The 288,358-nt window shown below is 43.3% G+C and overlaps 11 protein-coding genes and 4 long non-coding RNA genes across 28 annotated transcripts; 4 read left to right on the top strand and 11 right to left on the bottom strand.

Moving 5' to 3' along the window:
* Positions 1-3,869: 3,869 nt before the first annotated feature.
* On the top strand, positions 3,870-6,657 carry LOC115177172 (uncharacterized). Its single transcript, XR_003872364.1, has 7 exons — positions 3,870-4,011; positions 4,116-4,308; positions 4,415-4,482; positions 4,580-4,631; positions 4,755-4,815; positions 4,964-6,206; positions 6,351-6,657. It is a non-coding gene; the product is annotated as an uncharacterized LOC115177172 (long non-coding RNA).
* A 19,317-nt stretch (positions 6,658-25,974) lies between these two features.
* On the bottom strand, positions 25,975-32,503 carry LOC115177306 (uncharacterized). 2 transcript variants are annotated; one of them, XR_003872383.1, is made up of 5 exons: positions 32,438-32,490; positions 32,226-32,357; positions 31,701-31,990; positions 31,229-31,354; positions 25,975-26,419 (listed from the first exon to the last, which is right to left on the bottom strand). It is a non-coding gene; the product is annotated as an uncharacterized LOC115177306 (long non-coding RNA). The 2 variants fall into 2 exon arrangements; XR_003872382.1 differs by having other exon boundaries at positions 32,226-32,503.
* A 15,988-nt stretch (positions 32,504-48,491) lies between these two features.
* Positions 48,492-74,799, bottom strand: LOC115176859 (myocardin-like). Of its 3 annotated transcripts, none has more exons than XM_029737202.1 (15): positions 74,444-74,799; positions 65,088-65,263; positions 60,903-60,950; positions 60,722-60,777; positions 58,916-58,982; positions 56,515-56,640; positions 56,207-56,403; positions 55,450-55,590; positions 51,929-52,073; positions 51,595-51,772; positions 51,287-51,431; positions 50,437-51,093; positions 49,515-49,652; positions 49,266-49,320; positions 48,492-49,145 (listed from the first exon to the last, which is right to left on the bottom strand). In XM_029737202.1, the coding sequence occupies exons 2-15, from the start codon at positions 65,140-65,142 to the stop codon at positions 48,727-48,729; spliced, it is 2,427 nt and encodes an 808-aa protein (XP_029593062.1). In that variant the 5' UTR covers positions 65,143-65,263; positions 74,444-74,799; the 3' UTR covers positions 48,492-48,726. The 3 variants fall into 3 exon arrangements, 2 of the variants coding, with proteins under 2 accessions (XP_029593062.1, XP_029593063.1); XM_029737203.1 differs by having other exon boundaries at positions 49,521-49,652; XR_003872296.1 differs by having other exon boundaries at positions 48,965-49,145; positions 49,266-49,377; positions 49,521-49,652; positions 74,444-74,797.
* A 30,671-nt stretch (positions 74,800-105,470) lies between these two features.
* On the bottom strand, positions 105,471-113,383 carry LOC115176929 (mucin-17). Of its 2 annotated transcripts, XM_029737327.1 has the most exons (5): positions 112,854-113,383; positions 110,478-110,634; positions 108,065-109,545; positions 106,029-106,367; positions 105,471-105,787 (listed from the first exon to the last, which is right to left on the bottom strand). In XM_029737327.1, exons 2-5 carry the CDS (start codon positions 110,614-110,616, stop codon positions 105,653-105,655), a joined length of 2,094 nt encoding a protein of 697 aa, XP_029593187.1. In that variant the 5' UTR covers positions 110,617-110,634; positions 112,854-113,383; the 3' UTR covers positions 105,471-105,652. The 2 variants fall into 2 exon arrangements, with proteins under 2 accessions (XP_029593187.1, XP_029593186.1); XM_029737326.1 differs by lacking the exon at positions 112,854-113,383 and having other exon boundaries at positions 108,065-110,595.
* A 2,379-nt stretch (positions 113,384-115,762) lies between these two features.
* On the bottom strand, positions 115,763-136,332 carry LOC115176579 (beta-2-glycoprotein 1). Of its 2 annotated transcripts, XM_029736651.1 has the most exons (8): positions 136,207-136,331; positions 130,803-130,949; positions 129,456-129,647; positions 119,769-119,880; positions 118,922-118,995; positions 116,714-116,893; positions 116,395-116,592; positions 115,763-116,205 (listed from the first exon to the last, which is right to left on the bottom strand). In XM_029736651.1, the coding sequence occupies exons 1-8, from the start codon at positions 136,268-136,270 to the stop codon at positions 116,123-116,125; spliced, it is 1,050 nt and encodes a 349-aa protein (XP_029592511.1). In that variant the 5' UTR covers positions 136,271-136,331; the 3' UTR covers positions 115,763-116,122. The 2 variants fall into 2 exon arrangements, with proteins under 2 accessions (XP_029592511.1, XP_029592512.1); XM_029736652.1 differs by lacking the exon at positions 130,803-130,949 and having other exon boundaries at positions 136,207-136,332.
* Positions 136,333-141,018: 4,686 nt separating this feature from the next.
* LOC115177225 (hepatic leukemia factor-like) lies at positions 141,019-150,230 on the bottom strand. Of its 2 annotated transcripts, XM_029737816.1 has the most exons (5): positions 149,636-150,230; positions 149,100-149,367; positions 146,268-146,738; positions 143,833-144,113; positions 141,019-143,715 (listed from the first exon to the last, which is right to left on the bottom strand). In XM_029737816.1, the coding sequence occupies exons 2-5, from the start codon at positions 149,290-149,292 to the stop codon at positions 143,500-143,502; spliced, it is 1,161 nt and encodes a 386-aa protein (XP_029593676.1). In that variant the 5' UTR covers positions 149,293-149,367; positions 149,636-150,230; the 3' UTR covers positions 141,019-143,499. The 2 variants fall into 2 exon arrangements, with proteins under 2 accessions (XP_029593676.1, XP_029593677.1); XM_029737817.1 differs by lacking the exon at positions 149,636-150,230 and having other exon boundaries at positions 143,848-144,113; positions 149,100-149,292.
* Positions 150,231-153,274: 3,044 nt separating this feature from the next.
* Positions 153,275-161,336, bottom strand: LOC115177420 (uncharacterized). Of its 3 annotated transcripts, none has more exons than XM_029738168.1 (4): positions 161,051-161,336; positions 160,609-160,728; positions 157,185-159,897; positions 153,275-156,887 (listed from the first exon to the last, which is right to left on the bottom strand). In XM_029738168.1, exons 3-4 carry the CDS (start codon positions 159,484-159,486, stop codon positions 154,519-154,521), a joined length of 4,671 nt encoding a protein of 1,556 aa, XP_029594028.1. In that variant the 5' UTR covers positions 159,487-159,897; positions 160,609-160,728; positions 161,051-161,336; the 3' UTR covers positions 153,275-154,518. The 3 variants fall into 3 exon arrangements, with proteins under 3 accessions (XP_029594028.1, XP_029594029.1, XP_029594027.1); XM_029738169.1 differs by having other exon boundaries at positions 157,194-159,897; XM_029738167.1 differs by having other exon boundaries at positions 153,275-159,897.
* Positions 161,337-162,205: 869 nt separating this feature from the next.
* LOC115176451 (uncharacterized) lies at positions 162,206-180,196 on the bottom strand. The gene is made up of 7 exons (XM_029736494.1): positions 179,323-180,196; positions 173,168-173,312; positions 168,901-171,783; positions 168,443-168,600; positions 167,278-167,340; positions 166,894-167,079; positions 162,206-166,793 (listed from the first exon to the last, which is right to left on the bottom strand). Exons 3-7 carry the CDS (start codon positions 169,665-169,667, stop codon positions 165,616-165,618), a joined length of 2,352 nt encoding a protein of 783 aa, XP_029592354.1. The 5' UTR covers positions 169,668-171,783; positions 173,168-173,312; positions 179,323-180,196; the 3' UTR covers positions 162,206-165,615.
* Positions 180,197-186,874: 6,678 nt separating this feature from the next.
* Positions 186,875-193,344, bottom strand: LOC115176647 (ubiquitin-conjugating enzyme E2 S-like). The gene is made up of 4 exons (XM_029736786.1): positions 192,841-193,344; positions 191,349-191,496; positions 189,341-189,531; positions 186,875-189,152 (listed from the first exon to the last, which is right to left on the bottom strand). The coding sequence occupies exons 1-4, from the start codon at positions 192,841-192,843 to the stop codon at positions 188,793-188,795; spliced, it is 702 nt and encodes a 233-aa protein (XP_029592646.1). The 5' UTR covers positions 192,844-193,344; the 3' UTR covers positions 186,875-188,792.
* Positions 193,345-197,165: 3,821 nt separating this feature from the next.
* Positions 197,166-199,662, top strand: LOC115176364 (josephin-2). The gene is made up of 5 exons (XM_029736344.1): positions 197,166-197,459; positions 197,695-197,823; positions 198,061-198,186; positions 198,458-198,652; positions 199,000-199,662. Exons 2-5 carry the CDS (start codon positions 197,702-197,704, stop codon positions 199,109-199,111), a joined length of 555 nt encoding a protein of 184 aa, XP_029592204.1. The 5' UTR covers positions 197,166-197,459; positions 197,695-197,701; the 3' UTR covers positions 199,112-199,662.
* Positions 199,663-199,740: 78 nt separating this feature from the next.
* Positions 199,741-231,112, bottom strand: LOC115176363 (protein tweety homolog 1). Of its 5 annotated transcripts, none has more exons than XM_029736339.1 (15): positions 230,195-231,112; positions 224,692-224,869; positions 219,173-219,402; positions 216,834-216,945; positions 215,958-216,295; positions 215,646-215,741; positions 215,389-215,461; positions 208,128-208,203; positions 207,931-207,986; positions 207,541-207,633; positions 207,330-207,422; positions 207,097-207,236; positions 205,487-205,654; positions 202,990-203,068; positions 199,741-200,926 (listed from the first exon to the last, which is right to left on the bottom strand). In XM_029736339.1, exons 2-15 carry the CDS (start codon positions 224,824-224,826, stop codon positions 200,843-200,845), a joined length of 1,773 nt encoding a protein of 590 aa, XP_029592199.1. In that variant the 5' UTR covers positions 224,827-224,869; positions 230,195-231,112; the 3' UTR covers positions 199,741-200,842. The 5 variants fall into 5 exon arrangements, with proteins under 5 accessions (XP_029592199.1, XP_029592203.1, XP_029592200.1 ...); XM_029736343.1 differs by having other exon boundaries at positions 205,594-205,654; positions 230,195-231,109; XM_029736340.1 differs by lacking the exon at positions 202,990-203,068 and having other exon boundaries at positions 230,195-231,111.
* Positions 204,267-205,433, bottom strand: LOC115176365 (uncharacterized). The gene is made up of 2 exons (XR_003872234.1): positions 204,900-205,433; positions 204,267-204,852 (listed from the first exon to the last, which is right to left on the bottom strand). It is a non-coding gene; the product is annotated as an uncharacterized LOC115176365 (long non-coding RNA).
* An 872-nt stretch (positions 231,113-231,984) lies between the features above and the next one.
* LOC115177317 (uncharacterized) lies at positions 231,985-238,012 on the bottom strand. Of its 2 annotated transcripts, XR_003872386.1 has the most exons (4): positions 237,930-238,012; positions 236,800-236,950; positions 234,211-234,536; positions 231,985-233,538 (listed from the first exon to the last, which is right to left on the bottom strand). It is a non-coding gene; the product is annotated as an uncharacterized LOC115177317 (long non-coding RNA). The 2 variants fall into 2 exon arrangements; XR_003872385.1 differs by having other exon boundaries at positions 234,211-236,950.
* Positions 238,013-238,239: 227 nt separating this feature from the next.
* On the top strand, positions 238,240-258,789 carry LOC115177316 (folliculin). Its single transcript, XM_029737971.1, has 12 exons — positions 238,240-238,554; positions 240,335-240,538; positions 240,713-240,859; positions 255,132-255,353; positions 255,564-255,730; positions 255,882-255,973; positions 256,789-256,952; positions 257,177-257,290; positions 257,388-257,511; positions 257,733-257,861; positions 258,142-258,244; positions 258,567-258,789. The coding sequence occupies exons 2-12, from the start codon at positions 240,335-240,337 to the stop codon at positions 258,772-258,774; spliced, it is 1,674 nt and encodes a 557-aa protein (XP_029593831.1). The 5' UTR covers positions 238,240-238,554; the 3' UTR covers positions 258,775-258,789.
* A 4,251-nt stretch (positions 258,790-263,040) lies between these two features.
* LOC115176605 (uncharacterized) lies at positions 263,041-282,447 on the top strand. The gene is made up of 7 exons (XM_029736707.1): positions 263,041-263,598; positions 263,884-263,993; positions 264,173-264,244; positions 264,710-264,847; positions 265,382-265,685; positions 266,570-266,586; positions 282,109-282,447. The coding sequence occupies exons 1-7, from the start codon at positions 263,586-263,588 to the stop codon at positions 282,355-282,357; spliced, it is 903 nt and encodes a 300-aa protein (XP_029592567.1). The 5' UTR covers positions 263,041-263,585; the 3' UTR covers positions 282,358-282,447.
* Positions 282,448-288,358: the final 5,911 nt, after the last annotated feature.

Raw genomic sequence — 288,358 nt, 5'->3', positions numbered from 1 at the left:
GCTATGGGAAGCGAATGTCTGTTCCTTGCAATACTCCCTTAAAAAGCAGGAATATTGCTGTTTGTCCCTCTTGAGATGGGGCGGCAGGTAGCCTAGTGGTTAGAGCGTTGGACCAGTAACCGAAAGGTTGCAAGATCGATTCCCCGAGCTGACAAGGTAAAAGTCTGTCGTTCTGCCCCTGAACAAGGCAGTTAACCCACTGTTTCTATGCCCTCATTGAAAATAAGAATTTGTTCTTAACTGAATAAAGGTTAAAAAAAAAGTATTTTAAATAGTATATGTCTTCAAAATAGTCTGAATTAATCTACGATAAATCAAGAGATCTGTAATTGTTTTTGACATTTTCGCTGAGGAGGTCTAACTAAGATATTTGGTGCGATATTTCTCAAGTGAACAAAATGTGCATGGAAACTAGTACTTTCTTTTCGAATGACAACAAACCCTTTACGGAAGAATCCCATCCATAGTTCCCACTCCTACTAGGAGTAGTACTGTTGACCAATCACCAATGAAGGGGCGTAGACTTCGGCAGCTGAACTTCAACTTGCCTCAAGAAATAAAATGTGTGTGCAAGAACAGCCCCCCCCCCCAAAAAAAATAATTAAAGACTGCAGGACAACAAAACAAACAAAGCGGAACAAAATGTTATGATAATATATGTTGGAACTGTTTCGACTAGGAAGCATGTGACAGACATAACACTTTCACCTCATGTACATGGTGAGGTAAAGGGGTGTGACTGTCAGTACAGTATCACGCACGCACGCACAAACACACGCTCAAACATACTTAATTTTCTCTTCTGCTTTCTCCCGCTGCACACACAAGTCCACCTGCTGAGGTCAATCTAATCTCTCTCTGTCCATGGTCGTATAGAGAGAGCATACGGGATAAGGATGCAGGGGGTAGTTAGTTAATCCCCATAGGACAGAGTAGTGACCTTGTAGAGACAGGATAGGCTTTGTACACTCGTTAACATGTACAGTTGAAGTCGGAAGTTTACATACAATTAGGTTGGAGTCATTAAAACTCCACAAATTTCTTGTGAACAAACTATAGTTTTGGCAAGTCGGTTAGGACATCTAATTTGTGCATGACACAAGTATTTTTTCCAACAATTGTTTACAGACAGATTATTTCACTTATAATTCACTGTATCACAATTCCAGTGGGTCAGAAGTTTACATACAGCAAGTTGACTGTGCCTTTAAACAGCTTGGAAAATTCCAGAAAATGATATCATGGCTTTAGAAGCTTCTGATAGGCTAATTGACATCATTTGAGTCAATTGGAGGTGCACCTGTGGATGGATTTCAAGGCCTCCCTTCACATTCAGTACCTCTTTGCATGACATCATGGGAAAAACAAAAGAAATCAGTCAAGACCTCAGGAAACAAATTGTAGAGCTCCACAAGTCTGGTTCATCCTTGGGAGCAATTTCCAAACGCCTGAAGGTACCACGTTCATCTGTATAAACTATAGTACCCAAGTATAAACACCATGGGACCACGCAGCCATCATACTGCTCAGGAAGGAGACGCGTTCTGTCTCCTAGAGATGAACAGACTTTGGTGCGAAAAGTGCAAATCAATCCCAGAACAACAGCAAAGGACCTTGTAAAGATGCTGGAGGAAACGGGTACAAAAGTATCTATATCCACAGTAAAATAAGTCCTATGTCGACATAACCTGAAAGGCCGCTCAGCAAGGAAGAAGCCACTGCTCCAAAACCGCCATGAAAAAAACAGACTACGGTTTGCAACTGCACATGGGGACAAGATCAAACTTTTTGGAGAAATGTCCTCTGGTCTGATGAAACAAAAATAGAACTGTTTGGCCATAATGACCATCGATATGTTTGGAGGGAAAAGGGGGAGGCTTGCAAGCCGAAGAACACCATCCCAACCGTGGAGCACGGGGGTGGCAGCATCATGATGTGGGGGTGCTTTTCTGCAGGAGGGGATGGTGCACTTCACAAAATAGATGGCATCATGAAGATGGAAAATTATGTGGATATATTGAAGCAACATCTCAAGACATCAGTCAGGAAGTTAAAGCTTGGTTGCAAATGGGTCTTCCAAATGGACAATGACCCCAAGCATACATCCAAAGTTATGGCAACGAAGTCAAGGTATTGGAGTGGTCATCACAAAGCCCTAACCTCAATCCTATAGAAAATGTGTGGGCAGAACTGAAAAGGCTTGTGTGAGCAAGGAGGCCTACAAACCTGACTCCGTTACACCAGCTCTGTTAGGAGGAATGGGCCAAAATTCACCCAACTTATTGTGGGAAGCTTGTGGAAGGCTACCTGAAACATTTGACCCAAGTTCAACAATTTAAAGGCAATGCTACCAAATACTAATTGAGTGTATGTAAACTTCTGACCCACTGGGAATGTGATGAAAGAAATAAAAGCTGAAATAATTCATTCTCTCCACTATTATTCTGACATTTCACATTCTTAAAATAAAGTGATGATCCCAACTGACCTAAAACAGAGATTTTTTACTAGGATTAAATGTCAGGAATTGTGAAAAACTGAGTTTAAATATATTTGGCTAAGATGTATGTAAACTTCCGACTTCAACTGTAATGAAGGGCTGAAGCAGGGCCAGGGGCGCACACACACACGTGCACGCACACACACACACACACACACACACACAAACACACACACACACACACACACACACACACACACACACGGCATCTATTTTTCCTTATTACCAAGCATTCAGCTGGAGGCAAGGTTATTTCATTACTAGTGTGAGGGTGGTGGTGGTGAGGTGGGCTAACTGACTAGGCCTCAAACACTGACTATGGGCTGTCGGCTGGCTCTTGTCCTGACTGAGAAATATAACCTACACAGTATTACTTACAGTAAACCAACCAATCTGCTTACTAAAAGTCTACATCCAGTATAGCCAATACAGACAGATTTCTATGAGGAAACTTTATGAGGATGCCAACTTGAGCATTTCCCATTTGGGGGTGTTTGGGTGATGTTGTTTTTTCAATAGAAACCTCTTTGAAGTACAACTATTCTTTACCCTTGAATTACTGGACTGTACATTTGTAAATATCATCACTGTTGCACTGTGGGCATACAGTGTAACACTGTAAATCAAACCATCTACTGTCCAACTGTGTGCCCAAAACCCAAAGAACTATGCTGCTGGATCCGCCATCCCACTATTGAACTGAGTAACAGGTTAGATTCTCCCGTGGCCTTAAACAACCCCAGGCCTCATTTGAATGACTTAGCATGGAGTATTCTTTTACCTTTGTTCTGTTACATCACACATTCCTTGGCTATGTTCTCAAAATATTCTACGAGGACACCAGTTACATTTCCATGTATTGGTTCAACAACACCAGTGTGTATAAAGAAGGACTGAGCCCAGTAGACTACATTAGTTCTGAAGAGACATTGTTTCAGAATGAGGGGTGTTGTAGCTCGGCTGGTGTTGCTGTACTGTCTGTCTGGGGCATGGGGTCCGGGGGAGAGTGGAGGGGTCAGGGGGAGAGTGGAGGGGTCAGGGGGAGAGTGGAGGGGACAGAGAGAAGAATATCACTGAACAGGCTCACAGTGAAGGATGAAAGACTGATGCTGAACAGTTGACCACCTAGCCTGACATCTGCACTGAGCTGAAGGTGCTGAGAGACATGGTGGTGGAACAGAGAGTGGAGCTGAGGAACATGGTGGTGGAACAGAGAGTGGAGCTGAGGAACATGGTGGTGGAACAGAGAGTGGAGCTGAGGAACATGGTGGTGGAACAGAGAGTGGAGCTGAGGAACATGGTGGTGGAACAGAGAGTGGAGCTGAGGAACATGGTGGTGGAACAGAGAGTGGAGCTGAGGAACATGGTGGTGGAACAGGGAGTGGAGCTGAGGAACATGGTGGTGGAACAGAGAGTGGAGCTGAGGAACATGGGAGCCAGAGTGACAGCTAGTGAGAGCCAGGTGGACGAATTGAAAGGAGAGGTGGAGGGGCTGAAGAGAGAGTATGCAGGTGAGGTTGCTGTACTAAATGACTGCGTAAAGGTATTTTATTTTTCACCTGGTCCATATAAGTGTTGGCATCTGAACATGAAAGAGTATTTCCTGTAATTCCAGTCCACGCAGCTGAACTGTCAGCCATGGGGGCTAGACTGAGCGCCAGTGAGAGCCAGGTGAAGGAGCGCCAGTGAGAGCCAGGTGAAGGAGCTGCAGAAAGATGGGGTGAACCAGAGAGTGGAGATGAGTGTCACAAAGACTGAACTGCAGTTCCACAAAAACAAGGTGGAGGAACTGGAGAGAGAGAAGACAGGTAAAGCCCAGAAGTTACCTCTAGCCTTATTACTTTGATGTAGAAAGAAGCTGGGTGTTTAAATTCATCAACACTTCATTTGCATTTTCTTTACATTACATTTTAGCACTAGATGCCAGATTGACAGCCAGTGAGAGCCAGGTGGAGGAGCTGAAGACAGAGAACAGAGGGAAAGTAAGACAGCTACATGTCATTTGATTACTTTGATCAACAAAAACATGGTTTGTTGAAGTCATCAACAGTTTATTAGTATTGTTACATGATATCCTAGGACTTGGGACCAGAGTGACAGTCAGTGGAGGAGCTGAAGAGAGAGAATGCATGTAAGACATGGATATTCATATACTTATAAAGGGATTTGAAGGCTGTTTATGTGAACTATTTCTAACAAGTTTTTGTGTTTCATTCAATATGGGTCAGAAAGTCTATTTTTTATATTGTTGCAGTTTTGGGGGGCAGAGTGACAGCCAAAGAGAGAGGTGGAGGCACTGAAAACAGTAAATTCAGGTAAGACGAACACAGTCTTGCAGAACAAGAGGTGTTACTATTTTATGTTATTTTCTTCAGCATTTTATTAACGATGTTGTCATTTTTTATGTAATACATATTTTTGTGTATGATGGTGAAAATCATTAACACTTTTCTGTGTTCAAAGAGACACCAAAGGTGGCAGTGGGACCCTTCAATTCTGAAACCACTCTGATCTCCACCAATGTCATCACCAACATCGGCCAGGCCTACTGACATCACCCTGATCTCCACCAATGTCATCACCAACATCGGCCAGGCCTACTGACATCACCCTGATCTCCTCCAATGTCATCACTAACATCAGCCAGGCCTACTGACATCACCCTGATCTCCACCAATGTCATCACCAACATCAGCCAGGCCTACTGACATCACCCTGATCTCCTCCAATGTCATCACCAACATCAGCCAGGCCTACTGACATCACCCTGATCTCCTCCAATGTCATCACCAACATCAGCCAGGCCTACTGACATCACCCTGATCTCCTCCAATGTCATCACCAACATCGGCCAGTTCTACTGACATCACCCTGATCTCCACCAATGTCATCACCAACATCAGCCAGGCCTACTGACATCACCCTGATCTCCACCAATGTCATCACCAACATCAGCCAGGCCTACTGACATCACCCTGATCTCCACCAATATCATCACCAACATCAGCCAGGCCTACTGACATCACCCTGATCTCCACCAATGTCATCACTAACATCAGCCAGGCCTACTGACATCACCCTGATCTCCACCAATGTCATCACCAACATCAGCCAGGCCTACTGACATCACCCTGATCTCCACCAATGTCATCACCAACATCAGCCAGGCCTACTGACATCACCCTGATCTCCTCCAATGTCATCACTAACATCAGCCAGGCCTACTGACATCACCCTGATCTCCACCAATGTCATCACCAACATCAGCCAGGCCTACTGACATCACCCTGATCTCCTCCAATGTCATCACCAACATCAGCCAGGCCTACTGACATCACCCTGATCTCCTCCAATGTCATCACCAACATCAGCCAGGCCTACTGACATCACCCTGATCTCCTCCAATGTCATCACCAACATCAGCCAGGCCTACTGACATCACCCTGATCTCCTCCAATGTCATCACCAACATCAGCCAGGCCTACTGACATCACCCTGATCTCCTCCAATGTCATCACCAACATCAGCCAGGCCTACTGACATCACCCTGATCTCCTCCAATGTCATCACCAACATCAGCCAGGCCTACTGACATCACCCTGATCTCCTCCAATGTCATCACCAACATCAGCCAGGCCTACTGACATCACCCTGATCTCCTCCAATGTCATCACTAACATCAGCCAGGCCTACATTCCAGTTACAGGTAGTGCAAACACATCAATCTACATGTATGAACACACATGTCCATAGGGACCAGATACAGACACTGAGTCCAACATCAATAACAGGCTGCTCCAGTGTCTATGAAAGACTGAGTGTTGATCTCACTCTGTTTCCTCTGATGCAGGTTTCTTCACAGCACGAGTGAGAGGACTCTACTTCTTCAGATTCACAAGCCATGGTGACCGCTCATCATCTTACGTGGGTCAGGATGTATCCAGTGCTGTATCTCTAGAGCTGGAGGAGGTGGATTTGGTCTACCGCGCCTCTACTCTACTTACAGATTAAATGATGACTCAAAAAACCACAACATCTTCAGTGGATTCCTGGTCTTTCCTATGTAATGATGCAAAATGATGCCTAGACATGGGGTACTCTGAGCTCCAATTGTTTCTGTGTCATTTACTGTCAGTGTTGAATTTCGTTTAGGAAAAGATCTGCTATTTTTTTTATTCTACACATCTGATGAATGGTGTTGAGTAAGTGAGGGAAGGGGATTTTGAGTTTCCAAAGAGAGAGAGAGAGTTGGGGTGAGAGGGGGGATGAGAGAGGAAGGAGGTAGATTTGTAAGAGCTCAGCTGTGTCCTTCAGATGTAGCTCTGTCCCTCTGTGGGGAGCAGCTGCACCATGACACACACACAGGCCTGGGCTACATTCAAGATCACAACGCTCTGCAATGTTTCTATTTTCTGTTTACCATAATACAGAGGAGGCTGCTGGGAGCAGCTAAAGGAGGACGGGCGCTCTGGAATGGCTGGAATGGAATGAATGGAACTGTCACGTCCTGACCATAGTAAGATGTTATTTTCTATGGTAGAGTTGGTCAGGGCGTGACAGGGGGTGTTTTGTGTTTTTCTATGTTTTCTATATCTATGTTTAGTTCTAGTTTCCTATTTCCATGTTGTTGTTTTTGGGATGATCTCCAATTAGAGGCAGCTGGTCCTCGTTGTCTCTAATTGGAGATCATACTTAATTAAGTAGGGTTTTTTTCACCTGTGTTTGTGGGTAGTTGTATTCTGTTTAGTCTATGTACCTGACAGAACTGTGAGCTGATCGTTTTCTGTTTGTTATTTTGTCTTTTGAGTTAAAATAAATTTCATCATGAGCACTCAATACGCTGCGCTTTGGTCCCCTCTCTACGACAGTCGTTACGTTACAGGAATGAAGTCAAAAGTGTTGTGTCCATATGTTTGACGTGTTTGATACCATTCCATTAATACTGCACCATTTCAGCCATTACAAGGAGCCCTACCTCCTATAGCTCCCCCCACCAGCCTCCTCTGCCGTAAAGCTTAGTAACATTTTGCTCTGTAGCACTATGGTTTAACTTAGACAACCTTACGAAAACCACCACTGACAGATGCTCATTCAGTAACAACATCCAGTAGGCCTATATTCAACACAAACACCATAATGCAAAGTTATGTTGTGACTTTTGGCTAATTAATACTCAAGATAATGTATTGATTAATTACTGGAATGATTAATTGATCTGATTTGTCACAAGAATTTTCAATCCCAATGATGATAACTAACAATTATTTTAAGCTTTGACTAATCCCCAAGGTTTGTAAGACTCTGGGTTTAATAATAGTTAGGCAAAGACTCAGCTTATGCAAAAGGTCCATAAAGTTTATTCAGAGAACGTTCTGAAGTCCATAATACAAAGACATCCATTTTATAACTCATTCCCTATTTACGCACATACATACACACGAACAGTAGATATCCTACGCACATACATACACACGAACAGTGGGTGAGTTGTATCCACTGTTTATTACCACCAAGCCGGCAGTTCCATTCCCCCGAGATTAGAGGAACCTTGAAAATACTCCCTGTCCTATCATTAAGTTTCTCCGAGTTCTAGCCAGGTCGGGTCACACACAGTTGAATTGTTCTCCGTATTTTCTTAGACACACACACACACACACACACACACACACACACACACACACACACACACACACACACACGTCTTTACTGAACTTTATTGGACTTACGTTTAGTACTTTCATTATTCATTATACATGCTACATAATCGAATGATTACTAATAGTTACCTTTGTCTAATTATTCATTATATCTGTTACATCATGTCATAATTACGTTTCAGGGTGGAATTTGTTTAGTCATTACCTTTAAGCATATAATTCCCTTATCATTGATGTATTTGATTAATTTGGTTATCCTATCCAAATTAATATTATAGGGGCACCATTAAGGGTTGGATGTAGAGAAATGAACTCTTGAATTAACTCTATCAGTAGTAATCATTAAACGTTATACCATTAATTACTATATCAACAATATAATCCTGTCAATTTGACTATATTCTCATTCTGAATAGCCGATAAACTCTGGCGTCTGGAAGACTTGCTGATAATCCCCGGTAACACGTGAGTCAGAAATGATGGTCGGCTGATTGGCTGAGAGTGTCAGTCTTTTGACACAGAGTAGTAAAACAGGAAGGGAGAGGAGTGTAGTTTTTACCTTGAGATAGGGCGTAAACTACTCCGTAAAAGGAAGGACTGACCCCCTTTCACCCCATTTAATGCAGTCACAGGGAATACCTGTTCTCCAACACCTACAACTGAGGGGCTTTTGTCAATAAAAACCTGTAAATGTTGGTCTGTAGGGTGTGTGATTTCACTCGTGGGCTCTTGTTACAACAGTGACTAAAAGTGAGTTAAACATGAGTGTAAGTGTGAGTGGAGCTGCCAAGACTGTACCCACCTGTTGTGAACTAACAGAGAGGTAGACAGATGGAGAGAACCGAGGGGAATAGAATCACCTGTAGCTAGCCGCATTGAAGCATTCGGACATCCCGAAGCTCCGTCATGTGCTCGCCATGCAGCTGTCCCCGGCCAAGTTTGGCTTCGGGGGAAATGAAGAATGTCTCATCACCCTTCCTCCTTGTTTATTCTGGCTGTTAAATGGAGAGTAAGCAGCCTATGGCTGTTTCACTCAGGGACATGACAAAGAAAGAGGAGCTATAGCACAGACAGTGGTATTTGGAGTTCTGGGACTGACAAACTTCTGATTTTTGTGATTGGCCGGCTGTTAGAACTACAGAAAGCTGAAAGGTTACATTTTCCCCAACGTCTATATCCAAATTGCCAAACATTTGTTATGGCATACTTTAAAATTGTATATTATGACACCTTTTTTTGAGTAGGCCTAACTTGTGCTTTATAACCATTTTTCAAATAATTATTTCCTGTTAAACTAGTCCACTGGGAAGAACATAATCTAACAGCTTCTCATTAGAAGTAAATGTATGCAACCTAGGTTGAATTGGGATGCAGGTTGCTGAAGCGGCCTTCGAATACACTTGAGATTAAATGCCAATTTAAATTGGCAGTTTTATCATATTCAATTGCTTGAAGATCCATCTTTCCCCTAATGCGATTCTGATCAATTTAACCCCTTACTGTCTCTATAGGTACCAACTTCAGCTGATTGAGATTCATAGCACACACTCTATACTATCTGTGACTGCAGTGTCCTCTCGTGTGTGTGTGTGTGTGTGTGTGTGTGTGTGTGTGTGTGTGTGTGTGTGTGTGTGTGTGTGTGTGGTTTATACAGTAATAGATATCCATTTCACTTAGCCTGCTGATTGTGTGTGAACAGACCCAAACAGTCTTCCCTCTGACGGAATCACACAACAGAACGGTTTATTTATTCAGTGTTCATGGGAATTCATTCAATAAAGATTGAATGACAGAGCAGAAAATACCCTAATATACTGCAATAAGGACACACGTTGGTTTATAATAACAAAGAGGCATTTTCTATGTAACCTCCATTGTCCTCCAAGAGTGGCTGAAAACACAGTATATCACACAGTATCAGGGCTCAATAAGTCATCTATATTTCATTAGCAATGATCCCTTTTGGGGCACTGAGCAAATTTTAGGTCTTGTGAGTGGAAACCTGAACATTGTGAGAATTTTACAATCAACACTGAGGCTGTACCCTTACAGTTTTAGACAGTAGCCAATAGGCTAGTGTGGCTATTTGAGCATAATGTAGGCCTACCAACCAAACCAATGGAGCAAATCCCATAACAATACTTATTACTTATCTATGACTAGGTTAATAACTCGCTAACTAGCCAAGAATATCAACAAATGTGCAGACACGAGGATCTGTGCACTGATCTGAAAAGCGCATTCACTCGTGGGTGATTGAAAGACTGCTGGTAGGCTACCCCCACCAATAGAATTATACTCTGCTGCGCTCTGGTTCTGCCTACAACAAAATCCCAGACTCAATCTTAAAAAGTTAGGTTTGTTTTTCTTTGTTGCGTTGAAAAGGGCCTGATGTAATGTTGATTCGATCACAGAAAAAACATTGATCTATATAGTGCAAACTAATGGGACGAACTCAGTGAAGTTCAATGTCTTGCATCTTGGCATTTCTTCTGTGCCGCAGTCCTGGAGGAAGTGCGCGGTCGCGCACACGCGCAGCTTAGAGGGAACATCGCTAATTAGCCTAATTAGCCTAATTAGCCTTTGCATCTTTGCCACATTTACACAAAGAGCATCCCACAGTGTACCCTACTTGTATCTCATACATAACTCATGTTTAAGTATAGATAACCTGAGGCTAGTGAGATACTCAAGGGCAGAGCTGGAGACCTGGAGCCCTCTGGTCACAGACCCATACACAGACTGTTTTACAGACAGGCTAGAGCCTTCTTTTTACATTGGCCTATCTACAGTATGTGAAATTGGTACACTGGATCGTTTCTTAAAATGACGGGTTCTGCCCTTACAGTTTCAGGGTGCACTTTACAACATGCAAACAGCACCAACGAAGGTGTAGAGGTGTGGTCTTTCCTCCCCAAGGTCAGAACAGAAGAATGTTTAAAGGTATTTCCTCCCCAAGATCAGAACAGAAGAATGTTTAAAGGTCTTTCCTCCCCAAGATCAGAACAGAAGAATGTTTAAAGGTCTTTCCTCCCCAAGATCAGAACAGAAGAATGTTTAAAGGTCTTTCCTCCCCAAGGTCAGAACAGAAGAATGTTTAAAGGTCTTTCCTCCCCAAGATCAGAACAGACGAATGTTTAAAGGTCTTTCCTCCCCAAGGTCAGGAGAAAAACACTCCAGGATCCAACATGTGGAAGAGGCCTTCAGGATATTCTTTATATGCAGTGCTAAAAGTAGTCTGGTTAGTGCGGACAGCACTGCAGTGTGATAACCCAGTCGGAGCCACAGCCAGGGCAGGGTGAGCTACCTCTGTCTCTGTTCTTTCAGTCAGCTCAGCATTTTCCTCCTCTCCCACAGCTGGTCAGGGCAAGCAGGTCAGGGGTCAGACAGACAGACATTCCAAAGACAACTCTCCCCTCAGAACAACTATACTCTCCCCTCAGAACAGCTTTTTATGCCCCCCCCCCAATGATACAGTATGTGTTTTCAATATGGCTAAGGCTGTACCATGTACAAACTAGGGAACTAGGGGTCAGGAACGTCCTTCGGAGCCCTGAAGAGTAATCAATATTAGTCTTGAATGGTTCCATATGGACTAGAGAGCATAGCAACACGAGAGGATCTGGTCCATTAGATCAAAATACACATGCTACTGTAGTAGTGAACCACCATTCTGTGTGTTAAAGAGTATTGATGTGGATTGTTTCTATTCCATAAGGCCATATGATACAGGCTACTCAAATCAAATCAAAATCAAATCAAATCAAATTCATTTATATAGCCCTTCTTACATCAGCTGATATCTCAAAGTGCTGTACAGAAACCCAGCCTAAAACCCCAAACAGCAAGCAATGCAGGTGTAGAAGCACTCAGCTACTGATCTGCCATTCTGTACCCTATTGAGTAAAGAGTATTGATGTTGGCTGGCTATAAGATGCAGGCTAGTACAACTGTGGCTTTGAGCAATTAGCTTACCTCCTGCTTCTTCTCCCAGGGGTTATAATTGCACAGCAACTCTCTCGCTGGAGCACCACAGAAATCGAACCGCAGCGGCCTTCTGCCAATGATCAAAGCCTGAGCCCGCATCTTACCAGTCCCCGAAGAGAAGGAAAGAGATAACGAAGAGAGAAGAGAAGACAGAAACAGAGAAAGGGAGGGATCCACGTAGTCCATCTACCATCACGGCAGCGCTGGCTGCTTTACATATGAAGCACCTTTCTCTTTTTAATTCCCATGACAGGAAACGGTTATCGCAGGATGCCCAGAGGGAGAGCAAAGACGAGAGAGGCCATTACCCAACATCCTTCAATATCCTTCATTACACCCTGATCACAGCTTTGGTCTTACCCATGTGAATACACACACACTCTCACACGCTTGAGTGCGCACGCGCACACACACACACGCACGCACACACACACGCACACACACACACTTTTACCCCTGGGCGTTGTCCAATTTAATTTATTTATCCATAGGTCTTTTTTCTAGATGCTTCTAGGGTATGGTTGAGTTGCAGTGGCAGTCAGTGCCGTTTAAGATGAGGGAAGACTATTTTTTCTATTACAGCATATTTTTCCATTTTTTTCTATTACAGCATATTGTATGTATGTCATTCATATTCCATTCCCACAGTTCAAAGTAACAGCGATAGGTTTAGGCCACCACATGGTACTCAAATTTCCCCTGTACTCATCATGAGGTTGCTACAACCCAGCCTATAAATGAAAGTTTACAACGTAGGTGCACACAGGTCGATAACATTTGAGGTGACAGAGAGTAACACATGGACAGACAGTGACACATTCAATACCGCCTTGTATCTAACTGATATAGGGTGTAATCATTAGTCCAACAGTTGCAAACGAGAGTTTCTATTGAACAAATTCAGGTATGTTTATCCCCGTTTTGTTCCATTTTCTTACGTTTAAGAATCGTTTTTCAATAGAATGGGCAGAATAAATACACTCCTGAAACAATAGTTCACTTTCATAGCAGCCACGTTGTATTCCTTCTCGCATCTATGCGCTCTCCTCCTCTCAGCTTTTCCCTTCGCTTGTGGACTTCAATGCACAACACATCAGCTGTATGTAACGTGGCGAAAAAACCTTTCCAAGCCAAACCATATCATAACCGCTGCACACAGCCTACATCGTTGCCACCATATTAGCCAAAGTAACGTCATCGTCAACATAGCTAATATAACTAATGCGTTAGTAAACCCACTTCAGTCATGCAGTAAAGTTAGTGTATATTCAGTAAGGAGTTTAGCACTTACACCAGCGGGCCCAGTGGCAATACATTTGTAAAACCAAAATCTTACCTTGACTTGGAAGAGTTCTAGTGTTGGGTTGGAAAGTCATAGCCAGTTAGCTAACATAGCATCTCTCTGTTTGAGCAGGGTGTTTCAATAAACTAAACTAGCTAGCTGCATTTTCTAGCTAAGTAAGTGAAACTCAAAGTGAAAAAAAATTATGAAATCTCTATCTCTCTCTTGCTTCTCCTTCATTTTCGAAGAAATACATTTGTTCAAAACTGTTCAACTATTGTCTTTCTCTCTCTTTGAGTCAACTACTCAACTAGCTAACTGTAGCTTGTGCTTTCAGTATTAGATTAATACTCTGATCCTTTGATTGGGTGGACAACATGTCAGTTCATGCTGTAAGAGCTCTGATAGGTTGGAGGAAGTCCTCCAGGAAGTTATCATAATTGCTGTGTAAGTCTATGGAAGGGGGTGAGAAACATGAGCCTCCTAGGTTTTGTATTGAAGTCAATGTACCCAGAGGAGGATGGAAGCTAGCTGTCCTCCCACTATACCATGGTGCTACCCTACAGAGTGCTGTTGAGGCTACTGTAGACCTTCATTGCAAAATAGCCTGTTTTAATCAATTATTTGGTGACGTGGTTATATTTAGTATAGTTTTATCTAAAAAGGATAACTTTTTAAATGTTTTACAATTTTTTTGAAATTCACTGAGGGAGATGGTCCTCCCTTCCTCCTCTGAGGAGCCTCCACTGTTGAGTTGGACTTCAGCAAAAGACTTTGACATGTTAATGCTTTAGAAGCGGTGTGTGTGATACAACATATGGTGGCGTTAGCCTGTGATCTGCAGGCTTGTGAATGAATCTGTAGACAGAGGTTGTGCTTGTATCCATACAAGCCTGGCTTTGATGGTTCAAACTGGAATAGTGTTGGATCTGCACTAGAGATGTGCAGTTTGCGAACTATTTGTTATTTTTACTGACTCGCAAGTCATGATTAGTTTTTCTAAGTGACTTGTTCATTTTAGTAATTTATTTGACTTGCTGGCCGCAATGAGACCTACAGCAGAATTGATACACAGTCCTCGGGCTCAGCAGCTCCAGAGACGTGCTCGCACCAACAACTGTCTGTCATATAGGGAAATAGATTATGCTGCTGGCAGCATGCAGAATATCATTTTTTACAACTGATCATTGATCGCATGGTGCAAGAATAAATGCAATTCATTGATTATTGAATGTTATGATGGAGACAGCTTTATAGAACCAAAACAATCTTATTTGTATGCCTAGCAATCAACAAATGTTCTCACCATAGGGAGCATACTGGAGCTGTCATTTGTGACTGAGACTCGTAAAGGTGGGCTTTAAACAATGTGAATGATAAGTGAACGAGAGAGGCTTGTTGAATCATGACTCTTTCGTCAGTAGGGGGTCCTGCTTGCTCACGGCATTACCGACTCAAATTAATGAAATTAGTCGGAAGATTTGTTCTTTTGACTGAACAAGTTGAAAAGATCAGAGTCAATAAAAAGAGCCGGACGTCCCATCACTGAGGGACAGTGGTGACCCCCACCTGTTTTGAGCCCCACATTTTTAGCCCCCAAAAATTTATTTGGCATTTTAATAGGTGTCACATATCAGTTTGCAAACAATGTTAAAAATATATATATCATTGAGTTAATAAAGCCACATACAAACATGGTCTCTTTTTTGTTTTCTTCAGTAAGTCAGCTCCAAAATGCAGGTGTTTCAGCCTAGCTCAGTGCTTTCTGTGGTGGTGGTGGGGCAAGCCAGCAGAAAATACGGAGCGTTGCGCTGTGATTGGCTCAGTGTTCTGTCATTCATGGGGACTTTACATCACTGCCAAGTGTAAGAGGAGAACTTGAAAATTCTAGCCTTTCGGGTGTTACATTAGAAGTGCCCATCCAAGAAGGCTCAAGGTCATTGGCCACAGATAAAATGACGTCAAATCACATTATATGTACAGTAGCTTTGATTGGACTGATGTCAACCTCATACTTTCACAATCTTAGCTAGCAGTCATCATCATGAATCAATTCAACAATCTACTGGCAAATCCTTTTTAATCCATGTCATATGAAGAGAAATAACTAGATAAAAGGTATCGGTGCTCATCGGCCATTGGACATAAACATTACACAACAAGTTGGAAATCGCAAATTCAACAAGTGGTTTGGAAGGAATCAGTGACAGTGGATGTGTGGTCCCAAATATGGGGTTAAGAACAAATTCTTATTTTCAATGATGGCCTAGAAACAGTAGGTTAACTGCCTTGTTACCTTGTCAACTTGAGGATTCGATCTTGCAACCTTTCAGTTACTAGTCCAACACTCTAACCACTAGGCTACCTGCTGACCCTACACTCTAACCACTAGGCTACCTGCTGCCCCCACACTCTAACCACTAGGCTACCTGCTGCCCCTACACTCTAACCACTAGGCTACCTGCTGACCCTACGCTCTAACCACTAGGCTACCTGCTGCCCCTACGCTCTAACCACTAGGCTACCTGCTGCCCCTACGCTCTAACCTCTTGGGCTCACCCTAGGATAGGGGGCGCCACCGCGCATTTTGAAAAAATTTGTGCCCATTTTCAACGGCCTACTAATCAAACTCAGAAGCTAGGATATGCATATAATTAAAACATGTGGATAGAAAACAACCTAAAGTTTCTAAAACTGTTTGAATGGTGTCTGTGAGTATAACAGAACTCATATGGCAGTCAAAACCCCGAGACCGATTGAAACAGGAAGTGGAATTCTGAATTGTGGACTCAACTTCACATCTTTGCCTATTAATCACACCGTGAGTTATCGTTCATTGAGCACTTTCTATTGCTTCCACTAGATGTCCCCAGTCTTTACAAAGTGTTTTGAGCCTTCTAGTGTCGAAACTATGAATGAGACGCTGTGGAAATTGGTCACAGGAGAAGGGCCATCACCATTGTGACGTCGGCGGTCCTGTCTACCCCCTCCTTTCGAAACGTTTTGAAACACAATACAATCGTCCCCCTCGAATCTTATTGGCTCTCTTGTTGAAACAGGCCCTGAAGATTTATGTTATACAACGTTTGACATGATTGAATGAACCTAAATGGGGGAAAAAAGTTATTTTTCGAAACCGCTGTCCCGCGCCCGACGGAGCATTTGGATACAGCCTTCAGACGCGCTAACAACAGCAAGCTAATGGAACATAAACGATGGACTTTTTCGACCGAAAATACATTTGTTGTGGACCTGGGATTTCTGGAAGTGCTTTCTGATGAAGACAACTAAAGGTAAGGGATTATTGACAATAGTATACAAGATTAGATGTGATATGCGATTGTTCCAAGATGGCGCCGAGCTGGGTTTACCAGCTAATTTTCTGAGTATCGCATCCCCTTTTATCGCAAAGTGTGATTACCCAGTAAAGTTATTTTTAAATCTGGTATGACAGGTGCTTTCAAGAGATATTCATCTATAAATCTTGGAATGACAATATTACATTTTAAAAATGTTTTCGAATAGTAATTGAGTAAATTGTAGCACTGTTTCCCGGGATGCATTTGAGGAAAAATAGTTAGTCAACGTCAGGTGCCTATGTAAAATGCTGTTTTTATATATAAATATGAACTTTATTGAACAAAAGAATGCATGCATTGTGTAACATGATGTCCTAGGTGTGTCATCTGATGAAGTTTGTAAAAGGTTAGTGCTGCATTTAGCTGTTTTTTGGTTATTTGTGATGCATGTGGTTGGTCGGAAAATTGCTATGTTGCTACTTTTACCATGTACTCCTCTAACATAATCTAATGTTTTGCTTTTCCTGTAAAACCTTTTTGAAATCGGACGACGTGGGTCGATTCAGGAGAGGTGTATCTATAAAACGATATGAGGCAGTCCTATATTTGAAAAAAAAAAATTATTACATTTCGTTATGCTTATGTCGCTAGGAGTTTTTCGCTGGATGTTGATCCCGCTTGCGGGACGAGACGCTCAAGAGGCTAACCACTAGGCTACCTGCTGACCCTACGCTCTAACAACTAGGCTACCTGCTGCCCCTACGCTCTAACCACTAGGCTACCTGCTGCCCCTACGCTCTAACCACTAGGCTACCTGCTGCCCCTACGCTCTAACCACTAGGCTACCTGCTGCCCCTACGCTCTAACCACTAGGCTACCTGCTGCCCCTACGCTCTAACCACTAGGCTACCTGCTGCCCCTACGCTCTAACCACTAGGCTACCTGCTGCCCCTACAGTCTAACCACTAGGCTACCTGCTGCCCCTACACTCTAACCACTAGGCTACCTGCTGCCCCTACACTCTAACCACTAGGCTACCTGCTGCCCCTACGCTCTAACCACTAGGCTACCTGCTTCCCCTACGCTCTAACCACTAGGCTACCTGCTGCCCCTACGCTCTAACCACTAGGCTACCTGCTGCCCCTACGCTCTAACCACTAGGCTACCTGCTGCCCCTACGCTCTAACCACTAGGCTACCTGCTGACCCTACGCTCTAACCACTAGGCTACCTGCTGCCCCTACGCTCTAACCACTAGGCTACCTGCTGCCCCTACGCTCTAACCACTAGGCTACCTGCTGCCCCTACGCTCTAACCACTAGGCTACCTGCTGCCCCTACGCTCTAACCACTAGGCTACCTGCTGACCCTACGCTCTAACCACTAGGCTACCTGCTGACCGTACGCTCTAACCACTAGGCTGCCTGCTGCCCCTACGCTCTAACCACTAGGCTACCTGCTGCCCCTACGCTCTAACCACTAGGCTACCTGCTGCCCCTACGCTCTAACCACTAGGCTACCTGCTGACCCTACGCTCTAACCACTAGGCTACCTGCTGACCCTACGCTCTAACCACTAGGCTACCTGCTGACCCTACGCTCTAACCACTAGGCTACCTGCTGACCCTACGCTCTAACCACTAGGCTACCTGCTGCCCCTACGCTCTAACCACTAGGCTACCTGCTGCCCCTACGCTCTAACCACTAGGCTACCTGCTGACCCTACGCTCTAACCACTAGGCTACCTGCTGACCCTACGCTCTAACCACTAGGCTACCTGCTGCCCCTACGCTCTAACCACTAGGCTACCTGCTGCCCCTACGCTCTAACCACTAGGCTACCTGCTGACCCTACGCTCTAACGACTAGGCTACCTGCTGACCCTACGCTCTAACCACTAGGCTACCTGCTGACCCTACGCTCTAACCACTAGGCTACCTGCTGACCCTACGCTCTAACCACTAGGCTACCTGCTGACCCTACGCTCTAACCACTAGGCTACCTGCTGACCCTACGCTCTAACCACTAGGCTACCTGCTGCCCCTACGCTCTAACCACTAGGCTACCTGCTGCCCCTACGCTCTAACCACTAGGCTACCTGCTGACCCTACGCTCTAACCACTAGGCTACCTGCTGCCCCTACGCTCTAACCACTAGGCTACCTGCTGCCCCTACACTCTATCCACTAGGCTACCTGCTGACCCTACACTCTAACCACTAGGCTACCTGCTGCCCCTACACTCTAACCACTAGGCTACCTGCTGCCCCTACACTCTAACCACTAGGCTACCTGCTGCCCCTACACTCTAACCACTAGGCTAACTGCTGCCCCTACACTCTAACCACTAGGCTACCTGCTGCCCCTACACTCTAACCACTAGGCTACCTGCTGCCCCTACACTCTAACCACTAGGCTACCTGCTGACCCTACGCTCTAACCACTAGGCTACCTGCTGCCCCTACGCTCTAACCACTAGGCTACCTGCTGCCCCTACGCTCTAACCACTAGGCTACCTGCTGCCCCTACGCTCTAACCACTAGGCTACCTGCTGCCCCTACGCTCTAACCACTAGGCTACTTGCTGCCCCTGCGCTCTAACCACTAGGCTACCTGCTGCCCCTACGCTCTAACCACTAGGCTACCTGCTGCCCCTACGCTCTAACCACTAGGCTACCTGCTGCCCCTACACTCTAACCACTAGGCTACCTGCTGCCCCTACACTCTAACCACTAGGCTACCTGCTGACCCTACACTCTAACCACTAGGCTACCTGCTGCCCCTACACTCTAACCACTAGGCTATCTGCTGACCCTACACTCTAACCACTAGGCTACCTGCTGACCCTACACTCTAACCACTAGGCTAACTGCTGACCCTACACTCTAACCACTAGGCTACCTGCTGCCCCTACACTCTAACCACTAGGCTACCTGCTGCCCCTACACTCTAACCACTAGGCTACCTGCTGACCCTACACTCTAACCACTAGGCTACCTGCTGCCCCTACACTCTAACCACTAGGCTACCTGCTGACCCTACACTCTAACCACTAGGCTACCTGCTGCCCCTACACTCTAACCACTAGGCTACCTGCTGACCCTACGCTCTAACCACTAGGCTACCTGCTGACCCTACGCTCTAACCACTAGGCTACCTGCTGCCCCTACGCTCTAACCACTAGGCTACCTGCTGCCCCTACACTCTAACCACTAGGCTACCTGCTGACCCTACGCTCTAACCACTAGGCTACCTGCTGACCCTACGCTCTAACCACTAGGCTACCTGCTGCCCCTACGCTCTAACCACTAGGCTACCTGCTGACCCTACGCTCTAACCACTAGGCTACCTGCTGCCCCTACGCTCTAACCACTAGGCTACCTGCTGACCCTACGCTCTAACCACTAGGCTACCTGCTGCCCCTACGCTCTAACCACTAGGCTACCTGCTGCCCCTACGCTCTAACCACTAGGCTACCTGCTGACCCTACACTCTAACCACTAGGCTACCTGCTGACCCTACACTCTAACCACTAGGCTATCTGCTGACTCTACACTCTAACCACTAGGCTACCTGCTGACCCTACACTCTAACCACTAGGCTAACTGCTGCCCCTACACTCTAACCACTAGGCTACCTGCTGCCCCTACACTCTAACCACTAGGCTACCTGCTGCCCCTACACTCTAACCACTAGGCTACCTGCTGACCCTACACTCTAACCACTAGGCTACCTGCTGCCCCTACACTCTAACCACTAGGCTAACTGCTGACCCTACACTCTAACCACTAGGCTACCTGCTGCCCCTACACTCTATCCACTAGGCTACCTGCTGCCCCTACACTCTAACCACTAGGCTACCTGCTGCCCCTACACTCTAACCACTAGGCTACCTGCTGCCCCTACACTCTAACCACTAGGCTACCTGCTGACCCTACACTCTAACCACTAGGCTAACTGCTGCCCCTACACTCTAACCACTAGGCTACCTTCTGCCCCTACACTCTAACCACTAGGCTACCTGCTGCCCCTACACTCTAACCACTAGGCTACCTGCTGCCCCTACACTCTAACCACTAGGCTACCTGCTGCCCCTACACTCTAACCACTAGGCTACCTGCTGCCCCTACACTCTAACCACTAGGCTACCTGCTGCCCCTACACTCTAACCACTAGGCTACCTGCTGCCCCTACACTCTAACCACTAGGCTACCTGCTGCCCCTACGCTCTAACCACTAGGCTACCTGCTGACCCTACGCTCTAACCACTAGGCTACCTGCTGACCCTACGCTCTAACCACTAGGCTACCTGCTGCCCCTACGCTCTAACCACTAGGCTACCTGCTGCCCCTACGCTCTAACCACTAGGCTACCTGCTGCCCCTACGCTCTAACCACTAGGCTACCTGCTGCCCCTACGCTCTAACCACTAGGCTACCTGCTGCCCCTACGCTCTAACCACTAGGCTACCTGCTGACCCTACACTCTAACCACTAGGCTACCTGCTGACCCTACGCTCTAACCACTAGGCTACCTGCTGCCCCTACGCTCTAACCACTAGGCTACCTGCTGACCCTACGCTCTAACCACTAGGCTACCTGCTGACCCTACACTCTAACCACTAGGCTACCTGCTGCTCCTACGCTCTAACCACTAGGCTACCTGCTGCTCCTACGCTCTAACCACTAGGCTACCTGCTGCCCCTACACTCTAACCACTAGGCTACTTGCTGCCCCTGCACTCTAACCACTAGGCTACCTGCTGACCCTACACTCTAACCACTAGGCTACCTGCTGCCCCTACACTCTAACCACTAGGCTACCTGCTGACCCTACACTCTAACCACTAGGCTACCTGCTGCCGCTACACTCTAACCACTAGGCTACCTGCTGCCCCTACACTCTAACCACTAGGCTACCTGCTGCCCCTACACTCTAACCACTAGGCTACCTGCTGACCCTACACTGTAACCACTAGGCTACCTGCTGCCCCTACACTCTAACCACTAGGCTACCTGCTGCCCCTACACTCTAACCACTAGGCTACCTGCTGACCTTACACTCTAACCACTAGGCTACCTGCTGCCCCTACACTCTAACCACTAGGCTACCTGCTGCCCCTACACTCTAACCACTAGGCTACCTGCTGCCCCTACACTCTAACCACTAGGCTACCTGCTGCCCCTACACTCTAACCACTAGGCTACCTGCTGACCCTACACTCTAACCACTAGGCTACCTGCTGCCCCTACACTCTAACCACTAGGCTACCTGCTGCCCCTACACTCTAACCACTAGGCTACCTGCTGCCCCTACACTCTAACCACTAGGCTACCTGCTGCCCCTACACTCTAACCACTAGGCTACCTGCTGCCCCTACACTCTAACCACTAGGCTACCTGCTGCCCCTACACTCTAACCACTAGGCTACCTGCTGCCCCTACACTCTAACCACTAGGCTACCTGCTGCCCCTACACTCTAACCACTAGGCTACCTGCTGCCCCTACACTCTAACCACTAGGCTACCTGCTGCCCCTACACTCTAACCACTAGGCTACCTGCTGACCCTACACTCTAACCACTAGGCTACCTGCTGACCCTACACTCTAACCACTAGGCTACCTGCTGACCCTACACTCTAACCACTAGGCTACCTGCTGACCCTACACTCTAACCACTAGGCTACCTGCTGACCCTACACTCTAACCACTAGGCTACCTGCTGCCCCTACACTCTAACCACTAGGCTACCTGCTGCCCCTACACTCTAACCACTAGGCTACCTGCTGACCCTACACTCTAACCACTAGGCTACCTGCTGACCCTACACTCTAACCACTAGGCTACCTGCTGACCCTACACTCTAACCACTAGGCTACCTGCTGACCCTACACTCTAACCACTAGGCTACCTGCTGACCCTACACTCTAACCACTAGGCTACCTGCTGACCCTACGCTCTAACCACTAGGCTACCTGCTGCCCCTACGCTCTAACCACTAGGCTACCTGCTGACCCTACGCTCTAACCACTAGGCTACCTGCTGCCCCTACACTCTAACCACTAGGCTACCTGCTGCCCCTACACTCTAACCACTAGGCTACCTGCTGCCCCTACACTCTAACCACTAGGCTACTTGCTGCCCCTGCACTCTAACCACTAGGCTACCTGCTGACCCTACACTCTAACCACTAGGCTACCTGCTGCCCCTACACTCTAACCACTAGGCTACCTGCTGACCCTACACTCTAACCACTAGGCTACCTGCTGCCCCTACACTCTAACCACTATGCTACCTGCTGCCCCTACACTGTAACCACTAGGCTACCTGCTGCCCCTACACTCTAACCACTAGGCTACCTGCTGCCCCTACACTCTAACCACTAGGCTATCTCCTGACCCTACACTCTAACCACTAGGCTACCTGCTGACCCTACACTCTAACCACTAGGCTAACTGCTGCCCCTACACTCTAACCACTAGGCTACCTGCTGCCCCTACACTCTAACCACTAGGCTACCTGCTGCCCCTACACTCTAACCACTAGGCTACCTGCTGACCCTACACTCTAACCACTAGGCTACCTGCTGACCCTACACTCTAACCACTAGGCTACCTGCTGCCCCTACACTCTAACCACTAGGCTACCTGCTGACCCTACACTCTAACCACTAGGCTACCTGCTGACCCTACACTCTAACCACTAGGCTACCTGCTGCCCCTACACTCTAACCACTAGGCTACCTGCTGACCCTACACTCTAACCACTAGGCTACCTGCTGACCCTACACTCTAACCACTAGGCTACCTGCTGACCCTACACTCTAACCACTAGGCTACCTGCTGACCCTACACTCTAACCACTAGGCTACCTGCTGACCCTACACTCTAACCACTAGGCTACCTGCTGACCCTACACTCTAACCACTAGGCTACCTGCTGCCCCGTTATGTTAGTAGCTCATGTCCCTCACCATAATAATTTGGTCTATTTACCCGCCTTCATTTCACCTACTGTTCTGACTGTTCTACTGTAGCCTATAACCTGTTTTAGAGAAATGTAATCATTGAATATTAAAAGAGCTTTCATTGTCTGCTTATATGCCCCCTTTATTTATCCTATGGTTCTGACTTGGTGTACAGGGAGAACGCTGTAAGAACGGCCCATGTTCTGAATTCTGATGCTGTACATTTCAAAAGTGCTAAACAAATAGTTATATTGACTAATGTTATGTCCGTCCTAGCTCGATCATTGTCTTAATTGAAATTACGGATTGCCTCTTATCCACTTGTTTGTCTTATCCATAGTTTGTACATCTCAATTGTCAGTAGAAACCACATTTGTTTAAGCAAGTCAGCCATATCAGCTATGTTTTTTTTAAAGCTAGTAAATGAGGCTGAATGAACTGTTTCTCTGCCAGACAAGGCTCCGCTGATAGCCAGGTGTAGCAGTGGTAAGGTGTTGGGACTGCTGTTGGGACTCTACTGGTGGGACAGCTTTATGTAGGCCCTAACAGTTTGTGGGCACCGTTTGTCACCGTTATAGTGCAATTCATGTATTGTTTAGTGTTGTGTAGTGGCTTGGCTGGCATGCATCCCACTTTTGTTTTTTTGCTCCACCAAGATTTACATGCTAATGGTGGAAACTCCTTCCACCAGGGTAACCCATCACAGATAATCAAATCCTCTCATTAGAAGTTGGATCCAAACAAAAGTCACATAGGTTGAGTAGGATTCTGTTTTCACATGCAAAAGTGATTGCTTTTGATTAAAAAACTTGTATGCCTTCCCAAAGAAAACTAGTTAGAAAATGCAAACATATTTTATGGCAAAGAGATGTATGTTTCTGAAACGATGCACCATGCTGCCATGTTGACATGACCGAGCTGCGCAGATTAGGCTACTGTTCAGTTTTTGCCCGTCACGTCGAGGGCCATAGACCTGTGCACCGCGACTCAGGTTAATAGAACTCCCTCCTTGAGCGGATGTTCGTGGGGCCGGAACACAGTTATAAATAATGAGTACACTGCGAATTGACACCAATAATCCAAAACTGAATCATTTCAAACCTTGATTACATTGGGATACAATCACGTATGCCTCTATTTATGTGAGAATACTTGGGAACAGTTTGCCTGTATACATTGAATATTAATTTATCATCCAACATCCCTGTGTTTCGCCTTTGTTGGTTTAGCCCAGGTTTGAGGAGGGAAACCTTTCTATTCAAGCAGACTGGTCTGTCTCATGTAGATCTGGGAATGGAACAGTGACTGTTTGCGCTATCCTCCTTGTGTGGCAGTCAATTTGAACATTTAATTTTGGCCTGATTTTGTCTAAATTAGTGTCAAGTATATGAATGTATATTTTACTTTTGTCAAGTGTAAATATGAGCACCCCATTGCTTTTGCAACTGCACCTTCGCCCTTGAAGTCCTGCATCCACTTGTGGACGACCATCTCCTTTGGACACCAGGTCCCTGTAAATTCTTAATAGCGCAAAGAACTGAACATTTCCTTCCTCTTCATGCCGCTGGGTTGGACAGTGAGGTGGTGACAGATGCTACAGTAACTTGCTGCTCCGGACCCATTTCATGTACCAGAATGATGCTATTGGCGAAGAGATTCTCACCTTTACTGTTAAGGCTGCAGGCTCCACCAACAAAATACACTAGCATTCTGGTACCCTGTAAAACATGATCCATTCTGTATCTTACACAGAGTCAAATGTAAATGGTTGCTGTTCCTACAAGGACCTGTACATTGCTAAACATGACCCGATAGACAGCAAAGTAAGACGGGTAAGGGGGGGGGTCTCATTTTGGAGGAGTGCTGCTTAATTGACTGTTACATATGGAGCAGGCCTTCACTGACAAGCTTCTAAACTACCAGCTCCTCATATCACACTTGGACATAAGTTAGTGGCACTGATATTTGGTAGTCTGGGCCACAGATTGACAGTACCTGGCTTCCAGATTGCAGGCCTGCCTAAGACTATAGCAAAGTTACTAGTGAGGTACTGCTCCGTTTCAGCTGTGATGGGCAGCCTAGCTGTATGGATAAGAATGTGCATTTTGTATGATTAGTGTCCATGTATCCAAGACCTTTAAATCCTTCTTGATGTAATGCAATTTATGGTTCAAAAATTATTTAATGTTTGTGTGATAGTAATATTGAACAAGAGTTATGCTCATGCTATTTAATTCAGATCAACCACCTCAGTTCAGAAAAACATTTTAAATAAATGCTTCAGTAAACAAATTATTTTATCACAATGTTATTTGAAGAGTTTATTTTGGGGTTCATGTTTTCTTTCTCCATGTGTCCTTCTGACCGCACCTTGCTTTTAGAAAGCGTTCCTACACAGTGTTGATCGTAAATTATGCCTATGCCAAAATAATCAACGTGACTGACAAACCTTGACATGGAAATTACATACATTTTACTCAATTTGAAATTCATGAGGAAGAGGTGAGGAAAGACAGATCCACCCAATGAAGATATCCCAGAAGTATCTGGCCTTCATTCCTCAGAGAATATCTCCTGCAAGACAAAAACAGAAAACCCCAGCATTCTACTTCCCAGTCATGTGTGTGCCTCACGTTTAGCCACAGGTGTAAGCCACATCCAGGTACTTGTAGGTTCCTTCCTATCTCCATACAGAGAGTTGAACACCGGGACGTCACACTGGCTCTTCCCATCACAACTGTGTCAACGATAGGTACAGGTTAACACTACACTACAGGTTAACACTACAGTACAGGTTAACACTACAGTCATGTTTCTACAGTACAGGTTAACACTACAGTACAGGTTAACACTACAGTACAGGTTAACACTACAGTCATGTTTCTACAGTACAGGTTAACACTACAGTACAGGTTAACACTACAGTCATGTTTCTACAGTACAGGTTAACACTACAGTCATGTTTCTACAGTACAGGTTAACACTACAGTCACGTTTCTACAGTACAGGTTAACACTACAGTCACGTTTCTACAGTACAGGTTAAGAGTACAGTCATGTTTCTACAGTACAGGTTAACAGTACAGTCATGTTTCTACAGTACAGGTTAACACTACAGTCATGTTTCTACAGTACAGGTTAACACTACAGTCATGTTTCTACAGTACAGGTTAACACTACAGTCATGTTTCTACAGTACAGGTTAACACTACAGTCATGTTTCTACAGTACAAGATAACGCTACAGTCATGTTTCTACAGTACAAGTTAACGCTACAGTCATGTTTCTACAGTACAGGTTAACACTACAGTCATGTTTCTACAGTACAGGTTAACACTACAGTCATGTTTCTACAGTACAGGTTAACGCTACAGTCATGTTTCTACAGTACAGGTTAACACTGCAGTCATGTTTCTACAGTACAGGTTAACACTACAGTCATGTTTCTACAGTACAGGTTAACGCTACAGTCATGTTTCTACAGTACAGGTTAACACTACAGTCATGTTTATACAGTACAGGTTAACGCTACAGTCATGTTTCTACAGTACAGGTTAACACTACAGTCATGTTTCTACAGTACAGGTTAACACTACAGTCATGTTTCTACAGTACAGGCTAACACTACAGTCATGTTTCTACAGTACAGGTTAACAGTACAGTCATGTTTCTACAGTACAGGTTAACACTACAGTCATGTTTCTACAGTACAGGTTAACACTACAGTACAGGTTAACACTACAGTCATGTTTCTACAGTACAGGTTAACACTACAGTCATGTTTCTACAGTACAGGTTAACACTACAGTCATGTTTCTACAGTACAGGTTAACGCTACAGTCATGTTTCTACAGTACAAGTTAACGCTACAGTCATGTTTCTACAGTACAGGTTAACACTACAGTCATGTTTCTACAGTACAGGTTAACAGTACAGTCATGTTTCTACAGTACAAGTTAACAGTACAGTCATGTTTCTACAGTACAGGTTAACACTACAGTCATGTTTCTACAGTACAGGTTAACACTACAGTCATGTTTCTACAGTACAGGTTAACGCTACAGTCATGTTTCTACAGTACAGGTTAACAGTACAGTCATGTTTCTACAGTACAGGTTAACACTACAGTCATGTTTCTACAGTACAGGTTAACAGTACAGTCATGTTTCTACAGTACAGGTTAACACTACAGTCATGTTTCTACAGTACAGGTTAACACTACAGTCATGTTTCTACAGTACAGGTTAACACTACAGTCATGTTTCTACAGTACAGGTTAACACAACAGTCATGTTTCTACAGTACAGGTTAACACTACAGTACAGGTTAACACTACAGTCATGTTTCTACAGTACAGGTTAACACTACAGTCATGTTTCTACAGTACAGGTTAACACTACAGTCATGTTTCTACAGTACAGGTTAACACTACAGTCATGTTTCTACAGTACAGGTTAACGTTACAGTCATGTTTCTACAGTACAGGTTAACACTACAGTCATGTTTCTAAAGTACAGGTTAACGCTACAGTCATGTTTCTACAGTACAGGTTAACACTACAGTCATGTTTCTACAGTACAGGTTAACGCTACAGTCATGTTTCTACAGTACAGGTTAACACTACAGTCATGTTTCTACAGTACAGGTTAACACTACAGTCATGTTTCTACAGTACAGGCTAACACTACAGTCATGTTTCTACAGTACAGGTTAACAGTACAGTCATGTTTCTACAGTACAGGTTAACACTACAGTCATGTTTCTACAGTACAGGTTAACACTACAGTACAGGTTAACACTACAGTCATGTTTCTACAGTACAGGTTAACACTACAGTCATGTTTCTACAGTACAGGTTAACACTACAGTCATGTTTCTACAGTACAGGTTAACACTACAGTCATGTTTCTACAGTACAGGTTAACACTACAGTCATGTTTCTACAGTACAGGTTAACGCTACAGTCATGTTTCTACAGTACAAGTTAACGCTACAGTCATGTTTCTACAGTACAGGTTAACACTACAGTCATGTTTCTACAGTACAGGTTAACACTGCAGTCATGTTTCTACAGTACAAGTTAACAGTACAGTCATGTTTCTACAGTACAGGTTAACACTACAGTCATGTTTCTACAGTACAGGTTAACACTACAGTCATGTTTCTACAGTACAGGTTAACGCTACAGTCATGTTTCTACAGTACAGGTTAACAGTACAGTCATGTTTCTACAGTACAGGTTAACACTACAGTCATGTTTCTACAGTACAGGTTAACACTACAGTCATGTTTCTACAGTACAGGTTAACACTACAGTCATGTTTCTACAATACAGGTTAACACTACAGTCATGTTTCTACAGTACAGGTTAACACTACAGTACAGGTTAACACTACAGTCATGTTTCTACAGTACAGGTTAACACTACAGTCATGTTTCTACAGTACAGGTTAACACTACAGTCATGTTTCTACAGTACAGGTTAACACTACAGTCATGTTTCTACAGTACAGGTTAACACTACAGTCATGTTTCTACAGTACAGGTTAACGCTACAGTCATGTTTCTACAGTACAGGTTAACACTACAGTCATGTTTCTACAGTACAGGTTAACACTACAGTCATGTTTCTACAGTACAGGCTAACACTACAGTCATGTTTCTACAGTACAGGTTAACAGTACAGTCATGTTTCTACAGTACAGGTTAACACTACAGTCATGTTTCTACAGTACAGGTTAACACTACAGTACAGGTTAACACTACAGTCATGTTTCTACAGTACAGGTTAACACTACAGTCATGTTTCTACAGTACAGGTGTAACACTACAGTCATGTTTCTACAGTACAGGTTAACGCTACAGTCATGTTTCTACAGTACAAGTTAACGCTACAGTCATGTTTCTACAGTACAGGTTAACACTACAGTCATGTTTCTACAGTACAGGTTAACACTGCAGTCATGTTTCTACAGTACAAGTTAACAGTACAGTCATGTTTCTACAGTACAGGTTAACACTACAGTCATGTTTCTACAGTACAGGTTAACGCTACAGTCATGTTTCTACAGTACAGGTTAACAGTACAGTCATGTTTCTACAGTACAGGTTAACACTACAGTCATGTTTCTACAGTACAGGTTAACAGTACAGTCATGTTTCTACAGTACAGGTTAACACTACAGTCATGTTTCTACAGTACAGGTTAACACTACAGTCATGTTTCTACAGTACAGGTTAACACTACAGTCATGTTTCTACAGTACAGGTTAACACTACAGTACAGGTTAACACTACAGTCATGTTTCTACAGTACAGGTTAACACTACAGTCATGTTTCTACAGTACTGGTTAACAGTACAGTCATGTTTCTACAGTACAGGTTAACAGTACAGTCATGTTTCTACAGTACAGGTTAACACTACAGTCATGTTTCTACAGTACAGGTTAACACTACAGTCATGTTTCTACAGTACAGGTTAACACTACAGTCATGTTTCTACAGTACAGGTTAACACTACAGTCATGTTTCTACAGTACAAGATAACGCTACAGTCATGTTTCTACAGTACAAGTTAACGCTACAGTCATGTTTCTACAGTACAGGTTAACACTACAGTCATGTTTCTACAGTACAGGTTAACACTACAGTCATGTTTCTACAGTACAGGTTAACGCTACAGTCATGTTTCTACAGTACAGGTTAACGCTACAGTCATGTTTCTACAGTACAGGTTAACACTACAGTCATGTTTCTACAGTACAGGTTAACGCTACAGTCATGTTTCTACAGTACAGGTTAACACTACAGTCATGTTTCTACAGTACAGGTTAACGCTACAGTCATGTTTCTACAGTACAGGTTAACACTACAGTCATGTTTCTACAGTACAGGTTAACACTACAGTCATGTTTCTATAGTACAGGTTAACACTACAGTCATGTTTCTACAGTACAGGTTAACAGTACAGTCATGTTTCTACAGTACAGGTTAACACTACAGTCATGTTTCTACAGTACAGGTTAACACTACAGTACAGGTTAACACTGCAGTCATGTTTCTACAGTACAGGTTAACACTACAGTCATGTTTCTACAGTACAGGTTAACACTACAGTCATGTTTCTACAGTACAGGTTAACACTACAGTCATGTTTCTACAGTACAGGTTAACACTACAGTCATGTTTCTACAGTACAAGTTAACGCTACAGTCATGTTTCTACAGTACAGGTTAACACTACAGTCATGTTTCTACAGTACAGGTTAACACTACAGTCATGTTTCTACAGTACAGGTTAACACTACAGTCATGTTTCTACAGTACAAGTTAACGCTACAGTCATGTTTCTACAGTACAGGTTAACACTACAGTCATGTTTCTACAGTACAGGTTAACGCTACAGTCATGTTTCTACAGTACAGGTTAACACTACAGTCATGTTTCTACAGTACAGGTTAACACTAGTCATGTTTCTACAGTACAGGTTAACAGTAATGCGTTTCAAATAGTACACTGCAGGTTTCAATAACTATCTGCCATCTTACTGGCAGTTGTGGATTGGCTGAGACAGTTGGTGTTGGCTAGTTGGTTAGCAGGCCGTTTAAAGGAAGACACTGGCTGGCCACGGCGGCCATAGCTGGCACTGTGGATCTGGATTGTACTGGATTCATCTGAGGGAGGAAGAGAGTTAAGGCTGGATGTCTGGTGTGTGCTAGTGATGGTAATATAAACCATATATGAAACTACTATACCATACATACATACATACATACATACATACATACATACATACATACATACATACATACATACATACATACATACATACATACATACATACATACATACATACATACATACATACATACATACATACATACATACATACATACATACATACATACATACATACATACATACATACATGACAGAAGAATACTGTACAGCCGAGTTCACAAGCTTAACACATACTAGAACATCAGCGCTTTGCCACATTCTACAGCATCAGAGCCTTACCACATTCTAATAGCGCATCAGAACCTTCACAAGTAATGCTGCGTGCTGCCAGGACAAAGAAACAGGAATTACACACCACAGTGGCCACTGCTGAGCAGACATAAATAAAGACATACCTTTTCATAGCAGACATTAGGCTGGTGTAGTATTTTGTATTATTATACATAGAAACAGACTGACTTGCTAGGATACAGGTGTAGGTGGTTTCCAGGTATTTGTAGATTCCAACACAGGGGTCAGAAGTACGTAAGACTCCAGTGTTCACTTCACACACCTGTTTCCCATTGCACCTGGGGGATATCAGGCGGTAAGATGAGCTATGGCTGGGATTTAATCAAAGGCGTTGTCGACAAGCATGTGTCGCTTGACATTTAAGGCAGACATCTGCAGTGTTTACCGGGAACGTCAGGATTTTTTATTTTTTTATTTTAAAAGGCACATTGGCGATACTGCAATGTGCTTTTCAACAACACGCCTCTGGCTGAATCCGAGCCTGTCTTTATCAAATAAACACTGACTGAGTACCTCTGAGAGGACCTCCAGGGTGCCCGTCTTTGAACACTGTGTTGGTCAGCTGGTTGGCAGGTCGTCCTTCTCTGCAGGTGGTTCCATTAGTCCTTCCGTACAGAGATCTCTCAATGAAGATCACTCCAGAATCTAGCAGGGAAAGAAAAAGTACAGGTGAAGAGATATAGCACTATGGAGAGGCCATCAGGATAGAATGTGTGTGTTCTTACCACAGATCAGGAACCGGACGTTTTCTCCATTGTCACAGGTGACCACTAGTCGCTGAGTGAGAAACAATTACCATCACATTAACTGAACAAAAAATATATGCAACAAATAATGTGTTGGTCCCATGTTTCATGAGCAAAAATAAAACAAATCCCAGTAATTTTCCATATGCACAAATTGGTTTTGGTGAGCATTTCTCCTTTGCCAAGATAAGCCATCCACCTGACAGTTGTGGCAAATCAAGAAGCTGATTAAACAGCATGATCATTACACAGGTGCACCTTGTGCTGGGGACAATAAAAGACCACTAAAATGTGAAGTCACAACAATGCAACAGATGTCTCAAGTTGAGGGTATGTGCAATTGGCATGCTGACTGCAGTAGAGTCCACCAGAGCTGTTGCCAGAGAATAGAATTTCTCTACCACAAGCCACCTCCATTTTAGAGAATTTGGCAATACGTCTAACCGGCCTCACAACCGCAGACCACGTGTAACCACGCCAACCTAGGACCTCCACATCCGGCTTCTTCACCTGCGGGATTGTCAGAGAGGGGAGGGGGTGCTGAGGAGTATTCCTGCCTGTAATAAAGCCTTTTGTGAGAAAAAACTCATTCTAATTGGCTGGGCCTGGCGCCCATGATGGGTCATGAAATCGCCCTTGCCCAGTCATGTAAAATCCACTGGATAGGGCCTAATTTATTTATTTCAATTGACCGATTTCCTTCTAACCTTCTAACCCCCCCCCCCCCTAAAAGATTTAGATGCACTATTGTAAAGTGGTTGTTCCACTGGATATCATAAGGTGAATGCACCAATTTGTAAGTCGCTCTGGATAAGAGCGTCTGCTAAATGACTTAAATGTAAATGTAAATGTAATATGAACTGTTACTTAGTAAAATCTTTGAAATTGTTGCGTGGATATTTTTTATTCAATGTAGATGCGCACAAACATACACAATCACGTACTTGCAGCTGGTAGTGTACAGCAAGTTGCAGCCAGCACTGAAACACATCACACAGCTAGTTCAGCTTCTGTAAACTTGGTCAGTCTCTTCGCAATTCTTTACAGGAGAAGAGTAGTGTACATTATATACAGTAAGTATATAAATAGCGTACAGTATATAGTATGGTACAGAGTATAGACAGACATGGAACATCACCTAATCTTCAATACAGGATGCTGTGAACTAGACCTGGGTCATACTGTTTATATTGGACTTCAATTACTTTCAATACAAACTGATACATTTAGAACCATCTGGAAAATACTGTAATGCAAATACATATGTTACAATTCAGTATACTCACAGGTGAATGCAGTCAGTTTTAAACGGAGCCTGATGCTGGGTACAGGTGTGTTAGTAACAGGTAAGATGCTACGGATGGTCACCTGGCCAAATAAAGCTTTGATTAACATGTGATACTTGCCAAGGACAGATCCTTGTTTGCAAAGCATCAACCAGGAACACAAAGCACAACAGATTAGCAGTCATCTTGGCAACTGAGCCGTATGGCATCTTTCAGTTTTGGACTGAAACCTATTTGGCCGGAACCTATTTGGCCGGATCCAGTTTTGGACTGGAACCTATTTCATTCAGGAACCTATTTGGCCGGATCCTTTTGTTGCAAGAACAATTATGAACTTTTTGCAATGTACAAATGAGTACTGAGCGTTTAACCGAAATGGGTTATTTTTCCAACAAATAGACCGATGTCAGTTATATTTGAATTACATGTTTAGGTTTTTCTGTGAGCTCAATGCGCACATTGCACCGTTTCTCTGGAGATAAATCAGATCCAGCCTGAACCGTGTAATGTAGTAGGGAGTTGTAGTTGTCAACAGGCAAATATTCTACATTGTAGTTATTTACTATGTTATGCGCTACACTGCGTGTCTCCACACATCCAGGTCTGCCATTGACGAATTCAAGACAATACATTAATATTGATCTCCAATTCAGTTGGTCATTGTCAAAATATCCTGTCATTTCGATCATTTATGCTGTATTCAATTTTGCCAACGTCTCCAGTCATGTAAAATAATGCAGAATTGCATGACGGAAGTTTATAAAAGGCCAACATTTTCCCAGACTTTAGGCGACAAATAAATTCCCCCATGTGTGCAACTTCTGTAAGCGCCTAAACTCTACGCAAATGCGATGATATGCATGCAACACCTAAATTATAAAGGTGATTTTTTTTTCTCCTCATGCGTTCTGGTACCTCAGAGCTCCTCTCACGCTCACTTTTGTTCTGGCAAATCCCAATTTAATTTAATCCCAATTAAGCACGGATTTTAAAAGTTTTCATGCGCCTGTCTTTCCTCACACCATATGTGAGTGAATCGCAAGACCGCATTCCCTTGGTATTTTTATTTCACTACTACAATTTCAACATAATTTACACTTTGACTATGTCCTTTGTTTCTTCTTTATTGGACCCATTAGTGGTTTAAACTTAGATTATTTGAAGTTGTTTGTATTGTTTGATCATCTCACGTTGAGCTGGCGTGTTTCTCAAAGTGGTTAGAGCGTTGGGCTAGTAAGTGAAAGGTTGCAAGTTCAAATCCCTGAGCCGACAACACATACAAATCTGTCATTCTGCCCCTGAACAAGGCAGTTAACCCACTGTTCCTAGGCCATCATTGAAAATAAGAATTTGTTCTTAACTGACTTGCCTAGTTAAATAAAGGTAAAATAAAAGCATCCTGTGCACCAGGGGACACATGCTTGGTGTGTGTAGCGGAGTATATCAGAATGTCATCAATATACACCACTACATCCTGCCTGTGCAGGTCCCTGAAAATCTTGTCTACAAATGCTTAGAAGACTGATACGGCATGACGAGGTACTCATAATGCCCTGAGTTAGTACTGAACGCTGTCTCCCTCCCGGATATGCACCAGGTTGTAAGCGCTCCTGAGATCTAGTTTGGTGAAGAAGCGCGCCCTGTGCATTGACTCAATTGCTGTGGCTATGAGAGGTAGTGGGTAACTGTACCTCACAGTGATCTGGTTTATGCCTCAATAGTCAATACACGGGCACAGACCTCCCTCTTTCTTCACAAAAAAGAAACTCGAGGAGGCGAATGTACCCCTGACGCAGGGATTCAGAGACATATGTTTTCATAGCCACCGTCTCCGCCTGTGACAGGGGATACACGTGACTCCTGGGAAGTGCGGCGTCTACCAGGAGATTTATCGCACAATCCCCCCCGTCGATGGGGTGGTAATCCCCCCCGAGAGTCAAATTGGCATATTCGGGGGGAATGTGCACGGTGGAGACCTGGTCTGGACTTTCCACAGTAGTCGCACCAACAGAAACCCTAAACACCTCCCCGAGCACTCTCGCGACCACCCCGTGAGAGCCCTCCATTGCCATGAAACAGTGGAGTCATGACAGGCTAACCAGGGTAGGCCTAGCACCACGGGAAACGCAGGAGAGAAAAAGGAGAAAGAGACTGATTCTCTCCCTGTGACCCCCCTGCATCACCATGCCCAGGGGAGCGGTGGCCTCCCTAATCAACCCTGACCCCAATGGTCGACTGTCTAAGGCGTGAACTGGGAAGGGCACAGCCACTGGAACAATGGGGATCCCTAAACTATGAGCGAATGCTCTGTCTATAAAATTCCCAGCCGCGCCTGAATCGACGAGCGCCTTATGCTGGGAATGCGGGGAAAACTCAGGAAACACGACATGCAAAAACAGGTGTGCAACTGAGGTCTTTGGGTGAGAATGGTGCCGACTCACCTGGGGTAACGCTAGAGTGCCCTGCCTGCTGCCTCGACCCCAGAGGAACCAACTCGACACCGACCGGCAGTGTGCCCTCTGCGGCCACAGGTGGTGCACGCGAAGGCCCCTCCTCCGGCCTCCCTAAGCGCAGCACCTCCCAGCTCCATAGGTGTTGGAGCGGTGGTGCTGGGGGATGGAACCAACAGAGCCCGATCTGGACGTCCGTGGGTGGCCAGCAGGTTATCCAGCCAGATGGACAGGTCCACCAGCTGGTCAAAGGTGAGGGTGGTGTCCCTGCAGGCCAACTCCCGACGGACATCCTCGCGCAAGCTGCAGCGATAGTGGTCGATCATGGCCCTGTCGTTCCATCCCGCTTCGGCGGCCAGGGTCCGAAAGTCCAGAGCAAACTGTTGAGCGCTCCTCGTCCCCTGCCGCAGGTGGAAGAGATGTTCACCCACCGCTCTACCCTCGGGTGGGTGGTCGAAGACTGCCCAGAAACGACGGGTGAACTCCTCAAAGTGGTCCAGCACCGCATCTCCTTCCACTCACACGGTGTTGGCCCACTCCAGGGCTTTCCCCAAGAGGCATGAGATGAGGACAGACACCCTCTCATGGCCCGAAGGAGCCGGGTGGACGGTCGCCAGGTATAACTCCAACTGCAGCAGGAAACCCTGGCAGCGGGCAGCCGTCCCATCGTACTTCCCGGGGAGGGCGAGGCGAATCCCACTGGAACCGAGTGCAGGGGGAGCGAGTAGTGGAGGCCCCGCTGTGCTGGTGGAGGTGCTGGAGGGACTCCCTCTCTCCCAGCGGTCCATTGTTTGGACGACGCGGTCCATGGCAGCGCCGAGATGGTGGAGCATCGCGGCGTGTTCCTGGACGCCCTCCTCTACCCCAATCACAGGGGCACCTGCTCCTGCTGACTCCATCGATTATTCTGTCAAAACGGTGGATGTAGCTGGTGAATGGAAGTCAGGCACAGGAGAGCAGAGATGAGTGGACAAAGCACTTTACTTAGGCAATCATATGAACAGAACGCAACCGCGTCACAAAAACAAATGCCCAAAGAACATGTGAGGCAGCACAAAGTACAAAACCCAAGTACAAAGTACATGCTGCCACAACACACGGGTATAAAACAAAACCCGGCGCAAACCAGCCGGAAGCGTGCCAACCTTGACAATAAACAAAACCCCACACAGACATGGAGGGAACAGAGGGCTAAATACACATAGTAATTAAGAGGAGATGTAAACCAGGTGTGCAGGAAAACAAGACAAAACAAATGGAAAATGAAAGGTGGATCGGCGATGGCTAGAAGACCGGTGACGCCGACCGCCGAACGCCGCCCGAACAAAGAGAGGAACCGACTTCGGCGGATGTCGTGACAGTCCTACAGAAATGTAATATTGGAGATGGGTTCATAAATTGGATCCAGCTTTTATATAGGAACCCCTGTGCGAGAATTCTCACTAACCAATCATTGTCGCCCCGATTGAACCTTTATAGAGGGACAAGGCAGGGTTGTGTGCTGTCGCATATGCTCTTTGCTCTAATTATTGAACCTCTCGCTCAGGCGATCAGATCTCATGCAGCAATACACGGCTATAATACTAAAGATACTCTAAATAAGATTTCCCTATACGGAGATGACATTCTCCTCTATGTAACAGAACCCCAAGCTTGTATCCCAGCTATTCTTGATGTGATTAATTTGTTTGGTACCTTCTCGGAATACAGAATAAATTGGAACAAGAGTGAATTAATGCCCATACAGTTGCAAAACACCTCTTGGCTAGAACATCTTCCAGTTAAGTTATCTTCAGAAAAATGTACCTACCTAGGAATTGTAGTTACCAAACAATACTCCTCACTATTTAAAGAGAATTTCCCCTCTCTGATGCAAAAACTCAAGGCAAACATACAATTTTTGAGAACTCTCCCAATTTCTCTGCTCGGAAGAATTAATGCCATTAAAACGGTCTTCCTCCCACAACTGCTCTACCTATACCAGAACATCCCAGTATTCATACCTAAGTCCTTTCATAAACAACTGGACTCAATTATCATTCCTTTCATCTGGGATTATAAAACACACAGGACAGGTAAAAACACCTCTGTAAATCCAAGATGGAAGGAGGATTGTCTCTCCCAAATGTTATATTTTACTACTGGGCCGCTAACCTCCGCGCTGTTACGTTTTTGCTGGATAATGCGCTTCCGTCATCCAGCTGGCTTAGTATGGAGCGTGAGGAGTGTCACCCCTTCTCTATTGGAGCTGTGATTTTGTCGCCTGTCAATCTGGAGATATCACTTTATCGTAACAATCCTATTATACATAGCACAGTCCGAATCAGACATTGTCTCATACAATTCAAGGTATTACACAAATTACACTATTCCAAAACCAAACTGCATAGGATATTTCCTGGTACATCCCCTATGTGTGATAAATGTCAGGCTGAGCAGGGTACACTACTCCACTGCTTTGCCCTATGCTCTAACCTGTATGGTTATTGGTGTGGAATTTTTAGGATCCTCTCTGAAGTTCTGGAGACTTCAATAGACCCAGACCCACTTCTGATAATCCTGGGAGTGCCTGATTCCCTAAACGGATTAACCAACCCCCAAAAACACCTCATCTCTTACAGTCTCAATTCGGCAAAATAATTAATCTTGTTGTTTTGGAAAAGGAGGGAACCTCCCTCTACCAAATTATGGTTCAGCGAATTGACACACACTGTACACTTAGAAAGAATTAGATATATTCTGAACAATAAATTATCAACATTTATTTATTTATTTTATTTCACCTTTATTTAACCAGGTAGGCAAGTTGAGAACAAGTTCTCATTTACAATTGCGACCTGGCCAAGATAAAGCAAAGCAGTTCAACACATACAACAACACAGAGTTACACATGGAATAAACAAACATACAGTCAATAATATAGTAGAAAAATAAGTCCATATATAATGTGAGGTGATATAAGGGAGGTAAAGGCAAAATAGGCCATGGTGGCAAAGTAAATACAATATAGCAAATAAAACACTGGAATGGTAGATTTGTAGTGGAAGAAAGTGCAACGTTGAAATAGAAATAATGGGGTGCAAAGGAGCAAAATAAATAAATAAATAAATACAGTAGGGGAAGAGGTAGTTGTTTAGGCTAAATTATAGATGGGCTATGTACAGGTGCAGTGATTAGTGAGCTGCTCTGACAGCTGGTGCTTAAAGCTAGTGAGGGAGATAAGTGTTTCCAGTTTCAGAGATTTTTGTAGTTCGTTCCAGTCATTGGCAGCAGAGAACTGGAAGGAGAGATGGCCAAAGGAGGAATTGGCTTTGGGGGTGACCAGAGAGATATACCTGCTGGAGCGCGTGCTACAGGTGGGCTGAGATATGGGGGGACTTTACCTAGCAGGGTCTTGTAGATGACCTGGAGCCAGTGGGTTTGGCGACGAGTATGAAGCGAGGGCCAGCCAACGAGAGCATACAGGTCACAGTGGTGGGTAGTATATGGGGCTTTGGTGACAAAACGGATGGCACTGTGATAGACAACATCCAGTTTATTGAGTAGGGTATTGGAGGCTATTTTGTAAATTACATCGCCGATTTGATCAAATCTGGCAGCCTTTCCTCTCTTACTTGGACCAGTTGGCGCTGTGAATTTGTACATTTCAACACACTCTCAATTGTAATATTCGTCCTCAGATAGCGCTACCCAGACTCCCCTTTTACGGTGCTGCTACTCTCTGTTTATAATCTATGCATAGTCACTTTAACTCTACCTACATGTACATATTACCTCAATTACCTCGACTAACCGGTGCCCCCGTACATTGACTCTGTACTGGTACCCCCTGTAAATAGCCTCGCTTGTTATTTTACTGCTGCTGTTTAATTATTTGTTACTTTTATTTTCTAAGTTCTATTTTTTACTTAACACTTATTCTTAAAACGTCTTAAAGCATTGTTGGTTAAGGGCTTGTAAGTAAGCATTTCATTGTAAGGTCTACACCTGTTGTATTTGGCACATGTGACAAATAAAATGTGATTTGATTTGATCTGATACAGGATGCTGTATACTAGACCTGTGTCATTCTGTTTATATTGGACTTTCCATACAAACTGATATATTACTTTCCATACAAACTGATATATTTCGAAACTTCCGGAAAATACTGGAATGTATATTTTAAACTCTGTCAAAAGCGTATTTTGTTACAAGTCAGTCAGTATACTCACAGGTGAACACAGCCGGTCTTACAAGGAGCATGATGCTGGGTACATGTGTGGTAGTAGCTTGTTCAGTTGTAGTAGTAACAGGTAGGATGTTACAGATGGTCACCTGGACAAATGCACTTGATATTTATGTGGTATTTTTACTTCCTTAAGAAACTCCCTCATTACCTTAATTAACTAACCTTTATTGATACTAGTCAAGAACAGATCCTTGTTGGCAAAGCATCAACCAGGAACACAAACTTCTTCAGCAGATTAGCAGTCATCTTGTCAACACTGAACAAAAATGTCACAACAGCTCAAACCACAAGTGTTTGATGATGTGTCGTCCGGCCACGGGAAGATGTTTTGGGTTAAGGGATGTAATAAAGGCCTAGTTCACTAATATTTGTTTTTTAAAGAGAATTAATAAAGTATGACTTTTATTATTATAATACTACTGCCCACGGCTATGGTGCCGTCCTCCCTTTAAGCAATCATCATGAGATATTCTCTGGGTGTCGATTTACCCCTGATTATGTAACTTTTCATACTCACCGTTTCAGTATAAAAATTCAGTTTATTCTCTGCTAGTGAGACAACATCATTTAAATAAGTTTTAATTTGCCTGTTGTTTTCGCTTGGTTTTTCATTTCAATACAATTATTGAATATCTACTAAACTATATAGAAATGTTTTAAAACCTGTTGAGGCCACGGGTTAGCAATGAACCCTGAGACGGGATTGCTAGCAAGGCTGGAAATTCAAAACATCAAAAATCTAATAATTTCAATTTCTCAAACAATCAACTATTTTACACCATTTAAAAGATAAACATCTCCTTAATCTAACCACATTGTTCGATTTTCAAAGAGGCTTTACGGCAAAAGCATAAAGTTAGATTATGTTAGGACAGTACATAGCCACAAAAGTACAAACATCCATTTCAATTCAAGGTCAGGCGTCACCAAAAGCAGAAACCAGCTAAAATTATGCACCAACCTTTGACAATCTCCATCAGATGACACTCCTAGGACATTATGTTATACAATACATGCATTTTTTGTTCCATCAAGTTCATATTTATATCCAAAAACCGCATTTTACAGTAGCGGTGAAATTCTGATTTTTTTCTTCTCTGAAATGCTTCCGGTGAACAACGTTACAATTTTCAAAATTACTATTCGAAAACATTGGTAAATTATAATATTGTCATTCAAATAATTATAGTTTAACATTTCGTAAATGATACTGTCTTGCCAGATTTCAAAATAACTTTACTGGGAAATCACAAGTTGCAATAAACCAGGTGCTGTGCTAAGAACAATAAGCTAGCCTAATTAGCTTAGCATCATCTTGTAACCATGTAATATCAATAATACTATTGTCAATAATCCATTACCTTTGATTATCTTCATCCATTGGCAGTTCCAGGAATTCCAGGTCCACAACAAATGTGGTTTCTTTTGACAAAGTTCATAATTGATGTCCAAATAACTCCAAGTTGTTCCATGTTGTTAGCGCTTCGGTGGCTACTAAAAAGTAGCGCGGGGGGGGTGTGTGAAGTCACGGCAAAAAGTTAAAAAAGTTACAAAAATAATCTATTTATGTTTGTTCAAACATGTCAAACGTTGTTTAGCATCAATCTTTAGAGCCATTTTTAACGTGAAACATCAGTAATGTTTCAACCCGACTTCACCTGTGTCTAGAAAAACGTTTTTTAAAAATGTCTCGTGTCTCATGATTGCGCAGGTGCAGGCCATAATGGAAGTGACGACATCCCACGGACGTCAACTTCAATGCATTCTAATTTGCTCCCTGTTAGTCATGGAAGCTTCCAACAACTTTATAAAGATCGCTGACATCTAGTGGAATCCGTAGGAGTTGCGAACTGAATCCTTTCTCACTATGGTATCTAATAAACAATGACACTAAATAGTACAGCCACAAAATTCTCATTTTTTTTAAATCTATTTTTCTCAGGTTTTTGCCTGCAATATGAGTTTTGTTATACTTACAGACACCATTCAAACTGTTTTAGAAAATTCAGAGTGTTTTCTATCCGAATGTGTTAATAATATGCATATCCTAGCTTCTGAGTTGGTGTAGGAGGCAGTTAAGAATGGGCACGTATTTTTTTCAAAATTCTCAATACTGCCACCGTGGCCCGTAGAGAAGTTCATACTAAGGCTCATTTAGCTATTTGATGTAGAATTTTTAGACCCCTTGACGTATCAAAAATATATATAGAAAAATGATTTGATCAAAGTGTGTATTTGGCCTTACTGGTATTAGCCCATATAAACACATTGAATAACATATTCACTACATGGAACAACAGATAGTCCCCCCAAAAAATCTAAAGGAAGTTTGTTCTGAAGCATCTGTCCTATATCTGAGAGATATAAGAAAGATCAGGAAACATTTGTTGTTTATTTTACATGTATTTAACCCCTTATTTTTGGCACTAAACAGTGTCCATATACTTCCATAAATGTTTTCAGCTGGTACTGGGGGACCTTCAGGCGAGTCTTGTGAGGCCTGTGGACGTCCTAGAGCAAAACAACCGACATGTACGTGTTCGTGGGAGTCATAGTGGGGTCATGGAGGGTGATGCTAGGCTACTTTCAGTAATTAATGTCTTAGACATTAATTACAGTAGGCTGCAAGCTGCAAGCTGCCTTGTTGAGTTCATTACCTTACACATACAGTTGAAGTCGGAAGTTTACATACACCTTAGCCAAAAACATTTAAACTCAGTTTTTCAATATTCCTGAAATTTAATCCTAGTAAGAATTCCCTGTCTTAGGTCAGTTAGGATCACCACATTATTTTAAGAATGTGAAATTCTTTTATTTCTTTCATCACATTCACAGTGGGTCAGTAGTTTACATACAATCAATTGGTAGCATTGCCTTTAAATTATTTAACTTGGGTCAAATGCTTCGGGTAGCCTTCCACAAGCTTCCCACAATAAGTTGGGTGAATTTTGGCCCATTCCTCCTGACAGAGCTGGTGTAACTGAGTCAGGTTTGTAGGCCTCCTTGCTCACACATGCTTTTTCAGTTCTGCCCACACATTTGCTATAGGATTGAGGTCAGGGCTTTGTGATAGCCACTCCAACACCTTGACTTTGTTGTCCTTAAGCCATTTTGCCACAACTTTGGAAGTATGCTTGGGGTCATTGTCCATTTGGAAGACGCATTTGCAACCAAGCTTTAACTTCCTGACTGAGGTCTTGAGATGTTGCTTCAATATATCCACATAATTTTCCATCCTCATGATGCCATCTATTTTGTGAAGTGCACCAGTCCCTCCTGCAGCAAAGCACCCCCACAACATGATGCTGCCACCCCTGTGCTTCACAGTTGGGATGGTGTTCTTCGGCTTGCAAGCCTCCCCCTTTTTCTTCCAGACATAACGATGGTCATTATGGCCAAACAGTTCTATTTTTGTTTCATCAGACCAGAGGACATTTCTCCAAAAAGTACGATCTTGTCCCCATGTGCAGTTGAAAACTGTAGTCTGTTTTTTTATGGCGGTTTTGGAGCAGTGGCTTCTTCCTTGCTGAGCAGCCTTTCAGGTTATGTCGATATAGGACTCGTTTTACTGTGGATATAGATACTTTTGTGCCTGTTTCCTCCAGCATCTTCACAAGGTCCTTTGATGTTGTTCTGGGATTGATTTGCACTTTTCGCACCAAAGTACGTTCATCTCTAGGAGACAGAACGCGTCTCCTTCCTGAGTGGTATGATGGCTGCGTGGTCCCATGGTGTTTATACTTGGGTACAATAGTTTGTACAGATGAACGTGGTACCTTCAGGAGTTTGGAAATTGCTCCCAAGGATGAACCAGACTTGTGGAGGTCTACAATGTTTTTTCTAAGGTCTTGGCTGATTTCTTTTGATTTTCCCATGATGTCAAGCAAAGAGGCACTGAGTTTGAAGGTAGGCCTTGAAATACATCCGCAGGTACACCTCCAATTGACTCAAATGATGTCAATTAGCCTATCAGAAGCTTCTAAAGCCATGACATAATTTTCTAGAATTTTCCAAGCTGTTTAAAGGCACAGTCAACTTAGTGTATGTAAACTTCTGACCCACTGGAATTTTGATACAGGGAATTATAAGTGACATAATCTGTCTGTTAACAAATGTTGGAAAAATGACTTGTGTCACGCACAAAGTAGATGTCCTAACTGACTTGCCAAAACTATAGTTTGTTAACAAGAAATTTGTGGAGTGGTTGAAAAACGAGTTTTAATGACTACAACCTCAGTGTATGTAAACTTCCGACTTCAACTGTACATGACTAACTGATGACTGAACATTCTGGATCTCAATCAAGCTGTGTGGAAGTCATACATTTTTCATGGCTTTTTAAATAGAATTTATTTGTAGGCCTAACAAAATAAAAACTAAAATAAATCCTCTGTTTGGCTTCAACCTCATGATCAACTCTAACTTAGATGATCTACTTACCTAGGTGAGTTTTAGTAGGAGTAATGTACGTGTATGTGGAAGCTACATTAAAAGGTCCAGAAATGTTATTAACTATTTGTATTACCAGTAACATTGCGACTAATGGAGAATGAGCAAATTATTAAGTTAATATTCCCTTCTCCTGAGCAATGTAGCTTTCATTGGTTGCAATTCATGATCTCTTTCCCTTATCAATAATTTGCCATCAAAATCACCTCCAGTAAGGACATTTACTGGGACATCCTGATCAGACACAAGACAACGAGACAGTGGATGGGAAATCTATTAAGACTTTTAATTTCGTAATGTTTTTTTACAATACAATTTGAACACGTATTGATAACATTTTGCCTGAATAAATTACATAATAAATACATTAAATACTGATTGTATGTTTGACATTGGGTCATCCCCACACTTTCTGGTACAGTACTAGAATGAGATGAAGAAAGATTAGACAGTGATGTTATCAATCTGAAGATTATCCAGAAAGTATATCGGCATTGGAAGACACATTGAACTCCCAATGAATGGAGCTGACTGAAACAATGGCAACAGTTGGCTCTGGTACTTCCTGATCTCGATTATGACAACGTCTCAGTCTAATCCCTCTTTGTCTCATTCTGGCTACAGAAAGCCTAAAGGGGGAAAGAAATACCTTCACAACACAGACAGACAGACAGACAGACAGACAGACAGACAGACAGACAGACAGACAGACAGACAGACAGACAGACAGACAGACAGACAGACAGACAGACAGACAGACAGACAGACAGACAGACAGACAGATCAGGCATTTGCAGCATAGCCTCACCTAGTCTCCTGTTACTTTCCCTGGAATAACCTAGCATAGACAGTTGTCCCCACCAACCTCTCCACTGACTCTGAAAGTGATACACTCCTAACATAAGTCAGGTGATATCAGCACAGATTAGGGGAAGAGACTGGTTTAGATGAAAACCAGCATACACAGTGGTTGTCCAGGACCAGACAGAGTACAGTAGGCCTAAAGCATCTCCATCCACAAGAGGTAGCATGTTACTCTCCCGCGTTTCTCTCTCTCGTCATCCTAAGTGCAGCAGACAGAGAACGTCTTTGACCACCGTGATTATCACGGTCATCAGTCTGTCCCATTGTCACAATTCAACATGGTTTTCTACAGTTCTACGATGAAAGCTGCTCGTGATATGCTTCAACATGAAAGCTTGGCTCATTGATTGGTAACTCTGCTTAGAAGCACCTTCTGCTAAGCTGTTGTTCCCTACAAATGCTGTTTTGAATTCAAATACATGTGTACCTACACACTGAAGAAGACTGTGAAGCCGAAACATCCGTGTATGCTATCCCTGATGCAGTGAAAACCGTATAATGAACTAAGCTTTATGCAACATCTTTTTGAGTGAGGACCCATTTTGTTTAGAGTAACGACAAGACAGAGATATGGGGGCCTGATATTTCCCAATGGCTGTGCCCTTCACAAACACCATATTGCACTTAGCGCAGTGGTTATTATTCAGAGACTGGGTGGGGAACATCAGAGCCATATAGATAGAAATAAATATGTCTCTGGGGAACATTAGTAGGATCACAGTTTGTTGTTCACACAATGGTCTTTAAGAAGGGTGTCGAGTCAGCTAGGAGGTTAGGAAAGCACACTCTGTGTTGTATTCTCCCAATGAACATAACACCGGCCTGGTCCAAAAACAACCCCTAGCCCCTACACCCCTTTGGTTTCCTAATCTACATGAACCCGATAGGCAGAAGAAATATGGCAGAAGTTCCCCTAAGCCTATTGGAAGGCTAGGTGGAGCCGTCGCCATACTGCTAACAGAGGCTGTGGGCTGATCTCAGACCAGGCCATAATCAGTGCTCGCATACTTCACTAATTGACAGGCCATACAACTAATCGGAATCACAACAGCTGAATTAAGTCTGTCATGACCTCAGAACCATTGAATCTGGTAGAACATCATGTGTAAATACTGAACGTTCTGACCCTGCCTTGTCAATCACTGATAGCCCGGAAACACAGACAACTTCATAATGATCCATGTTAGGGAGAAGTACAGTATTCACCTCCTCAGCTCTTTACTGATGGGACACCCCTGGTGGTCATTTAAAATGAATATGGCCAATCCCATACGAACCCCTAGCCTCTAGCCCCTCGTCCCAGGGCACAACTTCTAGTAGGCTGGATAGCTGTGTGATATGGGGAAAGTTCCACACAGCCTATCAGGGGAATGGTGGAGCTATTACCATATTGATTATATCTGTCCAGAACTATCCTCCTCAAGTGCCTAGGGGGTAGGGGCTAGGGGTCGATATGCAACTGTCCAAGAGAGAGATTGTGGTCTCAGGGAACACCTGTGTCACTTCCTGCAATCAGAACAGCCTCTCTTTGGGATAGATTTATTTCCTGATTCTACCTGTTTTTACAGTATGGGATAAAGCACCGAAAAAATCTAAGCTAAAATCATGAAATTGTTTCATGAAATTAATTGACATTGTTATCCTGCGCATAACCTTTATTTGACATTTTTATCTCCATAACAACAGGTGTAAACAGTGTCTGTGGCCCTTACAGTGTGTAGAGCACCAAGCTGTTTCCTCCAAACACTGTGGGAGGTCCTCATAAACCAGTGACCACATATTCTCATACACTGATGAGAACATACACTCTGGTAATATGGTCGTGTAGCAGGCGCTGAAGCCTCTCAGAGTGATTGCTATTTATCTCTTGGCTTAATAGGATGTTTACCAGTTTTTTCTCTTAGAGAAAAAAAAGACAAACAATGAATTGAACATAGTGGTTCATTAGGTTTTAGTGACCCCCTCACAGTGTTATATATTGCAGAAACAGACTAGTGTTGAGACCACACTTAAAATAGGCACGAAATGTGAAGGAGTCTCTCTTCTCTCTCTCCCTCTCTCTCTCTCTCTCTCTCTTATAGATCAACCGTACAAAATCAATACTCAGAGACATTGCACACTTAGTCTACACAAAGAAGGAGCTACAAGTATATTTGCAACAATTCAGATAAATATACAATGTGTGTGTGTGTGTGTGTGTGTGTGTGTGTGTGTGTGTGTGTGTTAATACACACACACACACACACCTACACAAACAGAAGCAGCCAGGCGTGCACAAACACACACACACACACACACACATACACACAGAGACACACATACACTTCCCTGTAAGGGTTGTATGGTGTCTGCCAGCTCTCTCTCTCCACATGCCGACTGTGTGTCTGGCACTAGAGGAAAGGTCTGGAGACATGGACAAGCTGTGTGCCCTGTCTGTCTGCCCAGTCCGGCTTTAATGGCCTTTATGAATGACTAGGACTCAATGACTGTGGCTGGGGGAACAGTAGGGGCCCTGTTCAACTGGGTTTCTTTGCTTCCCACTGTAAACAATGTGTTGGATTGTGTGTTACTCCAGATATGCATTGTTCATTTGTTGTATTTGACCATTTTTTATTTAACAGGACCCAAGGTTTGTGTGTGTGTGTGTGTGTGTGTGTGTGTGTGTGTGTGTGTGTGTGTGTGTGTGTGTGTGTGTGTGTGTGTGTGTGTGTGATTCCCTCTGCCAGTTATTGTTCCACCAATGCAACTCAGTCTTTTTTCATCTCTTCCAATGCAGTAGCATCTGTCTCTCGACATTGCGTGGGGTACAGACCTGCAGTCACCTCTCTCAAACAGACTACTCACTCACAAAGTGGACAGAGGGGATGGATGGATAGACAGATGGATTGATGGATGGACATTCACAAATCTGTTCCCATTGTTGGGAGGTGTATGTTGAAGTCCGACTAACACACACACACACACAGACACTCGGTCCACCTAAGACCTTCACCACTGCTCCACCATGAGATCCAATGCTCGGTTGACATTCAGATCCAAATTGAGGCCAAAATCGGTCTCAACGAATGGGGCAGATGGAGGACTGAGAGGGCGGAGTCCAGAGGCTAGCAACTCCAACCAATCAGCAGGGTCAAAGGTTGCCTGAGCCCGCCTCTTCCGTGAGGTCACAGTGGGAGAAGTACAGATGGAGGGAGGGAGAGGGGTTGGGGCGGCTTGGCAGGGAACCATCGTCGAAGGCGACGGCGGGAGCTCCAGCAGGAGGGAGGAGCAAAGAGGAGAGGACAGAAAGTTGTCATCCTTTGAATGACAACGGAACGGCTGGGATTGGTCTGTTTGGGGAGGAGGGGAGGGGCCAGGGAGGATAGTGACAGGGGATTGGAGGTCTGAGACAGAGGAGGAGTGGGAGTCTAGAAGAGAGGGGGAAGGCAAAACAAACAAACAAAAGCCTGTAATTATCTATGACCAGTCTTGGTGACTACGGAACTATAAAGTGCCATTGTTAAGAGGCCAGAGAGCTATCCACTCACCCACACAGATGGAAGGCTCCTCCAGAATGTCCTCTATTGACTGACTGGGGTCCATCTAAGAGGGCAGGACAGAGACAGGGAAATCACCCAAGGGTTTACTTGACAGGGTCACCTTTTACAAAATACAATGAATGTCAGTAATGACTCTGATTTACACACACACACACACACACACACACACACACACACACACACACACACACACACACACACACACACACACACACACACACACACACACACACAGACCAGTACTCTGTTAATGGCCTCCTGCAGCTCCTCCTCCAGACTGCGGACGCTGGGTGGGGCTTGAATGGGACTGGCTGTGATCTGCATAGGCAGCTCAAAGTCCTGGCCAATCACGCCCCACGGCTGGCAGCAGAACACCTGATTGGACAGTGGAAGTTAAATTGTACATACTGTACGAAGCTATACAGTATTTAATGGTGAATATTGTAAATGGTAAGATAAGTGATGTGATGTGTTGCACTGTCTCAGCTAAATCTTGTGGATGATATAGTTGTGTACCTGTGTGAAGTTTGTTGGGGAGAGATGAGTCAAGTATAGGAGCGACTATGGTGTATCTGTCTGTCTGAGTCAGGTATAGGAGAGACTATGGTGTATCTGTCTGTCTGAGTCAGGTATAGGAGCGACTATGGTGTATCTGTCTGTCTGAGTCAGGTATAGGAGAGACTATGGTGTATCTGTCTGTCTGAGTCAGGTATAGGAGAGACTATGGTGTATCTGTCTGTCTGAGTCAGGTATAGGAGAGACTATGGTGTATCTGTCTGTCTGAGTCAGGTATAGGAGAGACTATGGTGTATCTGTCTGTCTGAGTCAAGTACAGGAGCGACTATGGTGTATCTGTCTGTCTGAGTCAGGTATAGGAGAGACTATGGTGTATCTGTCTGTCTGAGTCAGGTATAGGAGAGACTATGGTGTATCTATCTGTCTGAGTCAAGTATAGGAGAGACTATGGTGTATCTGTCTGTCTGAGTCAGGTATAGGAGCGACTATGGTGTATCTGTCTATCTGTCAGGTATAGGAGAGACTATGGTGTATCTGTCTGTCTGAATCAGGTATAGGAGAGACTATGGTGTATCTGTCTATCTGTCAGGTATAGGAGAGACTATGGTGTATCTGTCTGTCTGAGTCAGGCGTGTTAGTTTACCTGTGTGAACAGGATCTCTGTCTGTCCTTCCCTCTCTGGTGTCCCTCTGGGCCATCCTGGATCCTGTTGCAGGAAGGGATGGAGGGAACCCCCACAGGATAGAGACAGAGGAGGAGATAGCCTCTCCCTGGGCCTGCTCCTCATCCTCTCCCTCATCTCCAGCTCCAGGCTCAGCTCCTGCTGCTCCTCTTCCGACCGCCAGGAGGCGCCAGTCGACAGTGGCGAAGAGGAGCATGGGGGGAGACCGGGGTGGGGTGTCGACGATGGGGTTAACGCAGGGGCCAGGAAGCCACACTGCTCCCCCACCACACTGACCCCTATTCCATTGGGAATTCCATTAGTATTACCATTTGAAATGTCATTAACAATTCCGTTTGGAACCCCACTCAGAATTCCAGTGGACTGGATGTAGACCTGATGGTTAGGGCTGTTGGTGGGGGAATCAGTTCCAGAGCTGGGGCTGGAGCTGGGGTAGTGGCTGGGGGTGAGCAAGGAGGTGGGGGTAAGGGGTTCCAGGCTGGTACCCAGCTGGCAGAGGGGCACAGGGGTCAAGCACAGTTGGGGCAGCTGGAAAGGGCGGAGCCTCTGTAGGAGGGCGGGCTTGGTGCCGGAGACAGGAAGACCTCGCTTACGCAGCTGCTGTCGCAACTCAGACACCTGGGAGAGAAGGAGGACGGAGTGTGACAGAGGAGAGGGTCAGGGACAGCAAATAGAGAGGGATCAGAGAAAGAGGTCAGAGAATGAAGAGAAGCAAGCAAGGACAAAAGAATGAAGAGGAGGTACAGATAAATAGGAAGTGAGAAGTGCTATAAACATTCAAATGTTCAAGTTATTGTCCTGCCCACATTACCGTGAGGTCGACCAGGTTAGGTGGGAGGAGCTCAGACTTGTTGGAGGGACTTGTGTCCACAGAGGTGTGGTTTGTTGCCTTGGATACAGGCTGAGGGGCCTGGTGCATGGCTCTAGAGAACCTCACCATTTGGTTGGTGTCTCCGCTTTGATAAAAACAAAACATTCATGCTCGTTGCCAGCGCACATGTAATGGTTAACCTACTTTAAATGGTCTGATGAACCGTATAACATCTGAATGAAACCACAGTTCTTGTGAGAAGGCCCAGCGGGAGGGAGATTTGGTGTGGTGTATGTAGTGGTACCTACCTGGGTGTGACGGTGAGCTGCTGCTGTTGATGCTGGTCCTGTTGCTGCTGGTTCTGCTGTTGTTGTTGGTTCTGGAGGATCTGCAGCTGGAGGAGCACCTGCTGTTGCTGCAGGAGGCTGGAGTAGGCGGGGTCTAAGAGCTGGGCCGGGGTGGGGCTCCTCTGACTGGCCCCTCCCCCTGAGCACAATGTTAATAATGATCAACTTCCCTGCTATTTAGTGGACTCATTTTGACAACATTTGTCATGTAAAGTACATTGGGCTGCAAGTATTGTATGAAAGGTAAAATATACATAAAAGATAATCCTGTTTTTTAAAGTATAAAGACTATTACCGGCAGTCCCGGCCGTGCATCTCTGGTCGGGGGGAATGTACTGGTGGTATTTCAGTTTCCTCATCTTGGGCTGTGAATCCCGGGGTTTCCGCAGGCGGGGGGGGCGAGAGGAAGTCAGGGAGGGAGGTGTGAGAGACTGGGCTGTCTGAGAAAGGTGGAGAAATGAAGAGGGAGAAGGGGGAGGGGATGGGGAGGGAGAGGGGGAGACAGAGAATGAATCAAAGTCATATTTCTCATATCCCATATTTTTATTAGAAATGTATTATTCAAGCATTGTCAAAATCCATAAACAGTGTAACCTGAGAGAGGTCAGATCAGTTCTGATGAGTACAGACAGTTCTGAAAGTACTAGCATGTTATGAGTTTCTAAGGCAGAGTTAACAGCAGGATGTATACAATATGTCATGTAACATATGTGATCCTTTCAGGTTGTAATGGTTGAACAGTCAGTATCCTAGCTGAATCCTGGCATTAAACGCATGTGTGAAAGCGTGACAAGTGACAGTGTGTCCAGTCAGCTGTGACATCTAGCAGGTGTGTGTTTGTGTGTGTGTGCATGTGTGCGTGTCATTAATCCATAGGGCATAGTTCCGTTGGTAGTGACTGTCGACACTAATGAATACGTAACACCAGAGTGTGTGTACATTATGCTATGTGGTTGAATACCTATCAGTAGACACCGGGAGAAGAAGAGTGCCTACTGATATACTGTATCTGACCCTCACAGTCAAAACATGTGTCACAAGTGTCGTTGAAGAGATGAGACCAAGGCGCAGTGGGTACCGGAATACTCATACTTTAATAAATTATATAAAGTGAGTAACGGAAAAAACAAGAAACAGGAACGACAGCTAACAGATTTGCAGGCTAACATAACGCAGTGCAAATACAACTACCCACAAAAACCCAAACCAAACACACACCTATATATAGGACTCTCAATCAGAGGCAACTAGCAACACCTGCCTCCAATTACATTTACATTACATTTAAGTCATTTAGCAGACGCTCTTATCCAGAGCGACTTACAAATTGGTGCATTCACCTATAATATCCAGTAGAACAACCACTTTACAATAGTGCATCTAAATCTTTTAAAGGGGGGGGGGGTTAGAAGGATTACTTTATCCTATCCCAGGTATTCCTTAAAGAGGTGGGGCTTCAGGTGTCTCCGGAAGGTGGTGATTGACTCCGCTGTCCTGGCATCGTGAGGGAGCTTGTTCCACCATTGGGGTGCCAGAGCGGCGAACAGTTTTGACTGGGCTGAGCGGGAACTGTGCTTCCTCAGAGGTAGGGAGGCGAGCAGGCCAGAGGTGGATGAACGCAGTGCCCTTGTTTGGGTGTAGGGCCTGATCAGAGCCTGAAGGTACGGAGGTGCCGTTCCCCTCACAGCTCCGTAGGCAAGCACCATGGTCTTGTAGCGGATGCGAGCTTCAACTGGAAGCCAGTGGAGAGAGCGGAGGAGCGGGGTGACAATTGAGAGTCCAACACCCAAACGTAAACATAGAAAAACTAAACTAGACAGAACGTAGAAAACATACAAAACACAAACCCTCTGCCACGTCCTGACCAAAACTAATACAATTACTCCCTCTGCTGGTCAGGACGTGACAGTACCCCCCCTAAAGGTGCAGACCCCGAATGCACCTAAAAGAAAAGACAAAAACCCCCAAACAACAAAAAATATCCCCCTAAACTAAAGGGAGGGAAGGGAGGGTGGCTGCCCTCAACGACGGCACTGTGCTACACCCCCCCTCCCCAACCCACCTATATAGGAGGCGGCTCAGGTGCGGGACGTGGACCTTGCTCCACCTTCGGCGTTGCCCACTTAGGTGGCGCCCCTGGCTGCGCCCGGCTGGCGGGTGTCCCTTGCTGCGCCCGGCTGGCGGGCGGCGATGTCTGCGCCCGGCTGGTGGGCGACCCTTGCTGCGCCCGGATGGCAGGCAACCCTTGCTGCGCCCGGCTGGCGGGCGGCGATGGCTGCGCCCGGCTGGCGGGCGGCAATGACTGCGCCCGACTGGCGGGCCGCTCTGGCGGATCCGGAACGGCGGGCCGCTCTGGCGGATCCGGAACGGCGGGCCGCTCTGGCGGATCCGGAACGGCGGGCCGCTCTGGCGGCTCCGGAACGGCGGGCCGCTCTGGCGGCTCCGGGCAGACGGGCCGCTCTGGCGGCTCCGGAACGGCGGGCTGCTCTGGCGGCTCCGGGCAGACGGGCCGCTCTGGCGGCTCCGGAACGGCGGGCCGCTCTGGCGGCTCCGGGCAGACGGGCCGCTCTGGCGGCTCCTGACTGGCGGGCGGCTCTGGCGACTCCTGACTGGCGGGCGGCTCTGGCGGCTCCTGACTGGCGGGCGGCTCTGGCTGCTCCTGACTGGCGAGGCTGGGCTGACGCACTAGATACCTGATGCGTGGGGCTGGTACAGGACATGCCAGCCTGGAGACACGCACCTCAAGGCTCGTGCGTGTAGCGGGAAACACTGGACCGTAGAGGCGCACTGGTGGTCTTGAGCGCAGGACTGGCATCACCCCTACCGGCTGGATGCCCACTTTCCCCTGGCACATGCGGGGTGCTGGTACTGCGCGTACTGGCCTGAAGATGCTCGGCCTCGCCACTGTACCCATCACCCCAAAGCACGGGACCTGTCCAGTTCGTCTCTGCCCAACAAGGGTACGGGGAGCTGGCCTGGGGCTCCATCCTCGCCCCGCCAAACTGCCCTTGTGCCCCCCCCAAAATAATTATTGGGGCTGCCTCTCGGGTTCCCTTACCAGCCGTGTTCCCCAGTCCTCGCCAGATTTCCTCCCCTGCTTGGTCCTGTTGTGGTGGGTAGTTCTGTCACAAGTGTCGTTGAAGAGATGAGACCAAGGCACAGCGGGTACCGGAATACTTATACTTTAATAAATTATATAAAGTGAGTAACGGATAAAACAAGAAACAGGAACGACAGCTAACAGATTTGCAGGCTAACATAACGCAGTGCAAATACAACTACCCACAAAAACCCAAACCAAACACACACCTATATATAGGACTCTCAATCAGAGGCAACTAGCAACACCTGCCTCCAATTGAGAGTCCAACACCCAAACCTAAACATAGAAAAACTAAACTAGACAGAACGTAGAAAACATACAAAACACAAACCCTCTGCCACGTCCTGACCAAAACTAATACAATTACTCCCTCTGCTGGTCAGGACGTGGCAACATGTCTGTCTCTCTATGCAGACAATGCATTAACATCTGTAATGCTGTAATACTGTAATACTGTAATACTGTAATACCGTAATCCTGTAATACCGTAATACTGTAATACTGTAATACTGTAATACCGTAATACTGTAATACTGTATATGCATGGGATTATTTTTGATTGACTTTACCACCAATCAATCAATAAATCAATCAATCCATTGTTAATGCTTCAATCAATTCATTCTTAATTTCTTTAATGATTTTTACAGATGCATTTACACATTGTTCTGGATGTGTGTTTGGTCTATTTCTGAGTAGCCCTGTTCCAGTACCTTTGGCAGCAGGGGCGTGGCATGGGAGGTCAGATATATCCCCTTTGGTCTCCCGGTCGTTGCCATGGAGTTGGAGTCGCCCACGGTCATGCTCATTGGCTGGCTGATGCCCTCGGTTGCTGGGAGCAACGCCAAGATAGACTGCAGGAAAGCAGGACAAAAATATAAACAGGTAATAGCAAATGCTGTAGTCCAAACATTACTTGCAGTTCTAAAGTCAGTTTTGTGTTTCCCGTGTTGATGGTTGAGGTTAGGATTTAGGGGAAGGTAATCTCACCTGATGGTTGAGGATAGGATTTAGGGGAAGGTAATCTCACCTGATGGTTGAGGTTAGGATTTAGGGAAAGGTAATCTCAACTGATGGTTGAGGTTAGGATTTAGGGAAAGGTAATCTCATTTGATGGTTGAGGATAGGATTTAGGGGAAGGTAATCTCACCTGATGGTTGCGGTTAGGATTTAGGGGAAGGTAATCTCACTTGATGGTTGAGGTTGGGATTTAGGGGAAGGTAATCTCACTTGATGGTTGAGGTTAGGATTTAGGGGAAGGTAATCTCATTTGATGGTTGAGGTTAGGATTTAGGGGAAGGTAATCTCACTTGATGGTTGAGGTTAGGATTTAGGGGAAGGTAATCTCACTTGATGGTTGAGGTTAGGATTTAGGGGAAGGTAATCTCATTTGATGGTTGAGGTTAGGATTAAGGGGAAGGTAATCTCACTTGATGGTTGCGGTTAGGATTTAGGGGAAGGTAATCTCACCTGAACATGGGCAGGACTGTGGGTAAGGGGCAAGACCCCAGGCGACAGGTCACTCAGTGATTGGTCGTCTGAGAACCCCGGCGACGAGGAGAGGGCTGGTGATTGAAGGACCCCGAGTTGCTCGGAAGACAAGGAGGAAGAGCAGGAAGAGATGTCATCTTGGAAGACATCTGAGGAGGGAGGGAAGGAGACAGGGCCTAAGGGAAGAGGGGGAGGAAGAATAGGTTAATTAGTAATGACATCTGGACTGTTTGAAAACGTCTATATTTCTTCCGTGCATGTGTGCGTGTGCATGTGCGTTAACTCACGGTTCTCCAGAGGCAGTATGTGTTTGTGCAGGAGGTCCAGAGGTCTGGGCCGATGCTGGACCTTCTCTCCAAGGTTGTTAGCCAGCCGAGCCTTCTTCTGCCTTCTGGCCCCACACAACCTCCTGTCTGTTAGAGAGAGAAGCAACACACTCCTGTCTGTTAGAGAGAGAAGCAACACACTCCTGTCTGTTAGAGAGAGAAGCAACACACTCCTGTCTGTTAGAGAGAGAAGCAACACAATCCTGTCTGTTAGAGAGAGAAGCAACACACTCCTGTCTGTTAGAGAGAGAAGCAACACACTCCTGTCTGTTAGAGAGAGAAGTAACAGGAGTTGAGAGCAGATTTGTGTTTGTGTATGCATAACTGTGTTGCTGTGGGCACTCAATCCCAGTTCAACCCAGCAGGGGTACACAAAACGTCTGCCTTAAAGGAACCACATACCCCTGGAGACACATAAAATAACAACAACAACAACACAACCAGAAATGCAACAATAATAGTGGTATTTTAATCACAATGGACAATGAGATAAATACAAGAGGAAAGGTTACAGAGAAGAAGAGGGAGAGAGGATAGAGAGTAGAAGAGAGAAGAGGACAGGATATAGAGGAGAAGGGAGAAGCTGACAGGAGAAAAGAGAGGGAGAGAGTGTACAGAGGAAAAGTGAGAAGAGGATAAGATAGAGAGTAGAAGAGAGAGGAGGAGAGGATAGAGAGTAGAAGAGAGAGGAGGAGAGGATAGAACAGAAGAGAGAGGAGGAGAGGATAGAACAGAAGAGAGAGGAGGAGAGGATAGAACAGAAGAGAGAGGAGGAGAGGATAGAACAGAAGAGAAGAGAGAGGAGGAGAGGATAGAACAGAAGAGAGAGGAGGAGAGGATAGAACAGAAGAGAGAGGAGGAGAGGATAGAACAGAAGAGAGAGGAGGAGAGGATAGAACAGAAGAGAGAGGAGGAGAGGATAGAACAGAAGAGAGAGGAGGAGAGGATAGAACAGAAGAGAGAGAGGAGGAGAGGATAGAACAGAAGAGAGAGGAGGAGAGGATAGAACAGAAGAGAAGAGAGAGGAGGAGAGGATAGAACAGAAGAAGAGAGAGGAGGAGAGGATAGAACAGAAGAGAGAGGAGGAGAGGATAGAGAGTAGAAGAGAGAGGAGGAGAGGATAGAGAGTAGAAGAGAGAGGAGGAGAGGATAGAGAGTAGAAGAAGGTAGAGAGGAGAAGAGAGAGGAGGACAGGATATAGTAGAAGAGAGAGGAGGAGAGGAGGGTGAGAGAGATGTGAGTGGTTGAGAAAACAACAGTTCTCCACCCCTGGATGGGTGGGGTTTTGTGTTCTGTCCATCATTGCTTGGCTGACAGGTTTAATCCAATGAAACCTGCCTGTAATGGAGAGCAACATGGTTCACATCTAGGTGTGATTGACAGCTAATGGAATACCAATTCCATCATAGGGCTCTGAACCTTCATTTCCTCATCACGTTACAGGTAAAGAGGAGTGAAGGAATTAGAGTAGATAAGAGAAAATGGATTGAGACAGAGAGAGAGAAACACTGAGAGAGAGGTAGTGAGAGAGAGAGAGAGAGAGAGAGAGAGAGAGGGAGAGAGGAAGAGGGAGACAGAGAGAGAGAAAGAAACACAGAGACAGAGAGGTAGTGAGAGAAAGAGAGAGAGAGAGAGAGAGAGAGAGAGAGAGAGAGAAAGAGAGAGAGAGAGAGAGAGAGAGAGAGAGAGAGCGCAGTGCTGGAAAATGTATCCAATTGTCATACTTGAGTAAAAGTAAAGATACCTTAATAGAAAATGACTGAAGTAAAAGTCACCCAGTAAAACACTACTCGAGTAAAAGTCTAAAAGTATTTGGTTTATTAAATATACTTAAGTATTGAAAGTAAATGTAATTGCTAAAATATACTTAAGTATTAATAGTAAAAGAAAATTCTATAAATAATTTCAAATTCCTTATATTAAGCAAATTAGACAGCACAGTTTTCTTTTCTTTTTTTACCGATAGCCAGGGGCACAATGCAACACTCAGATATCATTTACAAACAAAGCATGTGTTTAGTGAGTCCGCCAGATCAGAGGCAGTAATGATGACCACGTATTTCCTTGATAAGTGTGGCATTGGACCATTTTCCTGTCCTGCTAAGCATTCAAAATGTAACAAGTAGTTTTGGGTGTCAGGGAAAATGTATGATAATAAAAAGTACTAGAGAGAGAGAGAGAGAGAGAGAGAGAGAGAGAGAGAGAGAGAGAGAGAGAGAAAGGTAGTTAGAGGGGAAGAGAAAGACAGATGACAGAGACAGAGGTAGGTGATGAGGAGTGTTATGCTTTGCTGGGAGCATACTAAATGAGTCAGACAACAGACAGCAGGAACACAGTGGACAGACTGACGGGGTATCATCACCTTGTGCAGTTTTACTGTTCAGATCACAAAGGGGCGACTTCTGAGTGGCGCCATCGTCAGTTAGACGCTGCATTGGGAGATAGCAGGTCAAACCAGCAAACCCGTTTTGGGGTCAGTTCCATTTCAATTCAATTCATTTAAATGACAACCAGAGAAACAGTGAGACAACAAGTCTCTTCTTTAGGTTGAGAGAAACAGTGAGACAACAAGTCTCTTCTTTAGGTTGAGAGAAACAGTGAGACAACAAGTCTCTTCTTTAGGTTGAGAGAAACAGTGAGACAACAAGTCTCTTCTTTAGGTTGAGAGAAACAGTGAGATAACAAGTCTCTTCTTTAGGTTGAGAGAAACAGTGAGACAACAAGTCTCTTCTTTAGGTTGAGAGAAACAGTGAGACAACAAGTCTCTTCTTTAGGTTGAGAGAAACAGTGAGACAACAAGTCTCTTCTTTAGGTTGAGAGAAACAGTGAGACAACAAGTCTCTTCTTTAGGTTGAGAGAAACAGTGAGACAACAAGTCTCTTCTTTAGGTTGAGAGAAACAGTGAGACAACAAGTCTCTTCTTTAGGTTGAGAGAAACAGTGAGACAACAAGTCTCTTCTTTAGGTTGAGAGAAACAGTGAGACAACAAGTCTCTTCTTTAGGTTGAGAGAAACAGTGAGACAACAAGTCTCTTCTTTAGGTTGAGAGAAACAGTGAGACAACAAGTCTCTTCTTTAGGTTGAGAGAAACAGTGAGACAACAAGTCTCTTCTTTAGGTTGAGAGAAACAGTGAGACAACAAGTCTCTTCTTTAGGTTGAGAGAAACAGTGAGACAACAAGTCTCTTCTTTAGGTTGAGAGAAACAGTGAGATAACAAGTCTCTTCTTTAGGTTGAGAGAAACAGTGAGACAACAAGTCTCTTCTTTAGGTTGAGAGAAACAGTGAGACAACAAGTCTCTTCTTTAGGTTGAGAGAAACAGTGAGACAACAAGTCTCTTCTTTAGGTTGAGAGAAACAGTGAGACAACAAGTCTCTTCTTTAGGTTGAGAGAAACAGTGAGACAACAAGTCTCTTCTTTAGGTTGAGAGAAACAGTGAGACAACAAGTCTCTTCTTTAGGTTGAGAGAAACAGTGAGACAACAAGTCTCTTCTTTAGGTTGAGAGAAACAGTGAGACAACAAGTCTCTTCTTTAGGTTGAGAGAAACAGTGAGATAACAAGTCTCTTCTTTAGGTTGAGAGAAACAGTGAGACAACAAGTCTCTTCTTTAGGTTGAGAGAAACAGTGAGATAACAAGTCTCTTCTTTAGGTTGAGAGAAACAGTGAGACAACAAGTCTCTTCTTTAGGTTGAGAGAAACAGTGAGACAACAAGTCTCTTCTTTAGGTTGAGAGAAACAGTGAGACAACAAGTCTCTTCTTTAGGTTGAGAGAAACAGTGAGACAACAAGTCTCTTCTTTAGGTTGAGAGAAACAGTGAGACAACAAGTCTCTTCTTTAGGTTGAGAGAAACAGTGAGATAACAAGTCTCTTCTTTAGGTTGAGAGAAACAGTGAGACAACAAGTCTCTTCTTTAGGTTGAGAGAAACAGTGAGATAACAAGTCTATTCTTTAGGTTGAGAGAAACAGTGAGATAACAAGTCTCTTCTTTAGGTTGAGAGAAACAGTGAGATAACAAGTCTCTTCTTTAGGTTGAGAGAAACAGTGAGACAACAAGTCTCTTCTTTAGGTTGAGAGAAACAGTGAGATAACAAGTCTATTCTTTAGGTTGAGAGAAACAGTGAGACAACAAGTCTCTTCTTTAGGTTGAGAGAAACAGTGAGCTACTCACCAGAGCTTTACTCTGGTCTTTCTCTCCTTTGAGAGAGGAACAGGTAGTTTTCAACCCTAGAGAGAGAGAGAGAGAGAGAGAGAGAGAGAGAGAGAGAGAGAGAGAGCAGTCATTAGAAGGTAGTATAAAGTAGAGAGAACACCCAACCCGGTCAGTAAACATTAACAGTGACTCCACTCACCAGAGTCGATTTCATTTTGCCTTCGGTTCTGAATCCTCAACTGCAAGACTGAAAGACAAGCAGTAGAGAGGTGGTGAATTAGATGTATGAGAATACCTGGAATAACCTGCAAGGTAACTATGGGTAAAAGGTACTGTCCTATGTTCTGTTGTACAATATCCCTCTGTAATAGTATAGTAACATGTGACTGAGCAATCTCTGCACACAGACACCAACTCCATCCACACACACACATACACTGAACACACATCTTCACACTAAGAGGTTCATTGGGGGAGAGGCTGATAGGTTTGGGGATGTTTCCCACAATGCATTCCAGTGCTGAGTTTTGAGATCTGAGAGAAATGGAGGGAGGGATGGAGGGAGGGGACAGCAGGATGAGAAGGGTTTGGGGGGGCTGTAACTATTTATCCGTCAGTATGTCTATTTCTGTCACCCCATCCCCCCCTTCAGCTGTCCCTCTCTCTCCAGAACTCTCTGTCTCCCTCCCTTCATCACTGTCATGCACGCTAAGTACACCTACCTCGTAGCCTGGTAACTGCTACCTCGTAGCCTGGTAACTGCTACCTCTTAGCCTGGTAACTGCTACCTCTTAGCCTGGAAATACCTACCTCGTAGCCTGGTAACACCTACCTCGTAGCCTGGTAACTGCTACCTCTTAGCCTGGTAACTGCTACCTCGTAGCCTGGTAACTTCTACCTCTTAGCCTGGTTACTGCTACCTCTTAGCCTGGTAACTGCTACCTCTTAGCCTGGTAACTGCTACCTCTTAGCCTGGTAACTGCTACCTCTTAGCCTGGAAAAACCTACCTCGTAGCCTGGTAACTGCTACCTCTTAGCCTGGTAACTGCTACCTCTTAGCCTGGTAATACCTACCTCGTAGCCTGGTAACTGCTACCTCTTAGCCTGGTAACTGCTACCTCTTAGCCTGGTAACCCCTACCTCGTAGCCTGGTAACCCCTACCTCGTAGCCTGGTATCACCTACCTCGTAGCCTGGTAACACCTACCTCGTAGCCTGGTAACTGCTACCTCTTAGCCTGGTAATACCTACCTCGTAGCCTGGTAACTGCTACCTCTTAGCCTGGTAACTGCTACCTCTTAGCCTGGTAATACCTACCTCGTAGCCTGGTAACTGCTACCTCTTAGCCTGGTAACTGCTACCTCTTAGCCTGGTAACACCTACCTCTTAGCCTGGTAACTGCTACCTCTTAGCCTGGTAACTTCTACCTCGTAGCCTGGTAACTGCTACCTCGTAGCCTGGTAACTGCTACCTCTTAGCCTGGTAACTTCTACCTCTTAGCCTGGTAACTGCTACCTCTTGGTACTGTATTGGACTGGGTACTCTGATTGACTCACATAGGCCTCCATGCTGACTCGGTCATGGTACCGTATTGGACTGGGTACTCTGATTGACTCACATAGGCCTCCATGCTGACTCGGTCATGGTACCGTATTGGACTGGGTACTCTGATTGACTCACATAGGCATCCATGCTGACTTGGTCATGGTACCGTATTGGACTGGGTACTCTGATTGACTCACATAGGCATCCATGCTGACTCGGTCATGGTACTGTATTGGACTGGGTACTCTGATTGACTCACATAGGCATCCATGCTGACTCGGTCATGGTACTGTATTGGACTGGGTACTCTGATTGACTCACATAGGCATCCATGCTGACTCGGTCATGGTACTGTATGTGTAATCGGTTGTGAGGTAGAATAATTGATTGGACTCAGAGGTGAAATTTGACCAGATTTGTATACAGGACCCAACTAAAGTTACAGACATAGACCCTGGCCCGCTCCAGGGAACTAACACGTGAAATCATCATTTAAAAGGTACCCAGAAGAGTTGATTGACTACTTATAAACCATTTATAAGCCCTGTAGAGATGGTAGGTCAATTTAGTTTACCGTTAACAATTAACAATCTGTAACTGAGTGGAAACAAATGAAGCCAGAATCTTGATGACAGATAAGAGCAGGAAGGTGACAGTGTAAATGACTGAAGTTGTGCATGGATTTAGCTCAGTGAGATTATCTTCCTGCTTTGGGCAAGCGTTCATGGACAGAGAGAGATAACAGAGATTGGATTGAGGTTATAATTGTCTCCTCAACCGTCTATAATGTGAAGTAATCTCAGAGTGAACCTTTTGGTTATCAATGATCATTGATCATTTAGCAGCTACCAAATGCAGTATTATCATTACCATGATTTCACCGCTGATGTAAGTACAGATGTAAGATCTTAATTTGATCGCCCTGTTGTTGCAGGAAATGTTCTGCACAACAGGAAATGCACATTTGTAGTTTATTCAAGGTTTAAAAAGGCTTCTAAAGTTTGTAACTTGCCTTTAAAATGTATCAACCCCTACAAAAATGTCACATTTTTACCATCCACACAATAACACACATTTCCTGTTACTGCAGGATTATTTTCCTGCCATGAGAAACTGATCATATAAAATTTTTGGCCATCACCACCACTGTCCACAGGCACAGCACACCCTACCGCTTTTCTGTTTTGACCACAGTCATGGTAACATACTCAGGGTATAGTAGTACATCTTCCTCAACACAAGTTACACAATCCATATTGCCATTCTTCCATCCATAGGCAATTAATTCAACATCAACCAATCAGACAACATTTACATATTGACAAAAGTATTGATTGGTCCTTCATAGCCAACAACCATTTTCTCCATAGCTGAAGAGATAGTGGGTTCAAAGCAGCAGGACAGCTGATACTTAGTTAGCCAGTCTAACTCATTTAAATGTCTCTTCTAATGAATCCAATCTGGAAACCTCAAGACACTTCCTGGTATTTAAATAAATAAATAAACTCATCAAATCTAATCTGAACCTCCAGCTGCCCAAGACAGGCCTGGTAATGAACAGCTGGTGGAAAAAACAACAGCAGGAATGTCTCTATGACCTAATTTCCTGTCCCTACCAAGTCTCTTTATGACAGCAGTAGACTGATAACAACAGCGGCGGCCATTTTTAAGGGGCACATTCCAATTCTAGAACACAACTGCTGCTAGTTAAAGGACAGTAACCTATGGCTGATGGACCTAACACAAAACAAAGAAATCCAACTTGCAAAAGGATTCAGTAGCTGTACACATTTCTTGCTACAGATGTAGGATCTTAATTTGTACCAGTTTGCAACAGCAGGAAAATAATCCTGCAGCAAAAGAAAATTGAACTGTTGTTGTGGATTATAATTTGTAGAGGTTGATACATTTTCTGTGAGGCAAATCATGTCAGACATTTTTAAGTGGAAATTGCAAACTTTAGAAGACTTTTTAAACCTGCAACTACAGGATAATCAAATTAAGATACGGCATCTGTATAATGTCATCCAAACATTTTCCAATCTTATAACTGTAACTCTAATGCTGTCTTATTTAATTAGTTATGTGTTTGAATTTGCCTAAGAGTTTTTAGTTCACTGTGTACTGAGCCCTCGGTGTAAACAAACAGAACTTCACATCGTTATAGTTTGAAATGGAGACAGGAACAATGTGGCAGTAGCTATATGCCTCTTGTCTCGCATGACAGATTAAAACATAGCTAGCTGAAAAGATTTGTGGTCAACACTGCTATTCAGGAGAGCTCTGTGGTTTCAATCAATAAATAGATGTACAACGATCAATATGTTTACCTGATTAATCACCCTCATGATTAATATAACCAAGACTAGACTTATCTGCCAATATCCTCCATAATCATACCGGAAGAACTTCTATGCTAATGATATAGCAATCAATCATTACTAGTTACCATAGCCATGGGCTTGGCTGACAGAGAGAGAAGAGGCTGAGTGACACTTTATGACAATACAGACAGCACTATGACCCAAGATCAGCCTAAGAGCAACTTAGTCCCACACCCCAGACCTAATTCCTCCCTGCCAGCCCCACCCCAACCGGCCTGATGCAGCCCCACCCCAACCGGCCTGGCCTGATACAGTCCCACACCAACCGGCCTGATGCAGCCCCGCCCCACCCCAACCGGCCTGGCCTGATCCAGTCCCACACCAACCGGCCTGATGCAGCCCCACCCCAACCGGCCTGGCCTGATCCAGCCCCACCCAAACCGGCCTGGCCTGATCCAGCCCCACCCCAACCGGCCTGATGCAGCCCCACCCCAACCAGCCCAGCCAGATCCTCACCTGAGCGGAATTTGTTCCGGATGAGAAGCGACCTCTCAGAAGCCAGCAACGTCATGACGGAGAGGAGGAGGGGAACAAGGGATGAGAGGAGGAACAGAAAGAAAGAGTGGAATCCTGTTTTTATTCCCACTTGGGTGGGAATCAGGAGGAATGGACTCTTCTGATTCTGTCTCTCTCTGTGTGGAAAGCAGAGAACAACAGATTGGGGGGAGATGGAACAGTGGAGGTCAATGCTTTGGTTTATCCCTTGAGAAAAAAATATACTGACACTGAGTACAAGACACACAGACCAGAGCAGTAGACAGAAGAGAGAGTTATAGAGTGGACAGAAATAGAGTGGACAGAAGTAGAGAGACACTGACACACACAGGATAGAGTGGACAGTAGAAGAAACACACAAACTGACACACACAGGATAGAGTGGACAGTAGTAGAGAGACACTGACACACACAGGATAGAGTGGACAGTAGAAGAGACACAAACTGACACACACAGGATAGAGTGGACAGTAGAAGAGACACACAAACTGACACACACAGGATAGAGTGGACAGTAGAAGAGACACACAAACTGACACCCACAGGATAGAGTGGACAGTTGTAACGTTCGTCGTATTGAGTGGACCAAAACGCAGCGGGAACATGTATACTCATCTTTATTAGAAGGAAAAAACACAAACAAAATACTTATACAAAATAAACGACAAAGACAGTCCTGTAAGGTTAAACGCTATACACGGAACAACTACCCACAAACACAGACAAAAACCCCTACTTAAATATGTGCTCCAATTAGAAGCAACGAAGAACAGCTCCTTCTAATTGAAGGCCAAACCAAAAACCCTGAACATAGAAATAGACAGACATAAAAATATACTAACATAGAACATTGCCCCAAAAAAAACTAAACACACTAAACAATCACCCCCTGCCACGCCCTGACCAAACTACAATAACAAACAACCCCTTTTACTGGTCAGGACGTGACAGTCCCCCCCCCCCCCCCCAAAGGTGCAGACCCCGGATGCACCTCAAACAAAAAAAAACACAAAAAGAAACCAAAACAAAAATAATCCCAAACTAAAGGGAGGGAAGGGAGGGTGGCCACCGTCACCGACGGTTCATGTGCTACACCCCCCCTCCCCAATCCTCCTACTACGGAGGTGGCTCAGGCTTAGGTCCATAAACTAGCCTGCCCACCCCCCTTGAAAGCTCATGCGTGTCACTGGAGACCTCGGGCTGAGGCGCGTCGCTGGAGATCTCGGGCTGGAGGGCGACTCTGGCTGCGCCGGTTCCGGACTGGAGGGCCGTCTCCGGACTGGAGGGCCGTCTCCGGACTGGAGGGCTGTGGGCCGTCTGTCGATTCCGGACTGTGGGCCATCGCCGGAAGCTCTAGACGGGGCACTGTCGCCGGAAGCTCTAGACGGGGACTGCGCACTAAAGGCCTGGTGCGTGGGGCTGGCTTTGGAGACACCAGACTAGGCTGACGCACACCACAGGGCTAGTGCGAGGAGCAGGAGTAGGACGTACTGGACTAGGCTGACGCACACCACAGGGCTAGTGCGAGGAGCAGGAGCAGGACGTACTGGACTAGGCTGACGCACTGGAGGCCTGGTGCGTGGGGCTGGTACTGGAGGTACCAGACTGGAGACACGCACCTCAAGGCTAGTGCGAGGAGCAGGAACAGGACGTACTGGACTGGGCTGACGCACTGGAGGCCTGGTGCGTGGTGCTGGCTTTGGAGGCGCCAGACTAGGGACACGCTCCTCAAGGCTAGTGTGAGGAGCAGGAACTGGATACACTGGGCCATGAATAAGCACTGGAGGTCTGGAGCGCACAGCCTGCACAACCCGTCCTGGCTGGGTTGTAACAGTAGCCCTGTACGGGCGGAGTGCTGGCACAGGGCGAACTGGGCTGTGCAGAGTGCTGATGGCTGCCGTGCGTAGAGCAGGAGCAGGGTAGCCTGGACCCAGGAGACGCACTGGTGGCCAGATGTATTGTGCCGGCGCACTTCTCCCAGGCTGGATGCCCACTCTAGCACAGTACTTAAGGGGGGCTGGTATCGCTCGCACCGGACTGTGCGTGAGCATGGGCGAGATCGTGCGCACTTCCGCATAGACCGGCGACCTCACCGCCAAACGCTCCCCATAATACGCACGGGGAGTTGGCTCAGGTCTATTGCCTGACCTAGCCACACTCCCCGTGTGCCCCCCGGGTGCCTCTCGTACTTGTCAATCGGCACGTATAATGCCTCGTAACGGCGCCGCTCCGCCTTGGCTGCCTCCAGCTCCTCCTTAGGGCGGCGGTACTCCCCAGCCTGGTGCCATGGTCCTGCCCCATTCAAAATTTCCTCCCATGTCCACAACTCCAGATACCTCTGCTGCTCCTTCCTCCGCTGCTTGGTCCGTTGTTGTTGGGTAGTTCTGTAACGTTCGTCGTATTGAGTGGACAAAAACGCAGCGGGAACGTGTATACTCATCTTCATTAGAAGGAAAAAACACAAACAAAATACTTATACAAAATAAACGACAAAGACAGTCCTGTAAGGTTAAACGCTATACACGGAACAACAACCCACAAACACAGTGACAAAAACCCCTACTTAAATATGTGCTCCAATTAGAAGCAACGAAGAACAGCTGTTTCTAATTGAAGACCAAACCAAAAACCCTGAACATAGAAATAGACTAAATAGACACAGACATAGAAATATACTAACATAGAACATTGCCCAAAAAACCCGAAACACACTAAACAAACACCCCCTGCCACGCCCTGACCAAACTACAATAACAAACAACCCCTTTTACTGGTCAGGATGTGACAACAGTAGTAGAGAGACACTATCTGACACACACAGGATAGAGTGGACAGTAGTAGAGAGACAAACTATCTGACACACACAGGATAGAGTGGACAGTAGTAGAGAGACACAAACTATCTGACACACACAGGATAGAGTGGACAGTAGTAGAGAGACACAAACTATCTGACACACACAGGATAGAGTGGACAGTAGAAGAGACACAAACTATCTGACACACACAGGATAGAGTAGACAGTAGTAGAGAGACACAAACTATCTGACACACACAGGATAGAGTGGACAGTAGTAGAGAGACACACTGACACACACAGGATAGAGTGGACAGTAGTAGAGAGACAAACTATCTGACACACACAGGATAGAGTGGACAGTAGTAGAGACACAAACTATCTGACACACACAGGATAGAGTGGACAGTAGTAGAGCGACACAAACTGACACACACAGGATAGAGTGGACAGTAGTAGAGAGACACAAACTATCTGACACACACAGGATAGAGTGGACAGTAGTAGAGAGACACAAACTATCTGACACACACAGGATAGAGTGGACAGTAGTAGAGACACACTATCTGACACACACAGGATAGAGTGGACAGTAGTAGAGAGACACAAACTGACACACACAGGATAGAGTGGACAGTAGTAGAGAGACACAAACTATCTGACACACACAGGATAGAGTGGACAGTAGTAGAGAGACACAAACTATCTGACACACACAGGATAGAGTGGACAGTAGTAGAGACACACTATCTGACACACACAGGATAGAGTGGACAGTAGTAGAGACACACTGACACACACAGGATAGAGTGGACAGTAGTAGAGAGACACTGACACACACAGGATAGAGTGGACAGTAGTAGAGAGACACAAACTATCTGACACACACAGGATAGAGTGGACAGTAGTAGAGAGACACAAACTATCTGACACACACAGGATAGAGTGGACAGTAGTAGAGAGACACTGACACACACAGGATAGAGTGGACAGTAGTAGAGAGACACTATCTGACACACACAGGATAGAGTGGACAGTAGTAGAGACACACTGACACACACAGGATAGAGTGGACAGTAGTAGAGAGACACTATCTGACACACACAGGATAGAGTGGACAGTAGTAGAGAGACACAAACTATCTGACACACACAGGATAGAGTGGACAGTAGTAGAGAGACACTATCTGACACACACAGGATAGAGTGGACAGTAGTAGAGAGACACTATCTGACACACACAGGATAGAGTGGACAGTAGTAGAGAGACACTATCTGACACACACAGGATAGAGTGGACAGTAGTAGAGACACAAACTATCTGACACACACAGGATAGAGTGGACAGTAGTAGAGAGACACTGACACACACAGGATAGAGTGGACAGTAGTAGAGAGACACAAACTATCTGACACACACAGGATAGAGTGGACAGTAGTAGAGAGACACTATCTGACACACACAGGATAGAGTGGACAGTAGTAGAGAGACACTGACACACACAGGATAGAGTGGACAGTAGTAGAGAGACACTATCTGACACACACAGGATAGAGTGGACAGTAGTAGAGAGACACTGACACACACAGGATAGAGTGGACAGTAGTAGAGAGACACTATCTGACACACACAGGATAGAGTGGACAGTAGTAGAGAGACACAAACTATCTGACACACACAGGATAGAGTGGACAGTAGTAGAGAGACAAACTATCTGACACACACAGGATAGAGTGGACAGTAGTAGAGAGACAAACTATCTGACACACACAGGATAGAGTGGACAGTAGTAGAGACACAAACTATCTGACACACACAGGATAGAGTGGACAGTAGTAGAGACACAAACTATCTGACACACACAGGATAGAGTGGACAGTAGTAGAGAGACACAAACTATCTGACACACACAGGATAGAGTGGACAGTAGTAGAGAAACACAAACTGACACACACAGGATAGAGTGGACAGTAGTAGAGAGACACAAACTATCTGACACACACAGGATAGAGTGGACAGTAGTAGAGAGACACAAACAATCTGACACACACAGGATAGAGTGGACAGTAGTAGAGAGACAAACTATCTGACACACACAGGATAGAGTGGACAGTAGTAGAGAGACAAACTATCTGACACACACAGGATAGAGTGGACAGTAGTAGAGAGACACAAACTATCTGACACACAGGATAGAGTGGACAGTAGTAGAGAGACACTATCTGACACACACAGGATAGAGTGGACAGTAGTAGAGAGACACAAACTATCTGACACACACAGGATAGAGTGGACAGTAGTAGAGAGACAAACTATCTGACACACACAGGATAGAGTGGACAGTAGTAGAGAGACAAACTATCTGACACATACAGGATAGAGTGGACAGTAGTAGAGACACAAACTATCTGACACACACAGGATAGAGTGGACAGTAGTAGAGACACAAACTATCTGACACACACAGGATAGAGTGGACAGTAGTAGAGAGACACAAACTATCTGACACACACAGGATAGAGTGGACAGTAGTAGAGAAACACAAACTGACACACACAGGATAGAGTGGACAGTAGTAGAGAGACACAAACTATCTGACACACACAGGATAGAGTGGACAGTAGTAGAGAGACACAAACAATCTGACACACACAGGATAGAGTGGACAGTAGTAGAGAGACAAACTATCTGACACACACAGGATAGAGTGGACAGTAGTAGAGAGACAAACTATCTGACACACACAGGATAGAGTGGACAGTAGTAGAGAGACACAAACTATCTGACACACAGGATAGAGTGGACAGTAGTAGAGAGACACTATCTGACACACACAGGATAGAGTGGACAGTAGTAGAGAGACAAACTATCTGACACACACAGGATAGAGTGGACAGTAGTAAAGACACAAACTATCTGACACACACAGGATAGAGTGGACAGTAGTAGAGACACAAACTATCTGACACACACAGGATAGAGTGGACAGTAGTAGAGAGACAAACTATCTGACACACACAGGATAGAGTGGACAGTAGTAGAGACACACTATCTGACACACACAGGATAGAGTGGACAGTAGTAGAGAGACACAAACTATCTGACACACACAGGATAGAGTGGACAGTAGTAGAGAGACACTATCTGACACACACAGGATAGAGTGGACAGTAGTAGAGAGACACTATCTGACACACACAGGATAGAGTGGACAGTAGTAGAGAGACACTATCTGACACACACAGGATAGAGTGGACAGTAGTAGAGAGACACTATCTGACACACACAGGATAGAGTGGACAGTAGTAGAGAGACACTATCTGACACACACAGGATAGAGTGGACAGTAGTAGAGAGACACTATCTGACACACACAGGATAGAGTGGACAGTAGTAGAGAGACACAAACTATCTGACACACGCAGGATAGAGTGGACAGTAGTAGAGAGACACAAACTATCTGACACACACAGGATAGAGTGGACAGTAGTAGAGAGACAAACTATCTGACACACACAGGATAGAGTGGACAGTAGTAGAGAGACAAACTATCTGACACACACAGGATAGAGTGGACAGTAGTAGAGACACAAACTATCTGACACACACAGGATAGAGTGGACAGTAGTAGAGACACAAACTATCTGACACACACAGGATAGAGTGGACAGTAGTAGAGAGACACAAACTATCTGACACACACAGGATAGAGTGGACAGTAGTAGAGAAACACAAACTGACACACACAGGATAGAGTGGACAGTAGTAGAGAGACACAAACTATCTGACACACACAGGATAGAGTGGACAGTAGTAGAGAGACACAAACAATCTGACACACACAGGATAGAGTGGACAGTAGTAGAGAGACAAACTATCTGACACACACAGGATAGAGTGGACAGTAGTAGAGAGACAAACTATCTGACACACACAGGATAGAGTGGACAGTAGTAGAGAGACACAAACTATCTGACACACAGGATAGAGTGGACAGTAGTAGAGAGACACTATCTGACACACACAGGATAGAGTGGACAGTAGTAGAGAGACAAACTATCTGACACACACAGGATAGAGTGGACAGTAGTAGAGACACAAACTATCTGACACACACAGGATAGAGTGGACAGTAGTAGAGACACAAACTATCTGACACACACAGGATAGAGTGGACAGTAGTAGAGAGACAAACTATCTGACACACACAGGATAGAGTGGACAGTAGTAGAGACACACTATCTGACACACACAGGATAGAGTGGACAGTAGTAGAGAGACACAAACTATCTGACACACACAGGATAGAGTGGACAGTAGTAGAGAGACACTATCTGACACACACAGGATAGAGTGGACAGTAGTAGAGAGACACTATCTGACACACACAGGATAGAGTGGACAGTAGTAGAGAGACACTATCTGACACACACAGGATAGAGTGGACAGTAGTAGAGAGACACTATCTGACACACACAGGATAGAGTGGACAGTAGTAGAGAGACACTATCTGACACACACAGGATAGAGTGGACAGTAGTAGAGAGACACTATCTGACACACACAGGATAGAGTGGACAGTAGTAGAGAGACACAAACTATCTGACACACGCAGGATAGAGTGGACAGTAGTAGAGAGACACAAACTATCTGACACACACAGGATAGAGTGGACAGTAGTAGAGAGACAAACTATCTGACACACACAGGATAGAGTGGACAGTAGTAGAGAGACACAAACTATCTGACACACACAGGATAGAGTGGACAGTAGTAGAGAGACACAAACTATCTGACACACACAGGATAGAGTGGACAGTAGTAGAGAGACACAAACTATCTGACACACACAGGATAGAGTGGACAGTAGTAGAGAGACAAACTATCTGACACACACAGGATAGAGTGGACAGTAGTAGAGAGACAAACTATCTGACACACACAGGATAGAGTGGACAGTAGTAGAGAGACACAAACTATCTGACACACACAGGATAGAGTGGACAGTAGTAGAGAGACACTATCTGACACACACAGGATAGAGTGGACAGTAGTAGAGAGACAAACTATCTGACACACACAGGATAGAGTGGACAGTAGTAGAGACACAAACTATCTGACACACGCAGGATAGAGTGGACAGTAGTAGAGACACAAACTATCTGACACACACAGGATAGAGTGGACAGTAGTAGAGAGACAAACTATCTGACACACACAGGATAGAGTGGACAGTAGTAGAGACACACTATCTGACACACACAGGATAGAGTGGACAGTAGTAGAGAGACACAAACTATCTGACACACACAGGATAGAGTGGACAGTAGTAGAGAGACACTATCTGACACACACAGGATAGAGTGGACAGTAGTAGAGAGACACTATCTGACACACACAGGATAGAGTGGACAGTAGTAGAGAGACACTATCTGACACACACAGGATAGAGTGGACAGTAGTAGAGAGACACTGACACACACAGGATAGAGTGGACAGTAGTAGAGAGACACTATCTGACACACACAGGATAGAGTGGACAGTAGTAGAGAGACACTATCTGACACACACAGGATAGAGTGGACAGTAGTAGAGAGACACAAACTATCTGACACACGCAGGATAGAGTGGACAGTAGTAGAGACACAAACTATCTGACACACACAGGATAGAGTGGACAGTAGTAGAGACACTATCTGACACACGCAGGATAGAGTGGACAGTAGTAGAGAGACAACATCGACATTGACTAGACCAAGCCTCTCACGGCAGACTGCCACAATCACAGAAAGAGAGGAGGGACACACACACTGTAGAGATAACGAGAAAGAAAGTGGAAGAGACAGTAGGAAGGATTTAGAACGACAAAGGAAAAGGAGGAGAGGCGAGGAGAAGAGAGAGACAGGGTGAGTTAGGCCATATGAGTGACAGAGACAGAGGCAGTGACAGATACCCAGATGCTAAACAGTGAGTGCACAGGGGACACCTATTATAATGGACACATAAAAAGCCACAACACCTATCACAGAGGACACAGCTATGCAGAGGACCGTGCTCTGATGGCTGGATGCACAGATTTAAAAGCGAAAGAAAGCAAAAACTTCCACAGAGAAATAGATGGTTTTATCTACACACAGAGAACCATGGGAGAGAGACAGAGGTTATTACCACTAATTCACACACCATTTATTGGCTATATTGACTATGCCGATGGCCACCCATAAGACAAATTGGGAAAGCCTGAACAGCATGAAAGTGGACACCCACCGGGTGACTGAGATTATTTACACAAAATCACTGAGCTGGTGTTCATTAACACACAATCATACACACACAGTTAAATACAAACTAGATTAGAGCGCTACCCATACAGTAGGATATCGATGAGTCCTCATATCACACAGTAGGGCACTGAGACGCAAAAAGAGAGAGAGAAAGAGAGCGAGGAAGGGAAATAGAGAGGAAGACAGAGAGAGAGAGGGAGGGAGAGTAAATGAGTTAGAATGAAAGACAATACTTACTGAAACAGAGAGAGAAGTCCCTTGGGGGAACTTGGAGTGGGTTTAAGATTCAATTAGAGAGAGATGCAAGAAGGAAGAGATAACTTCAAGTGCGTTTAATGACGATTTCTTTCATGTTCCTTTTCTTGTCATATTGTTTCTCTCTCTCTCTCTCCACACTCGTTAATCCCCTGGAAAAGGGTTCTAAAGGTGAACTTGGGGAGGAAAGAATCTGATGTTCCTTCCTTCCTTATCATAGAACTAACCTTATCCTTCTCTCACTCTTTCTCTCTGGACCTCTTCTGTCCACCCTAAAGCGTCCTGGATCCTTGGTGCCAACTGTGGAGGACTGTCAAAGTTGTCACTCCCCCTCTCCCCTGTCTCTCTCTCTTCCCCTCCCTCACCCCTCTCCCCCTCCTTCACCCGTCCCAGCAACATACATCTGTTGACTGATTGGCTGATTGATGGAGAGATCAAGTGACAATAAGTGGTTGTGTGTTTGTGTCTTTGTCAAAAGTATCCACAAAATGGATGACTCATGTAAACATGCACTTGGCATTGTTACAAACTTTGGACAGATACACTACACTAGTCTGAGGCCTATACTTTTTCCTCCCTTATGTATTTAAAAGCAAATAATAATTAGGGATATTGTATAATGCTGAGGTGTGGTATGGTGTGGTAGGTATTACTGTAAGACTTTGCAGTAAGTACTACAGTATGATTTGATGTGTAGACTTCCATTTGATAATGTTCTATGTAAATCAAGGAATGCAACTTTAGTAAGTCAGCGTCCCTGTCTAAATACCTACGTCATCCTCTTCCACATGATGCATTCTGTGTGTGTCCGTGTGCGTTTGCGTGTGCGTCAGTTTACGTCAGTGTATATATCTGACTATGAGGTGATACTGTACCTGACTGTATCCAATGTTTTTTTTATCAACTGGCACTGCTAGCAGTATGCTAGAAAACAGTGTGTGTGTGTGTGTGTGTGTGTGTGTGTGTGTGTGTGTGTGTGTGTGTGTGTGTGTGTGTGTGTGTGTGTGTGTGTGTGTCTGTCTGTCAGTAGGCTTAGCAGGGGGAGAGGGGGACATGGGGGACGGGAAGGGTGGTCTTTGCAGGAGCACCTGTTCTGTTAGTTTGACAGACAGGTTGGTGTGTGCTGGTTCAGCAGGTCAGTGAGGGGGGGGGGGCGCAAAATAGAACGATGGAGTGGTGGGGAGACAGGGAAGTAATGGGAGAGAGAGGTAGAGAGAGAGGTAAGGAGTAAGGACTACAGGAAGAGAGGAATGGAAGAGAGGAGAGGAAGGGAAGACAGGAGAGGAAGTTACAGCTAATGAATTATGTTATCTGGAGAGAAGCACATATTGATCCACAGCCTGGCTACACTGAGCACAGCTAGAAGAGACTGACTGCAGCAGACAAGACATTGGTACAGACACCACCCATATAACCACCAGTCACAGCCACAGTCAGAGCCACTGTACGGGTGAATTGTGGTTGTATAGATTTAGATGACAGTAGATTACCACAATGATGAGGTTTACTCCTAAATCCAACCTTGGCACACGTTCTACAGTGGTCTAATGTGAGAGGAGTCCATAAGCTATATGCCTCAGTCCCTTTAATTATTTTTTCATTGGCAAGATTAGCAAACTTAGGCATGACGTGGCAGCAACAAATTCTGAACCTACACATACACGCATAACTGACCAAATGATTAAAGACAAGCATTGTCATTTTGAATTCCGTAAAATGAGTTTTGAAGAGGTCAAATTTGTATTGTTGTCTATCAACAATGACAAGCCACCTGGGTCTGACAACTTGGATAGAAAATTACTGAGGATGATAGCGGATGATATTGCCACTCCTATTTGCCATCTCATCGATCTAAGCCTACTCGAAAGTGTGTGCCCTCGGGCCTGGAGGGAAAAAAAGTCATTCTGCTACCCAGGAATAGTAAAGCACATTTTAAAGGCTCAAACAGCTGACAAATCAGCCTGTTACAAACCCTTAGTAAACTTTTGGATTAGATACAATGCTATTTCACAGTAAACAAATTAACAACAGGTTTTCAGCATGCTTATAGGGAAGGGCATTCAACATGCACGGCACTTACACAAATGACTAATGATTGGCTGAGAGAAATTGATACTAAAAAGACTGTGGGAGCTGTTTTGTTAGTCTTCAGTGCAGCTTTTAACATTATTGATCATAATGTTCTGCTGGAAAAACATCTGTGTTATGGCTTTACACCACCTGCTATACTTTGCATTAGAGTTACCTGTCTAACATAACACAGAGGTTGTTCTTTAATGAAAGCCCCTCCAACATAATCCAGGTAGAGTCAGGCATTCCCCAGGGCAGCCATCTAGGCCCCTTACTTTTTTCAATCTTTATTAATGACCTGCCCCTGGCTCTGAGTACAGCCAGTGTGTCTATGTATGCGGATGATTCAACACGATACACGTCAGCTACTACAGCGAGTGAAACACACACTGATGGAATTGGAAGAAAGATGATGTAATCGTTGTTTCCTCTGGTTGCCCCCTCCCCCTGTCCGGGACTCTGTTTCTGATTAGCACCTGTTACCCTCCTCCTTTCTCTCGCTCCCTCTCTCTCTCTCACTGAGTGTTAATCCTATACTGTGCCTGGTGCAGCCTTGGTGCAGGGACGTAACCTTTCTCTGTTACTGGTGATGTGAACGGCTTCTCTCACACACACTGACACACAAAGACACACACACTGACACCACACAGACACCACACAGACACCACACAGACACACACTGACACACTCTGACACACTCTGACAACACACAGAAACACACACTTAATCAGACACATACACAAATACATGCATGTGCACACACACATTGCAGACCTAATTGTGCACTGTGGTAAACTTGTCATGCTTCTGCATACAGAAAGGCCTTCACATCTCTTTCTCATTTCCCTCTCTCTCTCTCTCTCTCTCTCACACACACACACACACACACACACACACACACACACACACACACACACACACACACACACACACACACACACACACACACACACACACACACACACACACTCACACACACACACACACACACACACACACACACACACAGTCTGCAGATGTAAAGGAATCCTGTCCTGAAGCCCTCTCTGGCCTGAGCAGAGTAATGCATAATGTGGGTACTTCACAGTGCATTATCAGAATAAGTGTGCCCACAAGTGGCCACAGTCTGCAATGACAGGTATTACCGACATACTATCACCATGGCAACCCAGACCAATTCTGCAGGCACTGCTTAGAAGAGACTCAGCTAAACCTTGGCCATTCTAACCTCAACCACGTGGGTGTTAGTGGACTTTAATACAAGGTAACAGACAACAGTCTGTCCTGTGAGTTCTATCCATAGAGCCTGATCCTTCTATTCACATATTTAATGTGGAACAAGATGAAGTAACAGTCAGAGGAGGCTGGTGGGAGGAGCTATAGTAGAACAGGCTCATTGTAATGGCTGGAATGGAATAAATGGGAGTCAAACACTTTTTTACCATGTATTTGATGTGTTTGGTACCATTCCATTCTAGCCATTACAATGAGCCTGTTCTACTATAGCTCCTCCCACCAGCCTCCTCTGACTGTTACTTCATCTTGTTCCACATTAAATAAATAATAATCTACCAGTAACACAGTATTGGAGAATAGTGCTGTAGAGTAATAATCTAGAGTAATACAGTATTGGAGAACAGTGCTTTAGTTTAATAATATACAAGTAACACAGTATTGGAGAACAGGGCAGTAGTGCAATAATCTAACAGTAACACAGTATTGGAGAACAGTGCTGTAGTGTAATAATCTAGAGTAATACAGTATTGGAGAACAGTGCTGTAGTGTAATAATCTAGAGTAATACAGTATTGGAGAACAGTGCTGTAGTGTAATAATCTATCAGTAACACAGTATTGGAGAATAGTGCTGTAGAGTAATAATCTAGAGTAATACAGTATTGGAGAACAGTGCTGTAGTGTAATAATCTAGAGTAATACAGTATTGGAGAACAGTGCTGTAGTGTAATAATCTAGAGTAATACAGTATTGGAGAACAGTGCTGTAGTGCAATAATCTAACAGTAACACAGTATTGGAGAACAGTGCTGTAGTGTAATAATCTAGAGTAATACAGTATTGGAGAACAGTGCTGTAGTGCAATAATCTAACAGTAACACAGTATTGGAGAACAGTGCTGTAGTGTAATAATCTAGAGTAATACAGTATTGGAAAACAGTGCTGTCGTGTAATAATCTAGAGTAATACAGTATTGGAGAACAGTGCTGTAGTGTAATAATATACCAGTAACACAGTGTTGGAGAACAGGGCAGTAATGCAATAATCTAACAGTAACACAGTATTGGAGAACAGTGCTGTAGTGTAATAATCTAGAGTACTACAGTATTGGAGAACAGTGCTGTAGTGTTATAATCTAGAGTAATAAAGTATTGGAGAACAGTGCTGTAGTGTAATAATCTACCAGTAACACAGTATTGGAGAATAGTGCTGTAGAGTAATAATCTAGAGTAATACAGTATTGGAGAACATTCCTGTAGTGTAATAATCTAGAGTAATACACTATTGGAGAATAGTGCTGTAGAGTAATAATCTAGAGTAATACAGTATTGGAGAACAGTGCTGTAGTGTAATAATCTACCAGTAACACAGTATTGGAGAATAGTGCTGTAGAGTAATAATCTAGAGTAATACAGTATTGGAGAACAGTGCTGTAGTGTAATAATCTAGAGTAATACAGTATTGGAGAACAGTGCTGTAGTGCAATAATCTAACAGTAACACAGTATTGGAGAACAGTGCTGTAGTGTAATAATCTAGAGTAATACAGTATTGGAAAACAGTGCTGTAGTGTAATAATCTAGAGTAATACAGTATTGGAGAACAGTTCTGTAGTGTAATAATATACCAGTAACACAGTATTGGAGAACAGGGCAGTAGTGCAATAATCTAACAGTAACACAGTATTGGAGAACAGTGCTGTAGTGTAATAATCTAGAGTAATACAGTATTGGAGAACAGTGCTGTAGTGTAATAATCTAGAGTAATACAGTATTGGAGAACAGTGCTGTAGTGTAATAATCTAGAGTAATACAGTATTGGAGAATAGTGCTGTAGTGTAATAATCTAGCAGTAACACAGTATTGGAGAACAGTGCTGTAGTGTAATAATCTAGAGTAATACAGTATTGGAGAACAGTGCTGTAGTGTAATAATCTAGAGTAATACAGTATTGGAGAACAGTGCTGTAGTGTAATAATTCATCAGTAACACAGTATTGGAGAACAGTGCTGTAGTGTAATAATCTAGAGTAATACAGTATTGGAGAACAGTGCTGTAGTGTAATAATCTAGCAGTAACACAGTATTGGAGAAAAGTGCTGTAGTGTAATAATCTAGAGTAACACAGTATTGGAGAACAGTGCTGTAGTGTAATAATCTAGAAGTAACACAGTATTGGAGAACAGTGCTGTAGTGTAATAATCCATCAGTAACACAGTATTGGAGAACAGTGCTGTAGTGTAATAATCGAGAGTAACACAGTATGGGAGAACAGTGCTGTAGTGTAATAATCTAGCAGTAACACAGTATTGGAGAACTGTGATGTAGTGTAATAATCCATCAGTAACACACTATTGGAGAACAGTGCTGTAGTGTAATAATCTAGAGTAACACAGCATTGGAGAACAGTGCTGTAGTGTAATAATCTAGAGTAATACAGTATTGGAGAACAGTGCTGTAGTGCAATAATTAGTCAGTAACACAGTATTGGAGAACAGTGCTGTAGTGCAATAATCCAGAGTAATACAGTATTGGAGAACAGTGCTGTAGTGTAATAATCTACAGTAATACAGTATTGGAGAACAGTGCTGTAGTGTAAAATCTACCAGTAACACAGTATTGGAGAAGAGGGCAGTAGTGTAATAATCTAACAGTAACACAGTATTGGAGAACAGTGCTGTAGTGTAATAATCTAGAGTAATACAGCATTGGAGAACAGTGCTGTAGTGTAATAATATAACAGTAACACAGTATTGAAGAACAATGCTGTAGTGTAATAATCTAACAGTAACACAGTATTGGAGAACAGTGCTGTAGTGTAATAATCCAGAGTAACACAGTGTTGGAGAACAGTGCTGTAGTGTAATAATCCAAGAGTAACACAGTATTGGAGAACAATGCTGTAGTGTAATAATCTAACAGTAACACAGTATTGGAGAACAGTGCTGTAGTGTAATAATCTAGAGTAACACAGTATTGGAGAAAAGCGCTGTAGTGTAATAATCTAGAGTAATACAGTATTAGAGAACAGTGCTGTAGTGTAATAATCTACCAGTAACACAGTATTGGAGAATAGTGCTGTAGAGTAATAATCTAGAGTAATACAGTATTGGAGAACAGTGCTGTAGTGTAATAATCTAGAGTAATACAGTATTGGAGAACAGTGCTGTAGTGTAATAATCTAGAGTAATACAGTATTGGAGAACAGTGCTGTAGTGCAATAATCTAACAGTAACACAGTATTGGAGAACAGTGCTGTAGTGTAATAATCTAGAGTAATACAGTATTGGAGAACAGTGCTGTAGTGCAATAATCTAGAGTAATACAGTATTGGAAAACAGTGCTGTAGTGTAATAATCTAGAGTAATACAGTATTGGAGAACAGTGCTGTAGTGTAATAATATACCAGTAACACAGTGTTGGAGAACAGGGCAGTAATGCAATAATCTAACAGTAACACAGTATTGGAGAACAGTGCTGTAGTGTAATAATCTAGAGTACTACAGTATTGGAGAACAGTGCTGTAGTGTAATAATCTAGAGTAATAAAGTATTGGAGAAGAGTGCTGTAGTGTAATAATCTACCAGTAACACAGTATTGGAGAATAGTGCTGTAGAGTAATAATCTAGAGTAATACAGTATTGGAGAACATTCCTGTAGTGTAATAATCTAGAGTAATACACTATTGGAGAATAGTGCTGTAGAGTAATAATCTAGAGTAATACAGTATTGGAGAACAGTGCTGTAGTGTAATAATCTACCAGTAACACAGTATTGGAGAATAGTGCTGTAGAGTAATAATCTAGAGTAATACAGTATTGGAGAACAGTGCTGTAGTGTAATAATCTAGAGTAATACAGTATTGGAGAACAGTGCTGTAGTGTAATAATCTAACAGTAACACAGTATTGGAGAACAGTGCTGTAGTGTAATAATCTAGAGTAATACAGTATTGGAGAACAGTGCTGTAGTGTAATAATCTAGAGTAATACAGTATTGGAGAACAGTTCTGTAGTGTAATAATATACCAGTAACACAGTATTGGAGAACAGGGCAGTAGTGCAATAATCTAACAGTAACACAGTATTGGAGAACAGTGCTGTAGTGTAATAATCTAGAGTAATACAGTATTGGAGAACAGTGCTGTAGTGTAATAATCTAGAGTAATACAGTATTGGAGAACAGTGCTGTAGTGTAATAATCTAGAGTAATACAGTATTGGAGAACAGTGCTGTAGTGTAATAATCTAGAGTAATACAGTATTGGAGAATAGTGCTGTAGTGTAATAATCTAGCAGTAACACAGTATTGGAGAACAGTGCTGTAGTGTAATAATCTAGAGTAATACAGTATTGGAGAACAGTGCTGTAGTGTAATAATCTAGAGTAATACAGTATTGGGGAACAGTGCTGTAGTGTAATAATTAATCAGTAACACAGTATTGGAGAACAGTGCTGTAGTGTAATAATCTAGAGTAATACAGTATTGGAGAACAGTGCTGTAGTGTAATAATCTAGCAGTAACACAGTATTGGAGAAAAGTGCTGTAGTGTAATAATCTAGAGTAACACAGTATTGGAGAACAGTGCTGTAGTGTAATAATCTAGAAGTAACACAGTATTGGAGAACAGTGCTGTAGTGTAATAATCCATCAGTAACACAGTATTGGAGAACAGTGCTGTAGTGTAATAATCGAGAGTAACACAGTATGGGAGAACAGTGCTGTAGTGTAATAATCTAGCAGTAACACAGTATTGGAGAACTGTGATGTAGTGTAATAATCCATCAGTAACACACTATTGGAGAACAGTGCTGTAGTGTAATAATCTAGAGTAACACAGCATTGGAGAACAGTGCTGTAGTGTAATAATCTAGAGTAATACAGTATTGGAGAACAGTGCTGTAGTGCAATAATTAGTCAGTAACACAGTATTGGAGAACAGTGCTGTAGTGCAATAATCCAGAGTAATACAGTATTGGAGAACAGTGCTGTAGTGTAATAATCTACAGTAATACAGTATTGGAGAACAGTGCTGTAGTGTAATAATCTACCAGTAACACAGTATTGGAGAAGAGGGCAGTAGTGTAATAATCTAACAGTAACACAGTATTGGAGAACAGTGCTGTAGTGTAATAATCTAGAGTAATACAGCATTGGAGAACAGTGCTGTAGTGTAATAATATAACAGTAACACAGTATTGAAGAACAATGCTGTAGTGTAATAATCTAACAGTAACACAGTATTGGAGAACAGTGCTGTAGTGTAATAATCCAGAGTAACACAGTGTTGGAGAACAGTGCTGTAGTGTAATAATCCAAGAGTAACACAGTATTGGAGAACAATGCTGTAGTGTAATAATCTAACAGTAACACAGTATTGGAGAACAGTGCTGTAGTGTAATAATCTAGAGTAACACAGTATTGGAGAAAAGCGCTGTAGTGTAATAATCTAACAGTAACACAGTATTGGAGAACAGTGCTGTGGTGTAATAATCTAGAGTAACACAGTATTGGAGAACAGTGCTGTAGTGTAATAATCGAGAGTAACACAGTATGGGAGAACAGTGCTGTAGTGTAATAATCTAGCAGTAACACAGTATCGGAGAACTGTGATGTAGTGTAATTATCCATCAGTAACACACTATTGGAGAACAGTGCTGTAGTGTAATAATCTAGAGTAACACAGCATTGGAGAACAGTGCTGTAGTGTAATAATCTAATAGTAACACAGTATTGGAGAACAGTGCTGTAGTGTAATAATCCATCAGTAACACAGTATTGGAGAACAGTGCTGTAGTGCAATAATCTAACAGTAACACAGTATTGGAGAACAGTGCTGTAGTGTAATAATCTAGAGTAACACAGTGTTGGAGAACAGTGCTGTAGTGTAATAATCTAACAGTAATACAGTATTGGAGAACAGTGCTGTAGTGTAATGATCTAGAGTAACACAGTATTGGAGAACAGTGCTGTAGTGTAATAATCTAGCAGTAACACAGTATTGGAGAACAGTGCTGTAGTGTAATAATCTATCAGTAACACAGTATTGGAGAACAGTGCTGTAGTGTAATAATCTATCAGTAACACAGTATTGGAGAACAGCGCTGTAGTGTAATAATCTAGAGTAATACAGTATTGGAGAACAGTGCTGTAGTGTAAAAATCTAGAGTAACACAGTATTGGAGAACAGTGCTGTAGTGTAATAATCTAGAGTAATACAGTATTGGAGAACAGTGCTGTAGTGTAATAATCTATCAGTAACACAGTATTGGAGAACAGTGCTGTGGTGTAATAATCTAGAGTAACACAGTATTGGAGAACAGTGCTGTAGTGTAATAATCTAACAGTAACACAGTATTGGAGAAGAGTGCTGTAGTGTAATAATCTAGAGTAACACAGTATTGGAGAACAGTGCTGTAGTGTAATAATCTAGAAGTAACACAGTATTGGAGAACAGTGCTGTAGTGTAATAATCCATCAGTAACACAGTATTGGAGAACAGTGCTGTAGTGTAATAATCGAGAGTAACACAATATGGGAGAACAGTGCTGTAGTGTAATAATCTAGCAGTAACACAGTATCGGAGAACTGTGATGTAGTGTAATTATCCATCAGTAACACACTATTGGAGAACAGTGCTGTAGTGTAATAATCTAGAGTAACACAGCATTGGAGAACAGTGCTGTAGTGTAATAATCTAGAGTAACACAGCATTGGAGAACAGTGCTGTAGTGTAATGATCTAGAGTAACACAGTATTGGAGAACAGTGCTGTAGTGTAATAATCTATCAGTAACACAGTATTGGAGAACAGCGCTGTAGTGTAATAATCTAGAGTAATACAGTATTGGAGAACAGTGCTGTAGTGTAGTAATTAATCAGTAACACAATATTGGAGAACAGTGCTGAGGTGTAATAATCTAGTGTAATACAGTACTGGAGAACAGTGCTGTAGTGTAATAATCTAGAGTAATACAGTATTGGAGAACAGTGCTGTAGTGTAATAATCTAGCAGTAACACAGTATTGGAGAACAGTGCTGTAGTGTAATAATCTAGAGTAACACAGTATTGGAGAACAGTGCTGTAGTGTAATAATCTAGAGTAACACAGTATGGGAGAACAGTGCTGTAATGTAATAATCTAGCAGTAACACAGTATCGGAGAACTGTGATGTAGTGTAATTATCAATCAGTAACACACTATTGGAGAACAGTGCTGTAGTGTAATAATCTAGAGTATCACAGCATTGGAGAACAGTGCTGTAGTGTAATAATCTAGAGTAATACAGTATTGGAGAACAGTGCTGTAGTGTAATAATCTATCAGTAACACAGTATTGGAGAACAGTGCTGTGGTGTAATAATCTAGAGTAACACATTATTGGAGAACAGTGCTGTAGTGTAATAATCTAACAGTAACACAGTATTGGAGAAGAGTGCTGTAGTGTAATAATCTAGAGTAACACAGTATTGGAGAACAGTGCTGTAGTGTAATAATCTAGAAGTAACACAGTATTGGAGAACAGTGCTGTAGTGTAATAATCCATCAGTAACACAGTATTGGAGAACAGTGCTGTAGTGTAATAATCGAGAGTAACACAATATGGGAGAACAGTGCTGTAGTGTAATAATCTAGCAGTAACACAGTATCGGACAACTGTGATGTAGTGTAATTATCCATCAGTAACACACTATTGGAGAACAGTGCTGTAGTGTAATAATCTAGAGTAACACAGCATTGGAGAACAGTGCTGTAGTGTAATAATCTAGAGTAACACAGCATTGGAGAACAGTGCTGTAGTGTAATGATCTAGAGTAACACAGTATTGGAGAACAGTGCTGTAGTGTAATAATCTATCAGTAACACAGTATTGGAGAACAGCGCTGTAGTGTAATAATCTAGAGTAATACAGTATTGGAGAACAGTGCTGTAGTGTAAAATTCTAGAGTAACACAGTATTGGAGAACAGTGCTGTAGTGTAATAATCTAGAGTAATACAGTATTGGAGAACAGTGCTGTAGTGTAATAATCTAGAGCAATACAGTATTGGATAACAGTGCTGTAGTGTAATAATCTATCAGTAACACAGTATTGGAGAACAGCGCTGTAGTGTAATAATCTAGAGTAACACAGTATTGGAGAACAGTGCTGTAGTGTAATAATCTGGCAGTAACACAGTGTTGGATAACAGTGCTGTAGTGTAATAATCCATCAGTAACACAGTATTGGAGAACAGTGCTGTAGTGTAATAATCCATCAGTAACACAGTGTTGGATAACAGTGCTGTAGTGTAATAATCCATCAGCAACACAGTATTGGAGAACAGTGCTGTAGTGTAATAATCCATCAGTAACACAGTGTTGGAGAAAAGTGCTGTAGTGTAATAATCTAACAGTAATACAGTATTGGAGAACAGTGCTGTAGTGTAATAATCTAGAGTAATACAGCATTGGAGAACAGTGCTGTAGTGTAATAATATAACAGTAAACAGTATTGGAGAACAGTGCTGTAGTGTAATAATCCATCAGTAACACAGTGTTGGAGAACAGTGCTGTAGTGTAATAATCTAACAGTAATACAGTATTGGAGAACAGTGCTGTAGTGTAATAATCTAGAGTAACACAGTATTGGAGAACAGTGCTGTAGTGTAATAATCTAGAGTAATACAGTATTGGAGAACAGTGCTGTAGTGTAATAATTAATCAGTAACACAATATTGGAGAACAGTGCTGAGGTGTAATAATCTAGTGTAATACAGTACTGGAGAACAGTGCTGTAGTGTAATAATCTAGCAGTAACACAGTATTGGAGAACAGTGCTGTAGTGTAATAATCTAGAGTAACACAGTATTGGAGAACAGTGCTGTAGTGTAATAATCTAGCAGTAACACAGTATTGGAGAACAGTGCTGTAGTGTAATAATCTAGAGTAACACAGTATGGGAGAACAGTGCTGTAATGTAATAATCTAGCAGTAACACAGTATCGGAGAACTGTGATGTAGTGTAATTATCAATCAGTAACACACTATTGGAGAACAGTGCTGTAGTGTAATAATCTAGAGTATCACAGCATTGGAGAACAGTGCTGTAGTGTAATAATCTAATAGTAACACAGTATTGGAGAACAGTTCTGTAGTGTAATAATCCATCAGTAACACAGTATTGGAGAACAGTGCTGTAGTGTAATAATCCATCAGTAACACAGTATTGGAGAACAGTGCTGTAGTGTAATAATCGAGAGTAACACAGTATGGGAGAACAGTGCTGTAGTGTAATAATCTAGCAGTAACACAGTATTGGAGAACTGTGATGTAGTGTAATAATCCATCAGTAACACACTATTGGAGAACAGTGCTGTAGTGTAATAATCTAGAGTAACACAGCATTGGAGAACAGTGCTGTAGTGTAATAATCTAATAGTAACACAGTATTGGAGAACAGTGCTGTAGTGTAATAATCCATCTGTAACACAGTATTGGAGAACAGTGCTGTAGTGTAATAATCTAGAGTAACACAGTATTGGAGAACAGTGCTGTAGTGTAATAATCTAGCAGTAATGCAGTATTGGAGAACAATGCTGTAGTGTAATAATCCTTCAGTAACACAGTATTGGAGAACAGTGCTGTAGTGTAATAATCTAGAGTAACACAGCATTGGAGAACAGTGCTGTTGTGTAATAATCTAATAGTAACACAGTATTGGAGAACAGTGCTGTAGTGTAATAATCCATCAGTAACACAGTATTGGAGAACAGTGCTGTAGTGCAATAATCTAACAGTAACACAGTATTGGAGAACAGGGCTGTAGTGTAATAATCTAGAGTAACACAGTGTTGGAGAACAGTGCTGTAGTGTAATAATCTAACAGTAATACAGTATTGGAGAACAGTGCTGTAGTGTAATGATCTAGAGTAACACAGTATTGGAGAACAGTGCTGTAGTGTAATAATCTAGCAGTAACACAGTATTGGAGAACAGTGCTGTGGTGTAATAATCTATCAGTAACACAGTATTGGAGAACAGTGCTGTAGTGTAATAATCTATCAGTAACACAGTATTGGAGAACAGTGCTGTAGTGTAATAATCTAGAGTAATACAGTATTGGAGAACAGTGCTGTAGTGTAAAAATCTAGAGTAACACAGTATTTGAGAACAGTGCTGTAGTGTAATAATCTAGAGTAATACAGTATTGGAGAACAGTGCTGTAGTGTAATAATCTATCAGTAACACAGAATTGGAGAACAGCGCTGTAGTGTAATAATCTAACAGTAACACAGCATTGGAGAACAGTGCTGTGGTGTAATAATCTAGAGTAACACAGTATTGGAGAACAGTGCTGTAGTGTAATAATCTAACAGTAACACAGTATTGGAGAAGAGTGCTGTAGTGTAATAATCTAGAGTAACACAGTATTGGAGAACAGTGCTGTAGTGTAATAATCTAGAAGTAACACAGTATTGGAGAACAGTGCTGTAGTGTAATAATCCATCAGTAACACAGTATTGGAGAACAGTGCTGTAGTGTAATAATCAAGAGTAACACAGTATGGGAGAACAGTGCTGTAGTGTAATAATCTAGCAGTAACACAGTATCGGACAACTGTGATGTAGTGTAATTATCCATCAGTAACACACTATTGGAGAACAGTGCTGTAGTGTAATAATCTAGAGTAACACAGCATTGGAGAACAGTGCTGTAGTGTAATAATCTAATAGTAACACAGTATTGGAGAACAGTGCTGTAGTGTAATATTCCATCAGTAACACAGTATTGGAGAACAGTGCTGTAGTGCAATAATCTAACAGTAACACACTATTGGAGAACAGTGCTGTAGTGTAATAATCTAGAGTAACACAGTGTTGGAGAACAGTGCTGTAGTGTAATAATCTAACAGTAATACAGTATTGGAGAACAGTGCTGTAGTGTAATGATCTAGAGTAACACAGTATTGGAGAACAGTGCTGTAGTGTAATAATCTAGCAGTAACACAGTATTGGAGAACAGTGCTGTAGTGTAATAATCTATCAGTAACACAGTATTGGAGAACAGTGCTGTAGTGTAATAATCTATCAGTAACACAGTATTGGAGAACAGCGCTGTAGTGTAATAATCTAGAGTAACACAGTATTGGAGAACAGTGCTGTAGTGTAATAATCTAGAGTAACACAGTATGGGAGAACAGTGCTGTAGTGTAATAATCTATCAGTAACACAGTATTGGAGAAAAGCGCTGTAGTGTAATAATCTAGAGTAACACAGTATTGGAGAACAGTGCTGTAGTGTAATAATCTGGCAGTAACACAGTGTTGGATAACAGTGCTGTAGTGTAATAATCCATCAGTAACACAGTATTGGAGAACAGTGCTGTAGTGTAATAATCCATCAGTAACACAGTGTTGGATAACAGTGCTGTAGTGTAATAATCCATCAGCAACACAGTATTGGAGAACAGTGCTGTAGTGTAATAATCCATCAGTAACACAGTGTTGGAGAAAAGTGCTGTAGTGTAATAATCTAACAGTAATACAGTATTGGAGAACAGTGCTGTAGTGTAATAATCTAGAGTAATACAGCATTGGAGAACAGTGCTGTAGTGTAATAATATAACAGTAAACAGTATTGGAGAACAGTGCTGTAGTGTAATAATCCATCAGTAACACAGTGTTGGAGAAAAGTGCTGTAGTGTAATAATCTAACAGTAATACAGTATTGGAGAACAGTGCTGTAGTGTAATAATCTAGAGTAACACAGTATTGGAGAACAGTGCTGTAGTGTAATAATCTAGAGTAATACAGTATTGGAGAACAGTGCTGTAGTGTAATAATTAATCAGTAACACAATATTGGAGAACAGTGCTGAGGTGTAATAATCTAGTGTAATACAGTACTGGAGAACAGTGCTGTAGTGTAATAATCTAGAGTAATACAGTATTGGAGAACAGTGCTGTAGTGTAATAATCTAGCAGTAACACAGTATTGGAGAACAGTGCTGTAGTGTAATAATCTAGAGTAACACAGTATTGGAGAACAGTGCTGTAGTGTAATAATCTAGAGTAACACAGTATGGGAGAACAGCGCTGTAGTGTAATAATCTAGCAGTAACACAGTATCGGAGAACTGTGATGTAGTGTAATTATCAATCAGTAACACACTATTGGAGAACAGTGCTGTAGTGTAATAATCTAGAGTATCACAGCATTGGAGAACAGTGCTGTAGTGTAATAATCTAATAGTAACACAGTATTGGAGAACAGTTCTGTAGTGTAATAATCCATCAGTAACACAGTATTGGAGAACAGTGCTGTAGTGTAATAATCCATCAGTAACACAGTATTGGAGAACAGTGCTGTAGTGTAATAATCGAGAGTAACACAGTATGGGAGAACAGTGCTGTAGTGTAATAATCTAGCAGTAACACAGTATTGGAGAACTGTGATGTAGTGTAATAATCCATCAGTAACACACTATTGGAGAACAGTGCTGTAGTGTAATAATCTAGAGTAACACAGCATTGGAGAACAGTGCTGTAGTGTAATAATCTAATAGTAACACAGTATTGGAGAACAGTGCTGTAGTGTAATAATCTAGCAGTAATGCAGTATTGGAGAACAATGCTGTAGTGTAATAATCCTTCAGTAACACAGTATTGGAGAACAGTGCTGTAGTGTAGTAATCTAGAGTAATACAGTATTGGAGAACAGTGCTGTAGTGTAATAATCTAGAGTAACACAGCATTGGAGAACAGTGCTGTTGTGTAATAATCTAATAGTAACACAGTATTGGAGAACAGTGCTGTAGTGTAATAATCCATCAGTAACACAGTATTGGAGAACAGTGCTGTAGTGCAATAATCTAACAGTAACACAGTATTGGAGAACAGGGCTGTAGTGTAATAATCTAGAGTAACACAGTGTTGGAGAACAGTGCTGTAGTGTAATAATCTAACAGTAATACAGTATTGGAGAACAGTGCTGTAGTGTAATGATCTAGAGTAACACAGTATTGGAGAACAGTGCTGTAGTGTAATAATCTAGCAGTAACACAGTATTGGAGAACAGTGCTGTGGTGTAATAATCTATCGGTAACACAGTATTGGAGAACAGTGCTGTAGTGTAATAATCTATCAGTAACACAGTATTGGAGAACAGTGCTGTAGTGTAATAATCTAGAGTAATACAGTATTGGAGAACAGTGCTGTAGTGTAAAAATCTAGAGTAACACAGTATTGGAGAACAGTGCTGTAGTGTAATAATCTAGAGTAATACAGTATTGGAGAACAGTGCTGTAGTGTAATAATCTATCAGTAACACAGAATTGGAGAACAGCGCTGTAGTGTAATAATCTAACAGTAACACAGCATTGGAGAACAGTGCTGTGGTGTAATAATCTAGAGTAACACAGTATTGGAGAACAGTGCTGTAGTGTAATAATCTAACAGTAACACAGTATTGGAGAAGAGTGCTGTAGTGTAATAATCTAGAGTAACACAGTATTGGAGAACAGTGCTGTAGTGTAATAATCTAGAAGTAACACAGTATTGGAGAACAGTGCTGTAGTGTAATAATCCATCAGTAACACAGTATTGGAGAACAGTGCTGTAGTGTAATAATCGAGAGTAACACAGTATGGGAGAACAGTGCTGTAGTGTAATAATCTAGCAGTAACACAGTATCGGACAACTGTGATGTAGTGTAATTATCCATCAGTAACACACTATTGGAGAACAGTGCTGTAGTGTAATAATCTAGAGTAACACAGCATTGGAGAACAGTGCTGTAGTGTAATATTCCATCAGTAACACAGTATTGGAGAACAGTGCTGTAGTGCAATAATCTAACAGTAATACATTTTTAATTTTTCTGGAGAAACACTGCTGTATGTCATAATCTGAGTATACGAATTGGAGAACAGTGCTGTAGGTAATAAATATAACATAAACAGTTATGGAGAACATTGCTGTAGTGTAATAATCCATCAGTAAACACAGTGTTTGAGAAAGTGCGTAGTGTAATATAAACAGTAATACAAAGTATTGGAGAAACAGTGCTGTAGTGTAATAATCTAGAGAAGACAGTATTGCGAGAAAACGTGCTGTAGTGTCATAATCTAGATAATAACAGTATTGGAGAACCGTGCTGTAGTGTAATAATCTATCAGTAAAACACAGTATTGGAGAACAGGCTGTCGTGTAATTAATCTAGAGTAATACAGCATTGGAGAACAGTGCTGAAGTGTAATAATATAACAGTAACACAGTATTGGAGAACAGTGCTGTAGTGTAATAATCTAGAGAAACACAGTATTGGAGAACAGTGCTGTAGTGTAATAATCTAGCAGTAACACAGTGTTGGATAACAGTGCTGTAGTGTAATAATCCATCAGTAACACAGTATTGGAGAACAGTGCTGTAGTGTAATAATCCATCAGTAACACAGTGTTGGAGAACAGTCCTGTAGTGTAATAATCTAACAGTAATACAGTATTGGAGAACACTGCTGTAATGTAATAATCTAGAGTAATACAGCATTGGAGAACAGTGCTGTAGTGTAATAATATAACAGTAACACAGCATTGGATAACAGTGCTGAAGTGTAATAATATAACAGTAACACAGTATTGGAGAACAGCGCTGTAGTGTAATAATCTAGAGAAACACAGTATTGGAGAACAGTGCTGTAGTGTAATAATCCATCAGTAACACAGTATTGGAGAACAGTGCTGTAGTGTAATAATCCATCAGTAACACAGTGTTGGAGAACAGTGCTGTAGTGTAATAATCTAACAGTAATACAGTATTGGAGAACAGTGCTGTAGTGTAATAATCTAGAGTAACACAGTATTGGAGAACAGCGCTGTAGTGTAATAATCTAGAGTAACACAGTATTGGAGAACAGTGCTGTATTGTAATAATCTAACAGTAATACAGTATTGGAGAACAGTGATGTAGTGGAATGATCTAGAGTAACACAGTATTGGAGAACAGTGCTGTAGTGTAATAATCTAGCAGTAACACAGTATTGGAGAACAGTGCTGTAGTGTAATAATCCATCACTAACACAGTATTGGAGAACAGTGCTGTAGTGCAATATTCTAACAGTAACACAGTATTGGAGAACAGTGCTGTAGTGTAATATTCTAGAGTAACACAGTGTTGGAGAACAGTGCTGTAGTGTAATAATATAACAGTAACACAGTATTGGAGAACAGTGCTGTAGTGTAATAATCTAGAGTAACACAGTATTGGAGAACAGTGCTGTAGTGTAATAATCTAGAAGTAACACAGTATTGGAGAACAGTGCTGTAGTGTAATAATCTAACAGTAATACAGTATTGGAGAACAGTGCTGTAGTGTAATGATCTAGAGTAACACAGTATTGGAGAACAGTGCTGTAGTGTAATAATCTATCAGTAACACAGTATTGGAGAACAGTGCTGTAGTGTAATAATCTATCAGTAACACAGTATTGGAGAACAGCGCTGTAGTGTAATAATCTAGAGTAATACAGTATTGGAGAACAGTGCTGTAGTGTAATAATCTAGAGTAATACAGTATTGGAGAACAGTGCTGTAGTGTAATAATCTAGAGTAATACAGTATTGGAGAACAGTGCTGTAGTGTAATAATCTATCAGTAACACAGTGTTGGAGAACAGCGCTGTAGTGTAATAATCTAGAGTAACACAGTATTGGAGAACAGTGCTGTAGTGTAATAATCTAGCAGTAACACAGTGTTGGATAACAGTGCTGTAGTGTAATAATCCATCAGTAACACAGTATTGGAGAACAGTGCTGTAGTGTAATAATCCATCAGTAACACAGTGTTGGAGAACAGTGCTGTAGTGTAATAATCTAACAGTAATACAGTATTGGAGAACACTGCTGTAATGTAATAATCTAGAGTAATACAGCATTGGAGAACAGTGCTGTAGTGTAATAATATAACAGTAATACAGTATTGGAGAACAGTGATGTAGTGGAATGATCTAGAGTAACACAGTATTGGAGAACAGTGCTGTAGTGTAATAATCTAGCAGTAACACAGTATTGGAGAACAGTGCTGTAGTGTAATAATCCATCACTAACACAGTATTGGAGAACAGTGCTGTAGTGCAATATTCTAACAGTAACACAGTATTGGAGAACAGTGCTGTAGTGTAATATTCTAGAGTAACACAGTGTTGGAGAACAGTGCTGTAGTGTAATAATATAACAGTAACACAGTATTGGAGAACAGTGCTGTAGTGTAATAATCTAGAGTAACACAGTATTGGAGAACAGTGCTGTAGTGTAATAATCTAGCAGTAACACAGTATTGGAGAACAGTGCTGTAGTGTAATAATCTAACAGTAATACAGTATTGGAGAACAGTGCTGTAGTGTAATGATCTAGAGTAACACAGTATTGGAGAACAGTGCTGTAGTGTAATAATCTATCAGTAACACAGTATTGGAGAACAGTGCTGTAGTGTAATAATCCATCAGTAACACAGTGTTTGAGAAAAGTGCTGTAGTGTAATAATCCATCAGTAACACAGTATTGGAGAACAGTGCTGTAGTGTAATAATCTAGAGTAACACAGTATTGGAGAACAGTGCTGTAGTGTAATAATCTAGAGTAATACAGTATTGGAGAACAGTGCTGTAGTGTAATAATCTATCAGTAACACAGTATTGGTGAACAGCGCTGTCGTGTAATAATCTAGAGTAATACAGCATTGGAGAACAGTGCTGAAGTGTAATAATATAACAGTAACACAGTATTGGAGAACAGTGCTGTAGTGTAATAATCTAGAGAAACACAGTATTGGAGAACAGTGCTGTAGTGTAATAATCTAGCAGTAACACAGTGTTGGATAACAGTGCTGTAGTGTAATAATCCATCAGTAACACAGTATTGGAGAACAGTGCTGTAGTGTAATAATCCATCAGTAACACAGTGTTGGAGAACAGTCCTGTAGTGTAATAATCTAACAGTAATACAGTATTGGAGAACACTGCTGTAATGTAATAATCTAGAGTAATACAGCATTGGAGAACAGTGCTGTAGTGTAATAATATAACAGTAACACAGTATTGGAGAACAGTGCTGTAGTGTAATAATCCATCAGTAACACAGTGTTTGAGAAAAGTGCTGTAGTGTAATAATCCATCAGTTACACAGTATTGGAGAACAGTGCTTTAGTGTAATAATCTAGAGTAACACAGTATTGGAGAACAGTGCTGTAGTGTAATAATCTAGAGTAATACAGTATTGGTGAACAGTGCTGTAGTGTAATAATCTATCAGTAACACAGTATTGGAGAACAGCGCTGTCGTGTAATAATCTAGAGTAATACAGCATTGGAGAACATTGCTGAAGTGTAATAATATAACAGTAACACAGTATTGGAGAACAGTGCTGTAGTGTAATAATCTAGAGTAACACAGTATTGGAGAACAGTGCTGTAGTGTAATAATCTAGAAGTAACACAGTATTGGAGAACAGTGCTGTAGTGTAATAATCCATCAATAACACAGTATTGGAGAACAGTGCTGTAGTGTAATAATCGAGAGTAACACAGTATGGGAGAACAGTGCTGTAGTGTAATAATCTAGCAGTAACACAGTATTGGAGAACTGTGATGTAGTGTAATAATCCATCAGTAACACACTATTGGAGAACAGTGCTGTAGTGTAATAATCTAGAGTAACACAGCATTGGAGAACAGTGCTGTAGTGTAATAATCTAATAGTAACACAGTATTGGAGAACAGTGCTGTACTGTAATAATCCATTAGTAACACAGTATTGGAGAACAGTGCTGTAGTGCAATAATCTAGAGTAACACAGTATTGGAGAACAGTGCTGTAGTGTAATAATCTAACAGTAATACAGTATTGGAGAACAGTGCTGTAGTGTAATAATCTAGCAGTAATACAGTATTGGAGAACAGTGCTGTAGTGTAATGATCTAGAGTAACACAGTATTGGAGAACAGTGCTGTAGTGTAATAATCTAGCAGTAACACAGTATTGGAGAACAGTGCTGTAGTGTAATAATCTATCAGTAACACAGTATTGGAGAACAGCGCTGTAGTGTAATAATCTAGAGTAATACAGTATTGGAGAACAGTGCTGTAGTGTAATAATCTAACAGTAATACAGTATTGGAGAACAGTGCTGTAGTGTAATGATCTAGAGTAACACAGTATTGGAGAACAGTGCTGTAGTGTAATAATCTAGCAGTAACACAGTATTGGAGAACAGTGCTGTAGTGTAATAATCTATCAGTAACACAGTATTGGAGAACAGTGCTGTAGTGTAATAATTCTTCAGTAACACAGTATTGGAGAACAGCGCTGTAGTGTAATAATCTAGAGTAATACAGTATTGGAGAACAGTGCTGTAGTGTAATAATCTATCAGTAACACAGTATTGGAGAACAGCGCTGTAGTGTAATAATCTAGAGTAACACAGTATTGGAGAACAGTGCTGTAGTGTAATAATCTAGCAGTAACACAGTGTTGGATAACAGTGCTGTAGTGTAATAATCCATCAGTAATACAGTATTGGAGAACAGTGCTGTAGTGTAATAATCCATCAGTAACACAGTGTTGAAGAACAGTGCTGTAGTGTAATAATCTAACAGTAATACAGTATTGGAGAACAGTGCTGTAATGTAATAATCTAGAGTAATACAGCATTGGAGAACAGTGCTGTAGTGTAATAATATAACAGTAACACAGTATTGGAGAACAGTGCTGTAGTGTAATAATACATCAGTAACACAGTGTTTGAGAAAAGTGCTGTAGTGTAATAATCCATCAGTAACACAGTATTGGAGAACAGTGCTGTAGTGTAATAATCTAGAGTAACACAGTATTGGAGAACAGTGCTGTAGTGTAATAATCTAGAGTAATACAGTATTGGAGAACAGTGCTGTAGTGTAATAATCTATCAGTAACACAGTATTGGAGAACAGCGCTGTCGTGTAATAATCTAGAGTAATACAGCATTGGAGAACAGTGCTGAAGTGTAATAATATAACAGTAACACAGTATTGGAGAACAGTGCTGTAGTGTAATAATCTAGAGAAACACAGTATTGGAGAACAGTGCTGTAGTGTAATAATCTAGCAGTAACACAGTGTTGGATAACAGTGCTGTAGTGTAATAATCCATCAGTAACACAGTATTGGAGAACAGTGCTGTAGTGTAATAATCCATCAGTAACACAGTGTTGGAGAACAGTGCTGTAGTGTAATAATCTAACAGTAATACAGTATTGGAGAACACTGCTGTAATGTAATAATCTATAGTAATACAGCATTGGAGAACAGTGCTGTAGTGTAATAATATAACAGTAACACAGTATTGGAGAACAGTGCTGTAGTGTAATAATCCATCAGTAACACAGTGTTTGAGAAAAGTGCTGTAGTGTAATAATCATACAGTATTGGTGAACAGTGCTGTAGTGTAATAATCTAGAGTAATACAGCATTGGAGAACAGTGCTGTAGTGTAATAATATAACAGTAACACAGTATTGGAGAACAGTGCTGTAGTGTAATAATACATCAGTAACACAGTGTTTGAGAAAAGTGCTGTAGTGTAATAATCCATCAGTAACACAGTATTGGAGAACAGTGCTGTATTGTAATAATCTAGAGTAACACAGTATTGGAGAACAGTGCTGTAGTGTAATAATCTAGAGTAATACAGTATTGGAGAACAGTGCTGTAGTGTAATAATCTATCAGTAACACAGTATTGGAGAACAGCGCTGTCGTGTAATAATCTAGAGTAATACAGCATTGGAGAACATTGCTGAAGTGTAATAATATAACAGTAACACAGTATTGGAGAACAGTGCTGTAGTGTAATAATCTAGAGTAACACAGTATTAGAGAACAGTGCTGTAGTGTAATAATCTAGAAGTAACACAGTATTGGAGAACAGTGCTGTAGTGTAATAATCCATCAGTAACACAGTATTGGAGAACAGTGCTGTAGTGTAATAATCGAGAGTAACACAGTATGGGAGAACAGTGCTGTAGTGTAATAATCTAGCAGTAACACAGTATTGGAGAACTGTGATGTAGTGTAATAATCCATCAGTAACACACTATTGGAGAACAGTGCTGTAGTGTAATAATCTAGAGTAACACAGCATTGGAGAACAGTGCTGTAGTGTAATAATCTAATAGTAACACAGTATTGGAGAACAGTGCTGTACTGTAATAATCCATTAGTAACACAGTATTGGAGAACAGTGCTGTAGTGCAATAATCTAGAGTAACACAGTATTGGAGAACAGTGCTGTAGTGTAATAATCTAACAGTAATACAGTATTGGAGAACAGTGCTGTAGTGTAATAATCTAGCAGTAATACAGTATTGGAGAACAGTGCTGTAGTGTAATAATTCTTCAGTAACACAGTATTGGAGAACAGTGCTGTAGTGTAGTAATCTAGAGTAATACAGTATTGGAGAACAGTGCTGTAGTGTAATAATCCTTCAGTAACACAGTATTGGAGAACAGTGCTGTAGTGTAGTAATCTAGAGTAATACAGTATTGGAGAACAGTGCTGAACTGTAATAATCCTTCAGTAACACAGTATTGGAGAACAGTGCTGTAGTGTAGTAATCTAGAGTAATACAGTATTGGAGAACAGTGCTGTAGTGTAATAATCCTTCAGTAACACAGTATTGGAGAACAGTGCTGTAGTGTAGTAATCTAGAGTAATACAGTATTGGAGAACAGTGCTGAACTGTAATAATCTAGAGTAATACAGTATTGGAGAACAGTGCTGTAGTGTAATAATATGGCAGTAATACAGTATTGGAGAACAGTGCTGTAGTGTAATAATCTAGCAGTAATACAGTATTGGTATTAATAATGAACCAGTAGCTTGCACTGGAACTTGTTACAAAGGGCATTCATATGGTAGGTTCCATATGCACATACAGGACTCTGGCCTCTGGCCTCTCCTCTCTCTCCCTTCCTTCTCCTGCACAAGAGTGTTAGGGAGGTCAGTGAGATCAGCCTAGAGATGAGTGGCGGCGGGCAAACCCTGTGCCTTGAAGGCCGCCTTGTGTGAAGGTTTTTGTTCCGGCCAAGCTCTAATTTACATGTTAGTGCTGTGCTGAATCAAAACCCTGCACACTGCAGCCCTCCAGGATTGAGATTGCTAGCCCTTGCTACAGAGCAATGCATTATACATCCAGAGCCTGTCAGACTGTCATATGATATCCAGGAACACTGTGGTATGTCTGGTCATCAGTAATGGTATGGTTGAGGTCAATAGAAATGTTATGGTCCTGGTCAGAAATAATGGTATGGTCCAGGTCAATAGAAATCATATGGTCCTGGTCAGCAGTAATGGTATGTTCCTGGCCAGCAGTAATGGTATAGTGCTGATCAGTAGTAATGGTATGGTCCAGGTCAACAGAAATTGTATGGTCCTAGTCAGTAGTAATGGTATATGGTCCTGGTCAGTCATAATGGTATGGTCCTGGTCAGCAGTATCGGTATGGTCTGGGTCAGCAGTAATGGTATGGTCTGGGTCAGCAGTAATGGTATATTCCTGTTCAGCAGTAATGGTATGGTCCAGGTCAATAGAAATGGTATGGTGCTGGTCAAAAATAATTGTATGGTCTTGGTCAGTAGTAGTGGTATGGTCCTAGTCAGTAATAATGGTGTGGTCCAAGTAAGTAGTAATGGTATGGTCAAGGTCAACAGTATCGGTATGGTCTGGGTCAGCAGTAATGGTATGGTCTGCGTCAGCAGTAATGGTATGTTCCTGTTCAGCAGTAATGGTATAGTCCTGGTCAGTAGTAATGGTATGGTCCAGGTCAATTGAAAAGGTATGGTGCTGGTCAGAAATAATGGTACGGTCCAGGTCAATAGATATTGTATGGTCCACGTCAGATGTAATGGTATGGTCCTGGTCAGCAGTATTGGTATGGTCCTGGTCAGTAGTAATGGTATGGTCCTCGTCAGTAGTAATGGTATGGTCCAAGTCAATAGAAATGGTATGGTCCTGGTCAGTAGTAATGGTATGGTCCTAGTCAGTAGTAATGATTTGGTCCTGGTCAGCAGTAATGGTATATGGTCCTGGTCAGTAGTAATGGTATGGTCCTGGTCAGTAGTAATGGTATGGTCCTGGCTCGCAGTAATGTTAAAATCCTGGTCAATATAAATGGTATGGTTCAAGTCAGTAGTAATGGTATGGTCCTGGTCAGCAGTATCGGTATGGTCTGGGTCAGCAGTAATGGTATGGTCTGGGTCAGCAGTAATGGTATGTTCCTGTTCAGCAGTAATGGTATGGTCCAGGTCAATAGAAATGGTATGGTGCTGGTCAAAAATAATTGTATGGTCCTGGTCAGTAGTAGTGGTATGGTCCTAGTCAGTAATAATGGTGTGGTCCAAGTAAGTAGTAATGGTATGGTCAAGGTCAACAGTATCGGTATGGTCTGGGTCAGCAGTAATGGTATGGTCTGCGTCAGCAGTAATGGTATGTTCCTGTTCAGCAGTAATGGTATAGTCCTGGTCAGTAGTAATGGTATGGTCCAGGTCAATTGAAAAGGTATGGTGCTGGTCAGAAATAATGGTACGGTCCAGGTCAATAGATATTGTATGGTCCACGTCAGATGTAATGGTATGGTCCTGGTCAGCAGTATTGGTATGGTCCTGGTCAGTAGTAATGGTATGGTCCTCGTCAGTAGTAATGGTTTGGTCCTGGTCAGCAGTAATGGTATATGGTCCTGGTCAGTAGTAATGGTATGGTCCTGGTCAGTAGTAATGGTATGGTCCTGGCTCGCAGTAATGTTAAAATCCTGGTCAATATAAATGGTATGGTCAAAGTCAGTAGTAATGGTATGGTCCTGGTCATTAGCAATGGTATATGGTCCTGGTCAGTAGTAATTGCATGGTCCTGGTCAGTAGTAATGGCATAGTCTTGGTCAGAAGTAATGGTATGGTCCTGGTCAGCAGTAATGGTATAGTCCTGGTCAGTAGTAATGGTATGGTCCAGGTCAATAGAAATGGTATGGTGCTGGTCAGAAATAATGGTACGGTCCAGGTCAATAAAAATTGTGTGGTCCTAGTCAATAGTAATAGTATGGTCCTGGTCCTGGTCAGTAATAATGGTATGGTCCTGGTCAATAGTAATGGAAAGGTCCTGATCAGTAGTAATGGTATGGTCCTAGTCAGTAGTAATGGAATGGTCCCGGTCAGTAGAAATGGTATAGTCCTGGTCAGACATAATGGTATGGTCCTGATCAATAGTAAATGTATGGTCCTGGCCAGCAGTAATGTTAAAATCCTGGTCAGTAGTAATGGTATGGTCCTGGTCAGTAGCAATGGCATTTGGTCCTGGTCAGTATTAATGGAATGGTCCTGGTCATTTGAAATTGTATGGTCCTAGTCAGTAGTAATGGTATATGGTCCTGGTCAGTTGTAATGGCATGGTCCTGGTTAGTAGTAATGGTATGGATCGAGTCGGCAGTATTGGTGTGGTCCGGGTCGGCAGTAATGGTATGGTCCTGGTCAGTAGTAATGGTATAGTCTTGGGTCAGTAGTAATGGTATGGTCCTGGTCAGCAATAATGGTATGGTCCTGGTCAGTAGTAATGGTATGGTCCTGGCTCGCAGTAATGTTAAAATCCTGGTCAATATAATTGGTATGGTCCAAGTCAGTAGTAATGGTATGGTCCTGGTCATTAGCAATGGTATGGTCCTGGTCAGCAGTAAAGCAGTAATGGTATGTTCCTGTTCAGCATTAATGGTATAGTCCTGGCCAGTAGTAATGGTATGGTCCAGGTCAATAGAAATGGTATGGTGCTGGTCAGAAATAATGGTACGGTCCAGGCCAATAGAAATTGTATGGTCCTAGTCAATAGTAATAGTATGGTCCTGGTCAGTAATAATGGTATGGTCCTAGTCAATAGTAATGATATGGTCCTGATCATTAGTAATGGTATGGTCCTAGTCAGTAGTAATGGACTGGTCCCGGTCAGTAGAAATGGTATAGTCCTGGTCAGACATAATGGTATGGTCCTGGTCAGTAGTAATGGTATGGTCCTGATCAATAGTAAATGTATGGTCCTGGCCAGCAGTAATGTTAAAATCCTGGTCAGTAGTAATGGTATGGTCCTGGTCAGTAGCAATGGCATTTGGTCCTGGTCAGTATTAATGGAATGGTCCTGGTCATTTGAAATTGTATGGTCCTAGTCAGTAGTAATGGTATGGTCCTGGTCAGTAGTAATGGCATTTGGTCCTGGTCAGTATTAATGGAATGGTCCTGGTCATTTGAAATTGTATGGTCCTAGTCAGTAGTAATGGTATGGTCCTGGTCAGTAGTAATGGTATTTGGTCCTGGTCAGTTGTAATGGCATGGTCCTGATTAGTAGTAATGGTATGGTCCAAGTCGGCAGTATTGGTGTGGTCCGGGTCGGCAGTAATGGTATGGTCCTGGTCAGTAGTAATGGTATAGTCTTGGGTCAGTAGTAATGATATGGTCCTGGTCAGCAGTAATGGTATGGTCCTGGTCAGTAGTAATGGTATGGTCCTGGTCAGTAGTAATGGTATGGTCTTAGTCAGTAATAATGGTATGGTCCTCGTCAGTAGTAATGGTATGGTCCTGGTCAGTAGTAATGGTATGGTCCTGGCCAGTAGTAATGTTATGGTCCTGTTTAGTAGGAATGGTATGGTCCTGGTTAGTATTAATGGTATGGTCCTGTTCAGCAGTAATGGTATGGTCCTAGTCAGTAATAATGAACATTACCCTGATGATGCAGAGTACAGATTCAGTCAGGTCATTTAGGAGATACACCATTTAATGACGTATCGTCAGCGAGGTTCTATTGGCCTAAAAAAAGCTTAATGGAACAGAAAATTGTGGGATGGAGGAGAAAAAAACTGAAGCCTGCCTTACGAACCCAATTAGCCCTTGGAAACATCCCAACTCCACAGGTCACAAACCTAGCACATATATCAGCTGCCACAGAGACCAGGACAGAAAGACCTGAGTGGATTTCACTGTGAACGATGTCAACGTCATTAAAAAATGTAATTCATTCTCTTAATAGATCGACAATTGACCCAAAATAAAGTGAATCAAGTTTTAAACTTGTATTTAACTTGATTCACTTTATGCCCTTGTTTCCATTTCTCCATGACTACTGATCTGACAGGATTTGAAGTATTGTCCTGAAGGAAAGGAGACTAGTGAAGGATGCCAGAAGGATGCCAGGGACACCATGTACAAATCTTGTAATATACAATGTAGGTACAGTGCTTTCAGGAAGTATTCACACCCTTTCACTTTTTCCACATTTTGTTGTGTTACAGACTGAATTTAAAATAGATCAAATGTAGATTTTGTGTCACTGGTCTACACACAATACCTCATAATGTCAAAGTGGAATTGTGTTTTTAATTTGTAATTTTTTTTTTTATAAAATATTAAAAGCTGAAATGTCTTGAGTCAATAAGTTTTCAACCACTTTGTTAAGGCAAGCCTAAATAAGTTCAGGAGTTAAAAATTTGCTTAGCATAGTCACGTAATAAGTTGCATGGACTTACTATGTGCAATAATAGTGTTTAACATGATTTTTGAAGGACTACCTCATCTCTGTTACCCCACACATACAATTATCTGTAAGGTCCCTCAGCCGAGCAGTGAAATTCAAACACAGATTCAACCACAAAAGACCATAGAGGTTTTCCAATGCCTCGCAAAGGGCTGGGTAAAAAAAAAACAGACATTGAATATACCTTTGAGCATGGGGAAGTTATTAATTACAATTTGGATGGTGTATTAATACACCCTTGTGTAAGGGTACATGCCTCCTTCCTAACTCATTTGCCTGAAAGGAAGGAAACCGCTCAGGGATTTTGCCATGACGCCAATGGTGACTTTAAAACAGTTACAGAGTTTAATGTCTGTTATAGAAAACTGAGGATGGCTCAATAACCTTATAGTTACTCAGACTGGTCTCATAGACAAGACGCAACATAGTAAACGTACATCCGGAATACTCAAATTAGTATGATATGTTATGTTTGGTATGGTTACATACGTAAGACAGAAGGTTACTGAAGGCAAAACCAAAAGGAGGGTGGTTGGTCAGGGTGGATGGGTAGGCATACAACGTGAATGTCTAGCAACCCAAACATTTCGTGTTGAATCTCATCACGGACAACTTTAGCATTTTAGCAACTTTTCAACTACTTACTACTTTTTAGCTACTTTGCAACAACTTAGCATGTTAGCTAACTCTTCTCCTAATCCTAACCTTAACTCTTTAACCTAACTCCTAAACTGAACCCTAACCTTAACCCTAACCCCTAGCCTAGCTAACGTTAGCCAGCTAGCTAACATTAGCATTAGCCACCTAGCTAACGTTAGCCACAACAAATTAGAATTTGTAACATATCATGAGTTTTGCAAATTAGTAACATATTGTTCGTTTTGGAAATTCATAACAAAGTATACACATTTTCATTCGTAACATATCAAACGAAATGGATGATGGACATCCACAAATGTATACATACCATAAGAAACGTAACATATGATATAAAATGGAGCGTTGTGGATTTACCTACAGAATAATACGAAATGTTCTGAGACCAGGTTGTCTAAATGACAGAGTGAAAAAAGGAAGCCTGTACAGAATACAAATATTCCAAAGATGCATCCTGTTTGCAATAAGGCACTAAAGTAACATTTTTAAAAATGTGGCAAAGAAATGAACTCTATTCCATTCATTTTTATCCTAAAAAACTCCCTAGCCTTTGCCGATGACAAGCATACCCATACCATGATGCAGCCACCACCATGCTTAAAAATATGAAGAGTGGTACTCTGATGTATTGTGTTTGATTTGCCCCAAACATAACACTTTTTTTATTCAGGACATAAAGTTAAGCACAGGCAAAATCCTAGAGGAAAACCTGGTTCAGTCTGCTTCCCAACAGATACTGGGAGACAAATTCCCCTTTCAGCAGGACAACCTAAAACACAAGGAAAATATAAATTTGAGTTGCTTACCAAGACAACATTCAATGTTCCTGAGTAGCCTAGTTACAGTTTTGACTTAAATCGTCTTGAAAATCTATGGCAAGAGTTGAAAATGTCTATCTAGTAATGATCAACAACCAACTTGACAGAGCTTGAATTGTAAAAATAATCATGTACAAATGTTGTAGAATCCAGGTGTGCAAAGCTCTTAGAGACCCAGAAAGACTCACAGCTGTAATCACTGCTAAAGGTGATTCCAACATGTATTGACTCAGGTGTGTGAATACTTACGTAAATTAGATATTTATGCTTTTCATTTTGAATACATTTGCAAACATTTCTCAAAACATGTTTTCACTTTTTCATTATGGGGTATTGTGTGTATGAGAAAATACTATTTTTAATACATTTTTTATTCAGGCTGTAACACAACAAAATGTGAAATAACTCAAGGTGTATGAACACTTTCTGAAGGCACTGTACACACACAGGGAGGTTTAACTGAAATAAGTTAACATGATTAGCATTTATCATAAGCTTCAATTGCATCAGTGGTGCAATCAGCAACAACAAAAAATTGGTCAGAATTCTGTTCTATGCATTTAACAAATTAGGGCACCTTGTTTTGAAGGCATAGGCTGCAGAAATCACAATGTAAAAACCATGTAAAAAGGACAAATTGGAAGCTATTGTTCTCAAATTTGAACACAAAATCCACTTTTCAAAAGTGCAAACGACAATGTCTTTAATAGTAAGAAAGTTAAATAATCTCACTCTATAATAAGTACAGCTCCCACAAGAGAAGAAAAAAAGATAGTAATAAAGAACAATTTTACAATAAAACATTGTGATCGCTTTTTACAACATAATTGTTTGTACTTTGGTAGTGCAAATGTATTGTTATAGCAGAATGTCAAATGGTGACCTTTTTAGAATGTCCATTAACATTTTCCGCCCTATAGTTGTGGAAATGACGAAAATCGAAGGAATACTTGATGGGAAATGATTTATGCGATCAGTGATCATTTTCGGACCCTGTAAGGGAATGGAAATAAAATACATTCAAGAGAAATTAATAAATAAATATAACCAATGTTCTCATTGGAAAGTACCGTTCAGGTACTTATCATTCAAAAGTAATTTTCAATCACTTTCAGTGTCAGAGTTGTCCATGTTGAACACAGTGAAGCTACACCACCTTTGCTCTCCTCCTCCTCCTCCTCCTCCTCCTCCTCCTCCTTTCCTTTATTCAAGAGGATCAGCCTCAGGAAATTACCTCAGAATCTGGTTCAGAGTCAGAGTTGTCCAAGTTGGACACAGTGGAACTATACCACTCTTCTGTGCCCTCATCTTCATCCCATCCTTCTCTTCCTCCTCCCCCTGCTCCTCTCTCGGACAGCATCGCCATAGCTGCCTGGTGGTAAGGGTGTTTGCGTCTGGTGTGTCGACGCAGGGTGTTGCGCTCGGCGAAACGTGTGTGGCACAGCGAGCACTGGTAGGGCTTCTCTCCTGTGTGTACCCTCTGATGGCGCTGCAGCTCGCCCGCCTCCCTGAAACGCTTGGAGCAGATGGGGCACACAAAGTTCCTCTCGCCCGTGTGAATGTGCTTGTGTCTCTGTTCAGGGTCAAAGGACGAGGGTCACGTTTGTTAGATAACACTATACATTCATGTTCATATATTTTGATATGTTTATACCTACTTATTACATAGCAGTCATAACAAGATGAAATCTGACACAAAGGACCTAGTTCCACTTCAAACACAATCAAAACAGGTAACCTGCCTAAATGACTATCAACCCGTAGCACTCACGTCTGTAGCTATGAAGTGCTTTGAAAGGCTGGTCATGGCTCACATCAACACCATTATCCGAGAAACCCTAGACCCACTCCAATTTGCATACCACCCTAACAGATCCACAGATGATGCAATCTCTATTGCACTCCACACTGCCCTTTCCCACCTGGACAAAAGGAACACCTACATGAGAATGCTGTTCATTGACTACAGCTCAGCGTTCAACACCATAGTGCCCACAAAGCTCATCACTAAGCTAAGGACCCTGGGACTAAACACCTCCCTCTGCAACTGGATCGTGGACTTCCTGACGGGACGCCCCCACTGATCCTCAACACAGGGGCCCCTCAGGGGTGCGTGCTCAGTCCCCTCCTGTACTCCCTGTTCACTCATGACTGCACGGCCAGGCATGACTCCAACACCATCATTAAGTTTGCCGATGACACAACAGTGGTAGGCCTGATCACCAACAACGACGAGACAGCCTATAGGAAGGAGGTCAGAGACCTGGCCGTGTGGTGAGGGACAGCACCCTCTCCCTCAACGTGATCAAGTCAAAGGAGATGATTGTGGACTACAGGAAAAGGAGGACTGAGCATGCCCCCATTCTCATCGACGGGCTGTAGTGGAGCAGGTTGAGAGCATCAAGTTCCTTGGTGTCCACATCACCAACAAACTATCATGGTACAAATGCCAAGACAGTTGTGAAGAGGGCACGACAATGCCTATTCCCCCTCAGGAGACTGAAAAGATTTGGCATGGGTCCTCAGATCCTCAAAAGGTTCTACAGCTGCACCATCGAGAGCATCCTGACTTCTTGCATCACTGCCTGGTATGACAACTGCTCGGCCTCCGACCGCAAGGCACTACAGAGTGTAGTGCGTACAGCCCAGTACACCACTGGGGCCAAGCTTCCTGCCATCCAGGACCTCTATTCCGGGCAGCGTCAGAGGAAGGCCCTAAAAATTGTCAAAGACTCCAGCCACCCTAGTCATAGACTGTTCTCTCTGCTACCACATGGCAAGCGGTACTGGAGCACCAAGTCTAGGTCCAAGAGGCTTCTAAACAGTTTTTACCCCCAAGCCATAAGACTCCTGAACATCTAATCAAATGGCTACCCAGACTATTTGCATTGCCCCCCCCCCAGCCCCCCCTTTTACACTGTTGCTACTCTCTGTTATTATCTATGCATAATCACTTTAATAACTCTACCTACATGTACATATTACCTCAATTACCTCTGTACCAGTACCCCCTTATTTTACTGCTGCTCTTTAATTATTTGTTACTTTTATTTCTTATTTTATTCGTGTTTATTTTTTAATTTTTTTTATTTAACTGCATTGTTGGTTAGGGGCTTGTAAGTAAGCATTTCACTGTAAGGTCTACACCTGTTGTATTCGGTGCATGTGACAAATACAATTTGATTTGATTTGATTTGAAAACAATATGTCATCATGAGCCCACCAATTCACCACACCACAATTCAAACATTTATGAACAACTGAGCTCACCTGCAGATGGCTGGAGCGTTTGAAGGCCTTGCCACACTGCAGGCAGACATGGGGTTTGTTCTGAGAATGGGTGATGGAGTGACGCTCCAGGTCAGACAGGTAGTAGAAGATCCTGGGGCAGAGAGGGCAGTAGAGGACCCTTCGTGGCCCAGAGGAGGGAGAGGAGGCTGGGGACAGGGGTTCCAGAGGGTCCAGGGGGTTCAGGTTCCTGGGTCCGCTGGACGGGAAGATGGGGGCAAGGGGAGGGGAGGGAGGAGCGGTGGCGGAGGAGAAGTAGAGATGGTCGTCCCATGGGAGGGAGGTGTGCTTTGACTCTGGGGCTTTTGATTGGTCGGATGCCTCCAAACTGAAGTCAAAGGACAGAGAAGGGGACTGCGGGTGTGTAAGGGGAGGGGCTTTAGTAAGAGATGACCCATTTGGGACTGACTCCATTTGGGTTTCTTCAGTAGATTGTGACTGATGATCGGTGTTGGGGTCACAACAGTTTGGTTCAGTGTGTTTGTGAGGAGGTGAGCTGAGTAGAACTGCTTTAGAACTGCCATCAGCACTGGGCTGCTTGCAGGGAGGGGAGGAGATCACAGAGGGGGAGGTCAGGGGGGCGGGAAGGTTAACGATGGGACTCTCTCTTGATAGGATAGTAGGGGAGTTGTTGGGTGTCGATCTAATAACTGGGTGGGAGGGATTGGCAGGGAGGGATGACCCTGATGTGGCGAGCTGACCAGAAGAGAGAGAGAGAGAAAGAGGGGATGAAGAGGAGGCAGTGATTTGGGAGAGCTGACCGGTGGAGGGGTCAATGAGAGCAATGGGGGTGGAGGTAGAGAAAGACTGACCAGAGGAAGAGGTGGTGGAGGAGGAGAGGAGAAGGAACATAGAGGTGGAGGCGCTGGGAGTGTTCTGGGTGAGGGAGAGGGGGAGAGAGAAGGCCAGGAGGCCTGGGTTGGCATCAGTCTTGGTTAGGGGAATGGAGGAGAGCTGGGGGGAGGAGGGGAAGAGGAGGATGGGGGTGTTGGAGGAGGGGTTAGTCAGGATCTGGATGGGCTGAGGGGGTTGGAGGTGTACAGCAGCACCAGAGGGTTGGGAAACAGCAGCACTAGCCTCACTAACAGATTTCACACCTGAATCGAGAACCTTAGGGGGTTCCGCATTCTGTGAGAGTTCTGGGTTCTTTGAGTGTTCTGTATTTTTTAGAAGTTCTGACTTCTGTGAGGGTTTCATAGATGTAACAGGAGCGGAACATGTGTTTTCCTTGTGTGTGTGTGGAGTTTTTACTAAACTTTGGCTGAGGAAAGTGACCCCTGCTGTGGTTATATGAGACGACCTGTCATCCTCTACCTCCAATGAGCTGGACTGCACCTTTGTATGGCTTGAGGGGGGTTTGTCTGGCCTGGACGAGTCCATTTGGGGCACTTTGTGCCCCTCAGGGGTGAGTGTGTATGGAATACCCTGGTCATCTATCAGGAGAAGACCTTCACTTTCAGAGTCTATGGAAGAGAGGGAGGTAAAAACGGAGGTAGAAAAGAACAAGGGAGACAAGAGAGGTCCCCCAAAAATGTCAGCTCCATCAATTCTCAATATAGAATCCTCTTCATCATCACAATCATCTTCCTCTACTATGTCCCTATTTCCATCCCCCTCTACCTCATCTACCTCCATAAGCAGTGAGCTCTCATGCCAAAGGCTCCTCTCCTTGATCTCTCTCTTTTTAGGGAAGCTCAGATCCAATACTTCTCCCTCCTCTTCCTCTCTTCTCCCCCTTACTCCTTTCCCTGCCTCCGCTCTCTCTCCTCTATCATCTCCTGGTCTCTCTATTCCCCCATGACATCGACTAGGGGGTAGGAAAAGAGGGATCACTCTCTCATCCTCTCTATCGTTCCTTTCTTTCTCCCCCCTTATCCATCCATCCCTCTCTGCCTTGGCTGTGTCAGAGATGAGAGGCGTTTCAGGGACAATGGGACTACCATTCCTGTCTTGTGTAACATCCCTCTCTCCATCTCTCCTCTCATCCCTCTCTTCTGTCTCCATCCTGTAGAGAGGCTCCTCAGTGTGTTCTATCTCTTCAACACACACATCCTCCATCTGACCCGTTCCAGTCACAGTAGTGGAGGTCAGGGCATTTCAACTGGTCTCAGACCAAACAGCTCTGGCTTCTAACCTACTCCCTTTAGAATCAGAGGGAGGCACGTCTTTGGTAGAGCTGAAGAGTCTGTGATTGGCCTGTTGCACAATCCAGGAATGTCTGATTTGACTCTGATTGGTTGATCGCACACACCAGGAAGTCCAGTCTTGACTGTGATTGGTTGGTTGAGCCCGCAGGGCGCTCTCCCAGCCCCTCCTCCTCGTTTGGCCTAAAATGGTTTTGATTGGACACCTGTACTGGAGTGCACCTGTTTAAGGGAGCATTATTGGAGGTTACCTGGTGGGCAGGATAAGATCAAGGAGTCCACTGGTTCCTCATGGATCTCTGGCACAGTCCCCGATCTCTTCAAGGATTGGCCGACACTCCTGTCATCTGAGCCACCATTGGTCAGAACCCCTGTCTTTTGAGAATCCATTTTGGAGCATGCCTAAATCTGTAAAATGCGGATTCAATATTTTATCATCTTAACAAGAGATGAATTATTACAATCAAATAATAAGAGGACTTGTCAATCAAATCACTATAGGCTTCATTGATAAGGAAGATGTCCTGAGGTGGCTAGGTGTCTTTATGCGATTTCACAGGATATCAGAGCAACAAAATTAGGAAGTTGATTAAATTAGTATCATGTTGTTAGAATATCTTACTTGTTCTTTCATTGTGCATAATGAAATATGCCTAGACTCAAACTATTCACATAGACTAAATAGGCTATTATGAATTTCTTAAACTCCTATTCTTGTTTTACTACAAAAACAGGGCCTTCAGAAAGTATTCACACCCTTTGACTGGATTGAAAATGGGTTAAATTGAGATATTTTGTCACCGGTCCTACACACAATACCCAAGTGGAATTATGTTTTTTCAAAGTTTTACAAATTCATTCAAAATGAAAAGCTGAAATGTCTTGAGTCAATAAGTATTCAATCCCTTTGTTATGACAAGCCTAAATAAGTCCAGGAGTAAAACATGGCTTAACAGGTCACATAATAAATTGCATGGACTCACTCTCTGTGCAATAATAGTTTTTAACATGAATGATTACCTCATCTCTGTATCCCAATTATCTCTAAGGTCCCTCAGTCGAGCAGTGAATTTCAAACACAGATTCAACCACAAATACCAGGGAAGGTTTCCAATGCCTTGCAAAGAAGGGCATCTATTGGTAAATAGGTTAAAAAAAATCCCTTTGAGCATGGTGAAGTTATTAATTACACTTTGGATGGTGTACCAATACACCCAGTCACTACAAAGATACAGGTGTCCTTCCTATCTCAGTTGCCGGAGATTTCACCATGAGGCCAATGGTGACTTTAAAACAGTTACAGGGTTGAATGGCTGTGATAGGAGAAAACTGAGGATGGATCAACAACATTGTAGCTACTCGACAATACTAACCTAATTGACAGAGTGAAAAGAATGAAGCCTGTACAGAATACAAATATTCCAAAACATGAATCCTGTTTGCAACAAGGCACTAAGGTAATACTGCAAAAAATGTGCAATTCACTTTTTGACTTGGATACAAAGTGTTATGTTTGGGGCAAATCCAATACAACACACATTACTGAGTACCACTCTTCATATTTTCAAGCATAGTGGTGGCTGCATCATGTTATGGGTATGCTTGTAATCGTTAAGGACTGCTGAGTTTTTCAGGATAAAAAAGCTACGGAATGGAACTAAGCACAGACAAAATACTAGAGGAAAACCTGGTTCAGTCTGCTTTCCACCAGACACTGGGATATGAATTCACCTTTCAACAGGACAATAACCTAAAACACAAGGCCAAATCTCCACTGGAGTTGCTTACCAAGAAGACAGTGAATGTTCCTGAGTGTCCGAGTTACAGTGTTGACTTAAATATGCTTGAAAATCTATGGCAAGCTCTGAAAATGGTTCTCTAGCAATGATCGACAACCAATTTGACAGAGTTTAAAGAATTTTTAAAAGAATAATGGGCAAATGTTGCACAATCCAGGTGTGGAAAGCTCTTAGAGATGTACCCAGAAAGTCTCACAGCTGTAATCGCTGCCAAAGGTGATTTTAACATGTATTGACTCAGGGGGTTGAATACTTTTTAATCAAGATATTTTAGTGTTTTATTTTTCATTTAATTTGTTAAAAAAAATATTAAAAAACATGTTTGAATTTTTCTTCCACTTTGACATTACAGAGTATTTTGTGTAGATTGTTGGGGAGAAAACTGACAATTAAAACCATTTTAATCGCACTTTGTAACACAACAAAATGTGTAAAAAGTCCATTGGTATGAATACAGGAATACTTTCTGAAGACACTTTAGGTTAAATCATCCCCATCACCTACATAACATCCCCACCACCACCTTCCACCTCATCATCGTCATCATCACCATTACAATGTCATCATCATCATCATCAATGATCGTCATCATCATCATCAATAACATTATCATCATTCAAACCGGTTCCAATTCCTGCTAATATCTCAATAACTTGAGGCGAGAATTGTTTTAAAGGCTACCGCGTGTTGTCTCATGCTCTACAATCAGTGATTGTCTGATATGCTTAATTGTTATGATTGTCAATCTTTAACATGTAACGCAGCATGCGTAAATTACGCACGTTTGCTGTTATTATGGACTTCACTGGTTTTATATAATTTGCTTACCGGGCTCTACACAAAGTCGCCAATATACCACATATCCTGAACGCGACAGTCTGCAGTGGAGGGTTCAAGAGAGCATGATGTCAGCGAAATCATACTATCCGGGGGTAAAGCCCATTTTTTCTTTCGATTTCAGAATTTCATTTGTCTGCCATAGTCTAATACAAAATAAGACATTCGTTAAATATTTGGCAACGGCTTTGGGTCGACATCATATTTGTTTTCCTCCATTTGAACCCTTATCCATCCTTGTACTGTATTTATGTTGTAATAAAAAGTGTCGCTGTTTATGGGAGACGCCATTGCGCGCAGTCCGAGGTCCGAATAGCCAAACCCTGTTTCATATCTGTGGATGTACTGCGCATCAATGGACACGACACTCGAACCTGGGACAATGTTTGCTAACTGCATTTCATGTAATATATTCGGCTCATTTATTTTAAATGACGCCGCGGTATTTGTCTAAATGATGTTGATATTTTTGCCGTAATAACTGCCCTGGCTGTCATGGACCCACAACCAGCCATTTTACAAGTCGAGGGTTCGAGCCCTGTAGGGAGCGCAGCCCGACATCTGGCAGAAAAAGCGATGTAGGAAACTTTACCGGCATATTGTAATTTATTTCACTAACTTAATTGTCTGGACATACACTTGTCAATATAACAGGTGTGAGATGCGTCCGGTATACTGTCCATACATTTAAAACTGGATAATAAACTACATACTCCACCCATAAGTCACTCGCTGCATAGACACTGGCTTACCCGAGCTGTGGATACTTCCGGAGGACCAAATATGAATGAGAGGCGGACTAGTAAGGAGTGGAGATTCTGCGCGCAGCCTGCTGCGCGAGCAGAGAGGTGGGAGCTCATGGCGTCGCAGCATTCGGCTTCGGTTAACGCTATTTGGGATCCTTGGGCCGCCCATACCCTAACTTTCTCCTACCCTACCCTAACCTTAACCCTTAACCAAATGTAAACTTTAATGGGCTAGAGACGTCCCAAATATTTCGGATAGCAAGGACAATTCTGGGTCTGACTAGACTCAATCCATGTTGAGTAAACAGTGGGCAGCTACTGTATATGTTATGAGATCAGATCAGATCACCATTTAATCCAAGGGCATGTAACCTTAGAAATTGCAAAATATGGATTGTGTGTGTGTGTGTGTGTGTGTGTGTGTGTGTGTGTGTGTGTGTGTGTGTGTGTGTGTGTGTGTGTGTGTGTGTGTGTGCATGCTCGTGTGGGAGTGAGAGAGAGATATACAGTGAGGGAAAAAGTATTTGATCCCCTGCTGATTTTGTACGTTTGCCCACTGACAAAGAAATGATCAGTCTATAATTTTAATGGTAGGTTTATTTGAACAGTGAGAGACAGAATAACAACAAAAAAATCCAGAAAAACGCATGTCAAAAATGTTATAAAATGATTTGCATTTTAATGGGGGAAATAAGTATTTGACCCCTCTCAATCAGAAAGATTTCTGGCTCCCAGGTGTCTTTTATACAGGTAACGAGCTGAGATTAGGAGCACACTCTTAAAGGGAGAGACACCTGTCCACAGAAGCAATCAATCAGATTCCAAACTCTCCACCATGACCAAGACCAAAGAGCTCTCCAAGGATGTCAGGGACAAGATTGTAGACCTACACAAGGCTGGAATGGGCTACAAGACCATCGCCAAGCAGCTTGGTGAGAAGGTGACAACAGTTGGTGTGATTATTCGCAAATGGAAGAAACACAAAAGAACTGTCAATCTCCCTCGGTCTGGGGCTCCATGCAAGATCTCACCTCGTGGAGTTGCAATGATCATGAGAACGGTGAGGAATCAGCCCAGAACTACACGGGAGAATCTTGTCAATGATCTCAAGGCAGCTGGGACCATAGTCACCAAGAAAACAATTGGTAACACACTACGCCGTGAAGGACTGAAATCCTGCAGCCCCCGCAAGGTCCCCCTGCTCAAGAAAGCACATATACATGCCCATCTGAAGTTTGCCAATGAACATCTGAATGATTCGGAGGACAACTGGGTGAAAGTGTTGTGGTCAGATGAGACCAAAATGGAGCTCTTTGGCATCAACTCAACTCGCCGTGTTTGGAGGAGGAGGAATGCTGCCTATGACCCCAAGAACACCATCCCCACCGTCAAACATGGAGGTGGAAACATTATGCTTTGGGGGTGTTTTTCTGCTAAGGGGACAGGACAACTTCACCGCATCAAAGGGACGATGGACGGGGCCATGTACCGTCAAATCTTGGGTGAGAACCTCCTTCCCTCAGCCAGGGCATTGAAAATGGGTCGTGGATGGGTATTCCAGCATGACAATGACCCAAAACACACGGCCAAGGCAACAAAGGAGTGGCTCAAGAAGAAGCACATTAAGGTCCTGGAGTTGCCTAGCAAGTCTCCAGACCTTAATCCCATAGAAAATCTGTGGATGGAGCTGAAGGTTCGAGTTGCCAAACGTCAGCCTCGAAACCTTAATGACTTGGAGAAGATCTGCAAAGAGGAGTGGGACAAAATCCCTCCTGAGATGTGTGCAAACCTGGTGGCCAACTACAAGAAACCTCTGACCTCTGTGATTGCCAACAAGGGTTTTGCCAACAAGTACTAAGTCATGTTTTGCAGAGGGGTCAAATACTTATTTCCCTCATTAAAATGCAAATCATTTAATAACATTTTTGACATGCATTTTTCTGGACTTTTTTTGTTGTTATTCTGTCTCTCACTGTTCAAATAAACCTACCATTAAAATTATAGACTGATCATTTCTTTGTCAGTGGGCAAACGTACAAAATCAGCAGGGGATCAAATACTTTTTTCCCTCACTGTATCAGGGTGTCCTAATTGTTGTGAGAATCAAGTGTTCATCTCTATTTCATTTCAATTACATGAAATATCACATTCATCACATTACAGCAAAACGTTGTTTTATTTCAAAACCGTCACATCAATAGAACTTCCAAGCCTCAGGGCTTGGTGTGTCAACAACATAAGTAGGAGGAGTATCCTGAGGGCCAGCTTGGGGCAGGAACACACTATGTTAAAACAAAACAACACGTAAGGTCAGTCAGATCCCGCAGTGGGAGGAGTCAGAGTCACATGGTAACAACACATGAAGTGAACATTTGAACTATATGAGTTATGACTCTGTTTTACTTCTGTATTAATGCATGTATTATCATTAACACAGCTATTGTTAAGACATGTAGAGCCTATCATTGGCTGAGAGAGAGGGGGACAAGACATAGAGATGGGAGTGTTGGGGTATTAGTCCAGGTCGACAAGAGAGCAGGCCTCGATCTCTGACACCAGCCGATGAGGGAACAGTTTGTACTGCAGCCAGGTGGGTTCTGGGACACAGAAGGAGGGAGGTGATAGACATGTTACATCAAATGAAGACAATATAAGCACATACTGTCCCTGACTGAACCCTGAGGTCTCCTGCCCACTGAACAGTCACATAGAAAGACTAGTAAGGCACCAAGGGGTTTTCCATAGATCATGTTAGACAGGGCACCAGTTCTGGGGTCCCAACTCACCCTGGTAGCAGAAGGGGGGGTTGAGCCTGCCATCGAAACAGGTCTGTGTGTAGGGGAAGCTGCACTGCTTCCTGGAGTGTTTACAGTAGAACGTCACGCTCTCCCCGTGAGGAACCACCGAGTCTGTCACGTCATAGGGCCAACGCTTCAGCCCACCAATCAGAACACGGCTCCGCTCCACTGGGATTGGACAGCGCGCTAAGAGCAGGAAGTACAGGATGAAGAACAAATAAAGAAGAAAGGTCAATATTCTACCCACTCTCTCTGTATCTCACACACACACACACAGTGGGCCCTGGGTGTAACAATTAGGTCTCACCTCTGCAGTAGGGCACTGCGCTCCAGGTGCCGTTGGGCTGGCAGGTGACCCGGTTGGGTCCATCCAGCAGGTGGTTCTTCTTACAGAGGTAATAGATGGCATCGCCCACATCGTACTCAGTCCTCTGTACCGCCACCAGGTACCCCTGGTTCACCTCCTGGGGGGGCGGGCACCACACCCCTGGAACAAGAGAGAGAGGGTCACTGTATATACACATTTACATGTTCTTCCATCCTGGTCAAGTCTGCACACCCTGTGAGTCCCTAAGATCAGACCAGGATACAAGAACATTGCTGAATGAATTGGCAAGAGATGTTATTCTCTGTTTAGGCCAAAAGGTGGCAGTAAAGCACTATGAAACATAACAACCGACATTTCAGTCTCTCTCACACATAAAAAGACACACACACACAAAGTAGAACGATTTCAAGTGCAGAGTACAATAACCTCCTCCGCAAAATACACAAACACACAAACACACAACCACACATTCACACACTCACAATCAAAAGGCCCAATCCATCCACCCACACGCCAACCATCAAATTCCATGGCTCTGATGCTCTACCTCTGCTTGCTCTCTCTCTCTCTATCAAACACTATATATACTGCTCAAAAAAATAAAGGGAACACTTAAACAACACATCCTAGATCTGAATGAAAGAAATAATCTTATTAAATACTTTTTTCTTTACATAGTTGAATGTGCTGACAACAAAATCACACAAAAATAATCAATGGAAATCGAATTTATCAACCCATGGAGGTCTGGATTTGGAGTCACACTCAAAATTAAAGTGGAAAACCACACTACAGGCTGATCCAACTTTGATGTAATGTCCTTAAAACAAGTCAAAATGAGGCTCAGTAGTGTGTGTGGCCTCCACGTGCCTGTATGACCTCCCTACAACGCCTGGGCATGCTTCTGATGAGGTGACGGATGGTCTCCTGAGGGATCTCCTCCCAGACCTGGACTAAAGCATCCGCCAACTCCTGGACAGTCTGTGGTGCAACGTGGTGTTGGTGGATGGAGCGAGACATGATGTCCCAGATGTGCTCAATTGGATTCAGGTCTGGGGAACGGGCGGGCCAGTCCATAGCATCAATGCCTTCCTCTTACAGGAACTGCTGACACACTCCAGTCACATGAGGTCTAGCATTGTCTTGCATTAGGAGGAACCCAGGGCCAACCGCACCAGCATATGGTCTCACAAGGGGTCTGAGGATCTCATCTCGGTACCTAATGGCAGTCAGGCTACCTCTGGCGAGCACATGGAGGGCTGTGCGGCCCCCCAAAGAAATGCCACCCCACACCATGACTGACCCACCGCCAAACCGGTCATGCTGGAGGATGTTGCAGGCAGCAGAACATTCTCCACGGCGTCTCCAGACTCTGTCACGTCTGTCACGTGCTCAGTGTGAACCTGCTTTCATCTGTGAAGAGCACAGGGCGCCAGTGGCGAATTTTCCAATCTTGGTGTTCTCTGGCAAATGCCAAACGTCCTGCACGGTGTTGGGCTGTAAGCACAACCCCCACCTGTGGATGTCGGGCCCTCATACCACCCTCATGGAGTCTGTTTCTGACCATTTGAGCAGACACATGCACATTTGTGGCCTGCTGGAGGTCATTTTGCAGGGCTCTGGCAGTGCTTCTCCTGCTCCTCCTTGCACAAAGGCGGAGGTAGCGGTCCTGCTGCTGGGTTGTTGCCCTCCTACGGCCTCCTCCACGTCTCCTGATGTACTGGCCTGTCTCCTGGGTGCGCCTCCATGCTCTGGACACTACGCTGACAGACACAGCAAACCTTCTTGCCACAGCTCGCATTGATGTGCCATCCTGGATGAGCTGCACTACCTGAGCCACTTGTGTGGGTTGTAGACTCCGTCTCATGCTACCACTAGAGTGAAAGCACCGCCCGCATTCAAAAGTGACCAAAACATCAGCCAGGAAGCATAGGAACTGAGAAGTGGTCTGTGGTCCCCACCTGCAGAACCACTCCTTTATTGGGGGTGTCTTGCTAATTGCCTATAATTTCCACCTGTTGTCTATTCCATTTGCACAACAGCATGTGAAATTTATTGTCAATCAGTGTTGCTTCCTAACTGGACAGTTTGATTTCACAGGAGTGTGATTGACTTGGAGTTACATTGCGTTGTTTAAGTGTTCCCTTTATTTTTTTGAGCAGTGTATTATAAAACACACACACGTACTTTGACAGACGGGGTGAGGGTACTGCCAGGTCTGATCAATATTACAGAGATTCTCACTGTTTCCCACCAGCTCCCTGGAGAGAGAAGGGGGGGGAGAGGGAGAGAGACAGAGAGAGAGGGGGTGGTTATATGACTAATTGACTGGTAATACACTAAGCGGTGTCGCAGTGGTTAAATGTTCACCTCTCTGTTGGCTCTGTTTCAGAAAGTGTGTATTTTCCATACAATACATGATTCCAATTGACATATGCATTGGGATGTGATACATTATTAGATGTGATACATTAATAGATGTGAGTCAGTAAAAAGCATATTAATGGCCTAGTTAACAACAGTAATGTAGACAGCCCAGTCTACATAATGAAGTTCCTCCACTTCCACCCCTTACCACCCATCTCTCTCTCTCCTTTGTCTGCATCTGTCTTTCATCTCTCTCTCTTTCCCTCCCCCCCTTCCTCCCTCCCTCCCTCCCTCCCTCCCTCTCTCTCTCTCTCTCTCTCTCTCTCTCTCTCCCCCTCCCTCCCTCCCTCCCTCCCTCCCTCCCTCTCTCTCTCTCTCTCTCTCTCTCTCCCTCCCTCCCTCCCTCCCTCCCTCCCTCCCTCCCTCTCTCTCTCTCTCTCTCTCTCTCTCTCCTCCCTCCCTCCCTCCCTCCCTCCCTCTCTCTCTCTCTCTCTCTCTCCCTCCCTCCCTCCCTCCCTCCCTCCCTCCCTCCCTCCCTCCCTCCCTCCCTCTCTCTCCCTCCCTCTCTCTCTCTCTCCCTCCCTCCCTCTCTCCCTCTCTCTCTATCCCTCCCTCACCCTCCCTCTCTCCCTCTCTCCCTCTCTCTCTCTCTCCCTCCCTCTCTCACCCAGACAGACAGGTGTAGCGGATGGTTGTTCCAGCGACTGCGGATCCATCGATGCTGAAGGTGTCGGTCACCTCCTCAGGTAAAGGACATGAGACCTGGGGGGAGGTGGGGGCTGCAGAGGGGGCAGACGTAGACGCACATGGGGGAGGGAGGAGGGAAGAGAAGAGTGGAAGAGAGAGGGAGGAGAGAGGAACAGAGAGAGGGAGGAGGGAAAGGGAGAGTGAGAAGCACATCTGTAACAAAACACATTTGTACATTCTGTTCAACTGATTCACACACACACACACACACACATACACACACACACACACACAGACACACACACACACACACACACACACAGGGTGCTGATGATATTTTGCAGTGCCTTCAGAAAGTATTCCCACGCCTTGACATTTTCCACATTTTGTTGTGTTACAGCCTGAATTTAAAATTGATTAAATTTAGATTTTATGTCATTGATCTACACACAATTTCCCATAATGTGTAATTATGTTTTTATACATTTTTGCTAAGTAATGAAAAATTCAAAGCTGAAAGGTCTTAAGTCAATAAGTATTCAACCCCTTTGTTATGGCAAACCTAAATAAGTTCAGGAGTAAACATTTCCTCAACAAGTCACATAATAAATTGCATGGAATAACTCTGTGTGGAATAATGGTGTTTATTACCATGATTTTTTAATGACTACATCATCTCTGTACCCCACACATACAATTATCTGTAAGGTCCCTCAGTAGAGCAGTGAATTTCAAGCACAGATTCAACCACAAAGACCAGGGAGGTTTTCCAATGTCTTGCAAAGGTTGATGGGTAAAAAAAAAGCAGATATTGAATATCCCTTTGAGCATGGTGAAGTTATTAATTACACTTTGGATGGTGTATAAATACAATCAGTCACTACAAAGATACAGGCGTCCTTCCTCAGTTGCCAGAGAGGAAGGAAACCGCTCAGGGATTTCACCATGAGGCCAATGGTGACTTTAAAACAGTTTGTCACACCCTGATCAGCTTCACCTGTCCTCGTTATTGTCTCCACCCCCTCCAGGTGTCGCTTGTTTTCCCCAGTGTATTTATCCCTGTTTTTTCCTGTCTCTCTGTGCCAGTTCGTCTTGTATGTTTCAAGTCAACCAGCTCTTTTTCCCGTACTCCTGCCTTTGCTATTCTCTTTTTTCTAGTCCTCCCGGTTTTGGCCCTTGCCTGTTCTGGACTCTGTACTCGGCTTCCTGACCATTCTGCCTGCCTTGACCACGAGCCTCTCTGCCACTCTGTACCTCCTGGACTCTGATCTGGTTTTGACCTTTTGCCTGTCCACGACCATTCTCTTGCCTACTCCTTTGGATTAATAAACATTGTAAGACTCCAACCATCTGCCTCCTGTGTCTGCATCTGGGTCTCGCCTTGTGTCATGATACAGTTAGAGTTTAATGGCTGTGATAGGAGAAAACTGAGGATGGATCAACAACATTGTAGCTACTCCACAATACTAATCTAAATGACAGAGTGAAACAAAGGAAGTCTGTACTGAATGAAAATATTCCAAACATGCACCCTGTTTGCAATAAGGCACTGAATTAATACTGTATTATATGTTTGGGGCAAATCCAGCACAACACATCACTGCGCACCAGTCTTCATATTTTCAAGCATAGTGGTGGCTGCATCATGTTATTGCCATACAACTCTCCTTCCGTGGCCTCAAACTGCTCTTAAACGCAAGTAAAACTAAATGCATGCTATTCAATCGATCACTGCCCGCACCTGCTCGCCCGTCCAGCATCACTACTCTGGACGGCTCTAACTTAGAATACGTGGACAACTACAAATACCTGGGTGTCTGGTTAGACTGTAAACTCTCCTTCCAGACTCACATTAAGCATCTCCAATCCAAAATAAAATCTAGAATCGGCTTCCTATATCGCAACAAAGCATCCTTCACTCATGCTGCCAAGCATACCCTCGTAAAACTGACCATCCTACCGATCCTCGACTTCGGTGATGTCATCTATAAAATAGCCTCCAACAATCTACTCAACAAATTGGATGCAGTCTATCACAGTGTCATCCGTTTTGTCATCAAAGCCCCATACACTACCCACCATTGGTAGTGGTGGTACGCTCTCGTTGGTTGGCCCTCGCTTCATACTCGTCGCCAAACCCACTGGCTACAGGTTATCTACAAGTCTCTGCTAGGTAAAGCCCCGCCTTATCTCAGCTCACTGGTCACCATAGCAGCACCCACTCGTAGCACGCGCTCCAGCAGGTATATCTCACTGGTCACCCCCAAAGCCAATTCCTCCTTTGGTCGTCTTTCCTTCCAGTTCTCTGCTGCCAATGACTGGAACGAACTGCAAAAATCTCTGAAGCTGGAGACTCATATCTCCCTCACTAGCTTTAAGCACCAGCTGTCAGAGCAGCTCACAGATCACTGCACCTGTACATAGCCCATCTGTAAACAGCCCATCTACCTACCTCATCCCCATACTGTATTTATTTATTTATCTTGCTCCTTTGCACCCCAGTATCACTACTTGCACATTCATCTTCTGCACATCTACCATTCCAGTGTTTAATTGCTATATTGTAATTACTTCGCCACCATGGCCTATTTATTGCCTTAACTCCCTTATCTTACCTCATTTGCACTCTCTGTATATAGACTTTTTGTTTTCTTTTGTTCTACTGTATTATTGACTATGTTTTGTTTATTCCATGTGTAACTCTGTGTTGTTGTATGTGTCGAATTGCTTTGCTTTATCTTGGCCAGGTCGCAGTTGCAAATGAGAACTTGTTCTCAGCTAGCCTACCTGGTTAAATAAAGGTGACATTTTTTATATTTTTTTAAATACTTGTCATCGGCAAAGACTAGGGAGGTTTTTTTGAATAAAAAAGAAATTAATAGAGCTAAGCACAGGCAATGTAAAAAGAGAACCTGTTACAGTCTGCTTTCCAACAGATACTGGGAGACAAATCCCCCTTTCAGCAGGACAATAAACTAAAATGCAAGGCCACTGGAGTTACTTACTAAGATTTACATTTACATTTTAGTCATTTAGCAGACGCTCTTATCCAGAGTGACTTACAGTAGTGAATACATACATTTCATTTTCATTTCATGCATTTATTTTTTTTTTTTTTTAAATTGTACTGGCCCCCCGTGGGAATCAAACCCACAACCCTGGCATTGCACACACCATGCTCTACCAACTGAGCCACAGGGAAGGCGAAGATAAGATGACATTGAATGTTACTAAGTGACCTAGTTACAGTTTTGACTTAAATCGGCTTGAAAATGTCTAGTAATGATCAACAATGAACTTGACAAAGCTTGAAGAATTTAAAAAAGAATAATGGGCAAATATTGTACAATCAAGGTTTGCTAAGCTCTTAGACTCATCCAGACAGGCTCACAGCTGTAATCACTGCCAAAGGTGATTCTAACATGTATTGACTCAGTGGGTTGAATATACTTCTCTAATCAAAATATATTCTTTTTCATTAATAAAAAACAAACATGTTTCTTCCACTGAGACATTACAGAGTATTTTGTGTAGATTGTTGACCAATTTTTTTTTCAATTAAATCTATTTTAATCCCGCTTTGTAACACAACAAAATGTGGAAAAAGTCAAGGGATGTGAAAACTTTCTGAAGGCCCTGTATGTCATTCACTGGTGGTGCCTATGTGCTGTTGAGCATAATACCGTTCATAGCCTACACACATACAGAAACACACACACATTGTTGAAAGACACACACACACATATCAGCATGTAACTAATGTGCATAATAGGATTCATAGAAAAAACAGGAACACAACACGCAAATACACACACAGACAAACACACACACAGAGCAGCATTTAGCTAATGTGAATAACGGGATTGAGAGAAAGTTAACAGCTGGAGTGCATTCGGAAAGTATTCAGATGCCTTGACTTTCTCCACATTTTGTTACGTTAGTTTTATTTTAAAATGTATTTTAAAAAAATGTGTTCCTCATCAATCTACACACAATACCCCATAATGACAAATTGAAAACAGGTTTTTAGACATTTTAGCTGTTTTATTAAAAGTAAAAAACAGAAATACCTTATTTACATAAGTATTCAAACCCTTGTATATGAGACTCGAACTTTAGCTCAGATGCATCCTGTTTCCATTGATCATACTTGAGATGTTTCTACAACTTTATTGGAGGCCACCTGTGGTACATTCAATTGATTGGAGATGATTTGGAAAGGCACATACCTGTCTATATAAGGTCTCACAGTTGACAGTGCATGTCAGAGCAAAAACCAAGCCATAAGGTCAAAGGAATTGTCCGTAGAGCTCAGAGACAGGATTGTGTCGAGGCACAGATCTGGGGAAGGGTACCAAAACATTTATTTAGTGTTGAAGGTCCTCAAGAACCCAGTGGTGGAAGAAGTTTGGAATCACCAAGACTCTTCCTAGAGCTGGCCGCCGAGCCAAACTGAGCAATGGAGGGGAGAAGGGCCATGGTCAGGGAGGTGACCAAGAACCTGAGGGTCACACTGGCAGAGCTCCAGAGTTCCTCTGTGGAGATGGGAGGACCTTCCAGAAGGACAATCATCTCTGCAGCACTCCACCAATCAGGCCTTTATGGTAGACTGGCCAGACAGAAGCCACTCCTCAGTAAAAGGCTCATGACAGCCCATGTGGAGTTTGCCAAAAGGCACCTAAATACTCTCAGACCATGAGAAACAAGATTCTCTGGTCTGATGAAACCAAGATTAAACTCTTTGGCCTGAATGCCAAGCGCCACATCTGGAGGAAACCTGGCACCAACCCTACGGTGAAGCGTGATGGTGGCAGCATCATGTTTTGGGGATGTTTTTCAGCGGCAGGAACTGAGAGACTAGTCAGGATCGAGGCAAAGATGAACGGAGCAAAGTACAGAGAGATCCTTGATGAAAACCTGCTCTAGAGCTCTCAGGACCTCAGACTGGGGCGAAGGTTCACCTTCTAACAGGACAACAACCCTAAGCACACAGCCAAGACAACGCAGGAGTGGCTTCGGGACAAGTGACGGAATGTCCTTGAGTGGCCCAGCCCGAGCCCGGAATTTAACCCAATCGAACATCTCTGGAGAGACCTGAAAATAGCTGTGCAGCAACACTCCCCATCCAACCTGACAGAGCTTGAGAGGATCTGCAGAGAAGAATGGGAGAAACTCCCCAAATACAGGTGTGCCAAGCTTGTTGCGTCATACCCAAGAAGACTTGAGGCTGTAATCGTGCTTCAACAAAGTACTGAGTAAAGCATCTGAATACTTAATTTTCCAAGAGAGGAATACTTTAAATGTCATATTTCAGTTTTTTTTTAATTATAAATTTGCCTAAACGTCTAAAAAACTGTTTTTGCTTTGTCATTATGGGGTGTTGTGTGTATACTGATGAAGAAAAAAAACAATTTAATCCATTTTAGAATAAGGCTGTAACCTAACAAAATGTGTAAAAAGTCAAGGGGTCTGAATACCTTCTGAATGCACTATAGGTGTGAGATGACACAGCAAACAGGGGGAAGTGGAGTGGGGGGGCTCCTCTTCAGGATACATAGCGGTCAACACCTCACATGTCCCTTTAACTGGCCAGGTGACTCATATAACAATAACCTTTGTAGGTTATAGGTGTTGCAGGTTGTCATAGCTTTGAGTCAGGAAACTGAATATCCACTGTGAAAACAGGAATCTGAAAATAGATTATGGTAACTAGCTGATAAGTATGCATATTGCTGCAGAGAGAGATAGAGAGAGAGAGATAGAGAGAGAGTGACAGAGTGACAGCCAGAGAGAGAGTGACAGAGAGAGAGAGAGAGAGAGAGAGAGTGACAGAGAGAGAGCAAGAGTGTGACAGAGTGACAGAGAGAGAGAGAGAGTGACAGAGAGAGAGCGAGAGTGTGACAGAGTGACAGAGTGAGAGAGAGAGAGTGAGAGAGAGTGACAGAGAGAGAGAGACATTGGCAGAGAGAGAGAGAGAGAGTGACAGAGAGAGAGAGAGAGAGAGAGAGAGAGAGATGCGGCATTAGTTGTGTAACCACATGGATGGCTCATTCCTGGAAGTATGAGAGCCTCTCGTTCGTGGAAATATAAATATCTAGAGAGGCTCTTTGTAGGGGTGTTGAAGTGACCTCAGATTTACAGGGAGGGATGTTCGATGGGTAGTGTGATATGCAGGCTAACTACAGCAGGTACAGAGAGGCTCTCTTCTGTGGAAAACTCTCCCATAGACACACATGAGCAACATCAAAAGGGGTCAGTTCACTGAGTGTTTTTGAAATATATCTAATCCTATACATAGCTATATAAATTCTGTATGGGCGGGGTGAGTGAGTTGAGTGTGTGGCTGTATGGGGAGTGAGTGTGAGTGTGTGGCTGTATGGGGAGTGAGTGTGAGTGTGTGGCTGTATGGGGAGTGAGTGTGAGTGTGTGGCTGTATGGGGAGTGAGTGTGAGTGTGTGGCTGTATGGGGAGTGAGTGTGAGTGTGTGGCTGTATGGGGAGTGAGTGTGAGTGTGTGGCTGTATGGGGAGTGAGTGTGACTGTGTGGCTGTATGGGGAGTGAGTGTGAGTGTGTGGCTGTATGGGGAGTGAGTGTGAGTGTGTGGCTGTATGGGGAGTGAGTGTGACTGTGTGGCTGTATGGGGAGTGAGTGTGACTGTGTGGCTGTACGGGGAGTGGGTGTGAGTGTGTGGCTGTATGGGGAGTGAGTGTGACTGTGTGGCTGTATGGGGAGTGAGTGTGAGTGTGTGGCTGTATGGGGAGTGAGTGTGAGTGTGTGGCTGTATGGGGAGTGAGTGTGACTGTGTGGCTGTATGGGGAGTGAGTTAAGTGTGTGGCTGTATGGGGAGTGAGTGTGAGTGTGTGGCTGTATGGGGAGTGAGTGTGAGTGTGTGGCTGTATGGGGAGTGAGTGTGACTGTGTGGCTGTATGGGGAGTGAGTTAAGTGTGTGGCTGTATGGGGAGTGAGTGTGAGTGTGTGGCTGTATGGGGAGTGAGTGTGAGTGTGTGGCTGTATGGGGAGTGAGTGTGACTGTGTGGCTGTATGGGGAGTGGGTGTGAGTGTGTGGCTGTATGGGGAGTGAGTTAAGTGTGTGGCTGTATGGGGAGTGAGTGTGAGTGTGTGGCTGTATGGGGAGTGAGTGTGAGTGTGTGGCTGTATGGGGAGTGAGTGTGACTGTGTGGCTGTATGGGGAGTGGGTGTGAGTGTGTGGCTGTATGGGGAGTGAGTGTGACTGTGTGGCTGTATGGGGAGTGAGTGTGACTGTGTGGCTGTATGGGGAGGGAGTGTGACTGTGTGGCTGTATGGGGAGTGAGTGTGACTGTGTGGCTGTATGGGGAGTGAGTGTGACTGTGTGGCTGTATGGGGAGTGAGTTAAGTGTGTGGCTGTATGGGGAGTGAGTGTGAGTGTGTGGCTGTTTGGGGAGTGAGTGTGAGTGCCTGGAGCTGGGTTGGTTCAGTGTTCTAACTGTGGCCCTCCTCTCTGTGTGCTCTCGAGCCTGCCTGCCTGCCTGCCTGCCTGCCTGCCTGCCTGCCTGCCTGCCTGCCTGCCTCCCACACAGCCAGGGCCCAGTGTGAAACTACTGTTGGCTGTTGGCTGTCTTAAAGGAGTGATAGTGAAAGCAGAGAGATGTCCATAGATGACCAGGTGGTCAAAGCTGTGCACCTCTTTCCCGGTCAAGTCCACCACACACACACACACACACGCACACACACACACACACACACACACACACACACACACACACACACACACACACACACACACACACACACACACACACACACACACAAACACCTCTCTCTACAGCCCAGTTCTGCTTCACCAAACAAACACACTAAATAGCCCAGAGCTGCTTGCTTGTCCTTGGCTCTCTCTGAGGGGGGAGACCTTATCAGGGGCCTCTCAGATGGAAAGGGGTGAGAGTAAGAGAGGATGAGAGGACAGGAGAAGAGGGAACAGCATGGCCCAGAGCTGCATGAGCAAGAGTGCTCTCTGACTGTGATCCGTCGCCCACACACACACACACACACACACACACACACACACACACACACACACACACACACACACACACACACACACACACACACACACACACACACACACACACACACACAGCTCTTTGACACTCTATCTGTGATCCACCTCCCACACACATTAAATGTATACACAAAATCTCTTCTTTTCTCTCGCTCTCTCCCCTCTCTCTCTTGCTCTCTCTCCCCCTCTCTCTCTCTCTCCCCCTCTCTCTCTCTCCCCCCTCTCTCTCTCCCCCCCTCTCTCTCCCCTCTCTCTCTCTCTCTCTCTCTCCCCCTCCCCCCTGTCTCTCTCTCTCTCCCCCCTCTCTCTCCCCCCCACTCTCTGTCTCTCTCTCTCTTAAACTCACACACATACACACAGCTATTTGACACTCTGACAGTGATCTACCGCCCACTGCCTCTCAATAAGCATGATGTAGCACAGCTCCAATACACACAGGAAGACACCCAGCCAACCTACTGCCTGTCTCTGTGAAGGAGCTCTGTGAGACTGGGACATGGACACACACACACACAAACACAAACATATCACACTGTAAGTACACACACACACACACAAACACAAACATATCACACTGTAAGTACACACACACACACACACACACACAAACACAAACATATAACACTATAAGTACACACACACACACACACACACAAACACAAACATATCACACTATAAGTACACACACACACACACAATAGTGCACAGAGGACACAAATGCATGCAGACCTTCACACTCTTAAAATACACACTTGACTCACACACTGAAACACACAACGGTTAAATAAAGGTTAAAAGAACCCAGCCAGGAGGAGATGAAGACTAGAACATGCTCTTTCACCCTATCTGGCACAGACACTGTGAACTAATCAAGCCCTGCCTCTCTTTGGACTGCAGTCCTAGTATCAACAGCTGATAGTCCTGTTGCTAAGGCAATTTAGAGAATGGGCCCTGGTTACACAATGTCTCAGTCTATGCAAACAGACAAACTGCCAACAAAATAACACCATCACAGAGGCCCTCATTCCTGAGGTACACACACACACACACACACACACACACACACACACACACACAGAGAGAGAGAGAGAGAGGCAGAGAGACACCTAGAACCTAAAAGGGTTCTCCTATGGGGGCAGTTGAAGAACCCTGAAGAAAAGAACCCTTTTTGAAAAACTACTTCTGGAAAAAAGATAAATAGAACAGAATATGATGTAACACATAAATGGACTGAATAGAACAGAGGGAGTGAATTATGTTCTATTCCATTCACTGTGCAGTATGTGCATTCCATTCCATTCTTTGGGTGCGGCAGATAGCCTAGCGGTTAAGAGTGTTGAGCCAGTAACTCCCTTGAGCAAGGCAGATAATCCCCCAACAACACCTGCTCCCCGGGTGCCAATGACATGGACGTCGAGTAAGGGAGTCCCCCGCACCTCTCTGACTCAGAGGGGTTGGGTTAAAGGCGGAAGACACATTTCGCTTGAATTCATTCAGTTATGTAACTGACTAGGTACCCCCTTCCCTTCCCCTTCCCTATTTCCAGGGTCCTTCTAATGAGCAGAGATAATCTTATCTAAATTGCATCCAGAACATTCTGCCTCTCTGCTCTGTTCTTGTACCCACCTGTGCAGTTGGGATCATCATCGCTCCATTGTCGGTCGCCTTGGCAACGACGGATGGCTGCATCCAAGCCATTGGGCAACATGTAGCCTGTGTCACAACGCACCTCGAGGAGGACAGAGAAGGAGGGAGTGGGAGAGAGGAGGGAAGCAACAAAGTTGTTCCCTGAGGGCAGGGGCCAGGGACAAGTACGACCTGGGGAAGAAAGAGAGGAAGAGATGGAGGAGTGGAGAGGTTAACGAGGAAAGATCAGATAATCAAGAACAGTTTAGAATGGGCTTAGTGTGTTTCTGGGCAGATGAACTGAAAAGAAGGCACTTCCTGATGGGGCATCATTGGAGATGATGTAAAGCCATGTCGAGTGCCCTCATTTCCTCATTTGGAACACACATGAACATGTGCAATGATTTTTTTTAAATATCCCTCGCAGCTAAGGTCCAACTGACAAACCAGAACACACACACGTACCTGGAGTCACACAGCTGAGGTCCAACTGACAAACCAGAACACACACACGTACCTGGAGCCACACAGCTGAGGTCCAACTGACAAACCAGAACACACACACGTACCTGGAGCCACACAGCTGAGGTCCAACTGACAAACCAGAACACACACACGTACCTGGAGTCACACAGCTGAGGTCCAACTGACAAACCAGAACACACACACGTACCTGGAGCCACACAGCTGAGGTCCAACTGACAAACCAGAACACACACACGTACCTGGAGCCACACAGCTGAGGTCCAACTGACAAACCAGAACACACACACGTACCTGGAGCCACACAGCTGAGGTCCAACTGACAAACCAGAACACACACACGTACCTGGAGCCACACAGCTGAGGTCCAATTACAAATCAGAACACACACACGTACCTGGAGCCACACAGTTGAGATCCAACTGACAAACCAGAACACACACACGTACCTGGAGCCACACAGCTGAGGTCCAACTGACAAACCAGAACACACACACGTACCTGGAGCCACACAGCTGAGGTCCAACTGACAAACCAGAACACACACACGTACCTGGAGCCACACAGCTGAGGTCTAACTGACAAACCAGAACACACACACGTACCTGGAGCCACACAGCTGAGGTCCAACTACAAACCAGAACACACACACGTACCTGGAGCCACACAGCTGAGGTCCAACTGACAAACCAGAACACACACACGTACCTGGAGCCACGCAGCTGAGGTCCAACTGACAAACCAGAACACACACACGTACCAGGAGCCACACAGCTGAGGTCTAACTGACAAACCAGAACACACACACGTACCTGGAGCCACACAGCTGAGGTCCAACTGACAAACCAGAACACACACACGTACCTGGAGCCACACAGCTGAGGCCACACTGGCCGTCACACAGACACTGGCGCTTGTTGCCACAGTCCTTGTCCTGTGTACAGGGTTTTGGACACGTCCTTCTCCGCTCGTTACCCAGCAGCCTCTCTGGACACGCATCAGATGCCTGGACTAGGAGAGAGACAGAGGTGGAGAGATGTGGCCCTCTAGCTCAGTTGGTAGAGCATGGTGATTGCAACGTAAGCGCGGTGGGTTTGATATCTGGGACCACCCAAATGACTGTAAGTCACTTTGGATAAAAGTGTCTACTAAATGGCATATATTATTATATTATGTCAGAGGTCTTCAACCTTTTCTTGCCCAGGGACCCCCTCCCAGGAAAACCGGCCACCCAGGGAACCACTACCAGGCAAACCTGCCACCCAGGACCCCCTCCCAGGCAAACCGTCCACCCAGGGACCCCCTCCCAGGAAAACCGGACACCCAGGGAACCACTCCCAGGCAAACCTGCCACCCAGGACCCCCTCCCAGGCAAACCGTCCACCCAGGGACCCCCTCCCAGGAAAACCGGCCACCCAGGGAACCACTCCCAGGCAAACCTGCCACCCAGGACCCCCTCCCAGGCAAACCGTCCACCCAGGGACCCCCTCCCAGGTAAACCGTCCACCCAGGGACCCCCTCCCAGACAAACCTGCCACCCAGGACCCCCTCCCAGGCAAACCGTCCACCCAGGGACCCCCTCCCAGGTAAACCGGCCACCCAGGGACCCCCTCCCAGACAAACCGGCCACCCAGGGACCCCCGTCATAGATTAGCCCCCCAAATAAATTGCATGTCTTGTCTTATCATCAGGTGAATGACAATGGCAAGGAGAAGTAATCAGCATTTTAAAATTAATAGATTTGATAGATTGTTTTTCATTATGTTGACCTCCCCACATTGTAACTGGAAGAGGAAGTGTAAACTTTATCATAGCCTATTAGCTAGAAATATCACTCCAAACACATTTTCACTAATAGCTGCTGTTTAGCTGGTTAAACAAAGTTTAGCCCTGTGTTGGGAAAAATGTATTTCCAAGACAAGTCAAGAAAGTTTACTTTCTTAATTGGCTCAAATAAGTGTAATTTTCTCAATATTAGGAGTTGAGAAATAAAGTTGGCATCATTAGATAGAAGATATTCTCCTATTTTCTACTGTTGACATGTAATTAAACATTACTTTATTCTGTTGTTGCTAGCAATATTCATATAAACACTGAGAGACCACATATACAGTACCAGTCAAAAGTTTGGACACCTACTCATTACAGAGTTTTTCTTTATTTTGACTATTTTCTACATCGTATAATAATAGTGAAGACATCAAAACGATGAAATAACACATATGGAATCATGTAGTAACATTTTTTTTTAAACAAATCCAAATTCTTCAAAGTAGCCACCCTTTGCCTTGATGACAGCTTTACACACTCTTGGCATTCTCTCAACCAGCTTCATGAGGTAGTCACCTGGAATGCATTTCAATTAACAGGTGTGCCTTGTTAAAAGTTAATTTGTGGAATTTGTTTCCTTTTTAATGCGTTTGAGCCAATCAGTTGTGTTGTGACAAGGTGGCACGCTCTGACCTATGAGAGCTGTTTTTTCTCTGGTTAGTTAGGTCAGGGTGTGATATGGGTGGGCAGTCTATGTTTTTTGTTTCTATGTTTTGTTCTTGTTTTTCTATTTCTAGGTTGAGTTTTGGATGATCTCCAATTAGAGGCAGCTGGTTCGTGTTGTCTCTAATTGGAGATCATATTTAAGTTGGGGTTGTCTATGGGGTTTTGTGGGTAGTTGTTTTCCATTTTGTGAGTATCACCTGGCGGAACTGTTGGCTGTCGTTTTGTTGTTTGGTTTAAGTGTTATCAATAAAGTATATATGAGCACTCTACACGCCGCACCTTGGTCCCCTTTATACGACCCTCGTTACACAAGGTGGGGGGGTAAACAGAAGATAGCTCTATTTGGTAAAAGACCAAGTCCTTATTATGGCAAGAACAGCTCAAATAAACAAAGAAAAATGACAGTCCATCATTACTTTGAGACATAAAGGCCAGTCATTATGGAACATTTCAAGAACTTTGAACGTTTCTTCAAGAGCAGTCGCAAAAACCATCAAGCGCTATGATGAAACTGGCTCTCATGAGGACCGCCACAGGAAAGGAAGACCCAGAGTTACCTCTGCTGCAGAGGATAAGTTCATTAGAGTTACTAGCATCCGAAATTGCAGCCCAAATAAATGCTTCACAGAGTTCAAGCAACAGACACATCTGTTCAGAGGAGACTGCATGAATCAGCCCTTCATAGTCGAATTGCTGCAAAGAAACCTCTACTAAAGGACATCAATAAGAAGAAGAGACTTGCTTGGGCCAAGAAACATGAGCAATGGACATTAGAGTTAAATGGCTGTGATAGAAGAAAACTGAGGATGGATCAACAGCATAATAGTAACCTAAATGACAGAGCGAAAAGAAGCAAGCCTGTACTGTCACACCCTGATCTGTTTCACCTGTCTTTGTGCTTGTCTCCACCCCCCTCCAGGTGTCACCCATCTTCCCCATTATCACCAGTGTTTTTATACCTGTGTTCTCTGTTTGTCTGTTGCCAGTTTGTTTTACTTCGTGAAACCTACCAGCATTTTTACACTTGTTCTAGTTCCTGTTTTCTAGTTTTTCCCGGTTTTGACCATTCTGCCTGCCCTAACCCTGAGCCTGCCTACCATTCTGTACCTTGTCACACCATACTGGATTATTGACTCCTGCCTGCTCTGACCCTGAGACTGCCTGCCGTTCTGGGCCTTTCGCACCCTATCTGGATTACTGACCTCTGCCTGCCCTTGACCTGTCGTTTGCCCGCCCCTGTCCTAGTAATAAACTTTTGTTACTTCGACACTGTCTGCATCTGGGTCTTACCTGAAACGTGACATGTACAGAATAAAAATATTCCCAAAATACATCCTGTTTGCAATAAGGCACTAAAGTAAAACTGCAAAACAATTGGCAAAGGAATTCACTTTATTTCCTGAATACAAAGAGTTGTGTTTGGGGCAAATCCAACACAACACATCATTTTGTACCACTCTTCATATTTTCAAGAATGATGGTGGCTGCATCTTGTTGTGGGTATGCTTGTCTTTGGCAAGGACTAGTTGTTTAGGATAAAAATAAACGGAATAGAGCTAAGCACAGGCAAAATCCTAGAGGAAAACCTGTTTCAGTCTGCTTTCCAACAGACACTAGGAGACAAATTCACTTTTTACCAAGGCAATAACCCAAAATACAAGGCCAAATATACACTGGAGTTGCTTACCAAGATGACATAGAATGTCCCTGAGGGGCGTAGTTAAAATGTTGACTTAAATCGGATTGAAAATGGCTGTTTAGTAATGATCAGCAACCAACTTGACAAAGCTTGAAGAATAAATAAAAAATGATGTGCAAACATTTTGGGCTCCCGAGTGGTGCAGTGGTCTAAGACACTACATCTCAGTGCAAGAGCCATCACTGCAGGACCTGTTTCGAATCCAGGCTGCATCACATCCAGCCATGATTGGGAGTCCCATACGGCGGCGCACAATTGGCCTAGCGTCGTCCAGGTTTGGCTAGGGTAGGATAGGGAGTCCCATAGGGCGGCGCACATTGTAAATAAAAATTTGTTCGTAACTGACTTGCCTAGTTAAATAAAAATAAATTGTACAATCCAGGTGTGCAAAGCTCTTAGAGACTTACCCAGAAAGATCTACAGCTATAAGGTGATTTGAATGTATTGACTCAGGGGTGTGAATACTTAAGTAAATTAGATATTTCATTTTCAATAAATTTGCTAACATTTCTAGAAAAGTGGAATAAGTCCAGGGGTATGAATACTTTCTGGAGGCACTATAGATAGATGAATCAAATCAGACCTGGAATGTAGTACCTTGACCAGGAGAGTGAAATGGAGAGGTCGGAACATGAAATCGTAGTTGAAATGTGAACTGAAGTTGAAGTTGGAATCAGATGGGGCCTTTTTTCTATCAAACCTGGTACCCAGGTTTTCAAAGAGGACAATTTTCTTCTGGCACATTTGTAGGGATTCATGTACTCAGGTAAGCAAAGGCTACAGTGATGTGCAGAATGTAAACCTGGTTATAGTTTGATTGAATAGGGGCCTAAATCTGATTCCAATTTGGACATCTAGTTCTATGATTTCATTTCTTCCCAGGAATCCATTGTATTTTGTTTCCATGTGTTTAACATAAAACACATCATTAATTCATATCCGCAATACAGCATGGACTGTCGCCAAGCACCTACACACACACACACACACACACACACACACACACACACACACACACACACACACACACACACACACACAGAGAGAGAGAGAGAGACACACGCCCTTAATGTACAGCACATCTGGAACGGAAAGAGAGGGGTCCCCCAACTCGTGTTCTCTCATGCTGACAGCTGCACATGTGTGACCAATTAACGGCATATATTCATATACTGTACACACAGGTGGACACAGGGACACACACATACTACATACACACAACTGTGCAAACACACATACACAGACATTGGCTCTCATACACCTGCTGCAGCACCCCCTGAAAAATCTATATAAAAAAAAGAAATACAAAATTGGTGAACTGGGCCTTTATTACTCCTGTATGAGTGGGGAAATTCACTTACAGTGTGTTACATTAAGTTTAGTACTGTGTCTCATATTCCTAGCACGCAATGACTACTTCAAGCTTATGACTCTACAAACTTGTTGGATGCATTTGTTTTGGTTGTGTTTTGGATTATGTTGCGCATAATAGAAATAATAACAATGAATGCCAAATAATGTATTGTGTCATTTTGGAGTAACTTTTATTGTTAATAAGAATAGAATAGGTTTATGAACAGTATTACATTAATGTGGATGTTACCATGATTGCTAAAAATCGTGAGTTATTTGTGAATAAGGATGAGTGAGAAGGTTACAGAGTCATACAGTAAATATCATACCCCCAACGACTGCTAACCTCTGAGAGATTAGTATGTTTTGGATGCTTTGTACAAAACACAACCAAATAAAACTGCAAATGCATTCAATAAGTTTGTAGTCAGGAGCGTATCAGCATGCCCCAACCATAACACACAACCAAAACCACAGCCTATGTCAATACAACAAAGACAGGAACAAATATTAAATATACAGTACACTCATTGAAAAACAAATGCAAGCTCTAGATTTTTAAATGATCTGAAATAATCAACCGATTTACTCATCTATCCAAGGGCCAAACCAAAGCCCAGCTCAGCCTAGGTGGGACAAGCTCTGTCTAGGCATCACATACAGTTACATAGTAATAGACAATGTGTGTGAGAGAGAGATAGAGGTCTGAGCTGAGCTTACCTGCAGTCTGCAGAGAGACAGAGGCAGCCAGAGCCCACAGAGACAGCAGCAGCACAGAGTCCATCCTTCCAGCCTAGACCCTGGTCTCAGCCGTTATGCGGGAGGCACTAGGAAACAGAACATTTTGGGGAGGGGAACAAAAGGGAAAAGGGGGAGAGAGAGGGAGGGATAAGGTACAGCCCAGGAACACACATCTGGTTTGTGTTGAGTGTTTAGAACACTGGGGAAATTCCATTGGAAGTGACCTTTCACCCATTTATGTTGATAGAGCTGAGAGAAGGGGGTCAAGAGGTCAAACAGAGCAGCTGACATTACAGTCTCCCACTCACACACATACACACACACACGCACACATACACACACAAACCTGTAATCAACAGGGTCTACTGATCAAAGTGAGTCAAAGTGAGTCACTTCAACAGTGTTACAATCAAAGAAAAACTATACAATTTTACAGTTACTACTATAGTCTTCTGTTTATATCCTGATTTGCATTTTAATGAGGGAAATAAGTATTTGACCCCCTCTCAATCAGAAAGATTTCTGGTTCCCAGGTGTCTTTTATACAGGTAACGAGCTGAGATTAGGAGCACACTCTTAAAGGGAGTGCTCCTAATCTCAGTTTGTTACCTGTATAAAAGACACCTGTCCACAGAAGCAATCAATCAATCAGATTCCAAACTCTCCACCATGGCCAAGACCAAAGAGCTCTCCAAGGATGTCAGGGACAAGATTGTAGACCTACACAAGGCTGGAATGGGCTACAAGACCATCGCCAAGCAACTTGGTGAGAAGGTGACAACATTTACATTTTAGTCATTTAGCAGACGCTCTTATCCAGAGCGACTTACAGTAGTGAATGCATACATTTCATTTAAAAAAATTATCTCCGGTCCCCCGTGGGAATCAAACCCACAACCCTGGCGTTGCAAATACCATGCTCTACCAACTGAACCACACGGGACTTAGTTGGTGCGATTATTCGCAAATGGAAGAAACACAAAAAAACTGTCAATCTCCCTCGGCCTGGGGCTCCATGCAAGATCTCACCTCGTGGAGTTGCAATGATCATGAGAACGGTGAAGAATCAGCCCAGAACTACACGGGAGGATCTTGTCAATGATCTCAAGGCAGCTGGGACCATAGTCACCAAGAAAACAATTGGTAACACACTACGCCGTGAAGGACTAAAATCCTGCAGCCCCCGCAAGGTCCCCCTGCTCAAGAAAGCACATATACATGCCCGTCTGAAGTTTGCCAATGAACATCTGAATGATTCAGAGGACAACTGGGTAAAAGTGTTGTGGTCAGATGAGACCAAAATGGAGCTCTTTGGCATCAACTCAACTCGCCGTGTTTGGAGGAGGAGGAATGCTGCCTATGACCCCAAGAACACCATCCCCACCGTCAAACATGGAGGTGGAAACATTATGCTTTGGGGGTGTTTTTCTGCTAAGGGGACAGGACAACTTCACCGCATCAAAGGGACGATGGACGGGGCCATGTACCGTCAAATCTTGGGTGAGAACCTCCTTACCTCAGCCAGGGCATTGAAAATGGGTCGTGGATGGGTATTCCAGCATGACAATGACCCAAAACACACGGTCAAGGCAACAAAGGAGTGGCTCAAGAAGAAGCACATTAAGGTCCTGGAGTGGCCTAGCCAATCTCCAGACCTTAATCCCATAGAAAATCTGTGGAGGGAGCTGAAGGTTTGAGTTGCCAAACGTCAGCCTCGAAACCTTAATGACTTGGAGAAGATCTGCAAAGAGGAGTGGGACAAAATCCCTCCTGAGATGTGTGCAAACCTGGTGGCCAACTACAAGAAACGTCTGACCTCTGTGATTGCCAACAAGGGTTTTCCCACCAAGTACTAAGTCATGTTTTGCAGAGGGGTCAAATACTTATTTCCCTCATTAAAATGCAAATAATTTTATAACATTTTTGACATGCGTTTTTCTGGATATTTTTGTTGTTATTCTGTCTCTCACTGTTCAAATAAACCTACCATTAAAATGATAGACTGATCATTTCTTTGTCAGTGGGCAAACGTACAAAATCAGCAGGAGATCAAATACTTTTTTCCCTCACTGTATATTATGAGTGTTTATATTATATGAGTATTTATATTATATTACTATTTGTATTATGAGTATTTATATCATATTATTGTTATTATTATAACAAGTGACCACAAAGCACATCCATCCAAAACAATGTGTGTTTAAGGGTGAAATGTGATACATTTAGGAATTATCTTGTTTTTATCTTTGGCCAAAACCACAATGCCCCAGCACTGAACCACGCATGTTTGGACTATCTGGCTTGATTCCAGAAAGTTAGCTATGTGAAACTAAATGAAGTCTCATGGGGACTGCAGTTTCACCACATGACATTGTTGAGTTTTAGTTCAATCTGTCAGGGGGCGACAAGACTTCCCATCAAGAATAAACAAGTTACAAGTTTCAAGTTTCAAAGTTGATTCGACACATGCACCCGATTCAACAGGTGTAAAACAGTACAGTGGAAGTATTTCCCAACAGTGCAGTAATATCATTAATAATAATATAATAAAAAAAACACAATAAGTAGGATATAAGTTGAAGAAACACGAGAATGCAAATATATATATACACAGTCAGTGTGAGCACCTTATTCAGTGTGCAGATGTACTGGAGTGGTTGAGGTGGGTTTAAACTTAAAAAGTGACTGGTAGCAGGATATACATGTAAACAGGGCTGAAAAGTGACTGGTAGCAGGATATACATGTAAACAGGGCTGAAAAGTGACTGGTAGAAGGATGTACATGTTAACAGGGCTAAAATGTAACTGGTAGCAGGATATACATGTAAACAGGGCTGAAAAGTGACTGGTAGCAGGATGTACATGTTAACAGGGCTAAAATGTAACTGGTAGCAGGATATACATGTAAACAGGGCTGAAAAGTGACTGGTAGCAGGATATACATGTTAACAGGGCTAAAATGTAACTGGTAGCAGGATGTACATGTTAACAGGGCTGAAAAGTGACTGGTAGCAGGATTTACAAGTAAACAGGGCTAAAAGGTAACTGGTAGCAGGATATACATGTAAACAGGGCTGAAAAGTGACTGGTAGCAGGATATACATGTTAACAGGGCTAAAATGTAACTGGTAGCAGGATGTACATGTAAACAGGGCTGAAAAGTGACTGGTAGCAGGATGTACATGTTAACAGGGCTGAAAAGTGACTGGTAACAGGGTAAATAGATAAATACTCATGTTAATGGCAATCAATAACCAATGAACAGCAGCGTAATGGTAGTAATACATCTAATCAATAATCATTTTAGGTGTGTAGTTGTTAGCCATTTAACAGTCTTATGGCCAGGGGGTAGAAGCTGTTTAGGAGTCTGTTGGTCTGGGCCTTGATGGACTGGTACCGTCTGCCAGACGTGAGCATGGAGAACAGCCCATGTCTCAGGTGGCTGGAGTCTTTGACCATATTTTGGGCTTTTCTCAGACAGATAGTGTACGTCCTGGATGGCTGGGAGCTCGCCCCCAGTGACGCGTTGGGCCGTCTGCACCACCCTCTGTAGGGCCTTCCGGTTGAGGGCGGTGCAGTTGCCATACCAGACGGTTCTACAACCAGTTAGAATGCTCTCGATGGTGCAGCTGTAAAAGTTCCTTGTGATCTGAGGGGCCATGCCAAATCCTTTCAGCCTCCTGAGGGAGAAGAGGCACTGCAGTGCCTTCTTCACAACTGTGCTGGTGTGAAGGGAGCATGATATGCGTCGTCCGGGTTAGGGGAGGGTTTGGCTGGGGTAGGCTGTCATTGTAAATAAGAATTTGTTCTTAACTGACTTGCCTAGTTAAATAAAGGTTAAATAAATAAATACAAAAATTGTGCACAGGGGCAGTGTCATGCTGAAACAGGAAAGGGCCTTCCCCAAACTGTTGCCACAAAGTTGGAAGTCTCGAATGTCATTGTATGCTGTAGTGTTAAGATTTCCCTTCCTTGGAACTAAGGGGCCTAGCTCGAACCATGAAAAACAGCCCAGACCATTTTTCCTCCACCAAACGTTACAATTGGCACTATGCAGTGGGGCAGGTAGCGTTTTCCTGGCATCAGATTCGTCCGTCGGACTGTCAGATGGTGAAGCGGGATTCATCACTCCAGAAAACGCGTTTCCACTGGTCCAGAGTCCAATGGTGGTGAGCTTTACACCACTCCAGCCGATGCTTGGCATTGCAAATGGTTATCTTAGGCTTGTGTGCGGCTGCTTGGCCATGGAAACCCATTTCATGAAGCTCCCGGCAAAGTTTGTTGTGCTGAAATTGCTTCCAGAGGCAGTTTGGAACTCGGTAGTGTGTTGCAACCGAGGACAGACAATTTTTACGCGCTACACCCTTCAGCACTCAGAAGTCCCATTCTGTGAGCTTGTGCGGCCTACCACTTCGCGGCTGAGCTGTTGTTGCTCCTAGACGTTTCCACTTCTAAGTAACAGCACTTACAGTTGACCGGGGCAGCTCTAGCAGGGCAGAAATTTGACAAACTAACTTGTTGGAAAGGTGGCATTCTATGACGGTGCCATGTTGAAAGCCACTGAGCTCCTCAGTAAGGCCATTCTACTGCCAATTTTTGTCTATGGAGATTGCATGGCTGTGTGCTCAATCCACCAATTTGAATGGATGTCCACATACTTTTGTATATATAGTGTATCTTAAGATGAATGCACTAATTGTAAGTCGCTCTGAATAAGAGCGTCTGCTAAATAACAAAAATGTAAATGTAAAACGTGAGTAAATATAAAGAAAACAGGGAAGCAGTAAGTAAGAACAATCTTTTATTTGTGTTTTCGGGAAAGTTCGACTACATCCCCATTGCCAGCACTGAGTGGGCTAGAACAGTGGACACCACTGGTGCAGATGGGTAGTTGTAGTTCAATAAAAGTCACTATAAGAGCTATCATCATCCACGTCAGGGAGATCAGGAACAACATCCAGTTGGGAGAGCATACGTTCAGTCACTGAGGTGAAAATAGGCTGCAGAAAACCAAGAGGAAAACTGTGGCTAGCGTGCATAGTCCATACACAACTAGAGAACTGAACAGACGTGTACAGTCAGAAGTGCATGGGATTCTACCGCTGTCGTTCTCCAGGTATGAGATGAGCCAGCGAGATTGTGGAATCCATGATCAACAGAGAAACCAAGATGGCCGCCATCCTCTGGGAACTGTATTTCAGAGAAGTCAGGATAGAAACTGTCCGTAGGGGTCATGAACAAACCAGCGGCCCTCGAGGGACCAAAACAGGATGTACATGGTGCAGGGCAGGAAGTGACATAAAAACAAGGATGCATGTCTGAATAGTCTCTCTGTGAGGATAGCTTGAGATCAAAGATGCTTCAATACGAAACAAATCATGTTCATCCAAAGAAATAAAATCATTCAATTATATATAACAGCAACAATAAAGGGGGTAACAATCATCATAATCATAATAATAGTAATGGTAGTTATTTATAACATGGTCGTTGAGGAAAAGAAGCACTATCACTGGGATGACTGGGCCCTTTCTCTCCCCTGGGTTTAGTGAGTCGGTAGTGAAAAATGACACTATGTGGATACTAAGACGATGCTCAACAACACAGAAATGCCGGAAAACTGACAGAAAATATCAACAACCTTAATAAATCAACATTTAAAATTTTGGCTTTTTTATTAGTCCCAGAAATCTGAGAATTTAACACCATTCCGATCGATGGGGAGAATGATAACCTATTCCCTGGGTATATGGGAGAATAGGGTCACATTTGATATGACACCCTATCACAAACCCCATCTCCTGGAATACATTTGCATATACGCAGTCATACACGCATCTCATCTCTGCAACATTCACACTTAGCATATACCTATGTAAAATACACAAACTGGTATATTCAATATAGACAATATTTATCTTCTACCAATAATAAGAATGCTAACTAAAATCATTAATATAGTACAGTAACACAAGTGTGCTTTTTCCTGGGTAGTTGGTGGACTATTTAGGAGGGTGTGAAGACATTGTGGTATTATGTATACAATCTACAACCACAGAGACGGGTTGTTAGGATTGGTTAAAGGTAAAAGTAGCCTTTTCGTGATTGGTTGTAAGCGACATTAACCGTGTTGGAATTGGATCAATTCGATAAAAAAACATAGGAAGGAAGAAAACATCACAATGCAGAGAGAAGATCAAAACGGTCCACTGTAACCAGAACAACTAAAAAATCCTACCAACCCAGCTTGGGCAAGATATTCTACATCAGTTAGAACTGACAGCAATCTAAAAGGACAAAAAGTGACAGAAAGAGAGCGAGAGAGAGAGATGGCCAAGGGCTCAGCAATATGAGTTCATAGTATACATAATAAAAACTAACAGTCGCCCCATCCATTAGCTGTAGTGTGATTGAATGCCCTGCTAGTCTTGGGGTCACATAATATTCTCAATATTCTCTATATGACAGAGGAGATAGTGCAGCTATAATCAAATGTAAAAGCTGTTGCACCAAAGCCCAGACATCTAGACAACTACTAAACAGTCCAAACTGTTAGTAAAGGTTGCAGAAGTTGTAACAATATGAAGGACTTGTTATTTACAAACACAGGACAAGTGCTGAAGATTGTGCTGGGTTAATAGTGTTTCTCCCATTTCTCTCTCGCTCTCTCTCTCTTTCACTTTCCTACCATTTTAGCCCAAACCCCATCAGTTAGAAACACAACAAAGAAAACAAATTAAGTGCTTGAGTAAAATCCACAAAGAAATGTTGAACTGTACAATTTTAAAATCATTTTGCTCACTATTTTACAGTTTAAAATGGACTCTGAATCCTGTCTAAAAATCCCTGTCTAACACCTCTAAAATAGCATCTCCTTTATCAATCTACTGTAAAAAGATATTTTGTCATAGCCCTCCATCTCTCTATATCTTACATCTTTCCCATTCATATAGAAAATATACAAAAATTATTTCAAAAATTTGCTCCCCCTCTAGTCTTAATATAAAAATATACAATTCTCCGATATCAAAATCCTCAAAGTCACGTCTTCTCTTCTTTCATCTAAAAGGGCAACAGTCCTCCGGATTATGTAATCTCTCTGTCCCTAACCTTTAACCCTGCCCACTGACATCATCAAAATGTGACACCTGAGCTTCTTTATATCACCCTTCTCATCGTCTCATACATTCATCATCATCATCATCATCGTCATCATCATCATGTCACCCCATTCCACCCATCAGTTCCTTCTCTTTCTCCTCCTCTTCTTCACTGGTCTCCATGGCGATTCTCATATTTGTTGAGAATGTTGCGGCAGCGACCGAGCTCCTTCCTCATGTCAGCCACTTCCTGTCTGAGTGCCTGGTTCTCTCTCTCCAGGAAGGCGGCGCGGACCGAGATCTGGTTTTCCTTCAAGCGCCGCGCGTCACGAGAACGCTTGGCTGCCTCGTTGTTCTTACACCGCCGGGACCAGTACTTATCATCCTGAAAGAGGAAGACACCGTTAGATATAGAGCTACTGACATTACCTTGTAGAGAATGATCTGACCCTGGACCAGAGGTTAGGGACAACTTCTACCAACTCTTAATACTTCTACCTACTCTCTGACTACCAACCTTGAGGTCTGCTGGCACCAGCATCTTGCGGGCCTTCTTGATCATGGGCTGTGGTTTGAGTTCGTCCTCGCTGAAGCGGTGTCTGCGGGGGTCGAAGGCGTCCTGGCCGGGCACGCTGGACAGAGCTACGTCGGCCGCGTCGGGTTCAAAGCCACCCATCACGTCTGGACCGTTGGATGTGGGCGTCATGAGAGGAGTGCAGGACGAAGAGGAGACAGAGGAACCAGGCGAGCCGCAGTCATCGTTCATGCTCGATTGACTGCCTCCTGAAAGAGAGAGAATCGGTTGTTATTTTCTTATTAAACCTTTATATGAACCAGGAGATTCCATGTAGATACATTATGACTCACTGACCTCTCAGGTCCATCAGAAAGCAATAACACACAGCATTTATCTACAAGTCAAAATAAGTAAAGTAAAATAGCTGTAGAGCTGTTAGGCTGCAGTTACAGACCATGTCCACCAGGGGGTGGAAGGGAGCTACTTTCTGCTCTGAGAAACTAATAAACAGGAACGTTTTTCTTTCTTTCTTTCTTTCCAACTATCGTGAGCGTGCGTTTCACTTCAATATGAATCATTTATCATGGAGAAATTGAACTGAAATGGGAACTTTAAAAAGTGCAAGAGCACTTTTCTCAACTTATCTTGTGTATAAACATTCATTATCACCCTTTTAGTCTGAGTATATATTTCAATCCTGGTTTAATATTATTATCAACATGGCCGGACTCCTATAAGGCTGGTTTTTACAGTTTTCTTGAAATTTTTCTAAAACGTATACAACCGTCACCCCACCCCTTGAAATCAGTCCCCTGTGTTCTATAAAGCTCACTCACCCCCTTTAGGGCCTAATGCACATAACACCTTGACATTCCTATCATTAACACTCCAAACAGCCTTTTCCTCTTCCTATTCCTCCTTTATGAGAACACAATCAGAACACAGCCTACACTACATCCACCTCGAGTTAAATCAATGGTCTGGAGTCTGAATGAAAACTCAAATCAGATCATTACAAATGATCATTCTCCCGTCTTGCCTCATCATTTGTGTTACACTGTAACGACTATGTAGCAAACACATCATCCAACCCGCAATATCAATTTTGGCTTCGTCAATGTTTATTTTACATACATCACTGATTTGTCTTGATAAATGTGAATGCGTCGTATTTAACTCATGTCTAAATTGTCTAAAGTGTATTATTGTGACATTGGAATACAACTGAAATGCAGCTAAAAAACAACCAGTTTATGAAGGGTTAAATACAATGGCTACTGACAGTCCCTATCTACTGTACAGCACCACATCTTAATCATTACTATCTCTGTAAATCTCTCTCTTCTGCATTCAAACATTCCATTGGAACTTCAGTATCAGCAGGCAATGGGAACCTCTTCCTCCCCCTCCCTCCCTCGCGTGCCTCTCTGCTCCTCCCAGTCCTCCGCTTGGCCCTGCCTCTCGTTCTCTTGCTCCAGTGCTCACAGCCTCGGCACGTGAAGGGACACTGCACGTGCACATTGCTGTAGCGTGTGAGGTGAGGAGGGATTTAAAGACACGCGATTACAAACACTCACTACACACACACCTACTTCCTCTCCCTCCCCTCCTTATCTCTGTCTCGATCTCCCTATGTACAGTTAGACCTTAGTGTTCAGTAAATGGCTGGTTGGACCTGAATTGAACATAAAACCGACCAAACCAAACCCCTTTGTCAGCGCTGTGAGATCCATAGTTAAATGTCTCCTCTGTCTCTTTCTCTCAGGCAGCCTAAATGTTAAACATAGCTCAGTGTGAAGGGTCGTTTGTAGCCTACAGGAAATTCCTGTCGTTGCTTTCTCAACCCCTCCTTGTTGTTCCCTCTCTGTCAAGTTAACTCAGCGTTAAGGGATTCCATTTGGCTTCACAGAAAATGATGCTTGGTCACCATAGGAGAGGTCAATATGAGTACTGAGGACAACTTAAACAGCTGAATCACATGAAGACTGTGCAGACTCTACTACAGCCTTCTCTCTAAGGACATAGCCGTCCTGTATTGATACAGGGTCACCATGGTATCTGCCATGTCACTGATCCTCCATTTTAGTCCTTCATCTAGTTGCCACTTCACAAGGCCAAAACAACATGGCACCATAATCCTTGCTTCATTTGGCCAAACTGGACCACTGAATACACTGTCGATGCCATGTAAACAACGATACACTGCGATACATTCACCAACCACCCACCACACTTACAATCCCTTTCCATAGAATCACCATAAACCGTCTCAATCTCCACCCCTCTCCCCATGTTCCTATTGAAGATATTTACATTAAACAGATGTACACTGTTCCGTATTGTATCCATGGGATAAAATCATCCTAGAAATCCCTGCATGTTGCCCTCCCCTCCTCCGACACCCGGTTCCTGTAACTCACCATAGTCAAGTCCACCCTGCATGTTGGACTGGGCCACCTCCAGGCCGATGAGCGACGGGGAAGATGAGGATGACGAGGAGGAGGCTGAAGAGCAGGGTGGGGGCGATGAGGGGGGGCACTGGGAACTCTGATTGGGCACCGCTGACTGGGAACTCTGGGATGGGATCTGGGCTGTACTGGAACTGTTTTGGCCGTGGACACCGCCCATGCCGTTCTCTGTGAGGAATTCCTCCAGGTCCATGTACTGCAGCTGGAAGAGGCCTCCTTCCACTGGCAGGGTCCTCTCCCACAGGAGGGGTCCCAGGAACGCAGACTGGTTAAATCCTCCACCTGATCCTCCACCTCCTCCTCCGCTGCCACAGCCGTTACTGTTACTGCTGCTCACCCCGCTGCTGCCGGTACGCATGTTGCAGCCGCCGTTCCCGCCACCCAAGGAGTCCTCATCCATGTCTGTGATGGTTCTGTCTTTGTCTGTGATGGTGGGAGAGAGACAAAATGGAGGTTATTGGTTAGTAACGGATGGACAGGGGTTGGAACTCTCAAGAGTTGTTGTTGTCACATCAAATGTTTGACCCTTGGTGCTGTCAGAGGTGGGTTTGGGATTATATACAAATAAAAAGTGTTATGGTATCTCACTAGATACACTCCCTCAAGTCTGGTTCCTCACAAAGTTTCTTCCATCTACACTCTTTGCTTTTTAGTTTTGGGGGGGGGGGGGATTTCTTAGGGTCATATGACAGGATATAATTATCTTATGTCCAAAGCTGTAGGCGTTCTTGTAAACCTATTTCATTTAATTCAGTGAGACAAGAGGGTGCTACGGCCCAAGCCTCATAGCTGTTGAGGTCCAGAGGCACAATTATCCAATAGATGCGTCAACTCTACAGATATTGAGAGATAGATGATATCTGTGGAATGGTGTGACAGTTGGATGCATCAGCTGCACTGCTATGCGCACAAACACCACTGAATGCTTCAGTCAGACCGTAACAGATGGTCATACATGAAACTGCACAAGAATCAAAATCAGAATGCTGGATGAAAAGCAATACCATTTTTACTACATGTATGCATGTCTATGTTTGGTGAGACAAATTCATTTGTGAATATAGGCATCCATACCACAGGCCTCGCTGGTACTGTTTAGCATGTCAGATGATATTATACCAAAAGATGTCATCTTAATCTGCATGCTAATCTAAAACTATGCCAGGGGATTGGAGGGGTGGAGATTATAATCCATATGAGAACATTATGCTCAGCTCACAGCAGAGTGCAACATGGGATGGCACCATAATTCTATTGGACATTTGGGGGTCATAATTGGACAGTGAGTGACCTTTGTGTTTGGATAAAAATGTTTGTTATGCCTAATGACCATGTAATAACGTGTTCCAGGGATAATGGCATATTGGTTTCCTTACCCTGTAAGCTGTCTATGGATAAGGTATGACAGTAGTTCATGCTTTGGTTTAGTTTCCCTGGCACTGTTTCCACATGCTAACGTTTTAGCATTTGTGGCACAAATCCTATTCAAGTCATGGGACCGATATTAGCATGTCCAAATCATCCAAAAGTATCTCAATTTGTAGAAAGAGGAGGAAGGGAAGCGCTACTGAGGTACACAATAGTACATTTTGGTAGACAGAAGGTGCTCTTTGGTAAAAGGGGTGAATTGGTCATCAAAAAGAAAGGAGGACCAAGGCACTCTTCATATAAAGAATTAAAATTCCTTTATTAGTATGGCATGTTCAATAGAAACATTTCGGCTGCATGGCCTTGCAGCCGAAACAAGTCGTTTAAAAAAAAACTTGTTTCTATTGAACATGCCATACTAATAAAGGAATTTTAATTCTTTATATGAAGAGTGCCTTGGTCCTCCTTTCTTTTTGAGTATCTCAAGTTGATTGTGAAGCTCAACAAAGTCATTTATAGATGATTTGAACATGATTACTATCCCATAATTTCCTTTCTGGTTTACTGCTCTATACTATAGGAGTGGTTGGATTCGATTAAAATTTTTCCAAAGAGCATTTGATCCTACACTCTTAGAAACAAGGGTTCCAAAAGGGTTATTTGGCTGTCCCCGTAGGAGAACCTGTTTTGGATCCAGGTAGAACCCATGTTGGTTGCAGGTAGAACCCTTTTGGGTTCCATGCAGAACCCTCTACATTGAACCCAAAAGGGTTCTACCTGGAACCAAAAATAGTTATTAAAAGGGTTCTCCTATGGGGACAGCCGAAGTACCCTTTTAGGTTCTAGATAACACCTTTTTTCCTAAGAGTGTAAGTTCTGTTCTGAGACAAAGTTTCCTATTGTGGTCTTGACCTGTATTATCAGTGGTAAAAATACAAACTGACCATGAGTTAGTTCTAAAGGACAACTTCCACCACCATGTATATCCTATGGTGTGTGTTGGCTGCAGAATGTCAATCATGAATCATTATTCAGAGCTGAGTTCTGTACTGAAGAACCACACCAGTATACCATCTCTGTTTTGTTTCCAAACAACAAGTCAGACAGTGGTGCATGTGTCATGCCATGTGCGTGTGACAATGGCAGGACCAGATATTAAGTTATGCTGGTGAGCACAGCTGTCTTCACTGTACTGTACTCAATTGAGTCAGGTAGACAATGGAGACTGGTAGATATGATTTCAATGAATGTCAGTTACAAAATATGCTAAATAACAGAAAAACAACATAGGCATGCAGTGTCTGTTAGCGTAAGTGCTGCAAACTCCATCAGCAACATTGTTGCACTGTAGAGCCTTCAGTGGTAACAGCATGATAACAATGTAACAATCAAATGAAATCAAAGTTCTCTTCTCACCTTTAACGTCGCAGCAGTCTTTGAGAATTGCACGGTCTCCCTTCATCGGATGCTGCAGGAGGGATTTCAAACTAGCCATAGAGTTGAGGTGTCCACCGCTGATGGAGCCACCAGACTGGTTGCAATTCCCGAACTGTGGGCTAGCGCCGGCTGGGAGGTCCGGGGTCAGGAGCTGGGTGAGCTGCCTAGACATAGTTGGCCGGACCTGGTTGTTGATTAGGATCCTGGGGCGCAGGCGGAGTCGAAATGACTGGCAGATTGATCACCGCTATCCAATTAACGAGAATATTGAATTAACATTTATTATAGTTAGAATTGGGTACAAACCAGGTGCAATGAATAGCCTATTTGAAATGACATTACAAACTTGTTGAAATAATATAAAACGCATATGTGGGTGCATATCTCGACAAGATATGAGAACATTTAAGTATGATTCCCAGGCTCAGTATACCTGTGTAGCCTAATAATAACAAGCAATAGTTGCAAAACATGTCCCTTTGATTTGCTTTGAATGTCAATAAACATGATCTTACCTTTCCCTCTATTTAGGCTATGAAGTGTTCTTATATCCACTGTTGTATCATTATAATAGACAGTATTCCAGTAGATATGGTGCAACACTATATTATTTTAGATCCCCGGTGCAGATCAAGATGTTATTCTCCAATAGAGACCAGTTGTAAACGTCAAACTAATGGCTGGTGCCCATGGTCAATTCAAAGGTGGACAAAATAAAATCCGAGCTGGAGATCAATAAGTTGTTGTCGAAAAATATCCTGAGTTGATCAACACCCCAAAAAAATGATGATTCAAATATGATCAAAATGAAACTCGAAGCAAGGAAAAAGAATGTCCTGCTCCACAATGCCAAATGAACAAATAATGAAGAGCGAAAAGCGGAGAAGGCTCTGAGGACGCGCACTATTTGTCCGGTGACAAGCTGTATTACTTTTTTCTTTAAGCTTTCCTGTCGCTCTATCGTTCTTTCGGGAGGGGGGGGTCCTCTTTTCCCCCGCGTACTTTGTGTAGCCAATGTACTGAAGCACGGGCTTGGATTTGGGCTGCGCGACGGCTGTCCTCTCAGCTGGAACGAACACGGGCAGTTCACGTGACGTCACAACTCATAGGGCAAGGCGCGAGAGAAGGCATGATTGGCTTATTTGTTCAATATGCATGACACAAACACACAACCCCCCTCGTGCCACACCTCGAGGGGGCACGCCAAGCACTTGTTGTTTGTATGCTCATGGACAGACGGACGAAAACAAATGGACAGTTAGCAATCACCCGCCACCGTTATCATCATGACTTTGAATTAACGTCTTTAAATGGCTCTAGCAACTGAGGGGACCTTGAGACATATCCTCTTATAGAACGTTCATCTAGGCATACAAATTATTGCCCAAATAGAGTGCCAATATGATTATTTAATTTTAATGGCAATGGGCATAGCACCATTCTATGAGAAATCAACTGAGTGTAGACTACAGTTTTCCCAGTCCGCTTGTAATCCAGAGAAAACGTGAGTGGCTGCCGGGTTTTCAGGCGAAAGGAACACAGCAGCACGTTGCTTCCTAAAAGCAGAATAGCTGTTATAGCGCACATGGCCCAGTCACGAGGAGGTGCAACCCTTATGCATGTTGCTCTAGCTTCGATTGGTTGGAGAAAATAATGTCTCCTCCCCTAGTGAGCGCTTATTGGAAAGAACTAGGCCACCCGCCCCGCCCTACGGATTCCCCCCATGCTACGGCCGCGTGAGACCGATTCAAAGAAGAACAGCGCGAGGTGTCTGCAGTACTATATTTTAACCCACAGGAAATTGTTTCCTTTTTTTTGACTGCTTAGTCGAACATCGGGAAAACAATATTTAGACAGATCCCAGGAACAATATACATCCTTATGAGGATATTACTGTGTGTACCACTCACTTGTTTTCTTTACAAATAGGCATATGCCAACAGCATGAGTAAAATTAATGGGGAAAGAATTGATACATTGATGATAAACTATCATACATGTGTGTTTACTGCAGAAGTATACTGCAAAACGAACCTTGCATGCCTTTATGCCTGACCTATTCATGATAATGAATCGGTTAGAACAATTTGAGAATGTTTGAGAGAGCATAGAACAGGCCTACAGAAGAGGTAGTTAGAATATAGAAAAGCCTGACAATGACCTTAAATTACATTCACATTGACTAAAAATTGTTTTCTATTTTAAATCATAATACATTTTGCTTTAAGCTATAGTAGGCTATATATTTTGTCTGTATACTCTTGTTATTGTGGCAGCACCATCTCACCAGGTCAAATTCCTGTTACATGTAAATGTACTTAGCGAACAAAGGTGACTCTGATTTGATAGGTAGGCTATAATATGCTTCTTCGGTTGTAGTCCTACATGACATGTGGAAAATGCACTAACACATGAACAGACCATGCTATCTCGAAATTAAAATGATAGTTAGCATTTCATGTTTCTTTTTGTATTTAGACATGAATTATTGATGTTTAATAGTATTTGGTGTTGAAACAGAGGGAATAAGCATAATGAAGTGAAATGTGCATATCCCTCTATAGCAGTTAGTGTGACAGTGCTGCTGCCACCTAAAAAATACTAAAGTCAAACCAGAACAACAGACCACAGCTGTCATATTTCATTAAGGTGAACTCTAATACTGTAGTCTACATTACAATAGCCTATATTCACACAAACTAGCAGAACTAGGTCAGTAGGGCAGCCATAACTGCATTGCAATTCTGGATGTAGACTATGTATGTTTGTATGTACGCATTTATGTTGATGTTCTATCTGTGTCGTACACAAATAGATTTATCTCACACTCGCATGCAAGCATGAGTCTGCAAACACACACACACATTTGTACACACTCGGTCACTCAGATGCACGCACAGCTCAGACACGCGCACTCACTGACACACACAGCTCAGACATGGACACTGCAAGTTCTGACTCTTGAATCCACCACCTATCGGTGTAAAATCCATGTGAATGCCACACTCTACCACAGGGGCCAGAGTACAGTGAGCAGAAATGAGGTGCCTAATGCCATCTAGTGGATTTAACATAATACTGTAGGCTGTAGATGTCCATTATGTATTTATTTTGGATGGTTGTGAGTTGTGGCCATTTCAAATTGGGGTCATAGAAAGCAAAGCAAAAAAAATAAGCATTTCTGGTTGAATATACAACATTAATTGGATTTACCTGCCAATAAGTTGGATAACCATAGTCGTGCTGGATAACCATAGTCGTGCTGGATAACCATAGTTGTGTTGGATAACCATAGTTGTGTTGGATAACCATAGTCGTGCTGGATAACCATAGTTGTTCTGGATAACCAGTCGTGCTGGATAACCATAGTCGTGTTGGATAACCATAGTTGTGCTGGATAACCATAGTTGTGCTGGATAACCATAGTTGTGTTGGATAACCATAGTTGTGCTGGATAACCATAGTTGTTCTGGATAACCATAGTTGTGCTGGATAACCATAGTCGTGCTGGATAACCATAGTCGTGTTGGATAACCATAGTTGTGCTGGATAACCATAGTTGTGCTGGATAACCATAGTTGTGCTGGATAACCATAGTTGTGCTGGATAACCATAGTTGTGCTAGATAACAATAGTTGTGCAAGATAACCATAGTTGTGCTGGATAACCATAGTTGTGCTGGATAATCATAGTTGTGCTGGATAACCATAGTTGTGCTAGATAACAATAGTTGTGCAAGATAACCATAGTTGTGCTGGATAACCATAGTTGTGCAAGATAACCATAGTTGTTCTGGATAACCATAGTTGTGCTGGATAACCATAGTTGTGCTGGATAACCATAGTTGTTCTGGATAACCATAGTTGTTCTGGATAACCATAGTCGTGCTGGATAACCATAGTTGTGCTGGATAACCATAGTTGTGCTGGATAACCATAGTTGTGCTAAGTTGAAATGTATTTGTATATCCATGATGACATCCTGAAATCCATCAGGCCCACACAGCTATTTAACAATATCTGGGACAAAACTATTATACTGATTTTGGTATTTGTAACATTTTTCTCATTATAGAGTCAATACCCACATGATTAGTTATCAGTAACTATCCAGTTCTTCATCATTAGCCTTACATGATACATGGACAAAAAGCACAGCAGAGAACACTTATGTTTTATTCAATGCTGAAGTATAATCAACAACTATCTTTGTTTTAAGTAAATAAAGTGATAGAAATGTACTTAGAACTATTCTTTTTCTTTAGAAGATAAAACAAGGCTTGACAGGGTTATGAACATGATTGTAACTCAACAGAAAATAGGAGAAGAGGACAGGATAAAATCCAGGTTTGGCAGGTAGACAGATGGAGTTAAACACACATTAATTAATACATGTAATCATAACTGTTTTGCTACTATGAAGGAACAGTAAAAGCTAAAGAAAGTACTTTGTGAAAACAGAAACACAGCAGTGATAAGATATTAACACAATATACGTTACAGTGAGCTTTTTTCATCCTGTCTTGATCTCAATATCTTGGTATAAAAGCTACAATTGTTTCCACAGGTATGAAAATTAAATAAAGTGATCATGATTAGCAAGGCTTTTTGTAAGATACACTTTTTTGTCTGGAAGTGGTATTCACTTCAATCTATTAAGATTCTCAAATGTATTTTTAAAGATGTGATTAAATCACTGGGGACATTTTTCAGGACTTTGTTAACTTACGCTTAAAACACGTCCTTTTTGGATGTACTGAATGAATCATCACATAGTGAGTTCACAACCTCCGCAACAAACTGACCAAAAAACACACATGCACCAACAAACAGACTGCCTCTCTACCAACCAGAAGTCTGTGTCCCACCCTCTCCCTACTCCTACTAAATGCACTTTTTACATTAGAAAAATCCCCAAAAGGGCTCTAGGTGAACATCAACAAGACATAGTACACAGCAGAGACAGAGTTATCATACAGCTAGGGGTATAGAAGGGATGCTAGTAAGGCTGAGGGGGTAGAGTTAAATTAGCAGGTCAAATCACCTAAACATGTCTAAAAACTGCACAGTGTCAGCCAAGCATAGTGTCAATGCACTTAAGGGTTAATGATCATATGAAAACAGTAATGTCTTTCAACATCCTCCCATGTAGTTTGGATGGAAGAATTCCGGGTGATCCTTGGTTGATCTACAGTAGTTCATGTTGTTAAAACACTCGTTCTAACAGTCAGTGAGTTGAGTTGATGAGGTCCAGACAGACACCAGACCAATTCAATCGCCCCCCCCAAAGGCTTCTGTTTTTTAAAGTCCATCTTCTTCTATGTATAGTCCAAAACTGATAACCTCTCCCTTTCCTATCAATGAAAATCTAAACACCACTACCTTAGAAGTCAGCAAGCTCAGTATCTGTACTCTGTAAGCAGGGAGTGCGACATCTCCCCCTGCTCCTCTCTGCTCTTCCTCTCCCCCGCCCTCTTGGACAACTTCAGGCTGATAGCGCCACCTCGTGGCAGTCCCTTGGCCCTATGTCGGCAGGTCACCTTGTGCCTGCGGAGGAGGGGGGCGTTCCAGAAGCGAGCAGAGCAGCGTCTGCAGGAGAAGGACCCTCGGGCGCGATGAGTCGCCCGGTGGATGAAGGCTTCCAGGAGCCTGCGAGACTGCTTCCCACACACACCGCAGCACAGACGCTCCTGGGGGGACAGAACTCTCTGGGTGTGTTTAGCTGCCCTGTGGGCTAGCAGGCCGGCCTGGCGGGCGAACATGGCGTGGGGACAGATGGAGCAGGCAAAACGTTTCACTGGGACTTTGAGAGATGACAGGATTTGTATCTTCATCCCTCTTGTTGTGACCAGCTCATACCCTCCCCCTCCCGCTTCCCCCCCTCGTCTAATCTTCAACAGAAGCTTTTTCTTCCTCAGCTGTTTTTGGAAAACAGACCTCCTCTTCCTCTGGTCTTTCCTCCCCTCGTCTCTGATGAAGCCTGAGGACTCCCCCCACATGTCCCCCCTTCCCTCCCTCCTGTCGGACTTTCTCTTCTTCTTGTGCCTCCTCATGTCATCGTGTGATTGGATGTTCCTGTGGTGTTGTTGCTGGGACTGTGGCTCTGAACAGTGGTGGTGATGTGAAGAATGGTGGTGGTGGTGGTGGTGGTGATGGTGGTCGGATGGCAGCTCCGTGAGGGGCTGGAATGGAGCTGTGGTGTGAAGGGTGTGACTACTGGACCCAGCTGGGTAAATGTGCTCCCCTTTCACCCTTGCTGGGGAATGCTGGTGCTGAGGGGGCATGATTGTGGAGTTGGGTGGCAGGGGCTGAGAGTAGGGAGGGACGCTGGAGGCTGAGGAGTGGGCCGTACCAGCATCATAGAAAAGGGGGGAGTAGCCAGCTGGGGGCTGAGGTGGCTGTTGTTGATGACTGTGGGTGACAACACTGTGACTCTGCTGCCCCCCGTGGCCCTCAGTGGAAGGTGCCATCTGAAGGAGGGCGTTGGTGGCTGCCTCGCTCTCTGACGCAGTCCCACTCACTCCACCACCAGCTGCACTGTTTACCCCTGACCCACTGCCGTCCCCTTGTGCGTTGTCAGGGCCGGGGCGGGCCAGGCCGTGCTGTGACAGCTTGTGTCGAGTGAGGCTATTGGAGTAGGCAAAGGCCTTCCCACACACCTCGCAGCTGAACAGCTTCTCACCTCCGTTCTCATGGACAGTCTGGTGATGAGCCGTCAGGTGGAAGTGATGGCGGAAAGACTTCCAGCATATGGCACAGGTGTAGAGCCTGGGCGGGGGCTGGCTGTTGGAGCCTTGAGGCTTGACATCTTGGGGGTATGAATAATAGGAGGAGGAGCTGTTTCCTTGGTTCTGTTCCCTGTCTTGGCCCATCCCACATGACGGGTTTGTGTTGAAGTTGTTGAGGTTCTCCCCTCCTGGTGTTGTGGGGACCTCTTCCAGCTCCCCTTTCTGATGGAGCTTCCCGTGCCTCTTGAGGCTCTGGGAGTAGCCAAACTCTTTCCCACACAGGCTGCACTTGTAGTTCTTCTCCCCAGAGTGAACGGTGTGGTGCTTGGTGAGGTGGAAGGCCTCTCTGAAGTGCTTCCCACATGTACTGCAGCGGTGGGGCTTCTCCCCAGTATGGACACGGTCGTGCCTACGCAGGGTCTCGCGGCGTGCAAACCCCCTGCCGCAAACACTGCACAGATATGGCCGCGGGATGTTGCTCGACTCTCTGGGAGCTCTGGGGGTGTACTGCCTGCGTTTAGGGGGAGCGTTGGGGTCTTTGGGCTTTCTGGGTTTCCGGGGACGTTTTGGTTTGGCAGCAGGGTTCTGTGGATCATTCCCCTGCTGTTGGTTGTGGTTCATATTACCACTCATACCATCCTGGTTCCCTGCTCCTCTATAGGTCTTATCCATCCCAGATGTTGATGAAGGGGACCCCAAGGGGCCTAAGTCCAGCCCCCCCAACAGCCCTCCGATGATATCCCTCCTATCGTCGCCTCTGTTCCCACTGTTCATATCACAGTTGGCGGCAGCTGCGGCGGCGATGGCTGAGATGGCGTTGTTGACAGAGCTGGTGACGTCGTCTTCAGAGTCATCCAGGAGAGAGGACAGGGGGAGGTGCTGCTGGTGGTGATGTTGGGTTTGACTCTGAGGGTGAGGGTGCAGCGTTGGGGCCAATGGTGCCTTCCTCAGTGCCGGGCCCGCCATCCCACTGCCACAGGGGGAGGCTCCAGAGTAACACGGAGACGGGTTACCTTGAGAACGGTGGTCATCATGGTAGCCTGTGTAACGATTCCGAGAGTAATCAGTGGGGTATTTACCATCTGGCCTGTCCCTGCTGTTAGCATTCCCTCCCCTCTCTGACTGAAACAGACCACCATCACACCCTAGCCTTGACTTCTGAACTCCCTCACCTCCCATGATCACACCCTCTTCATCTTCCTCAGTTTTCCCATAAATCACCCCTCTACTACCCTGGTAATCCCCACCTCCTCCACCTTCTCCTCCACCACCTCCTCCCATTCTGCCCTCCCCTACAGCTCCTTCCTTGCTGCTGCCCTGTGGTTTTGATGCCCTACCTGGCTTACCGCATGTGCCAGAGGCAGCATGGTTGAGTAGAGAGGTGCTCTCACGGAAGCATCGACCGCAGGCTGGACAGCGGAAGGGCTTGTCCTGGTGAATCTTCTCGTGTCGCGTCAGCGACTCACGGCGGTTGAAAGCCCGGGAGCAGATGCTGCAGCCATACGGGCGAGCCTCTGAGTGGATGACGCCATGTTGGAGGAGGTGCCCCTTTTTCTTGAAGTGCTTGCCACAATCTGAGCAATTGAAGGTCTTGTCAGGGCTGGGGCAGGAAGATGAGGCCTGGACTGAGTTGGATGATTGTTGGGAGGACAGCGAGTTAGATTGAGAGTTCAGATCCTGGGTGGAGTGTTCCTGGGTGGAGTGTGGGAGACTGGGGTCAGTTAGTGGTTGGATATGAGTCGGGTTTGGGTTACTGCTGGCATTATTGCTAGTACCTGCTGCCGTAGACTCATGCATACGCAGGTGCCTGCGAAGGCTGGAGAGGTGAGTGAAGGTTTTGCCACACTCACCACAGTTATAGAGGGGCTCAGTGTCAGCCTGTGTAGATGCAGATGGCATGGAGCCCATGTTATCAGGTTTGGATAGGTGAGAACCATTAGTAACCAGGACTGATGCTGCAGTGGAGGAGGGGCCAGAGGAAGAGGAGGATGAGACAACTGATGATGATGATGAGGATGATGAAGAGGCAAGGAGGGATGGATCTCCTCCCAAACCTGACATGCCAACCCCTCCGCCCCCACCCCCAACCAGCCCTGGGGAGGGGTCGTGGCCCAGCCCCCCTGCATTGCTGCTAGCATTGGGGTTCCCACTGCTGTGGCTGCTGCTGCTGTTACTGCCGCCATCTGACTTCCTCTGTGGCAGGTAGCCAGCCATCGCTTTCTTCCTCCTACTGCTGCTGCTTCCGCCCCCACTGCTGTCCCCCTTGCCGTCATCCTTGGAGAGGGACAGATGAAGCGGCAGGGGGAGCGGCAGGCCTGCTTCCTGCTGCATCAGAGAGGCCAGCTGGTTGGAGGAGAGCACTGGGATGCCCTGGAAGTCAAAACCACCCAGGGAAGAGGGCTGGGAGCCTGGGTGGAGGGGGTGGTGAGGGTGGGAGTGCGAATGGGGGTGGGACAGGGTATGGGGTGGCAGCTGCTGCTGCTGTGGAGGCTGCTGCTGCTGTGGCTGAGCAGTAGAGAGGCCATGCGAATGAGAGGAATGCAGAGCTGGAGGCGGAGCAAGGCCTGAGCTGGATCCCTCACTCTGACCTAAACCTATCCCCAGGTGGTTGTGGGTTCCCTGTTGAACCAGAAACTGCTCTAAGCTAGCGTTAGCAGGCACCCCAGAGAGAAAGTACTGATTAGCAGCTAGCATGCAACTGAACTGCTGATGAAGACTCCGTGCATCAGACTGGGCCCCAACCAGCTGGTGTCCCAGAGAGGTGACTGCACTGCTACTGGGAGGATTGTTAGTTACCACCGAACTGGAGGGGGAGGGGGAAGAGGATGAAGGGCCAGGTGATGCTTGGGGGACAGAGAGGCCTGGATGCAGAGGGGGTGGTGGAGGGGGGGCAACTCCCAACCCCCCAGCACCCCCACCACTGCCACCTCCAGAAAAGTGCTCGAAGCGGCCGACCCCAGAATGCAGTTGCTCCTGTGCCAGAGCTGCCTCTGTCGGGTGGAAGGAACGCAGGAACTGTGGGTAGCCCGACACATGGCTTGAGCTGCTGCTACTCATCTTGCTTGACTTGGATCTTGAGCTTTGTGAGGACGAAGAAGGTTGTTGTTGTAGAGGGGGAGGAGGGGCGCTCATTTTGGCAAAAATAGAGGCAGAATCGGAAAAGGCGTTGCTTCTGGCCCCTTGGAGGGACCCAAGGCCTAGCCCAGACAGGAGAGCTCCTGAGGTCTCGGCCTGCTGTTGTTGTTGCTGCTGGAGCTGGTGCTGGTGAAGCTGCACCTGCTGCTGATGCTGTAGCTGTCGTTCTAACCCAAGGCCTTTGAACTGATGGGCCTGGTGCCCGCTTAACATCTCTATTATGTCCAAATTGTATTTTCCAAATTGGAACATCTCCCACTCACTGGCACATGGGGGTGCAGGAGCCACACCTCCAGCACCAGGAGCAGCGACAATGATCCCACCACTGCCGCCAACGGACGAGCTTCGACCGAGGGATCCTGCAGTGCCACTATTTGACCTGGAACTACCTGAGTCGCCTCGGCTCGATCCCGAACTCCGCCCGATAACACTGCCGGTCCCCCCTGTTCGCGCACTTCGGCTGCTGCTACTTCCGCCCGATCGCCCACTGCCCCCACTCTCCATCCAACAGGAGAGGGAGCAAGTGTGTGGGGAATGGGGTTATTTAGTGTAAAGTGGGGGGGGGGGGTCTTTTTCCTCAAATGTGAACAGTTCTTACAGTTCTTTTCAACGTGGATACCGTACTCTCTTTTTATCTTGATGGGTTGGTGCCATTTTATTTAGTCTTAAACACTTTGTACAGTTTCATGGGGAGAAAAGGCCTTGTTTTGGTGTGCAATTGTTGTTGGTCTGTTGTTGGCTGTTGGTCTCTTGGTGTTTTATGGCACAGAACAATCTTTATTAGAGAGCAGTTCAGTCAACAGCTGTTGGTTGGCTGTTTCAGTTACAGTGTTTTCATCCATATCATCGTTTCCCTTCATCCACGTCAGTTTATTCACTCATTCTCTGGGAAGAGATTATGTTTTCTTTTCCTCACTGAAAAACAGAGACTACATTAGTCAAAATACATATTTATGTTTGATAAAAACTGTTAAATTGAACAGCTGACATTTGTAAATACACCAACATTTGTACCATTATGATACACCAAAGTATGTAGGATAAAATACAATTTTCTTTAGCTTAAAATAAATCACACACAACAAAAAAAGGTAACACATATATATATATATTTTTTAAATAATGTATTTTTTTAATTATTGAAAAGGGATAAAGTAGGTGATGAAAATGCAATCACGAACCTTGAACATCCCATTCATAGATGCCACAAAACAAATTACACATGGTTTTGTTAACAATGTGTATATATTTATGTTGTATTATCCAGGGCGCAATTGAAAAAGAGACCTAGGTCTCAATATGTCGTCCGTATTAAAATAAAGGTTAAATTAAATTAAATTAAACTTAGTAATGATTTATTTTTTCAAATGTCAGTCTTACTAAAATTAATAGTTTTCCAAATGTAAGTATAGTATGCTGAATGGCTAATTTATTACTACTGTTATTATAATGTATTTATTGTTTATTACTTGGGTATTACTACTGCATATAGTTTCGTATGAACTGAGCACTGTGTCACACTTTTTAAGTCCCCCTAACTGTAAATAAAACATTAATTATTATGAATTATTATTGCATGTTTATAAGACGTCGGCGAAATACTGATCACGTTATGGAAAATCTTACCTTTGAATTTTGACAGATGCCAATGAGTCAAAATATGTTCCCCCGACAGCGGAGGGAGACGGATTTTATTTCACAATCGCATCTTTTTGATTGCCTTTCACATTATGTAGATGACCAATCCTGTATGGAGGACAGAAATTCAGAATCAGCAACTGTTATTCAGCCACTGCAAAAATGGCATAATTGCACAATACTAGCTACGGGAACTACTAACTTTGGGTTGCACATTGCTTTGACAAACATTGGGGGTTTTGCAAAGAAGCGCTTACATGCAAAACTGACAGCTTTTGGTATAACATTCTGCTATTTAGCTAGCAGATATCGCATGCAACCCATACAAATACACAACACACACGGCTTGCAATCTATAGCATAAAAAAATATGCATTCAAAAGCCAATGAATGCCTCTTGGCTGAATGAAATACGAAATTGCTTATTTACCTACACATCCAAGTACAAGTTCAGGATGCGGCCTGTCACGCCTTCCTACCATCTAGCTATCATTCGCTTAGCTCTCCATTTCTGCGTACTGTTTTCGACTCGTTAGCCATAGCCATGTTCACTGATGCTGAGCTAGGTGAATGCTCGGCTCCCTTTCGCTCGAAATACTCAGTATTTGAGGCTACAACCTTTTCCTCGCCATTTGACAGCATCAATCCCCATTGGTAATGATGAGTTGGTGATGTTTTTGTCGGCTTAAATGTTTTGGACGGTCGGTTATAATTTGGGGGGGGGGGGTAAAAGGGAATGACGTGTGCTCACTTAACATTGGTCCTTTCCGGCCCGTGAAATATTTCCGGGTAGCGTAACCTGTGGTTCAGTAGTTGTTTTGGATAGCAAGCATGCTATCTATAGCTAACTGATATTTTGCATTGAATTATTCTTATTTCCATTTGGTAAAGATTTTTTATGGTATTTTATGTCAAGTCGTCACCCGTGTAGGTATCCGAATGACAAATAATGTGATAAAAATCCGTCAGAAATAGATTCAGACTCTGCGGGAGGTTGAAGCCATTTTAACTGGCTTCATGCTGCAGCTGGGCATAGCATTCACCAACCAGACTTGTTAAAATGGCTGCCGTGTATTTGCTAACTTGCATTTCATTGTCATTCATATACAACTTTTAAAAAATGCCTAGATGTTTGGACATGCAGTTGTATGCTTGTCATTCTGGCACATGCGGGGTGACAGGCTTTGTCATGCAAATGTATGTTTCTTTGAAATGGTAATGTATCCCTGTATCAGGGGTAACTCCTGAAGGCTACTGGTGCAGGCTTTTGCTCCAAACCCGTGGTAACATACCTGATTCAGTTAATTAAGGTCCTGGGGAACAGTTACAATTTCGTTGAAATGAAAGCTTGCAGGACAGTATCTCTCCAGGGGGGTGGCTGCCCTATTAGCTAGTGATTTAGTTGTAGCCTACTGTAGATTTAGGAACAACTTCCCACAGAACGTCTAACATTTATTCAATCTTACCTGTCAGTAGAGTCACTTCATATGAGAATAGTTGAGTAGGATGGCTAGTTTATCACTCCTAATATCATACAATTTCCTCAGTACTTGAGTAAGACCCTGATGAAAGAAACAAGTCTGACAACCTTTTCCACCAACTTTATTTTACAAATGTAGTGTTTGATCACTGCTGTATCCAAGGGGATCAAAATGCATTGGAGAAATTAAAAGTAGGCCTTTATATATTAAAATTAATAATAGTCATGAAAACATTCATGAAGTTCACTTGTAAATATCATCCCATACAAATCTATATAATCTCATACAAATCTAGATTTAGATTTATCCTTCCTCGTTCTACATAGGTTTAAATGAATTAATGATGGCGTTGAAACATACACCTATTCATTCATCTCTTTGTGTCTTATTTTATTCACCATCTATTACATGTGTTATTTGTCATTACTCATCAAAAATATCCCTGTTGCCACATAATAGGCTATATAGAAATATGTTAAATGTTAAGCATTTGGGTGGTCACTGTACATTCCACTAAATACTCACATATAATTTGTTGAAGCCTCAAATTAATGTGTTATAGAAGAGAGCCACAACCCATTAGAATATTCTGATTGTACTAGCTATACAAAATACAATATAATTACACAAAAAAAGGTTACCATGTACAAAATAATGGCAGAAGTGTATGTAATGACTGTTTCAATGGTTATGGCTTGTGGCGATAGTACAGACATTGCTACAGACTTTCTGTGACTTAAATACAAATCTAAAACTAGGTTAGCTGTCCTAATTCCCTGAAAAAAGACACTGTTACTGAACATTCAGGTAGTTACTGTTATACTCTTTTTACCTACCTGTGTTTAAGACATTAATGTAAACACATACATTGTGACATCATGTGTTAACCCTTTTGGTTTTATTGGGTTAGGCTGTGGTATTAGCAAGTGTTTCAATTTGGTCCCAGACCCAGAACTTTTCCCTCCCTAGTCCCTATCAGTATTGTATGACCTTGTGAACGGTGAGTGTAATCATTCCACCCCAACACGTGGAACCAACACAACTTTTGCTAATACCTATGCAATATTTTAAAATAGTCTAGATAGAAGGCTACATCTAGGGATAGGTTTGTAATTGGGCCATTGTCTCAACACATACTGTAATAAAGCCCTGTATTCAGGCATATTGTCAATGCATTACCAAGGCATGGAGTTGACATGTATCAAGATTAAACAGTGTTTGTTTGAATCCCCATTTTGTGTTCAGATGTAACAAAAACAAACAAAATGTCATGAGAAAGATAGGTATCTAAAAACATGTAAACACTTAAAATCTCACTAAGAAAAATAACACCAACATCATAACTACAAGATAACCATTAATTATAACAACAATTATAATAATCATTAATAATAACATTTGTTGTAATCATGACAATAACCGACACGGACTACCCAGTGAACACCGTCTGACGCCGACGTCCATGGACGTCTAAAAGATGCCATTTTGCTCACTGGGTAAGTTACCGTTGTGTATAGGAAGATTGTCAAAAGAAAATCTGTATCAACATGTCAGTCATTTTATCTCCTGAATTATGTCAGATTTTTTTCTTCTGTCCAATTTGTAAGCAATATGAGACACTTTGTATACTGTAGATGATATATATATATACAGTTATACTCTCTTAGTCGAATACAAGTCTGTTCATTTTCTTAAGTCCCTTAAGTTTATCAGCCCCGCGCATCACCAGTGACTGAGTGTCCTTTTTTTGCTGAATGTAAACCACTAAGACGTGATACAAAATATGTCTGTCTTTATCCGGTGCAAATATCAGGGGATTGTGCAAAAACGTTTCTGTCTTAGTGTTTCCCTCTTTGAGCTGGGCTGGAAAAAAACTGCTCATGTTTTTTTTACAAGTTTGACTCCAGTTATCTACAGAACATTATTACTCACACGTCAGCGACAATATCAACACCAAAAATTAAGTGAAAGCATTAATATGCTGTATTATATGGTCCAAAGCCACACATGTAGGATAGGATAGCCCTTAATATTAAGCATTATTATTGATATTATGACATTTCTACCTAATAGAGAACGGTTGGAGTGTGTTACTACGAACGAGCAAGGTCCTCTTCTGATGAAGGGCATCCTAGCCACCCAAGTCTCTTCTGAGTCTCACCCTCATATCTGACTGCTTCATCATTGGAGTCATCCTACAGTATGTATTATAGTCCACTGCCTTGTTACAGTCAATTCACTAGACACATACACTTTGGATTGCTCTGAAGCCAATCATTTGTATTGTCCTGTAGAAATGTTGCTTGTGTCAGTTCTCTAGTGAGAATAATAAAATGGTGATTGTCAGACGTGCTTTCTCTGTGGTATTTTATTTGTATCCCAATGCATGGCTTTGAAGGTCAGTCGTATTATGAAGTGCAACACCTGCATCATACTGTACTTTTTGTGCTCTATGAAAGAAAATACCCTGTAGTTGCAGTAGCTAATCATCCTATTGGTAGGCTGACCAACTCAGAAGTTCCTCGTCAAACATAGTGACTCATGGCTCAATCAGATTTGGTTGTCCTGATGAAGACAGCTGGGTCACAGGGGAGCTCCAGGTAGAAGTTGCACTTAGGCACAGATTTAGGATCAGCTCAACCTCCCCAAATGCTGAGCATAACTATTAGGCGGTGGTGGGATGCAAAACACCGATCTCAGATCAGTTACTGGGGGCAACTAGAGAATGTATGGAAGCAATTTTCCCAAGGTCACTCATTCATTCACACAAGAAGCAACTATCGACAGCTCTGTTTTCCTGCGTCAGAATGAGGCGGGTCACTCGTACACCACTCCCTGGATTCAAAACCCTACGTCATCCAACATTCCACATCATAGGTCATGAAGATCATCAGTTCAATGCTCCATGAGGAAAATAGCATCCTTTGATACAAGTGTATCCTGTTTTTCTATGTAACACTGAAGTACACAGTCTGGCCGTACACCGCCCTTCTCTCTCTCATACTTAGATATATTATCTTGGTCCCTCCTTTCTAATATGGCTCAAAAGTTTCTTTATTCTGTAAAACATTTGATATAAAACACAAGGTTATGCATGAACAAACCAGTTTCTTAACTAAGTCCTAGCTATCTAATTTCTCCCACGTTTGTTCTTTTTCAGTTATTCATGGCATCAGTGTATGGCAATATGGCACATTTAGATATGAAATATGGCTGATGTATCACATATATAAAAATGGCAGGATAATTCCGTTCCTCTACCATTTTGACCTCTAAGCAAGTCCTTCATCTCCCTATATGTACAGATTGATTCACCATATTTCCTTCTCTACCCTTCCTATTCTCATATGTCTACTCTCTTCATGAAGACCACACACACAGTAGGTAGAATTTGCCCTAACCACCGATACAGAGTCAGATATTTTTTCATCCCCCTAATGGTTAAGGGTTGGTTTAGGGGTGAGATAATCTGATCCTAGATCTGCAGTTGATGGCAATTTCTACCTGGTGCCCCTCACACTGTCACCTCATTCTTACTGCCTGTCCTGATGCCCTGACTGCCTCCCCCTCCTCCTCCACTTCCTCCTCCTCTACTTCCTCCTCCCGCTCCTCCGTCGCCCCCTCCTGGTATAAAGTGTAACTGCTCGATAGTGTTCTGCCTCTTGGCAGCGAAAGCCATCCTCTTGGCGCTGTGGCCCCCTAGCGTCCCTGTTCCCATGACAACCCCCGCCCCGGGCATCTCGCTACCACCCCAGCCCCCCATGCCTCCCCCCATGCCTCCGCTCATATGCCCCGTCATGCCCTGGCTTCTCTCCTGCTCCCTCCCTGAGGTGGGGTGAGAGTTCATCTTGATCATGTGGTGGCGGTCCAGGGAGGGCGTGGCACATACATTCTGCTGGGACTGGGCTTTCTGCTGAGGGGTGAGACCACCCCGGGGGAGAGTGGGGACCATGCCTCCCCCGCCTCCATGGGCGTATGGATCCTGCACACCCACTCCCATCCCTCCGACCCCTCTACCCATGCTTTCCTCCAGATGATCTGGGGACATGAGTAGGCGATCCTGGGGACGCTCCTGGGCCCAATCCTTGGGCTTCCTTGTCAGGGTCTGGTTGTTGGACTGAGGCCGCTCCTGGGGTCGGTCCTTGGGCTTCCTTGTCAGGGTCTGGGTGTTGGACTGAGGCCGCTCCTGGGGTCGATCCTGGGGCTTCCGTGTCAGGGTCTGGGTGTTGGACTGAGGCCGCTCCTGGGGTCGATCCTGGGGCTTCCTTGTCAGGGTCTGGGTGTTGGAGTTCTTAGTAGCAGCAGCCATGGCTTTGTAGTACTGGTGCTGCTGGTTCTTGGACATCCTGGAGAGGGTCCCAGTGTTCCCGGGGACGTCCCCCATGTTGAGTAGCTGGTCCTGCGACATGACCTTCCTGGCAGGCTTGGACAGGGTGTCGTAGTTGGGGTTGTAGTGCTGCTCGGTTGGGTCCAGGGGGTAGGGGTTGACCGTGGGGGAGACGGGGGGTAGGCCGGTGGGTTGGATCCAGGGTCGGGGGGCGTGGCGGGGGAGGGTGCCCCTCCCACCCATGGTGTTGTAGTCTCCGCCACAGGGGATGTGGTGACTGGAGGACTGGAGAGCAGGCTGGGCCGTGTGGGGACGCCTCTTGGTGGTGCAGTAGCCCGATGAATATTCATCAAGACCACTCTTTTCTGGAATCAAAAGAGGAATAGTGAAACACATAAGTCATAGAGCTATTGTTTTCTGTGTAACGGGGTCTATCTCTATGCTGCTACGTGCTACACTACTCACCCAGGCGTTTGAGCGAGGAGTATCTGTTGAGCTCTGGCTTGGTGGCGTTCTCGTAGGATGGGGGGAGCTGTGCCAGGTTGTGGAGGGAGTGGTGGAAGGAGGGCTGCCCTTTAGTATTGTTGTGTTTGCTGGACAGAAGAGTGCCTCCTGCCGCCAGCTGGGCGTTGTTCATACGGGGGGCGTGTTCTGAGGGGTCAAAAGACAGCTATGTTATGGTGTGTTTGTTTCTTAATTGTTGTTTTTTGGACAACCTTTATCTAACCAGGTTGGTATAATTGACATCTAAGACATTATTGTGAATAACTGTAAAACATGGAAGGGCACCAGATGCATACATTACAGTATGTCACTGGAACCAACCATTTACACCACCAGTTGACTTACCGATGGTAGCAGTGTGATTGGGACTGGTTCCTGAATGGATAAAATTGTGTTGAATATTCCCCACTGCAAAACAAACAAACAAACAGTCATCAGCAGTGGAGCAACAGTGTATACATAACATAAACACTGTATGATGTGTTCAGTTGTGGATGTTATCAGGAGATTTCTAGCTTCATGGTTTATTAACCACATTAAGATCAAGGCATCCATCCTCTTTTACATTACCTGGGCCAGTTCCCCTTTACACGCTCACTCACTTATCATTTATTGAGCCTGTGGGAATCGACCAGGATATTTCACTGTGTTTCACATAACTGTCCCTCTTCGAAACTTCCAAGTTCCTCGACGTACACATCTCAGATGAGATGAAATGGTGAAACCACACGGACACCGCGGTAAAGAAGGCACGACAGCGACTCTTCTACCTCAGGAGGCTGAATAAACTTGTCCTGTCTCCGAGGGCCCTCACAGTGTTTTACAGGAGCACCATCGAGAGACGACTGTCGGTCTGCATTGCATCCTGGTACGGCAACTCCACCGCCGCTGACTGCAAGGCTCTACAGAGGGTGGTATGCTCAGCCAAACGAGCCATTAGGTGCTCACTGCCTGCCCTCCAGGACACCTACAACACCAGGCGTCGCAGGAACCCAAGCCATCATGGCCTGTTCTCCCTGCTTCCATCACTCAGACGCTGGCAGTATAGGAGTATCATGGCAAAAACTGTCAGACTGGCCAATAGGTTCTACCACCAACCTACCACCCCCTATGGATATTCTACCCCCTCCCAATAGCACTTACCCTGCCCCTCCCCCCAATATACATTATCATTGCTACAGTTGTAATATTATTTTTATTATTGTCTCATTCACTTCTCTTTTTTTGACCTGCGCTGTTGGAGCTTGGATCATAAGTATTTCACTGTGCCCTGCGATTACATCTGCAAGACCGTGCATATGACTAATAACCTCATCTAATCTAATCCATTTTACTCCTTCCCCTTTCTTACAAGACAGTTTGAAATAAGCCTAAAGCCCAACAACAGCACAAAACAGGAGAAACGGCTTTGAAACCGAGGTGTACTATGTGAGCTTGTCCTCATTTCCCTTTTTCATTTCAAAAACATGTTTCCTGTTTGTTCCAACTGAATGCTCCCCTGGCCACTCACGTCTGTTGTCCTTGCTGGGCAGGCCAGGGGCGTAGAGGTTTTTGGGAGGTCTGCCCAGGGTACCCTGTCCTTCCCCTGAACCACACAGAGCCACGCTGTTGTTCCTCTCATCCTGCTGCACTGGACTGGACTGGTGACGCAACATGTCCACCAGCGCTCTGAGGAGAAACCAAAAAGATCATGTCAAAAATGTAAACGTATAAGTTGGTGTAAAATGTGTTTTATTGCCTGGAGAAATAACAGTTCCCCCCTGGCATTAACGATATCATATCTTGTCTGATCTTATGAATGAAACATGCTATAAACATGTTATAACGACATTATGAAATTATTAAAGAATCTGTGTTTATCTGTCTGTCTGACTGTCCATCTGTCTATCTGTCTGTGTGACTGTCTGTCTGTCTTACACTCTGTCTGTTCATCTGTCTGGTCTGGGACTGATTGACCCCTCCCCTCACCTGGGCATGTTGATCTCTCCGTTGTTGGCCTGCTGCGACACCTTGTTGAACATTATCTTAATCCCCACGGCAACCGCTACCATAAACACAATGACACCTCCAATCACAAATCCTGTGTTGTGGCTCAGAGGCTGCAGAGGGTCCAGTTCCGGCTCATCATCATCCAGGAGTATGGCGTTTGGTGGCTGGGTCTTGGCCCAATCCGGGGAGTCGTAGTTGGTACAGCTGCTCTGCTCCAAACGACGAGTGGGGTCGGGGCAGCAGAAGCGGTAGTGGCAGCTGCCACAGCAGTAGATGAAGCTGTCCTTGGAGCAGTTGAAGGTGTTGTCCAACTGGCCCATGACGTCATAGTAACCATGGCACACGTCCACGTCCACCAGTCTGCGGGGAGGAGGAGCCACCTGGGCCGCGCCCAACGGAGGAGCCAGGGCTCCCGCTGCCGCAGACGTCACGTTCTTGGGGAACATGATCTGGGCCAGGGGCCGGGGTGGGGTCTCCAGAACCCCAGGGGATTCTGGAAGTTTCTCTGGAGCTTTTGGCCTTCCCCGGAGGGCAGCGGGGCGATTGGCATGGATGGCCAGGAGGAGGAGAGGGGGGCTGGGGGCAAACTGAGGGGGGTCAGTGGAGCCCCCCTGGCGAGGCCGGGGGTCGGTACGTAGGGGAGTGGGAGTGGGAGAGGGGGAGCTGTCCTCAGCTGTGGTAAGTGGGGCAGCAAGGAGAGAGAGGAGGGAGACGGCGAAGACTTGGAGATTGGTGGTGGGCGTCATCTTTACATGACTAAGAGCTCTCTTTTCTGTTGTCGACTCAACGCTGTTACAATGCTGTCCTTTTTTCAGAATTAAACCACTAAAACACTATTTGAAACATTTAGGTAGCAGGTATGAGTTGTTTGGTACTCATAGTTTCAAAATATCTTAATTTAATTATGAGTATGTCTGATGAACTTTGTGAATGAATTCTAGATACGCTTTAAGAGATGGAAGTCATGAGTGTCAACCAGTTGTAAGTGTCAACCATTGGTGACAGAGGTATTTACATGGCTTTCATTCTGTTACTATTATCTTCAACATCAACATCTGTGATAATATTCTGCATCCCATTACAGTAAAATCAGATCTGTATAAGCCTCACAGAGTAAATGAGGGTAAATTGAACATGATGATCTTGATCAAACCCAGATCGTCTGTTTCTTCTCCTAGTTCTACAATCTATCTACCATACAAAACCTAGCTATGAATCATGTGAAGTTAGTTTGAGGTTATAACATTCACATGAAAAAATACAAAAATAGATGGAATCTCCTTGGATGAAAGGTCAAACAGAGGGTTTTTACCTTCACCATGACGTATTCCTGAACACGTTGTGCTTTGTTTTGCTGAAGACAAGAAGTAAGCTTCCTCAAAGAGTTATGGCAATGTTATACATTTCCTTTCGGTTATGGCACTTGTAAAATAATATGTCACAAAATGACACATAGGCCTGTGTTTTAAGGGCAACAGTCCTCTGTAAACATTGTTCCTAAAATGTAAACAGTTAATGATTCAATCATGTCTTTTTGGCGCTGGATACATTCCAAGTTTGCCTGTAAACTAATATTCTCTGAAAAAGTAGAAAAATCTCTACATATAAATATCTAAATGTTTCAGTATTATGCTAAATAAAAGATTTGTACTAAATAAATCTGGTGCTAAATAAATCTAAATCATTTGTGTTCCTGTGCTTTTAGATGTTGCAGACCATTTGACTGGCAGTTGGAGAGGTTGTGGTTCTTAACGGGTCAGGGCACTGAATGGCTGTGGCGTAGTGGTTCTTAACGGGTCAGGGCACTGAATGGCTGTGGCGTAGTGGTTCTTAACGGGTCAGGGCACTGAATGGCTGTGGCGTAGTGGTTCTTAACGGGTCAGGGCACTGAATGGCTGTGGCGTAGTGTAAACATTACTGTGTGACTGTAAAGCAGGACATTGCCCTTCCAGGCATATAAACATCACAGGTCACTAACTACATAATGCATTGGCCACTTATTTACTTAAATGTTTTATGGTCTTATCTAAAATGCATAGGCACTTACTGTTCCTCTGATTGGGCTGAAGGCTACAGAGCCAGCGCCCTACATTAAGGACAGAGGACAGTGAATACCGCAAATGAGGAGAAAATATAAAACGGTACGACAAATCGTATTATATCAAATAGACAGCTGAAAAGGCCGTTTTCATTTTAGCTAGTGGCTGGGTGGGTACCTCTGTTTTTAGATGTACAAACTTAGTATGTATGGTCTAGTATAGAATTTACAAGGAAAAGAGCTTGAGGTTTAGATGTACAAACTTAGTATGTATGGTCTAGTATAGAATTTACAAGGAAAAGAGCTTGAGGTTTAGATGTAACTCTACAGATTGAATTCAGTTGTGTCTCATTATGATGGTTGAGGACTGAATAGCACATTGTAGTTCACATGTGCCATTCCTTCAATAACTCAGATTATTCCTCATTTGGTCCTAAAACTGAAAGAAAAGCATTTTTGGAGAGAAATATGTAAATGTGTGGAGTTATTGTGTCTGAGGTTACAGGTGATAATAGACAGAGACAGCTCCGTCTCCCACACAAATTATAATTACATACAATTATCAAAACAGTTCTTATCTGTCGCTGAGCATGTAGGCATGGATAGGGGAGGCGGGAGGGGGCTGCTGAAATCACTGATGGCTCTACTTGTTTCAATACATGTGAATAAAAACAATGGAGAATACAACCAGCAGTTCTCACTGTTGTTCCAAGTTTTTATAAAGAACACTTCTGTTCCCTGAAAGTTCTGCTTGATTTCCTGGATTGTCTTCAGATTTGGAGAAAGGGGATCAGGCCTGGAATGTCTTCACAGATTTGTGGATCCTGTATGGAACACAGAAAGAATCGATTAGGAGAGTGGACTTCAAGCCCCCCCCCCCCCCCCACACACACACACACACACACACACACACACACAAACACACTCACACACACTCCCTCCCTCGTATTCTAACACACACCACAGCAACACACAGACAACACACTCTGTAAGACACTCATGAATTGCTATGAATAAATTGGAATAGAACTTGTCAAGAAGTGTGCACCATGCATACTGTATGCACCTGAATTTGTGTGCTGTGTGTGTGTGTGTGTGTGTGTGTGTGTGTGTGTGTGTGTGTGTGTGTGTGTGTGTGTGTGTGTGTGTGCAGGGCAGCCAGCTATATGCACCTGAATTTGTGTGCTGTTATGCGTGTGTGAGATAGCTGGCCCTCACATTGATGAGACAGAGATAGTGATATCGTAATAAATAGTGTAGTTTTTTTTAAACTTGCAGACATCCCAGCATCCCAGCAGTCCCACACACAGAACACCATCCTCCATTTAAACAAACTGAAGCGCATCAGGCAGCAGGCCACAGGTGTGTGCAAGTGCAATCAGCTAATTAACAAAGCTTGAACGCAGTCAGCTCACACAATTAAAGGGGCATGTCACTCATTCTAACATTCAAACCAACAGGTAAAGGTTGAACTGATGAATAAAGATCAATTAACTGGAAGGATGTGATAATCAATTGACAGTTTAGGATCCTATATAAATAAATACACAATAAATCCATACATACAAAGCTACTCCTTCACGGTGTGTGTGCATGAAGGTATGCTAGGTGTGTCTGTGTTAGTGTGTCTGCCTTTTGCAGGAGCATCAGCTCCTGAAAAGCAGATGAGAGAGGGAGAGAAAGAAAGAGTGAAACAGAGAGACAGAGCAGGGGGATAAATGTAGGGTCGGGATTTAAATGAGCAGAGAGAGTTGGTGGGGAGCAGGAAGAGCCAGAGGTATAGACACAGAGACGGTCGTGAGTGGGAGGGCGGTGTGTGGGTGGCACAGAATCAAGTACATTTCTCCCAGCACTTACCAATATAACACAGCACAGCACAGCACAGCACATCACAGTTAGACAGACCCACAAATGCACAACCCAAACAACATAACAAGATAGGGTGACACAACAAGCATGAAATATGATGGAAGTGAGTGGTTTGGATGTCCTTTCACTTGCATCTGCAAGATCTGATATCTGCACAATGTACACTGTTAATGCTGTTGTTGAAGTGGCAGCAAGTGTGTGTGTGTGTGTGTGTGTGTGTGTGTGTGTGTGTGTGTGTGTGTGTGTGTGTGTGTGTGTGTGTGTGTGTGTGTGTGTGTGTGTGTGTGTGTGTGTGTGTGTGTGTGTGTGTGACTGTGGTACACTACAGGCATTCTGAACCTTTCTGTAGTCTCTCCCTCTCTCCTTTCATTCTTCTCGCTCTCTCCTGTCTCCCATCGCTCTCGTTCTCCCTTTCTCTCTCTTTCTCAGATTTGGTGCGTGGGTTGAGGCAGCTAACTCTCTTAGAATAGCACTGCAGCTCTGTCTGTGTGTAAGAGAGAGAGATAGATGGAGAGAGAGAGAGACAGAAAATGAGGTATAGTCCAATCTACGCCTATTAGCCAATTCTGAAACTTCTACCTCCATCATCACTGGTTGTCCATGATACCATAATATCTTCCATTTCATCCTCTATCTATACATTGTTCTATGTCCATCACCACATTCCTTATCACTTCAACTAACAACATCTATTCTCATGAAAAGGCTATTCCATGATACCATAATCTCTTTCAATTCATCCTCTATCCATACATTATTCTATGTCCATCACCACATTCCTTATCATTTCAACTAACAACATCTATTCTCATGAAAAGGCATCCCAACCTGCATTTACCAGCAGGATATACTCATCCAAAAGACTTGTCACGACTAAAGACGCAAATTAGAGTGAAACATCATGCAGTTATAATTCCTGTAATGTATCACCAGTATCCACACCAGTATCCACACACACCAGTATCCACACACCTACAAGTAAAAATTTAAAAATGACATATGCTGTAACATAAGAAATTAGATATCTCTATAGTTATATCTCTGCAGTTACCACTATATACTGTAAGTTAGTCTCTATAGTTATATCTGTATAGTTACCACTATATGCTGTAACATCAGAAGTTAGATATCTCTATAGTTACTACTATATGCTGGTACATCGTAAGTTAGACGTCTCCATAGGTTTATCTCTATAGTTACCACTATATACTGTAACATCGTAAGTTAGATGTCTCTATAGTTATATCTCTATAGTTACCACTATATACTGTAACATCGTAAGTTAGATGTCTCTATAGTTATATCTCTATAGTTACCACTATATACTGTAAGTTAGTCTCTATAGTTATTTCTCTATAGTTACCACTATATACTGTAACATCGTAAGTTAGATATCTCTATAGTTATATCTGTATAGTTACCACTATATACTGTAGCATCAGAATTTAGATGTTTCTACACATATATCTCTATAGTTACCACTATATACTGTAAGTTAGTCTCCATAGTTATTTCTCTATAGTTATCACTATATACTGTAACATCAGAAGCTAGATATCTCTATAGTTATATCTCTATAGTTACCACTATATGCTGTAACATCAGAAGTTAGATGTTACTATAGTTACCACTATATGCAGTAACATCAGAAGTTAGGTATCTCTACAGTAACCACTATATGAGTTAACATCGTTAGATGTCTCTATAGTTATATCTCTACGGTTACCACTATATGAGTTAACATCCTTAGATGTCTCTATAGTTATATCTCTATGGTTACCACTATATGCTGTAATCAGACGTTAGATGTCTCTATAGTTATATCTCTATAGTGACTACTATATACTGTAACATCGTAAGTTAGATATCTCTATAGTTATATCTTTATAGTTACCACTATATACTGTAAGTTAGTCTCTATAGTTATATCTGTACAGTTACAACTATATACTGTAACATCTTAAGTTAGATATCTCTATAGTTATATTTCTATAGTTACCACTATATACTGTAAGTTAGTCTCTATAGGTATATCTCTATAGTTACCACTATATACTGTAACATCTTAAGTTAGATATCGCTATAGTTATATCTCTATAGTTACCACTATATACCGTAACATCTTAAGTTAGATATCTCTACAGTTATATCTCTATAGTTACCACTATATACTGTAACATCTTAAGTTAGATATCGCTATAGTTATATCTCTATAGTTACCACTATATACTGTAACATCTTAAGTTAGATATCTCTATAGTTATATCTCTATAGTTACCACTATATACTGTAACATCTTAAGTTAGATATCTCTACAGTTATATTTCTATAGTTACCACTATATACTGTTAGTTAGTCTCTATAGTTATATCTGTATAGTTACTCCTATATACTGTAACATCTTAAGTTAGATATCTCTATAGTTATATCTCTATAGTTACCACTATATACTGTAACATCTTAAGTTAGATATCGCTATAGTTATATCTCTATAGTTACCACTATATACTGTAAATTAGTCTCTATAGTTATATCTGTATAGTTACTCCTATATACTGTAACATCTTAAGTTAGATATCTCTATAGTTATATCTCTATAGTTACCACTATATACTGTAAGATCTGAAGTTAGATATCTCTATAGTTATATCTCTATAGTGACTACTATAAACTGTAACATCGTAAGTTAGATATCTCTATAGTTATATCTCTATAGTTACCACTATATACTGTAAGTTAGTCTCTATAGTTATATCTGTATAGTTACTCCTATATACTGTAACATCTTAAGTTAGATATCTCTATAGTAATATCTCTATAGTTACCACTATATACTGTAAGTTAGACTCTATAGTTATATCTCTATAGTTACCACTATATACTGTAACATCTGAAGTTAGATATCTCTATAGTTATATCTCTATAGTTACTACTATATACTGTAACATCGTAAGTTAAATATCTCTATAGTTATATCTCTATAGTTACCACTATATACTGTAAGTTAGTCTCTATAGTTATATCTGTATAGTTACCACTATATGCTGTAACATCCTAAGTTAGATTTACTATAGTTACCACTATATGCAATAACATCAGAAGTTAGGTGTTTCTATAGTTATATCTTTATAGTTACCACTATATACTGTAGCATCGCAAGTTAGATGTCTCTATAGTTATATATCTATAGTTACCACTATATACTGTGACATCAGAAGTTAGATGTCTCTACAGTTATATCTCTATAGTTACCACTATATATTGAAGGTTAGTCTCTATATTTATATCTCTATACTTACCACTATATACTGTAAAATCGTAAGTTAGATATCTCTATAGTTATATCTCTATAGTTACCACTATATACTGTGACATCAGAAGTTAGATGTCTCTACAGTTATATCTCTATAGTTACAACTATATACTGTAACATCGCAAGTTAGATGTCTCTATAGTTACATATCTATAGTTACCACTATATATTGAAGGTTAGTCTCTATATTTATATTTCTATACTTACCACTACATATTGTAAAATCGTAAGTTAGATGTCTCTACAGTTATATCTCTATAGTTACCACTACATACTGTAACATCAGAAGTTAGATATCTCTATAGTTACCACTATATGCTGTAACATTAGAAGTTAGATATCTCTATAGATACATCTTTGTAGTTACTACAAAATACTGTAACATCGTAAGTTAGTCTCTATAGTTATATCTGTATAGTTACCGCTATATGCTATAACGTCGTAAGTTAGATATCTCCATAGTTGTATCTCTATAGTTACCACTATATCCTGTAACATCAGAAGTTAGATATCTCTATAGTCATATCTTTATAGTTACCATAATATGCTGTAACTTCGTAAGTTAGACGTCTCTATAGTTATATCTATATAGTTACCAATATATACTGTATGTTAGTCTCTATAGTTTTATCTCTATAGTTACCACTATATACTGTATAGTCTGTATAGTTATATCTCTGTAGTTACTGCTATATACTATATCGTAAGTTAGATATCTCTATAGTTATATCTCTACAGTTACCACTATATACTGTAACATCGTAAGTTAGATGTCTCTATAGTTATTTCTGTATAGTTACCACTATATACTGTATGTTAGTCTCTATAGTTATATCTGTATAGTTACTACTATATGCTGTAACATTGTAAGTAAGATACCTCTATAGTTTCCACTATATGCTGTAACATCAGAAGTTAGATGTCTCTATTGTTATATCTCTATAGTTATCACTATATACTGTAACATCTGAAGTTAGATATCTCTATAGTTATATCTCTATAGTTATATCTATATAGTCACCACTCTACACTGTAATATCGTAAGATAGATATCTCTATAGTTGTATCTCTATAGTTACTACTATATACTGTAAGTTAATCTCTATAGTTATATCTGTATAGTTACTCCTATATACTGTAACATCTTAAGTTAGATATCTCTATAGTTACTACTATATACTGTAAGTTAGTCTCTATTGTTATATCTGTATAGTTACTACTATACAATCAGTGGCCAGTTTACAAAAATAGTTTGCCACTACAGATTGAGTCACATGGTAGTGGCGTGCTATATAAAGCAAGCATCGAGGCATTCAGTTACTGTTCGATTGAACGCTAGAATGGGCAAAATGAGCGACTTAAGCATGGTATGATCGTCAGTGCCAGGCGCGCGGTTTCGAGTGTCTCAGAAACAGCCGGCCTCCTGGGCTTTTCACTCACGACAGTCTAGGGTTTACCGAGAATGTTGCGACAAACAAAAAGCATCCAGTAAGTGGCAATCCTTTGGCGAAAACAGCTTGTTGATGAGAGGTCGAAGGAGAATGCCAAGAATCGTGCAACAGGCAGGCCACAAACAGGCAAATAACGACACGGTACAACAATGGTGTGCAGAATGGCATCTTGTTGGTCCTTGTCACAGATGGGCTATTGCAGCAGACGACCACACTGGGTTCCACTCCTATCAGCTAAAAACAAGAAGAAGAAGAAGCGGCTCCAGTGGGCACGTGATCAACAGCACTGGACAATTGAGGAGCGGAAAAACTTTGGTTGGTCCAACAAATCCCAGTTCCTGTTGCGTCACGCTGATGGCAGAGTCAGGATTTTGCGTAAGCAGCATGAGTCCATGGCCCCATCCTGCCTGGACAGGCTGGTAGCTGTGGTGTATTGGTGTGGGGAATGTTTCCCTGGCACACGTTAGGTCCCTTGATACCAATTGAGCAACGTTTCCATGCCCCAAAGAATTCAGGCTGTTCTGGAGGCAAAGGAGGTCCGACACGGTACTAGATGGGTGTACCTTAAACTGGCCACTGAGTTTATACTGTAACATTGTAAGTTAGATTCCTCTCTATAGATGTCTCTCTATAGTTATATCTCTTCCTGACTAGAAGCATTGCAGTTGCATGAGGAGTGGGGGCAGAGGCTGTCTCACATACATTGTTGCATGCTAAAGGATGGGAGGAAAGGAGGGAGGGAGTGAGCGAATACATGGGACCAAAAAGTGAAGGACAAAACACTCAGTGCTGTGCAGATCAGAATGATGTATCCATGAGTTCCATGTCCACTGAAGCAAGGACATCATGACATGACACTAAATTATTCAGAACAAACACACAGGACTAATCCTGCATGCCATTGTATCACAGCAACAGCATCTTGCTTATTGATTTATGATACTATAGTGTGAAGAAGATGTAACAAAACGTGTCCATCATGACTCATTGGTTTCAGATTGGTTTGATCCAATCAGGGTGTGGAGAGGAAAATATCTCCAAACCCTGTGAAGAGCAAAATGTTAAATGCAACATTCCTTTCGTATTCCATATTGAAAAACAATAGTCTAATATGCACACTGCACAAAAAAATGGCTTTAGTTCTGATAAAAGGCCAGCAGAGAAGAAGTAGCCTAGTGCAAACAGACGTAAATCTGAAATGCCCATAGTGAGTTTAACTGCGCAATGAACCTGCTGCTGCTTGTGTACCCATATCTGGCTGTAACCGGTCTGTGTATGAATGGACTTCGCCACATCTATATATTTTACAGGTTAACAACTTGTAGCTCAGCCACTGCACGCATACATTATTGCATGTAGGTTACGGAGGTATGACTTGCATGTATCATTAAGCGTGCGTGGGTGTAGAAGAACCCGAGTGTGTATACACTGACTGGCTGCGTGTGTGTAGTCTAATCACATATGAAGTATCAATGTATAAAAACTGTGTCAATGTGTATCAGCTGCGTCTTACAAGCGTGTTTATGTGATAAGTTGATTTCTGTGGCGCAGCTTTCAAATCAATATGTTTTGTTGCTGTATCCTATATTTATCCATATTCATAGCAAATCACTTTGTGCCATATGTGGAACCCGAGGTAACGAGAAACACGAAGACAATTTAAACTATTACTGAGCATTTGTTTCATGATGTTCCTGTATCAAAAAAGGTTCATATATTCCCTGTCTTACCTGCGCGTTCTGCCGAATAACAGCCGGGGAGACCGTGCGCACTGGATTGCTGCGATATATTCGCTCTGGTTAGGCAATAACGACTGTCTTATAAACTGTTGAAGGAAGACTACTGTGACAAATCCTCCTCATTTTGTAGTCGATAAACTGCTGCCCAATGTTGTGTACCAGCATATCCGTCGACAATATGACATATCTGCACTATTTATTTTTACTAGCCTGAGCTAAACTCTTTTAGTTGACTCTATCGATGGAATAAACTATTATTAGAATTGCCTACAAGCTGTGCAATGGCAAGTTTATGGAAATATTGTCTAACTTTTCCTGGTGAAATACATTTTGTAACTAAACGATGTGCATAAATTCCATGTGTTGCACATATAATTGTCTAGTAAAAAAAATCCGTAGAAGAAAACGCAAATCTAGCTATCCTACGAAACTCACTATAGCGAGCAAGTGCAGCACAATAGGCATATCACACCGTCAAAAGGAAGGTCGCCAGATTTTTTTCTTCCTGAATTAAACTACACATTTTTCCTCTGCAAATTTACATTCCATTTATTCCAAGCTGATATAAGAGTTCCGTCAGAAATTCCGACCGACCCCGATCATACAATGCCGATGGGATTGTGCGACTGGTCTCACTAAGGTCCGCAAAGCTCAAGTGCGCTCCCATTGGTCGCTCGAACTGGTGTTGATGAGAGTTCTATCCAGAGCTTTCGGATGCTGAATTCCAACCCATCCATGATGGTCTGTAATTGGCTTAAGGAAGTGATTATGGTTCCAATACGATTGGTTCCAATACCAGAAAGACTGTATACAGAAGACATGAGCTATCCTTTTCAATGATGCACTGCAACTGCTATGCAGAGCCGGATTATGGACCATGGTGGACGGCAAACGTGCCACGGGGCCCCCGAAGTCGGGGGCCCCCAAGATAGCATATGAACATGTCATAAGCAATGGCAAAGTGTGTAGAATTGCAGGAAATCAGCTTTAAAATGGCAAAGTTTACTCTCAGCATCACGCCAAAATGTGTAGAATAGCAGGAAATTAGCTTTAAATGTGGACATTTTTCTCTCAGCCTCATGGTCAAATGTGAAGAATAGCATGAGATAAACTACAAACAGCACAATTTTTACTTTGCCCCATGGCAAAATGTGTATAATTGCATGAAATTAGCTTTAAAACTGCAACATTTTCTCTCAGACTCATGACAAAACCCCCTGGAGGTAGGTGCCCCGGGGCCCAAAATTAGGTAGTCCAGCCCTGCTGCTCTACAGTGTCACAGGTGTTAGAAGAAAAAAATGAAGATGAAAATTGACAGCCATCGGTCATCATGATGCTGCTGGTCATCAGATGATAAATGCGCAAAAATACATCAAAATGGGGGCCTTTGATATTTTTCTGCCTTGATACACTCTCTCACTATATTTTTTTTGTATGTGGGTATTAAAAGAGAAAGCGAGAAAGAGAGAACGAGAGAGAGGGGTGCACCAACGGTTGCCACAGCAACTGTGTGATTATGTTGGTGGCAATTATGAAAGGGATGAAAACGGAGTGGGGGAAGAGGACAGGCGCAGTCCAAAGCCAGAACACTGATGCGCGTGAGTGAATCTGTCAACCATGACGGATAGGCCTAAAATTTCAAAATGTGATAAAACGCTGATGTCTTCAAAGAAGTGAGAGAAGTTTGAATCCCTAATTCCATGTAGTGTGCATAACACATAAAGGTATTTTTTTGTATGTGTTTCATTAGATTTCATAGAATAATGACTATGTTAATTTATTTTTGACCAAGCACATCATACTCCCAGATTACAATACTAGCTCTTATAGCCTCTCAGCCAACAGTAAAGCATGGGGCTTATTCATGGTGTTAAACCTCGCAGATAATAAGAGAAAACAATAATAGCCCTGTATGACATATGTATGTTCTATACCTCTATGAACAGCCTGAAATGTTTTCTCAAATGAAAAAACCCATGCTGTGCAAATCCCAGAAAGAGAGAACAGTATTAGGTTGTGGGTAAAAAGGGCTGGCAGGAGCCAGCAAAGGGGAGAGAATACAGACATTGCCCCCAACCACTGATACAGCAGGGTCAGATATTGGGTTCGTTTGAGTGGTAAGGCGAAAGCAACTGACTGTAGACGAAGGTTGAGGAGTGAAGTTGGGGGAGGTGCATCTGCGACAGCCAAAAGTCAGACACTGATGTGGTTTTACTACAGCAAGCCTCAGTATAACATGGCAGTGTTGCCATTGCTTAGAAATGTTGTTCTTAATGTCAAAATAAACACATCTCCAACCCCCATATCACACACTCACAAACTGAAAATATACAGTGGCAAGAAAAAGAATGTGAACCCTTTGGATTTACCTGGATTTCTGCATAAATTAGTCATACAATTTGATCTGATCTTCATCTTCGTCACAATAGACAAAACACAGTGTGCTTAAAATAATAACACACAAATTATTGTATTTTTCTTGTCTATACTGAATACATAATTTAAACATTCAGCGTAGGTTGGAAAAAGTATGTGAACCCCTGGGCTAATGCCTTTTCCAAAAGTGAATTGGAGTCAGGAATCAGCTAACCTGGAGTCCAATCAATGAGACAAGATTGGGGATGTTGGTTAGAGCTGCCCTGCCCTATAAAAAACAACTCACAAAATGTGAGTTTGCTATTCACAAGAAGCATTGCCTGATGTGAACCATGCCTCAAACAAAAGAGATCTTAGAATTGTTGACTTGCATAAAGCTGGAAAGAGTTACAAAAGTATCTCTAAAAGCCTTGATGTTCATCATCCACGGTAAGACAAATTGTCTATAAATGGAGAAAGTTCAGCACTGTTGCTACTCTCCCTAGTAGTGGCCGTCCTGCAAAGATGACTGCAAGAGCACAGTGCAGTGAGGTTAAGAAGAATCCTAGAGTGTCAGCTAAAGACTTACAGAAATCTCTGGAACATGCTAACATCTCTGTTGACGAGTCTATGATACGTAAAACACTAAACAAGAATGGTGTTCATGGGAGGACACCACGGAAGAAGCCACTGCTGTCCACAAAAAACATTGCTGCACGTCTGAAGTTCTCAAAAGAGCATCTGGATGTTCCACAGCGCTTCTGGCAAAATAGTCTGTGGAGAGATGAAACTGAAGTTGAGTTGTTTGGAAGGAACACACAACACTATGTGTGGAGAAAAAAAGGCACAGCACACCAACATCAAAACCTCATCCCAACGGTAAAGTATGGTGGAGGGAGCATCATGGTTTGGGGCTGCTTTGCTGCCTCAGGGCCTGGACAGCTTGCTATCATCGATGGAAAAATGAATTCCCAAGTTTATCAAGACATTTTGCAGGAGAATGTTAGGCTATCTGTCCGCCAATTGAAGCTCAACAGAAGTTGGGTGATGCAACAGGACAACGACCCAAAACACAGAAGTAAATCATCAACAGAATGGCTTCAAGAGAAGAAAATACGCCTTCTGGAGTGGTCCTGACCTCAACCTGATTTAAAATGCTGTGGTATGACCTCGAGAGCGGTTCACACCAAACATCATATTGCTAAAATGAAACAGTTTTGTAAAGATGAATGGTCCAAAATTCTTCCTGACCATTGTGCAGGTCTGATCCGCAACAACAGAAAACGTTTGATTGAGTTTATTACTGCCAAAGGAGGGTCAACCAGTTATTAAATGCAAGGGTTCACATACTTTTTCCACCCTACACTGTGAATGTTTACACGGTGTGTTCAATAAAGACATGAAAACGTAGAATTGTGTGTTATTAGTTTAAGGAGACTGTGTTTGTTTATTGTTGTGACTTAGATGAAGATTAGATCAAATTTTATGACCAATTTATGCAGAAATCCAGGTATTTCCAAAGAGTTCACATACTTTTTCTTGCCACTATGTGTGTACATTTTACTATCAATTGGCGGAGAGCCTCAAATATCACATTAATTTGTACATATCCACTGTATATATGACTTGTGGCAAAGTTGGTTCCTGTTTCAGTCATGTCTTTGGTCACATTGGTGTGGGTCATATAAAAAAACCCGTAATGATTGGTTGACAATAGAGCCTCCCACAATGCAGGTGATGGTTGCAGGATGAAGTTGATGAAGAGCATCTGCAGAAACTTACTGTCGACTGCAGTCAAACGTTCATGACCTTTGATCACATGATTTATGTAAAGTTGGGCACGTTGAAGTGGATCACTTTTGCCAAATCGTGACCATCGTTGGTCACTACCATTTAAAGTGTGTTGCATTAGTTATAAAAATTGTCCGCCTTGCGCCTACATGTAGACTGCATGAACCTTACAAAAATCATGTGATCAAAGGTCATGCAGTTTTTGAAGAAGTCGCCGCAGTTGCTTCTCGTCACCTGCGATATGAGACTTTGTAATCATTTAAATGTACACACATTGTTTTCAGTTTGTGAGTGTGTGATAAACTTTTACATTTATTCTGAAGAACTTTTGCAAACAGCAGCTATGTTGGCACTGCCATGTTGATCTGAGCCTTGCTGTTGTTAAACCACTAGTGTCCGACTTTCGGCTGTTGCAGATGCACCTCCCCAGACTTCACCCGAAGACTTTCGTCTAGTCGGCTTCGTTTGGCTTACCGCCCGAACACACCCATTTTCTAGGCAGTGGCTGTCGATAACACTTTTCTGGACCTCTCTTCCCGACAGTTAAAGGTCCCGAAGCTTTTGTGCATGTGCAAGATTCTGTACTTTACACAGTCTCTGATCTACTCCTAAAGAACCTCCCTTCACATTTCTATCAGTTATGATAATTCAAGAATTACCGGTGAAACATCCATGCAGCATCTGCATACCAAACATATGATCTGTTTCAGGGGGATATGCAGATTTAAATGTTAATGAGTTAGTGTAGTCACGAATTACCCTACAGTGTAGTCACGAAGTACCCTACAGTGCAGTTAGGAAGTATCCTAGTGTTGTTTTATTATGTAGTGAGCGAACGTGTTAACAAGCAGGCGGAGTTAACAAACTGTAGCATAGCCTAGCTGTGCTTAGTTCAAAATCAAATATTTTGCCTAATGGAGCACGATGTTGTGTTGGAGAAAAATGTGACCATTTGTACAATCATCCTAAAATCTCAGAAGAAATTACACAGTAACATAGCATACTACTCTTTTTGGTCCTGTTATGTAGACCAGTATCAGTGTTTTTGCAGACATTGTTTCAGCTTTGATCTAACTTTATCTAAACGAGCGCCAGTCGCAACAGTAGCCTGTTGTTTATGAGTAAAGCCAAGACTGTGTATAAAGTAGAGAATTCCACACGAGCAAAAGCTTCGGGACCTTCAGCTGTTGGGAAGATGGGGCCAAAAAAGTTGGATCCGCAGCCACTCCGTATTTTCTATCTCCATAATCGTCAAGGTGGTAGGGTACTCCGATAGACGGTTGAATCAACCTTTCCACTGAGGGGGACTAGAAGGTGAAAAACCTTTCTAAACAGGGGGTTTCCTAGCGTCACCTCCAGCCCAACACCCAGGTGTCTGAGGGCAATTACCAGGATGTCAGGCAGCTATTTCCAACCAGATGGGTAGCTGGTTGCTCTGCATGCTGCTCACTGCAGCCAAGCCAGAGGAAGGAGCCCTTCATTATGTACGTCAACTGACAGCCTGCTTGCTGGTGGCACATTCCACTTCACTAAACAGGTGTGTATGGAATTCATGACACAATGGGTGGAGCTCAAGTGTAGTGGCTCCCTCCTTCAACTCATCTCCCCTGTTGCTTTTTCACCCATCCCGTGTTCTCAGACCTTTACAGATAGAGGAAATGAATCCTGTTTTTTACTATGAAATATTCACCAGATAGACAACCTACAGTGGGGGAAAAAAGTATTTGATCCCCTGCTGATTTTGTACGTTTGCCCACTTACAAAGAAATGATCAGTTTATAATTTTAATGGTAGGTTTATATGAACAGTGAGACAGAATAACAACAAAAAAATCCTAAAAAACACGTCAAAAATGTTAGAAAATGATTTCCATTTTAATGAGGGAAATAAGTATTTGACCCCTCTGCAAAACATGACTTAGTACTTGGTGGCAAAACCCTTGTTGGCAATCAGAGGTCAGACGTTTCTTGTAGCTGGCCACCAGGTTTGCACACATCTCAGGAGGGATTTTGTCCCACTCCTCTTTGCAGATCTTCTCCAAGTCATTAAGGTTTCGAGGCTGACGTTTGGCAACTCAAACCTTCAGCTCCCTCCACAGATTGTCTATGGGATTAAGGTCTGGAGACTGGCTACGTCACTCCAGGACCTTAATGTGCTTCTTCTTGAGCCACTCCTTTGTTGCCTTGGCCGTGTGTTTTGGGTCATTGTCATGCTGGAAAACCCATCCACGACCCATTTTCAATGCCCTGGCTGAGGAAAGGAGGTTCTCACCCACGATTTGACAGTACATGGCCCCGTCAAATGATGCGGTGAAGTTGTCCTGTCCCCTTAGCAGAAAAACACCCCCAAAGCATAATGTTTCCACCTCCATGTTTGACGGTGGAGATGGTATTCTTGGGGTCATAGGCAGCATTCCTCCTCCTCCAAACACGGCGAGTTGAGTTGATGCCAAAGAGCTCCATTTTGGTCTCATCTAACCACAACACTTTCACCAGTTGTCCTCTGAATCATTCAGATGTTCATTGGCAAACTTCAGATGGGCATGTATATGTATTCTTGAGAAGGGGGACCTTGCGGGCGCTGCAGGATTTCAGTCCTTCACGGCGTAGTGTTACCAATTGTTTTCTTGGTGACAATGGTCCCAGCTGCCTTGAGATGATTGACAAGATCCTCCTGTGTAGTTCTGGGCTGATTTCTCACCGTTCTCATGATAATTACAACCCCACGAGGTGAGATCTTGCATGGAGCCCCAGGCTGAGGGAGATTGACAGTTCTTTAGTGTTTCTTCCATTTGCGAATAATCGCACCAACTGTTGTCACCTTCTCACCAAGCTGCTTGGCGATGGTCTTGTAGCCCATTCCAGCCTTGTGTAGGTCTACAATCTTGTCCCTGACATCCTTGGAGAGCTCTTTGGTCTTGGCCATGGTGGAGAGGTTGGAATCTGATTGATTGATTGCTTCTGTGGACAGGTGTCTTTTATACAGGTAACAAACTGAGATTAGGAGCACTCCCTTTAAGAGTGTGCTCCTAATCTCAGCTCGTTACCTGTATAAAAGACACCTGGGAGCCAGAAATCTTTCTGATTGAGGGGGTCAAGTACTTATTTCCCTCATTAAAATGCAAATCAATTTATAACATTTTTGTTGTTATTCTGTCTCTCACTGTTCAAATAAACCTACCATTAAAATTATAGAGTGATAATTTCTTTATCAGTGGGCAAACATACAAAATCAGCAGGGGATCAAATACTCCCCCCCCCCACTGTACATTCAGGGCTCTCTGAAATTCTGATATCTCCCTTCCGTCATTATACTACTGTACCACAGAGAGCAATGGTATTCACACCATAATATGTTCAATATCTTACCAACACTGAATAAATAACTAAAGGAAACATTTTATCCCAAATATTTCTAATTTATTAATTTAAATAACTTAAAATGGACACAAAAATACCCACCCGTTCAGTTTCGCACAATGACTGTTTCCCAGGCACCTTCTCCCACCGAAGTAAAAGACAACTGTTGATTGTTTCCCTGGGAAATATAGGTGCCAACATGCATTTAGATCAGAGGGAGAAAACATGCCCAGGAAACCCAGCCAGAGGAGCGCATCGACTGGGGAGGTCTTTTCTATCAAATCTGGTGAGGCTTCCCCATTGACAAATACATTGGTTTTTCCAATTCTGGCCCATATGGGAACAGGATAGGAGCTGGACAGTGCATACGACTGGAGCAGGTATTTGATCCATACAAATCAAATGAAAAACGTTTAACAATAAAAGGTTCACAGGTACACTATTGGCAAATTAGTACTAAAGACCAGATGTGCCGCTAAGACCATATAAATAAATATCCATAATTATATATGGGATATAATTAATAATCAATGATATGCACAATCCTGCACCCTAACCTAATCCTGTATGGACAATAACCTACTTCATACAGGCACCAAGACATCTGAATATAGACATGTCACTTTAAAACCACTCTGGCAAATACTGGACAATGAATAAACAATGACAATTTTGTAAAAATGCAAAAACAGAATAGTCATACATGGGGATAAACATTTACAAAACAATAGGGGTGAAATAATTGTTTAGAAGTAATAATCAGACCAAATGTTGCTCCCTTCGTGTCCATCACATTTCGACCACTACTAGACAAACCTTTTCTAGGAAAACTGCTCATTATTGCTTCCTCATTTGACTACCCAATGAATGACCATCTCATCATGTTGTGTTTCACTCTATGAATCAAAAAACATTGCATAATCTAATAAGTCCTCTATCCTGACTCCCTTCCGACAACCTGATTTCGTATAAGGTAACTCAACTCAGACATGACAAAACATCTCACCAGTTTCCCAACACGAGGCTAGCTGGGCAGTACACAGTACCATTTCAGCAACAGGAGCCATGTCAAGAAGGGGGTGGGGAAAGAAAGAGGCATTTTCTGTTTTTGCAAAATATCTAAAGACATTTTGTTTAGTGAACACTGAACAGAAAGAAGCCTAATTTCAGAAAGGGAAGATGAGTCAGACTGAAGCTCAAACAGTCTAGCTACTGTATGACACACACAATCACTAGTGCTGTGTATGAAACCCAATAAAACCTCTCTCAGATCATGACAGTGAGGAACCATGGAGACAACTAACACACAGCGGTGAACCCATTTCAATTCAGTCACTTTTTCACAACATCCCTTTTGTTTTAAAACAACTTTCCATACATGTTTTCCCATGGAAGAAGTGGTCAAAGTGACTTTTTGGACCTAAATGCCAAAAACATTCAGGAGATAAAGGTGCTCAAAGTTGCCCCATTTTGCATACCCCACCCTACCAAGAAATTACCTAGTAGTCTGACAACCCTGTTTGCAAGCTTTAAAAATATATCAAATCGCAACCGTTTATCTTTTCCAGTGACGTAGACATGGATGTCTCATTGTGTGGTGGGGTATGCAAAAGGGGTCAACTTTGAGCACCTTTATCTTTTGTGTTTTGGCATTCAGGTCCAAAAACTGACTTTCTGAGCACTTCTTCAATGGACAAATATGTATGGAAGGTTTCATTCAAATCAAAAAGGGGTGCTGTCAAAAAGTAATTGAATGCAAATGGATTTATCCACAGGGGATTGGGAGAATATATGGCAATAAGGAATGAACAGGGATACAAGATGCAATGAGTACAAAAGGGACAGTACAGAGCCAGGGGGATAGAAAGAGTCTGGGAAAGAGGAACAATATTCAGTATATATATATATATATATATATACACACATACACACACACACACAAGACTCCATGCAGCATTAGAGTCGTCTCAACGCTCGCTTTTTATCAGTTTTCTTCTTCCCTACAACATTACTATTGCTACTACTACTGCTGGAGGTAGTACTGCTTCCATTGGCTCCGTTACCCAGAGCAGCAGAGGGGGCAACCCCTGGCCCCATCGCCCTCTTGGTAGGGTCCCCTGCGTGTTTTTTGGGCTGGGGGCCATCGGCGGGGTCCTGGGGCACCCCAGACGTCCCCCCGTGCCCCCCCATGGCATGGATCTCAGTGATGAGGCGAGCACGGGACGCATACTCTGTATAGTCTTCCAGGAGCAGACGCCCCGCCTCCTCGTTGAGAGCCGACTCAGGGTTGGGATGGATCATAAGGCACTTGATAGTCTGAGGGGAGAGAGAGAATGAACACCAGTGAGTCATCAGGGTATATTTCAAGGGTTTCCATGAACCAAGCAGAGATGACTACACAAAATGTTAAGAATATAAAATGAACCAGATACAATATTTTATTTCACCCATTGCTATTTTGGGTAATTAAGAAGCACCCATAGAGATGCTTAAATGTTTCTTACTAGTAATACATGTCTGAGTCCCAGCTCTGCCCTCCAGTCCCTCTTCAGGACGTTGACACAGATCTCTCCCTTGTGGCCCACATTAGGGTGGAAGATCTTGGTTAGGAAGTAGCCCTTTGGTGGTGCAGCAGGGAAGTCCTTCCCCAGGACCAGGCGCATCCGGAAAACACCCCCGGCAAACGGGGTTCCTTCTATTGAAGCACAATAAATAAACCACATCAAGCGGGGGTTGACATTACCGGTTATCCAGAGTAGGTAAACTGAACAGTTGGTAAGGTAGAATCTGCCTTTTGTCCTGAAGACAAGCGTTCATTCACGTCGACTCGTGTTCCATTTGTTCATGTGCATAAGCGACTCAACAAAAAAATAAATCAAGCCAAGTGATCACACAGTTCTCCCTACATTCTCTTTCACCTCTATTACGCATCTCACTCCATTCAGATCCGACCGCTCCCTCTACACAAACGCACCCAAGCTCCCATTAAGACTATAGAAATTACTGCTTATAAAAATACATCTAACAGATGAGATACACAAACAAAACTGTAGACAAGCTACATTCCTTGCCAAATCACGACAGCTTTATCACAAATTCAAAATGGACTGGTTGATTAAAGTAGGGAAACGTGTTCCAACTACGAGCTGCAGATTTGAAAAAAATAAATGCATCTGGTCTATTAGCGAACTGCTAGTCTGTCATTTAGAATAGGTCAGATGGACATATGTTACAAAAACATTGTTTTGATGAAGGCAAATAGCCAATAATAAGCTAATTACACCCTGTTAAAACAGGAGGAGGCTAAACGTGCAGTGATATTGATGAGAAAGACACCTGTTTTGGTAGCAAATGTCAGTGCTCAAATGGCGGTAGGAGTCCATAATTTGTCAAATTACCTTGCAACTCAAGTAGGCCTAAGTGTTTTCCAGTTCAAACAGTGAAGATTGGACAACTAAATAAAATGTTAAGGCCTTTGTGCCAACTGCCTCTAGTAGTGTGTTAGCTAGCCAGTGTGTAATCTGAGCATAGTTGAGGTCTAACCTGGTCGCTACTTTCAGAACTATTGTCTAAAAAGTACCGGAGACTTAAATTTCATGCCTCTATGGAGTATTTTACATGTGTGATCATTACTTCATACTTTAACACACACTTTAACCCTTTTCATCAGAAGTCTGTCAGAGTCAAGGCGTCTGTCTGCATGCTTCCCAGCCAAAACAGTTCGGAAGAGTTTGTGCAAAAATTAAGACAATATTTTGTGCCGTTTGTGTTAGTTTTGGACTTCGGTACGTTTTTTTGTTGTTGTTCGGGCGCACATTTTTTCTTGTGGCAAGCCAAAGTTGGTTGTCAGAGTAAGTAGGCGAAGTCTACACCCCTTTGTCAGTGATTGGCCAACAGTAGGGATTCTTCAGTGAAGTCGGTTGTCATTCAACGAGAGATGACTCGTTTTCATGAAAATGTTTCATTGCAAAATACTGCAAACATCATTGTCAAAAACGTCAAAACTATTAACAGATTTCTTAGATTAATTCTGACTATGTTGAGGAAGTGTATACTGGCTATGGCGTTTAACAATGGACAAACAATACTATTTCTGCTTTTTACTTGTTTTTCCAAGCGAAGGTCTTTTAAGGGAGTATGCGAGCACACTCGTCTGGTTCGCCTAGCCGACTTCGGCTAACCGCCAGCTGAACTGAAGCATGCTGACGCCTTAAGGGAACTTCTTTACAGATTTAGCATGAAACTTATGCAAAAAGGGGTTTGAATAGTGTCGTAAGTGTGCTGACTCATTCAAACAAAGTTCAAATGAAAGGTACTTGAATTTTTTTAACATTTGTACATGTAAAATACCATTTTCGTTTTTTTGGGCAAGTGACCATGACCTTTGCCTGTACTTGCCCGATGGACAAGTACCTTTGAGAGCTTAATGTCAACCCGAGCATTAAGCATGTTCTACGTTACAGCTTCCCTAGGCAGACAAAACATTTCCCATGACACAGAGGTATGCATTACCTGGTCCCTCGATGGCTGTGTGGAGTTCTGTGATGTCTTCCTCGCTGGGGTAGATCTTGATGCCCTCAGGGGGATCTGCAGCTAGTGCAGACACCTCTTTGTACACCAGACGCAGAACCTGGGGCGGCAAGTTCTCTACATTGGAGTTCTATAAAATGGGGCACACACACATACATTACTATTCTGTCCCACTACCAACGGAAAGGTGCAAATATGATAAATACTATAGAAAATCTCAGTAAGGGACAATTTCAGTAAAGCTGTCACCAAAATGGTTGCTCAGAATCAATGTAGCTATCTACTGTCTGATAAGCCTTAGGCCTGTAGCCGATTAAACTCAACTCCGCGATTTATGATGGAGATGAGCTGCGATTAGTGTGAACAGACTGGAGCTCCTTAGTCACAAAATACATTTTTATCAATGAATACTGATTTCAACACCCAAAGAATAGCCCACAATTACACACATTTCTGCGTAATTGCGGGGTATTCTTTGGATGCTACAAATCAGTAGTTTTTGATAAAAACGTAATTGTACGGGACTAAGGAACTCCAGTTTGCCCACACTAGTCGCTGCTCAACTCCATTGTAAATCGTGGTGTTGAGTCGGCTACAGTACAGGCCAGGTGGTGATTCACGATAATATCATGAGAGTGCAGTGGATAATCTGTGTGTCACAACTGACAACTGCGATTTCAGCCAACGTCTGGCAGTTTACTCCATTGATAAATGTACAAACCGGTCAAAATTAAGATATTGTATTAGCATTTCCTTGCCATACAAAACGGACATCAAGTTAGCCATTCTGTCTTTGTCAAATAAAGCTAGGTTGTAACTAACTAGCGAATTAACAGTTAGCCGAAAGCTAGCTAATGGTAGCATTGCTGCCTACAATTACTGACTAGTTCACATTGTGAAGTCAAATAGCTAATGTACCATTAAATCGCCCAACCGTGTAACATATTGATGTAGTTCTTATTACAGCTCATCAATTTAGCTAAGAGAGGAAATAAGATATCTAGCTAGCAAGCTAACATTAGGTAGGTAGCCAGCCAAAATCATCATTAGGTAGCTAGCTAACTTGCATAGCTATCTACATACGCCAACTTTGGGGTGTGCTAACGTTATGATTATAATTTGCTGACAATAGTGGAGAAGTTAGTTAGTGGTTAATCTTTATGTTGGACAGTTTTCCAATTAAATTGTGTTCGGGAGAAGTGTCAACACTGAACTACCCTGCAAAAGACAATCGTTGCTAACGTTATATCAGCTAACGCCAGTTAGTTAACTATAGCACGCAAACAACCAACTAACGTTAGCTACCCAACTTAACTAGTTAGCTAAATTAGGTCTCGGCTAAGTAACGTTACTGTAGTTAGCTAGTTAACGTTAGCTAAAAAGCTGGAAAACAATTTGACTTGCTTTGTTAGCTAGCTAAATAACCAATAATTGTATCCATTTCTGAAAGTGTTTGTAAACAATTTTAACTTACCATGTCTTCCGGAGAAAAATAGTGTTTAGGTGACTGGGGCTAGCTAACTCTGTAATCCTTGTCTAAATAGCAACGGTAGCTAGCAACTAATAAATGCTTACAGCTTATGCTTGATTGACGAGAAAGTGGTCCACGACACCTCAAATAAATTAATAAATGCAGTTATCGCCAACTATTTAGATCTCGAATGGCCAAGCAAGCGATCAAGTTATTATGCTAACGCGTTAGCCAGCTGCAGCTTGCTAGCTGAAATGATTCTCCTCAAAAGTTCAGATACACTGATAGCACGTAAACTCCAATTCGTTATTCTGCTAAAAAAAAAAAAAAAAAAAAAAAGAGCCTGCTTTTTGGGGTAAATAACGTATGCAGTGAAGGGAAGCGAGCTACTGGAAGAAAGTGTTTTTAGCCAAAGTTATGTGGTGGCCAAGTACTAGAGTAGCTAGCCAGCTACTATTTTCGTTGACACGAAACACAACTACGATCTCCCAAATGAAATTGTGTTGTGTTGACCAATCGGCACTTTAGCCATACAACACGTGTACAAACAACTTAACCAACAAGACCAATCACATATCGTAGGTGCTCTGTCGTCATCATACTTGACATTTCCACCAGCCATCCAAAGTCGAAAATGTCAAAAATGCTTCCAAGCCATAGGTGCGTTTGAAAAACTCATACCCACCCAGAGGGTAGGCCTTCATCTTGACAGACAGCCGCACACAATATAAACTTTTTTCTAAACTTCAATATAACCTAACCCCAGTGAACTTAACTCTACCATACAGTATACCTATAGACGGCAGTGTCAGAGGAAGGCTTAACAAATTATCAAAGACTGTTCTCTCTGCTGGCGCAAGTGGTACCAATCAAATCAATGTACCAAGTCTGGAACCAACAGGACCCTGAACAGCTTCTACCCCAAACCAAAGAGGTTTCTGAGTGGTGCAGCAGTCTAAGGCACTGGATCTCAGTACTAGAGGTGTCACTACAGAGCCTGGTTCGTTTCCAGGCTGTATCACAACTGGCCGTGATTGGGAGCCCCATAGGGCAGTGCACAATTGGCCCAGTGTCGTCTGGGTTAGGGTTTGGCTGGGTAGGCCGTCATTGTAAATAAGAATTTGTTCTTAACTGACTTGCACTGACTCTATGCACACTCACATATACTTACACTGACACCCCAACACACATATGCATACTGACGCCACACACACACTCACCACATACACTGCTGCTACTGTCTATTATCTATTCTGTTGCCTATTCTCTTTACCCCCACCTATATGTACAATACATAGCTACCTCAATTACGCTGTACCCCTTCACATCGACTCTGTACTGGTACTCCCTCGTCATTCACTGCATATTTATTCCTTGTATTTCTATTTTATTTGTATTTATTTTATTTGATCTTTAACTATGCGTTGTTGGAAAAGGACCCGTAAGTAAGCATTTCACTGTGAGTCTACACCTGTTGTTAACGAAGCATGTGACAAATAAAATGTGATTTGATTTTCATTTAATTATTCGAGGTACTATTATTTTTAGCTAACATTGAACTCCTTGCCACTCCTGTCATTTGCTTTGGCAAGGAGTGGAATGTAATAGATGAGCAGAGACACAGAGATGGCAACCAGGCTAGAATGAGAGAATTAGTCAAAATGTTAGATATGCTTGGGAATTACAACAGTAGCAACTCTGTGTAACAATATGGTCGTCATTCTAATGTTCACACATAACGCCATCCATTGCAAGGCATTACAACAAATGTAGCTATTTCTCAAACCTGTCCACATAATTCTTTAGGATCTTCCACAAATCACCTTTTCACTCTTCATGACTTTTGGTAAGCAGCACAATAAAACCCGGGTACGTAACCCCTTGTTGCATTAGGTAAAACATTTATTTGCTCATGGTTAAGGTACCAAACCATCAAGCACTAGCATCCAACATTATAATAAGGGGTTAATTATCTGTACTTGTAAGACTCTTATCACATGAATTACCTGCATGGAGGAAACTTTTACAGCTCACAGCAAATCTAATGTAAGTGTTGCTTCCGTACAAACAAAAAACAGAAAACATCACAGCCTGCCAACCCCAGTCTACTGACATCAATGTGTGATTGTGGGGACATCAACTCAGATTGAATTTGAAAGCCCCTGGCCCTGACCAACCGTCCTGAGAACTATGGTCACAAAGGCCAGAGTGGGAAAGTGCCTACCATGTGCCAGACACAGAATATTGCCTGTTATTTAAAAGTAAATGAATGTAGATGAGTGATTATTAATGCCATCCTCAAGATACATTGATACACTCGAGATTTGAAAAGGTACATTCCAAGTAACATTACATTTATATTATTCCTAGTATCCATCATTTTGGAAGGGAAAGTTTTGGCCTTCCACCCCCACTGAGACTTTTTCCTGCAGTATTTCTAGTGACCACTAGAGAGCGCCTCATCACTACATTGTCTGCGTGTTTTTATTTTTAGATTCTGGTTCTGGATGTTTTCTTCGAATTATTTGTAGGAAAACAGAGCACAGACATTTTCCCTTGTGTTCCTTTCTGCAATCAGAAAATATTTTTCGATTAATGACATGATTGCTTGTGTCATATGCAAATACTTTTTGTCAAATGTGATTTTTATGGCTCTTAATTGCGATGTTGTAAAAATACAATAAAATACAATAAAGTCATTCAATCATTTTTATTTACATTAAACAGTTAAACAGTTTATACTAAGGCACTAACTTGTAACGCTCATTTGGACAGGATGTTTGTGACTTTTCCCATAGAGATAGATAGAGGACTCTAGTGCCCAAATGTCTATTTGGAATGGGCAGCGCCATTGAGCACTTTCACCATTTTGAAGTAGTCACTGGGTGGGACTTCCTATGGGTTAAGGAAGGATCACATAATTCCAACCAGGTCACCAGGAGGGATCAGCCAATGCATTATACTTGTGAACAAACATTCCATAACTGCAGGTGGCAGTTAATCGGCAAGCTTTATACCTGTTGAAACAACGCACTCCAGGTGGCAGTATGCACCAAGTGGCCAGGGTTCCGGTCAAGAAGCATGGTTTTGACTGCTCCCACAGTTTTGCTTCTGTACCGCAGTTTAATCTTAAGGATCAGACCCTTTTTTTCAATTTTCGCCTAAAATGACATACCCAAATCCAACTGCCTTTAGCTCAGGACCTGAAACAAGGATATGCATATTCTTCATACCATTTGAAAGGAAACACTTTGAAGTTTGTGGAAATGTGAAATTGATGTAGGACAACATAACGCATTTGATCTGGTAAAAGATAATACAAAGAAAAAAAACACGCGTTTTTTTTTGTACCATCATCTTTGAAATACAAGAGAAAGGCCATAATGTATTATTCCAGCCTGGGCGCAATTTAGATTTTAGCCACTAGATGGCAGCAGTATATGTGCAAAGTTTTAGACAGATCCAATAAACCATTGCATTTCTTTTGAAAATGTTGTATCAAGACTGCCCAAATGTGCCTAATTGGTTTATTAATACATTTTCAAGTTCATAATTGTGCACTCTCCTCAAACAATAGCATGATATTATTTCAAAGTAATAGCTACTGTAAATTGGACAGTGCAGTTAGATTAACAAGAATTTAAGTTTCTGCCCATATCAGATATGTGTATGGCTAGGGAATTTATTTTGTTACTTACAACCTCATGCTAATCACATTAGCCTATATTAACTCAAACGTCCCGTACACCCGGCCCAGAAAGACAATTTCCATACACTGTCACATAGAGAAGTCAGATTAGAAAATTCTTAATAAGACACTTAGTCATCTCCTTTGTGAACAAAACATTCAATTCATTTTCAATAATTGTTGCTGAGGCCGTTTTTTTTCCGTCACTCACAGCCGAAGATATTAACATTTTATATTCATCAAATGTCTGCTCTGTTTTTGGATGATGTGATGACGTCATCCCTGCTTGCGCTGCTCCTTGTGCGGTTGCATCCCAGATATAGACGGTCCATGAAATTAATCAACGTATGCGAAAGTGAGTAGATTACCTTGAAAACAACGGGCGGACATCTTGGATGTAGTCTTCAGTTCTTATTATATCTCAGTGGTATGCACAAATTCAGTTTGCTTACCAAATCATAGAAAATGGACTACTTCGAAATGGAGATGCGCTGTCCTTGCTCTCACAAACACCACAATGGTACATATACGATGATGCGATGTTTATCTAAGTCTATGGGCTTTTCCAGGCGCGCCATCTTTGCTGGCACCACGCATAGTTCCTGGCTTTCAGCGCGCACTAATCCCTGATTGGATAGCCTGATGCGCGTTGCAGAGAAATTCAGCGAGGACAAAAACTACGCTCGCTCCAATTTACGGGGCGTGACAGTTGAACAACAACAATCAAGCTTCCGGTTTTTCCCCATTCTTACTAGAGTTCACTAGCATGTTCTTGTGAGCGTAAAATCGCACAATCAGCAAGTTTATGTATAATAGATTTACGTGTACACTAGGTACATTTTATTAGTCGTGGAATAAGAGCACCGAAAGAACTATTACTGACTTTGATACACCGCTTTATTTGGCCATTACACTGCGGACAACTTCCAATACGGTAAAGACTGATCTAGTTAGTTAGCTAATAATTGAATGAAATGAAGCATTCTATTGGACTTCGAATGTACTTGTTTTTTTCTGGAGTATTACAGAGGAGATAGCTATTGTTTTGTTCCCTTGGAAAGAGTTTCATTCATTCCCTTTTCACTGTTTTGTTAAGTTCATATATTCAACAATATATTGGACAGCTGCAGTCAACATGCTTATGTTTTGTGTATTTTGTCTATCAACAGGGTTATTATGAGCGAAGGAGAGGTATTCCATGAGAAGCAGCGACTGGAGTTGTGCGCCATTCATGCTCTGAACAACGTTCTGCAAGAACAAGTGTTCACCAAGGAGACGGCAGATGATATCTGCAAGCGGTGAGGTCACTTGGGTCAGGCGATGAGTGTGTAATGTCATCTTTAGGGGGCGGTGTTTTGGCTAAACAGGGTTCTTTGTGTCAATGATAACACACAGGCTCTTCAATATGCAATCTCTGCATGTAAATCATCAAGTACTGCTATTAGCCTGTGATCCAAAGAGCACCCACCACACACTTTCTCCATGAGTTCCAAGAGCATGTGAATCCGTTTTTACCATGTTCCCCTCTTTCCCAGGCTAGCTCCACAATGTGTGGTGAACCCTCACCGCTCAATGCTGGGCACAGGCAACTATGACGTCAACGTCATCATGGCTGCCCTACAGAGCAGAGAGTTGGCTGCAGTATGGTGGGACAAACGCAGGTCAGACTTCAATACCTCAGGGCCAGACAGATTCGGAAGAGATGATTGGCAATGAAATACACCTGTGTAATAAATTCAAATCCAACCAAGTACTGCTACAGGTCACGAAGAGCTACAGTTTTATTGACCAAAGAAAATCTACTGATAAGGAAACTTCGCCACAGATTCTGTCTACTCCTACTGTTCATCACTGTTCCTACCCTTCACCACCACTGTGGCTCTGTTGATTTTAACCCAAAATCTCCTTCCCTTTTTTCTATTTCTCCCTCAGAACAGTACAGAGTCTCTGTGTTGACAAGGTCCAGGGGTTCATCCTGAACGTTCCGTCACGTGTCTCTCTCGGAATTGTGTCCCTCCCCGTCAAGCGGCGGCACTGGCTTGCAGTGCGCCAGGTTAATGGACACTACTACAACCTCGACTCCAAACTAAAGAGCCCTGTCTGCATCGGGAACGAAGCAGATCTCCGGTGAGTGAAGGGAGGGACGACGACTATGCAGACATGTATTGTACAACTCCTAATCAAAGACCCAGTATCCAACTTTAAGCTCAACTTGTCATGCTTGTTGTTTACAAACAGAAATGTCCCTCTGTAAAAAAAAAAAAATCATAGTAATCCTGTCAGGAACTCTTGAACGCAGCCCACAATTTCACTGTGGTAGACTACTAGTCAGTTAGAGTTCGATCTCATCCTGTTAGAGGAGTGGTCACATGGGCTTACCACAGTGTCTGTTTGTACTTTGCACTCTTGTAAACCAGTCTCTCTCACTCTCCCAATTGCTCTCTCTCCTTCACCACACTCCACTTCTCTCTCAGTACATTTCTCAGTGAACAGCTGTCTCTGGACGTGGCAGAGATGCTCCTAGTTGTGAGGAGGGACGTGGAGGAGTACGGAACCTGGCTGAACTCTGATGACCTCAGGAAGTGATTCCTCTGGCCTGAGCATTCCATTCATTCAGCATGGGACTCAAACTCCTGCTCTACTCTGGAAAAACAAATAACATTTTTAGAAAACAAGAGACGCTTAACAAAAAGTACATATTTCAGGAAATGCATTACCGGTTGCTGAGGAGTGTGGGCACTCTTATACACACACACACAAAGTTCCGAAGAGAATTTAAGATGACGAGGGATTTCTCTCCCAAATGGCTTGTTTGTAACAGTTTACTGTCCATTGTTTGGATTTCTACACTACAACTGCATCTATATCCTCTTTCCTTCTTACGCGGCTGTGCACTGCACTGTCGAGGTAGACCAGTTAGAACTGGTTTGTCTTTATTCTATGCACTGAGGAGGTACAGAGGAGGTACTGGATGTCATGTTGACACCTGACTGTGTGAAAATAATGCTTCTGTTTGTGTTCTGTCTGCGTCTACATCTAACTATGCATATCCAAGTGAATGGGAGCACTGTCTTTCTGTTACACGTGCTCAAACTACACACACAGAGGATATAAAGAAAATGTTATTTATATGTAACGATGTGTCTCGTTGTCTTTCAGAGGTTCAGCAGTACAGTTCATTCACAGTTGAGTGACTTAAACAAGGCCAAACTTTATTCATTGTTATTATTTTATTTATATTAGACTCTGGAGTGAAAAAGGATGCCATTCAAAAGGAGCATTGATTATACCATACAAACGCAATTCAAGGGTTAACAAGGTCAGTAGGCAAGGAGGGTGTTCAATGAAATCTGACATTGCATATTTACATAACATCCTATAAAGACCCCAGAAACCCACTGCTATATAGTTATTATTGCTATTTACGGTAGGGCTACTGCAGCACCAGTGGCAGGAGTTTTATTGCTATGTGCCTACTGTCATTGCATGGGATTTGTAGTTCTCTAATGGTATCGGGTTGGATGGGAGTTGTAGTTCACCATTCAGCCTACAGAGAGGAAGTACTATAGCCCTCTCTTGAATGTTCTTTTTAAGAGCAAAGTTTCATGAGGGGATGGGCAACTCCAGTCCTTGGGGACTTGGTGTCCCTTCTGCACCTGACTCCAATAATCATGATCTTCAGTTTAGAATGCAATTAGTTTAATCACGACTCCAGCCCCAAGGACAGGAGTTGCCCATCCCCGATTTAGATAATGTCATCAACAGTGAAATGTATAGTATCAGAAGGTAATACAAGGGAGGTACAGAATTTTCACCTATAAAAAGTAAATCAAATAAAAATTGCATGTTGAATACCAAGTGAAGAGACTGCATATTCATTCACCCAAAAATGTGTCTTGTTTCTATGTGTCAGTGTTTCTCTACAACAAGATATAGATATAAAAAAGTGAAAATAAATTGATGCTACATTTAAAAAACATAGAACTACAATGTCATAACGTCAATACCATCCTGGCTCGCCGCGCAACTGTTGACACTGGACAGACAACGGGGATTGTAAGGGGTGACTTTGACCAAGTGAACCTGGTTCAGACCTCTTCATAATCATGCTACCTACTGTATCTATCTGACATTAGCTTACTGTGAGGTTCTACAGCAGGCCATTCAACCTTGTTGGTACTGATGTTAGGCACCTTCAATTTACATCTAAAGCTCATATTTTGGGTATTAGTTATTTTTTCTTCATCTCAGTAAAGTGTCCATTCATAAGAAAACGGGGAGAAAAAAAAAATCTGTACTTTTTTAAACCAAACAAAATTAGCGTGAATACAGGTTCCTTGAATGGGTGGAGTTGGGGTGTGTTTGACTACCCCCATAACCAGTCAGCATGCTGGGAGAGTACTGTACTTTCAGAAACAGCGTTTTGATTCGATATGGGGGAGTCGCCATTGAAGATCCACAGAGGAGGGTGTGCAGAGAGAAGGGAGACAAGAAAACAAGAAATCTCCATTATTCAAATTTGTTTCAAAATCATCTCATGTATGAAGATGAGCACTCACATGGTCACATTATTCCCCTAACAACAGGGGTAGAGGAGGAAGAAGTTATTCACAACCACTGATCCAGGGTCTTTACCTCCAAATGGTTAAGGTTAGGAATGGGTGTCAGGTAATCTGATCCCAGATCAGAGGTGGATGGAGGCAACTTCTACCTCAAGCACCAGGGACTGTTGTAAAAGTTAGAACTGGGATGGTAATGCTAGAAAGGACAAAGGTAGGGTAATGGTTAGGGTTAGGTCTCAGGTTTGTGGTCAGAAAGCACTGTATTTACGTCCTTTCTAGCATGTCCAAAGTCAGAGAGGTGACAACCGATGGAGTTAGTTGTTAGGGGCAGAAAGTGAGCTTTCCCATTCAAGCGATAGTACACATACTTTAGGTTAGTTGAATAAAAAAAAGCCAGTTTACAGCAGGTGCGTAGACAAAATGTAGTTGGTAGATGGGCCTGCAGAAATTTGGATGGGCCAACACCACCCAGGCCCACACTCCTGCCCTACAGGGTCCTGTGAGGTTGGAGCCACACCACCACCACAACCATCACAACCATCATCACCACTACCATCACAACCATCCCCACTACCATCACCACCACTACCATCACAACCATCATCACCACAACTACCATCACAACAACTACCATCACAACTATCACCACTACCAACACCAACATCCCCACTACCATCACAACCATTATCACCACTACCATCACCACCACTACCATCATCACAACCATTATCACCACTACCATTATCACCACTACCATCACCACCACTACCATTATCACCACTACCATTATCACCACTACCATCACCACCACTAACATCACCACTAACATCACCACCATCCCCACTACCATCACAACTATTATCACCACCATCACAACCATTATCACCACCACCATCACCACCACCATCCCCACTACCATCACAACTATTATCACCACTACCATCACCACCATCACCCCATCCCCACTACCATCACAACCATTATCACCACTACCATCACCACCATCCCCACTACCATCACAACCATTATCACCACTACCATCACCACCATCCCCACTAACATCACAACTATTATCACCACTACCATCACCACCATCACCACCATCCCCACTACCATCACCACCATCCCCACTACCATCACAACTATTATCACAACCATCATCATCACCACTACCATCACAACCATCATCACCACAACTATTATCACCACCACTACCATCACAACCATTATCACCACTACCATCACAACTATTATCACCACTACCATCACCAACATCCCCACTACCATCACAACCATTATCACCACTACCACCACCACCACTACCATCACTACCATCATCACAACTATTATCACCACTACCATTATCACCACTACCATCATCACCACTACCATCATCACCACTACCATCACCACCACTACCATCACCACCACTACCATCACAACTATTATCACCACTACCATCACCACCATCACCACCATCCCCACTACCATCACCACCACCATCCCCACTAACATCACAACTATTATCACCACTACCATCACCACCATCCCCACTACCATCACAACCATTATCACCACTACCATCACAACCATCACCACTACCACTACTACCATCATCACCACTACTACCATCATCACCACTACTACCATCACCATCACTACCTTCACCACCATCCCCACTACCATCAAAACCATCATCACCACTACCATCACCACCATCCCCACTACCATTACAACCATCATCACCACTACCATCACCACCACTACCAGTTAGTTAGATCCAGAATGTTTATTATCGACTAACAACAAACGTACAGGCAAATAACACCTCGAGGGACGGTTTACACGCATAGTGATGACAAATGCCACAGATTAGGATGTCACGAATACAAAGGAACTCACAGAGGGGGGTGGGGACTGCCTGTCAGTCAGGGGTAGGCTCTCATAGCCAGGGTTGCCATTGGAGGAAACGTTTGGAGTCCTGTATAGAGACAGAAAGAGAGAGGAAACGAAAGGAAAAGGAGGAAGGCAGAAGAGGAGGAGTAGGAGCAGGAGTGGAGAATGAGTGAGAGAGGGGAAAAAGGGATGAGACACATTGAGAAAGACATAAAGAGGGAGGTGGACCAAAGGAGGGAACCGAGGTGGGGTAAGAAGAGAAAGGGAGGAAGAGCGATTAGCGAAATGGTGATGTAGAAACGGACCTCCTTATAACTGGTGGCATTAGTGTTATTAGGGCACTACATCTACGTAGGCAGCGGGATAGCTGGTGGTTTCAGCATGGGGGACACAGACATTATACACACAGTCCACTCCTGATAAGTGCACTTTGGGAAATGCAAACTCATGTACAATGATGAAGTGCACATGTGTGTACAACGTGTACGTGCATTGCAACTTAAAACTTGAGACTTCACCAGTCCCAATTCAAAATACATTCATTTTTAATTGCTCTGGATATCCACATGCTCCACTTTAGTGCGTGCTTTCCAGACGGCCCCAAACCAGAGCATTTATCAGGAGTCCACTGCATTCTTATTGGTTATTGGGTACCTGGAATCTGAGTTACTTTACTCTGGGCAGTTTGGTCATGATACTGTTACTATTAGATCTAGGCTAGGGCCACTGACGATCAGTGTTTACAGCACCTGAATACATTAACTGGACTTGGCATTTAGTTATGTTCTACATGCTAAGGCATAAGGTAGGAAAGTACACTTCTTAGGGCATTAACTGGACTTGCAAAGTATAGAAAGAGAGTGAAAGAGAGGAAGAGACTCAGTGAGAGGGAGTGAGAGAGTGATAAAGAAATAATAAAGGACAGAGACGGAAAGAGAGAGAGGTGAGAGTAATTTGAGAGACTTGATAACATGAGACTTGGACACCACAGTGTGGATGGTGGGTGGGAGTGATGGAGTTTTACCTAGGTCAACTTGAGCCTCATATCTCCGCAGTATTAAGGCCTGTCTCTCAAATTATACCCTATTCCCCATATAGTGCAATACTTTCGGACACTTGGCCCAAAGTAGTGCACTATATGGTGAATAGGGTGTCATTTGAAACACACTCAAGATCTGTGAGTAATCGATCGGACCGGTCTATGTCTGTCTTGGAAGGCGCGACAGACCGATAGACAGACACACAGAAAGACAGACTTCTGGAGTTGTGTCTGTTTCTCTGCCTACCCTGCAGTCCACAGTAGACCTGTCTGTGTGTCTGTTTCTCTGCCTACCCTGCAGTCCACAGTAGACCTGTCTGTGTGTCTGTTTCTCTGCCTACCCTGTAGTCCACAGTAGACCTGTCTGTGTGTCTGTTTCTCTGCCTACCCTGCAGTCCACAGTAGACCTGTCTGTGTGTCTGTTTCTCTGCCTACCCTGCAGTCCACAGTAGCCCTGTCTGTGTGTCTGTTTCTCTGCCTACCCTGCAGTCCACAGTAGACCTGTCTGTGTGTCTGTTTCTCTGCCTACCCTGCAGTCCACAGCAGACCTGTCTGTGTGTCTGTTTCTCTGCCTACCCTGCAGTCCACAGTAGACCTGTCTGTGTGTCTGTTTCTCTGCCTACCCTGCAGTCCACAGTAGACCTGTCTGTGTGTCTGTTTCTCTGCCTACCCTGCAGTCCACAGTAGACCTGTCTGTGTGTCTGTTTCTCTGCCTACCCTGCAGTCCACAGTAGCCCGGTCTGTGTGTCTGTTTCTCTGCCTACCTTGCAGTCCACAGTAGACCTGTCTGTGTGTCTGTTTCTCTGCCTACCCTGCAGTCCACAGTAGACCTGTCTGTGTGTCTGTTTCTCTGCCTACCCTGCAGTCCACAGTAGACCTGTCTGTGTGTCTGTCTGCGTTGTGTGTGTGTTTGCTTCCCCTGACGAAGCGATCCGTATGTGTCTATATGGAGGCAGAGTGAATCTGACTACTCCATCACTGTACATGTATGGGTGGGTGTGAGGTAGAACTATATCCAATGTATTCCCAATGTCAAACGGTTGCCATGTGTGTTCATGTATGCTAACATTACAGGGTGTGGTGAAGTAAATATGTGTGTCTTTTCAAGCTGTCCATCTAAAACCTCTGTGTGTCTCTGTTTTGTGCCTCTCCTTTACTTTTGCTCGTTAACATAGCAGACTTAGTCAGTAGGTCTGTGTGTGTTCATGCACACTCCACTACTCCATACTGGGCCTATATGAGTGTCCTAATCTTGTTGGCTTCAATTGGGAGCTTCGAGTTGAAGTTACACCAAGGGACAGATCTAGGATCAGCTTACCCTCCCCCAAGTCTTCATCCTCAGCCACTATAGTAAAAAACTGACCTTAGATCAGTAACTGGGGGAAACTTCATTTTATTCCCAGGGGGTCTCTCTGAGGCAACTCTGTCTGTCTGTCTGTGTGTCTGTGTGTCTGTGTTACTCACGGGAGGGGTGGCGCGCTAGAAAAGGGAGGAGTCCACCCGGCCCCCTGGTAATTATAGAAGGGGGGCAAGGCCCCTCGCTGAGACCCCACGGCCGGCTGTCTACATGCCTGATGGGAAGTGAAGGGGTCCTCGCTCTCGCTGTCCGAGTCTTCATACTCCTCGGAATCACTGTCGCCCGTCGGAGAGAGGGGAGAGGAGAACAACAATTAGGGGTTTTGGTAACACTTTGTATGAACCTTTAAATCCTATGGAACAGATACGGAACACACTCTTCATGTGTGGAAGACAGACAACATCTGTGTACTTTTACCCTACTGTACAAGAAAACAAAAAACAATTGTTGTAAAATAGTAGTATATAGTACTGTGTAAAAGTTTTAGGCAGGTGTAAAAAAATGCTGTAAAGTAAGAATGCTTTCAAAAATAGACATGTTAATAGATTATATTTATCAATAAGCAAAATGCAAAGTGAGTGAACAGAAGAAAGGGTGTGACCACCCTTTGCCTTCAAAACAGTATAAATTCTTGTAGGTACACTTGCACAAAGTCAGGGATTTTGTAGGCATATAGTCAGGTGTATGATTAAACAATTATACTAAACAGGTGCTAATGATCATCAATTCATTTCTGCAAATGTTGGGGATTTGGTCAGAATTAATGGTCTCCTCAATACTGAGAAGTACAGGCAGATACTTATCCATCATGCAATACCATCTGGGAGGCATCTGATTGGCCCCAAATTTAATCTGCAGCATGACAACGACTCCAAACGTACAGCGAAAGTCATTAAGAACTATCTTCAGCGTTAAGAAGAACAGGGAGTCCTAGAAGTGATGGTACAGAGCCCTGATCTCAACATAATTGAGTCTGTCTGGGATTACATGAAGAGAGAGAAGAACCTGAGGCTGCCTAAATCCACAGAAGAACTGTGGTTAGTTCTCCAAGATGTTTGGGCCAACCTACCTGCCGAATTCCTTCAAAAACTGTGTACAAGTGTACCTAGAAGAACTGATGCTGTTTTGAAGGCAAAGGGTGGTCACCCCAAATATTGATTTGATGTAGATTTTTCTTCTGTTCGCTCACTTTGCATTTTGTTAATTGATAAATATAAACTATTAAACATGTATTTTTTTTAAGCATTCTTACTTTACAGCATTTCTTCACACCTGCCTAAAACTTTTGCACAGTACTGTATATATATATTTTAATCTGTTAAATGAATGGGTTTGTGATGGTGCATTCAGCAATGTCCTTTGGAATACAGACCTCCTGTTAATTTGACATCGATATTCGCAAATAGAAAAAAATGAATCCCCTTGTTGATCCCTGAATCTTTTTTCCCTTCATGTTTCTGGCTGTGACACAGTTGGAAGCTGTTTACTACAGACAGACAGAAGCTCTGACAGACCTGGAGGTACAGTAGTGAACTACATATCCATCCAGTACGTCAACCCACACCTAGAGATGCACCTCATAATAGTACAACCTTACCTTACTGCTGAGCAAGTTCAGAGGAAATGTTCCACTATGATATAGAAAACTTCAGCAACAACATTATGACATCAATAACATATCTCGTTCTCTCACACACACACACACACACACACACACCTGGGGAAGCTTCTCCAGGCGCCGGGCAGGGAACAGAGGATGGCAGTGAAGGCCAGAGCCGAAAGGAAAGAGTAGAGGGAGAGGTAGAGCAATCCCTCCATCCCGTCATAGCACAGGCCTTTCAAAGAGTCAATATAATCCTAAGAAACAGAGACAGAAAGAGCAAAAAGACTTGAGAAAAGAGCAAGAACACACCAGAGACCATTACACCCCATGTTAAACACTAGGCCTACCTTGTTGAGACCTCGACAGTTGAGTAGCGCCACTAGCTGGTGAAAGTTGCCCTCTGTGGCATTGAGAATCTGCTGAACCTCCCTGAGTGACTTCTACAACGACAATAAGTAAGGATAATATTACACTTAGTTTCATAAACATGTCACTGTGCTTTATATATTTGGCAGCCATTTTGTATCATGGGTTGCACCCTGGCCCAGTGTGACGTACCTCTGCCTTGGGGACCTGTGGGAGAGCATTCCGGTCCAGGCTGGATAGGTGTGTGTGGATGCTGGAAAGGGCCCTCTGTGACTGGGTCAGCAGCTGCAGACAACAGGTCATTGAAAATATTGCTTAGCTTAGCATCATCATGCTAAAACTGTATAATCCATAAACATCCTGATCAGTACCTATCAGAAAATACAAGTTTACTTACTGTCCTATATCAGTGCCACCAGGGTTGGAATTATAGAGCTGCCCAGAAACAATACTAACCCCCATATATTTACATTGGTCCAGCCCACTCATTTCAGGGCACTCAGAAGAGTCCATGTGTTATTGAAACCCTGATCCCCTAACACCACTACGTGAGACACAGCATCTACAGAGAACAGTTCCTACCTGCTGGAATGGGCTGTTCATACGTCTGCTGCAGGTCAGGTAATAATCCAACACGCCTGGATAGGACAGAGGACAGCAGCAGACCATCACTCAGCAATGAATACAGTGTGTCAGGGCATTTCAGCATCAAAATGAATGGCTATATGAATGAAATGATCAGAGACTCTTTGTTAGTGTGCAGCGATGCACTACTGTACCTGAGCTGGTCCCAGAGTTGAAGTGGGTGGAGTTGAGCACAAACGTGTTGGGATCTGTACAGAAGTCACTGACAGCCTGGAGATGCAGAGAGAGGTAGAGGGGGAAGAGAGGTAGAGTGGGATATAGAAAGAAAGACATAGAAAGAGAGAGGTGAAGGGGGAGAGAAATTGAGGGAGAGATCATAAGGGAAAAGTTAACAGAGATACAATGACTGAATGACACACTTCCCTCCTCAGATATCTGACTGCAGCACGTGGCCCACTGCCAGCTCTATTGACTTACTGAGTGAATCACATGTTGTATAGATCTACTGTCCCTCTCCATGCTGCATAGACCTACTGTCCCTCTCCATGTTGCATAGATCTACTGTCTCTCTCCATGCTGTATAGATCTACTGTCCCTCTCCATGTTGCATAGATCTACTGTCCCTCTCCATGCTGCATAGACCTACTGTCCCTCTCCATGCTGCATAGATCTACTGTCCCTCTCCATGCTGCATAGACCTACTGTCCCTCTCCGTGTTGTATAGATCTAGTGTCCCTCTCCATGCTGCATAGACCTACTGTCCCTCTCCATGCTGCATAGACCTACTGTCCCTCTCCGTGTTGTATAGATCTACTGTCCCTCTCCGTGTTGTATAGATCTACTGTCCCTCTCCATACTGTATAGACCTACTGTCCCTCTCCATGCTGTACAGCACAGAAAAAAAATTATGAAATGAAATGTATGCATTCACTACTGTAAGTTGCTCTGGATAAGAGCGTCTGCTAAATGACTAAAATGTAATATATAGACCTACTGTCCCTCTCCATACGGTATAGACCTACTGTCCCTCTCCATACTGTATAGACCTACTGTCCCTCTCCATACTGTATAGACCTACTGTCCCTCTCCATACTGTATAGACCTACTGTCCCTCTCCATACTGTATAGACTACTGTCCCTCTCCATACTGTATAGACCTACTGTCCCTCTCCATACTGTATAGACCTACTGTCCCTCTCCATGCTGCATAGACCTACTAACCCTCTCCATTCTGTACGGACCTACTGTCCCTCTCCATTCTGTACGGACCTACTGTCCCTCTCCATGCTGTGCAGACCTACTGTCCCTCTCCATAATGTGCAGACCTACTGTCCCTCTCCATAATGTGCAGACCTACTGTCCCTCTCCATACTGTATAGACCTACTGTCCCTCTCCATAATGTGCAGACCTACTGTCCCTCTCCATGCTGCATAGACCTACTGTCCCTCTCCATGCTGTATAGACCTACTGTCCCTCTCCATACTGTATAGACCTACTAACCCTTTTCATGCTGTATAGACCTACTGTCCCTCTCCATAATGTGCAGACCTACTGTCCCTCTCCATACTGTACAGACCTACTGTCCCTCTCCATAATGTGCAGACCTACTGTCCCTCTCCATAATGTGCAGACCTACTGTCCCTCTCCATACTGTATAGACCTACTGTCCCTCTCCATAATGTGCAGACCTACTGTCCCTCTCCATGCTGCATAGACCTACTGTCCCTCTCCATGCTGTATAGACCTATTGTCCCTCTCCATACTGTACAGACCTACTGTCCCTCTCCATAATGTGCAGACCTACTGTCCCTCTCCATAATGTGCAGACCTACTGTCCCTCTCCATAATGTGCAGACCTACTGTCCCTCTCCATAATGTGCAGACCTACTGTCCCTCTCCATAATGTGCAGACCTACTGTCCCTCTCCATAATGTGCAGACCTACTGTCCCTCTCCATAATGTGCAGACCTACTGTCCCTCTCCATACTGTATAGACCTACTGTCCCTCTCCATACTGTATAGACCTACTGTCCCTCTCCATACTGTATAGACTTACTATCCCTCTCCATAATGTGCAGACCTACTGTTCCTCTCCATAATGTGCAGACCTACTGTCCCTCTCCATGCTGCATAGACCTACTGTCCCTCTCCATGCTGTATAGATCTACTGTCCCTCTCCATACTGTATAGACCTACTAACCCTTTTCATGCTGTATAGACCTACTGTCCCTCTCCATAATGTGCAGACCTACTGTCCCTCTCCATAATGTGCAGACCTACTGTCCCTCTCCATAATGTGCAGACCTACTGTCCCTCTCCATAATGTGCAGACCTACTGTCCCTCTCCATAATGTGCAGACCTACTGTCCCTCTCCATAATGTGCAGACCTACTGTCCCTCTCCATAATGTGCAGACCTACTGTCCCTCTCCATACTGTATAGACCTACTGTCCCTCTCCATACTGTATAGACCTACTGTCCCTCTCCATACTGTATAGACTTACTATCCCTCTCCATAATGTGCAGACCTACTGTTCCTCTCCATAATGTGCAGACCTACTGTCCCTCTCCATAATGTATAGACCTACTGTCCCTCTCCATAATGTGCAGACCTACTGTCCCTCTCCATGCTGCATAGACCTACTGTCCCTCTCCATGCTGTATAGACCTACTGTCCCTCTCCATACTGTATAGACCTACTAACCCTTTTCATGCTGTATAGACCTACTGTCCCTCTCCATAATGTGCAGACCTACTGTCCCTCTCCATACTGTACAGACCTACTGTCCCTCTCCATAATGTGCAGACCTACTGTCCCTCTCCATAATGTGCAGACCTACTGTCCTTCTCCATAATGTGCAGACCTACTGTCCCTCTCCATACTGTATAGACCTACTGTCCCTCTCCATACAGTATAGACCTACTGTCCCTCTCCATATTGTATAGACCTACTGTCCCTCTCCATACTGTATAGACCTACTGTCCCTCTCCATACTGTATAGACCTACTGTACCTCTCCATAATGTGCAGACCTACTGTCCCTCTCCATACTGTATAGACCTACTGTCCCTCTCCATACTGTATTGACCTACTGTTCCTCTCCATACTGTATTGACCTACTGTCCCTCTCCATACTGTATAGACCTACTGTCCCTCTCCATACTGTATAGACCTACTGTCCCTCTCCATACTGTATAGACCTACTGTCCCTCTCCATACTGTATAGACCTACTGTCCCTCTCCATACTGTATAGACCTACTGTCCCTCTCCATACTGTATAGACCTACTGTACCTCTCCATACTGTATAGACCTACTGTACCTCTCCATAATGTGCAGACCTACTGTCCCTCTCCATACTGTATAGACCTACTGTCCCTCTCCATACTGTATTGACCTACTGTTCCTCTCCATACTGTATTGACCTACTGTCCCTCTCCATACTGTATAGACCTACTGTCCCTCTCCATACTGTATAGACCTACTGTCCCTCTCCATACTGTATAGACCTACTGTCCCTCTCCATACTGTATAGATCTACTGTCCCTCTCCATACTGTATAGACCTACTGTCCCTCTCCATGCTGTATAGACCTACTGCCCCTCTCCATGCTGCATAGACCTACTAACCCTTTCCATGCTGTATAGACCTACTGTCCCTCTCCATTCTGTACGGACCTACTGTCCCTCTCCATGCTGTGCAGACCTACTGTCCCTCTCCATAATGTGCAGACCTACTGTCCCTCTCCATAATGTGCAGACCTACTGTCCCTCTCCATAATGTGCAGACCTACTGTCCCTCTCCATACTGTATAGACCTACTGTCCCTCTCCATAATGTGCAGACCTACTGTCCCTCTCCATGCTGCATAGACCTACTGTCCCTCTCCATGCTGCATAGACCTACTGTCCCTCTCCATGCTGTATAGACCTATTGTCCCTCTCCATACTGTACAGACCTACTGTCCCTCTCCATAATGTGCAGACCTACTGTCCCTCTCCATAATGTGCAGACCTACTGTCCCTCTCCATAATGTGCAGACCTACTGTCCCTCTCCATAATGTGCAGACCTACTGTCCCTCTCCATAATGTGCAGACCTACTGTCCCTCTCCATAATGTGCAGACCTACTGTCCCTCTCCATACTGTATAGACCTACTGTCCCTCTCCATACTGTATAGACCTACTGTCCCTCTCCATACTGTATAGACTTACTATCCCTCTCCATAATGTGCAGACCTACTGTCCCTCTCCATAATGTGCAGACCTACTGTCCCTCTCCATACTGTATAGACCTACTGTCCCTCTCCATAATGTGCAGACCTACTGTCCCTCTCCATGCTGTATAGACCTACTGTCCCTCTCCATAATGTGCAGACCTACTGTCCCTCTCCATACTGTACAGACCTACTGTCCCTCTCCATAATGTGCAGACCTACTGTCCCTCTCCATAATGTGCAGACCTACTGTCCTTCTCCATAATGTGCAGACCTACTGTCCCTCTCCATACTGTATAGACCTACTGTCCCTCGCCATACTGTATAGACCTACTGTCCCTCTCCATACTGTATAGACCTACTGTCCCTCTCCATACTGTATAGACCTACTGTACCTCTCCATAATGTGCAGACCTACTGTCCCTCTCCATACTGTATAGACCTACTGTCCCTCTCCATACTGTATAGACCTACTGTCCCTCTCCATACTGTATAGACCTACTGTCCCTCTCCATAATGTGCAGACCTACTGTCCCTCTCCATAATGTGCAGAGCTACTGTCCCTCTCCATACTGTATAGACCTACTAACCCTTTCCATGCTGTATAGACCTACTGTCCCTCTCCATAATATGCATACCTACTGTCCCTCTCCATGCTGTAGACCTACTGTCCCTTTCCATGCTGTATAGACCTACTGTCCCTCTCCATACTGTATAGACCTACTGTCCCTCTCCATACTGTATAGACCTACTGTCCCTCTCCATACTGTAAAGACCTACTGTCCCTCTCCATAATGTGCAGACCTACTGTCCCTCTCCATACTGTATAGACCTACTGTCCCTCTCCATGCTGTATAGACCTACTGTCCCTCTCCATGCTGTATAGACCTACTGTCCCTCTCCATACTGTATAGACCTACTGTCCCTCTCCATACTGTATAGACCTACTGTCCCTCTCCATACTGTATAGACCTACTGTCCCTCTCCATACTGTATAGACCTACTGTCCCTCTCCATACTGTATAGACCTACTGTCCCTCTCCATAATGTGCAGACCTACTGTCCCTCTCCATAATGTGCAGAGCTACTGTCCCTCTCCATACTGTATAGACCTACTAACCCTTTCCATGCTGTATAGACCTACTGTCCCTCTCCATAATGTGCAGACCTACTGTCCCTCTCCATGCTGTAGACCTACTGTCCCTTTCCATGCTGTATAGACCCACTGTCCCTCTCCATACTGTATAGACCTACTGTCCCTCTCCATACTGTAAAGACCTACTGTCCCTCTCCATACTGTAAAGACCTACTGTCCCTCTCCATAATGTGCAGACCTACTGTCCCTCTCCATACTGTATAGACCTACTGTCCCTCTCCATGCTGTATTGACCTACTGTCCCTCTCCATGCTGTATAGACCTACTGTCCCTCTCCATGCTGTATAGACCTACTGTCCCTCTCCATGCTGTATAGACCTACTGAACCTTTCCATGCTGTATAGACCTACTGAACCTTTCCATGCTGTATAGACAAACTGTCCTTCTCCATGCTGTATAGACAAACTGTCCCTCTCCATACTGTATAGACCTACTGTCCCTCTCCATGTTGTATAGACCTACTGTCCCTCTCCATACTGTATAGACCTACTGTCCGTCTCCATACTGTATAGACCTACCGTCCCTCTCCATACTGTGCAGACTTACTGTCCCTCTCCATGCTGCATAGACCTACTGTCCCTTTCCATGCTGTGTAGAGCTACTGTCCTTCTCCATACTGTATAGACCTACTGTCCTTCTCCATGTTGCATAGACCTACTCTGTGTTTCTCTTTCCATCTCGCTCTCTCCCTCTCTCATCCTGCTTTTCTCCTCTCTCAACGGTTTCATCCTCTCTCTCTTTTCATTTACATCGATCCCTTCCTTTTTCCTCCCTCCTGACTGTCACAATGTAAAAAGAGCTGCAGGCACACAGACACAGAGCAAGGGGCAGGCTGACCAGGAGAGGGAGTGAGAGACCCAGACACACACAGAAAGAGAGAGAGTCGGTCCAGGGCAGTTTAGACCCACAGCTGGGTCATTGTTTGTCTGTCAGTGGCCAGGGACAGAAGGGCTCTGTGTGGACCGCTGGACGGGCTCTGAGACATCTCCAGCCAGCTCCACATGACACTGGTCTGCTTGAACCCCTCTCCCTCCAGTCCTAGCCTTTCAACCTTCTTTCATAAACACAGGGGAGCGACAAACTTCCAAGGCATGGATTTGGAATGGGACAGTTTCAAGAAAGAACACTCCCTGGCAGTTCTCAGCAAATGTCATCAACAGTTCTATATTCTTGGCTCGCTGCCAATTCCTTATCAAAGCAATATTGAATAAAGATCTCTGTTTTCTATTCCCTCCAAATGTTTATTTTATTTTTATTTAACCTTTATTTAAATGACATAATAATTTGTTGCTTTGCTGTAATGATGTGTTATGGTCTGTGGTGTTGTGGTAGGCATCAATCAATAGAATGGCCAAGATTGTGTCATAGCATAGAATCAAATGGTATTTTTACTGTCACTGGCTGTCCCACTTGTCCCATTTCTACACCACCCTAAACAAACACTTTCTCCAATCCCCTCTCTTTCTCTCTGTGGGTTCTGGTGAGTCTTTGGAGAAGTTCTCCCTACCTCCCTCCCTTTCTCTCTCCCTCTCTCTGGGACTCACTCTCTCCCTCTCTCTGGGACTCACTCTCTCCACTCACTCTCTCCCTCTCTCTGGGACTCACTCTCTCTCTCTCTGAAAGCACTTGTGTTCTTCTTCCATCTCCCTCCAAGCCATACGCCCACACACAAGTTAACATACATTAACATGTACTACTTACATACACACGCGCCCACGCGCCCACACACACTGCTCACAAACACACAGAAAATACACAGAACACACCTACACACTAATTTCTGCCCCATTTTCCCTCCTTCTTGGTCCCCTGCCATGACTACAGTGTTCCCTAGGAGGCTAGTCTTTTCACAGTTTAGCACAATGGGCACAGAGACACACTGAAAGCAATACAGAAACACATACACACACATACAGACAGACACCAACAGAAGCACACAGCCATTCTGTTCTGCTCTGGCCGGGACTTCTTTAAGACATTCCTGAGATACTCTCTAGCCAGCCATGAACGATCAACTCCCTCCCTTCCCCTCATCAACACACACCACCCTTCCTCCTCTCCTCCCTTTATCCATCAGTCCTCACCACCACAGTGGCCGTCTCCAGGCCCAGGGAGCCCCAGCTCAGGAACAGAGCCAGCCAGGCCAGCACCGTCATCCTGGGAGGAGAAAAACCACACACACAGGGGTCAGCTAAGCACCAAACACACCTCCTTGGAACCATCATATATTACACAGCCTACATGACACAGAGTCACAGAGCATTACAAACTCAGTGTTGTTCGATGCAATACAACAATTGTCGGTCTGTGTGTGCCTGTGTGTGTGTGTGTGTGTGCTTACAGGATGAGGAGCCAGCGGGCCTGTTTGGCTAGCCCCAGCAGGATGAACAGACACACTAGGAGGTCCAGCAGCAACAGCAGCACGTAGGACAGCCACCTACAGCCCAGGAGATAACAGCCATCTCAGCAATAGGACACCATAGAACCACACAATGCAGGGAATACACTTCCAAATACATTTCTATGGTGCTGAATGCAAAACTCAATCTTTCAGCAAACCACAAGGGAGTGATATACTGGCACACGCCATGTGTGTTCTTAACACTCAATTTAAAACCTTGAAGAAGAAGACACTCCCACTCCCTTCCCTCACCTGTAGTCCTCGTTGACCATCAGTGTGTTGGCTGCCCAGCCAGGGGAGAAGGGACTTGGCATGACCCCTCCGACTGGTGCCACTGTGGGGGCCATGGAGGGAGGCACAGGGGTGAGGGCCGCTATGGGAGGATCTCCGCTATTGTTACTGCTGTTCCAGGCACCCCCATCAGAGGAGCGAGCCATGGTCAGAGAGGTGAGCAGGAACACCACGTTCTCTGACAGTCTCCTACAGTTCCGGGTGGACACCAAGTAGGGCTTACTGCCTGTAAACAGCTCCTCCATGGTGGTCAGGGGCCCAGCGATGGACAGCTGTAGCCCAGAGATTGTGTCTGAAACCTGGGGAGGCGGAGAGGGAGGGGTGGGGCAGGACAGAGAGGTGGAGGTTATAAGTCATACAATCAATCTCATGGTCATGTAATCATAGAGAGTTTGTAGTTGTATAATCAACAACATGGGGTGGGTGGAGATTGAATTACAATGAAAAACATGTACAGAGGAAAGAGGGCATCCATCACCCAGACATATAAACCACTGAGTGACCGCGTGGGGACAGACATATAAACCACTGAGTGACCGCGTGGGGACAGACATATAAACCACTGAGTGACCGCGTGGGGACAGACAGATAAACCACTGAGTGACCGCGTGGGGACAGACAGATAAACCACTGAGTGACCGCGTGGGGACAGACAGATAAACCACTGAGTGACCGCATGAGGACAGACAGATCCATATCACACCTGACAAGTTTACACCCCACTTTCTCTCCCTCTCCGCCAATATATCAACCACACACACACACACACACACACACACCAGGGTAGATATTGTACATGTCTGAAATTTGCTGGGAGGGTGGAGCTAGAGTACTCACCAGCAGATCGATGGAAGCCAGTGTGTAATTGGCTGTGAGAAGAGACGAGGTCAACTGATATATCCCATCATTAGCCTCACTGTTGCCATAGAAACCAACGCCTATGGCAACACTGCGAAAAGGGGAACAGGGATTGAGGGAGAGAGATTCATGTTTAATTCAGTTTGTACTGTATGTACATATAAAATGAATTTGACACAAGATGGAACTGGTGAGAGTGATGTGAAATGTGAGAAATGGATGAAGGATCGAACGAACAACCACAGGAAAAGATAAGATAGCTTGGAAGAGTCTTAGCAGTGTCTGCATCTGCATTCTTCAGTCGGCGTGATATTAGAAACATAAAAAATAATCACATATATATCTCTCTGTTATTCAAATATTCAGATTAAGGCTTAGGCCAGATGTTCACCAAATCCCCTCGCACCCGAGAGCAATGGTATGACCCAATCTCCCTCAAAGTATGTGACCCAGATTAGAAAGCGGGAAAAAGAGGAGGGGGTGTTTCATACAGTCAAACGTGTATGTTTTCTATGACAGCATCATGTGTGTCATATATATGCTCTGATGCACAACTTGAAGAATAGGATGTCATTTGAGATTTTCCCACAATGCATTTCTAAAACTAAGATGTCTACTACCATGTCTCCCTTTTTCATCTAAACAGCAAGAAGGTCATGTATCAGAGAGAGAGATGACATCATCACGGCCGCAGGGGGGAACAGGACCACCATAACACAAACACCTGCATAATGATGACATCATCACGGCCGCAGGAGGGAACAGGACCACCATAACACAAACACCTGCATAATGATGACATCATCACGGCCGCAGGAGGGAACATGACCACCATAACACAAACACCTGCATAATGATGACATCATCACGGCCGCAGGAGGGAACAGGACCACCATAACACAAACACCTGCATAATGATGACATCACTGAAGTGGAAATCAGATCTGGAGCACATTGTGCTGTTTGATAAAGCAGTGACATCAACTCAGGCTGACAATGCAATCCGATAACATGTGACATATGACACCGCTATGCTGCTGAGACGGGAGGGGACATCCAACATCATGCTGCTGAGACGGGAGGGGACATCCAACATCCTGCTGCTGAGACGGGAGGGGACATCCAACATCATGCTGCTGAGACGGGAGGGGACATCCAACATCATGCTGCTGAGACGGGAGGGGACATCCAACATCATGCTGCTGAGACGGGAGGGGACATCCAACATCCTGCTGCTGAGACGGGAGGGGACATCCAACATCATGCTGCTGAGACGGGAGGGGACATCCAACATCATGCTGCTGAGACGGGAGGGGACATCCAACATCCTGCTGCTGAGACGGGAGGGGACATCCAACATCATGCTGCTGAGACGGGAGGGGACATCCAACATCATGCTGCTGAGACGGGAGGGGACATCCAACATCATGCTGCTGAGACGGGAGGGGACATCCAACATCATGCTGCTGAGACGGGAGGGGACATCCAACATCATGCGGTGTCAGAGCTGAAGGTGTTTAACTGTGGGTTTTCTATACGAGAACCCAATCTGACTCAGTAAACCCTGCAAATTCTAATCTGGACCTCTAAACCAGTTCCACTTCATTCTTCTCCTCTAATCAGGGACTGATTAAGACCTGGGACACCAGTTGGGTGCAATTAATAATCAGGTAGAACAGAAAACCAGCAGTACTCCAGACCTCGTAGGGTAAGATTTGAATACCTGCTGCCATCTCCTCATGCAAACTTAAAATGAACATCCTGCCACAATGTGACTAAATGCCCTCATGACAGTGGATGACAACATAGTCACCAGAGAGGGAACAGAGGAGAGAGGATTCAATACGCTGAGATGGAACTTATGACATCATCGTCACGGTGATAGGAAACCACGATTCAATTTCCAAACCACAAACATGCTGTCACAAGCCCAAACACCGAACCTCAGACGCCTGGTTAGGTCAACTGTCTGTGTCAGATATTGCCGGGAGCAAAATACTAACACATTGTAAAGCAGGGACTGGACACTACTTTCTCCTGTGCTCTGAAAATAACTTACATCAAAACACACAAATGGTTATTGGACCATTGGGAAATAACGAAAGTTAGAAGATGGTAATTCTGTATTATAAAAAGGATTCCCTTTCCTCTATCCTTGTGACAAATGGTCATATGGTTTGGTCACAGTTCATGAATACAACACTCATGACACTGATGTCACAAAGACGACAGGACATCACAATGACCCTTATGACATCACAACATCCCAATGGCCCGCATAAAGAGGCAGTGATGTCACAATAACCTCTCTTACTCACCAGCACAGTGTGACAGCCGCCACCGACACCCAGGTGACGCAGCAGATACCCCGCCCTTTCTTGCCTCCGTATCCGTGGCCCGTGCTGCCCTCTTCATCCTCCTCCTCTTCCTCAGATCCCTCGCTCCGGTCACCACGGCGACAGCAGCAGTAGTGTATAAGGAAGGAGATAATGACGAGGAGGGAGAGAACGAGAGCAATGGCCGATAGACTAGAGAGGACCAGTAGAGTCTGAGAGAGTGGGGGGGGGGGGGCAGTAAATCAAATTAAACACAGCACTTTACAGACTGATGCTTAAGGTAACACTGTCACTGTACTTGATTGCATATTGGAAAATGCATTGCTAAGTAACATTATCCCTCTGGGCAAAAACCTGAAATAACGTAAAATCAATGTTCATATTCGGTTTATATTTAATTGCATTGCTAACATGTGAATAAATCTACCCTTGAAATTCTGTTGTTGATTTACGGTGGAAATCTGGTTCAAATTTGTGTATGTTTTATTTCTTCATTTTTCAACACATCATGCACCACTGTCTAACTAATAGAATGAATGAAACTCCCATGAGCCTCCTCCACACCATTTGAGAGTCAAATATTGAGCCCAGACTGTAGCAGCTAGGGCTGGGTAAATGTATCAATATACTGTGTTATGAATAACAACAGGGATTCAGAGCAGCTGGGAGGTACACGTGTTAGTCATGAGGACATCAGTGTATTCCCAGCCTTCAACATGGGAACCTCAATATTCTGCAAGAATCCCTACAGTGTATTTATGCAAAGGAGCTAAATAACAGGTTGATATTGTGATACTGAAAATCACAACTTTTACTCAAAGCAACTTACAGTCATGGGTGCATACATTTTATGTATGGATGGTCCCGGGAATCGAACCCATTACCCTGGCATTACAAGCGCAATGCTCTACCAACTGAGCTACAAAGGACCACAACAAAGTACCACAATATTTTTTGGTCCTATAATTCTACCGTGACAAATGGCGTACAGCCTACCTATCCAAGCAGTGGAAGTGAAAGGTGATTAGAACATAAAGTGTATAAAGTTATCCAGGGGACATCAACTAAAAAGCTGGAGGCTTTTCACACACACACACACACACACACACACACACACACACACACACACACACACACACACACACACACACACACACACACACACACACACACACACACACACACACACACACACACACACACACACACACACACACACACACCTGTATGACTCCATTCAGAAGAGCATACCTACTGCATTCATTAACCAGTAATTGAACGTAATAATATCATTCCTGACTGTTTAACATACATCCTGAACATGATAAAGGGTGAAAAGCTACCTTGTATCACCACACTACTACCTCAGCTGCAAGCTGTAGTGAACATTAACATTAATGTTACTAAGCCCTGTCACATCTCTCCTGTATCTCATCATCAGCCTGCACTCTGACATACTAACATCTATCATACTCAACTTTACTGGAGAGTGCATTTAGCTAGAACACATATCTACAACATTATCCCTCTCCATCTGCCTGTCTCACTCTCTCCCTCCCTCATTTTCCTCTCCTCCACCTTATCTCTTATCCCTCTCTCCTCTGCCTCCTGCTCTCTATAGCCCCCCCCCCACCCATCCATGTTCCCCCTTTTCCCTCACCTACTTTCTTCCCCCCACTCCCTCCCTCTCCCCACTCCCTCTCTCTCTCCCCCTCCCTCTCACTCCTCCCCCTCTCTATCCCCCTACCTCTCTATCCCCCTGCCTCTCTCCCCCCTCCCCCGCTCTCTCCCCCTTTCCTCTCGCTCTCCCACTCTCCTCTCGCTCTCCCACTCTCCTCTCGCTCTCCCACTCTCCTCTCGCTCTCCCACTCTCCTCTCGCTCTCCCACTCTCCTCTCGCTCTCCCACTCTCCTCTCGCTCTCCCACTCTCCTCTCGCTCTCCCACTCTCCTCTCGCTCTCCCACTCTCCCACTCCCCCTCCTTCTATCCACGCCACTGCAACTCTATTAATAATCTGTGACCTACTTATATACATTCACTGCCACCCTCACTTTCTCTATCCTTTTTACTCTCTCTTTCTGTCCTGTCTTCTGTTCCCCACTACCTCCTCACGTTACTCATCCTCTCCTTTTTACTCTCTCTTTCTGTCCTGTCTTCTGTTCCCCACTACCTCCTCACGTTACTCATCCTCTCCTTTTACTCTCTCTTTCTGTCCTGTCTTCTGTTCCCTACTACCTCCTCACGTTACTCATCCTCTCCTTTTACTCTCTCTTTCTGTCCTGTCTTCTGTTCCCCACTACCTCCTCACGTTACTCATCCTCTCCTTTTACTCTCTTTCTGTCCTGTCTTCTGTTCCCCACTACCTCCTCACGTTACTCATCCTCTCCTTTTTACTCTCTCTTTCTGTCCTGTCTTCTGTTCCCCACTACCTCCTCACGTTACTCATCCTCTCCTTTTTACTCTCTCTTTCTGTCCTGTCTTCTGTTCCCCACTACCTCCTCACGTTACTCATCCTCTCCTTTTACTCTCTCTTTCTGTCCTGTCTTCTGTTCCCCACTACCTCCTCACGTTACTCATCCTCTCCTTTTACTCTCTCTTTCTGTCCTGTCTTCTGTTCCCTACTACCTCCTCACGTTACTCATCCTCTCCTTTTTACTCTCTCTTTCTGTCCTGTCTTCTGTTCCCCACTACCTCCTCACGTTACTCATCCTCTCCTTTTACTCTCTCTTTCTGTCCTGTCTTCTGTTCCCTACTACCTCCTCACGTTACTCATCCTCTCCTTTTACTCTCTCTTTCTGTCCTGTCTTCTGTTCCCTACTACCTCCTCACGTTACTCATCCTCTCCTTTTACTCTCTCTTTCTGTCCTGTCTTCTGTTCCCCACTACCTCCTCACGTTACTCATCCTCTCCTTTTTACTCTCTCTTTCTGTCCTGTCTTCTGTTCCCCACTACCCTCCTCACGTTACTCATCCTCTCCTTTTACTCTCTCTTTCTGTCCTGTCTTCTGTTCCCCACTACCTCCTCACGTTACTCATCCTCTCCTTTTACTCTCTTTCTGTCCTGTCTTCTGTTCCCCACTACCTCCTCACGTTACTCATCCTCTCCTTTTACTCTCTCTTTCTGTCCTCTCTTCTGTTCCCCACTACCTCCTCACGTTACTCATCCTCTCCTTTTTACTCTCTCTTTCTGTCCTGTCTTCTGTTCCCCACTACCTCCTCACGTTACTCATCCTCTCCTTTTACTCTCTCTTTCTGTCCTGTCTTCTGTTCCCCACTACCTCCTCACGTTACTCATCCTCTCCTTTTACTCTCTCTTTCTGTCCTGTCTTCTGTTCCCCACTACCTCCTCACGTTACTCATCCTCTCTTTTTACTCTCTCTTTCTGTCCTGTCTTCTGTTCCCTACTACCTCCTCACGTTACTCATCCTCTCCTTTTACTCTCTCTTTCTGTCCTGTCTTCTGTTCCCCACTACCTCCTCACGTTACTCATCCTCTCCTTTACTCTCTCTTTCTGTCCTGTCTTCTGTTCCCCACTACCTCCTCACGTTACTCATCCTCTCCTTTTACTCTCTCTTTCTGTCCTGTCTTCTGTTCCCCACTACCTCCTCACGTTACTCATCCTCTCCTTTTACTCTCTTTCTGTCCTGTCTTCTGTTCCCCACTACCTCCTCACGTTACTCATCCTCTCCTTTTACTCTCTCTTTCTGTCCTGTCTTCTGTTCCCCACTACCTCCTCACGTTACTCATCCTCTCCTTTTACTCTCTCTTTCTGTCCTCTCTTCTGTTCCCCACTACCTCCTCACGTTACTCATCCTCTCCTTTTTACTCTCTCTTTCTGTCCTGTCTTCTGTTCCCCACTACCTCCTCACGTTACTCATCCTCTCCTTTTACTCTCTCTTTCTGTCCTGTCTTCTGTTCCCTACTACCTCCTCACGTTACTCATCCTCTCCTTTTACTCTCTCTTTCTGTCCTGTCTTCTGTTCCCCACTACCTCCTCACGTTACTCATCCTCTCCTTTTACTCTCTCTTTCTGTCCTGTCTTCTGTTCCCTACTACCTCCTCACGTTACTCATCCTCTCCTTTTACTCTCTTTCTGTCCTGTCTTCTGTTCCCCACTACCTCCTCACGTTACTCATCCTCTCCTTTTTACTCTCTTTCTGTCCTGTCTTCTGTTCCCTACTACCTCCTCACGTTACTCATCCTCTCCTTTTTACTCTCTTTCTGTCCTGTCTTCTGTTCCCTACTACCTCCTCACGTTACTCATCCTCTCCTTTTACTCTCTCTTTCTGTCCTGTCTTCTGTTCCCCACTACCTCCTCACGTTACTCATCCTCTCCTTTTACTCTCTCTTTCTGTCCTGTCTTCTGTTCCCTACTACCTCCTCACGTTACTCATCCTCTCCTTTTACTCTCTCTTTCTGTCCTGTCTTCTGTTCCCCACTACCTCCTCACGTTACTCATCCTCTCCTTTTACTCTCTCTCTGTCCTGTCTTCTGTTCCCCACTACCTCCTCACGTTACTCATCCTCTCCTTTTACTCTCTCTTTCTGTCCTGTCTTCTGTTCCCTACTACCTCCTCACGTTACTCATCCTCTCCTTTTACTCTCTCTTTCTGTCCTGTCTTCTGTTCCCCACTACCTCCTCACGTTACTCATCCTCTCATTCTCTCTCCAAGTGCTTTCCATTTCTTTTGTCTTTCTCTACTGGCGGATCATGTGAGAATCCCTCTCTCGGTACCGTAGACATGTTGTAAACATGCAATGTGTTTGACGTAGGGAGTAGAGACATAGAGCCACTGGAAGGGAATGGTGAAACCTAGAAATGAACAACAACACAACAAAATGGTGTGTTTTCTACCACAAAGACAATACAACATGTTGCTGTTACTACTACAGTCTCCAGATTAAAACACTCAAACCAAATCCTGCTCAAACCGTACTGTGGAACTGCATGTGGAATTGCATGACGATGATGAGAATGAATGTGAAATAAGATGGCGTCTGTAGTGGAGCTGAGGGATGTAAACTGAACTGTGGTGGAGATGAGAACAGAACAGTGTAATTAAGTGCTAACAGTTTTGAGGAGAGACAGCCAGGTGATGTAATATTTCTGACGAGTTGAAATCCAGGTCAAGATTCTTCTGAGTGGTCTGGGCTCGTTTCCCTGTCAATAACTAGGCCACTTGCACCACTAGCATGAATAAGCTGTTTAAATGCTCTAATAATACCACTAGGATTCTGCAGATGTTGCTGTGCAAAACAGAGAGGGTTCTTTATGATGCAGTATTTAACATGAGGGGTGGGGGGGTTCTGTATCATTGCGGTATCAGACTTGGTTCTCATTATTACCAAGTGCAATACATCTTTTTCATTGAATCTTAGCTGTCTTTTATTGTCGATCTTGTTGTTTGAACCAAGAGATAACTTGAGATAAATATGAATCAATCAGTCGGGCTGTGTGATTGGCCAGTTGTAGTTTGCGATGGATGTGGGCGTTTTCTGTTACCTGTTGGTACTCCCAGCTGTCGGGGATGAAGAGGTTGTCTCTCATCGTCATGGTGAGGTCCAGCCGGGGGAGGGCGTGGCACATCCTCACCCATAGAGAAGGGGTGTAGCTGGGCACGGTCGCCATGGCAGCCATACTCTATCGCCTAACCCCCCCTCCTCCACCCTGTTGAAAGGAACTAAGAGGAGGAGAGAAGGGTTAGAAAATCAAAGGTGTGTAAGTGATAGACATATTCCACATTTCCACACCAGTGGCGGACCAATGATAAATACTATGAGTAAACAAAGCCTTATGCTGTATGTGGTGCCGGGTGATGGCTATTGCAACTGAAATGTTGTCTGTCTACCACTCCTTCTTACACACTGTGGTCGAGCCAGGGAAGAAATATAAGATGTTTCAGAACAACCCTGCTGAGGAGGGAGGGAGGGAGCGAGGGAACATCACCTCACCAACCCCCCCCCCCCCCCCCCCCCCCCCCAGTCTGTGGGAGATCCAGCCAATGGTTGAACAGTTGTCAGACATGCTCATGTTCACTGAAACTTCCCATTTCATTAATCAGTGTACTGTAGGTGGGTCAGGACAATGTGAAGTTTCTCCTAGACTCTGATCTAAGGTGATGTTTACATTGTCTTCTCCTAGACTCTGATCTAAGGTAATGTTTACATTGTCTACTCCTAGACTCTGATCTAAGGTGATGTTTACATTGTCTACTCCTAGACTCTGATCTATGGTGATGTTTACATTGTCTACTCCTAGACTCTGATCTAAGGTAATGTTTACATTGTCTACTCCTAGACTCTGATCTAAGGTGATGTTTACATTGTCTACTCCTAGACTCTGATCTATGGTGATGTTTACATTGTCTACTCCTAGACCACATCAAACTCATTCCACAGAGTTCTGAGTGTCTGCGGGTTTTCGCTCCTCCCTTGTACTTGATTGATGAATTAAGGTCATTAATTAGTAAGGAACTCCCCTCACCATGTTGTCTAGGTCTTAATTGAAAGGAAATAAGAAAGACCTTCAGAAACTAGGCTGTCCGTGGAATGAGTTTGACACCCCTGTCCTAGACTCTGATCTAAAGGTGAGGTTTACATGGTCTTCTCCTAATGCTTAAAGTAAGGAATTGTGAAAGTCAAGGTAATCTAATCCTAGATCAGATCTATGCCTAAGGGCTTGTACCTGGAGCGAGGAGGTATGCAGGGTGAAACCCTGTGGAGCAGAAACCACAGAGCAAGAGCAGACATTGCTAGTTATTTTTGCTCAGCTTCTGAGCTACATTTAAATCACGGTCGTGGTCAATTCGATTCCAATTCATTCAAGTACAGAAGTGAAATTCATCTGGCTGAACTAACTGAATAGAAATGGGACCTGCCCACACCTAGATTGGATGTGCGCGATTCCTCTCTTATCCAGGGGACATCAACTTAACCAACTACCCTGTCGTCTCTACTAACAACCTACTTCATCATGCTCCTCCACCTATGGGAGCAGAGGAAGGGAGATAGTGGGAGGTCCAGTGGCAATCTCAGCCACACCACACAACCAGCACTATATAATGGAGGCAGAGTTGGGTCAATACAAAAGGGAGATTCAACCGCCATCAGACCAGCTATCAACACAACCATCCTGGAAATTAGAAGATACTATGACAGATAGTATGTCTACAACAATGATGCACTGTAGCAGCCTTCACACAACCACCCTCCAAAGGGAAGGAGAGAGGGGGGGAAATAAGGGAGAATAGGTCAGTCTTCGTAGCCAAACTCCACCACCACACCCTGCTGAGAGACACTGCTTCCCCTCCCGTCCTAAAGCCCAGCCAAGGGGAGAAAGTAGGGTAAATACAAAGGGAAATCCAGTTATCCCAGATAGACACCGCAATCTACATTACAATCACAGAGCTATGAAGAGGGGATGAGGGGGGATGGTAAAAGGGGGCCATGACACTGATTGTGCAGATTAAGAGAATACCAGGGTTTTACAGTTGAAGACAAGAGGGTTTCAAGAGAGCCTATAAAATGAGACCAGCACAGACTAGACCATTGACAGGAGTTGTACTGAGGAGTAGAGACAGGGAGTTGTACAGTAGAGCAGTACATACAGTGAGACACAGACGAACGTTGAGTAAAGACACAATAGTGTACTTGATAGCATCTAACAGGGAGGGATTCTTAGATTTGGATTCTGCACCAGGCTCCTATCTTGGTTTTGCTGTCTTTGAATGTTTAGAACATTCAGCACTGTATCACATGAATTCTCAGCCTTTTTAATGATCCATCTGTATGAGCACACAACACTACATTTGAATAGAAGCACTACACAATACTAAATATGATCAAGAATCGCATATGACCATATCTGATCTATTTTAGAAATATCAATCCAGTCTTTTTACTGTAGCAGCCGTTTCAAATCAATGACGTCTCAATGGACATAATAAGTCCAGGTGTTGGGGTCATTGTTTGAGATGTGTGTGTGTGTGTGGTGTGCGTGGATTTGGGGCATCCCTGTCCCAGAGAGGGTTAAACAGACAACCCAGACAGTCAATCCCAAGCTCATTAGAATAAGCCTGTTCACCTTAATGGCTCCAAACCCCCAACTGTCACTAACAAAATCAATGCCAACACTCTGTCTCACTTATGAACAGTGGGAGCAGAATGGTTTCACACACTGCCGTCCATCCCCTCACACTGAGGCTGTCAACAGATTGGTGTTATTGTTGTAGTCTCACATTGTTATGACCAGACTCAGATGGTATATCAACAAACAGGATTTTTTATGTTATAGCCTTGAATTATTCGGCTGTGAGGGTGGTAGAGGATGTTGTCACATTAGGTGAATTATAGGAATGTTGTTGTGTGGTTAGACTATAGCTTGAATTGAAATTCAATTCATGTTACTTGGAAAAGTCTACATTAACAATTTTTGGCAATTGTCTGTCTGTCTGTCTGTCTGTCTGTCTGTCTGTCTACAAGCAGAAGTAGTGTCAACAATGGGAACTAGTGCTAACATGAACCCAGAAAGGGGTTGAGGGGGCACCAGGGAGGGAGCAGCCTGAGCTGATCAGTGGTCCAGCAGTAGTTGTCAGAGGGAGGCAGGGAGGCAGGCTCAAGTTGACGTGATGCTTCCTGCCAGCTTGTTATCATGCTGGTTACCATTGCATAACTGAAGGAAAATAACAGGGAGTTTGCACTCACGTGATAGGGGGAGCAAGGAGAGAAGGGGAGAGGAGAGGGAGACGGAAGAAGGAAACCCAAACTACAGCCTTCTGTGCTGTGCACTAGCTGCTTCAAAACCAACAAGAGACTCTCAGGAACAACAAAGCCGAGGAGAAATGGATAGAATACAGTAGAATAGACGTCAACTATCTGTCACTGCACTGAACCAAGCTGACCGACTCAGCCCTGGGAATGGCTCTGTTATGAAACAGTCACTCAGCTATTTGTATTGAGGGAGACTCCAGAATATGTTTCTCCACGAGGCCATTTCGTAAGGCGGTTAATGAGGACGACTGAAGATTTGCAGCTGGGAAGAAAATCCTCTTTGGACAGTAAAGCCACCTTCTCCTTTATCATGTATTGCACCACATATTCTCATTACTACACATCACAAACAACAGCTTTCCTCTGGGCCACTGGGTATGAATAATGACATGCAAAAGAAATCATCATGCCACACGTTAAGGCCCAATGGTCCCCCTAACGACCACTTAAGGACACTCTTAATGATTGCAGTTTGAGACAGTTATATGGCCCTGTGATACACACCACAGCCCAGTTATCATCAGTCAGTGGGGACATGAATGGCCATTCAGTGTGACGACTGTAATGTATCTACACTACCGTTTAAAAGTTTGGGGTCACTTAGAAATGTCCTTGTTTTTGAAAGAAAAGCAATTTTTTGGTCCATTAAAATAACATCAAATTGATCAGAAATACAGTGTAGACATTGTTAATGTTGAAAATGACTATTGTAGCTGGAAACGGCATATTTTTTATGGAATATCTGCATAGATGTACAGAGGTCCATTATCAGCAACCATCACTCCTTGGTTCAAATGGCACGTTGTGTTATCTAATCCAAGTTTATCATTTTAAAAAGCTAATTGATCATTAGAAAACCCTTTTGTAATTATGTTAGCACAGCTGATAACTGTTGTGCTGATTAGACAAGCAATAAAACTGGCCTTCTTTAGACTAGTTGAGTATCTGGAGCATCAGCATTTGTGGGTTCGATTACATGCTCATAATGGCCAGAAACAAATAACTTTCTTCTGAAACTCGTCAGTCTATTCTTGTTCTGAGAAATGAAGGCTATTCCATGCGAGAAATTGCCAAGAAACTGAAGATCTCGTACAATGCTGAGTACTACTCCCTTCACAGAACAGCGCAAACTAGCTTTAACCAGAATAGAAAGGGTAGTGGGAGGCCCCGGTGCACAACTGAGCAAGAGGACAAGTACATTAGAGTGTCTAGTTTGAGAAACAGACGCCTCACAAGTCCTCAACTGGCAGCTTCATTAAATAGTACCCGCAAAACACCAGTCTCAACATCAACAGTGAAGAGGCGACTCCGGGATGCTGGCCTTCTAGGCAGAGTTGGAAAGAAAAAGCCATATCTCAGAATGGCCAATAAAAGATTAAGATGGGCAAAAGAACACAGAACCTGGACAGAGGAACTCTGCCTAGAAGGCCAGCATCCCGGAGTCGCCTCTTCACTGTTGACGTCGAGACTGGTGTTTTGCGGGTACTATTTAATGACAATAGTCATTTAAGGGTTAAGGTAACAAAGAAAAAATAAATCCATTCAAAATCCTATTTTCCCTGACCTTAACCCTAACCCTTATCCTAATTGTAACCCTAACCCCTAAGCCTAAAATAGCCTTTTACTTGTGGGGATGAGCAAAATGTACACACTTGTCCAAATTTTGGATACAAGGATAGTTAAACCAAACCATACACACACATTTCCCCAAATCAATGAAAGATTGAGTGCATTCAGCTGCAGGCTACTCACTGCTTGTAGAATCAATAAATCCAACATGGAGCTTTGGAGTGAACAAGAGTATAACATACAATCTCATTTAGAAGCTTGCACAAAGTCGAATGTAGCATTTGAGAGAGGTTTACTGAAGATGAAGCTAAGCAAACTATTCAGTGACATACAATGTGATATTTTATTAATATAAATAAAATATCTCTTATCAACTATGATAAAGTAGAGATTTACAAAACAATCCAAAACAGAGTGAATCAAACTAACATGGTTCAACCTCAATGTTTTATAAATCATTTCCTAATTGCAACATCAGCCAATGCATAGACATTGCGTAAAAATCCAAACATTTGATGTAAAACCCAGGCTTCTCTCCACTTTCCATCATTGAACATAAACTGCAGTGGTCTAACATTGCATGAAAAATCTATTTCACTTGACTGTCCATTAATCTTGTAGAATACACAGACAATTCACCCATGGTGAATGAGTGATCCGTTTCTTACCTTTGACTGTAGCGTTGGGAGGGTGTTCTGCTATCTCTTGCTCTTCTCTGGTGTTCCGTCAAATATCTACACTCACTGAGGTATACCGTTGCCAACCATCAGCGCTGGATCCTCTTGGGAAAACAACTCATCCTGAAATATATTGGTTTAGGGACATGAACCCCAAAAATATGTAAAATGTAAATAAATAACAGGGTCTGTTTTTGTTTTTGAAATATTAAACCGCCTGTGATTGTATGGTTGTCTGGTAACAGTGGAGAGGTGCTTGTGTTGATGGATAAGAGAGGAGCCCTCAGCGCAAGAGAGAGAGGAGAGAGAGAGAGAGAGAGAGAGAGAGAGAGAGAGGGAGGAGAGAGAGGGATTAGGATTGAGAAGACACCCCAGAGGGACCCTTATCGTCATGTCGGAACCCCATGCAGGCAGCAGATCGCTCAGCCAGGCGACTTCACAACAAGGCAACGACACGATTGTGCCCAGCGATAATGAATCTGTTAACAGGGATTAGGGCTGCGTCCACTCTCAGCTCACACAAATGATGATGCTGCTGGGCGATACAGACACAGCTCTAACTGAAACCCCCATCAACACTCAGTCACACACACACAACATACCAATCTCTACACTCTCAGATTAGGAGGCAAAAAGATGACCAACAAATCATCACAAAAAAAATCTACGATTGTCTAAATGCAAAAATACAAAACGAGAAAAAGGTCAAATTATTCAAGTTTGAGTCACATTTCAGATTTCTGCACAAAAAATCCACAAAATATTTGTTGAAGAAATCTCCTGTGTGGTTAGGCAGGGCAGTGTTTGGCTGTGTTGTGCAGAGAGGAAGAGAGAGGGAGAGGTAGAGATCAACATATATTTAGGCAGAAGCAAATAAGCACACCACTTAGATGGATACTGAGAGCAAGAGAGAAGGGGAGGGAGGGAGGGCTGGATGGAGGGTGCAACAAAGATATTGTGAATAGGAAAAAAGATGGGTTGTCAACTGGGCAGTGAGTGAGCGTGAGAGAAAGAGGGAGGGATGGAGGGAGGGTGAGCGATGAATAGAGGGAGAGGAGAGTTGCAAAACCAGTTTCGAGTGGAGACTGCAAAATAGTATCAACACCATGATTCAACAACAATCAGAAAAAGCAGAGAATGAGAGATGCTCTTCCATGACTGTGGGTGATTTGACTGAAAAAGAGGGGGATTACAAATAAACAATAAAAACAAAGTGAGAGCGGGTGGAATGAGAGACCAGGGTGTTTGTGTGCCATTGGAGGATGGGGGAGAACGAGAGAGCGAGAGGGAGGGGTGGCGTTCGTTTTTCTGTGTCACTGAAAGGGAGTGGGGGAAGGGAGTCAGAGAGATAATGCGAGCAAGGGAGCGTACGGGAGTGAGAGAGAGAGAACACACTAGTGTGCGTGTATCTAGGAGGAAAAGGGGGGAGAGAGAGAAAATTATATTACGTATGCAAGAGTTACTCAGAGTTAACCGTGCCTCCATTCAGTCCCAGCACTATACTGTAGCAGCCATCCTCTCTCCTCTATTTCCTCTCTCAAGCCCTTCATCTTATCCTCCCTCTTTCTCCTTTATCATACATCCCTCTTCACTCTCCATCCCTCTCTCCATCTATTTCTCCTCTACATCCCTCTCTCTCCTTTTTCATCCCTCCTGCTCCTCTCTCCATCCCTCCCTCTCCCCCATCCCTCTCTCTCCTTTGTCCATCCAGCTCTCTATCCCTCTATCCTCCCTCCATCCCTCTGCTGTTACACAGAAATATCACCACTCAGACATTCACAAAAATTACAAGTTCAATATTTAATGTCCTTGGCAATCCAAATGTCATAATTCTTTGTAAAAGCAGACATTTTACATGATCAACATAGCAGCAATCAGTGGGTTTCTGTTGGATTATATTAAAATATTAATATTAAATTCATCTTATTGCAATTATAAAATCATGTCTGTAGACGCAAAGTAAGAATTGATTGGTTGAGATGCAGTTACCCTGATGGAAGTAAAAGACACAACAATGAAACTTAAGAACAGTGCTATTCCTATGCTTCCCATTCTTAAGTTTCATTGTTGTGTGTTTTACTTCCGGTTTTGTACACCAGCTTCAAAAAGCTGAAAATACAATATTTTGGTTATTGAAAATATATTTTACAGCGGTTTAGATAGTACAATGATTCTCTACACAAAACCAGCAATGATTGCTTGTTTGGTCACAAACTGAAATTAGGCATTCTATTTGAATTTCAGCAACCAGGAAATGGCGGAGCGATTTCTGCATATCGCACCTTTCAATATAAAACTATGGAGACTGTGAGGTGTGGAAATGTGGGTTCTGTGCTTTGTAAAATAGCACGTCCATACCTAACCAAACACAAACACAGACCAATCACAGTGTCTCATAAAACCCATCCCCAGTCATCCCCATGCTACACAGGTGTAGCCTATTTATAGGCAGTCACCCACCTTCAGCTCCCCCACCCCCTCAAACACCCTCGCCCCCTCCCGGTCCTTCACCTTGGGTGAGATAGTAGCGTGGGTTGAAGGAGTCCCTGTGCAGCCAGCCCTGCTCTCTGAAGGCCTCCTGTAGGCCAGCATTTAGCTGCTGGAGGTGGGGCTGAGGCTGAGGGCTCAGGTAGAGAATCTTCCCACCAAAGTGCTTCAGTTTCAGGGGGAAGGAGACGGCCACAGGGGGGTTGCGGTCCAGGTAGGCAAAGCGTTGGAGCATCTCCCCAGCGGCAGTGACCTTGGCTGGGCCGGGGAGGACCAGGAGACAGAGGGTGACGTGGAGGGAGGCAATCAATGAGGGGCAGATGAGGGGAGGAGGAAAGTGAGCTCCTCCTGAAGGTGATGGAAGGAGGAGAGGATGGAGGGAGTGTTGGCCCGGAAGGTGATGAAGTGGGTGGGCTTACGTTTGGAAGGATGGCCTCCACCCCTCTGTTCTCTGCTCCACAGGCACAGACGGACACTGGGCTAGGTCTGGGCCTTTCTCTCCATCCCAGTAATCTTTCCATTCTTCCTCCTTCTCATCTTCCTCCCCCTGCTCTCGCTTTCTCTCTGGGATACTATGATGACTAAAACGGAATCCTTCCCAACGTCCTCTTCCAAGGGTTCTGATTATTTTCCTGCTTCCTGTTGGTTCAGTGGAGTACTTCCTGTGCCTGGTCTGGTCGACTCAGGCATCCGAATAATTGTCTTGCTCTGATTTCTTTCCTCCAAGTGTCCGTGTTTTATCAGGGACTCTTCACCCTCCTCTGTAGTGATGACGCCATCTTGTTCTTCTCTTGATTCACGGTGGTCGTTTTTGGGGTCTTGTTGTTCAACATCTTGTGTCCCTGTCCCTGCCAACAAGCAGATTTTGAAGGTTAACCAAACATTATGACAAAAACATGTTATAGACTAGCAAAGTGAAGTAGAACAATATGTTAATCCAGGTTCTGGAGCTGTGGAACTCCCTACCTACCTTCCTCCCTTCCTTCCCTCCCTCTCTCCCTTCCTCTCTCTACCTACCTTCCTCGCCCTCTCTACCTACCTTCCTTGCCCTCTCTACCTATCTTCCTTGCCCTCTCTACCTACCTTCCTTGCCCTCTCTACCTACCTTCCTTGCCCTCTCTACCTACCTTCCTTGCCCTCTCTACCTACCTTCCTCGCCCTCTCTACCTACCTTCCTCGCCCTCTCTACCTCCCTCTCCCTACCTTCCTCACCCTCCCTCCCTCTCCCTACCTTCCTCACCCTCCCTCTCCCTACCTTCCTCACCCTCCCTCCCTCCCCTCCTCCCTCGCCTTTTCTCCTTCCTTCCTTCCTTCCCTCCCTCCCTCCCTCGCCCTCGCTCCCTACCTCCCTCCCTTTCTCCCCTCCCTCTCTCCCACCCTCCCTCGACCTCTCTCCCTACCTTCCTCCCTCTCGCCCTCTCTCCCACCTTCCTCCCTCACCCTCTCGCCTTCTTTTCCCTCACCCTCTCTCCCTACATTCCACCCTCCCTCGCCCTTGCTTCCTCCTCGCTCTCTCTTACCCTGCTCTTGCTCCTCCTCCTGCCCAAAGGGGGCCACCAGACACTGTCCAGTGGATCCAAACACCCTGTCAGTCCTGTTGTTGCGGTCCCAGACTCTACACCCTCTATGGGTGAAGTACTGAATCCTGTGTCTGGGCAGGGCTAGCTCAGAGGAGTAGTCACAATCGCAGGGGTCGATGTCCCAGTTGAACTCAGAGAAGGGCCGCTCCAGCACCCCAAGCGGTCCACGTACCCCACCACAAAGTCCGCTGGCTCCACCGACGGGTCCCACAGGATCCGAGAGATGACATCATCGGCTGTACGCATGCGGGGCTTCTTGGTTGATCCTGAGGGGAGAACAAAATAGCATATTGTTCTGTATGTTATTGCAGTCCCTGAAATAAATATTAAAGAGCTGAAAAGATAATATAGAATTTGTATTTATTTATCATTCTAACAGTTTAAGGATCTACAGCTCTCAAAATATGTTCTCTGTTTTTGTTCTTTCTAATTCCAGGCCAAGCAGCAGAACTGTCAGCCATGCAGGCCAGGGACAGCCAGTGAGAATGAGAACTCAGGTACAGTACATTTTAGACATTTTAGTCATTTAGCAGACGCTCTTATCCAGAGCGACTTACAGTAGTGAATGCATACATTTCATACAATTTCATACATATCATACATTTATTTATTTTTATTTTTTTATTTTTTCTGTGCTGGCCCCCCGTGGGAATCGAACCCACAACCCTGGTGTTGCAAACACCATGCTCTACCAACTGAGCTACAGGGAAGGCAGTATTGAAAGGGCTTAATGATGACAGATCTTTGAAGAGTTCATATTTGCTCTGAAGTGTCTCTCTAGCCCAGGAGGCCAGACTGAGTGCCAGTGAGAGAGGTGGAGGAGCTGAAGAAAGAGAATGGAGGTTAGAAAACACACAAAATGTAGTCACTGCGCTACATTTACATTTTCTTTGCAGGTGTAGGATTACTGTGTATACTATATCATATAATGTGAAATAACATACAATGTGAAATAACATACATGAAATTGTATTCACAGACAGGCCAGAAGTGGCATTCTACGTTGCTTTGACTTACTCTGGGAGGATAGGACCCTTCAATGCTGACCTCCCACTGGTCTACAGTAAAGTCTTCCCCAACAAATCAGAAAGGCCTACAACTCACTTACAGGCTACAACTACCTACCTACCTACCTACCTGTATGGACATGAGAGTACATTCTGGGCCAGCTAACGTTACTGAGTGCTGATGGAAATTGTTGATCTCTTCCTGTTTCTGCTCTGGTGCAGATATAAGTGATAAAAGTAGACTAAATCAGATTCACTTTAATGAGCCTGTCGTTGTGCAACTTCTGATTAGGACAAGCAGGACTCATTATGTCAGGGGTGTCAAACTCATTCCATGGAGGACCTAGTGTCTGCTGGTTTTTGGTTTTTCCTTTCAATTAATACCTAGACAACAGGGTTGTTAATTCATCAACAAAGGAGAGAGAAAGACAATAGAGAGATAATAGAAAAGTAATAACAGGTAATAATACAAGCAGATCTCAGAGAGATCATACTGTCTGATGAATACACTGTTAGATTCTGGGTTAAACTTGGAACATTGTTATACTCAGAAGTATAGTATCTGAGGAGTGATAGAGACTGGTTTTTACATCAGAAGTTAATGGTTATCTGTAGGAGTCAGATGGCTTTGGAATGTGTTGGGTGGACAGGAGGAAGTCACAGGGTTGCTATAGGGGATACGGGTGGAGATCTTTGGATTAGGCATCAAGGGGGCTGAGGTCAGGTCAGATCCCCTTGAGGGAGAAACAATGGTTTATTACCCTATCAATTCGTCTTCCTGTCGAACCATAAAAGATGTAAGGATTGGAGAGGAGGAGGAGTGCCTAAATTGGAGTATATATATTTGTGTTGGTGGAATCATGTTTGTCTAATGCAGCTGTATTGATCCTCTGGGAAGAAATAAACTTGGTTAAGCTTTCATGGTGTCCGTGGAGTTATTTACTCTGAGAATTATAACTTAACAACACAAATCAAATCAAATCTTATTGGTCACATACACATGGTTAGCAGATGTTATTGCGAGTGTAGCTTAAGATACAATCAGTGTGGAATTTCTGTGGAACATATCGTTACTCAGGCAATCCCAGACTTCCTTTAGAGAAGATGAGGATGGGGTGAACACCAGTGGAGGCTGGTGGGAGGAGCTATAGGAGGATGGTCACATTGAAAAGGCTGGAACGGTATCAAGCACATCGCACATATGAAAACCACGTTTGACTCCGTTCCATGTATTCCATTCAAGCGATTACAATGAGCCCATCCTCATATAGTTCCTCCCACCAGCCTCGACTGGTGAACACCCAACTTCCTAGGTACCTCGATATTAAAAACGGTCCTTCATAATTTGACCATACCTAGATAAACTTCAGTGTTGTGTAATTATCAAAATATGAACACTCTCTTTCACCGTCATTTCTGCTCTGCCTCTAAAGAAGCGTATATGCCCTAGTTAGGCCTACATCTCATATGTGTACACGTACCAGCAGTGCACACAGAATCCAACTGAATGACAAAACATTACCTGCCGTCACCTGAGGTCCATCTTGGCTGGGACTGTCTGGGACCTCTGTCTTTGGCCCCTCTGTAGCTCTATGCTCCTGTGCTCTCCTGTCCTCCAGGTTCTCAGCAGTCCAAAGGCACACCTGTCTCCTCTGACGCCATAGTCAATCAACCTGTGGGTGTAAAAGATTATTATACAAAAGTGTTAACTCTGTTTTTTTTTACCTTTATTTAACCAGGTAGGCTAGTTGAGAACAAGTTCTCATTTGCAACCTGGCCAAGATAAAGCATAGCAATTTGACACATACAACAACACAGAGTTACACATGGAATAAACAAAACATACAGTCAATAATACAGTAGAACAAAAGAAAACAAAAAGTCTATATACAGTGAGTTAAGGCAATAAATAGGCCATGGTGGCGAAGTAATTACAATATAGCAATTAAACACTGGAATGGTAGATGTGCAGAAGATGAATGTGCAAGTAGAGATACTGGGGTGCAAAGGAGCAAGATAAATAAATAAATACAGTATGGGGATGAGGTAGGTAGATAGATAGATAGATGGGCTGTTTACAGATGGGCTATGTACAGGTGCGGGGATCTGTTAGCTGCTCTGACAGCTGGTGCTTAAAGCTAGTGAGGGAGATATCTCTGAAACTGGAGACTCATGTTTGCAGTTCGTTCCAGTCATTGGCAGCAGAGAACTGGAAGGAAAGACGACCAAAGCAGGAATTGGCTTTGGGGGTGACCAGTGAGATATACCTGCTGTAGCGCATGCTACGAGTGGGAGCTGCTATGGTGACCAGTGAGCTGAGATAAGGCGGGGCTTTACCTAGCAGAGACTTGTAGATAACCTATTTCTCACCAACTTAGCAAAAAGCACAACCAGTTAATAAATCAATCAATTAAGCAATAATTGATTTTGTAAATATAGTAGCTATATATTTAGAAGTAAGTTGTGCTAAAGTAGCTACCTAAGCTAAGGAAAACTGAGAGAAGTAGCGTTCCCTAATGAGGATGTAGCTACAACACACCCAAGAGTTAAGATAACAAGTTATACAATGCAACCAAAATGTTAAACATTAATAAAACGATAATGTAGTACTGTATAATATATGCATTATGACACATTATTGTTGTTAGTTACCTGAATGTACACCCTCTAACTTGTAAACAGATATGTCACAGATTCTGTCTGAAGCTACCGTAAATGTGCACTTTGACCTTTGGTATGTTTGTACTGAGGGGGCTTGTGGGAAATGTAGGTCTATGTACCTCAGTGATGAGAACTGGCTTTCTTCTCTTCGTTTAAATAATCATTCAAATCCTCAAAACAATTGATACTATAATATTTTCTATACTAGGCCGTTTATAAATTGATAATAGTTTGTTATAATTTCTTACCGAAGAGAGTATACCAAAACTGTGCGTCACCTGTGCGGTCCTCCTGGATCCAAAGCGCGTGACTCCCCTCATCACATGACGACTACCACTAACCTAGAGAGCGAGCGTACCAGAGCAGTGAAAAAGTATAAACAAAGGCTAATACAGCAACAAGACTACTTTTGTGAATAAACTAGAAATTAGAACTTGCGTGTGCATTGGCGACTTATTTCCCATGCTTTTAAGAAAAATGATCATGATCTATTTTCGAGACATTTGTTCGTGCTGTGCTAGGGGTTAGCTTGTCAGTAATGTCATTTTGTGATGTTTTGATGCAATCTGATCGCCTGTAATTTGTTGCAGTGATTGTTCACGCTGCTTTAATCAAGGTAAGTGTGCTTGACTTATAGGTTTCCATTTAGAAAGGTTGTAGGAAACTTTCCCCGGCAATTCAATTTGAGTACACAGAAAGGTAATACATCATCGATGTTTACACTGAATCCAAAGACAAAGCATTGACAATAACACACCTCTGATCACCAGTCATCTCCACCAGGCCAGGTGCTGGCCGTTCTCTCCCAGGCCAGGTGCTGGCCGTTCTGCCGCTATAGGCCAGGCAAAACAAATTGTCGACCTCCTATACCCCCGCCAAACTAGAATGGTCCCAGTAAACAAAATTACGTTAAAAAGCCATCTAACATATTTATTTTCCAGACGTTGAAGTTAGGTTTATTTTAAGTTAGGAATGAAAAGTGAAGTACATCGGTGGAGTACATCAGAGTGAAGTAGGGTACAATACAGTATACTGTACTGTGCTATTGTACTGTACTGAACTATACGTTCCTATACTGTGCTCTGCTGTATTGTACTGTACTCTAATTTTCTTTACTGACCAAACTTGTGAAACATAGATGTCTATGATTGGTACAGATTTGGTCTGGTAAAATGTTTGGGTCCGGACCGGATCTAATCTGAACCAATTATAGACGTCTATGTTTGGGCCAAATATAGGCTGGTCAGGACCATATGTCCGTGGAGGTTGAAATCAAGCCTGGACCGGACCAAATAGTTCAGATTTGTTTTGGTCCGTGGCTGTTGAAATCAAGGCTGGTCCTAAAAAAAATTGTAAAAAAAGATGCGGGTCCGAACAGCACCCAAAGAAGACGTTCAAAAGACATTGGCCCGTGCTTACTGAGGTGTAGCCTACAGTTTAGGCCCCCCTTAAATTTTTAGAATGCCCATCCATGTGGTAGGCCTACCTTTTGTAAAACAGGCAATTGCATTGGCTTTATTAATCCTGATTCCTGTGACTAATCATTTTGGCACCTTAAGCTCTGAATATCAACTACCCAACTTTATCAGAAGTTGTCCTGAGCCTATATGTAATGAGAATCAATGTGTTTACACAGCGGGAAATGCAGAAGTATTTTATTTTTCGCTATGATCATCTCATCAAAAATGTATGGATACAAACATGAAGCCACTGATTATCATGACAATTTAGCCCACTGGGTGTAACTCCTAGACAGTAAGTAGGCTTGGGTAGTATCCAGATTGTCACAACTTCGTATGGTCCCGTGTGGCTCAGTTGGTAGAGCATGGTACTTGCAACGCCAGGGTTGTGGGTTTGATTCCCGCGGGGGACCAGTATGAACAAATATGAAAATATATGCACTCACTACTGCAAGTTGCTCTAGATTTATTTTATTATTTAACTAGGCAAGTCAGTTAAGAACAAATTCTTATTTACAATGACGGCCTACCCCAGCCAAACTTGGATGACGCTGGGCCAATTGTGCACCGCCCTATGGGACTCCCAATCACAGCCTGTTGTGATACAGCCTGGAATCGAACCAAGGTCCGTAGTGACGCCTCTAGCACTGAGATGCAGTGCCTTAGACCGCTGTGCCACTTGGGAGCGTCTGCAAAATAACAAAGAAAAATGTTTTTTTAAATACCAACCTTGTGCCATTCCAGGAAATTCGGTAATAGCGGCATTGAACATGGGGTGCTTTTTTCAAACCCCACTAATACACTGAAACCCGAAGGTTAGCGTGTTGTTGGTACTTGGTCAGTTTAGCTTTGAAAATGCCGCCCTCGTCAATCTGCCACTGTAGGCGGCCTAATCCTGCCTAATGGGTGGATTAGCATTCATCTCTCCCCCTTCAGATGAATGCTCTGGTAGCTCTCTGTCATTTCTGTGAGCTCCATGGCCCCCGGACCCTGTTCTGCACCGAGGCTCTGCACCCCCCGTCCCCCACACCCTCCCAGGCTGGCGCCCCCATACCCGGGGACAGGGAGTCGGACAGAGAGGGAGAGGGACTCACCATGAGGGCAAACAGCTCAGCTACACAGAGAGGAGACATGTGCGAGGTGAGGGAGATGTGTGTGAGATGAGTGAAGGGCTGAACGGACAGAATAGAAATTACATTGACTAATTTGTTTTGTTTAATAACTATTCTTTCTGGCCATCTCGTTTTCTCTCCCTCTTCCCCTCTCACTCTCTCTTACTCACTCACTCCCTGTCTTTCTCCATCTCTTTGTCAGGGCTGCCGGTCTCTCCCAGCGTCTCACCCTGGCTTCGTCAGTGTGGACAGTGAGACAGGCATCCGGTTCCTCAGCCACCAACACCCCAGGCAACCCCAGCTCTTCAGTGTGGTCCGCCAGGCCTGCGTACGCAGCCTCAGCTGTGAGGTAACCACCTGTGTGTTCGTGTGTGTATGTGTGAGCGTGCGTGTTGCCATTTTTCTTGCATTAAGACTCATGACTGTTTGTCAATACACAAGCCTTTAGTTAAGGGTGGCAGGTAACCTAGCGGTTAGAGCATTAGGACAGTAACAAAAAGGTTGCTGGTTCTAATACCCAAGCCGACAAGGTAAAGAATCTGTCAATGTGCCCTTGAGCAAGGCATTTAACCCTAATTTTCTCCAGGGGTGCTGTACTATGGCTGTACTATGGTTGACCCTATAAATAAGACATTTCACTGCAGCTATCCGGTGTATGTGACAATATATAACAGGGGTCTCCAAACTTTTCTAGCGTGAGATCTACTTAAAAAAGAAAAAAAAAATTCTCAAGCTTTCAAATAGGCACATTCTTCTTCTCTCCCCTGCAACTCTTCCGTGTCCTTACTGTACAATAGAAAGTAGTGCACTATGTTTTCTGTCAATATACCTGGTAAAATAATGGTTAAACAACTCTAAGGGGGGCCCTATAAAATATTTTATATATAGTTGAAGTCGGAGTCATTAAAACTAGTTTTTCAACCACTCCACAAATTTCTTGTTAACCTGTTGGGGCTAGGGGGCAGTATTGAGAATTTTGGAAAAAATATGTGCCCATTTTTAACTGCCTCCTACACCAACTCAGAAGCTAGAATATGCATATTATTGTTCAGGTTTGGATAGAAAACACCCTAAAGTTTCTAAAACTGTTTGAATGGTGTCTGTGAGTATAACAGAACTCCTATGGCAGGCAAAAACCTGACAAGGTTTCATGCAGGAAGTGGCCTGTCTGACAAGGAGTCGTTCTTCTTGCCTTTGTTTATTGAAGAGTAAGGATCTTAGCTGTAACGTGACAATTCCTAGGGCTCCAATAGGCTCTCAGAACCCGGGAAAAACCTGAACGATGACGAGGCAGCCTCAGGCTGAAACACATTATCGCCTCTTCCAAGTGTCCCATTACGTGACAATAGAACTAGGCGCGTGCGCGATTCGCCCCCGTGGAGTATTTTCATTCGGCTGTTTAGCTTATTGCAGATTCCCGGTCGGAATATTATCGCTTTTCTACGAGATAAATTGCATAAAAATTGATTTTAAACAGCGGTTGACATGCTTCGAAGTACGGTAATGGAATATTTAGAATTTTTTTGTCACGTTCTGCGCCATGCGCACGACCGTGATTTACAATTCTGATAGTGTCTAGAACGCAAGAACAAAACGTCGCTGATGGAACATAACGATGGATTATTTGGGACCAAACCTACATTTGTTATTGAAGTAGAAGTCCTGGGAGTGCATTCTGACGAAGAACAGGAAAGGTAAAACCATTTTTCTTATAGGAAATATGATTTTGGTGAAGGCTAATCTTGCCGGGTGTCTAAATAGCTAGCCCGTGATGGCTGGGCTATGTACTTAGAATATTGCAAAATGTGCTTCATCCGAAAAGCTATTTTAAAATTGGACATATCGAGTGCATAGAGGAGTAATGTATCTATAATTCTTAAAATAATTGTTATGCTTTTTGTGAACGTTTATCGTGAGTAATTTAGCAAACTGTTAGTAAATTCCCCGGAGGTTTGCGGGGGGTATGCTTTTTCTGAACGTCACATGCTAATGTAAAAAGCTGGTTTTTGATATAAATATGAACTTGATTGAACAGACATGCATGTATTGTATAACATAATGTCCTAGGTGTGTCATCTGATGAAGATCATAAAAGGTTAGTGCTGCATTTAGCTGTGGTTTGGGTTTTTGTGACATTATATGCTAGCTTGAAAAATGGGTGTCTGATTATTTCTGGCTGGGCACTCTCCTGACATAATCTAATGTTTTGCTTTCGTTGTAAAGCCTTTTTGAAATCGGACAGTGTGGTTAGATTAACGAGAGTCTTGTCTTTAAATAGCTGTAAAATAGTCATATGTTTGAGAAATTGAAGTAATAGTATTTCAAACGTTTCAAAAATCGCGCCACTGGATTCAAGTGGCTGTTACGTAGGTGGGACGAATACGTCCCACCTGCGCCAGAGAGGTTAACAAACTATAGTTTTGGCAAGTCAGTTAGGACATTTACTTTGTGCATGACACAAGTAATTTTTCCAACAATTGTTTACAGATTATTTCACTTATAATTCACTGTATCACAATTCCAGTGGGTCAGAAGTTTACATGCACTAAGTTGACTGTGCCTTTAAACAGCTTGGAAAATTCCAGAAAATGATGTCATGGCTTTAGAAGCTTCTGATAGGCTAATTGACATCATTTGAGTCAATTGGAGGTGTACCTGTGGATGTATTTCAAGACCTACCTTCAAACTCAGTGCCTTTTTGCTTGACATCATGGGACAATCAAAAGAAATCAGCCAAGACCTCAGAAATAAAATTGTAGACCACCACAAGTCTGGTTCATCCTTGGGAGCAATTTCCAAACACCTGACAGTACCACGTTCATCTGTACAAACAATAGTGCGCAAGTATAAACACCATGAGACAATGCAGTAGTCATACCGCTCAGGAAGGAGATGCGTTCTGTCTCCTAGAGATTAACATACTTTGGTGTGAAAAGTGCAAATCAATCCCAGAACAACGGCAAAAGACCTTGTGGAGATGCTGGAGGAAACAGGTACAAAAGTATCTATATCAACAGTAAAACGAGTCCTATATCGACATAACCTAAAAGGCCGCTCAGCAAGGAAGAAGCCACAGCTCCAAAACCGCCATAAAGCCAGACTACGGTTTACAACTGAATATGGGGACAAAGATCATACTTTTTGGAGAAATGTCCTCTGGTCTGATGAAACAAAAATAGAACTGTTTGGCCATAATGACCATCATTATGTTTGGAGGAAAAAGGGGGATGCTTGCAAGCCAAAGAACCCCATTCCAACCGTGAAGCACAGGGGTGGCAGCATCATGTTGTGGGGGTGCTTTGCTGCAGGGGGGTCTGGTGCAATTCACATAATAGATGGCATCATGAGGAAGGAAGCAAGGAGGCCTACAAACCTGACTCAGTTACACCAGCTCTATCAGGAGGAGGGCCAAAATTCAACAAACTTATTGTGGGAAGCTTGTGGAAGGCTACCAGAAACGTTTGACCCAAGTTAATCTATTTAAAGGCAATGCTACCAAATACTAATTGAGTGTATGTAAACTTCTGACCCACTGGGAATGTGATGAAAGAAATAAAAGCTGAAATAAATAATTCTCTGCTATTATTCTGACATTTCACATTCTTAAAATAAAGTGGTGACCCTAACTAACCTAAGACAGGGAATTTTTACTTTGTAGTAAAAATGATGTAGGACTAAATATCAGAAATTGTGAAAAACTGAGTTTAAATGTATTTGGCTAAGGTGTATGTAAACTTCCGACTTCAACTATATATTCCCAAATTATGTTCTCAGTTTGAATTTTCACTCTGAAAATTACAATTGTTCATAGATAAACAATTAAATTGGATGTACTGAGTCCATGTCAATGCTTAAATCACAGCAGAAGACAATTTTTTGGGGGGGTCTGGAAGAAAACAAAAAACGAATTATTTTGGAGTGTCGTTCCACTTTGCGCCTCTGGCCCTTTTAATCGTGCATCTAGGGTGTGAGGAATGTGCCGGTCTAGCGATGGTTCTGCGCTGCTGCTGCTCATTTCATGGCAAAGTTAGCAAATAACCAAATAATAGATACAAATGATATACTTACTCATGATATACTTCTGCCAGGTAAGCCTGGAATTGAGAAGGTTTTTGGGGAAGTGTTTCTATCAACCCACGAGATGGTTATCACATCAACTGGCTACACACGGAGTGATGAACAAATGTGTGCACCACACAGACAGACCGGTACAATATTGATGGAAATGAATTGGCAGCTATTGGGTGTGGCTTTTTAAGCCAACAGGGCATAACATTTACTTTTTAAGCCAACAGGGCATAACATTTACTTTTTAAACCAAAATAACATTTACTTTTTGGGCCACCAGCCATTGTGGCAGGAAGATAAAAAAAAAAATCTACCAGCCACTCAGAATTTTGACCAGACAAAATATCTTTTCCCCCGCTAAATTTACACCAACAAAACACTCAAAGAGAGCGCGCAACAGGACACTGTACTGTCTACACTTGGTTTGTTGTTTACATTAAAACGTTTTCATTAAATCGATTTTAATCCGAACTAAAGTTTTGTTACTAAGGATTCCACAACGCGGTTAGCCTTTACGGCTGGGACTGCAAGTTTGTGTTCCTTTTTTTGTTGTTGCAAGGGTCCCCGTCCAAGGGTCCCCGACCGATCATCGCAACATTTGAACACTACCAACAAAAGGAGCTGATCAAAAGCAGAGGAAGGGAGATTAAAGGGACCAAATTCGGTCTCAGTGACCAATTTCCAAAGGAGATAAACGAACGTCGTAAGAGACTGTATCCGGTACAAAGACAACAAAGGATCGATGGTAGGCATGCCTTTATCATTGTGGACAAACTCTTTCTTTATAGATGGACAGCTATTCTGAGACAGCTCCATAACACCATGGCTGTACTAAATTCTACAGGGACTTCAGGTTACGAAAAAAAAGAAGGTATGGGAACTGTTTAAAATATCTGAACATTATGAAGTGGATATGAACACACACGTACTCAACTACATGCTTGCTTACACATACGGACCTATACATACACACACACACCTGATCTCGCTCTCTTCTCTCACTCCCTCTTTCTCTCTTTTCTCTTCTCTTCTCTCCCTCGCTCTCTATTGTCAAACTGTTTTATAATTCAATGTGTTTATTGTTTGTTTATCTTTTTATGTATTTGTCAACAAGTTTATATATATCAAAATAGGGGCATTGGTGAATAATAACATATTGTACGGAATACATTTGTACTGTTGTGAAGCCGTCTCTAGAGTAATGCAAGGTCTCTTTCATGATCATGTGAAACGTCAATTGCTATGGAAATGCTGGGATGTGTTTTTCAATTATGTTAAAGGTAATTATGATGGAACTATGATGGTGATACGATATGGATTACAATTATGAATATTAAGGCTATACGCACTACATGTTACACACATAGACACTCAAACATGCAAATTGGCAGAGTTATTATTTATTTGGACATCACACATTATAGTCTTACTCTTATACAGACATCATACACACTCTCATTATATCATATCCAATGTCATACACGTCAACCTACTCAGATTTGTTACACACATCATTTGTCTCAATTTTCTAACATCTGTGGCATTGGCTCACAGGAAAACAGGCAAGAGAATAAAAAAAATATTGCTAGAACCTATTTCTTGAATTCTAAATATCAGACATTTGAAAGCTCTAGTTATGACCTTCATAATACCTCTGATGGCAGTAACTTTACAAGCACTAATTATGGTCAATTTAGACTGAGAATAGTATCTAGTTATGGTAAGGGGTGAAATTAGTATAGCTAGTTATAATTGTAACGGTTTAACAGATTATAAAAAAAGATCAGTCTTTACATGGTTAAAAGAAAAGGAATATAACATATACTGTTTACAGGAAACTCACTCTACATCCTTAGATTAAGTTGCATGGAAAAAGCAACGGGGTGGTGAAATAATTTTCTGTCATGGACAAAGGAACTCAAAGGGTGTGATGATATTAATTAACAAAAATTTTGATCTGAATGTGCAAAAAATCAGGAATGATTCGCAAGGAAGGTGGATCCTTTTGAAAATGAAAGTGGATGAAAAATACATTTGGCTCATTAATCTATATGGTCCAAATCAGGATGATCCACACTTATTCGAAAACATTTATACCAATTTATTGAACTTACAGGCAACAAATGATCTAATCATTATGGTAGGAGACTATAACACAGTGTTAAGTACCTCAATGGACCGTAAAGGTAATCACTCTACAAACTATCATCACCGTGCCCTTAAGGAAATCACAAATATTATGGACACATTAGAAATAGTGGATATTTGGAGACTAAAAAACCCCGACCTAGTGAGATATACATGGAGGAGACTTAATCAAGCTAGTCGTCTTGACTACTTTCTTGTCTTTTTCTCTCTTGCATCAAAGGTTACAAAAGCTTGTTAATCTTACATATAGACGTTCCGCTAGCGGAACACCACTCCAATATCCAATGATTGGGCGTGGCGCGAGATACAAACTCCTCGAAAATCCGAAAACTTCAATTTTTCAAACATATGACTATTTTACACCATTTTAAAGACAAGACTCTCCTTTATCTAACCACACTGTCCGATTTCAAAAAGGCTTTACAGCGAAAGCAAAACATTACATTATGTCAGGAGAGTACCCAGCCAGAAATAATCAGACACCCATTTTTCAAGCTAGCATATAATGTCACAAAAACCCAAACCACAGCTAAATGCAGCACTAACCTTTGATGATCTTCATCAGATGACACTCCTAGGACATTATGTTATACAATACATGCATGTTTTGTTCAATCAAGTACATATTTATCAAAAACCAGCTTTTTACATTAGCATGTGACGTTCAGAACTAGCATTCCCACCGAACACTTCCGGTGAATTTACTAAATTACTCACGATAAACGTTCACAAAAAACATAACAATTATTTTAAGAATTATAGATACAGAACTCCTTTATGCAATCGCGGTGTCCGATTTTAAAATAGCTTTTCGGTGAAAGCACATTTTGCAATATTCTGAGTAGATAGCTCGCCATCACGGGCTAGCTAATTTGACACCCACCAAGTTTGGTACTCACCAAACTCAGATTTACTATAAGAAAAATTGGATTACCTTTGCTGTTCTTCGTCAGAATGCACTCCCAGGACTTCTACTTCAATAACAAATGTTGGTTTGGTTCCAAATAATCCATAGTTATATCCAAATAGCGGCGTTTTGTTTGTGCGTTCAACACACTATCCGAAGGGTAACGAAGGGTGACGCGCGGACGCGTATCGTGACAAAAAATGTCAAAATATTCCATTACCGTACTTCGAAGCATGTCAAACGCTGTTTAAAATAAATTTTTATGCGATTTTTCTCGTAAAATAGCGATAAAATTCCGACCGGGAAACCCTGTTTTCGTTCAAAGACTCAAAGTTGAAAATGGAGTCGTCCCGTGCACGCCCGTCTCATTGTTCTCAGATCGACCACTTACCAAATGCGCTACTGTTTTTCAGCCAGACTGCCAAGTCATCATTCAATGTTCTGGCGCCTTCTGAGAGCCTATGGGAGCCTTAGAAAATGTCACATTACAGCAGAGATCCTTTGTTTTGGATAGAGATGACAAAGAAGGCCAAGAAATGGTCAGACAGGGTACTTCCTGTATAGAATCTTCTCAGGTTTTTGCCTGCCATTTGAGTTCTGTTATACTCACAGACACCATTCAAACAGTTTTAGAAACTTTGGAGTGTTTTCTATCCAAAGCTACTAATTATATGCATATTCTAGTTTCTGGGCAGGAGTACTAGCCAGATTAAATCGGGTACGTTTTTTATCCGGCTGTGAAAATACTGCCCCCTATCCATAACAAGTTAATGGAATTTTATATCTTAATGATAATAATTAGCAATCAATAAACTTTGACTAATCCCCAAGGTTTGTAAGACAATGGGTTAATAATTAGACAAAGACTCAGCATCTGCAAAAGGTACATTCGGCTTTATTCAGAGAACGTTCTGAGGTCCAAATAACAGACATTTATTTTATAGTTCCCTCCTTGCTAAAGCACATACAAACTACACAAACACTAGATATATGAAACACTCCTCGGATTTCTCACAACCCAGCGCTATCCGTGCCCCCCCCCCCCATTAGAGAAACCTTGGAAAGGTACCTCCCGGTTTTCTCCAAAGTCTCTCCAAGTTTCTAGGTCAGGTCAAACAGATGCCTACTGTTCTCTTAGGCCCACTAAAACACACACACCTTTTGTCCCGGGCCTCTACTAGACCTTATGGGACTAGCCATTCAGTACCTTAATTATTCATTATCCATGCTACATAACTACTAATTAATAATGGATTATTGATTCATTTACCTTTATTAGATAATTCTCTTATCAAAGCTTTAATAGGAGACAGAATGCAATCGGATCATTATCTAATTGGCATTCACATAACTCTTATAGATTTTCCACGTGGACGGGCATATTGGAAATTTAGTCAAAGTTTACTGGAGGACAACTTATTTTTAACCAAGACAAAATAATTTATAACTGAATTTTTCCAGTATAATATAGGTTTAGCAAATCCCCTTATTGTTTGGGATACCTTTAACCTGTTATGGATAGGGGGCAGTATTTTCACGGCCGGATAAAAAACGTACCCGATTTAATCTGTTTATTACTCCTGCCCAGAAACTAGATTTGTATAGAAAACACTCTAAAGTTTCTAAAACTGTTTGAATGGTGTCTGTGAGTATAACAGAACGTTGAATGAGGACTTTGCAGTCCATGGCTGAAAAACAGTAGCGCATTTGGATAGTGGTCGATCTGAGAACAATGAGACGGGTGCGCGCGTACACGTGAAGAGTCCATTTTACATTTTCAGTCTTTGAACGGAAACAACGACGCCCGGTCGGAATATTATCGCTATTTTACGAGAAAAATAGCATAAAAATTGATTTTAAACAGCGTTTGACATGCTTCTAAGTACGGTAATGGAATATTTGTAATTTTTTTGTCACGAAATGCGCTCGCGCGTTACCCTTCGGATAGTGGCCTGAACGCACAGACAAAACGGAGGTATTTGGATATAACTATGGATTATTTGGAACCAAAACAACATTTGTTGTTGAAGTAGAAGTCCTGGGAGTGCATTCTGACGAAGAACAGCAAAGGTAATCCAATTTTTCTAATAGTAATTCTGAGTTTAGGCTGCCCGACGTTGGCGGGTCTGAATAGCAAGCCTTGATGGCCAAGCTATGTACTCAGAATATTGCAAAATGTGCTTTCGCCGAAAAGCTATTTTAAAATCGGACATACTAATTGCATTAAGGAGTTCTGTATCTATAATTCTTAAAATTGTTATGTATTTTGTCAACGTTTATCATGAGTAATTTAGTAAATTCACCGGAAGTTTTCGGTGGGTATGCTAGTTCTGAACATCACATGCTAATGTAAAAAGCTGGTTTTTGATATAAATATGAACTTGATTGAACAAAACATGCATGTATTGTATAACATGTCCTAGGAGTGTCATCTGATGAAGATCATCAAAGGTTAGTGCTGCATTTAGCTGTGGTTTGGGTTTTTGTGACATATATGCTAGCTTTGAAAATGGCTGTGTGACTATTTTTGGCTGGGTACTCTACTGACATAATGTAATGTTTTGCTTTCGCTGTAAAGCCTTTTTGAAATCGGACAATGTGGTTAGATTAACGAGAGTCTTGTCTTTAAAATGGTATAAAATAGTTGATTATTTGAGAAAATTGAATTGTGGTATTTTAGTTAGTTTTGTATTTCGCGCCGTGCGATGCCATTGGCTGTTGGCTAGGGGTTCCGCTGGCGGAACGGGATTCCGCTAGCGGAACGTCTGTCCTCAGCAGGTTAACTACTCCTATAGAAATGGTAGTCTGTCAGGTACTCAGCAGGAAGGTCTGATTTCTCTATTATTAAAACAAGACCCAGATGGCAAATATAAAGACCCGGTCTATTTAAAAAAAAAACTGGAGGCCCTTTACCCAATGTTGTGATGCAAAAATACTAGCAAAATGCATAGCACTCAGAATTAAAAGGGGTTTTACAAGGTATTGTTCGTCCTGATCAGTTTTTTACATGGACAATACATTGGAGATAATATACGACAACTACTAGAAATAATAGAACATCATGAAACATATAAGAAGCCAGGAATGGTATTTATAGCAGATTTTGAAAAGGCATTTGATAAAGACTGAATTTTATTTATAAATGCCTGGATTTTTTTCAATTTCGGTAATTCTCTTAAAAATAATGTATAGCAACCCCAGGTGTAAAATAGTAAATAACAGCTACTTCTCAGAGAGTTTTGAATTGTCAAGAGGAGTTAAACAAGGGTGTCCGCTGTCACCATATCTATTCGTTATGGCCATCGAAATGCTAGCTATTAAATTCAGATCCAATAACAACATTAGAGGATTAGAAATCCAAGGCTTAAAAACAATAGTGTCCATGTATGCCGATGACGCAAGTTTTATTTTAAGCCCGCAAGCTAGATCCCAACAATGTCTCATTAAAGATCTAGATAACTTTTCTGGACTAAAACCTAATTATGATAAGTGTACAATATTACGTATTGGATCCTTAAAAAAATACAACTTTTACATTACCTTGCAGCTTAGCTATAAAATGGGCTGATGGGGAAGTAGACATTCTCGGTATTCATATCACAAAATATATAAATAAGCTCTCCACAATGAATTTCAATAGAAAACTTGTAAAAATAGACAAGATCCTACAACCATGGAGAGGTAAATACCTGTCTATTTATGGAAAAATTGCCCTGATTAACTCCTTAGTCATTTCTCAGTTTACTCACTTACTTATGGCGCTGCCTACTCCTGATGATTCGTTTTTCAAATCATATGAGCAAAAAATATTTTGCTTTATCTGGGACGCTAAACCAGACAAATTAAAACAAGCCTATCTATATAATGAATATGAATTGGGTGGGTTGAGATGATTCAATATAAAAGCACTAAACCTCTCTCTAAAAGCTTCACTCATTCAAAAGTTGTATTTGAACCCTAAATAGTTCTCAAGTAGATTAATAAGAAAAGCTCATCCATTGTTTAAAAATTGCCTTTTTGGCTTTGTGCAGATTGCCATGTCTCATTTTCGATTTTTTCAAAGTATCTGTCCTTTTCAAACAAGCATTGCAGAGCTGGCTACAATTTCAATTTCATCCCACCGAAAAGATAGAACAAATATTATGGCTGAACTCAAATGTGCTGGTTGATAAAATACCTGTATTTATGGGAAAGATGTTTGAAAGGGGTATTTTGTTCTTAAATGATATTGTAGAGTTATGTCCTTCATGGAGTTATCAGAATTGTACGGGAAGGTCTGCTCAATCCAACAGTACAACCAATTGATTACAGCATTGCCCCAAAAATGGAGGAGGAGGGTGGCAGCGGGAGGAGGTAGGGAACTGGTCTGTCTGCCCAATATAAAGGATCAAAACTGGCGGAGGAATAAAAATAGCATAAATAGGAAAGTATACCAGTTTCATTTGACGACCAGGATGTTGACAACTGTGCCATACAGATTGCAAAATAGTTAGGAAGAGATTTTTGATGTACCGATTCCATATTGATATATAAAACAACGCAACATTCAAGACTTCGTGCTTTTCAGCTATTATTATATATGTTACGGATACAGGTATCCTGTGTGTGTTTGTTTTCTCTCCTTCTGCCCTAGTCACAGGTGGCAGTCATCAGTCGCCAATCTGAAGACACACCTGCTCCTTTTCCCTTACCCAATCACATCCCCTTTCCATTGGTTTAAAAGAAACCCAATCAGTTGTCTCGGGAGCTATCTCTCTTTTGTATTTGCGCCTACATCTCACATTGTCCGTTATCATGTGAGTATGTTTTGCTGTGGTGTATTGCTATTTGTTTGTTGGTGGGAAAAGGGGATACCAAGCCAAGTTGCCCTTGGGCATACATTACCCGTAGGAAAACTTTGTCTAAGTACCCTAGTTAGAACTGGGTGGACCACCTACTGTATTTTATTGGTTAGTTAGCTAGCTGTTCTTGAAGCAGGCAAGACTAGCCTAGGTTTCTTTTTAAATATTTCCTTGGGTCCAGCTCAGCGCATCCCCCCCCCCCATTACCGTGTGTTTGAAAAATAAACCTAAAGTGTTTGACAGTAGGTTTAGGTTGTCTGTTTTTAGTTCTCACTGTTCCTTTTCACTGTTATGATTTGCATGAGATATGTTATGGGTCTTGTTTCCATCCCCCTGAGACTGCAGGGCCAAAGGGGTTCGTAACAATATAGAATTCTTGCCACCAACAAAATGTTGAATATTTGGGGAATAAAATCATCGAAGCTCAGCAGATTTTGTTGTGAGGATACAGAATCAATAGACCATTTATTTTGGTATTGCCCTCAGGTAGCCTGTTTCTGGTCTCAGGTTCAGGAATGGCTGAAAATGCATAGCATTGATCTAAAATTGACCCTAGAAATAGTACTGTTAGGAGATCTGGAGAGACCGGGTCAGTCAATTACTAATATACTAATACTCTTAGTAAAAGTATTTATCTTCAACACACAATCTGTAGATTCTATTCGATTGAATAGATTGAAATTGTACGTTAAACATCATAGCATAGTTGAAAGATATGTGTTGCGTAGAAACACAAAGTGGGTGGCCAGCAGAGATAGATGGGATGGGCTGAGGGTTGGTATGTGGAATTGGAGACAAGTGGGAGTGGAGTTGCTGTGTGAGAGAGAGAATGATGGATAAAGGGGGGAAAAAAGTCAAAATAAAACATAATACAAGTACATTTGAATGACACTAAGTGGCAGTGTTTTTACAACTATTTTATTTTAATTTTTTTAAATTTCACTTTTATTTAACCTGGTAAGCTAGTTGAGAACAAGTTCTCATTTACAACTGCGACCTGGCCAAGACGAAGGAAAGCAGTGCGACAGAAACAACAACACAGAGTTACATGAAATAAACAAGCGTACAGTCAATAACACAATAGAGAGAAAAAAAGAGTCTATATACAGTGTGTGCAAATGGCATGAGGAGGTATGGCAATAAATAGGCCATAGTAGCAAAGTAATTACAATTTAGAAGATTAACACTGGAGTGATAGATGATGGTGTGTAAGTAGTGATACTGGTGTGCAAAAGAGCAGCAAAGTAAATAAAAACAGTATGGGGATGAGGTAAGTAGATTGGATAGACTATTTACAGATGGACTATGTACAGCTGCAGCGATGGGTTAGCTGCTCAGATAGCTGATGTTTAAAGTTAGTGAGGGAAATGTAAGTCTCCAGCTTCACCGATTTTAGCAATTCGTTCCAATCGCTGGCAGCAGAGAACTGGCAGGAAAGGCGGCCAAAGGAGGTGTTGGCTTTGGGGATGACCAGTGAGATATACCTGCTGGAGCGCGTGCTACGGGTGGGTGTTGTTATCGTGACCAGTGAGCTGAGATAAGGCGGAGCTTTACCTAGCATAGGCTTTAACTAAGGCCGGTTTGCCTGAGGCTGATGCCGTGCAGGTGTTTGTACACATGCATATACACACACTCTCATTCAAATAAACACATACAAGAACACACACATACATGTAATAGTGCCAGACATGCACACAAACATATAAAGTAGGCATTGCTGTTATGATTTCAGTTGTCCTTGATGTCCTTTGTTTTAAATTCATTATTTTTTTCTCTTTTTTTTGCATTGTTGTTTGCTGTTTTCTTCTGTCTTTTCCTTTTTTCTCTTTAGTTCATTCTCTTGGTTGTTGGTGCATTGGGGGGTTCTTGGGGGTGGGGAATGGAATTAATTGTATTTTTTATTTATTTTCTTCCGGGGGGGGGGGGGGTGACTGTGGAAGGGGTCTCGAATGGTTGAGGGACAGCTATTGGGGAACTGTGGGGGGATCTTGGAGGGTTCGGGTTTCACAAGATTGTGCATGAAAAAGGAAACTATGACATACATATATTTTATATCACTATCATGCACACACACCCTCACACATAAGGATGGCTCTGTTGCGGAAAAAGACTGGTACATGTTTGATAGTGTCTTGATGCTGTAGTGTTTGTCCTTCATGTTCTAATACTTTAATGTTACCCCTTCCTTGTGTTTTTTTTGTAATAAATAATTATAAAAATGTAAATAAAAAAAAACACTCAAACAGATGACATTCTTTTTAAATGTTTGTAATAAGAAGTAATTAAATTGTTTAATTTCATTCTTTTAACCAAAATATCACAGATGAGACAAATGTTCACCCGCACCTTTATGGTAACTGCGTGATCTACCTGTTGGAGACCCCTGATAGATAGATAGATAGATAGATAGATAGATAGATAGATAGATAGATAGATAGATAGATAGATAGATGGATATCACAGGAGGTTGGTGGCACCTTAATTGGGGAGAACGGGCTTGTGGTAGTGACGGGAGCGGAATCAGTGGAATGGTATCAAATACATCAAACATGATTTCCAGGTGTTTGATGCCATTCCATTTGCTCTGTTCCTAATGTCTGTTCTCCTCTCAGTACCCTCCCTCTCTCATCTGCCTCTCTCCCTCCCTGCCTCTCTAGGTGTGTCCAGGTCGTGAGGGTCCTATCTTCTTTGGGGATGAGCAGCATGGTTTTGTGTTTTCTCACACATTCTTCATCAAGGACAGCCTGGCCCGGGGCTTCCAGCGGTGGTACAGTATCGTCATGGTAGCCATGGACAGGATCTACCTCATCAACTCCTGGCCCTTCCTGCTGCGCCACCTCAGACTCACTATACAGAGTCTCCAGAGCACAGCACTGAAGGTAAGGACACACACACAAACAAACACACCATGTTAAATGTATGGGACATAGATATATACACACACATTAAAACACACTTACTATTCATAACGTGAACATAAAACATAAGACAAATAAACATGAACACTAACTCTTACTACCAGACAGAATAGGGGGGCCATTTTGACTTCTCTCCCTCTTATTTCTCCCCCCTCCCCCTATCCTCTACAGGTGTTTGACAGTGAGCAGTGTGTGTGTCCTCAGAGGGCAGTGAGGATGAACAGTGTGTTCTCTCCTGCTGTCTTCCCCCACCAGAGGAGTGGTAACGCGGCCCGCTCCCTGCCCTCCCTCACACAGCACACCAACCTCTGGGCCAGCCTGCACTCCTCCTTCAGCTGGTGAGACAGCTAGCTAACTGTCGCTAATGATCACTAAGGTTAATCTAAACAATAGCAGACATACAGTCAACATCAGGGGTGGTCGTGCAGTGTTCTATCTGTCTATCCCAGTTGTTTGATACACTCTCTTGTGTTTTCTCCTCTACTGCAGGTTACTGAAGGCCTGTGGTAGTCGTCTGACAGAGAAGCTGCTGGAGGGAGCTCCCACAGAGGACACACTGGTGCTCATAGAGAGACAGACAGGTACGCACTGGTGCTCATAGAGAGACAGACAGGTATGCACTGGTGCTCATAGAGAGACAGACAGGTACGCGCTGGTGCTCAGAGAGAGACAGACAGGTACGCACTGGTGCTCATAGAGAGACAGACAGGTACGCGCTGGTGCTCATAGAGAGACAGAGAAGTATGCGCTGGTGCTCATAGAGAGACAGACAGGTATGTGCTGGTGCTCATAGAGAGACAGACAAGTAGCCCGAATGTTAGACAGGTACACGCTGGTGCTCATAGAAAGACAGACAGGCAGACAGACAGGATAACTCTAGAGGTGGGAGACACCGTGAGACCAGTTTAACACTAGTCAGAGAGACATATTACCCCATATGGCTCAAGTTAAAAGAAGTGAATAAAAAGGGTGTGATCTGATATCAGGGTAAAGCGTTCCTGACCGCATTATCATGAGAAGTCATGTGTTTTCCCAGTGTGTCAGAGTGGAACAGGAGTCCGTATCTACAGTAAACGTGTGATTAACACAGTTAGACCATGAGGACAGAGAGCTACAATGTGATTCACTCAACCATATCACACAAATTCCATTCTGATTACCATTTTTGGGCCAAAAATGTTTCCATTGCTCCCCCCTGTTCAGCTCTATTATGGCAAGTCACTATGACACTTGAATACTTCCAATCAGGAAAATAGTTGCAATTGTTACTTTGTTCACTATCCTGGCTAAATCAATTTAAATAAAATAACAGTATCTATAGAGTATATATCTTGGAATAAGTCCCGATATTGGGTGTTTTGTATGTCTTTTTAACAATGTCCTGTTGTCTTCTCAGAGCAAGAGGAGGAAATGAGTTGCTGGGAAGGAGCAGAAGGGGGCGGGTCTAGACCCCAGTGCCACCAATCGGAGAGCGAGCTGTACAGAGACTTCTTGTTTGACGAGGGGAAAGCAGAGGGGTATCCTGGTCCAAAGTTCAGGTCCTTGAGACATTTAAGACAGGTAAACATTGGTGTGCCTTACCACATCAACATCCCTACCACATCATGAACACTTTCATTTCTAGCACATCATACATCATACTTAATTCTGTTAACCACTTGGTTTCAAAAGAAACAACTTTGTGAACCAATTGGTTAAAGAGGGAAACTAATATCCGCTTATTTTGTGAATGCATTTCCTGGCTGTTTCCTTGTGATGATATCTGTTATCTGATTGGTACACAGGTGCTCGGGACCACTGATTTCCGCCAGCTAGCATGGCACGTGCTTATGGGAAATCAGGTCATATTGAGAGGGGCTGACCCAGGGCTCATCCATTCAGCATTCACCATGCTGAAGGTCAGCCAATCAAAAGTTTACTCATCGTATCCCCCTTTAAAGAATATTCCTCCTAACATTCATCGCTAATCACATGGTTTGGTATATATCCCATCAGTCCTTGCTCCCGGTGGGCTGTGTCCGCTCTGTGACGTACAGCGCCCAGTATGAGGAAGCATACCGATGTAACTTCCTGGGCCTCAGCCCTGACGTGCCCATCCCCACACACGTCAGCTCCTCAGGTACACAAACCCAGAATACATCACTGTGGTTACTGCTTTATTTGGAGGTCTGCTTATAATCACTATTACATATGATAGTAATATGCTAATAATAAAATACTGCGTGATAATGATATTAGTTATAAGTGCGAACAGAACAATTAACAAATAAAAGGTTTTCATAAGATTTCAAATCCTAAAGTATCCATAAAATATGTCCATCTTGCTGTGTCCCTTCCCAGAGTTCTCAGTGTTGGTGGATGTGGTCAGTGTGGAGAGGGGCTCTCTGTACTCTGCTGCTTGTGGAGAAGACATCCTCTCACTCTACCAGTTCAACATCAGCAGTACCAACTCACAGCCTACAGATAAAGGTGAGGATATACCCCATATGGACAATATACATCATCAACATGAAGGTATACATTATACATGTCTTCTTCAAGACGCCTCTAGTTGTTAACAATCATGGCAAAGGTCAAAGAGAAGCAATTAGTCGTGTGAAATTTCCCTCCATTAACTTTCCAGTTTCAATCTATTGACCTGCATCTCTCGTGCTCTCTCCCTGTCTCTCTTCACCCCTATCACTCCCCCTCCCTTGCTCTCTATCCCTCTCTCCCATCCTCTCTGACTTTCCCCCCACCCCTCTCTCAGGTCCCACGTTGTTGAATAAGATCGAGGTGGCGTTGTCCAATGAGAACCTGTCAGTGGACGTGGTCTCTCACTGTCTGCTGTGTCTGAAGGAGGAGTGGATGAAGTGAGTAACAACAACCCCTCTGATAAGCAGGGAATTTCCCTAAACTTTGAAGTTTCATTTCTTTGGCTTTTTCTAAACAGAGGTATGCAACTGTAGATAGTGGGGCATTAAAGAGTCAAACAAGTCCCCCTATGAAACCCCCCAAAGCCCCAGCCTGGTTACATTGGCTGTGCAGTACAGGATGATGTGGAATGCTTAATGTAGTCCAGAATCATTGGGAAATTCCAATAACTCCTCTCCCTCCCACTTCTATCCATACCCATCCTCCCCTTAACCCCCCCCCATCCTCCCCTTAACCCCCCCCATCCCTTCAATTCCTTAGTAAAGTGAAGGTGCTGTTTAAGTTCTCCAAGGTAGATGGGCGTGGGAGGGAGGACACCCAGAAGGTGTTGGCCCTGCTGGGTGCCACGGGGCCTGGGGAGGAGGACAACGTCAGGCTGCTCAAGTTCTGGATGACGGGACTCAGCAAGACCTACAAGAGCCATCTGATGACCGCTGTCAGAGGAGGGGAGAGGCCCCTTAGCCAGTGAGAGAGCAGTGGAGGAGAAGATGAGAGGTAGTGGGAGAGACCATACAGCTGGAGTGAAATATACTGTATCTCAGTATAGGAGGCTGGTGGGAGGAGGTATAGGAGGGTGGGCTCATTGTAATGGCTGGAATGGAATACATGGAACGGAGTCAAACGGGATTTCCATATGTTTGATGTGTTTGACACCGTTCCATTATTCCTTTCCAGCCATTATAATGAGCCCGTCCTATAGCTCCTCCCACCAGCCTCCTCTGCGTGCATCTACTACTGTATTTGGACAGACAGAGAGAAAGGGAAAGAAAATGAGTGTGAATGAGTGAGTAATGACAGATCGACTGACTGAGGGATAGGTTTGTGTCCAGGTGCTGACTTGATTAAAATCCATCCTTCACAATAAAGAACAAAAAGCCACTTCATGGGTCAGTTTTAAATTAATAATTTATTCAGATACTAATTACTTATTACGTTTTACATAATGTATCTGTTTTTTTTGTATTAATCAAAGGGAATTATTATTGGAACACTATCCACAATTTTATGTCTAACTTAATATAAAAGTTTCAACAGTTTGTTAACACATTGTACAGAGATATTCAAATAAAAGAACTGCTTGAGCTGAAACAGTGGTGTGTCATTCATCCTTTTCCCAACTGGCACCATCTTGTGGAGACTCATTAAATCAAAGAAAGAAGGGAGAAGAAAAAGAGTGGAGGAGGGTGAAAAAAACTTGTGTCCTTTGCCAGTTTCCTCTCACATGCTTTTTTACAATGAGTGGCTGTCAGCCAAGAGACCTCAAGTGGTGTAAAACAACAGTTCTAGGTCTTCGGGTGACACGCAACATAAAAACCCTTGCATAACGAGCTCTCAGTCCCTCAGCATATCATTGTGTTGTACACTACCACATCAGCAGGAGGCTTCTTCACTAACGAGCTAGTAACTCATTATTAAAACTAAATAACTGCAAAGCTTTTTTTGTTTTCGCAGTTATTTGATCCCTTTCAGAAGACTTTTGGTGAATTCTGCAGACTTGTAAAATCCACTGGCAGGAGGCTTTGTTTTTATTATTTTTACCTCGTATGTACAGTACCACTCAAAGGTTTGGACACACCTACTCATTCAAGGGTTTTTCTTTATTATGACAAATTATGAAATATAGATTTTAGATTCTTTAAAGTGGCCACCCTTTGCCTTGATAACAGATTTACACACTCTTGGCATTCTCTCAACCAGCTTCACCTGGAATGTTTTTCCGACAGTCTTGAAGGAGTTCCCACATATGGTGAGCACTTGTTGGCTGCTTTTCCTTCACTCTGCGGTCCAACTCATCCCTAATCATCTCAAATTGGGTTGAGGTCAGGTGATTGGAGGCCTGATCATCTGATGCAGCACTCCATCACTCTCCCTCTCGGTCAAATATCCCTTACACAGCCTGGAGCTGTGTTTTGGGTCATTTTCCTGTTGAAAAACAAATTATAGTCCCACTAAGCGCAAACCAGATGGGATGGCGTATCGCTGCTGAATGCTGTGGTAGCCATGCTGGTTAAGTGTGCCTTGAATTCTTACAAAGACACGGCGGTTGGAACCAAAAATCTCAAATCTGGACTCATCAGACCAAAGGACAGATTTCCACAAGTCTAATGTCCATTGCTCATGTTTCTTGGCCCAAGCCAGTCTCTTCTTCTTATAGGTGTCCTTTAGTAGTGGTTTCTTTGCAGTAATTTGACCATGAAGGCCTGATTCACGCAGTCTCCTCTGAACAGTTGATGTTGAGATGTGTCTGTTACTTGAACTGTGAGGTGCAATCTGAGGTGAGGTTAGTTGCCAATTTCTGAGGCTGATACCTCTAATGAACTTATCCTCTGCAGCAGAGGTAACTCTGGGTCTTCCTTGCCTGTGGTGGTCCTCATGAGAGCCAGTTTCATCATAGCGCTTGATGGTTTTTGCGACTGCACTTGACTTTCAAAGTTATTGACATTTTCCGGATTGACTGACCTTCATGTTTTAAAGTAATGATGGACTGTCGTTTCTCTTTGCTTATTTGAGCTGTTCTTGCCATAATATGGACTTGGTATTTTACCAAATACCACCCCTAACTTGTCACAACACAACTGATTGGCTCAAACGCATTTAGAAGGAAATAAATTCCACAAATTAACTTTTAACAAGGCACACCTGTTAATTGAAATGCATTCCTGGTGACAACCTCAAGAAACCAGTTGAGAGAATGCCAAGAGTATGTGTGCAAAGATGTCATTAAAGCAAAGGGTGGCTACTTTGAAGAATCTCAAATATAAAATATATTTTGATTTGTTTAACACTTTTTTGGTTACTACATGATTCCATATGTGTTATTTCATAGTTTTGATGTTTTCACTGTTATTCTACAATGTAGAAAATAGTAGAAATAAAGAAAAACACTGAAATTAGTATGTTTCCAAACTTTTGACCTGTACTGTATATAATGATTGTGCAAATTACTGCATATTATAACAAACATTTTTGTGTGTATTTCTACTTATATTATAGTTCTTAAAAATAGTGGGAGAGATTTGCGAGCTTCTTTTTTTACATTTTTATAAATGGTATGTACCAGTGAATCATACTTACTTAAAGGATGTTTCCAACACAGAACAAAGGAATACAGTTGGTAACACATGACCCAGTCAATGTTTGATTTGGTATTGTAAACTGTAGGCCAGCCCGCTGGTGGAACGTTAGGTCATATCATATAGTAGAGTAGACAATAAAACAAAGTTAGACACAGAAATATCATACCCCCAAGACATGCTTACCTCTCACCATTACAATAACATGGGAGGTTAGCATTTTTGGGGGTATGATATTTTGAGTCTGTAACTTTGCCCATCATTATTTACGACTAATTCAGGACTATCCGTAATCATGGTAGCATCCACATTAATGTAGAAGTGTTTATAAACATGTTATATTCTTATTTACAATAAAAGTGACTCCAAGTCACAAGCTTGATGTAATCATTGCGTGCTAGGAATATGGGGCCAAATACTACACTTTTGACGACTTTAATACACATGTAAGTGAATTTGTCCCAATACTTTTGGTCCCCTAAAATGAAGGGACTATGTACAAAAAGTGCTGTAATTTCTAAACTGTTCACCCAATATGGAGGAAAATACCTTCAAATTAAAGCTGCCAGTCTGCACTTTAACCTAATAGTCATTGTATCATTTCAAATCCAAAGTGCTGGAGTACAGAACCAAAATCATTTAAATTTTTTTTCGCTGTCTCAATTACAGAGGGCACTGTATATACACTCTGGGTAGAAGCTCTTAGACACAGATCTCGGACCATCTTATCCTTCCCACATCTTAACCTGAACCATAATGGAAGAATATGCTAAACTGACCTGAGATCAGGGATGATCCTACTGCCCTATGCAGAGGACCAAGGTGAAAAGTGTTAGGACTGATGGTGCCTCTTGGAGGCTAAAGAATGTTGGTCTGTTGGACTGCAGAACTCTGTCTTCCTTTTCCCTTTGGATCTCTGGAGCATTCACTGTTTCTCTTGGCCCATGTTCAAAATGGAAGTGACACAAGAAGTAGTACTACAACAATGACTACGTAAAACCTGAACATGACAATGTACTAATTGATCTACTTCTGATCCCCACTCACTTTCCCAATACTAGTTTGTCATAACAAAAATATCTGAGTAGCACTTTAAATAATAAACTAGTGTACCACAAATTAAAGTGCTATCAAAATGTGAGGAAGTATCTAAGCCTCCAAACTGTAGGATATTAAACTTTTCCACTTCAAATCAACTGTCATCAGCTTCACTGTCATGATTATTATTGACTTTGTACACTTGAATGACTTGCAGCCTAAAAAAAATACAAGATAATTCTTGATTTATTAGATTCCCTCTGTGTGGTGACTCAACAGGGTGAGTATTACTAACTAGCTCACTGGAGACAAGGAGGCATGCACACAAGCTCATGGGTGTGGGAGGTGGATTGAAAACATATGGCATGACTTAAGCCTTCTGAGGCCTCGTTTGGATTGGGGGTGGGGGGCAGAGAGAGAGAGAGAGTTAGAGGAACTTTTGTGAGTGTAATGTTTACTGTTTATTTTGTATTGTTTATTTCACTTTTGTTTATCTATTTCACTTGCTTTGGCAATGTAAACATATGTTTCCCATGCCAATAAAGCCCCTTGAAGAAGAGGGAGAGGGGGGCTTGGTCAGTCAATAGGGAAGTGAAATAACTGGTGGTGGGAGGGGCTGAGAGATTTACAGGGAGCAGATATCAAGCACTTTCACTTTCAGGCTAGTCTCTGTCTGAGCTCACACAGACAGACTGCCCAGAGGGTGAGAGAGATAGCGGGTCTGTTTCTCTCACTCTGTCCATTAGCCAATTTAAAGGGTGAGCAGAGAGTGAGGTCTGTAATATACTGGGTCAACAGGGAAATAGAAAGGGAAAGGAGAGTGGGAGAGAAGGAAAGGGAAAGGCTGCAGCTTGACAGGCTGAGAGGTCGGAAAATCCAAAGTGAGAGCACAGTGCAGATTGCGTGAGAGAGAGAAGGGGGTGAGGAGATTTGGAAAGTACCAGGGAGACAAAAGGAGGAATTCTAAAAGAGAGGTCAACTAAGCTGGAGTCTCAACAGTAGAGGAAAAAGAAAAGACTCAGAGCTCTCTCGCTCTCTCTGTGTCACACACTTGAAGGAACTGCTGAGGAAACTTTGCCTAGTCAGACCAGAGGACTTATTTGATCTGTGTATTGCATGCTTTCAACCACAGAAATGGAGAAGTGGCCTTTCTCATGAAGATAAAAGGATGTCACGATCAGGTAAGAGGAATTCAGTGATGACATCAATTCAGAGTATACAAAAGTTAATTGATTGATTCGTGGATTTGTACTTGTTTGATTAATTTGACCACATTACCATTGTACTGTAATTCATATAGTGGTTCTGTAATTTAGGTTTGTAGTTAATTTTCGCAAGTTAACATGAAGTCATGATGTTTCTCATTAAGCATGTGGCTGGAACCACATGGGCAGGACACAGAAATGTCCCATCCATTAACCTGCTGCATCGCACTCTCTCTCTATACTTCAATCTCTCTCACACAGTTTTACTGTTGCTATCAATATTGACACTCCAAGGTAGTGGATGTGATGACTTCTTGAGGGAGGTTGTCAAGAATCTTCAAACCACCATTAACTCAGACCACGCTGGATTTGTGAGTTGAACGTTGTGGCGATCCTTTTGTACCTGCATGCACCCTGAGTAATGACAGTGGTTTAAACAAATATGCTTTCACTTCCTAGTGGTTACATGTTTTATCAATAAGATGTTTTGTCTATTGGCATAGATACTCTTGTGAATACTGTGATTCCTGAACCTGTTTTTTCCTCCAAGCGTAAGGTGTTCCCTAAAGACTATTGGATTTCCCACCACTACAATGTCAACCTGCTGTGCGGCACTGATCCGGTGAGGCACCATCTATTGATTAAATGACACCATTTTAGTAAATGATTTATTCTCGTGTTTTATACAAACATGTCACACTAAGTGTATCTGCTATGTCTATCATTAAATCCTTCATTCTGATTCTCTGTTGAGCAATGCAGGAGGACCGGCTCATGGTAATGGCTGGAGCAGAGTTTGTGGAATGGTATCAAATATACAGTATCAAACACTGGTTTTCCATGTGTTTGACGCAAAGCCATTCGCTCCCTTCCAAACATTATTATGAGCTGTCCTCCCCTCGGCAGCCTCCACTGGTTCCAGTAATCTAAAGTCTAAATTTGTGTTGTTGTCAGCGTTACTGGGCAGGATAATCAATAACTATGATCAGCACAATGATGATCAGCTCTGCGTTGTGCTCCGTTTATTCAAATCATCAGCGTAACCTCTGTGTCTAAAATCCTACTTCTGCCTCGGCTGTCCCTCCAGTGTTGTGTGTTCCGAGCTGCGACTGTTCTCTCTGACTCCTGGCTCCAGCTCCGCAGCCAGCTGTGGCCAGAGCACCATAGCTTCGAATTCATCTCCAACCTCATACAAGCCCTGGATGACAGGGGCATGACAAGAGGGGTAGGTATACTTTACAATGTCGTGGACATACTCTAGTCATTGTCGCGGGAAGTATGCTGCACCCCGCCCCGCCCATATAGTAGTCTATAGGAACTGTTTTGGAAAGAGAGAGTGTACTGTAGGTTGCCAGAGGGGCTGAACAAGTAGCAGCATGTACTCAAAAGAGACACACACAGCAGCCTTAAACATTTTGAACTAAGTACTGTAAAAATAAAACATAACTGTGCATAACTGTGCAACAAAACACTATAAAGATGCCTTGTTGTTATAGTCAAAAAATGAGAGAAACGGGCTAAAACAGGGGAGAATAAAGGGTTTTTTCCTGACCATGTGGCTTGACTATGCTATAACCAGTGCATAATTTTTCTGTTCAGGTCACCTATAATGTACACAATGTATATCACAGAGGTTAACTCCCAAGAGAAACGGCTATCAATCAATGACAGTGCTTGCACTGTATGTTTGTTTAATAACAACTCCTCTCCTCCCTTATCCCCCTTTCCTCTCCTCCCCTATCACATCCCTCTCTCACAGAGATTTGAGGATCCTGACCCTTCAGTTCTTCCCTCCGTCTCCTCCTCTCCAGAGAAACTTCTCAACTTCACTTCATCTGTTTTCTCCAAATGGCTGGAGCTGGGGTGCTCAACCCCGGTGGATACTTGTCCCTTCCCCACTCTGGCCTCTCCTGCTGTGGAGGAAGAAAGGTCAGCTCTGGAAAGTAAAAAAGTGAGGTTATTAACCACACGAGCAGTTCACATACAACATAGGGAGAATGAAGGGGAAACAGGGATGAGGTTACACACACCTCCACCAACCAATAGGAGCCCAACATCCAAAGGTGGGTTCCTATTAGTTCTTTCTGGGTCTTTATATATTTTTTTACCTTTATTTAACTAAGCAAGTCAGTTAAGAACAAATTCTTATTTACAATGACGGCCTACATTGGAGCCTCCTGTTCTGTGGACTGCCCTGGATGCTACTGTAGAACGGTTGCTATAGTTACTGAAGGGCTCTCTTCAATGGCGCACACAAAATGCAAGAAATAAAATAAAAAAGATTCCCTGCTTTTGAAAGAATACATCCTTTTGTTTTTGCAATGTGTTTTGGAGCACTGGTTGGCTTTTTCTTCTCAATCTGTCCATTCTAGCTGTTCTAATACAGTAAGCTTTGTCAATCAAGTGACTGACATGCACATGTAATTGTTGCACTGAAAGTACAAATGCAGTCAAGATTATGTATAGAATAACAACCTTTTAATTTACTGTCTGCACACCAGAGTTCTATTATCATAGCCATAAGAAACCGTTACGTACCTATACAACATACCCATACAACATAGCCATATGTATAAAAAGCCATATTCTATGCAAGCTAACTAAACACTAACAAGTGTTTTATATTGAGCAAGCTACAGCACATAAATTATTGTCCAATATTTCTGATCAAATTCATAGGATGTTTACAATGCAGTGGAATGTGAATATTTTTTTGTTTGTCTGTTGGTCTTCAATGAATGTTGTTGTTTTTTTCTATGAACTGTTGTACATATCTTGTAAATAAAAACCATGCAGCCGTTATGAGTTTCTCTGATGTAGTCTTGTGTAGAGATTCCTGAGTGCTGACTGTTACCATCCCCAGTGTGGGGAGTATTGTGCAATTGCTGCAGAGCCGCACTGCTGTCTGATTCTCAACAGCTATTCTTTTTCTTTCTGTCACCTACAGGAAGACTTCTATCAAAAGTAAGTTGTAGTTCAATAGAATTTTTATGTCTGCAGTTACTGGGTAGGCCTCCAACTGAGCCAAATCACTCACATTAGTCACACCCATCAGGTATATGTACAGTTGAAGTCGTAAGTTTACATACATTTAGGTTGGAGTCATTAAAACTTGTTTTTCAACCCCTTCTCGAATTTCTACCAAAACTATGGTTTTGGCAAGTCAGTTAGGACATCTACTTTGTGCATGACAAGTCATTTTTCCAACAATTGTTTACAGACAGATTATTTCACTGTATCACAATTCCAGTGGGTCAGAGGTTTACATACACTAAGTTGATTGTGCCTTTAAACAGCTTGGAAAGTTCCAGAAAATGATGTCATGGCTTTAGAAGCTTCTGATAGGCTAATTTACATCATTTGAGTCAGTTGGAGGTGAACCTGTGGATGTATTTCAAGGCCTACCTTCAAACTCAGTGCCTCTGCTTGACATCAAGGGAAAATCAAAAGAAATCAGCCAAAAAATTGTAGACCTCCACAAGTCTGGTTCATCCTTGGGAGCAATTTCCAAACGCCTGAAGGTACCACGTCCATCTGTACAAACAATAGTACCCAAGTATAAACACCATGGGACCACACAGCCATCATACCGCTCAGGAAGGAGACGCGTTCTGTCTCCTAGAGATGAACGTACTTTGGTGCGAAAAGTGGAAATCAATCCCAGAACAACAGCAAAGGACCTTGTGAAGATGCCGGAGGAAACAGGTACAAAAGTATCTATATCCACAGTAAAACAAGTCCTATGTCAACATAACCTGAAAGGCCGCTCAGCAAGGAATAAGCCACTGCTCCAAAACCGCCATAAAAAAGCCAGACTGCGGTTTGCAACTGCACATGGGGACCACGTCGTACTTTTTGGAGAAATGTCCTCTGGTCTGATGAAACAAAAATAGAACTGTTTGGCCAAAATGACCATCATTATGTTTGGAGGAAAAAGGGGGGGCTTGCAAGCCGAAGAACACCATCCCAACCCTGAAGCACGGGGGTGGCAGCATCATGTTGTGGGGGTGCTTTGCTGCAGGAGGGACTGGTGCACTTCACAAAATAGATGGCATCATGAGGCAGGAAAATTATGTGGAAATATTGAAGCAAAATCTCAAGACATCAGTCAGGAAGTTAATGCTTGGGTCTTCCAAATGGACAATGACCCCAAGCATACTTCCAAAGTTGTGGCAAAATGGCTTAAGGACAGCAAAGTCAAGGTATTGGAGTGGCCATCACAAAGCCTATAGAAGATTTGTGAGCAGAACTGAAAAAGAGTGTGCGAGCAAGGAGGCCTACAAACCTGACTCAGTTACACCAGCTCTGTCAGGTGGAATGGGCCAAAATTCACCCAACTCATTGTGGAATGCTACCCGAAACGTTTGACCCAAGTTAAACAATTTTACGGCAATGCTACCAAATACTAATTGAGTGTATGTAAACTTCTGACCCACTGGGAATGTGATGAAAGAAATAAAAGCTGAAATATATAATTCTCTCTACTATTATTCTGACATTTCACATTCTTAAAATAAAGTGGTGATCCTAACTGACCTAAAACAGGGAATTTTTACTAGGATTAAATGTCAGGAATTGTAAAAAACTGAGTTCAAATGTATTTGGCTATGGTGTATGTAAACTTCCGACTTCAACTGTATGTATGCCAATACATGCACACACCCTGACACATCCATGCATGCACACGCACACTTTAGACAGAACACTTGCAACATCCTTGATACAAAAAGGAGCTCCTTTTTTCTTGCTGTTTAAGACAGGACTTCCATTAAACTCAGCCAGGTGCTTTCTTTAATGCACACAAACTTTAAAAAGCAAGGCTCGGAGACCGACAACAATACCCCCAAGGCATGTCTCACTTCCTTTTGTAAATGTAGAGGCAGCAAAATGAGCATCAGCCTTTCTGAGAAACTATGATAAACCTCGGCAGACACAGTTGAGAGAGAGAGAGAGAGAGCGAGAGAGCGTGAGAGAGAGAGAGAATGTTGCACAACATCAAAACAGACAGAGTCAAACAAACAGATGCACACAGATAATGTTTGCTGTCCTATTATGAGGAGAGGACAACCACAGAGAGGACAGAGAGCTTTCAGTTATTTGTTCTGTTTTAATTAACTGCTTCATAGCCCCGGGTGTTGGGAAATAACATAAGACAGCAAAAATACACATTTCCTATGCAAATTTGACAATAAAGTTGTGTAGGGCCAAGGGAGTTCAGGGGGACTTCAGTAAATACCATAGAGATAGATAGAGGACTCATCTTTGTATCTGTGCAGTTATTGCATCTGTGACAGCATGGGCAGCGCCATTGAGGCAATCTCCATTTTGAAATAGCAAATTTTCTTCTTCAAGGTTGACTGATCCCTCCTGATGATCTGGTTGAACATGACTCCAACAGGGTCACCAGGAGGGATCAGCAATTTGAAGTTGGAAGTCCCACCCAGTTGACTACATTAGAGAGAGATAGGGGGCGGCAGGTAGCCTAGTGGTTAGAGCATTGGGCCAGTAACCGAAAGGTTGCTAGATTGAATCCCCGAGCTGACATGGTAAAAATCTGTCGTTCTGCCCCTGTTCCTAGGCTGTCATTGTAAATAAGAATTTGTTCTTAACCGACTTGCCTAGTTAAATAAAGGTCAATAATAGTAATGGTGTCTTCTTGTAGGCATTAACTCCGCCATGGTTGGACAAAGCCTATGGGGAAATTAATGGACTTTTTGGAGGATCTTTGTATAAATGCCGAAAATAAGGTCTGTGGTAAATACAGGCTTGATACGTTTTGTTCTTTGAGGTAATCTTCATCAGCTAACAGCACTTTTTGTGAATTTTGAAGCATTCATGTAATCAAAAACGCACTTAAAGCACATAAAGGGCTTCATAATTCATAAAGATCATGTTAACTGACTGATATTATCTCATAGAACAAAAAGTATAAGATCTCTGATCTTCAAAGCTTGTGTTAACCTTATTTTTGGCATTTATTACAAAACCTTATCCTTTCCCCATTCATTTTCCAAATAGAAATGGCTCAAGGAATCTGGGGTAACTCATTTCTGTTTTTGAGGACTACAAGCTGGCAAGCTCTATAGCGCTGCCTATTTTAATTTGACCTTTTGGCCACTAGACGCCTCAATCCTTCTCCACAGTAAATACCCATCACCATTACACCAGAAGTAAACATGATGATATGTGGTATAGTATTGATATTGCATGACTGAAATTGCAATGATAATGCTCAGGCTCAGCAATGCAAGTGGCTGGAGTTTGGACAGTAGTCTCAGTGGCGATTTTAGCATGTAAATCTTGGTGGGGCAAACTCCCCAAAAATGTTTTTGATGCATGCCAGCAAAGCCAAAACACAACACAACACAAACAATACATTAATTCCACTATAATGGTAACAAACGGTGCCACAAAAACTGTTAGGGCCTACATGAAGCTGTCCCAATAGCAGAGCCTTCCTTTCAGCACCATGGAGTGAATCCTTACCACCGCTACACCTGGCTATCAGCTGTGCCTTGTCTGGCAGCGAAACAGTTAATTCAGCCTAATTGACTGCCTTTTTAAAAAACATGCTGATATGGCTGACTTGTTTAAACAAATGTGGTTTCTACTAACAATTGATAAGTGCAAACTATGGCATAAGGGAACGATAAGTGGATAAGAGGCAATCCTTAATATCGATTAAGACAATGAGTGAGCTAAGACGGATGTAATCAACATAACTATTTGTTCAGCACTTTTGAAATGTAGAGCCAAAGAATTCAGAACCTGGGCCATTCTCCCTGTACACTAAGTCAGAACCATAAGATAAATAAAGGGGGCATACTGTATAAGCAGACAATGAAAGCTCTTAAAATATTAAATGATTACATCTCTCTAAAACAGGCTATATGCTACATGTGCACCACCAAGTCAGAACAGTAGGCTAAGTTATGAGGGGGAAAGGGACCAAGTTATTAGTGAGGCACATGGGCTGCTAACAGCTTACTACACAACATACACTTATGTATACTTTAGCTAAGAAAGTAATTCTATCTCCCTGGCATATTACATTATTTACGCAGCAGCATACAAGACATTTTTGGACTTACTGTTGTGCTGTGCTCACTTGAACAGGAAGGTGGCACGGGGACCCTTCTTGGGGGCAAATTTTGTCTGGCATTCTCTGGATTTATGGTGCTTTCAAGACAACTGGGAACTCAGAAAAAAACAAGGTTGAATCATGACGTCAGTGATCTTCAGGTCGGAGCTCACTAAAGTCTGAGATTTCCCAGTTCCGAGTTTCTAGTTGTTTTGAACGCGGCAGAAGTCATTCTGGGTGGACAGCATGGACAATGTATTCAACCTTTTCTGGCCTATTGTGTTGCGTGTGAATGTTTATCCGTTTAAGCTTGAAAAAGAGACTCTTAAACCCAGACTTGGACCACACACCCTGTCCACCGAATAGAAGGCTAGTGATTGCTTTGCAACACTTGCAGTTAGCCACTGATTCCTTCCAAACCACTCATTGTTGAATTAGCGATTTCCAACTTTCTGTGTAATGTTTATGTCCAATGGCCGATGAGCACCGATATGTTTTTTCTATAATTTCTCTTCATATGACAAGAATTGAAAAGGATTTGCCAGTAGATTGTCGACTTGATTCATGATGATGACTGCTTGTCTAACTTGCTAGCTAAGATTTTTAAAGCATGATGTTGATTTTTATCAGTCCAATCAAAGCTACAGTAGATATAACGTGATTTTACGTCATTTTATCTATGGCCAATGACCTTGAGCCTTCTTGGATGGGCACTTTTAATGTAAATTTAGGGCAGCACCCAAGGGGCTTGAACTTTCTAGCTCTCCCTGTAGATTTTGCGGTGACGTAGTGTCCCCATGAGTGACAGAACACTGAGCAAATCATGGCACAACTAGAGAAGATTACCAACTCCTACGCTCTGTATTTTTCGCTGGCTGCCCCTCCACCACACAAAGCACTGAGCTATGCTGAAACACCTGCATTTCTGCATCTGCCTTATTCAAGAAAGCAAAAAAGAGACTGTTTGTATTCGGCTTTATTAACCCAATATTTGTTTTACATTGTTTTTAAACTGATATGTGACACGTACTAATGCCAAAATAACATGCGAAACAGGGGGAAAAATATTTTAGCTAAACAGGTGGGGCTCAAAACCCCCCCTGCCCTGAACGGGTGGCCACAATCAGCTGTTTTCAAAGCTTGTTCACTTTACATTTTGTAATACTTTTTGTTTATCCATAAGATTACAGTAATTCCTTCCTTGGTTAGATGCTTATAGAATTAGTGGACTTTACTGGCAGTAGCAAGGGTCAGGCAAAATTCCAGACTGTCTGCCAAAGAGGTCAGGAACAGAGGGGGCACATCAGCTGAATTATCGTTAATGAGCGAGACAGAGTGAGCGAGAGATAAACCACGTGACCAATCCACCGGAAGTAAGCAAAGCCTGGCCCATCTCAAAATGTCGGCGCCCGGAGAAGACACGCTTCCGAACGAAGATGGAGGAAATGGAAGGGGGTGGCAGCGACAAAGACGAAATGGAAGAAGAGGGAAAGGATGGAGAACAGGAAACTCAAGTTTATGTCCCCGGAAAACAGCCTCTCCAACCTGGAGAGGAGCTCGAGATGGACCGGTCAGCTTACCGCATGTACCGCATGTACCATGAGTGTCAGACAGGTTGGTCTAACAGTTAACTAGCTAATAGAGTTATTTTATTGCCCATCAAACAAATTAATTTGAATGTTTTAAACTGACAAGTGCTTCTTGCCTGAGCTTCGACGTGTTGAAAGATGCGAATGGAGACGGCAGGGAACAGTATCCCCTCTCTATGCTGCTCTGTGCAGGCACACAGGCCGACGCTGCCCTCAGCAACAGGTAGCTGTCACACCCACCGATCCATAACAATGACACTCAGCATACCCTCAGACTGCCAACAAGGGTTTTTCCACGAAGTACTAAGTCATGTTTTGCAGAGGTTGCTGGAATACCCATCCACGACCCATTTTCAATGCCCTGGCTGAGGGAAAGATGTTCTCACCCAAGATTTGACGGTACATGGCCCCGTCCATCGTCCCTTTGATGCGGTGAAGTTGTCCTGTCCCCTTAGCAGAAAAACACCCCCAAAGCATAATGTTTCCACCTCCATGTTTGACGGTGGGGATGGTGTTCTTGGGGTCATAGGCAGCATTCCTCCTCCTCCAAACACGGCGAGTTGAGTTGGGTCAAATACTTATTTCCCTCATTAAAATGCAAATAATTTTCTAACATTTTTGACATGTGTTTTTCTGGATTTTTTTGTTATTATTCTGTCTCTCACTGTTCAAATAAACCTACCATTAAAATGATAGACTGATCATTTCTTTGTAAGTGGGCAAACGTACAAAATCAGCAGGGGATCAAATACTTTTTTCCCCTCACTGTATTCACATTTATTTAGGGACAGTTTCCCAGAACCACAGTAAGCCTAGTCCTGTACAAAAAAATGAAGTCTGAAGTTTGCCAATGAACATCTGAATGATTCAGAGGACAACTGGTGAAAGTGTTGTGGTCAGATGAGACCAAAATGGAGCTCTTTGACATCAACTCAACTCGCCGTGTTTGGAGGAGCAGGAATGCTGCCTATGACCCCAAGAACACAATCTCCACCGTCAAACATGGAGGTGGAAACATTATGCTTTGGGGGTGTTTTTCTGCTAAGGGGACAGGACAACTTCACCGCATCAAAGGGACGATGGACGGGGCCATGTACCATCAAATCTTGGGTGAGAACATCCTTCCCTCAGCCAGGGCATTGAAAATGAGTCGTGGATGGGTATTCCAGCATGACAATGACCCAAAACACATGGCCAAGGCAACAAAGGAGTGGCTCAAGAAGAAGCACATTAAGGTCCTGGAGTGGCCTAGCCAGTCTCCAGACCTTAATCCCATAGAAAATCTGTGGAGGGAGCTGAGGGTTCGAGTTGCCAAATGTCAGCCTCGAAACCTTAATGACTTGGAGAAGATCTGCAAAGAGGAGTGGGACAAAATCCATCCTGAGATGTGTGCAAACCTGGCGGCCAACTACAAGAAACGTCTGACCTCTGTGATTGCCAACAAGGGTTTTGCCACCAAGTACTAAGTCATGTTTTGCAGAGGGGGTCAAATACTTATTTCCCTCATTAAAATACAAATCCTTTTACAACATTTTAGACATGCGTTTTTTTTTATTTTTTTGTTGTTATTCTGTCTCTCACTGTTCAAATAAACCTACCATTAAAATTATAGACTGATCATTTCTTTGTAAGTGGGCAAACGTACAAAATCAGCAGGGGATCAAATACTTTTTTCCCCCACTGTATGTGCTTTCTTGCGCAGGGGGACCTTGCGGGCGCTGCAGGACTTCAGTCCTTCACAGTGTAGTGTGTTACCAATTGTTTTCTTGGTGACTATGGTCCCAGCTGCCTTGAGATCATTGACAAGATCCTCCCATGTAGTTCTGGGCTGATTCCTCACCGTTCTCATAATCATTGCAACTCCACGAGGTGAGATCTTGCATGGAGCCCCAGGCCGAGGGAGATGAACAGTTCTTTTGTGTTTCTTCCATTTGTGAATAATCGCACCAACTGTCACCTTCTCACCAAGCTGCTTGGCGATGGTCTTGTAGCCCATTCCAGCCTTGTGTAGGTCTACAATCTTGTCCCTGATATCCTTGGAGAGCTCTTTGGTCTTGGCCATGGTGGAGAGGTTGGAATCTGATTGATTGATTGCTTCTGTGGACAGGTGTCTTTTATACAGGTAACAAACTAAGATTAGGAGCACTCCCTTTAAGAGTGTGCTCCTAATCTCAGCTCGTTACCTGTATAAAAGACACCTGGGAGCCAGAAATATTTCTGATTGAGAGGGGGTCAAATACTTATTTCCCTCATTTAAAATGCAAATCAATTTATAACATTTTTGACATGCGTTTTTCTGGATTTGTATTTCATATACCTTTGACTATTGGATGTTCTTATAGGCACTTTAGTATTGCCAGTGTAACAGTACAGCTTCCGTCCCTCTCCTCGCTCCTACCTGGGCTCGAACCAGGAACACATCGACAACAGCCACCCTCGAAGCAGCGTTACCCATGCAGAGCAAGGGGAACAACTACTCCAAGTCTCAGAGCGAGTGACGTTTGAAACGCTATTAGCGCGCACCCGGCTAACTAGCTAGCCATTTCACATCGGTTACACCAGCCTAATCTTGGGAGTTAATAGGCTTGAAGTCATAAACAGAGAAGAGCTGCTGGCAAAACGCACGAAAGTGCTGTTTGAATGAATGCTTACGAGCCTGCTGGTGCCTACCACCGCTCAGTCAGACTGCTCTATCAAATCATAGACTTAATTATAATATAATAAACACACAGAAATACGAGCCTTAGGTCATTAATATGGTCGAATCCGGAAACTATCATCTCGAAAACAAAACGTTTTTTCTTTCAGTGAAATATGGAACCGTTCCGTATTTTATCTAACGGGTGGCATCCCTAAGTCTAAATATTCCTGTTACATTGCACAACCTTCAATGTTATGTCATAATTATGTAAAATTCTGGCAAATTAGTTCGCAACGAGCCAGGCGGCCCAAACTGTTGCATATACCCTGACTCTGCGTGCAATGAACGCAAGAGAAGTGACACAATTTCACCTGGTTAATATTGCCTGCTAACCTGGAATTCTTTTAGCTAAATATGCAGGTTTAAAAATATATACTTGTGTATTGATTTTAAGAAAGACATTGATGTTTATGGTTAGGTACACGTTGGAGCAATGACAGTCCTTTTTTGCGAATGCGCACTGCATCGATTATATGCAGCGCAGGACAGGCTAGATAACTAGTAATATCATCAACCATGTGTAGTTAACTAGTGATTATGATTGATTGATTGTTTTTTATAAGATAAATGTAATGCTAGCTAGTAACTTACCTTGGCTTCTTACTGCATTCGCGTAACAGGCAGGCTCCTCGTGGTTTGCAATGTAAAGCAGGTGGTAAGAGCATTGGACTAGTTAACCGTAAGGTTGCAAGACTGAATCCCTGAGCTGACAAGGTAAAAATCTGTCGCTCTGCCCCTGAACAAGGCAGTTAACCCACCGTTCTTAGGCCGTCATTGAAAATAAGAATGGTGTTCTTAACTGACTTGCCTAGTTAAATAAAGCTGTAAAAAAAAAATATATATATATATATATATATTTTATTTTTTATTACTACAAATTAAAAAAAATGGCAAATCGGTGTCCAAAAATACCGATTACCGATTGTTATGAAAATTTGAAATCGGCCATTCCGATTAATCAGTCGACCTCTAGTTTACACTGTATTTCTGATCAATTTAATGTTATTTTATTGGACAAAAAAATAGCTTTTCTTTAAAAAACAAGTGACACCAAACTTTTGAACAGTAGTGTATTTTCCATATCATATGGAGACAGAAACGTATACCTTTTACCTTATCATAAGTAGACATAATTGCAAATTATTAAATACTTCCAATAGAAATGTAAAAAATTATTTTAGTTATGAATTGAACTTTTAATTAAATGAGTTGACTCTTCACATGGAATGATTTCACTGAACAACAAAAGAAAAGGAATATTGAATGATCCCCAATGAGCCATTGCAACCAAAAATGTTTTCAACATACATCTATCTGTAAAATGATATTCTAGAAACAAAATCTTTGGTTGTCTTCCTCTCAGACTTCCATGTCTTCTTCCTGGACCTCATCATTGTTCACCTCTTGAACATCAGACTCTGAGGCCTCATCTTCACTGTCACTTTCCAACCTTGTTGAGGATGGCTCGTTGTCAGGCTCAAAAAGCCTCAAATTTGCCCGCATGGCACCAATTTTTCAATCCTTGTATTGGTTAGCCTGTTGCGTGCTTTGGTGTGTGTGTTCCCAAACAAGGACCAGTTGCGCTCTGAGGCGGCTGATGTTGGTGGGATATGGAGCATGATGGAGGCAACGGGAAAGAGCCTCAGATCCACAAAGTCCCTTCCACCAGGTGGCTTATGAGATATGTTGGCACGACTGCCATATTGCATCTCCATCCCAAAGCCCTTGCTTGGACGTGTACTTCGCCAGACTGCCAAGAACCTTTCCCTCATCCAGGCCAAGGTGGTAAGACACGGTAGTGATGATATCATAGGCCTTGTTGATCTCTGCACCAGACAGGATGCTCCTGCCAGCATACTTGGGGTCCAACATGTACGCTGAGGCGAGTATGGGCTTCAGTCAGAAGTCTTCACGCTTTTTGATGTATTTCAGAACTGCAGTTTCCTCTGCTTGGAGCAACAGTGAAGTGGGCAGCGCAGTATGGATTTCTTCTCTTACATCTGCGAGCAGAGTCTGAACATCAGACAGGATGGCATTGTCTCCCTCAATCCGTGCAATGGCTTCTGCTATAGGTTTCAGGAGTTTCAAGCCGTTACCACACTCTCCCAAAATACATAATCCAGAAGGATCCTCTTAATGGCCCTGTCCATATCGGCAGGCTGTGATATGGCCATTTCTTGGAGAGGCTCCTTCCCCTCCAGGAGACTGTCAAACATGATGACAACACCACCCCAACGGGTGTTGCTGGGCAGCTTCAATGTGGTGCTCTTATTCTTAGCACTTTGCTTGGTGAGGTAGATTTCAGCTATAACTTGACCCTTCACATACCTAACCATTTCCTTGGGTCTCTTGTAGAGCGTATCTATTGTTGTCAGTGCCATGATGTCATTGAGGAGCAGATTCAATGCATGCGCAGCACAGCCAATGGGTGTGATGTGAGGTTAGGACTCGTCCACTTTAGACCAAGCTGCCTTCATCTTCACAGCATTGTCTGTCACCAGTGCAAATACCTTCTGTGGTCCAAGGTCATTGACTGCCTTCAGCTCATCTGCAATGTAGAGACCGGTGTGTCTATTGTCCCGTGTCTGTGCTCTTTTAGAATACTGATTGAGGGGTGGAGATGATGTACTTAATTATTCCTTGCCCATGAACATTCAACCACCCATCAGAGATGATTGCAATACAGTCTGCTTTCTCAATGATTTGTTTGACCTTCACTTGAACTCCGTTGAGCTCTGCATCCAGCAAATGAGTAGATAAAGCATGTCTGGTTGGAGGGGTGTATGCTGGGCAAAGAACATTCAGAAATCTCTTCCAAGACACATTGCCTGTGAGCATCAGAGGGGAACCAGTTGCATACACAGCTCGGGCAAGACATTCTTCAGCATTTCTCTGACATTCCTCCATTGAGTCAAAAAAACAAATGATTCCAGAAGGACCATGAGCTATTGCTATTGGTAAGGTGTCTGATTCATCATTTTCACCTTGAATAGAAGTAGAGGGACTTTTGTCAACGGTTGCTTGTTGTGAGCGCTGAGGGAACTTTATGCACTTGGCCAGATGATTCTGCATCTTTGTTGCATTCTTCACATATGATTTGGCACAGTATTTGCAAATGTACACCGCTTTTTCTTCTACATTAGCTGCAACTTTAAATAGCATTTCCGGGTTAAACAGGAATACCAGGATGGTTGCAATTTTCTCAAAGGTATTTTTTTAAATATTTTCAGGAAAATATTAAACCCATAAAAAGGAATGGAAGCAATGCAAATACCATAAATACCATCTTTGCATCATTATTGCACCATCTGGGTTGGTTTGTTTGGGTTTAAAATGGCTGCAGGCCTAACACTCTAACAGATTAATCCTCACTGCATGCCACTGCTGTTGAACAATCACACACTGCCATCAATCTCTACCTGTGTTTTCTGTGCATCGGACAATAATCAAATCAAATTTTATTAGTCACATACACATGATTAGCAGATGTTAATGCGAATGTAGCGAAATGCTTGTGCTTCTAGTAACGCCCGTGCAGTAATATCTAACAATTTCACAACAACTACCTTATACAGTGGGGCAAAAAAGTATTTAGTCAGCCACCAATTGTGCAAGTTCTCCCACTTAAAAAGATGAGAGGCCTGTAATTGTCATCATAGGTACGCATCAACTATGACAGACAAAATGAGAAAAAAAATCCAGAAAATCACATTGTAGGATCTTTAATGAATTTATTTGCAAATTATGGTGGAAAATAAGTATTTGGTCACCTACAAACAAGCAAGATTTCTGGCTCTCACAGACCTGTAACTTCTTCTTTAAGAGGCTCCTCTGTCCTCCACTCGTTACCTGCATTAATGGCACCTGTTTGAACTTGTTATCAGTACAAAAGACACCTGTCCACAACCTCAAACAGTCACACTCCAAACTCCACTATGGCAAAGACCAAAGAGCTGTCAAAGGACACCAGAAACAAAATTGTAGACCTGCACCAGGCTGGGAAGACTGAATCTGCAATAGGTAAGCAGCTTGGTTTGAAGAAATCAACTGTGGGAACAATTATTAGGAAATGGAAGACATACAAGACCACTGATAATTTCCCTCGATCTGGGGCTCCACGCAAGATCTCACCCCGTGGGGTCAAAATGATCACAAGAACGGTGAGCAAAAATCCCAGAACCACACGGGGGGACCTAGTGAATGACCTGCAGAGATCTGGGACCAAAGTAACAAAGCCTACCATCAGTAACGCACTACGCCGCCAGGGACCCAAATCCTGCAGTGCCAGACGTGTCCCCCTGCTTAAGCCAGTACATGTCCAGGCCCGTCTGAAGTTTGCTAGAGAGCATTTGGATGATCCAGAAGAGGATTGGGAGAATGTCATATGGTCAGATGAAACCAAAATATAACTTTTTGGTAAAAACTCAACTCGTCGTGTTTGGAGGACAAAGAATGCTGAGTTGCATCCAAAGAACACCATACCTACTGTGAAGCATGGGGGTGGAAACATCATGCTTTGGGGCTGTTTTTCTGCAAAGGGACCAGGACGACTGATCCGTGTAAAGGAAAGAATGAATGGGGCCATGTATCGTGAGTCTATGAGTGAAAACCTCCTTCCATCAGCAAGGGCATTGAAGATGAAACGTGGCTGGGTCTTTCAGCATGACAATGATCCCGAACACACCGCCCGGGCAACAAAGGAGTGGCTTCGTAAGAAGCATTTCAAGGTCCTGGAGTGGCCTAGCCAGTCTCCAGATCTCAACCCCATAGAAAATCTTTGGAGGGAGTTGAAAGTCCGTGTTGCCCAGCGACAGCCCCAAAACATCACTGCTCTAGAGGAGATCTGCATGGAGGAATGGGCCAAAATACCAGCAACAGTGTGTGAAAACCTTGTGAAGACTTACAGAAAACGTTTGACCTGTGTCATTGCCAACAAAGGGTATATAACAAAGTATTGAGATAAACTTTTGTTATTGACCAAATACTTATTTTCCACCATAATTTGCAAATAAATTCATTAAAAATCCTACAATGTGATTTTCTGGATTTCTTTTCTCATTTTGTCTGTCATAGTTGAAGTGTACCTATGATGAAAATTACAGGCCTCTCTCATCTTTTTAAGTGGGAGAACTTGCACAATTGGTGGCTGACTAAATACTTTTTTGCCCCACTGTACACACACAAGTGTAAACGAATGAATAAGACTCTTTTACATATTAATATATGGATGAGCGATGGCCGTGCGGCATAGGCAAGATGCAGTAGATGGTATAGAGTACAGTATATACATATGAGATGAGTAATGTAGGGTATGTAAACATTATATAAAGTGGCATTGTTTAAAGTGACTAGTGATACATTTATTACATCCAATTTTTAATAATTAAAGTGGCTAGAGATTTGAGTCAGTATGTTGGCAGCAGCCACTCAATGTTAGTGATGGCCGTTTAACAGTCTGATGGCCATGAGATAGAAGCTGTTTTTCAGTCTCTCGGTCCCAGCTTTGATGCACCTGTACTGACCTCGTCTTCTGGATGATAGGTGGGGTGAACGGGCAGTGGCTCGGGTGGTTGTTGTCCTTGATGATCTTTTTGCCGTCCCTAAGAGGTGTGCGTCACTTCAGTGGGTTGAGTCACTGACGTGGTCTTCCTGTCTGGGTTGGCCCCCCCCCCCCCCTTGGGTTGTGCCGTGGCGGAGATCTTTGTGGGCTATACTCGGCCTTGTCTCAGGATGGTAAGTTGGTGGTTGGAGATATCCCTACAGTGGTGTGGGGGCTGTGCTTTGGCAAAGTGGGTGGGGTTATATCCTGCCTGTTTGGCCCTGTCCGGGGGTATCATCGGATGGGGCCACAGTGTCTGCTGACCCCTCCTGTCTCAGCCTCCAATATTTATGCTGCAGTAGTTTGTGTCGGGGGGCTAGGGTCAGTCTGTCACATCTGGAGTATTTCTCTTGTCTTATCCAGTGTCCTGTGTGAATTTAAATATGCTCTCTCTAATTCTCTCTTTCTCTCTCTCGGAGGACCTGAGCCCTAGGACCATGCCTCAGGACTACCTGGCATGATGACTCCTTGCTGTCCCCAGTCCACCTGGCCATGCTGCTGCTCCAGTTTCAACTGTTCTGCCTGTGGCTATGGAACCCTGACCCGTTCACAGGACATGCTAGCTGTCCCAGACCTGCTGTCCCAGAACTGCTGGAACCCTGACCTGTTCACCGGACGTGCTAGCTGTCCCAGACCTGCTGTTTTCAACTCTCAGAGACAGCAGGAGCGGTAGAGATACTCTCAAAGATCGGCTATGAAAAAGCCAACTGACACTTACTCTTGAGTTGCTGACTTGTTGCACCCTCGACAACTACTATGATTATTATTATTTGACCATGCTGGTCATTTATGAACATTTGAACATCTTGGCCATGTTCTGTTATAATCTCCAACCCGGCACAGCCAGAAGAGGACTGGCCACCCCTCATAGCCTGGTTCCTCTCTAGGTTTCTTCCTAGGTTTTGGCCTTTCTAGGGAGTTTTTCCTACCCACCGTGCTTCTACACCTGCATTGCTTGCTGTTTGGGGTTTTAGGCTGGGTTTCTGTACAGCACTTTGAGATATCAGCTGATGTAAGAAGGGCTATATAAATACATTTGATTTGATTTTGGCCTTCCTGTGACATCGGGTGCTGTATGTGTCCTGGAGGGCAGGTAGTTTGCCCCTGGTGATGCGTTGTGCGATAAGTCCTGTTGTCTCCCCCGCCCCTTCTCCTCTACACCCACAGTAATCCTGTCCTTTCCTGTATAATGGCATTTCAAGATGTAGGTGGAATGTAGAGGAAAAGTTGGCTCCCACACACTGGCCCTCTTTTTTTAGCTTTGAGGTTTAGAGATTTGATATTACTCTGATGTGCTGGAGGAGCACCAAATCAACAGTGGTTACATGGTCTGACTCGTATTGCGCTTCAGAACCCTTAACTTGGGAGGTTGCCCATAGGACTGGTCTGGGGTCAGTGTGTGTTTTGACAAGGCAGATCTTAGAGATGGTTATGCAGTTATTCTAAACCAGAATGCTCACAACAGAAGTGAGGAGAGATGATTCTAAACCATAATATTATCTACCTGTGCTTTCAGTCGGGCCGGCCGGTGGCTAACTTCAAGCAGCACAGCGCGCCAGTGACATCAGTAGAATGGAACCCTGTGGACTCCAGCGTGTTCGCCGCCTCTGGAGCGGACGACGTGGTCAGCCAATGGGACCTATCGGTAGAGTCATGTGATGTGGGTGCGAGGGCGGAAAGGACCTGCCGCCCCAGCTGCTGTTCCTGCACCAGGGTCAGACAGAGGTCAAGGAAATCCACTGGCACCCGCAGATACCCGGGGTGATGGTCTCTACTGCTCTGTCAGGCTTCAACATGTTCAGGACCATCTCTGTATAGTTGTGTGTGTGTGTGTGTGTGTGTGTGTGTGTGTGTGTGTGTGTGTGTGTGTGTGTGTGTGTGTGTGTGTGTGTGTGTGTGTGTGTGTGTGTGTGAGAGAGGGAGGGGGAGGGTCTGTGTGTGTGTGTGTGTGTGTGTGTGTGTGTGTGTGTGTGTGTTTTACTTATCAGTCCCCTCACTGCTGTGTTGGCATGCATTTACCATGTACTGTGCATGTATGTTATTCCTTCTGGCCTTCACATGTAGCATGTGTACCAACATGTTCAAAATAAAATACTACCAAATTACTGTTTTGGTGTATATTTTTTCTCAACCCAACAAAATGCCTGTTGGTTGACATGAAGGAATGAGATCATGAGCTATTCATTTCCATTAATGTACACCACCCTATGTCTGTATTTGTAGAGTGATGCTAAAATTACATTTTGCTTTTAGATCAAAGGGTTTAGTACAGTGTCACCTTTTATTTGAGGGTATTTTTATATATAGCTGTGGGAAAAATGAAGAGACCACTGCAAAATGATCAGTGTCACTGGTTTTACTATCTATAGGTATGTGTTTGGGTAAAATGATCATTTTCTTTTTATTTGAAAGTGTACTGACAACATTTCTCACAAATAAAAATATTGTCATTTATTTGCAGAAAATGACAACTGGTCAAAATAACAAAAAATATGCAGTGTTGTCAGACCTCGAATATTGCAAAGAAAACAAGTTCGTATTCATTTTTAAACACCATACTAATGTTTTAACTTAATATTTGATGGAATAACCCAGATTTTTCAATCACAGCTTTCATGTGTCTTGGCATGCTCTCCACCAGTCTTTCACATTGATATTGGGTGACTTTATGCCATTCCTGGTGCAAAAATTCAAGCAGCTTGGCTTTATTTGATGGCTTGTGACCATCCATCTTCCTCTTGATCACATTCCAGAGGTTTTCAATGGGGTTCAGGTCTGGAGATTGGGCTGGCCATGACAGGGTCTTGATCTGGTGGTCCTCCATCCACACCTTGATTGACCTGGCTGTGTGGCATGGAGCTGCTGGATAAACCAATCCTCACATCACTGATCCTCCACCAAATTTCACAGTGGGTACGAGACACTGGCTTGTAAGCCTCTCCAGGTCTTACACCGGTGTGAAATTTGGTGGAGGATCAGTGATGTGAGGATTGGTTTATCCATCGGGCAGATTTGTCTTTGTGAAGGACGCATGAATCAAGCCACGTACAAGGTTGTCCTGGAAGTAAACTTGCTTCTTTCTGCTCTGACAATGTTCCCCAACTCTGAGGATTGGTTTTTCCAGCAGGACAATGCTCTATGCCACACAGCCAGGTCAATCAAGGTGTGGATGGAGGACCACCAGATCAAGACCCTGTCATGGCCAGCCCAATCTCCAGACCTGAACCCCATTGAAAACCTCTGGAATGTGTCCAAGAGGAAGATGGATGGTCACAAGCCATCAAACAAAGCCAAGCTGCTTGAATTTTTGTGCCAGGAGTGGCATAAAGTCCCCCAACATCAATGTTAAAGTCTGGTGGCTAGCATGCCAAGGCCCATGAAAGCTATGATTGAAAATCAGGGTTATTCCACCAAATATTGATTTCTGAACTCTTCCCAAGTTAAAACATTAGTATGGTGTTTAAAAATGAATATGAACTTATTTTCTTTGCATTATTTGAGGTCTGACAGCACTGCATATTTTTGGTTATTTTGACCAATTGTAATTTTCTGCAAATAAATGCTCTAAATGACATTTTTATTTGGAATTTGGGAGAAATATTGTCAGTAGTTTATATAATAAAACAAAAATGTTAATTTTACCCAAAACATACCTATAAATAGTGAAACTGATAATTTTGCAGTGGTCTCTTAATTTTTTCCAGAGCTGTATATGCACACACTGGTCTTATCCAAATACCCATAATAGCGTACTACATACTTAAAACTCCATACTATTCACTCACCGTCGCATTCTATTTTGCATGTACCGTTTAGTAAAAAGTATGCAGTATGCCACAGCTGCAACTCAGTAGCAGCTCCTGATTGGCTGAGTAGGTGGGGCGGGGTAGAGTGTGGTTGGATATTTTCCAAATTCAACAGACATGCATTACATTAACCAGCCTGATAATAGCTATTTTCCGATTCGATTAATTTCTCTAAACTCTGAGTAAAATAGGAATGGAGTTATAGGCCTACTCAGGCTGCTTATAGTAGACTATCACATTAGACCTACACCAAACTAGACCATATAGCTCATCTATCCTATTTAAGGACTGAAGACAAACTAATTTGGTTCCATTTCAACAAAGTGTTGTAACATATAATAATGAAATCAAACAGCCTAGTAGTGCACACAAACGTTTAAAATGTTCAAATCAAGGGCTATTGCACATAAAACGTGTACAGTTGGGTGCATGCAAATTCAGAACTGCTGGACGGCACCATAATAAACTAAAGTACTGATCATTGAGAACAAGATGAAGGCTTGATCCATTAACTAAATAGATAGCCACGCCTACAACACTAAAACAATCCATATGTTCAAATCAAAAGGCCTGATTAATATGACATCAATAACGCAGCCACATCCCAAGTCCCTGGTGCCTACACATTCACAAATCAAAAGATGGTTTAGTATTTAAAAGCTCTGACGAAGGCCAAGAGAACAAGAAACAGTTTTCAATTAGAAAACATCAATCCACGTACTTTTTAAGGAGAAAAAAAGACTAGTCTACGATGCGATACTCGTGATCATTGTAAGAACAAAAACGGCATTTGAACAGCACCGCAAACAACCTGGTCTCAGAGCATTTTGTAGTATTCTGTATTTAAAGCAGACACTCCATTTAGAACGATGTACGTTTCGTATTGTATGCATTTCTTTTTGGACGTCCATTACCGATTTCATAACTTACGAATTTGCAAAACGTATGATATGTTACGAATTCTAGCTAGGTAGCTAACATTATCTAGTCAGGGCGTTTGGGTTAAGGTTAGGGTTAACGAAAGGGTTAACTAACATGCTAAGTAGTTGCAATGTAGCTCAAAAGTAGTTGAAAAGTTGCTTTGGGTTGCCAGACGTTCACGTTATATGCCAACCCATCCTAACCACACGACCAACCACCCTCCTTTTGTTTTTGACTTAAGTAACCATCTGTCTTATGTAACCATACCAGACGTAACATATACTAAATGGAGTGTCCCGGATAAACATACAGAATAATATGAAATGTTCTAAGACCAGGTTGCCGCAGAAGCTTGCTATTGGGCATCTTCCCAATTAATAATAGCCTAGTTTTGTTGGAAGAGAACTAGGGGCTTATCACTCGCAGCCCACCTCTTCCAATGCATTGTGGAAAAGTGTGCATCGAATTTTACTATATGAAGAGCCAAAATTAGCACAACATCCTGGCATTTAAACCATACAGAATAATATGAAATGTTCTAAGACCAGGTTGCCGCAGAAGCTTGCTATTGGGCATCTTCCCAATTAATAATAGCCTAGTTTTGTTGGAAGAGAACTAGGGGCTTATCACTCGCAGCCCACCTCTTCCAATGCATTGTGGAAAAGTGTGCATCGAATTTTACTATATGAAGAGCCAAAATTAGCACAACATCCTGGCATTTAAACCATACACGATTTAAGAAAATTCACATAATATAACGCTTCGAACACACCGACTGTGTCATTGCATCACTGCTACGTAACATTTTGCGCAGCTTGGCAACAATACAATACTGATGCAGGTATATTTTGCAGATGGTCGCATGCGGTTGGACACATGGAGGAGAGAATCATTTCCGCAGTATCCTCAAAACCGTGTCTTTTTGACACAACTGCTGACAGCTACAGTGACATAAACACAAAAAATGCTGCTTGGAGACAAGTGTCCACGATAGTAGGATTGCCAGGTCAGTTTAGTAGTGAGCTTGTGCTAGATGTGGCTAGTTAACGTGACCCACAACAATGGGTCCTGGAGAAGACTAGCCTGCCTTCATCAGAGCAGAAGGCACCCCAATTTTCTTTTCATATGGTAACATTGCATAATTAAAAAAGGATTCTAAACCAACTTTGGGAAAGTTATAGTCCTACTGAACATTCTGTAAAAGTACATCTGATGTCAAATAGGGACTATTAACTAGAGAGCCCTTTAGCTAGCTAGGTTGCACATAAAAACAATGTCAAATATTAATCAATTATGGTATCAAAGGCTTTAAAAATGTACTAGAATGTATCTTACCGGAGACAAATCGCCAGGCGTTCAACTGGGCTGATGGACTCCCGGTAGTTGGTATCCATCCGGATGATCCTGGCTCCAACCATCTGGAGCAGGTGATCGAACTGGCTTCGGTCCAGACGAAAGTAACTTCGGAATTCCTCTCCAAACAGTCGAAGCTCTTGAATGAGACGGTGGAGCTCCCCTGCCTGCTTTCGGGACTTTAACCATCTCTGGACCCACACAGACCTGCGCTTTTGGCGGGGCTGGTCCCGGCCCAACAGCGCGATCAAGACCATCTTCCTCAACGTTGGCCCCATTGTTGAAAGAGCCGACTCTGCTATCTTGACTATTATGCATTTCGCTCCAAAGCTGCATTTTGGAGGGAAATTATATTATAGGCTCTCACAATTAATTTGTGGATGTCATCGAATAAATAATATACTTGGCAAATAAATGAATAAAACATGTAATGAAATTCTCCAGTCAAACTGTTTTTATTATGTAATCCAACATTTTTTGTTTTACTGGATATGTGTGCAACAAAAATTCAACATCGACATTTTGCCACTTTCTGTCGTCTACGCATACAATTTGATGCATACGTTCGATAAATCGAACATATGCACCACACAGAACGCACTGTAACTGCAACGCAATGCTGCAAGGCAAACGCAGCGTTCCATTGGAAATGAATGTACTTCTGGTGTATCGAAACGTATAGACACAGTCGGTGTGTTCGAAGCGTGAAACGTTCTATTTTCGCATACTGAGAATGCGTCATGCTGGACTGCATGGTTTCGCATTATTGACTAATTTCGGTAGCACATCCCTATTGATTATCAGCTGTTGTCAAAGCCGAAATGAGTATGACATCTGCGCATTTAAAGTATACTCGATTTTGAAACGTCACATACTATAAAATTGTATATATTTTTTTGCATACTCAAACGGCCTATTAGCAGTTGTGGCTTGAGTAAAAGTAAAGATACCTTAATAGAAAATGACTAAAGTAAAAGTGAAAGTCACCCAGTAAAATACTACTTGAGTAAAAGTCTAAAAGTATTTGGTTTTAAATATACTTAAGTATCAAAAGTAAATGTAATTGCTAAAATATACTTAATTATCAAAAGTAAAAGTATAAATCATTTCACATTTCTTATATTAAAAAAACCAGATGGCACCATTTAATATTTTTATTTACTGATAGCCAAGGGCACACTCCAACACTCAACAGACATAATTTACAAACGAAGCATTTGCATTTAGTGAGTTTGCCAGATCAGAGGTAGTACCCGGATGACCAGGGATGTTCTCTTGATAAGTGTTTGAATTGGATCATTTTCTTGTCCTGCCAAGCATTCAAAATGTAACGAGTACTTTTGGGTGTCAGGGAAAATGTATGGAGAAAAAGTTAATTATTTGCATTAGGAATGTAATACAGTAAAAGTTGTCAAAAATATAAATAGTAAAGTAAAGTACAGATACCCCAAAAAACGACTTTAGTACTTTAGATCAGTGCCTATTAGGACACAAGTATGGGTATTCTGACATGACCACTAACTACATCAAGTTTGTGACTACAAACTTCTTGGGTGCATAGACCCTTTTCCAGTACACGACACACTGACGTCATGCACAAGAAAGCCATCGCCATCTGCCCATTCGACATACCCTAGATTTACGTTTTTATTACTTCTAAACAAAATAACTGTTTGGGGTTCTCAT

The sequence above is a fragment of the Salmo trutta genome, chromosome 37 (genome assembly GCF_901001165.1).
Source record: "Salmo trutta chromosome 37, fSalTru1.1, whole genome shotgun sequence".
In the NCBI taxonomy this organism is placed as follows: domain Eukaryota; kingdom Metazoa; phylum Chordata; class Actinopteri; order Salmoniformes; family Salmonidae; genus Salmo; species Salmo trutta.
Note: the sequence above shows the minus strand (reverse complement) of the source record. Positions and strands in the feature narration are given on the sequence as shown.

Excerpts from the sequence above, each read along its gene's own strand:
- LOC115176859 (XM_029737202.1), bottom strand. The coding sequence starts at position 65,142 with ATGACGTTGCTGGCTTCTGAGAGGTCGCTTCTCATCCGGAACAAATTC. Across the intron at positions 56,641-58,915 it reads GAACAGTAAAACTGCACAAG|ACAGGAGGTTGTGTGGGGCC; the intron begins GTGATGATACCC and ends TCTCTCTAACAG. Across the intron at positions 51,432-51,594 it reads CAGCTCACCGTCACACCCAG|CGGAGACACCAACCAAATGG; the intron begins GTAGGTACCACT and ends TTTTTATCAAAG.
- LOC115176929 (XM_029737326.1), bottom strand. The coding sequence starts at position 110,140 with ATGGAGGATGTGTGTGTTGAAGAGATAGAACACACTGAGGAGCCTCTC. Across the intron at positions 106,368-108,064 it reads AACGCTCCAGCCATCTGCAG|AGACACAAGCACATTCACAC; the intron begins GTGAGCTCAGTT and ends GACCCTGAACAG. Across the intron at positions 105,788-106,028 it reads ACTCTGAACCAGATTCTGAG|GGTCCGAAAATGATCACTGA; the intron begins GTAATTTCCTGA and ends ATTCCCTTACAG.
- LOC115176579 (XM_029736651.1), bottom strand. The coding sequence starts at position 136,270 with ATGGACTCTGTGCTGCTGCTGTCTCTGTGGGCTCTGGCTGCCTCTGTC. Across the intron at positions 130,950-136,206 it reads TGTCTCTCTGCAGACTGCAG|TCCAGGCATCTGATGCGTGT; the intron begins GTAAGCTCAGCT and ends TCTCTCTCCTAG. Across the intron at positions 116,894-118,921 it reads CCCTCACCCCGTCTGTCAAA|GGGTGTGGTGCCCGCCCCCC; the intron begins GTACGTGTGTGT and ends CTCTTGTTCCAG.
- LOC115177225 (XM_029737816.1), bottom strand. The coding sequence starts at position 149,292 with ATGTCTAGGCAGCTCACCCAGCTCCTGACCCCGGACCTCCCAGCCGGC. Across the intron at positions 146,739-149,099 it reads AGACTGCTGCGACGTTAAAG|ACAAAGACAGAACCATCACA; the intron begins GTGAGAAGAGAA and ends CCACCATCACAG. Across the intron at positions 143,716-143,832 it reads TCAAGGTTGGTAGTCAGAGA|GATGATAAGTACTGGTCCCG; the intron begins GTAGGTAGAAGT and ends TTCCTCTTTCAG.
- LOC115177420 (XM_029738167.1), bottom strand. The coding sequence starts at position 159,486 with ATGGAGAGTGGGGGCAGTGGGCGATCGGGCGGAAGTAGCAGCAGCCGA.
- LOC115176451 (XM_029736494.1), bottom strand. The coding sequence starts at position 169,667 with ATGACGCCCACCACCAATCTCCAAGTCTTCGCCGTCTCCCTCCTCTCT. Across the intron at positions 167,080-167,277 it reads CAATCACACTGCTACCATCG|AACACGCCCCCCGTATGAAC; the intron begins GTAAGTCAACTG and ends TTGACCCCTCAG. Across the intron at positions 166,794-166,893 it reads CTCCTCGCTCAAACGCCTGG|AAAAGAGTGGTCTTGATGAA; the intron begins GTGAGTAGTGTA and ends TTTTGATTCCAG.
- LOC115176647 (XM_029736786.1), bottom strand. Across the intron at positions 189,532-191,348 it reads CACAGCCATCGAGGGACCAG|AAGGAACCCCGTTTGCCGGG; the intron begins GTAATGCATACC and ends GTGCTTCAATAG. Across the intron at positions 189,153-189,340 it reads GACTCAGACATGTATTACTA|ACTATCAAGTGCCTTATGAT; the intron begins GTAAGAAACATT and ends CTCTCCCCTCAG.
- LOC115176364 (XM_029736344.1), top strand. The coding sequence starts at position 197,702 with ATGAGCGAAGGAGAGGTATTCCATGAGAAGCAGCGACTGGAGTTGTGC. Across the intron at positions 198,187-198,457 it reads GTATGGTGGGACAAACGCAG|AACAGTACAGAGTCTCTGTG; the intron begins GTCAGACTTCAA and ends TTTCTCCCTCAG. Across the intron at positions 198,653-198,999 it reads GGGAACGAAGCAGATCTCCG|TACATTTCTCAGTGAACAGC; the intron begins GTGAGTGAAGGG and ends CTTCTCTCTCAG.
- LOC115176363 (XM_029736339.1), bottom strand. The coding sequence starts at position 224,826 with ATGGCTGCCATGGCGACCGTGCCCAGCTACACCCCTTCTCTATGGGTG. Across the intron at positions 216,296-216,833 it reads TGGCTTCCATCGATCTGCTG|GTTTCAGACACAATCTCTGG; the intron begins GTGAGTACTCTA and ends CCGCCTCCCCAG. Across the intron at positions 205,655-207,096 it reads GCCTGGAGAAGCTTCCCCAG|TGATTCCGAGGAGTATGAAG; the intron begins GTGTGTGTGTGT and ends GACGGGCGACAG.
- LOC115177316 (XM_029737971.1), top strand. The coding sequence starts at position 240,335 with ATGAATGCTCTGGTAGCTCTCTGTCATTTCTGTGAGCTCCATGGCCCC. Across the intron at positions 257,512-257,732 it reads CACACACGTCAGCTCCTCAG|AGTTCTCAGTGTTGGTGGAT; the intron begins GTACACAAACCC and ends GTCCCTTCCCAG. Across the intron at positions 258,245-258,566 it reads CTGAAGGAGGAGTGGATGAA|TAAAGTGAAGGTGCTGTTTA; the intron begins GTGAGTAACAAC and ends TCAATTCCTTAG.
- LOC115176605 (XM_029736707.1), top strand. Across the intron at positions 263,994-264,172 it reads ACTCAGACCACGCTGGATTT|CGTAAGGTGTTCCCTAAAGA; the intron begins GTGAGTTGAACG and ends TTTTCCTCCAAG. Across the intron at positions 264,245-264,709 it reads TGCTGTGCGGCACTGATCCG|TGTTGTGTGTTCCGAGCTGC; the intron begins GTGAGGCACCAT and ends CTGTCCCTCCAG.